The sequence below is a fragment of the Lampetra fluviatilis genome, chromosome 30, assembly GCF_964198595.1.
Source record: "Lampetra fluviatilis chromosome 30, kcLamFluv1.1, whole genome shotgun sequence".
NCBI classification, from domain to species: Eukaryota; Metazoa; Chordata; class Hyperoartia; order Petromyzontiformes; family Petromyzontidae; genus Lampetra; species Lampetra fluviatilis.
The window spans coordinates 9,138,176-9,370,311 of NC_136304.1; the positions used below are offsets into that span (position 1 = coordinate 9,138,176).

The following is a 232,136-nucleotide window of genomic DNA, read 5'->3' on the forward strand; positions in this document are numbered from 1 at the left end:
ACCCGCGCGGGCGTGTCCCTCAATGACCAATCACGCGAGAGCCCGTTGCCGACGCGCGACGCTACTGACCAATCAGAGGCACCCCATGTGCGCCCCCCCCCCTCCACCACTCCCCCCCACCACCACCACCTCCACCCACCACGACCCCCTCCCTGCACCTCTACCCCCACTACGACCCCCCCCACCACCCCCTCCAACACGACCCCCTCCACCACCACCTCCACCACCCCCTCACCTCCACCCCCCACCACCACTCCCCCACCACCCCCCCACCACCCCCACCCCCACCACCCACCACCCCCACCCCGCCCCCCACCACCCCCCACCACCCCTCCACCACCCCCACCACCCCCTACCACCCCACCACCACCACGGGAGGAGTGGCCGCAGCGCCCGGGGTCCCGCGTTTCCTCGAGTCTCACGCCGCGCAGCCCTCGCCCCGGCTGCTGTGGCCCTGTCAACGCGTGCCATGTGGTAGTAGCAGCAGTGATAGCAGCAGTAGTAGCAGTGATAGCAGCAGCAGCAGTGGTACCCCGTGCGATGTCCAGCAGCTCGTGTCTCGTGGCGAGGCTGTAGGGGCATGCGATTGCATTGGAGGTGAGCCCAGTTCCACGTTGACGTGCACACACGCACCCACGTGCACACGCATCCACGTGCACGCGCACCCACGTGCACACGCGCACCCTCACGCGCTCCCACGTGCACACACGCACCCACGTGCACACACGCACCCACGTGCACACACGCACCCACGTGCACACACGCACCCACGTGCACACACGCACCCACGTGCACACACGCACCCACGTGCACACACGCACCCACGTGCACACACGCACCCACGTGCACACACGCACCCACGTGCACACACGCACCCACGTGCACACACGCACCCACGTGCACACACGCACCCACGTGCACACACGCACCCACGTGCACACACGCACCCACGTGCACACACGCACCCACGTGCACACACGCACCCACGTGCACACACGCACCCACGTGCACACACGCACCCACGTGCACACACGCACCCACGTGCACACACGCACCCACGTGCACACACGCACCCACGTGCACACACGCACCCACGTGCACACACGCACCCACGTGCACACACGCACCCACGTGCACACACGCACCCACGTGCACACACGCACCCACGTGCACACACGCACCTGCAATGCGGTGGCTGCTCTCGGCAGCAATGGGAGATGGCCAGTGAAAGGCTGACGATGTTGTTGTTGTTGTTTGACGTGGGGGGTGGTGGTGGTGTGGAGGGGCATCTCTCTGCTGTCATTCACGACCGCCACTGCTTTCAATGAACGCTCCCGGGATGAATCGTGCCCAGCGTCTGTGCGACGGCTATTCCGTATCAGAGAGTGGGTCACTCCTTGTCTTTGTGAGAGTACATTCGTCTCGGTTCACCCATGACACACACACAGACATGTGATCTGGCCTGACAGCGAGCCCTTGACGTCTCACGTGGCCTCAAAGTAACGCGGATCATTCAGAACGTCAAAGTTCTCAAAAGTCGCGCGTCTTCAAGCCAGAAACTAAGGGCACCTAGCCTGGCACGGGCACTCTGGGGACGTCGCTTAGTGGCGAATGTCACTTGGTAACGTTGTCGAATGTTTGTTCGTTAAGCTTTGTTCGCATCGTAAGTAGCCAACCGTGCCAATCGGAGGTGTAGTGGGTGTAAGGATAACAAACTAAACATAAAAAGTGTTTTGTGTGTGTTTACTTGAATGTGACTTACGTCTCTATGTGTATGTTGTATGTGTATGTATGTTGTATGTGTATGTTGTATGTGTGTGTATATTGTATGTGTATGTATGTTGTATGTGTGTGTATGTTGTATGTGTATGTATGTTGTATGTGTGTGTATGTTGTATGTGTGTGTATGTTGTATGTGTGTGTATGTTGTATGTGTATGTTGTATGTGTATGTTGTATGTGTGTGTATGTTGTATGTGTGTGTATGTTGTATGTGTGTGTATGTTGTATGTGTATGTATGTTGTATGTGTATGTTGTATGTGTATGTTGTATGTGTGTGTATGTTGTATGTGCATGTTGTATCTGAGATTGAAGTCTTTCTCGCAAGTCGCCGGGCAAATTTGGTCATGGGGTTAGCGAAGCGATGACATTCAGAGAGTCGGTCATTGTGGTCATGGACGTGGTCGGGCCGACATTCAAACAGGCAGATAGCCAGGGAAATTGGTAGGGTGGCTAAATAGACTGATGGCTTTAATCTAAGTGGTCTTGTGGTTGTTGTTGTTGTTTGACTTGCATGCCACTGGGATTTTTGCACAGTGCGTTGGTGTACGGTGCTTTTTTCTGAAAGATTTTGCAGTTTTTTCCTGGAATTTTCTGTTTGCACATAGTCACTTTAAGATGTTTTCTTGTTCACGTTTTTGTTTTTTGTTTGTTGAGGTTACACCCGATTCAAGAGCCGAATGGCTCACAGGGCTATACCAAATAAATTCAACTGAAAAATGAAAAATAGTTCAGCTGGATAGGCAAGTCGGGAAAGTGCTTGGTTGTAAATCCGGCAGTCACTCGGTGAACCAGAAATACAACCAGCTCGTCAACCAGATAGTCACCCACTGAGGGCATAGGCCACTTACCTCGTCACCCACCCAAGTGGGCAGGTAGTCACCCACTTGGGTGCTGCTGCTGGTCCCTCGGAGTTCAAGGTTCAAGTGAGTGCATCGTCCTCGCTAGGGGACGTTAAACTCCATATGTGTGTGTGTAGGTCAATGTGTGTGTGAGTCGATATGTGTGTGTGAGTCTATGTGTGTGTGTGAGTCGATTTAACTCCATCAAAAAAGTAACCTGCAGCGCCACACCTATTACCATCATTAGAGGAAAAAACGGTGATCCAATCTCCGACCCCCAGGAACAGGTTTGCAGATTTGCTGAGCATTTCTGTGAGGTCCTGGGGGAGGGAAAATCTCTCAGCCAGGAAAACATCATGGCACAAAGTGGGGATAACCCTGCTGAGGCTGCGGTGCCTCAAATATTGGAAGAGGTCACCCCCTGTGAGTGGCTGGCTGAGGTACCGGCTGTTGAGGAAGTACTGAGGGCGATCCGGAGTCTGAGACCAGGGAAGGCACCGGGCAGAGATGATCTCCCAGGCGAAATGCTGAGGGAGGGTGGCGTTTGTGCACAGACTGCCCTATATGACATCATAACAACAGTCTGGACCACTGGACGGGTTCCGCAGGACTGGAAGGATGCCCTGGTGGTCCCCCTCTTTAAGAAGGGGGACCGTACCGACTGTAACAACTACAGGGGCATCTCACTCCTCAGTGTGCCGGGTAAGGTCCTGGCAAGGATTATTCAACATCGCCTTGCTAGGCATGCTGAGGAGAGGCTTGCGGAGCCCCAATGTGGTTTCAGGAAAGGGCGGTCCTGCACAGATGCCATATTTTCTGTCCGTCTGCTACAGCAGAGGTGTAGGGAATTCCAAAAAGACCTACATCTCTGCTTTATTGACCTGGTCAAGGCCTATGATACCATCAGTAGGACTGGGCTCTGGGTTGTTCTTCGTGCTTTCGGAGTCCCTGACCCTCTGCTCACGATCATTAAGGACCTTCATGATGGTGAGCGGGCCCGGGTAAAACTACGTGGCCGGGAGTCGGAGCCTTTCCCTGTACACCTTGGGGTGCGACAGGGATGTCCTCTGGCTCCCACATTATTTAACATCTATTTCGACTGCATAGTTCGTGAAGCCTTCAATAGCTGTACCGGGGGAATTACCATTTGGTACAGATACAATGGGAGGCTGATCGACGCCCGGGTGCGATCAAGGGATGGCTCCCTATTGGTCAACCACGTTATGTATGCCGATGATTTGGTAATAGCTGCTCATTCAGAAGAGGAGTTGGAGACGCTGCTGCTGAGACTGGAGCGTGCCACTAAGAGGTGGGGCCTTACCATCAGCCCCACCAAAACTAAGCACCTGCCTGGGTATTTTGTACCATCGGGCACTCCGCCCCCACAACTCCCAATCGGTGATGGGGCAGTTGTGGAGAGAGTAGAGAGTTTCCCATACCTGGGCAGTGTGCTCATGACCGGCTCCAGTTTATCAGCAGAGGTCTCACTCCGAATCAGTCGAGCGGCAATATCTTTTCATCGGTTGCGTAACGCTGTGTGGAAGCTACCTGGTCTGTCGCTCCGCACGAAGCTTCAGGTCTTCTCGGCCACGGTCATTCCCTCCCTTCTCTATGCTTGCGAAACGTGGACCCCCCTAGTGGAGCATCTTCGCCGGTTGGAAACATTTAGGCTGGCCTGCCTACGATCCATCCTGGGTTTAACCAGGCTGGATTGTGTGAGGAGCTCACAAGTCCTTGAAAGATCTGGGCAAAGTCCCATCAGTGAGCTCCTCCGGCAGGCAAGGCTGCGTTGGCTGGGTCATGTAGCCCGCATGCCCAGCCACCGCATGCCTAAACAGCTTTTGTTCGGCCGGATCGAGGGGGCTAAACGGGCGCGGCACGGGCTAGAGAAGAGATGGAGTGATGTGGTACAGGAGGACGTGGAGCTGAGTGGACTTGCCGATGACTGGTACCAGCGGTGTCAAGATCGGCCTCAGTGGAGGAGGCTCGTGAAGGACGCTACTGGGCAGTTGGAGGCAGTCGCCCTCCAACAACAACGGAGGGCGGAGGAGCGACGCTCACAACAACGAGCGGAGCGCCGGGTGGCTAAAGCACAGCAAGTTGGCACAGTAGGGGGCACAGGTGGTGCATCAGCCAGTCATCTCGGTCATCTCGGTCAGTCGACCCGTGGCACCTGGGTCTGCCCCGTGACCTCCTGCCAGCGGGCGTTCGACACTTCACGTGGCCTCAAGGTGCACATGGCCTGGCACAAGCGTCGTGGTGACGTCACCGCCACTTAGTGGCGAATGGCGGTTGTTGTGTGTGTGCGTGTAAGCCGATGTGTTTCTATGTGTGTAAGTCGGTGTGTGTGTGTAAGTCAGTGTGTGTGTGAGTCGATTTGTGTGTCACTACATGTGTGTGTGTGTCTAAAGTCGATGTCTGTGTGTGTGAGTCCATGTGTGTGTGTGTGCGTGTAAGTCCATGTGTTTCTATGTGTGTGGGTCGATGTCTGTGTGTAAGTCGGTGTGTGTGTGTCTGTCTCTTTCGCCCGGGTAACGCCGGGTACTTACCGCTAGTACATTATAACACGCATCGAGTCACGTTGGCAAGAGTCAATGTGTCCACACGTACACCAGTGAAGGTTCATCCAGGCTCATAGAGCGAGCTGATCAAGGCAGGTAAACATGAGAAGCCTCACACACTTCTTGTCTTAACCCCTACACCCCCTAATCTCACGCAATCCCCTCGTCTCACTCCTACACTCACACTCCAAGCCTCACACATTCATAAGTCTCACTCCTGCGTTCCTAGCCTCACACACTTTGTTAGTCTCACTCCTTCCCATACACTCATTGTCTCTCACTGACACACACACACCCCTAGTGTTTCATTGACACACACACTCCATGCTCACGCACCCCTAGTGTTTCACTGACACACACACACTCTCAGTCTCACACTGACACACACCCCTAGTCTCACTGACACACACACTCTCAGTCTCACACTGACACACACCCCTAGTCTTTCATTGACACACACACTCCCAGTCTCACACTGACACACACTCCTAGTCTCACACTGAGACATACACACACACTCCCAGTCTCACTGACACACACACTCTCAGTCTCACACTGACACACACCCCTAGTCTCACTGACACATACACACCCCTAGTCTTTCATTGACACACACACTCCCAGTCTCACACTTACACACACAGTCTCACACTGACACACACACACACACACTCCCAGTCTCACACTGACACACACCCCTAGTCTCACTGACACATACACACCCCTAGTCTTTCATTGACACACACACTCCCAGTCTCACACTTACACACACAGTCTCACACTGACACATACACACACACACACAGTCTCACACTTACATACACAGTCTCACACTGACACATACACACACACTCCCAGTCTCACACTGACACACACCCCTAGTCTCACACTGACACATACACACCCCTAGTCTTTCATTGACACACACACTCCCAGTCTCACACTTACACACACAGTCTCACACTGACACATACACACACACACACAGTCTCACACTTACACACACAGTCTCACACTGACACATACACACACACTCCCAGTCTCACACTGACACACACCCCTAGTCTCACACTGACACATACACACCCCTAGTCTTTCATTGACACACACACTCACAGTCTCACACTGACACACACACAGTCTCACACTGACACACTCACTCACAGTCTCACACTGACACACACACTCACAGTCTCACACTGACACACACACTCACTCCTGCACACTCTACCCCCCCCCGGCCCTCCTTGCGTCCTGCCCTTTCCGCTTTCACTTCTGCTCCGGGAGTTTTGCGGTGCGTGCCTCCTCCTCCTCTCTCGCCAGCACCCTTCCTCCTCCTCGTGCCCGTGCTGGCCACCCTGACAGTCTTCCCGTCCGCATCTGGTCCACCACCTCTGGTCCACCACCTCTGGTCCACTCTCTCTGTGAGTTCACTCATCACCGCCGCTCCGTCTCTCCCCGGTGAACGTCACCCTCTGCTGAATGATGGCGAGAGTTTGCCCGAAAAGCAGCAACATCCTCACGATTAAAAAACAAAAACTCGCTCGATTCGCACAATGTTTGACCACTGCGTTCATGTACAGCACGTTGTTGTATTGCACTTCTATGGCACCCGCTCTGCTCCCCCACCGCCGTCTATCCTTCGCTGCCTTTCACCTGTCCCGGCACTCACCAGCGTGGTGAAGTATGGTCAAGTGACATCGGTTACCGCGACACGGCGTGGGGAGGAGGTTGGGGGTCCCCCTCATCCCTGCAGTGGCTTTCACAGCTGAGGCCGATGCCCACCACTTTGTCTGAAACCGCATACAATGTGTAAGTTGCATGGTTGCTTAAATGTAGTTTGCAGCCAGTGTGCATTTGCCCCCCCTAACCCACACATCCGATTAGCAGGGTTGCGTACGCACGGTGTAAATCAAGTTCGACGTACGTGTACATGCCGGTGTTTTGCTCGGTGGTTGTTCATTGTATTGATTCCAAACTTGGCTGTGGATTTTCCTTTGAGCTGTGTAAAGCGAATGGGCAAATCCTCTTAGTGAATTGCGGCAGTAATTTGTTGGATCGGCGGAGGAAACGTAAATGTTTAAAGCTGTTGTTGCTATGCGCTGCTTCGAATGTCCACGGGTGACTTGCCTCTGCTGCCGAAAAGTCCAGAATAATTGATTGGTGTGAAGAATATCAGTAACATTGTGAATAAGCGGACAATACGTCTCGTTCATATCTCAAGGTATGACTAAAACATCGTTTTTACACACATCTCATCAGTCACACGGCCTTACAGTCCCAGCAGGCAGTGTTGCTGATGGGATGTGTTAAAACACTATTGCATGTGGAAGGACTGCTATGTTAATGAGTGAGTGTTGTCTGCAGTGACACGCTTGGGATTACACTGGGAGACAGAAATAGGAAGACGTGAATGAGAGAACGTGTACCCCATTCATTGACAATCCAAACTGTGAAGACGTTCATGGGATTGGGCCATATCCATCTTTGCTGCAACGTCTATGCTCCCCACCGTTAACACCCCGGGCTGGCTTCGTGGTGACATGTGGTCAAGTAGCTCTCAGAACCTGTATGGTGCCAGGAGAATCCGATGAAACTCAATGAAGTTGAAACCAGCTCATAAAGTCCTCCTTATAAACTCAACGTGCGGTAATGTCAGAGTATTGTACTCCTCCATTTCTGTGACCTGGAGTCAATGGAGAAATATGTCACACTCACAAAACATTGTTTCCAGGAAATGTTTATGGCAAGCAAACAATGTCACCCGTGGGATGACCGCAGTTGACTTCCCACAAAGTGGGGCTCATCTCACGTCACCCTGCGGGGATGATACTGATGGTCAAACCCCAACAGACCAGTATTTGAACCCTTCATTTTCAGATGCAGGTGCCCTAACTTTGTCTTTCGGTTGACTGGCTGCTACTTGACGTGTGTGAATCTTCGGGATTGTATGACATTGTTTGCTGGATCATGCCCCCTGAGTGCCAGAGTGCAGAGTACATTGTAGGGGTTTACTCCTAATTAATCATTCACGGGATGCAGTGCTTCTCTAGCCATATGTTTTTCCTTGGACAGATGTAACTGCGGCGAGCTCGTTTTGGGTTTAAACTGGCCCGGAGAGCATACTTGGCGTTAAAGCTGTGGTCGGCAGCGTTCGCGGATGTGTTGTTGATGTTTCACGTGAGTGGGGCTGTGGTGATGATGGTGTTTTCTTTCGTATGTCCAATGGAGAGTAACTGGAGGCACATCATTTCTAAAGCAGGAAGTTGCAAGCAAAACATTCCGAATTGCGAGTCCAAGAATCCAGGCTGCGTGTTGACTCATTCATCATCATCATCGTCATCAATATTGCGTTGATAAAATGGGTTTCACTCTCTGTGAAAAGTCTTTCCAATGCAAGACTGGCTTCTGCCATAGAAACGTGGAATTGTCACCACAGATTTAGGGACACTGACGTGTGTGTTGTCTTTTAGAAAACAAATGGTTCTTTGCAAAATATTGCTTTCGAATACCCATAGGCTCTTGTTTTATTTTTATGTCTTACAACAGGCTTAGCCGCCTCTCTCACACACCACTACATTTGACACCTCGATTTTTTAAAAAAGATTTTCCACGGAATATACTCTTAGTTCTTTCGGTAAAGTCACGTATTTTTTTTTATAAATTTTAATTAAATTTTTTACCTACGTGACTTTACCGAAAGAACTAAGAGTATGAATCCTTGCATTCACGAAAGCTTCAAATCTAGAAGTTCCACGAAATGTCAGTTGTATGCGCTTACAACCATTCACTCTCATAACTGCGTTAAGTGTTGAACCCTGACGCACCGCATTCTTGTACCCAGCTGACATCATCATCAACGCGATTTACTTGCAAACCCGGTTTTAGCACAGGCGACCCAGACCAGTGTTGGAAAACGCAGAATCTTAGTTGTGCAGACTCAGTGCTCTGACACAGCCATTATGAGGCGTATCCACCTCACACAAATTCCGTAAATGAATAAATCAATAGTTTAACTTACGTGTAAATGAATACATTATTTTTTGGTATCTACGTGAGGGCTATGGCTACGAGTCTCCGTGTTTGCGAAGAAAGGTGTAGCTGCATTTTCTCAGCGACCTCAGTCAACGATGGGCTGTTCTTGAACACCCCGTGCCCTTTCATCGCTGACCTGATGTCACCGTGCCTGCGGGGTGGGCTTGCTCGCAACCCGCGCCCTCATCACGAATGTCAGCATCGTTACGATTATTGTAAAAGTTCGGCTTTAATATAGTGATGAGTCGCCTGGCATTAATGTCAACGTCTGCCTGCTCGCTCACACGAGCATGCGGCCGGCACTGTGTCGGAGGCCTTTGTTCATACAGTGCGTGACACTTAATACCTCAGCGCAGTGGATCTCGACCTGTGTGGTGTGCCGTGGCAAGTCCCAGGTGTGCTGCGCTATTATCAGAATTATAGGGAAGGAAAGAACCTCAAGCTCCCCCCTGACCTCCTGACCTCCCCTCTTCATTGGTCGCGGTGCAGTACAGCAGCAGACGGGGCCATCAGCCCACACCCCCAGCCCTCTCAACTCCCTTGGTCGTGCATGCGCAGGTGGGCAAACAGACACGACGTGGAGACACGCGGAGACACGAAAACGCTGACACACACCGAGACACGGAGGCATATACAGATATACGGAGACGCACACTCACACAGTTGGGCAAATTCTTGACGCGGAATTTGCCAGTGCCACTTGATTTCATGGTTTCTCGGCGAGATTCGTCTAAGCAAGGTATCGTGAATTCTCTCTCGTCTACAACGCATTCCCACTCGCACACCTGGGCCCACGGTGATGTTTTGGTTCGGCGTGCCGCGAAGATCAGGCAAGCTCGACAGTGTGAGCGGTGCCGTGGAATGCAAGAGGCTGAGAAGCACTGCCTTCATGTGCAATGACGAGTTCTGTAGAACAGCGAGGCTGTCGACAGCGACACCGCCTCGTGACTGCTCTTCATGTTTTTGCGATGCGAGGTGTCATCGGAGCTCTAATTTCTCTGCGCCTGGTAGCCAAGCGCCCGTTACCTCTCCAACCGGACAGGTGGTCTCTGTCCCAGGCTGGCGGGGCATTCCCAGCGGCGGGCAGTGGTGTCCGAGGTGCGATCTTATCGCGGTTTACCGAGATCAGAGTCATCCACCCCAAGTCAATTGGGGTGAATCCCCCAATGGCTCGGTGCTGCCACTTTAAGCCCCGGGCGTGATTTGACCAAAGGGCCGCAATAAACCAAATGGGTTTCGTGTTACTTCGAGGAAACAGAAATTCACAAAAAAGATGTAGAGGTCAAGTCAAGTTTGTTTGTTTAACCAGGTGAGATCTCAACAGATCCGGATGGTCTTCTTTGCAAGAGTGACTTGTATTACCTAAAACATAGAAACCAAATCAGAGCAATGATTATATCCGTATAAAACACAACGTATAAATGCGCTTCAAAAGTGAGCGAGCGAATACCCTTGACCCATTTAGTAACGTATTGTGCAACAGGCACCACGACGCTGTCTATACTCGCATGCAGTGGCGTTGGTGGGCATAAGACCCACGTGGTTCTTGTGAAATGCAATCCTTTATTGGTTGGCCATTGAACGAAGACGATCACTGTATCGCCTTTCCTTCCGATATTACCTTATCACTCGAGCTTTGCACTTTTAAATCAAGATTGAAAACTAATTTATTTAGAGCTGATTTTTTTGTTTAGTTGGTTGTCCTTCCCCCGCACGCCCGATTAGCACGGTTATCTATATGTGGTGCGAAAGAAGTTCAACATACAGTGGTACCTTCGTATACGTCGTTTATTCGTTCCAGAAGGTCGGACTTATACCGAAAATGACGTAGATACCAAAGAATTTTTCCCATATGAAATAAAGGGAAAGGAAATAATCCGTTCCAGAGTATAAGAAATTATATTTTATATGGCATATTATACATTAATGGGGTTGTATAAAATAATTTAGACATTACTTATTATTAAAATGCATTCATAAATTAAAATAAATGCACAAATAATTTAAAATAAATGGAAATAAAAATAAAATGAAACATCACTTTTTCTTGCTGAGAGGAGTTGATAGCCTACGAGGAAGGTGGTGAGGAAGGGGAGGAGGAGGAGGTATTATTTTTTGGAAGGAGACTCCCCTTCCATTACAACTTCAGGAAGATGAAATTCTGGGGTTTTTTCTCTTTTCTGTCTCTTTTCTTGACTTGGACCTGGTTGAGGCTCACCAGGTTTGAGTTTTACTAAATACCTGTCCATTGAAGTTTGTTTTTGCCTTCTTCCAAGAATGTTCCTGAACTGTGACATTGTCTGGTCATTCCACACAATACTGTTACGGTATGTTAGAGCCATAACAGTATTGTGTACTGCACGCGGCGACTCATCCCGACCCATACAAGTTCTAGCAACTTCTTGGTTCTTTTGGTAAAGTCACGTAGAAAGGCAGTAATAAAATAATAAAAATAAAACATAATAAAATATTATTAAAAATAAAACAAAATAAAATATTATTATGTTTTATTTTTATTATTTTATTACTTCCCTTCTACGTGACTTTACCGAAAGAACCAAGAAGATGAATCCCTGCAGTCACGAAAGCTTTAAATCGAAAAAAAAGTTCTAACAAGCGCGTCGTATCCCAAGACATGTTTTTCTCGTCAAAACACAACGTGTACCAAATTCTACGTATTCCAAAGCGGTCGTATACCGAGGTATGACTGTACATATATAAGAACTCACGGTTGTTTAAGGTCATCACGGCCAATGCTGTTATTGTTCACAATCGCCTTCTTTGCTGCCATAGGTTTCCTGCTTGTGACCGATCCCGTAGTTGTTGCAAAGTTGACGTCTCGCCACCAGAGGCTTCTGTCACAGTTTCATCACTAGCATTGTTTGGCTTTACATCTTCCGCTTTGTTGGTGAACCTTGGATGTTAATTATGAAACAACTTGATGTGGGTTTTATTGCATTTTTGCAACAGACAACGGCAGTACATCGGTTAATATTTACTTGTGTAATTAAAAGCCTGCCAATTCACCTTTAAAATCACAGCTCATGGTTACAGGATGGTGTGCTGTCATTACAGAATTAGAATATTTATTTATACCAGAAGAATCCGATGAGCTATAAGCTCTTTTTCACAGATGTCCAGTCGGGGCGGGTCAGAAAGTTACAACAACAAACAATACAGAAACGTGATAGTGCAAACTCATACTCTTAGGTTTTTTCGGTAAAGTTACGTTTGTTTAACCAGCTGATAGTGCAAAGTACAGGAAAGGGAAGTTAATTCCCAAAAAGTATATATATAAATAAAATGCAACTATTTTCTTTTTTTTACCAAGTAAAGCCCACCGATCTAATAGCTTATTTTTCAGAAGCGACCTTGCCACAAATGATAGCGCAACGAAGTGGCTTATCACGTGGAAATTTATAGCAGCCAACAAATCAACATTCCCTTCCACATGCTGGGCTCTTCACGCTAACCTTCACTTGTACTGTTATTACTACCCTATCATCAGCTGCAATGTTTATCCTCAACCTAATTCAAACCTTAGCGCTAGTTCTGAGAGTAACACGGACCCCCTAACCTCCAGCATTTGAGGTAGGTCTTGGTGGATAACACAAAGATCGTGTGAAAAATACACGGACCGCTCGAATGAGTTGTGGCGCATCCATCTAGGCAGACGTCAATGTAAGTGCAGTGACACCACGGGATGCCACTGTGTAGTGCCGGTCCTCGGGAGGCACGGCGTGCAGTGTAACGACACCGCGGACTTCACAGCGGTGTGGGTGTAGTACATGCCTTAGAGGGGCTCGGTGAGCGCTGATTGATAGCGCTGGATGGCACCACGCTCGGCGTGCAGTGCCAGCCCTACAGGACAGGGTGCGGGTGTGCCGGCGGTAGGAATGAGGTTATTAGAGGCCATGGCACTCTGGTTGACCCGAGATGATACGTGGCCAGTTAAGTCTACAAAGGGGCCCAAGTGGGGGCTAGGGGTGGTCACGTGGTTAGCATCCAGATGCTTCCCGAGGATTCTGGAAGGTGTTCGTGGCCAAGGGCGGAGCAGGCCACGCCGCAGAGGATATAAGCCGGGTCCCCAGAGGGACCGGCGTTGTTCATCCTGAAGAAACCTTCGTCTACGTTCCACATTCTACCGAGTCTCCAACACGTGGACCTGGACCCCAGTTGTGGTCCCGGTCCGTAGTAGCTAGTGACGTTGTAATTAGTGTAGTTAGCCTGGTGGTCACCACCATAGGTTTTTATTCTGTTAAGGGGCAGTTACCTCGTGTGTTGGTATTAAATAAATGCGTTGCCTCCAAGAGTACGTCTGCGACTCAGTTGAACTCACTACATAAGTAATATTTGTTGAACTTCTTTCACGCCATACGTAGCCAACTGTGCTAATCGGAAGTACGGGGAGGAAGGACAACAAACAAAACGCAAAAATCAGATTGTGGTTAGTTTGACTGAGAGGAAGCAAAACTGCCGTATCGGGAAGCCGCAGTCGAGCAGACCACGCTGGCAACGCGCACGGATGTGAGGACAGCCGCGCATGAGCGAGCTGATCGAGCCGCGCGTGTCGCGGTGGCTGTGAGTGCGTGCGTGCGTTCGTCGATGCACAGAGGAGCTGTGAGCAAGGCAAAGAGTAAAAATGCCACCACGAAGACAACGTGTCAAGCCGGCCCATCTCCGACGTGGGTTTGAAGCTTCGTTCAGGAGAAAGTAATACTCTAAAGTCGCCGGGCGGCTAAAACGCAGAAAGTCGGCACAGTGGGGGAGCAAAGTGGTACTTCCAGTCATCTCAGTCAACCTCTCGCTCCTGTGTCTGTTTCGTGGCCAGCCAGTGAGACTTCGACCTTCACATGGCCTCAAAGTGCACCTAGCGTGGCACAAGGGCCGTGGTGATGTCGCCACCGCTCAGTGGCGATTCGCGGCGGTTTAGTTTGTTGTGCGTTCGTCGATGCACAGAGGAGCTGTGAGCAAGGCAAAGAGTAAAAATGCCACCACGTGTGTTTCTATCGATGTGAACGCGCACCCTCGCCACGTGTGTTTGTGTGCCCAGGTTGCGAGGGCTGCTGGCGCCACCGCCGCTGCTGAGCGCACTGCTGTCGCTACCCTTGGTGCCTCTGCGGGAGAGCGGTGAGCGGCGCCGGCGTGAGCGTCCGCCTGGGACGCCCGCCCGTCGTCGCGATAGCGGCCGAACTGCGAGCAGGTGGCAGCGGGCGCTGGAGTGGGTGCGCAGAGCCATGGGGGAGACGTGGGAGACCGGTGCGTGTGCAGGCTGCCACTATACCATAGTCCTCGTCATGACTATAGCTCTGACCAAGCCCATACGCATGGCACCAAGACTCATAACACCCATACTCATAGCACGAGCACTCAAACTTGCACTTATAGTCACCCTAATATCCCCATACTCAACTCTAATACTAGACCAGGTTTATAATACTAGCCTAACAGTACCCATAATTCTTATATCAGCATGAATTCTAGGCTAATTCATAATCCTAGCTAAATGCTTACCCATAACCCAAGCGCTAGGACTAACCCTAACCCCTAACACTAGCCTTAACACTTTAACCTCAACTATTAGACTTGTGTAGTGAGCAACTTCCGACACACGTCTAGTAGGAAGGCTTCTTATTTATTCAGCGCACACAGGGCGATAGACTTCGTAACGCAGCTACACCCAGGCTGTTCTAACACGCAGCCCCTCTCCGTCCCGCGCTACGCTGGCTGCTCGACGAGCGTAGCGGCGACGACGGAGCTGGTCTCGCTGAAGAACAGCCACGTGGTCGTAGACGAAGAGATGACGACGGCAGTGACGCAACCAGGACCCAGACCCCACACTAACAGCCCCGAAGCTCTGGTTCGGTGCTCCTTATATCCGCCTGGCGTGGCCAAGCTCCCCCTCTGGCCACGCCCCCTTTCTAGAACCTACTAGACCCTTCGGGATGGTTCCCAGGAGCTTCTCGACTGACTCCGCCCTTCACCTTTACCCCAGATACGCCCCTTCATAATAAGGCGTTATGTAATGCAGCTATACCCGTAATGACCCTTTCAGGCCGGCAGGTGTCACCCTGTCATCACACATGTAACGATTTAGGCTTCCCCCAACTCATGTTCACCCCAACTTTAATTCTTATTAACTCTAACGACAACCCTTCTGTACCCCCGCTCTCGCACCCCACCCCCTCGCCCGCCCCCCCCCTCTCCCACCGCGGGTTGGTGCAGGCATGGGGGTGTCGGTGGTGCTGGCAACGGTGGTGACAGCGATCGTGGCGTGGGAGCTCTTCCTGCGCCTCTCCTCGTTCCTACGGCGGCGCGATGAGGTGGACCTGGCGCCGCAGGCGCGCAGCCTCTACGACTACGTGCGGGGCAACTACGTGGAGCCGCGCAGCTGCCGCCTGCTCTGTGATTGGGACGACCCCCACCCCGTGGGCCACACCATGACTTTCAGTCTGCAGGTTGGGTGGCACGACTACCTCGCCCCAACCACGAGCGTAACCGTAGCCTCAACCCAGAAATTATTATTTGGTTCTTTCGGTTAAGTCACGTCTAAAGATAAAATAATAAATTAAATTAAATAATAGAATACGACGTTTCGATTGCAACACAAGCAATCATCATCAGGTATAATGAAATAGCGACATAATATCTAACCAGAAAACTATAGACAGACATATTAGCAGACAGATATCACAAGATACATACATAGCGAGAGCAACACAGGTGACAGAGAGGGGTGATCGTCTCTGTGGGGTGGCCTTAAATAGACAGAGGGGGGGCGGAGGCAGAGAGAGGGAGGGGGGTTAGAAAAAATTAGCATATCAATGAGTGGTCCAAAAGAAAACGTGGTGCTGCGAGTACGATGGCACAGCAAGCAAGCCTGAAAATCAGGAGAAAGACACACTAAAATTAAATAACCTAGTAAAATATCGAAATGTAATGTAATACAACACAGAGGGTCGGTCAACACACAATTAACGCATAGCCTGGTTGATTACGTATTTCAAAGATTGCTAAGTTAGAATTTAAGTGTGAACATTCTAAAGAGGACACAGGCAGAGAAAACAAGTCGCCAGAGAGAGAGAAAAAAGATAAGCTTAAAACTTCCCCGTAGAAGTTCTAAAATTAAGATTCAACCCAGAAACTTAACCCTGACTCTCAACCCTAAACTAAAATTTAACTTTTATTTTTATTTGACTAGGTGAGGCCCACTGAGCTATATGGCGCTTTGTTCAGAAGCGACGTGGCCACAAATGGTAGCTCAACTAAGTGGCTTATCATGTGGAAATTTATAGCAGCATAGTACTCTGAATGCATGTTTCTAAATGTGGAGGGAAAACTCGAGGACCCGGATAAAAATCCACGCAACCATGGGGAGAGAGACATGCAAACTCCAAATATACATGCATCAGGGTTGGGATCGAACCCACGACCTGTATACCAGGAAAGGTAATTAACATCTCGCCGCCGTGGCGAGATGACTCTAAGGCTCAGCCTAACGTTCATCTTCCAGGTGAGCAGCAGCCTAACCTGCACCGTCACCTCAACTCCTAACACTCGAGTGCAGAGACAAAGCTTCAACCCGAACCATAATTATAAACCTCACCTTAACCTTAGCCATAATGCTGAACGTAACCCTAAACCCTTAACCCTAAGACAATACCTTAACCCGGACTGTAACTTTAAACCTAACCCTAACCTGATCCCCAACCTTAATCCTAGCTCTAGCCAAACCCTAGTCATTACCATAAGATTCAACACTAATCCGTAACCCTCACTCAACCCTCAGTCTAACCACAACCCTCTTCCTCAGATAAAACCATAAAACACCACCATGACCCTATCCTTAATGCCTCTAACCTGGACGCTAAGCGCAACCCAAAACACAGAGCCTCATGTGCTGTTGATTTGATTTGAGGGTAACTCCGGCGTTACCCCCCCCCTTCTCTGTCACCTCCCACAGCTCTTCTACAAGAACGGGCAGCCGTGCCCACTGCACCAGGTGGCGATGCCCATCATGTCGGTGCGCCACTGCGACCTGGGCATGAACGTGCCGCTGGCGCAGGACGTGTCGGCCGCCTCTTTCTTCTCGGCCGCTCACGAAGCCGACACGGCATCCGAGGAGGTGGAGCGGGAGGGGGAGGGGGAGGAGGAGGGGGAGGAGACTGCAGCGGCGGCGCCGGCGGCGGCGGCGGAGTGTGAATCGCAGGAAGTGACGTTGGGCAACACGTTGAGGGCGGCGTTCACGGTGCGGAGGGCTGGGCGCTACCAGATCTCGGTGACAGTCGCAGGGCGGCACGTCGACGGGAGCCCCGCGTTGCGCTCATTCTCGCCGGGTACGTCACGCTTCTGCCACACGCGCGTCTCTCCGCGCGGCTCGCGGGTGGAGCGCAGCAAAGCCACGCTGCTGGGAAACGGGTGGCGGCTGCATTGCGGATCTCCCGAATCCAGAGCCTCTCTGATGGTCTTTTAGTTTCGTATAGATTTACCATTACCATGGCAGTGATCAGTCATGGTGGCGTGACAGGCCAGAGATGGGGCACCATGGTGTCGAGATGTTCACTACCTCGCCTGGTATACAGGGGGTTCGTGGGTTCGATCCCGACCCTGACGCCTGTATTTTTAGAGTTTACATGTTCTCCCCCGTGGGCATGTGGATTTTTCACCGGATCCTCCGGTTTTTTTCTCCATGTTTAGAAACATGCAGTTAGAGTATTTGACTGCGATATATTTCCATGTGATAAGTCACTTTGTTGAGTTATCATTTGTGGCCAGGTCACTTGAAAAAGAGCTGTAGAGCTCAGTGGGCCTTAGCTGGTAAAATATATTTTTGTTAAATAGTAATTGTGCATCGGATGAACACTGCAAGTCAGTTTTTGATCAGCTGGGGTAATGGGGGGAGGGGGGAGGGTGGTTGGTGGGGTGATCCCGATAAAACCACAACATGGGTAATGCAAACGTATAAATTATGGTTGAACAATGTGTTCATTGTTCATCTACGTCGTCTTTTATTTAGAGTAGTCAATTTACTTGCCGATGTTACGTGACCACTGAATCACGTGTACCTGTTTACAAGCCTTTTGGCACTTGACTGCTGGATAAACTAAACTAGTTATCAGGTAAAGCCAACCGAGTTGTTTTGCAGAGGCGACCTGGCAACACATGATAAGAGCTCATCGTAGTGGCTTTTCGCCATATGTTGAAATTTATAGTATCGGCGGTACAGCTCTCCGACGTGTTGCCGGGTTGTTCCGCGCGGCACGACATCGTTGTCACGTTCTGACCCGGCCCCTTCTGGACATCTGTGATAAAAGAGCTTTATAGCTCATCGGATTCCTCCAGTGTCAATAAATATTCAGATTCTGACTCCCGACGTTTCGCTCCATGCGCTGGGAGCTTCTTCCGGAATTCGATTCAAATTGCCGAAAAATCTGCCAGCTCGTGAAGTGAACTCAATTCCAGGAAGAAGCTGTCGAGACCTGGGGCAGTCAGGAGCTCCGCACGATAACCCACGCAGTGCGGTCACGGCTTGCGTCTCGTGCCTGTGTGTCCTCTCCCCCCCCCCATCCCGCAGGCCCCGTGGTGCCCTCCAAGACGCGTGTGCTGCACCACCTGTCCACGCTGGTGCTGCGCCAGGGCGAGCTGCACACGCTCACGGTGACGCCGCACGACGAGTTCGGGAACCGCACGGCGGTGGGGCTCCAAGAGGAGGACGCGTACAGCCTCTCCCTCACAGCGGTGGGGCGCACACGCACACACGCACACACTCACGCACGCGCTCGCGCACACACACACGCACACACACGCACGCACACACGCACGCACACACGCAGACAAAGGCCCCCCCGGATAGCCTTGAACAGACGTATGGGGCAAGTGCTGTGAGATAGTAGCGCCTAGGAAGGTGCTACTCTCGGCACATGAGGGGGGGTGGGTGGCCAGTACCACCCTTTGCCTCCCCAGTGCTGCTGATGTTTTTACACACCAAACCAGCTACTCATTTTAAACTGAGTTGACCTAGGGGAGGCCCAGGACTTGTTTAAACAATCATCGTTGGTGTTGGCCTTGAGCGGGAGACGTACTCGGTTCGCCGGGCTCGTAGCACGGTGCACTTACCGCTACGCTACCGCTTCTACATACACACAGACATACCTAGACACACATGTACAGGTCTGGGTACACACACATGTACACACACATGTACCTACATGTGTACACAACAAAGACAAAACAAAGATCCCCCGTATCACCTGAGCAGGCTTGGGGATAGTGCTGTTAGCGAGCACCTATGAAGACCGGAACGGTACATGAGGGGGTGGATTGGTCAGCACCACACACGACCGCCTTTTTCTCTCCATTAGCGATCTTTTTACGCACCACACCAGGTACTCATTTGAGGCTGAGTCAACCTAGGGGAGGCCCAGGAGCGGTTCAAATAATCGACACTGGTGTTGGCCATGAGCGAGAATCGAACTCAGGTCGCTGGGTTCATAGCGCAGCGCGCTAACCGCTGCACTGCCGCTCCCGATGAACACACACGCACATGAAAACACGCGTGTGTGTGTGTGTACGTCGCGAGCATCTGCCAGTACATTGCGTGTATATTGCCCACGCTTGTTTCGTGTTGTTGCGCGTAACACACGCGTCTTCACCTGCGTGTTGTCTGTGTGTATGTGTGCCCATGTTGTGTGTGCTTATGTGTGCGGCCTTCATAGGTGCTCGCTAACAGCACTTGCCCCAACAGTCTGTAAGAGGCTACACGGGGGGGTCTTTTTGTGTGTGGCACAGCTGGGCGCGGTGGAGAACGAGGTGTACCCGGGGGGTGTGTGCTACTCATATGAGTTGCATGCGGCACCTGCACTCTGCCAGCTGTCGCTGCGTGTTGAGGTGCAGCACGTGGGCTGCTTCCGCGCCCGCATCACACACCGCGGGGGCCAGCCGCTTGCCAACGGGGACTTCGACATCATCGTCCTCACCGGTGACGCCCGACCCCGGGCCTGGGCCTGACCCTCAGCCCAACCCCAAGCCCCACCACGAGCCGACTATGAGCCTCATCCCGAACCCGACCACCAGCCTGACCCCGGACTTCCAGCGGTTTTTGATGAGGAGCAACACGTAAAGCTCACCATAGCACTAACCCTGACCCATAAACCAACTCCTAGCCCTAACCCTGACCCATAAGCCCAATTCCTATTCATAACCCTGACACTAAAGCCTAACCCTGACCCTCGTCTGTCGCCATGACCATGCTCGGTTACACTTTACCTTCCGTTGTCCTGCTCACGTGACCACAGATGAGGAGGTGGCGCAAGTGGACAAGAACGTGCAGCGCACGGGCCTGTCTGTGTACCACGAGGCCTTCCTGCAGCAGGCGCCGAGCTACGCGCACGTCCACTGGGCCCTCCCAGACTGCGGGCCCCCCACGGGGCCCCCCGAGTCGCCCCCCGCCATGCCGGGACCCTCGGCTTCCGCGGCGGCGGCGGCCGCCACGTGGCCTCCCGCGTTGCCCACCTCCCCCACTGTGCTGGCCGACAAGATGAGGAAAGCCAAGAAGGTCTACTGCTACATCTCGCCCAAGGTGCGCGCGGGGTGGGAAAGGGAGAGGCTTGGAGCCAGGGCTGCCGTGATACGGTGATACTTGCAGTCAACGGTCGCGTGGGTTTTTCTCCGAGTCCTCCGGTTTTTCGCTCCACATTTAGAATCAACATCACGCGTTTGGAGTATTTGGCTGCTGTAAATTTCCACGTGATAAGCCACTTCGTTGAGCTATCATTTGTGGCCCGGTCGCTTCTAAAGAAGAGCTGTATAGCTCAGTGGGCCTTACCTTCTAAAATAAAACATAGTTTAGTTTACATTTCCAATATCGGATCCACCATGATCGCATTGGCCACGTTCCAAAGTTCCGCTGTGCTGCGATTATCGTTGCATCATTTTACTTTTGGAAGTTTTCTGAAACCCACGTCTTTGTGTCTTCAGCAACTCACCATCAAAGAGTACTACCTGCGGATCATTCCCTGGAGGCTGCTCACCTTCCGAGTGTGCCCGGGCACCAAGGTGAGTGAGTGCCTCTCGTGTGCCTGTATCGCGCCCAGACCAAGTGTGGCCCCACGGCTGCCAGGCAAAGCCCTCTGCTCTACTTCCATTGCCGTTCAGTGGAAATTCAGCGAAGAGAGTTTGAGTTCGTGAATGAATAAATATCAAGCAATCGCAGGACTCTCTTGCATAATGACCGATGACAGTAATGAATATTTTAGTTGAAATCTTCAGAGATGGTCATTGATGTTTGCAAACCCTCAGACGGTACACAGGAATATTTCTATTATTTTTTACCTACGTGACTTTACCGAAAAAACCTCAAAGTATGATTCCTTGCAGTCATGAAAGCTTCAAATCTAGAAGTACGCTTAAAACCTCAACCGAAGACTGAGTAAGTCAGAAAGGCACAACAGCTGTGACAGCGTACCCAAACGAAAACGGTCAGTCCTAACAAGACAAAGCCAACGGGACAAAACGTCATAGACAGAACAAGAGATGCGATGCAAATGAGACCATATGAAGAAGACACGAAATAATCAGTCCTTGAATCGGATCGTGACTTCAAGTTGTCACATGTGCATAATCCGTGTGTTGAACTTCTTTCGCACTGTACGTAGCCAATCGTGCTAGACGGAGGTGACAGTGCAACGAAGGGGGAAGTGGGGGATGAAATCATTACACATCCAGTTATTAACATCGTGGCCACCCGTTAATTCAGCAAATTAATATATTGGTGGAACACCAGTGCGCCGTATAAAAAAAGCAAATTTTACGCCATAATTGTTAATTATTATTTACTTTCCTGCGATTCGCAACTGGAACCCGGTCACAAAAATATTGCGGGGTGTGTCAAAATCACTTCTCGTGATGTAAAAGCAGTTGGAAGACGAATATCCGTAAAAATCGTGATTTTAGACCTTTTTTATGGGGGACTCTGGTGTGTTACGCTGCACCGGTGTACCGCAAAATACGTCCAAATGTTTTCTTTTGCTCCCCGCCCCCCCCCCCCCCAGTTCCACTACTATGGCCGTGACGCCGCCACGGGTCTGCCGACGCTGGTGATCGACGACGGCACCCAGCCGCCCGCCGAGCTGGTGCTGCGCGACCGTAACGTCCTCGCCGCCACCTTCACGCGCTTCCTGCTGCGCAGCATCGGTGATGACGCGTGCTCGCTCGCCCACGCCCACGCACGCCCACGCACGCCCACGCACGCCCACGCACGCCCACGCACGCCCACGCACCCCCACGCACGCCCACGCACGCACGCCCACGCCCACGCACCCCCACGCATGCCCACGCACCCCCACGCACGCCCACGCACGCACGCCCACGCACGCCCACGCACGCCCACGCACGTCCACGCTTAATATACTTGCGCACCTATAAACTTAAAAAAAAACTATTAAATATATTATTTTACCAGGTAAGGCCCAATGAGCTATTAGCCTCTTCTTCAGAAGCGACCTGGCCACTAATTATAGCTCAGCGAAGTGGCTCGTCATTTGGAAATTTAAAGCTGCCAAATACTCTAAAGCGTGATGTTGATTCTAAATGTGGGGGGGGGGGGGAAACTGGAGGAGCCGGAGAAAAATCCACGGGACCACGGTGAGGGAGACACTGCAAACTCCAAACATACAGGAGTAAGGGTTGGGATCCAACTCACGACCTCCTGTATACCAGATGAGGTAGCTAACATCTCACCACCGTGGCACCTATATGTGCGCGCGCGGAAATTCGTACACGACCACAATGGCCACCATTGACGACGAGGTTGCAGTGATGTCGCAACAGCACAAGCACCAGGCTAGGTGCACCTTGGGGCCACGTGATGTGTCAAAAGCCCCCTGACAGGAGATTACGGGACAGACCCAGGTATTGTGGGTTGACTGACTGAGATCATTCGGGATAACTTGCAGATGCGCACCACCTGTGCTTATACACACACTCATATGCAGTCACTCCTGTAAACACAACACTCATAAAATCACTGAGACTGACAAAGACAAAGCGCCACTGTATAGCCTTCACAATATGTTGGGGCAAGTGCTCTTAGCAGGCGCTCATGGAGGCCAGCACCGCAGATAGTGGGGTGGTGTATTGTGGTGTGCACCATGCCCAGCCACCTTTGTCTCCCCAGTGCTGAAAGGTCTCCACTGCACCACCGCTCCGCACGCTCACATTTTTCACTCAGACACAAAGACAAAGATCCTCCGTATAGCCTTAAAATACATTTGGGGCAAGAGCTGTTAGTGAGCACCTATGATGGCCGGTACGACACGCGAGGGAGTGGGTGACCAGCACCACGCCCGGCCGCCTTTGTCTCCCCAGTGGCGATGTTTTTGCACAGCACACCAGGTACTCATTTAAAGCTGAGTCGACCTAGGGGAGGCCCACAACTGGTTCAGCTACTCATCACTGATGTCCCATAAAGGGGGATTGAACTCGGGTCGCTGGGGTCAAAGCACAGTGAGCGCACTCGGACACGCACACTCACGCACCACACTCTCATCACGCACACTCACACTGTGGCCGTGCGAGTAACCGCGTCTGTGACCACGCACCGGCCTGTGTGTGTGTGGGGCTGTGTGTCGGGTTCAGGCGGCTCGGAGACGTGCCAGGACAAGATGGTCTTCTTCCAGCGGGAGCTGCGGAAACTCCACGCGAAGAAGCCTCGCAACAAAATCTCGCTGCGAGTCTCGCGGCAATGCCTGCTTGACAGCGTGCGTCACCCATGCCGCGCACTGGCGAGACGACGCCTCTGCGTTGGATCCTTCACGACATCGCACGCAGTCACCTCTCAGTTGTCCAGCGCGATGGAGGCCACGTGGCCTGTAGTCCAGCAGTGTGGAGGCAGCGAGGGTTGGTGGATCGCACAGATTGTTGGGTGTCAAGGTGCCATACTCTGGCTTGCCAGTGAAGTCAATGTGGACTACGTACTTTCTATCTGTATGGGATAGAGCGTTGCTGCCTCGCACGTGTGAGTTTCGTCTAGGTGCTCATCTTTCCTCCCACACGTAAGCAGTCATTAATTGGCCGATAACACCTTCATACATAGAGGACCGCAGAGCTGGGTGCTGGCTCACCGCCTGGCTGCTGCTGCTGCTGCCTCTCTCGTGCCTCTGGGTTGTCCTCTCCCTTCCATAGTGATCGAATATTGTGTGGTAGGTTACAAGGTGGAATTGTTATCAAACAAAAACTCTGATAATGCTAAATTTATGTATACCTGTCAACCCCTTATCAGTGCCTACATTATTACAGACTCTCTTATAAATCTCAACGTTCATCCTACAAAGTCCCATCATAAAGGAGAAACACAAGTAGACTATATATATATTTTGCCGATATTGAAACGGCTGTACGCCGTTTGGACTTGAAAACAAGAATACGGTGAACCGTATGAGTTGACAGGTATGTATATGTAAAGTAGGCGACATCACTGAAAACAACACGGGGAGTTATAGGACAACAGACTGTTTACGTTTAACTATGTGAATGAATGCACATACGATACCTTAAATACAAACACCTGCTCGTGTACACACACACGATGCCCCCCACATCGCCTTTAACAGACTGCTTGGGCAAGTGCTGTTAGCGAGCACTTATTAAGGCAGGCGCGGCGCACGAGGAGGTGGGTGGCCAGAACCATGCCAACTAAACTCTGTCTCACCAATGATAATATTTGCAGACCAGTTACTCATTTTAAGGCTGAGTTAACCTTGTGGTGCCTTGGACAGGTTCAAATACAATTTCCACTGTTAGCTGTGGGGGGGGCATCGAACTTAAGTCACCAGGATCATAGCACAGTGTGGAATACTACACTATTGTTGCTCACAGCAATAGATAAAAAGACAAATATCCCCCATATAGCCTTTACCACGCTGTTGGGGTAAGTGCTGTTAGTGAACAGCTATGAAGGCCAACACGGCACACAAGGGGGTGGGGTGGTCAACACCACGCCCCCTTTGTCTCCCCAGTGCTAAAGTTTTCACATCGCACCAGGTACTCATTTGAGGCAGAGTCGACCTAGAGGATGCCCAAGGCCACTTTAGGGAATCATCACTAGTGTTGGCCGTGAGCGGGAATCTAACTCGGTTCTGCGGGTTCGTAGTGCAGCGTGCTAAATGTAGCGCGGCTGCCCCCCACAGCAATAGATACACACACTCTAACCCACACATGCTGCTCATCTGATCTCCTTTCTTCCCATCCCCGTGTCTAACCCTGCTCCTCCCATAGTCTGTAAAAGCAGTACGCAACTTCTCCTCGAACGACTGGTTCAGAAGTTTCGAGGTCACCTTTGAGAACGAGGAGGGTGAGTGTTACCTGGTGTACATGTGGGTGGGCGAGGGTGTGGGGTGTCATCTGGTGTACACATGCGTGGGCGATCGCGTGGTGGGCTTGACCTGGTGTACATGTGCCTGGGCAATTGTTCGAGTGTGATCTTGTCGACATGTGCGTGGGCGATCGCGTGGTGGGCTTGACCTGGGAGAACCAAAAAGAAAAGTGTGGATTTTCAAATGTTAACATCTGATGTCGTACATGAATCCAGCACCATACCACCCCCTCTCTCGGGCACTCTGTCAGCCTGAACAGGGCGCTCGCCAACATCACTTGCCTCGACGATCCGTATCGACCTTCGTGGCTCTCGGGTGCATTTTCTGGGAGCGCCACATTTTCTTCGGCCGCGATGATGTCCGACGTTTCGCTCCACGCGCTGATTTTTTGTTTGGTTGTCTCTTGCGCAGCCCTGGACCGTGGCGGGCCACGCCGCGAGTGGTTCGAGCTCATGTGCAAGGCCCTCTTCGAGCCTGCGAACAAGCTGTTCACGCACTTCGTCGACGACAACCAGGCGCTGGTGAGGCCTGCTGGGGGGTCTCGGGGTCGCAGAGTCCCAGCGGAAAGCCGGGCCGGCTTCACCGAGTGGGCAAAGCGGCGAATGTCAAGTCTGGAAAACGCAAAGAGGCGGCAAATTGTTTGAGGCAATGCTCACCGGCTGTGCCGCCTCCACCACGCAAGACATACGTGGTCTGAGTTGGTGAAGACGGGAAGCCGAAGATGTGGGATCGTAGAAGTACATTACAACATGGAGTTTGCTGAACTGCCCTCTGTTACCCACCACGCTGTTGCGCAGCAGCAGCAGCCTATAATGAACCCTCTGTGCTTGGTGGCCACACACCCGGACACTGTCCAAGCGCACGCCTGCTTAGCTTACAAGCTCCGATGAGATAGGGCGCACTGTGGGCAATGCGGTTTTGGGCTTCACCATCACAACAATGCCCTGTGAAGGGGTGCTCGTCGCACGGCCGTTAGCCGGAATTTTTAATCCTTAGAGCTAAAATGTTCCGACACTCGTGACAAGGCAAGTTTAATTTAATGGTTTCTTATGCTGGTGGCGGTGATGACAGCAGCTCGCTCGCTGCACATGAGAACCCCATTTATCCACGAGCGGCTGATGCCCAGATTCAAACCGGCTCGGTGTGAGCGACACTGAGCCGGTTAGACCCCCCACCTCGCTTCTGCGGCCGTCTGGAACGCTCTTCCGATATTAGGAAGCCACTGGGAGCGATGCACTTTAAAATCATTGAGATTGACAAACTCATTTGTTGAGAACTCCTTTTTGTATTTAATTTGTTGTCCTTCCCCTGCACCTCCGATGAACACGGTTGGCTACGTACGGTGCGAAAGAAGTTCGACATACATCCAAACACTTCTCCCAACTTGCGCAGTCTGGTCCAGCGAGCAGAACATCGTTGTCGGTGAAACTTTTTGGCATTAATTTTGGGTTTCCCCGGCAGGTGCATCCGAACCCACACAGGCCGCACCACATGCGCCTGCGTCTGTACGAGCTGGCAGGCCGCCTCGTCGGGAAGTGTCTCTTCGAGACGTCGCTGGGTGACACTTACAGGCAGCTGGTGCGAGCGCGCTTTACCCGCTCCTTCCTCGCGCAGCTCATCGGCCTGCGCATGCACTACCGGGTATGTGCGTGTGTGCGCTCGTGTGTGTGGGGAGCGGCAGTGTAGTGATTAGTATGCTGTGCTACGAACGTGGCGAACTCGAGGTCGATTCTCGTTCACGGCCAACACTGGTGACGTTTACCTGAACCAGTCCTGGACCTCCCCCGGGTTCACTCGCCCTCAAATGAGTACCTTGTGCGGTGGGTAAACATTGGCACTCGGAAGACAAAGGTGGCCCAGCGTGGTGTTGGCCATCCACCTCCTTGTGTGCCGTGTCGGCCTTCATAAGTGCTCGCTAACAGCACTTGCCCCAACAGTCTATATGGGGGATCTTTGTCTTCTCTTGGCTGAGGCCCTCTCTACCTATCGCAACACGTAGTGTTTGTGAGTCATTTCAATCGGCTGTAGATAACAGACAAGGATTAGATGTGATCGCATGAGCTGAGTGATGCCTCCTTACACATGTGATTTTCCATCCAGATGTTCGTTTTCTTTATTTGTCAGTCGAAGTTTCATTATTATTGTGTGCTCGTGTGTGTACCTGGTGCGGTGTGTAAACATCACCACTGGGGAGACAAAGGCGGCCGGCCTTCATAGGTGTTCCCTAACAGCACTTGCCCCAGCAGTCTGTTACAGGCTATACGGAGGAGCATTGTCTTTGTGCTGATGTAGCGGTGGCATATTGATTAGCATACTGCGCTAGGAACCCAGCGACCCAAGTTCAATTCCCGCTCATGGCCAATATCAGAGACGATTACCTGAGGTCTCCTTCAGCCTGAACTGAACACCGGTTGCTTTGTGTAAACTTCACCATCGGAGAGACAAAGGTGGCCGGGGATAGTGCTGGCCACCCACCCCCTCGTATGCCATGCCAGCCTTCATAAGGTGCTTACTCTTAGGTTTTTTCGGTAAAGTCACATAGGTAAAAAATAAATAATAAAAGTATAAATAATAGAAATAATAATAGAAATAAAATCACGTGATTTATAATTTAATTTCTATTATTTTTTCTTTTATTACTTACTTTTTACCTACGTGACTTTACCGAAAAAACCTAAGAGTATGAATCCTTGCAGTCACGACAGCTTAAAATCTAGAATTCATAAGGTGCTATTTAGCTAACAGAACTTGCCCCAAAGAGTCTGTTAAAGGTTACAACGGGGGCTCTTTGTCTTGGTTGTTTGTGCATGCACGGGTGCAGTATTTTGAAACAGACGACCCCGAATTCTACAAGACGAAGGTGAGCTTCGTGCTCAACAACGACGTGTCGGAGATGGATCTCACCCTCTCGGAGGAGGTGTATGACGAGCAGGGCAAGTGTGTGCAGGTGTGAGCACGGGCACATGGGCGTGTGGGCTCGCACACACTCACTCCCCCCAACAGCATACAGGGCGTGTTGGGGGGAGTGCTGTGAGCAAGCGGCTGTGGCCACATTGCACACACACATACACGCATGTACACGGTAAATAAAAATATACGTTTGTTTTCACGCACCCTTATGAGTCTGGTCCATGACGAATGCGCCACTCTTGTCACACATGCACAGGGACATTGAAGTGTTCAGATGAGGATGTGTACGTGGGGCAGACTTATAGGCTTGAGAGCAGATGAGAGTGGGATTCCTCGTAACAATGCATTTGCACTGCGTCTCAGGATGATGCACAGAAACGGTGAGCAGATTACATTGATTGAGGAAGTCGTATCCAGAGGAAAAGAACCAAGTCTATATCCGAACGAGGCTGGTCTGTCGCCAATTTACAATCAATAACGCCATATATCCTTACCAGTTTCCCTAATGTGGGCAGTCAATCTAGTAGGCAAACTAGGTGCGACACAGGCTCCGCCTTGATAGTAGACCGAGCAGTCCTGAGTGGGTGGTTAAGGTCGGGGTCGATTGATTGTTGAGATCGCGCGGGGTGATGCCGACATCGCTGACAGAACGACCTTGCCCAATGTCGCGCGGCTCTGTTCTCTGAAATGTTACTCTCCTCTGTTAACGATTGAAACGCCACCGTACAGTCTGTTCTCCTACAACGCGGTAGTTGCGTTCCTGAAGAACATCACGGTATGGAAAAATTGCGTTATAATAAATAACGTCGGGTAAAGCACAGTCCGCGATAACACGAGAGATGCTGAGGCAGGCTGAACAAATACTGAGGCATGTGGGTAGCATCTAGAAGCATCCAGCAGCATCCCGCCTTGTGCGACGCTGCGCCGAGGGAGCCATACAACCGCTTATTCCTACTCGCGTGACGTCGTTCCGTTCACTTGATCGTTATATATCCAATTTGCATCCACTTAAATAAATACGTGTTCCCTAATACATTCATTGCGTTATATACAATTTGTGTTCTTAAAACAACACGCGTTATAGAATAGACTGTACTTCAAAGTTTTGACTCAAGGGACCATAGCGGAGGGGGGGATCCGCACGCGCGCGTCTTGAGTTTGCCGCGTGGTTCTTGGCCGACGATTTTGCCCGGCACAGGTGGTGGACCTGGTGCCGGGAGGGTCGGGGATCAGCGTCACCAATGCCAACAAGCTGGCGTATCTCAACGTGTTGGCGCAGTACCGGCTCGCCACGCAGGTCCGCACAGAGGTGGAGCACTTTCTCAAAGGTGGGCTCCCCCTTCCCTTCGCTCGTTCTTTCTTTCGGTGTTGTCATCATCGTGAGACACGGTCACATTATGTGAATCCACATCCCAATGCATTGTTGTCATGAGGAAATTTCACTCTCATCCGCTCTCAAGCCGCTACGTCTGCCCCACCATGTACACATCCTCATCGACGTCTCATCGCGTGTAATCAATCCGCTGCTGGATGAAGGCCTCCCCCAGCCGTCGACATCTGTAATCACCTGCACACGAGCCGATTGCATCGCTCCATCTCCTCGGTTGATGTTTCCCCCGGACGTGTCAAGCAATTGGCCCAGTGGCAGTGGATGGGTGGCACACAGCGCTGTACGTGTACATATAGCACGAGGTATAGTTATGACGTCACGAATGTATTTGTGTGTGTGTCTTCGAGGGTGCTGAAATTGCTTTAAAGTAGTAGTTCTTTAACATCGTTCTTTAACATCGTTTTCCGAACACCATTCTATGGCATCCTGCGACATTGCTGCCCGCGATGAGCGTTCCGCGTGGAGATGTCTCCATGTCTACCTGTGATGGGGATCACAGCACAATCTTACGATAATTTACAATTACAAACAAAAGCCATTGCTGACTGGTGTAGCCTTAAGGTGTGTGACTGTGTTTCGCACCCTGCCCTGGAACCATTTCCTCCCCATCTCCCGTTTTTTCCTGCGCTGTCAATCACAGGACTGAATGAGATGGTTCCAGAAAACCTCTTGGCCATCTTTGATGAAAACGAATTGGAGGTGAGAGGACCGTGGGGTGGGTGTGGGGATGGGTGGGGGGGGGTTGGGCGGGGTGGGGTTGGTGGGGGGTTCACGTTGACCCGCACGCATCTCCGCAGCGTCGCTGCGCAACGAGGAAAACACACGAGAGTCGCCCTCGCTTTGCCCGCTGTTCGAATTTTGAACTTTACTAGAATGCTTTGTTTTGCACGAACAAAAACTCTGTCGTGTGCAGGACACTGTGCGTCCGCCCGCATTATTCTCAAGACGCGCTGTGAAGCTACCTTGTTCTGTATTGCGATCCCTCTCTACAACTTCAGAATCAGAATCTGTATTTACGCTGGAGGAATCCGATGAGCTACAGAGCTCTTGTTCACAGATGTCCAGTCATGACAACAACAAACGATTCAACCGCCTCTCTCTCCCCCCATTCCCCATTCCCCCCCCCCACCCCTGGGCCTCTCCCCAGATGCTCATGTGCGGCACGGAGGACATCAGCGTTGACGACTTCAAAGCCAACGCCGTGCTTGTCGGAGCCTCCTGGCATTTCCGCAAGAAGGTACCTACGTGGGGTTGTGGATTCCTCCAGTATCAATATTTATTTATACTGGAGGAATCCGATGAGCTGTAAAGCTCTTTTCCCCGGAGGTTCAGTTGGGGCACGGGGTCAGAACAACAAACAGTACAACAACACGATAGGAGTGCAAAGCACAGGAAAGGCACACAAATCGGCCAAAAACACACAAATAAAACTAAACCATCCCCATCCTACCAGACAAAGCCCACTGAGGTATTAACTTGTTTCTCAGAAGTCACCTGGCCACAAATGATAGCTCAACAAAGTGCGCCTTTTGGCGTCATCTGGTCCAACACCATGTGAGACTAGGCTCTAAGGAAAGCTGTCTCGGGTGTGGACCAATCAACTTCAAGGACAGTGCATACATTATCAGAGTTATGCTTTTTGTTTGCATTATGACTGCAGGTATTGTGGTCAATGCAAACATAACTCCTTGTAAAAAAGGTGTCAGTTTTGTTGCCAGATAAAAGGGTAAAAAACCAATTATCAAAGTGACTCATCACGTGGTAATTTATAGCAGCAAACTAATAATTGCTTTTGGGCGATGTACCGAGTGGACCAAAGGAAGACCCCAAGACTGGTGTGTATAGTTACCGCTTACCCGGCGATGTTGGCCAAGGCCGAGGTCACTTGGTTTGTATCGGGGCTGCTTTCACCGATGTGCGACGCAGAGACACGCGAACGCAAGCGCTCACGTGCGCCGACGTTCATGAAGGCACGTACACGTCTCCAAGCACGTGTGCTTAAAACAAACGTAGGTTCCCGTAGCCAGTGAAATGATTCGTGTTTCTTCTTTGGGGTTGGTCACGTGGTGGTTAGTTTTACGTCAGATTTCTTTGTAATTAACCCTCAACCACAGTGACACAATTGTCACGTTTACAAAGATATTATTGTTTATACCGTGTTGACGTATTGATCAAATTCTGACCAATACAGATCCTCAATGAAGATTGTTTTTATGTTTAGTTTGGTGTCCTTCCCCCAGGACCTCCGATTAGCACGGTTGGCTATGTGTGCTCCGAAAGAAGTTCAACATGCATACCTACAACATAAATACACATCGTATTGTTATTTAGAAGCTGTATACAGCTGAAAATGTTTCACGAGTTAATTTACTGTCCACCCATGAAGCTCAAACTAGATTTGAAGTATTCGTGACTGCAAGGATTCATACTCTTTGTTCTTTTTTGGTAAAGTCACGTAGGTTAAAAATTAAAATAAATTAAATCACGACGTTTCGGGCGCAACACAAGCGTCTTTCTTCAGGTGGGGATAACTTAGCGAAAGCACACACCGCTGAGACACACTTAAGCGGTGTGCTTTCTCTTTGAGCTTCATCAGGAAATTATCTCGGATATGGAGTGGCTGCTTCATCTGAATCTGTTAGTGTAACAGTTAACGCACTGCGCTACGAACCCGGCCAACCGAGTTCAATTCCCACTCATGGTCAACGCCAGTGATGATTATCTAAACCGGCCCATGGCCCCCCCAGGTTGACTCAGCCTCAAATGAGTACCTGGTGTGATACGTAAACATCGCCACTGGGGAAACAAAGGTGGCTGGGTCTGGTGCAGGCCACAACACCCCCTTGTGTTCCGTGCCAGCCTTCATAGGTCTTCACTAACAGCTCTTGCCCCAAAAGTCTGTTCAGGCTATGCAGGGGACTTTTGGATTGTGTATGGGTTTGTGCATGCATGTGTTGCAAGCGGTGGGGGAGTAGAGGTTAGCTTCTTCACACATTGACCCCAGCGACCTTGGAAATTGATATGTGAACCTGGCCTGGGCCACATCTAGGTCAGCTCAGCCTTACATTAATATCAGGTGTGAGGGTGTCAACATAAATACACAGTTGGACCATCACGGCACTGGCAGCACAACCTTCCTAACAATCAGTCAAACCAAGATTTGTAATGCGCCGCCATATTCAGAAAAAATCGGAGAAGCGCGGATGCCACTGAGACGATTCAACTAAGGCCCATACAGACGCGCTCCGCGTGCCGTGCCGGGTGCATCGTGTGCAAAACCTTCTTGTGTTTAGTTGTCTTTCCCGTGGACCTCTGAGTAGCACGGTTGGCTACGTACGGTGTGAAAGAAGTTCAACATACTGTACATACATGCTGCGTGCCGTGCTGGGCGCAATGTGTGCTGTGCCGGCCTCACTGCCAAGACCAAACATGGGGTGCTGTTTGTTTTGTGTCTTTGCCAGTGATGTAATAACATGAATCGATTGACAATCCTTCACAGGAGTGGGAGGTCGCGTTCTGCCTGCGTCTCATCCAGTCCTGAAACTCGGCGAGGATTTTGCGGATAAATATTGGGCAGCTCGTTTTTGATTAACTTTTTTATTTATTGAATCCCTGTGGATGATGAGCCAAGTTGGAACGCAGCTGGCTTTCTGGCATTTCCATTTGTCTAGCAAAGCCCATGAGGGAGAGTGGCCTGCCCCACTCGGCCGTGTGGGTTTGATCTTCAGCTTCGTTTTGTCTACGCGACAGTGCGAAGAAAGACAAAAGTTGTCTGCGTGTGAACGTAGCCGACAGGTTGTCTTTCCAGAGACAACTCACGTACGTGAAAGGATGCATCACAGTCATGAGTCCTACTTGCTGTACAGCCATCTACTGGCCACCTCCTAGCCCCAGTAGGCTGGGAGTCTTATGCTGGCAATGGCTGCATCTCGTCATGATTCACTAACACCACCTCCCAAGTTTCCGTATAACTGCCATGGCCCTAAAAATACTCTCCACAGTGACCATATTTATTTTTTAAATACTCTAAATCTACTCTCGATATGTATGGATCTGTTAGAGGCCTTCATTTTAAACTTATCCCATACATTCTACTTTTGCCAACATCTGTAAAACGCTCAAATAAGCCTCGTAGAGCCGCGGGGAGCCTCACACAATCGCTGGATAGCAATGAATAAATATCACGTGATCTCTCCACTCGTTTCACTCGCAACAATTCTCAGGGACATCTGAATCCGATGACATAGTTTGGTGGATAGACCTCACATCTGCATCTCTTGCCTAAGGCTCTCTCTGCCCGTCGCAACATGTGTTTGTGAGTAATTTCCATCGGGGTAAAAGACAACGATTAGATGTGATCACATGAGCTCAGTGATGCCCCCTTGCACATGAAGCCAAACCGTCCTGTGTCGGTCTTTTTACCCATCTGCCTTCGTCATTTTTTGTCCAACTGCTGTTTATTTGGCTGCTCGAGTTTCATTCTCGTGTGCTTGTGCGTGCGTGCGTGTGTGCGTGCACCCGTGTGTGCAACGGTAATGTAGCGGCGAGCACGCTGCACCACAAACCCGGCCACCCGAGTTCGATTCCCACTCACGGCCAACATCAGCGATGAATATCTGAACCGGTACTGGGCCTCCCTTAGATCGACTCAACCTGAAATCCGTACCTGGTGTGGTGTGCAAAAGACATGGAGCAACAGTATTCAACAGTATTCACTTACATGTGCGCGTGTCGATGTGTGTGTGTATATGTGGGTGTCGGCCCGGCCTCACATGAGTACCTGGTGCGGTGTGTAGACATCACCACTGGGGAGGTCACGTTTTGCCTGTGAAGATGTGTTTTGTTTGCTCATGCTCATGATGCAGTCATTCGGGACCAAGCTAACTCCAGACTGTTGTCCCACTGGACTTGAGAATCCGGTTTAACGTGGCTGGAACCCGGATTCCAACTCGGTCGTGTCAGATTGGTGCTCTGGTCGCCATTATGTGGGGGCAGTGACGCGGCCCAGCGGGAGCGCGTTCGCTTGTTACAGAGGTTTCGTGGTTTGACTCCTTTGGCCGCCCCGGTTAATACTGCGGCGTGTGTACCAACCGTAACAATACTACGCAGCGTCCGCTTCGCTCACAGCGGACGTGGTGCTGGCCGCCCCCCCCCCCCCTCGCGTGCCACCACCATGCCGGGATTCAAAAGTCCTCGTCAACAGCACTTGCCCCAACAGTCTGTTAAGGCTCTTCCGGGGGGGATCTTTGTCTTTGGTTTGGATTGGCAACCGTCGGCTGTAGAGTCACGCTTGCACAGGGAGCTCATGGACAATTTCCAACTGTATCGGTCTGTTTCGATTTAAAGCTTTCGTGACTGCAGGGGTTCACCTTCTTGGTTCTTTCGGTAAAGTCACGCAGAAGGAACATAATAAAATAACAAAAATAAAACATAATAAAATAATTCTCACGACGTTTCGGCCACAACGCAAGCAGCCGTCCTCAGGTGGAGAACAGGTCTGTCAAGTAGACAGAGTCTGAATGGCACGCCCCAGGCTCCAAGCGGCTGCTTGCGTTGTGGCCGAAACGTCGTGAGAATTATTTTATTATGTTTTATTTTTATTATTTTCCTTCTGCGTGACTTTACCCAAAGAACCAAGAAGATGTATCGGTCTGCTGAGGCAACAACGGGTGACCTTTGTTGTTTCTCCGGTGCCGCCGCCGCCGCTGGTGCAGGTGATTTTGTGGTTCTGGGCCGTGGTGTCGAGCTTCACGCAGGAGGAGCTGGCCCGCCTGCTGCAGTTCTCCACGGGCTCATCCTTGCTGCCCACGGGGGGGTTCGCTGCCCTCTCGCCGCCCTTCCAGATCGTGAGCTCGCCCAAGCACGGGACGCTGCCCACCGCCCATACCTGGTGAGCAGCCGCTGCGTGCGTGCATGCGCGAGTGAGGGTATTTAGGTTATTTGGTTCTTGTAAATTTGCACGTGATAAGGTCCACCTCGTTGAGCCTATCATTTGTGGCCAGGTCGATTCTGAAAAATAAGCTAATAGCTCAGTGGGCTTTACCCAGTAAAATACAAATGTAGTTTTCTTTTGTATTTGTTTGCTGACCTTTCCCATCCTTTGCACTCCTGTCGTGTTTTTGTCCTGTCTGTTGTAACCTTCTCACCCGCCCCGACTGGACATGTGAAAAAGAGCTTCATAGCTCATCGGATTCCTCCAGTATGAATACATATCCTGATTCTGTATACGTTTGTGAGCGTACATAGTGGGGAGCGGTGGCGCAGTGGTCAGCGCACTGCGCAATGAACCCCGGTGACGTGGCCAAGATCGGTGACGAATGCCTTAACTGGTCCTGGGTCACCCCTAGGTCGACAACCTGTCACAATAGCAGCACTGGAGAGACAGAGGTGGCCAAGCGTGGTGCTGGCCACCCACTCTCTCGTGTGCGCCGTATCAGCCTTAATCGGAGCTCGCTAACAACACTTGTCCCAACAGTCTGTTAAAGGCTTTCCTGTAGAACTTTATCTTTGTTTGTAAATTTCCAGCACTTTGTTAATCCACTGCTGGTTGAGGACCTCTCCAAGGGGTGTGGGTAGTAGGGGATTGTTTGACCATACTTCACCACGTTGGTCAATGTCGATTGGTGAAGGTCGGAGCCAAGATGTGGGAGCATTCTTTTACTCAGTGATTCATGTATAGATATCCCACAAAGATAATAGGAAATTCTAGATAAAACTATATTTTACTTCATGTCTACTTCATGGGACCTCCTTTGCCAGTACCAAAATATGAGAATAGGTTTTCCCCTTTTTTCTGGCAACAAAACAGGTGTTAAGATGTTAAAACTCAAACTAAAACCTTTTACAAGGAATCATGTCCGCATTAACCACAATACTTGTGGTCAAACAAAAAACGTACTCTGATCATATATGCATTGTCTTTGAAACTGATTGGTCTAACACCGTTTCGAGACGAGGCTCAAAAGAAAGCTGTCTCTGGTGTGGACCAATCAGTTTCAAGGACAATGCATATACTATCAGAGTACGTTATTTGTTTGCATTCTGACCACAAGTATTGTGGTTAATGCAGACATGATTCTTTGTAAAAGGTTTCAGTTTGGTGTTTTAACATCTTAACACCTGTTTTGTTGCCAGAAAAAAAGTGGAAAACCTATTCTCATGTTAATGTCTGCTTGTCTAGGCAATCTCAATTAACATTAAATTCTTTAACACTCTCCCCTGTCAGATGTGGCGCCATCATTTTCACATTATTCAATCAGATGTTGAGAACAAAATCCTGTGTAACTGATCCTATCATAGTTTCGGTACCGTACCCGTGTACCAACAAACCATGTAAGTCTGGTGTTAATTATATAAAAGCTATGGTATCTAGAAATACAAAGTGTTGGTGAGAGATGGCATCAAAAACAATCGCCATCATGACCCCTGAACCATTAATGATTCATTTATCTCCCGTGTGTTTGTGTTTATATGTCTCTGTTCCCCCGTGTGGCTCTGTATCCGCCTCTATATCTCCTCTCTGTGCCTCTGTGTATCTCCTATCCCTCACGTGTATCTCTCCATATCTCTCTCTCTCCTCGTTCCCGTGTGCGTGCCTCTCTCGCAGCTTTAATCAGCTCTGCCTGCCCACCTACGACTCTTGTGAAGAGCTGCACAAGATGCTGCGCTACGCCATTACGGAGGGCAGCGAGGGCTTCGGGCTGCTCTGACGGCCCCCTACTCTGCCCTGCCCTGTGCTCGCCTCCCCTACTCACCTCGTTGAGCACTGCCCAATCGCATCTCTGCCTCAACCTTCAACCGACGCAGCCCTGCGGCCTGTCATAACGAATGGCAGCATTACTCTGCAAGTTTGCTCCGCACGGCCGTTCGTTTGCCGAAAAGATTGGCCAACGTGCGCAGTGGCGTCGCCACTCGCCGGGAAGGCACGGCTGCCACCCACGGACTCCGTGGCGTCGTGCTTCGTCTTCCACAGCTGCTCTCCGACATCCGCAGCTTGGGGCTTGTGTGGCGCACGAAGCTCTCAGCCCCACCTCGCCTCCCTTCCTCATGCCGCCGCCGGACAACTGGGATTGTGTTCAATCGCGATGAGGAATTTCGCAACATATATGCAAGCGAGGTGCGTGTGTCTTGTCAGACGTGTGGCAATTGGCAAACAAAATGGCCATCGTTTGAGGCACACTCTTAGAAACGACCGGAGACATTTTCGTGTAGCGCTCGTCTCCCCGTCGGTATAAGCGGTCGCCGTCAATTTTTTTATCATTACTTCTGCGATGTCTTCTTTAATGCTCCTCCACCAAATTCGACGACTCTCGCGGAAAGAACTCAAGTTTGCTTACAAAGAACGGATGGACGAGCGAACGGCGTCTCTCTCCCGTACTGCCTGTCTTTTACTCGGCGCGTGCGATCACGTGATTCGTGGGGGGGCGCTCCGCATGCAGCCGTTGCATGCCGTGCATGCGGGTTCGATGTGTACGTGGGGAGGACAACACGTTTTGATCAAGATGCTCCGAGGGAATTTGCGCAAAATTTCATCACCAATTATATCTCGGTCGCGCTGTCATCCGAGTCAGGTCACATGGCATAAGCATGTCTTGTGGACCACTGTATTGGCAGTTTAGTGGCGTTTTTATTTGTTGGTGAGCTAAGATGAGGATGATGAAATCACAGAACCGGTCTCTTAATGAGACACCAGACATTGCTGAAATTTAGCAATTTCAGCGTTTTCTACGTGACCATTTCAATTTCTCATTGTTAGGCTCGGCAAAATGTGTTTTATTTGATTGCTCACAATACCGTCATTGGTGACCAAGCTGACTCAAGACTATTGTCCGCTCGACTTGAGAATCTGGTTTAACGTGCCTGGAACCCGGATTCCAACTCAGCTCTGTTAGGTTGGCGCTCTGGTCGCCGTTGTGGGGGTGGTGACGCTGCCCAGTGGTAGCGTGTTTGACCGCTTGTTGCAGAGGTTTGCGGTTCGACTCAGTTAACTGCCCTGGTTAATACTGCGGCTTGTGTACTAACCGTAACAATAGTACGCGCCGTCTGCTTCACTCACAGCGAACGTTAAAACATCCCGGTACGTCGTTTGCAAGAGTAGCAGCGCATTGTGTGGCTGGCGTCGTGGTTCACGAATTTTCCACATTTGAAAATTATCCGCAAATTACTTGATGGGGAATATCGTTGTCATCGGCATCGCAGTCTTGGGAGACCATACATTTCTTGTGCCTTGGAGGCGAGGTCTTAGCACAACATCTGCTGTGGCTGTGAAGTCCAATCCGTGAGAGGCAGGCTCGGTCGCAGTTGTGAAAGTTGTAGGCCAGCCCGGATGTTGTGGTGGTGTCCTGCTGTTCCTTCCTCTTCGCTCTTTGCTTCTCGTTGATGAGCCAGAGTTGTTTGGTTTATCAGCAGCCTGCGGCAAAGTGCCTGTTGCCAGCAACGACGGTCCTGAGCCGCATCTCCCCAAGTGTTGGTGTTGATGGTGAAGGGCTTGAGGTCTTACTTGCAGACATCTTTGTAGCGTAGCTGTGGGCGGCCAATTGGCCTCTTTCCGGAGGACAATTCTGCATCGAGAATGTCCTTCGGGATTCGTCCATCATCCATCTGACGGACGTGGCCCCAGCCAGCAGAGACGTCGCTGCCTCAGGAGAGAGTACATACTGGGTAGCTGTGCTCTCTCCAGGACTCTTGGATGCGTGATCCTGTCCTTCCAGGTGATGCCTAATATTCACTCAGACAGCGCAGATGGAAGTTGTTTAGCCTCCGCTCTTGATGCGAGTATGTTGTCCAGGTTTCACTGCTGGTGACGCAGGCTCTGTACACTTGTACCTTTGTGTGGACTGTGAGTTTTTGGTAATTCCATACCCTAGATGTCAGTTTTCCAAAGGTGGAGAATGCTTTTCCGATGAAGCTGCTGAGTTCGGCATCGAGTGACAGGTTCTTGGTGATAGTGGACCCAAGGTAAGTCAAAGTGCTGCCAGCTGCCAGTGTGTCGTTGTTGATGGAGGGGTCTTGTGCAGTACCCTGTACCACTGTTTTGGTTTCTTCAGGCTGATGGTCAGGTTGAAGTCCTGGCATGCTTGGGTGAAACGGTCCATTGGGGGTTGTAGGTGCTCCTGGGGGTGTGCTGATACGGCCGCGTCATCTGCAAACAGCATGTCCTGAATGAGGAGTGGTCGCACCTTTGCTTTTGCTTTTAACCGAGCAGGCTGAATAGTTTCCCGTCTGTGCTTGTGTTTAGGTAGATTCCCTTAGTGGATGTCCGAAAGGCTTGCCGAATGAGGAGGGAAAATAATATCCCAAACAGGGTGTGGGTGCCAGCACATGTCCTTGCTCAACTCCGCCACAGATTTTGAAAGGGTCTGAAGTAGACCCATCAAACTAGATGGTGCCTTGCATCTTGTTGTGAAAGGACTGAAGAATGCTGAGGAGTCTTGGGGCGCAACTTATCCGTTCGACCATCTTATTGAAACTGCTCCTGCTCACAAGGTTTTTTAAATCCTTTATATTAAGCTCACTTGCTTGCTTGCTTGCGCGCTTACGACCGTGCAAATCTTTCGGTCGTTTTTTAACCCACTTCCCGTGATCCAATCGAGCTGACATTTTTGCACACAGACTCGTTGTGCATGACAATTTATTTTCGTGAAAATTTTTTTCCCTAAATGTTACACTTTTTAGGAAAAAATAAATTATATTTAATTACCAATTGCTTAATGGTGGCAGGCAATCATCTGACCCATAGGTGGCAGCCATCTCAAGCCAGAGGACGCGAGGACTCTAGCCGCCACGCATATAAAGGATTTATAGTGAAAAACTTTGTTTTTACGGGTTAATTTTTTTGAGGTCAATGAAGGCCGTGTCGAGTGGTTTCCTCTGCTCTCTGCACTTCTCCTGGAGTTGTCTCAGAGAGAAGGTCATGTCCATGGTGGACCTTCCTGCTCTGAAACCTGGCTGTGACACTGGGTAAAGCTTCTCTGCGAGGACCTAAAGTCTATTTAGTGCAACTACTAGCAAAGAGCTTAACCAGTGACAATACTGGCATCTCTCACGTCCTGTGGGACAGTACCATCTCTCCGTCACAGACACAGGAGCTCGTGGAGATGGTGAAGAGCAGGCTTCACAAATTTGAGGGCTTCAGCTGTGATCCCATCACTGCCTGGTTCTTTTCCACTGGCCAAGCTGACGATTGCCTTGCTGAGTTCCTCAGTTCGTTCTGTGTCGGGCTCCTCCTTGGTGGGTTGATGCTCCACATGGCCGAATGCTGCGTCGGACACAGTATCTTTGCTGGCATAGAGCTCAGACTAGTGCTCTACCCAGCGGGCCAGTTGTTTTGAGCGGTCAGAGACTGTTTCTCCCGTGGCTGATTTTAGTGAAGATGTGCGAGGTGATGGTCCGAGTGCCTTTTTGATGCCGACGCACATGCCTCTGTAATGTTGCCTGTGTCAGCTGATGTGTGGATGTCTTTGCAGAGCTGCAGCTAGTAATCGTTGTCACAGCCTATTGAGACTTGCTGGAGTTTCTTCCTCGCCGCTCTGAGAGCATTTAGGGTCTTGTCATTTCGGGTACATTTATAATTGGTGAGGGCAATGAGTTTTTCTTCCAGGATGGGAGTTCGTTGCATTGAATTGGCTTCAAAGCAGTCGTTTGACTTTCTCAGCTTTTTGCCAAAAGCTGTCAAGGCCGTGCTGTTCCATTTCTGCTGGGCATAGTGGGATTGGGGTATGTGGGAAAGTGATTCCTCTAGGGCATAGAAAGGCTGCAGCTTTTATTGGGTCAGCTGTTTTGCTGCTGTTGATGCGGGGGGCTCTTTCATGTTTGGCTCTGTGTATCTTTTTTTCTGTAGCTTGACTCTCCAGCACACGGGGGAGTGGTGAGTGTCACAGTCTACACTGTGGAAACTGCGGGTTTGGAGAATGCCTGGAAGATCGGCTCGTTGTGTTAGGATCAGGTCCAGCTGGTGCCAGTGATCTGACCGTGGATGTCTCCAGGTTTGGTCTGGAAGTCTGAGTTGGTGATGCATAAGTTGTGGCATGTGCAGAACTTGGAGTCGCTGGCCATTCTCATCCTACTCTAGCATTCAAGTCACCAAGCAGGTAAAGCTGTTCATGTTTGTGTTGGAGCATACACGCTCACCAGGTGGACAGGTCCCATGGTGGTGTTCAGCAGAGGGCTAATATTCTATCTGAGCCACCTGTGGGTGGTTGTATTGCTTCCAGCAGGGTGTTCCTGACCGCAAAACCCACTCTATATTCTCTGGTTTCCTTGGGGGGCTTACCCTGCCAGAAAAAAAGGTGTAGTCCTTTTCCCTCCGGGAGCCTGATGAGTGGAGTTGGGTTTCCTGTAGGGTGCAAATGTCAATTTGTTATTTCTGGTGTTTGTTATTTATGCAGGCATCGCTTGTTTCTCGTAGGTTGTCGGTTAGTACAGTTGTCATAGTCCCGACGTTCCAGCATCCCAGACGTAATGCTGGTGTCTTCACTTTCGCTGCACAGTGAGGCTGGAGTTGCCTCTCCAGGGCACGGAAAGCCTGGGCAAGGTGTATGGAGGCCCTGTGTTGCCCAGGCAACATGGCTCCCCTCTCGGCCTCCCTGGCGTAATCCAAAGGAAGGGGGGTGGCGCTTGGGGGTAATCGGGCGGTGGCACTGCTGCTACTGTCGGGTCCACGCTCGACTCGTTTGGCTCGAGAGAAGCGATATGGTAGAGAGGAGACCTCCCCAAGGCCTCACAGCAGAGGTCGCAAACGGGTTTTGATTCCTTACCCGTACCCGGCCGCACCAGGGTCGCAAACGGCTACCCGTACCCGGCCGGGTACGGGTTGCCGGGTATCGGGTAGGGTACGGGTATCGGGTACCCGGTTGCGACCTCTGCCTCACAGCCTCGATCTTGCTTCGCGCCTCGCCTCCATGGGGTCTGGGGGGGCGGCCGAGCCGGCCCGGTGCCACCTCGGCCCGGGGAAGGGCCCCGGTCAACAGTCCGAGCTTCGCTTTACACAGCCATCGTCCGTGTTCTCTCACCCGATGGGGAATAATACCCAGCAGCAAACGTCGCCTCCCCCACGACGACAATGTGGCAGGAGCCTCCTGAAGGCGAGTCGTGAGTGTAACAATGAAATAATTACGAGTCCTTGAGCCACGATGGACTTTTCGACTTGTTTTAAATGTATACTCGCATGTTTTACTCGCATAGTAATGGTCCCAGTTCTCCTTTTTGAATGCATCTCAGTGGGCATTCACCAGCTTTAAGTGAAGTTTCCAAAACGATGGCACCTATCATAGACTGTAGTCGAATAAGCACATTGACATCAGGGATTTGCGTGTTAATAACTAAGCCTATACATATCAACCTGTATGTACTTTTAAGTGTTCCGTGCTCGAAACACCTCAAACCTCCCTCTCTCGCCCCCCCCACCCACGTCTTACCACGCACTGTGAACTATATTTCGTCGTGGCCACAGGTGGTAATTGATGTCACGTAGGGATGCTCTAAGCATCAATCTGCAAAGCATTCGAGCAAACTCGGCCATGGCGTCAAGGCGGACAGGACGATACTTGGCAGATTTGTAGGGGGTATAACAATACAAAAAACCCACCCCAACGGCAAAAAATATATATAACAAAATACATCGGAATGGTGAAAAACCTAACCTTGTTAAATATTGTTTGTAAAATTTTCAACCGCTTCGGGGCTAGTCCACCTATGAAGGAAAGAAAGGGAGGTGGGGAAGGTGGGTGCCGACTTATACGGGGCAAAAACCACCAAGTTGAGTGGCCACCATTTCTTGGGATAAGAAACGAGCTGTGCAGGGCCTGGCACCCCCCTCTCGGCACGGCTTGGCTCGGCACGGCTCGGCTCGGCTCGGCACAGCTCGGCACGGCTCGGCTCGGCTCGGCACGGCACGGCTCGGCACGGCTCGGCACGGCTCGGCTCGGCTCGGCACGGCTCGGCACGGCTCGGCGGTCTGCGTTGCAGTGGCCGTGGAAATGCAGCACATTTCTCTGGGACTCGCGGGAACGACTGTCCGAGCTTCCACAACAGCGAAGGTAGCACAATCACGAGCTGCTGCTGCTGAAGGGGTCACTGGATTTCATCGGAGTTTGATCAGTCAGGGGAGTAGGGGGGGGCTCACGTGTAATTTATTACATTCCCATTGCATAGAACTTTACAATGAACTGTAATTTTAATGTTGCACAGTCGCTTATTTTTTTAGTAATTAAAAATTCCAACTACAACGGAATGTGGCAATATTTGAATGAGCTGTGGAAATAAAAGCTATAATTACATGTGTTTGCACGTTTTAGTCGGGGTACAGTGAGAGATTTTAAAGGCTCGAGTCGTCGATCTAAGGCATTTGTTCGTGTGTGCACACTGGACCTCACAATAGCAACGTGGAATTTCCACCACTTGCTAAGGCAGTTGTCGTGTGCGCACACTGGATCCCACCATAGCAACGTGGAATTTCCACCACTTGCTAAGGCATTTGTCGTGTGTGCGCACACTGGATCCCACCATAGCAACGTGGAATTTCCACCACTTGCTAAGGCAGTTGTCGTGTGTGCACACACTGGATCCCACCATAGCACCGTGGAATTTCCACCACTTGCTAAGGCATTTGTCGTGTGTGCACACACTGGATCCCACCATAGCACCGTGGAATTTCCACCACTTTCTCAGGGTCACGATGGGAGATGAGCACCGCGCAGCTGCTGACTGAACCGCAAAATGGGTGGTTTAGAGACGAGATTTATGCCCACGATTGAACGTGAACAATTATTTGGCGACCCTGCTGTTGCGTTGGTGTGAAGGCACAATTAACCAACAAAGATTTGGTTAAAAAAAATAGTTTTGTAATGCACACACTTTTATTTGCTTGCAAAAGTAGAAGGAAAAATATTTTAACCCCAGAATTAATCACATTTTATGTGCTGAATAAAAATGGGTGGTTTCCTTTCAATACGTTTGTCTTCCTGCAAGCCACCCACTTTTATTCAGCACGTAAAAAATGTTATTAATTTTGGGGTCAAATGTATCTTATACTTTTGTGTGCAAATAAAAGTGTGTACATTGAAAAACTAGTTTACGTAACTTTTTACCGTCAAAACTATTTTAACTATTTAACTGCTATTTCATTTTCCCAGGTAAGGCCCACTGGAACTATTTCGGAAGCGACCTGGCCACAACCGATAGCCCAATGCAGTGGCTTATGTGCCAATTTATAGTAGCCAAATACTCAAAGCACTTGTGTGTAATGTGGAGGGAAAAACCGGAGGATCCGGACAAAAATCCACCCGACCACAGAGAGAACATGCAAACTCCAAGTGTACAGACGTGAGGGTCAGCATTGAACCCACGACCTGTATACCATGCAAGGTAGTTAACATCTCGCACCGCGAAATGTTAACTGTTAAGAACAGCATCACTATAACCCTCTACGCCTATGAACAAATACGGTAAACCTGGACTTGAAATGTGCCTGATATGGTTGGAACTCAAAAGGCAAGCAAAGCTGAGCTTGGTCAGTGGCTGGATGGGTGCCTACCATGCACAAACTGGTTGTCATTGGGCTGTGGGGCAACTTTGTGTTATATAGAGTTGTACTGTACGTCTATGCTGCCCTCATTTACTAATCCGCACTGACCAGCCGGGGTGAAGTATGGTCAAACGGCCACCACAACCAGCATGGCGTGGGGAGGCTCTCATCCAGCAGTGGATTGACAAATGGTCTTTATGCTCTTACTGGCAGTGTGCGCTGCTCATGCCCACCAGTGGAAATTCTACATTTCCATGGCAGTGGTCATCTTTAAGAACCACAATGCACAAATCGGTACCTATTTTAACACATTCCTGTGGAGGGAGCTGGTAGGAACGTTGGGTTGCTCGGTCAATGGCCAGGGTCAACGGCGGCGTGGTGTATTCCGCAAATATGCCCGACTGTGAGGGCGGGCACAAGCCGGCGTGAGTAGGTTAAAAGTTGAGTTTTATAAGGGCACCACGGGGTGACCAGCCCCTCCCCACCCAGCCCCACCCAGCCCGACCCTCCCCACCCTCCCCACCCAGCCCCTCTCCACCCAGCCCCTCTACAGCCCCTCCCTCCCCACCCAGCCCCTCCCTGCACGACGGACACAATAATCCCTTGTGGGCTGGTGTAACCAGGAGGTTCCTACCAGTATGATCCTGTAGAGATGGCAATGATGGCTTGCCTGTCAACCCTTGACCCTACAACGACTGCAATGCTATCACAATGCACGCGAATGCCCAACTGCATATCGCGACACCGTATTCAGTGTGCCCGGCAAGGATGCCCCCCGGTAAACTCCACGTGGAACTCTACCGGGCAGCAGCAGAAGCAGCAGCACGTGCCAATGGGCGAAGACCCCGGGGTCGGCCCAGGTCACGCTGACCGGGACGATGTCACTCGGCTCGCCTGGGAACGCCTGGGAATTCCCCAGGAAGAACTCGAGTCTGTGTATAGTAGTGTATAGAGTAGTGTAGTGTATAGTGTAATGCATAGTGTAGTAGTGTATAGTACTGTATAGAGTAGTGTCGTGTATAGTGTAATGCATAGTGTAGTAGTGTGTAGAGTAGTGTAGTGTATAGTGTAATGCATAGTGAATAGTACTGTATAGAGTAGTGTCGTGTATAGTGTAATGCATAGTGTAGTAGTGTATAGTAGTCTATAGTAGTGTATAGTAGTGTATAGTGTATCGTAGTGTCATGCTGGAGTCAGTCACCAGGGACAGGGAGGTCTGGACCGCACTACTCAGCGGGCTGCCGCCACGACCCTCACTAGGACAAACACAGACCGAGAAACGAACAAACATTTTTTTTTTACTCTGATCGCATTTGCAATTTCCCCAAACAAACCGGCCCACAGTGACATTTGCCCTCTGGACTGCTGCCCTAATGGCCAGTCCAGGCCTGTCCGTGGCGAGTCCCCGTGACCACGTGCGCTTGTGATTAGTCACGAGCCAGGGCGGGTGGGGGGAGGGGATTTTGGGGAGTTGTTGAGGTGCAATTCAGAGTACGGGGGTTTTGTGCTGTGCCTAATCATTTAAATGTTTACACGGAAAAAAGCCTTGGAGATTATCGTGCGGGGTTTATGATTGCGTAGATGTTTGAAAGTAAATTATTTTTGTTCACGAATGGATGTTAACAGGTTTTCGGCGAAAACAGTGCAATGCCCGAAAGGACATTTCAAGAACATGCGACCTGGACGTCGCAAAAGTACAAACACAACGAGGTTAAAACAAACATTCATTCAACAACAGACACTGTGTGTGTCACACGAAGGGTGATGCAATAGCGTCCTTCACACTCATCCAATCCAAACGTTGGGAAGACAGCTGTTTTGAGTTTATTTTGTTTTGCCAGGTGAGAACCTCATAGACGAGGGTAAGAGTCTGATTTGCAAGCGTAACCAGGGGGCAGTGCTGGGTCAGTGCTCCGACAGAGACAGGAACCCCATTGCCAGGGCTTCAACCCAGACTTTCCAGCAGCGCTGGCGAAATACTCCGACACAGCCATTCTGACCACCCCCCCCTCTCCCCGAACCACGCAGGCGCCTTCTCGATTTGGCGAAGAACTCTTCTCACTTTCCTCTTATCAAATACTCTGGAGAAGATTAAAAAGCATTTATGAGTGCCTTGCTGGTGAGGCCATTCACAGGAACGAGGTATACCTGAGCAATGCACGTGTTCACATGTAATGTTTGTATATTTGCATGCCTCTAATTAATAATGCAAATAATATTGTACGTAGACTTGTCTCCTGGCTATAGCTTCATAGGGCAGCCGTAAGGCAATGGAAATTCCACGTTCCGATGGCAGGGAACGCGTTCTCCTTGGGACGATCGTTATCCCTCCGGGGTCACTCCTAATTTTAGCGACCCCGGAGGGATGATGGGCTGAGTTGATCCTGCGACCACTGTTAACCCACTGTTAGTCACAGCTTTTACCCGAGATTAAAAATGTACCCAACAATAACAGTGAACCCATAACGTTCCCTTTGTGGCTGCGGTAAGATCGACCGAGCGAGAGATAATGCAACTCGCCGGGCACTTAGCAATTAAACAAATATATTTTATCTGACGACGATGCATACAATCTAGCAAATTACTTCGTCAGGGTGGTCACGTGTTCACGTCATCCTAAGCCGAGTGCGATGGTTTATTCCCATTGGGGGTCCAAAGGAACGTTTGCGTCACCGATGGAAGAGATTGGCGTTACTTTGCGCGTATCCCTACCGAGAGTAGCGCACAGAGCGGTGCGTTTAGAGTCTTCGGCTGCTGCTATGAATGTCCACGTGATGATGAGAAAGTTCGTCATCATTTGTGGCCAGGTCGCTTCTGAAAAAGAGCTGTATAGCTCAGTGGGCTTTACCTGGTAAAATAATCATGGTATTTTATTCCATTAATATATTTCCTTCACACAGGCAAACACATTGACATGCCCGTGCCTAGGCAAGTGTGAAATGTTAATGTGTTGATACAGATTTAGAGGCCATCACGTCCAATACCATTTACACCATCACACCTCTCGACCATTTTATTCCTTCAACCAAAATCCACAACTGCTTCACAGTCGTCGCTGGCACATCAAAGTCTGACATTCTCAACACCACCACCACCACGTGTCTGGCTTTAGCTCCTCCAGCTTATACTAATAGGGTTTTCCCCCTTTTTTCCAGCAACAAAACGTACACTTTTTGCAAGGAATCATGTTTACATTAACCACAATACTTGCAGTCAAATGCGAACAAAAAACAATACTCTGATCATTTATGCATTGTCCTTGAAACTGATTGGTCCACATCAGAGACAGCTTTCTTTAGAGCCTAGTCTCGTATGGTGTTCGACCAGATGACGCCAAAAGGCGCAAAGTTCAAAGACAACGCACTACCAGAGTAATAAGGGCTCGGGTTAAGCAGCTACATCATGGGACCTTCTTTGCCAGTACCAAAATATACTAATAGGGTTTTCCCTCTTTTTTTCTGGCAACAAAGCTGACACCTTTTGGTGAATGTAAACATGATTCCTTGCAAAAGGTGTCAGTTTTGTTGCCAGAAAAAAGGGGGAACCCCCTATTAGTATATTTTGTTACTGGCAAAGGAGGTCCCATGATGTAGCTCCTCCAGCTTATTACAAAGTTGACACCTGTCCCTTTCATAGGATCTCATGTTCTTATTGGCACACCTGGCTTCAGATCTTCCCCTCACTACACAGGTGACGCCCGCCCTTCATAGATCTCTCTTAAAGTCCCATGGCCGCATCTGACCTTTGGCCTTCACTTTGGCTGCTGACCTCTGGCTACCTGGGCAATTCCCCTGAAAAAATACAGTTTCGTCACCAGTACTACCGCACTGAATTCCCAGTATAGCTCCACTTTCCATAGTATAATGAGGTACACATTAAAGTTTGAATAGATGTAGGGGGTTTCCCCCACTCAATCGCAAGTCCAACAAACTCCTCAATGCATCGTCGTGCGATAGAGCAATGGAGAGCTCAGTTGTTAGAGCACTTACATTCAACCCGGTCCAGAATCGATCATCGTAAGGCAATCATCAACATCATTACACTTATCAATCATCATCATAAACTATATCTTTGTTAATCGATCATCATCAGGCATTCAACACCATCATAACACTTAATCAATCGTCGATCGTCATCATCATCTTTATTAATAGTTGTCATCCCTCGTCTCTTCCCAGTCAAGTTATTCCCCTCCTCCCCAACTTACTCCTCACCGACAGTGATTTTTTTGTGCGCAAATTGAAAATGAAACAAACTCTTCGGTCGGTGTGCGATGACTGCGATCACCCAGAACAGGGCGCTGTAAATATGATCAACAGCTGACATGATATAAAAACGGTGCTTAGGCAATGAAAGAGTGACACTTGACCCATGAGGTGACCATCTCGATCCACGAATGCATCGTTGGCATTGATTACATGTTGGTCTTGGTTATACTCAATGATTTGTCCGAGGAATTTGAAAAATGTTAATGTAAATTTTTTACTGAAATTATTAATGACAATCTCCCTCCAAAGCCACCTCACGCCGCGCCTCGCTTTAAGATGTTTTCTTGTTCATGTTTTTGTTTTTTGTTTGTTGCGTTTGCACCCGATTCAAGAGCCGAATGGCTCACAGGGCTATACCTAATAAATGAACTTGAACTTGCTCTCGCTGTATTACAGCGCCATGGTGGCTAGGAGATGTTAACTCCCTCGCCTGGTATGCTGGAGGTCGTGGGTTTGATCCCGACTCTGACTGCCTGCTCTGTACATTTGGAGTTTCCGTGTCTCTCTCCCCATGGTCGCGTGGATTTTTCTCCGGGTCCTCCGGTTTTCCCCTCCACATTTAGAATCAACACGCGTTTGGAGCATTTGGCCGCTAGAAATGTCCACGCGATAAGCCACTTCGTTGAGCTATCATTTGTGGCCAGGTCTGTTCTGAAAGAGAGCTGCTGTATATAGCTCAGTGCGCCTTACCTGGTAAAACAAAAGTTACTTGTTTAGTTTGTAGAACCCAGGGACGTAACGTTTCAACTTTGAGAAATGTGACGTCACATCAAAATGCGCAACTTTAAATAAATATAGACAACACGTTCTACTTAATAAAATACACTTTTAAATAAATGTTTTCTCCTACAACATCAGAGTGCAGCGCCACATTAAATACGCACTACAATGACAATTGTTTAAAGCGATTTGAAGCATGTTTTATTTTTTGGTTGGGGGGGGCAGAGCTTTGTGACGTCATATTTGAGGGGGGGGGGTCTGACTTTTTGTGACGCCGTGTGACGAGGGGGGGGGGGGTCAAAAATCGTCCAAAATCGCGTGACGTCATTTATGGACGGCCCCTGAAGACACACTCAAGCTCTGCTAGAAGGGCCTCAGGTAAAGCGATGCACAAGGTGATGTTGTGCGTACCAATGAGATGCAAGAGAGTATTTGACTGTTTGTTGTTGTCGTTAGATAAATGCTCTACGGGACAAAGAGCGCTGTAACGAATCAGCGTTGTACGGGGGGTCGCGCTAAGCGAGGTCTGCCTGTTAGCAGGTATTTAATTTGATTTACCCCCTGGGTGGAGTGGGGGGTGTAGCAGGGAATTTTTTTCAAACCCCGATGTTAATTATTGAACAAACGCGTGACGCATCGTTATGCTGGAATGAGCAACGCGAGTCAACATGAACTATTCAGGTGAACCAGGGTAGGGGACTTTCCCGGTACCGTTCGGTGCATTTCACGGTTTTACAGCGCTCATAACAAGAACATCGACGGGAACTCAGCCCGCTATACAGGAGGTCGTGAGTGCAATCCCGACCCTGACGCCTGCTGTATTTTTGGAGTTTGCGTGTCTCTCTCCTTGTGGTCGCGTGGATTATTCTTCGGGTCCTCCGGGTTTTTCGTCCACGTTTAGAATCAACATCACGCGCTTAGAGCATTTTGGCCTCTGCTATACAGTGCACACGATAAGCCATGTTTGTTGAGCTATCATTTGTGACCAGGTCGCTTCTGAAAAAAAAGATATACAGTTCAGTGGGCCTTACCTGGTAAAATAAACATAGTTTACATTTATTTTAATAAATCACACAGGGTTATTTCATTTATTTTAACACATGTTCAAAGTAACTACCATTAATGTACACATGAATTATCTTTTGAAATTAGTTACGTTTTTTTTTTTACAGATTACAGCTGCCTTCATCAGGATACATGAAAACTAATTGAACTCGTTTGTGCTGAGTAAATTTTTATTTCAATATTTAAATGTCATCCGAAAAGAAAAATACATTTTGAATAATGATAAAGTATTAACTTCAAGAACAAACAATAAAATGTTTTAATGCCAGTGTTCAAATGAATTAAACAACCCAGTGTGTCCTGACTTTTAAGCCACCCTGCAAAAAAACCCCTTTACGGGCCTAAAGCCTTTATATGATTCAACAAAGATCCCCCGTATAACCTCAGCAGACATGTGGGGCAAGTGCTGTTAGCGAGCACCCGTGAAGGCCCGCACGACGGCGGTGGGTGAGTAGCCATCGGCCGCCTTTGTCTACCCCGTGCCCATGTTTACAACCCGCACCAGGTACTCATTTAAGGCTGAGTCCACCGAGAGGAAGCCCAGGATCGGTTCAGATATTCATCACTGGTGTTGGTGGCCGTGAGTGGGAACCGAATTCGGGACGCCGGGTTCGTAGCGCAGCCCTCTAACCGCTGCAACCACCGCTCGCTCCCCTTACGATTCACCACCACCAACCACCACCACCAACAACCACCACCACCAACAACCACCAACAACAACCACCACCACCACCAACCACCACCACCACCAACCACCACCACCACCAACCACCACCACCACCAACCACCACCAACAACCACCACCACCAACAACCACCACCACCAACCACCACCACCACCAACCACCACCACCACCAACCACCACCACCACCAACCACCACCAACAACCACCACCACCAACAACCACCAACAACAACAACCACCACCACCAATCACCAACCACCACCAACCACCACCAACAACAAGCACCAACAACAACCATCACCAACAACAACCACCACCAACAACAACCACCACCACTCCCAACCCACCTTCGTGTCGTCATCCTGCAGCACCTTGTTCTCCACTCTCGCCTCCGCGCTTCGTCCACGAGGGGGCGCTCGGATGTCAATAAAATATTCATCGCGAGCTGCGCCGCGGCAACTTTGGGGAGAGAATTGATAGTTTATTGAAGGTGTGGAATATTAATAGGGATACGTTGGCACAGTAACATCTAGAAGGCGTTCTTGGGTTGGATTGTTGAAGGCGGTTGTTACGTCCGACGGCAAGACGCAGCAATTGGTGAAGCATGGTTTGTCGTTTTTTAAAATTTAGAGAATGCTTTTACACGTGACTTTTACATAGTTTGAGTACCAGATACATAATAAAAAAAGAATACATACGTATGTCGATGTTACGTGAGCGGACATCATCCCACGTAGTCACGGAGCCACGGTTTTTAGTGAGAGGGTAACTTATACACCGTTGATTGAATTTTTAAAAAAATTATTGAGGATGTTTTGTTTAATAAATGAAAACAACACAGTTTATGCTGGGAGAGACGTGACACCCGCCTTTAGGAGGCCAATTGCTTATGGGCATTCATAATTTGGTTATAACTCATGTTAAAAATAAACTAAACGTATACGTCAAAACACTATGGCCTTAAAATAAAACCCACATATATATATGTGAGCGACATTTATAGCAATGCAATGCTGTGTGGTTGGGTGTGAATGAAGATAAATCAACCGTGGACAGTTGTCGTTTTGTCAACCCCGGGGGTGTGTGTGGGGGGGGGTTGATGATGAATTTATCAACCCCACTCCTCCTCACCACGATTTGAACTCTCAATCCCACCGAGGAGGCTGCCCGATGGTTGACTTGCTGCGTTATTGAACCTCACGGCGGGGTCAATCACTCGTCGAGTTTGTTACTCTTTTTTCTTCTTGGTTTTTTCGGTAAAGTCACGTAGAATGGAAATAATAAAATAAGAAAAAATAAAACATAATAAAGTAATATAATAAAGTAATATAATAATAAAGTATTATATTATTTTATTATGTTTTATTTTTATTATTTTATTATTTCCATTCTACGTGACTTTACCGAAAGAACCAAGAAGATGAATCCCTGCAGTCACGAAAGCTTTAAATCGGAGTTTGTTGCTGTGTACGTCTTGTCTTGGTGCGCTGTAATAAAACAAACCCCCCTCGTAAACAAACACCGGGTGACGACTTTGTGCCCACCCTGGGGGGCTTTTCTGACACGAGTATTACGTCCCATTGCTGTAAACATGAAGTACTACACAATGAAACATTTTAATTCCAGTGTTAAAATAAATTAAACAACCCGATGTGTCCTGATTTTTTGAGCCACACTGCAGCCGTATGGGCTTAACTCCTTTATGATTCAACAAAGACAAAGATCCCCCGTACAACATTAACAGACTTCGGGGGCAAGCGTTGTCAGCGAACACATGTGAAGGCCCGCACGACACACGAGGGGGTGGGTGAATGGCCAGCACCACGCCCGGCCGCCTTTGTCTCCCTCGTGGTATATCCCGTGATGCCACTCCATGGGCGTCGTGTTTAGAGTGCAATTCGGTGGCACTCAGAGACTCAGAGGGAAAGCCATAGACTCACACGGAGAGCCACACACTCGCTCAGAGATCCGTAGACCGTCAGTTGAGTGTGAGTGATGGATTGAGAGATGCATGGCAAGTCGCAATTAGTCGGAGTTCTAACGCGGGTTGTAGCGCATCTGCCGGTCAGCGGCGCTGGAATGCTAAACTGTGGTAAATAAACACGCAGACAATTCACATCTTTCCTATATCTACCTGTCCCTACGCAAAAAAAATAAACGCATCCCATTCGCCATGAAGTGTTCTTATAGAAGTGTATCGTATCAGCTGTATTGGTTCAACACAGGCACAAACTCTGGACCGGCTTTGACATTCGCTGTCTCATCAGCAGCAGACCAAGGCATTGCCTGAATCAATGCTGGTGAACTGCCCAGATGTTTATAGACAAGGGGGTCCCCTATCTCCGACGTGAATGATTGTTTTGTATTTTTGGTGGAACCATCAACCACATCAGGACATCCACAACACACACGGCACAGCAGGGCGATAAATACGTAGCGCACCCATAGAGACACACAGAGACGCACCGACATTCATAGAGATGCATATAGACCTATGTGAATGCATAGATACGCGTAACATTAAAGTCAGGCCACAGAAGCGCTTTTGTGGCCACGCAACCCAAACAACGGGCCCGACGTGAAACCACTGTGGCCTGGGCTCCTTCGATGCCCGTGGAGGAGGAACGGCAAAGCCACACGAACTCTGCTCGCTCTCTCTCTCTCCTCGAAGGGAAACCCTCTCTCTCTCTCTCTGGTCGTGGCAATCAGATGCAGCCCTCGACAATGGCATCGACCTCTTTGAACAACATTTTTCCTGCTGCCATCGTACGCGAGAGGGTGGTAGAAATACAAACATCGTTGTTTTCAAAATCGGACCTTTTGCTTCCAGTATCAAACTCTCAGAGCGTGTTGTGTTTGCATGTTCACCAGCAGCACCATGTGCGGTTAATGCAGACACGATTACTTGCAAAAGTTGGCCATTTGGTGTTTGGACGCCTGAACACCTCCTGTTTCAATTGCCAGAAAGGATAAAAACCCAATTCTTATATATATTTTTTTATTCTTGGTTCTTTCGGTAAAGTCACGTAGAAGGGAAGTAATACAATAATAAAAATAAAACATAATAAAATTATTCTCACAACGTTTCGGCCACAACGCAAGTAGCCGTCCTCAGGTGAAAACCAGGTCTGTCGAGGCGACAGCGTCTGAATGAAACAGCACACGCGCCTCGACAGACCTGGTTTTCACCTGAGGACGGCTACTTGCGTTGTGGCCGAAACGTCGTGAGAATAATTTTATTATGTTTTATTTTTATTATTTTATTACTTCCCTTCTACGTGACTTTACCGAAAGAACCAAGAAGGTGAATCCCTGCAGTCACGAAAGCTTTAAATCGAAATGTATTTTTTTCATTCGTTGCTTTCGTTTGGCGCTCGAACGCACGGTGGCGAGGCTTTTTGTTGTTTTGTCGGCGCCGTCACCGCCGAAGAGTCTGAACGGTGCTTCCCACTCCCGCGTCACGAGCCAGCGAGCGAACAAGAAGCTCGGAGAGCGGCAGCTGCCGACTATAAAGTGTCAACGCGCGCGAGGGTGGCGCGGTGTATGGAGCGGCACAGACTCGGCAGGGGGCTTGCACGGCACGGCCGCACACACACAGTGTGAATTCTCCGTGTGACAGCTTCTCTCGCTCTCTCTGTCTTCGCCTCCGTGGCCCTGGCTGCTGCTGCTGCTGCTATCGGTATCCGGACAGCCGCGTCGGTGGAAGATTGCAGCGCGCACTCGAAGTGAAAATCTTCGGTTTGAGGCTGACGGCAAGTGCAGGTGAGACCGTCCTGGGATTACACACAGCAAGGAGGGCGTGGGTTCGATCCCGACCCTGACGCCTGCTGCTGTATATTTGGAGTTTGCGTGTCTCTCTCTCTCATCATCACGGTGGCTAGGAGATGTTAACTACCTCGCCTGGTATACAGGAGGGCGTGGGTTTGATCCCGACCCTGATGCCTGCTGTTGTATATTTGAAGTTTGCGTGTCTCTCTCTCATCATAATCACTGTGGCTATGAGATGTTAACTACCTCGCCTGGTCTACAGGAGGTCGTGGGTTTCTTCCCGACCCTGACGTCTGCTGTGTATTTGGAGTTTGCGTGCCTCTCTCTCATCATCACGGTGGCTATGAAATGTTAACTACCTCGCCTGGTATACAGGAGGTCGTGGGTTTGATCCCGACCTTGACGCCTGCTGTATATTTGGCGTTTTCGTGTCTCTCTCTCATCATCATCACGGTGGCTAGCAGATGTTAACTACCTCGCCTGGTATATAGGAGGATGTGGGTTCGATCCCGACCCTGATGCCTGCTGCTGTATATTTGGAGTTTGCGTGTCTCTCTCTCCCCGTGGTCGCGGGGATTTTTCTCCGGGTCCTCCGGTTTCCCCCTCCACGTTTCGAATCGAGAACGTGCGACTACAGTGCCGTAGTTGCTATAAATGTCCACGTGGTAAGCCACTTCGTCGAGCTATCGTTTGATAGCAAGTTCGTTTCTCGAAAGAGCTGTACAGCTCAGTGGGCCTTCACTAGTAAAACAAAACATAGTTTATAATTTAATTAACTAACCTACCGGCTGTCGATACGGCTCCACGTGGAGCACACTCGAGGACAGCGTCGTCAGCTGTTTGACAGCCGTCAATTCCGTCACGACAGGACGACGCGTTGCGACTGTCATTTAGCTGCGCCGCGAACCCGGACACCCGAGTTCGATTCCCGCTCTTTGAGCCGGTCCTGGGCCTCCCCTAGGTCGACTCAGCCTCAAATGAGTACCTGGTGCGACGTGTAGACATCGCAACAATTGGGGAGACAAAGGCGGCCGGGCGTGGTGCTGGCCACACACACACCCTCGTGTGCCGCGCCGGCCTTCAATAGGTGCTCGCTAACAGCGCTTGCACCCAACAGTCTGTTCGATGCTATACGGGAGCTCTTCTTTATCTTTGCTGTCATTGAAATAGATGTTGTTTATTTTCTACGCAACGCAATAGACGAGGATTATTTCGCTTCGTAAATTGTCTCACGTCGGGAACTTTTGTGGGACCACCGCGCTCGGCAGCGGCTTTCGGGGAAACCAAACGCGCGCTGCTGCCACTGCTCAAGGCGCACGTGGCTTCTTCTCTCGCAGTCCATGCGCGATCACACGCGCGCAGCCGCCTCGTAAATCCACTGCTGGATGAATGCCTCGCCACCAACACCCCCCCTCCCTCCATAGTCATAGGTATCATCACCGCAAAAACGCGACGATTTCATCACTCCATCTCCACCACGTGGATGTCCTCACGGACACGGTCCGTTCTTTGGTTGACACTCCGTGAATAATTATTCTTGAGCGCGTCTGAGCCGCTGTTTGCTGCTGCTGCTGTCACCGAAACGCATCGCTGCGTATGAAGACAGCGGTTTTGCATTTGACGGCTGTTTGACGGCTGTCAATCGTAGTGCGCTTGCTACTGCTGTCACACACGAGGGCGGGTAGGTTACTGCTCGCACGTTCAACAGAGTTGACTGTCAGCCACGTAGCGCTCAGATGTTGTGGCCGCTCTGAGCAATTTCAGCACGCGGGGCCGCTTAAGTACTTTGCGACCGGCAGCTGTCAATAATCGCGTTTATATAACCACTGCGGCATGTTGGGGCTACGGTTCTATCACCTGGACTTCTTTCGCACCGTACGTAGCCAGCCGTGCTACTCGGAGGTGCGGTGGACGGACAACGGTGGTGAAGCCAAACCAATTCGTGCGCCTGATCGCTTCACACCTCGAAAGCTAACGCAGGGGGTTTTGAGCTTGGGTAGTGTTGGGATGGGTGACCACCATCCCTAAAAGGAGCCACCGGCTGCGGTGTTACGTGGTGGCCACCAGAGTACAGCTCAGAGGTCGCAACCGGGTACCCAATACCCGGCTACCTGTACCCGGCCGGGTACGGGTATCGGGTACCCGTTTGCGACCCTGGTGCGGCCGGGTACGGGTACGGGTAGACCGTGAGTCACTGGTGAGTCACCGTTTGTCACTCATTTCCCAACGTCTTGTCTCTTCTCACAATTCAAGTTCCTAGAATCAACCCACCCGCGCCTGCAACATGGCTTCATCCCAGAGGTCGCAATCGGGTACCCGATACCCGTACCCTACCCGTACCCGGCCGGGTACGGTACGGGTATGGGTACCCGATTGTGACCCTGGTGCGGCCGGGTACGGGTACGGGTAAGGAATCAAAACCTGTTTGCGACCTCTGGTACAGCTTGGTGCATGGGGGGGATCACACGACTCGCCTTCATTAACCCTCACTGACCAGGCGTGGTGAAGTATGGTCTAGCAACCTCCGACGACTCGCACGGTGTGGGGGTGGGGGAGGCGGACCCTCATCCAGCAGTGGATTGGAGAGGCGCTGTACGTGTTAGGGGGTGCTCCCCCTGTACGAAGCCAGATGTGAGTTACATTATAATCGCTGTGTAGCAGCCGTAGCGTGCGAGTTTTGGCCAGCTGTTACTCATTGTAAGCACAGCGACGCATTGTGCTGTTTGAGCTGTTTGCCTCGAAAACAGCTGTGCAGTGAAGCCCAAGGCTCAAGCCGGTCGTGATGGGAAAGCACCCCATTTCTGTTTGGTTTGGCCCTATGCCAGTCGTGGACATTCCACGTTCCTATGGCAAGCAACCCAGGTCTCGCACAGACCAACGCCTAACAGAGAAGGGGGGATTCTCTCCTGTTGATGTCTCTGGCAGCAAGCCTGACTCTGCTGATGGAGTCACTGAATGTCGAAACCGGGTCCAAGCGGTTTCTGATCGTGTGTTGAACCCAATGCTGTTAAAAGTATGCACACTCCCAGAAGGCCTTACAACTGATGGGGATTTGTACAAAGACTTCAATATCTTTCACGCGGAGAGACCGAAACGTGGAGGCGCTTTGCAAGGCAGATGTTCGTGAGGCTCAAGTGACACGCGTGCGCGTGTGTTCATCTATCACATTGGCCCACTTAAGCATTTCCTTTCACCGATATTCGATTTGTTTGACCATACCTCACCATGCTGGCCGACTGGTGTATTGATTGGTGTGCGTGGTACTGTGTTGGTGAAGACAGGGGAGTACAGCAAGTGATTGTGTTTTCACACTGCTCCTCTTGGTGCCACGTTGCCAGCACCATAACGTATCGCCTTGTTTTATTGATTCCCGCTCCCTTTGGTTTACACGGGCAGCATGCGCACGGCATTGTGTATAATATGCAGCCGTGTGCCGTGCGCGCTGGTGGCATAGCGATCGTGTGTGCGTGTATAATAAGCAAGGCTGGGGAGCGGTAGTGCGATGCGCTACAAACCCGGCGACCCGAGGCCACCACCAGTGACGAAATTATCTGAACCGGTCCTGGGCCTCGGCCTCGAACGAGTACCTGGTGCGGTGTGTAAATAATCGCCACTTAGAGAGGCAAAGGCGGCCGGGCGTGGTGTTGGCCACCCACTCCCTCGTGTGCTGTGCCGGCCTTCATAGGTGCTCGCCCAACAGGCTGCGAAGGCTATCCGGGGAATCTTTGGGGTTGTGTGCGTGTGTGTGTATGATAAGGAAGAAAACTCATGCACGCGCATGGATTATGCTATGCTTTCCAACATGCGTTTGTCTTCGAAAAATGTTGAGTTTGTCATCAAATGTACGGAAGCGCACTGGTAGCTGTCAAGACAAAATGCGTTAGCGCCGGTTTTATGTCTCTTGAGTTTTGGGCAATGATTCCATTTATTTTTCGGGCTTTCAAATAGGATACGTTCCTAATGGCAACACACTACCTTACAGCACAGTTTGGCTCACATATGATCATCTTTACGAGAGCTACAGACAGATGCAAAGACAACTTAAAAATAACACCCCAAATCTATTTTAATGTCAATCTTGTCCAAAAACGTTACCAGACCTGGGCCAAGGCGTCGGCTCGTGGTCTCAGTAGATTTGTAGTCGTTAGTCTGGGGGTGTCGTTTTCTGTGAAGACAGCCAAAGTGTCCTCGGAACGACGGGCAGACATCGCATCCATTCCCTGGACACAGCGACACGTGCAGTCCACCGTCATCTCCGTGACATGATCAAGCCACTGCTGGATGAAGAAAGCCTCTTCCGCAAGGAAGTCGCCACGGGCTCTTGGCGTGCGACAACAATCCGTGCCAGCTGCTGGGCCCCCGATCCGATTTCGTCGCTCCATCTCCTTTGCGGGTGTCCTCGAGGGCCGTATTCACTGATGTGCGTCCGGCTCAGCCACTCGGCCATCAACCCTTCCAGCGACTGTGTCCTGCAACAAGCCAAATGTTGTCTTCGCAGTCAACATGATGCGTCTAATCGGGTTATGTTCTCTAAACCAGGCCTTCCTCCTTCTCTCTTGTCGCTCAGTGCAATGCCAAGATAATCCTATCGGCTGCCTGTATGTATGTGTGTTGAACTTCTTTCGTACCGTACGTAGCCCCAACTGTGCTAATCGTAGGTGCGGGGTACTTTAAATGCAACGTTTGAAAGATGAATTTTTGTAAACACTGGATTTGGGAAATCCTCCTTCCGTTTCGATGCCTCGCGTGGAGCGGACATTGCTGCAGTCTGGTTGAGCGGTGGCGCAGTGGTTAGCGCACTTCACTACGAATGTGATGATACCCAGTGTAATGTGATGATGCCCAGTGTAATGTGATGATACCTAACCAGTCTGGTATGTTCGTTCTCGAACTCCCTTGCAAAATTGACGTTTCATCCCAGCAGATCCCCATTTGGTTCTAGAGTCCTCACCACGCAAGAGATAACATCAGCAAGGAATAATCACGCGCACAAGCACTCCAAGATACACATAGGACAGCATCTAGTGCCATTTACTCATCACCTCAAATTGTGCTCAGCTTCATTTGAGAGGCAATGGTCTTGGCGCTGCTTGGCTCCCCAAGGGAGGAGGCGGCCCCACCACGAGCGTGGGGGATACAGCCCCACGGGCATCATCGTGCCTCTCTCTGTGTGTGTGTGCCCCCTAGGAGGCAGTGGCGTAGCTGGCGAGTGTGCAGGCGGTGCAACTGCGCAAGAGATTCGCGGGCCCCCGTGCTACGAAGAGCGGGCAAAACTGGACGCTGAGTGGGGTGGGTGTAGGGCAATTTCCCTCGCTCCAGGGCCAATGCCAGCAGATTCGGCCACGCCGCTGGATTGGGGCTGCTTGTGTTTGTGTGTGGGGAGTGGTGGTGGAGCGGTTAGCGCGCTGCGCTACGAACCCGGCGACCCGAGGTCCATTCCCAATCACGGCCAGCGCCGGTGACGATTATCTGAACCGGTTGTGGGCCTCCCCTAGGTTGACTGAACCTCAAGTGAGTACCTGGTGCAGTGTGTAAACATCACCACTGGGGAGACAAAGGCGGCCGGACGTGGTGTTGGCCACCCACCTCCTTCGTGTTCCGTGCCAAGCTTCATAGGTGCTCGCTAACAGCACTTGCCCCAACACTCTGTTAAGGCTACACGGGGGATCTTTGTCTTCGGTTTAGATTGGCAACCGTCGGCTGTGGAGTCACGCTCGCGCAGGGAGCCACACGCTGGCAGCCTGCTCACGGCCACCTTTCAACTGTATCTGTCTCTGGCTTAGCCCATCACCCGCTCCTGGCAGTGTGATTCCCAGATGCAGATCATCTTCTCTCCCATAGACCTGTGGGAGTGACTCCCAGTTCTCGACAATATTCGAACCTAAAAAAGACGCTTCCGGGAGTGTGATTCTCAGTTCCAATCTTCTTTGGTGGCATCGAGCGCTCCGCTGACGCTGCCGTATGGGAGAATGTCGAGATGTGTTTGTCCACGCTATGTGTTTAAGGTAAGATTGTCGCCTTATTTAGATGTTGTCTATGGCAGGGGTCCCCAACCCCCGGGCCGCACAGCAGCAGGAGGTGAGAGCGGTGAGTCCGTGCGTGGCCCCGCACTGCGCACTTGTCTCGGACACAGTTTTAGTAAACCCACAAGCTCTCACCCCTAGTAGCCACAATGAGTAAAAAACAAACGTCGCTGGAGAGCTTCTTTGAAAAGGGGGAAAGACTCAATGATGACCCCCCCCTCCACTCCGTGAAAAAAAATTGTCTTCCACGAAACCGGTCCCTGGTGCCAAAAAGGTTTTGGACCGCTGGTCTATAGTGCCTCACCAGTGCCATCTCAATGTCAACATTCCTTCTGCCATCTCTCCTGCTTAAGTCCATCATCTTTCTCACGATGTCAACCCCGCACCTCGAACACTCCCCCAATTGCCTGTTCATCAGCGGCGGTGCCATCCATTGAGAACAGGTGAAGGGTACAACTCACCTTGATCATTTTTGCGCTTGAGGAATTTTTCCCATCCCATGGCTTTAATTTCATTCGGGTCTGTCTGGGTCATGGACCCAGAAAATGTACACAGCACATCCAGTAAGCAGCACCTCTTTGCTCTTGCTGTGGCTACCAGGCACAGACGTCGCGGGGGCGAGATTTTATCTCCCTTGCTGGTTAGACAGGAGGTAGTGGGTTCGATCCCGACCCTGACGCCTGCTGTATATTTGGAGTTTGTGTGTCTCTCTCTCTCGTTATCATGGTGGCTAGGAGATGTTAACTACCTCGCTGGTTATACATGAGGTAGTGGGTTCGATCCCGACCCTGACGCCTGTATATTTGGAGTTTGCATGTCTCTCTCCCCGTAATCACATGGATTTTTCTCCGGGTCCTGTGGATTGCTTCCTCCACATTTAGAAACACGCGTTGAGAGTCTTTGGCTGCTATACATTTGCACGTGATGATAAGCCACTTCGTTGAGCTGTCATTTGTGGCCAGGTCGCTTCTGCAAAAGAGCTGCATAGCTCAGTGGGGGCCTTACCTGGTAAAAGAAAAAAAATAGTTTAGGTTCGTTTAGACACATACCTATTCCAATCCACTAGTGACGGCTCCGCATCGCTGCCCGGTTTGTGAGATGTTACGCAACCCCTCGTGCGCGTGTCCTGCGCAAGGCTACTGCTCGTGATGGTGGCGAGCCGGGTCTCCCCTGCAAAACGAGACTCTAATCCTGGCCTCGAGGCTTTCACAGCTGGTTGAAAATGAACTCGCCTCGAACTTGGTGCCTCGCAGAAACAAGCGCGTATTATGTTTTGTGTGTGAACGGAGTGTGAGCTGCCTGCGACGATTGTGCACCGTTTTATATTTCGTCTGCAAAGACGGTCGCTTTTGCCCTGATTACTGTTTGATTCATCGTTGTACTGTATTGCTTGTTTATACTCTTTGTTTCTTTCGGTAAAGTCACGTAGATATAAAATAAAAGAAACAACTTTTTTATATATATATATATATTTTTTAAAAATAAAAAAATTCTAAATAATCAAAAATCAATTAAATCACGACGTTTCGGAAGCAACACAAGCTTCCGTCATCAGGTGGGACAACCACAGCAAGAAATACAATTACTGTAGTGGACAAGAGCCGTTCGTAACAACATATTATATACGGCAAGAGGGAGGGGAGGAGAAGCAGGGGGCGGGCGGGGGGTGCGGGGTGATGGTGGGAGAGGAGTGAGGGTACAACATTTCGAACGAGTGGACTGTGCGACTTACACGCGCTGGTAAGACCCAGTACCTGACTGGGCAATGAGTGGGTCTGGGAGCGGGAGGGGAGTAGCGCGCTGCAGAAACTGTAAATGCGCGAGTGTAAGCAAGCTATAAGAGCAATTAAGATCTTACCTGGTTAATAACATCCTTCCAGTGATTGCTCAATTTGATTCCATCCTCTCGGTTGAAGTTATGCTTATGTTTGTATATCTGGATGGCTTCATGAACAAACCTATTGCTTTTGCCATTTTGGCGATCTACTCTTGCAAATGAGACTCTATCCTGGTCTCGAGGAGCTCTAAAACCCAGTGACGCAAAATAAACGAGTGGTTATAGCCACGTGAGATGCCACCTGAGGTTTACCTGATAATTCAGCATTCTGCGACCACTCATGCATGTCTAACACGTAGTAGGCTTTCGCGACCAATATCATCCATAATCTAGGTTTTTGGGTTAGATCGCGTAAAGAATAGTGTCGTTAAACCCGTCACCACCCGACACAGCCAATTACTTAAGGTTTGTCACGTAAACAGAACGTGCCAATTCGTTACTAGTACAGCACACTGGTGTGTTGGAGAACAAATCCACAACATTTACAATCTAAGTACGACGCTTCGCCAGTAATTACAACTAGCTTCATCAGGCGACTGCCAGATTTGTGGACAAATCCTCCTGTTTCGTTCCACTGATGCATACGCAAATGAGCTCTGATGCTGCGTCACTTCTCCTGAACATTCAATGCACTCAGCTTAGCTCTCAATGACACCAGAGAGCCAAGGAGGTCTGGGCAGGGATTACATCCCCCACCATGCATTTGGAAACAAACAATTCAGAGACACAGTTAATCACCCCGCCCCCTGTCTTCTGGCAAGAACGGGAACTTATATTCTTGGTTCTTTCGGTAAAGTCACGTAGAAAGGAAATAATAAAAATAATATAAATATAGAACAATAAAATTTCTCACGACGTTTCGACTGCAAGGAAATTTTCACACCACATGATGATGATTGATTGTGTTGCAGTCGAAACGTCGTGAGAATTTTTATTGTTTTATATTTATATTATTTTATTATTTCCCTTCTACGTTACTTTAACCGAAAGAACCAAGAATATGAATCCCTGCAGTCACGAAAGCTTTAACTCAAAAGGGGAACTTAGTTTAACACCTGGTAGGCTTTCGCGACCAGTATTACTCACAAGAGGTTTTGTGTGAGATCGCCAAACTTTATTCACATTGCTCCCACGCCGACTTCTCAGCAACAGCATCAAAATCGGAGTCACGTCTCTGTCGGCAGACCAAGCGCCTTTTAGCCGTGCGGTGGTGGCTACCAGAGGTGTGGACTCGAGTCATGCGACTTGGACTCGAGTCAGACTCGAGTCATGATTTTGATGACTTCAGACTCGACTTGGACTTGCCTCATCTTTGACTCGACTTGACTCGGGACTCGAGAGCAAAGACTTGAGACTTACTTGTGACTTGCATAACAATGACTTTGTCCCACCTCTGGTGGCTACACTACAAGTGGCCTGTCATCCAGCAACTGTGGAGGCAGCGAGGAGTTGGTGGCTCACACAAATGTTGTGAAACTCCCTTCCCCGTGGGCATCAAGGTGCCATACCCTGGCTCGTAAAGGGAATGCGGCGCAGCAAATATGTGGACCTCTGCCTGTTCCGTCTCTGGGATCGAGTGTTTCCCCCTGGCACATGCGGATTTTATCCGGGTGCTCCAGTTTCCTCCCACATGCAACCGCTCATTAATTGCCCGACAACGCCTTACTCTATAGATGACTGCAGAACCCTGGACAATTATTGGTTGTGCCGGATCACCGTGTGTGGATTGCTTCCTTCCAGCTTGTATGTGGTTCCTCTTTGCCCCTCTGAGTGAAATTGTCGATCGAGTTAAGAAAAACCTCGCGTCAGGTTTTACTCTGCATGCCGAGTCCGATGGGGCCTTTCCGTGACCCCGCCCTCCCTTGCGTATCCACAGGATCCTGCCGACCTCTCCGGACGCACGCGATGGATGCACGCGGCACGCATGGGATGCTGCGCACGTGCCTGGTGTTGTGCGTGTGCGCGTGCGCGTGCACGCACGCCCTCTCCACGTGCTCCGCGGCGCTGGATGCCCCCGAGATGGCGCGGCGGCGCCTCGAGGCCGTCCGGGGCCAGATCCTGAGCAAGCTGGGCCTGAGCGAGCCCCCGCAGCTGCCGCGGGCACACGAGGGCGACCTCAAGCCCAGCGCCCGTGAGTACGCCGAAGACAGAGATCTCCTCCGTATACAGCCTTGAACGCACTGTTGGGGCAAGTCAGAGGTCGCAAACGGGTTTTGATTCCTTACCCGTACCCGGCCGCACCAGGGTCGCAAACGGGTACCCGTACCCGGCCGGGTACTGATAGCCGGGTATCTGGTAGGGTACGGGTATCGGGTACCTGGTTGCGACCTCTGGGGCAAGTGCTGTTAGTGATCAGGGAAAAATAGCCAAATGGACACACGTGGAACACGCCGAGTGGAGACACTGAGGAGACGGGGTGACTAACAGCGGCCATAAATAAATTGACCAGCCATTTCAAGCAGCAACTCCTCGATTCCCCACGGCGTTTTTTTTCTGCGCTAATCTTATCTTAGATTATATTTATAGAGCGCCTTTGCTCAAGGCTCTCAACATAGTGAACAAAAAAGTTTAATGCAATGATTGTTTAGAAGTCTTCTGCCCCTTAAACGAGCATTTGGCTGCGCTCATCTGAATTGTTGACCCCGTGCCAGAGAGGGCCCAGAGTTTCTGGAATCCGAGGAAGTTCAGACCGCGGCTCGCAAGACACACGCAGCCGCCCAGGCAGTTCAAGTGCTCCTCGATAGAGAGAAGCAGATTTAAAAAATTGCATCTTTTCACAAGAACTTTATTTGAAACGGGAAAATAAATTCTGTGGGGGCGCCCCAGGGGCTACTCGCGTTTGGTATCCAGCGACCACAGCGGAGCCAACTGCGTTAACCTCCGATTAGCACAGTTGGCTACGTACGGTGCAAGAGAAGTTCAACATATACAAACACACACACGCACGAGTATTCCCGTGTCTCGTGGCTCTCAGTCGCAAGAATAAATTGAGTTTTCAGGTCGTGGCGGTCAAGAAGTTTGGCCATACTCTTTGCTTTTTTCGGTGAAGTCACGTAGGTAAAAAATAAAATAAAATAAATGAAACAACTAAATTAAATCACGACGTTTCGGGCGCAACACAAGCGTCCGTCATCAGGTGGGGACAACCACAGCGAGAGAACTATCGCTGGTGATTTAATTTAGTTGTTTTCATTTATTTGATTTGATTTTTTACCTACGTGACATTACCGAAAAAAATCAAAGAGTATGAATCCTTGCAGTCACAAAAGCTTCAAATCTAGAAGTTAGGCCATCTCCCTGCAAAGTAGAGTGATAGCCGTCGCGCTCGCTGTGTCTCGCCGTGCTGCAGAGGCAATGGCGCTGTACAACGCCACGCTCGAGTGGACGGCGGAACTCAAGCGACGGCAGGAGAGGCATCAGCAGCAGCAGCATCATCAGCACGGCGAGGCTTGGGACCCCTCGTCGCCGTCGCTCGACGACGACTACTACGCCCGCGAGATGCGCCGCCTCGACTGCACCGTGTCCCACGTCGATGCTAGTAAGGGCGCAATGAGCACCGAGGCAACGACACGGCGAGATGATGACCCCACCAAACCCTGACCCCAAACACAACACGGCGAGATGATGACCCCACCAAGCCCCTTATCCCGGCACCCCATATCTCTAAGAGAGAGGCTCCTTGACTATAGACATCTGGCAGCTCACCGGCATTGCCAGGTGGTGAACAAGCCCGACACTCCTGCTGATGAGACCCGAGTGTCGAAACTGGTCCAGATGCGTGCTCGTGTTGAACCAACGCTGATGAAATTCCGCACTCCCCCAAGAGGCTTGCGTTGTTTGCGGGAAATGTTAAATTTGTATAATTTTTTTACGCGGACGGGCAGATATGTGAAGGAGAAGATATTGTCACGCTTATTTTTGCTATCAATTACTTAATTTGAATATATTTCAGTGCGCGATCGGGCAAATGCCCAAGGCTGCAGAGTTTAATGTTGGTGGAACCTTGCCGGGCTCGGGTGTAAACTCGGCCACCTATGACTGCGCGCGTGTTGACAGTCGGCGTCATTCATTTCGGTCTCCCGCATTTAACCAGCAGATGAATTAAACCCATTGAGACGGGGGTCAAACATCCCCCCCCCTCCCTCCTCTGGCCTTTCTCTCGCGAGCGTACGAGCGAGAGAGCACGTGCAATCTGTGCGCACTGTACACAACATCGTCCGCCGTGGTGGCGATTTCGGCTCGCTGAAAGAATCCAGTGACCGCTGTTCCCTTGCTATGAGAATCGTCAACATTTGGCGGCTTCTTCCCACCCCCCACACCACCACACACCCATCATGGGTTGACTCGACTTTTAACGAGTTTCTTGATTTTTCGATTTAAAGCTTTCGTGACTGCAGGGATTCATCTTCTTGGTTCTTTCGGTAAAGTCACGTAGAAGGGAAATAATAAAATAATAACAATAAAACATAATAAAATAATTATCACTTATTTTATTATGTTTTATTTTTATTATTTTATTATTTCCCTTCTACGTGACTTTACCGAAAGAACCAAGAAGATGAGTTTCTTGATGCCCGCGTGTGGCCACCCACCCAACCAGGCACGCACCAGCGCCGGCCTCCTCAATAGGTGCTCGCAAACAGCAATTACACCCGACGGCCACAGCAGCGGTGGCCGAACTCGCCCTGACCCCACGAACCAACATCTCGCTCTGGCCGTGTGGGCCACGTGGAGACGTCAAGCATGGGACGGATGTGGGAGGGGGGACCCCACGCTGAGGGGTTTCTAATCTAGAAATCCGCGGCAGCGTCCCGGGAGTGCGTCACCCGCGAGGCGTTGCTAGTGCTCTGGGCCGGAGCTTCCGCAGATTTCGTTTAGTTTGTTTCTCGTGGCGAGTGGAATGTGTAAATGATCGGCCACGTCTCTCCCCCGAGCTGCACTTGAACTAACTGCCTCTGGGATGAGGTGATGATGAGGTGAACGTGGATGTTGATGAGGTGATGTTACGATGGATGTTGACGAGGTGATGACGACGTGAGGGTTGGGTGACAACGATGCCACGGCTGGTGGGGTGAGAGTGAATCTCGACGGAGGTGACGAGCGCTGAGTTTGTTTACACGCTTTCATTTCACTCACTCTGGCTGTTGTTGTGGTTGTTGTTGTTGTTGTCGTCGTCGTTGTTGTAGCCTCAAATCTTGGAACTCAATTTTAACCCACTTCCCAATGTGGTATCGACTGCAAACTTGGTATACTTATGTCATACTGATGACAATACCATATTCTACCATAAAAAAAGAATTTTTTTTACATTATTTTGTATCTGTTATGTTTCGGCTTGGGTCTAATTGTCCACGCTCAACTGACGTTGGCTGTAATTGACCACGGCCCCTGACGTTATGGCAAGCTTACTAGTAATGGAGTTCTTCCATTACTAGTACGGTACATCTTCTTGGTTCTTTCGGTAAAGTCACGTAGAAGGGAAGTAATAAAATAATAAAAATAAAACATAACAAAATAATTCTCACGACGTTTCGGCCACAACGCAAGCAGCCGTCTTCAGGTGGAGAACAGGTCTGTCGAGAAGGCAGAGTCTGAATGGCGGCCTTCTCGACAGACCTCTTCTCCACCTGAGGACGGCTGCTTGCGTTGTGGCCGAAACGTCGTGAGAATTGTATTTTATTATGTTTTATTTGTATTATTTCATTACTTTCCTTCTACGTGACTTTACCGAAAGAACCAACAAGATGAATCCCTGCAGTCACGAAAGCTTTAAATCGAAATAGTACGGTACATTTCATTAAAGCGTGTTTTTTTATTTAAAAAAAACATAACTTATTTCAACTTGTCGCTGCATGTCAGAGAGCGAGCAGGGCACCATATTCAAGCTGCTGCGGTTCGACACGCGCTCGCTGCTGGCGGACGGAGCGCGCCTCGTGCGCGCTGAGCTGCGCGTGCACCGCGAGGCGAACCTGGCGGCCAGGAGTCAGGAGCAGCGCGTGGAGCTCTTCCAGGTGGCCTCGCCTGGTCCTCACCTGGTCCTCACCTAGTCCCCACCCTCACCTAGTCCCCACCCTCACCTGGCCCTCACCTAGTCCTCACCTAGTCCCCACCCTCACCTAGTCCTCACCTGGTCCTCACCCTCACCTAGTCCTCACCTGGCCCTCACCTAGTCCTCACCTAGTCCTCACCCTCACCTCGTCCTCACCCAGTCCTCACCTAGTCCCCACCCTCACCTGGTCCTCACCTAGTCCCCACCTAGTCCTCACCCTCACCTGGTCCTCACCTAGTCCCCACCTAGTCATCACCCTCACCTAGTCCTCACCCTCACCTAGTCCTCATCTAGTCCTCACCCTCACCTAGTCCTCACCTGGTCCTCACTTAGTCCTCATACTCGCCTAGTCCTCATCTAGTACTCACCTAGTCCTCACCCTCACCTAGTCCTCATACTCACCTAGTCCCCACCTAGTCCCCACTTTAATCCTCACCTAGTCCTCACGCAACTCTAAAGTGTAATCCTCGTGTATTTAACCCTGATGTGTGTGACCATGGTGTGTGTGTGTGCGTGTGTGCAACCTTGGCGTGCATACACGTGTGTGTGACCCTGGTGTGTGTGACCCTGGTGTGTGTGTGTGTGACCCTGGTGTGTGATGTGTGTGACCATGGTGTGTGTGTGCATGTGTGTAACCTTGGCGTGCATACACGTGTGTGTGACCCTGGTGTGTGTGACCCTGGTGTGTGTGTGTGTGACCATATAGTGTGTATGTGACCCTGGGGTGTGTGTGTGTGACCCTGACATGTGTGTGTGTGTGACCATATAGTGTGTATGTGACCCTGGTGTGTGTGTGTGACCCTGACGTGTGTGTGTGTGTGACTCTGGTGTGTGTGTGTGTGTGATCCTGGTGTGTGTGTGTGTAACCCTGATGTGTGTGACCCTGGTGTGTGTGTGTGTGACCATATAGTGTGTATGTGACCCTGGGGTGTGTGTGTGTGACCCTGACATGTGTGTGTGTGTGACCATATAGTGTGTATGTGACCCTGGTGTGTGTGTGTGACCCTGACGTGTGTGTGTGTGTGACTCTGGTGTGTGTGTGTGTGTGATCCTGGTGTGTGTGTGTGTAACCCTGATGTGTGTGACCCTGGTGTGTGTGTGTGTGACCATATAGTGTGTATGTGACCCTGGGGTGTGTGTGTGTGACCCTGACATGTGTGTGTGTGTGACCATATAGTGTGTATGTGACCCTGGTGTGTGTGTGTGACCCTGACGTGTGTGTGTGTGTGACTCTGGTGTGTGTGTGTGTGTGATCCTGGTGTGTGTGTGTGTAACCCTGATGTGTGTGACCCTGGTGTGTGTGTGTGTGACCATATAGTGTGTATGTGACCCTGGGGTGTGTGTGTGTGACCCTGACATGTGTGTGTGTGTGACCATATAGTGTGTATGTGACCCTGGTGTGTGTGTGTGACCCTGACGTGTGTGTGTGTGTGACTCTGGTGTGTGTGTGTGTGTGATCCTGGTGTGTGTGTGTGTAACCCTGATGTGTGTGACCCTGGTGTGTGTGTGTGTGACCATATAGTGTGTATGTGACCCTGGGGTGTGTGTGTGTGACCCTGACGTGTGTGTGTGTGTGACCATATAGTGTGTATGTGACCCTGGTGTGTGTGTGTGTGTGACCCTGGTGTGTGTGTGTGTGACTCTGGTGTGTGTGTGTGTGATCCTGGTGTGTGTGTGTGTGTATAACCCTGACGTGTGTGTGTGTGCAGGCCGTGGCGGAGGCCCCGGGCGCCCCGGGACGCTACATCGCGAGCCGCAACATGCGTCCCCGCGACCCTCCCGAGTGGGTCTCCTTCGACGTCACCTCCGCGCTGCGAGAGCGGCTGGGCGCTGCCGACGGTGAGAGGCGCTGCGGCGGCGGCGACATCCCCGTGCATCACCACGGCGCGTTGACAAACGTGCATCGCCACGGCGCATTGACAAACGTGCATCGCCACGGCGCGTTGACAAACGTGCATCGCCACGGCGCATTGACAAACGCCGGCGACAACCACCGCCACCCCGCGCTGTCTTGGGCACCGGCTCTTGGGTTGCCTTTGTCGTCAGTGAGCTGGATTATTTTTTTTTAAATCTACATTTAAAACTCATTTCTTTAGAGCTGCTTGTTGTGTTTAGTTTGTTGTGCCCCCCCCCCCACCCCCCGCACCTTCGATTGGCACTGTTAGCTACGTGCGGTGCAAAAGAAGTTCAACATGCATACGTACAATCGATCGGGATTTCAAGAGTTGACATCCCATCCACATCATCATCATCATCGTCTCATCATCATCGTCCCACCAACATCATCGTACTCGTCCCATCAACATCATCACTGCCCCATCTTCAATATCACCATCATCCCATCAGCAACAACGCCATCGTCCCATCATCCCACTTTGTAGGAAATGAGCGGTCACCGTGATGGGGTGGCGGGTGGCAGGGGGTTGTGTTGGGGGGGGGTTGTGTTGGGGCCCCCCCCCCCCCGCGCGCGTGCAGCACTGAGAGAGCCGCGCGTGTCCCCCTCGCAGGAGCCGCGCCGTTTGCGCTGAAGCTGAGCGTGCACTGCCCCTGCACCACGTTCGACGTCGCCTCGCGACGCATCCTCAACCGCACCGAGGTGCTCGAGGCCGTGTTCTCAGGTGCCGCGACGCAGCCGAACACACGCAGGCCGAGACATGCGTGCGTGCAAAAATACACGCAGAGAAGAGCATGCACATACTAGACACACGTCGACACAGACGCAGGTTCAGAGGTTCGTAGCGCAGCACGCTGACAAATGCTAATAAAGGTGCGTGGTTGTGTGTGGCCATTCCCCACTCCAGACGGGCAGTCGGAGGAGAACGAGCGCTGGGACATGGGCCCCGTGGTGGGTGCGGCGCAGAAGAGGTTCACGCCGCACCTCCTGCTCTGGCTCGACCCGCCGGGGCGCAGCGACGAGGGCGGAGACGCGACGGCGCAGGGCAGTGGGGGCACGAGGAGGAGGAGAGCCCTCGATGAGAACTACTGCTTCAGGTGACCGCACGGCGCAGTGACGCATCGACACGCTCAGATACACTGACTGTGATACACAAGACGGAGATGGCCCGTGTCGCCTCAACAGACTGTTGGGGCAAGTGCTGTTAGCGTGCACCTGTGAAGGCCGGCAAGGCGCACGAGGGGGTGGGTGGCCAGCACCACGCCCAGCCGCCTTTGTCTCCCCAGTGGCGATGTTTTTACACACTACACCAGATACTCATTTGAGGCTGAGTCGATCTAGAGGAGGCCCAGGACCGCTTCAGATAATCGTCACCAATGTTGGCCGTGAGCGGGAATCGAACTCGGGTCGCCAGGTTTGCAGCGCAGCGCGCTGACAGCCACACAGACACACACATCTACACACCACACACACACACATCTACACACCACGCACACACAGACACACATCTACACACACACACACAGACACACATACACACACATACACACACACACACATCTACACACCACACACACACAGACACACATCTACACACCACACACACATCTACACACACACACAGACACACATCTACATACACACGCAGGTGAACGCTGTTGCTCTATACCCCTCCCGCCCCCCGCAGCAACAAGGAGCGTAACTGCTGCCTGCGTCAGCTCTACGTGGACTTCAGGCGCGACCTCAAGTGGAAGTGGATCCACGAGCCCAAGGGATACTACGCAAACTACTGCGCCGGGCCCTGCCCCTACCTGTGGAGCTCTGACACCCAGCACAGCACGGTGAGACACAGGCAGAGGTCCCCGTGTAGCCCACGTAGAGTGATGGGGCAAGTGCCGTTAGCATTGGCACTGAGACACAGGCAGAGGTGCCCCGTGTAGTCCACATAAAGTGCTGGGGCAAGTGCCGTTAGCATTGGCACTGAGACACAGGCAGAGATCCCCCGTGTAGCCCGCATAGAGTGCTGGGGCAAGTGCCGTTAGCATTGGCACTGAGACACAGGCAGAGGTGCCCCGTGTAGCCCGCATAGAGTGCTGGGGCAAGTGCCGTTAGCATTGGCACTGAGACACAGGCAGAAGTGCCCCGTGTAGCCCGCATAGAGTGTTGGGGCAAGTGCCGTTAGCATTGGCATTAAGACACAAGCAGAGGTCCCCCGTGTAGCCCACATAGAGTGCTGGGGCAAGTGCCGTTAGCATTGGCACTGAGACACAGGCAGAGGTGCCCCGTGTAGCCCGCATAGAGTGCTGGGGCAAGTGCCGTTAGCATTGGCACTGGGGAGACAGAGATACCAATGTTCTTTGCAACAACAACCGCCATTCGCCACTAAGTGGCGGTGAGGTCACCACGGTGCTTGTGCCAGGCCATGTGCATTTTAAGGCCACGTGAAGTGTCAAACGCCCGCTGCTGGCAGGAGGTCACGGTACAAACCCAGGTGCCAAGGGTTGGCGGACTGAGACGACTGGGTAGATGCACCACCACCCGTGTCCCCTACCGTGCCACAGTTGCTGTGTTTTAGCCGCACGGCGCTTCCGCTCGTTGTAGCGAGCTTCCTCAGCATCCAGCAGCACACACACTCAACGTGGGTATCTGATGCCACGTGTGCATGTGACCCAACCCCCCCCCCACCCCCACCTGTGCACACAGGTGCTGGGCCTGTACAACACCATGAACCCGGCGGCATCGGCCAGCCCGTGCTGCGTGCCCGACGAGCTCGAGTCCCTCACCATCCTCTACTACAAGGGGCGCAACCAGACGGTCACGCACCTTTCCAACATGCTCGTCAAGTCCTGCAAGTGCCGCTAGCCCGAGGCACCGACACGACCGCCGCCAGCCACCCGCCAACGCCAGCACCCGTTTAGCGCCGCCACCGTCGCTTGCCGCGTGACTGGCCGCTGGTGCGGCTGCTGGCGGGCAGCCGGCGCTGGATGCTGGCGAAAGAGCAACAGCGATTGCCCTGGGGGAGAGAGTCACCCGTTGCACTGTTTTATTTTTAGATGTTGAATTCTGACGTCTGGCGGAGAGACTCGGCTCGCCGGACAGCGGCTGACGGGCCGCAGTCTGTTGGTGGTTGGATGCCTACGCGCCGGAGAGCGGCCGATGGGAAGTGGCGAGCGTTTGGTCGTTTGACGTTGGTCAGCGGGCTCGTGAAAACGCTCGCGATCGCTGAATGGATACTTGGGGCGGAGCGGTGGCGCATTGGTTGGCACACCGTGCTGTTAACCCGAGTTAAGATTCCCGGAACACATCAGTAGCGAGTGACATCTGAACCCCCCCCCCGCCCTGCCCCCACCAGTCTTCACCAACCTGCGGTGACCGGCGTGGTAAGGTATGGTCAAACAACCCCAGTGGCCGGCACGGTGCAGGGGAGGCCTTCGCCCAGCATCTGGTAGCGGATTGATAAGGGACTGTGAATTGTTTATATTGTATTATTATAAACTAGGCACGCAGTGACCGGGTTAGTCACGACAACACGCTGGACAATGGCCGATGAACAATTGTGTTGAGCGGCAGCTACACGGTGGCCAGCCATTGCTAGACATCGTCAGTCCGACACACCCACCGCCTTACAGGTGCGATGCGGCCACGTGGTCCTGTAAAAACGGCCAGCGTCACGTCCTCCTCCTTCTCCACAGCGATCGATCAAGGACTCCCCCGATGTGCTCGAGGCTTGAGCCCATAGAACGTGCTTGCCGGCGGTCGCCAAGCAGTGACAGATCGCTGCTCGCGACGGATTCCACCACTCTGTGCAGTCGTGAAGTCTGAGCAATAGGGCGATGCCTACTCTGCACAGGACAAGAAGGCTTGGTGTGGCACGCGGAGGTTTCGTGCTGTGGCCTGCTGTGGCCTGGCCGAGGCCTGCGAGGGCCTTGGGAAAATGGCTCGAATGAACCAGCTGTGTTTCCCTACGTGGGTGAGAGGGCAGGTATAGGAGTGAGTGAATGAGTGAGCGAGTATTCGACTGAGCGAGCGAAGTGGGTGGCCGGGCAAGTGAATGACCGAGTGAGTGAGCGCGTGAGTTTGCGAGCGTTAGAGGGCATTTCAAGAGGCACAAGTCGCAGCGCGCAGTGGGAGAGCGCGCCCGCGGTGTCGATTGCGTGACCTCGCGCGTGTTCCTCGCACTCGGGGTGAGTCTGAAAGGAGGCACGAGAACACAGAGGGCTCCGCTGTTGCCGCGAAACGGCCACGAAAACCCAGCGGGGGGGGGGGGGCGCTTGTGAACGACGGTGGTGAAACCGCAAGCGGGGACGAAGCCCGCAAAACCCGGCGGCGTTTGATGTGGAGTAACCGACCGTCGCTCGGCTTCAGAGGCATTGCGAAGAGAACCGCCCGTCCGCTCCGAAAGGGTCTTTGGTTGTTAAATTGACAGCCGCCAAGTTTTTTACAGAGATCTGTTCAAGCGGCTCCCGTAGTGCCGTCCTGGTTGTGCTGAACGCAGTAAAGAGGACGGTGAAAGGAACACCTCGTTAATAATTTTACTCATTATTTATTCTGCAAGTTCAATGGAAACCACGAAGATCTCATTGCACGTTCGTATCATGTAAAATTTTATAGGGGGGGAGGGGGGATATTACTGTGTGCAAATAAAGTTATTTTGGGGATCTAAAGTTAGGGTAAAAAAAACAGTGAACAGGCCAGTTTTTAAATTCAAATTCGCTGTTTGTCTGCAAGAAGAAGTCGGTGGCGGCGTTGCTGGTTGACCGAGTCACCAGTTTTTAATTGTTATTACGACACAACAGACCTCTCCGCTTATTTTATTCATTAGCAGATATTTTCTCCAAAAAAAACATTTTACGGAAAGCTAGCTCCTCAAAGTTGCGACTGAAACAGTGGTCTCGTTCAGCTGTCCCGTCGCTGTGTTTATAAAATAATAATTATTTGTATTTGCTGTTGTATAATTTTATTGTTATTGGTGCTTTGGCTGGGTTCTCACACTGTAAATGCAATGCATCTTTGTTGACTTAAACCGAGAGTCTCTTGGGGTTGATCCCCCCCCCCTCTCTAAACGCCAATCCTTGCACAAAAGTTTACAGTTGTATAAAGTTACGCACAGTTTGGTAATAAAATCGATTTTTTTTAAATCTGTAAGTTACAGACGAGAAACATGACTTCTAATACGAATAGAAGATGTTAGTCTTGTAAAAGTAATTGAGTTCTTCTTCAGTCTTCTTGATTGACAAAGGCATTTGTGGCCTTAGGCGAAATTTAACTTTTCATGGCTCCTTTCAAACCTAGCGCTTAACGCCTCCACGGGGTGTTTGGTCGTGAGTGGCTGACGGCTTCATCCAGTCCGTGCCCACAGCGATGCCACCGTGTGTGTCACTAAAAATACATTTCTACCGCTGACAACCTTTTGATGTCCCTCATCACAGCCGAGCTTTTGCACACGTCACATCCACCGGTAGTCTCACATTGAGCGAATCCGAGTTATCGGTAGCCACATAAACTCGGTACACGGTTGTGGATGGTGAAAACTGGAGTTTTTGTAAACTGCAAACATTACAGAGGGGAATATTTTTCATGGATCGTGACTCCGGACTTTTGGGACCCACGGCTTCCGTGTGTCTCTTGAGAGAGCTGCCGTGGCTTGATAATGGCGAGCACACTGGACTTGCAATCCAGAAGTGACCGGTTCGATTCCATCTCCTGGCGTGGTTCGCTGATCGGTACGTCGCATGCGGTGGGGTAAAGTGTAGGTACGCCCAACTCTATGTCGCTACGAATGAGATGCGTTGTGTTGTCGTCAAGGGATTTGTGTACTCATCACCGAGTCAAGATAACATTTAGTACGTCTGCCGACGAACCTTCTCGCTACGGATTGGAGTCTTCTCCGATGATCGGTATGGAGCACTTTCTGCAGGCGAACGAACGGCTTTTTGGAACACGTTTTGGGAATACGTTTGGCGAACAAGATATGGGGCGGCACAGGATATTTCCAATTGCATCTAAAAGCGTTTAAAGACGACGCGGCGAACAAACACCCTCGCAAGCCCGAGCGCGGAGGGTGCGACCCGCACCCATCAATGTGGAAATGTATTTCATCCAAATACTCTAAACGTGCACGTTGAATTCTAAATGTGGAGGGAAAAACCGGAGGACCCAGAGAAATATCCATACGTCCACGGGGAGAGAGACGCGCAAACTCCAAATATACAGGCGTCATGGTCGGGATCGAACCCACGACCTGTATTTAACAACTCGCCATCGTAACTCAAACGAGCAATGCCTCGGTGTTCATCTTCGTTGATGTCCCTGGTCTAGAAGCAGTTCCTCTCTCCTCCATAGAGCGACTCTTGTCGACTTGCCACGGCGTGGTATGCATCTGGAACCTCGGCAAATATCATTGCAGTACACTGAATTAATAATGGTTAATATCTAAGTTTAAATCCGATTGGTTTTACACGCGATGTCGTGACACCTATTTAAGAAACCCGGGTTAGGTGACGTGGTTTAATCTCTCTTCCTGGATCTTGTCCTGTGTTTGGCTATGTCGGATGATGGAGAGTCTTGCGACATAAATTTGACCGCGTCATTACGTGGCCTCACCCAAAAACTCAATCAAGGATGATGATGATGGTGGCGATGGAAAAAGTCAACCATGCGCAACGTTCCTGCCTGATGCCCCTGGCGCTCCTGGCATTGCGATCGTGGACATGAGCCCCAAAGCTGATTGTATCGCACCCGTTGCACTGTGTAAAGTGAGGGGGGGTGGGGGTTTTTACTTATATTTGCCGTCAATAAAACACAAAATATTCCCCAGTCGTCCTCCGCATTCAAATCTCTTTGGGGCGAACGGATCGGTCGGAATCGATGCAGTCATCCACCGCTCTCACAACCCGAGGCTTAAATTAAAAAACACAAATGCAAGAAACCCATTCCCTCCTGTCGGAGTTTTCCCATCGTGGTTTCGCACCAAATTTATTGAGGTGCAATTCGCCGATCGCGCCGCTGTGGCCCCGACCATTCGCGATTGACCGCGAGATTCCCTGACGCCTCGTAACTGCACTGCCCGCGATGACGACGCCACCGCCGCGGAAGGATGAAGACGCGTGGCGCCCTCTCGTCTCCATCATCTCGTCTCCATCATCTCGTCTCCCAAGCGTCCTTCCTCCATCGCGGGTCCCAGGCCACGCGGCGTTGTTCCCAGCCTCCAGTGAGGAGGAGGAGGAGGCAGCAGGGTTCAGCCATGCACGATTATTATTCATGAACTTACACGTGTAGAGGAGTAAAATGGGGACGTGACGTCAGGTGTGCCGTTCAGTGCGATGACGTCACGTCTCCTAGGGTACTTAAGGGATACCCCGTGACGTAAGCGGGGTCACTGTGGGAACGGGTAGAGTAAGCAGGGTGAAGAGGGAACCAGTGGGTAGAGAGAGGGATCGAGTGGTGAGTCTGGGGAGAAGCCGGTGGTAGCCGTAGAGGTGCTTCTCTCCCTCCGCTCGGTGGAGTCGGCAGAGTCCACGATCCGACACGAGAGAGAGAGACCGGAGCTAGCCGGCAGGGACCCGGACTCAGAGTAGGACCCCCCTAGCCCCTGGGAGTTGTGTACCCTGCTGTGTAGTATTGATTAGCTTTAATATACCCTGGCGGAAGCCCTTAACTTACCTCGGTTTACGAGTACGTTCGTCGGAACTTCTCTACACACGTATCCGTGCGCAGTATTGTACATAAGATAGATTTTTTACTCTGTGGGTCTTTCGGTAAAGTCACGTAAATAGAAAATAATATATCATCACGACGTTTCGATTGCAACACAAGCAATCGTGATAATAGTTTTTTTACCCTTCTATCTGGAAACAAAACTGACACCTTTGTTACAAGGAGTCATGTTTACATAGACCACAATACCTGCAGTCATAATGCAAACAAAAAACATAACTCTGATAATATATGCACTGTCCTTGAAGTTGATTGGTCCACACCCGAGACAGCTTTCTTTAGAGCCTAGTCCCCATTGGTGTAGGGCCAGATGACACCAGAAGGCGTACAACTCAAACACAGTGCAATATCAGAGTATTGAGAGCTCGGGGTAAGCATTTACACTATGAGATCTCTTTTACCAGTGGCAAAATATAATAGTAGGTTTTTACCCTTTTAACTGGTACAAAACTGACACCTTTATTCAAGGCATCATGTTTGCAATGACCACAACACAAGTAGTCAAAAAAGCAAACAAAAAGAAGCAACTCTGATAAGGAACCCACGCCGGCGTGAGGCTCTGCGCACCGTGGAGATGGAGCGACGAAATCGGCTCGCGTGCAGGTGTTGGGTGGATTGTTAGATGATCGCAGCACCACGAGAGATGGCGATGGCTTGGGAAGGCCTTCATCCAGCAGTGGATTGACCACGGCTGGCGATTTCGTTTAGCGGCGTGAGTTTGTGCCGGGGCCGGGCAGCAGCTTCAGACGTTAACAACGGCTTGTGAGATGTCAAATTCACAGTGCTAGATCACCATCGATCAATGACTGCACCATACCCGGCTTGCTTCTGCCAGACCTCTCGACTAGTGCACAGTGGACTCCGATCCTCCAACGTCCACAGCTCTCAGTCACCACCACCACCACCACCACCTTTTCCCCTTGGTCACCAACCCGTGGGCACCACTCGAAGGGCCACCCTGCACAAGTGGGCAGGGTGGCAGAGGGCGCTACGATGGAGGTCGTGGGTTCGATCCCGACCTTGACGCCTGTATATTTGGAGTTTGCGTGTCTCTCTCTCTCTCCCCGTGGACGTGTGGATTTTTCTCTGGGTCCTCCGGTTTTCCCCTCCACATATAGAATCCAACGTGCGTTTAGAGTATTTGGCTGAAATACATTTCCACATAAGCCACCTCGTTGAGCTCTCATTTGTGGCCAGGTCGCTTCTGAAAAGGGGATAGATAGCTTAGTGGGCCTTACCTGGTAAAATAAAAAATAATCTAGATTTGAAGTTTTCATGACTGCAGGGATCCATACTCTTTAGTTCTTTCGGTAAAGTCACGTAGGTAGAAAATAAAATAAATCACGTTTCGATTGCAACACAAGCAATCATCATCAGGTGGGAAAACCATATATACTCTTACCACGGCATCTCTCTCCCACTTCAGCAAAATAATGTCTTGCTGTGGTTTTCTCACCTGTTGATTGCTTGTGTTGCAATCGAAACGTCGTGATTTAATTTATTTTATTTTATACCTACGTGACTTTACCGAAAAACAAAAGTTTGTTTTTTAGTTTGTGCCCACCCATTGCAACCTCGTCATAATAATTACAATAATCACATTGAGAATAGTAATACAAACACTCCAAGTTCGTACTTAAACAACAATTTGTAAACGTGTTTTTGCACTCATCTAAGGGTTTAGTGATTTGTACGGTCACCCTAGATAAAGACTGGGCCCTGCCATGGTAATGTAGAACTTAGTTCCTCACTGGTCTCTTGGCCACCAACAGAGAGATGAGCACCGCTCCACGCTCGTGTATGGAGATGGGACAATGTCTCGTAGGCCTAGCGCACGCTGTCACTTGGTGCATGTGTAGTGTGATAGTGCCGGCTGGTGGATGGCAGCGGCAACTGCGGTGGACAGACAGCGCACACGCCGGTGAGGGTGTGCACGGAGTGTGTTGGCAGAGAGGAGGAACTGGGGCACGGGTCACGGAGGACCCCATCTGGAGGCCCTTGGAACCTGCTGGCGGGTTCGAGAAGGAAGGCGCGGTCAGGGGGGAGCCAGGCCGCGCTGGGAGCATAAAAGGAGTCGAGAGTGGGGGGCTCGGGGCTGCCGGTTCCGGGATTGGTCTCGTCTCGTTGTCGTTGCCGTCATCTCGTCGCCGTCGTCTCTAACGTCTCCGCTAGATAACGCGCTACAAAGGAGAGTAGTTGGCTATCTCAGTCAGCGCCGTAAGTATTAGACGGCTGGCGTTGTGTACAGGCGAGGCTGAGCTACTGTGGAGAGTGTGTGGACGGGACCGTGGAAGTTGTTAATAATGAAGGTGCCTCCTATAAGCTCTGTCTCTGAATTGTTGACACTTCACATATGGTCAGCGATGTGGGTGTGTGATGTGGGGAGCGGTGGAGGAGGCTTGTGAAGGACGCGACTGGTTTTATGGAGGCAGTCAGCCTCCAACAACAACGGAGGGCAGAGGAACGACGCTCATGGCAACGACCGAAGCGCCGGGCGGCTAAAATTAAGCAAATATTCTTGGTTCTTTCGGTAAAGTCACGGAGAGAGAAAATAAAAATAAATTCAAAATAAAAGCAAAAAACCCACGACGTTTCGATCGCAATACAAGCAGTCTTCGTCAGGCGGTAAAGGCACGTAGATAGAAAATTACAAATTTTAAATAAATAAATAAAAAGCAAAAAACCCACAACGTTTCGATCACAACACAAGCAGCCTTCATTAGGTGGAGATGAAGACCGCTTGTGTTGCGATCGAAACGTCGTGGGTTTTTAACTTTTTATTTATTTTTTATTTTCTATCTACGTGACTTTACCGAAGGAACCAAGAATATGAATTCCTGCAGCCATGAAAGTTTTAAGTTGTAATTAAAACGAAGCAAGTTGACACACAAGGGGCACAGCTGGTGAAATTTGCCGGTCATCTCAATCCGCCAATGGCACCTGCAGGGTCTGTCCCGTGACCTCCTGTCAGCGAGCCTTCGACAAATTCACGTGGCCACAAAGTGCACCTGGCCTGGCACAGGCGCCATGGTGACGTCACCATCACTTAGTGGCGAATGGCGGCTGTTGGTGTTGGTGGGGAGCGGTGGCGCAGTGGTTAGCGCACTTCGCTACAAACGAGGTGCCCCGAGTTGGAATCCTGAAATGGTTCGTAGGTGCTCGCTAACGGCACTTTCCCTAACAGCCCGTTCGAGGCTATATGGCAGGAACATGCTCTTTGTGTGTGTGTGCACTGTAAGGGCTATTTTCACCCCGTCTATTCATAGCAATGAGGGCCCACAGTGTAAAAGGGACTCCGTGAGTCACTGAACAAATTCTTTAAATTGCGGTTCACTCCGGGGGCAGCCCTCTTTCGGAATTTGTTTATTTTTTTAAAGGCGGGGGGGGGGTCAGCCATGAGGCACAAAGGGGTAGACGCATAGAAATGAGTGAACATTGGCTAACGTCATGTCTCATGGCTAGCGGGAGGTTACAGGACCACGACATGGGGGTTGGTTGGCCCTCTATCTTCGAGGAACGAGCATGTTCCCATTGAGACAGTTTCAAAGATGACAGGAAAACCTTCTACACCAAATCTCAATTTAACACGGAGGTTTTCGCGACTAATATTATCCATAAGAGGTCTTTGGGTTAGATCGCGTAAAAATATAAATGCGTCGTTAAACCCGCCATCAACCGACACAACCAATTACTAAGGTTTGTCACGTCGTTACTAGTCCAGCACACCGGCGTGTTGGAGAGTAAACCCACAATATTCACAATTCGGCATTGATGCTAGTTGTAATTACTGGCGAAACGTCGTACTCGAATTATAAATGTGGGGGGGGGGGGGGGTGGCAATTCTGCCTTTTTTCTACCCCCCCCCCCCTACCCCCAGAGTTGTACTGCACGCGGTAGGCGCGATGTGACTAATGAATGTCGAGGGTGATGAATAGAACCCAGCGATTCCCTGCTCGGGGAAGGCAACGTCACAGCCGAATCGCCACCTGGGTCAGCAGTCGTAATAATCGGAGCGACATCAATTATCATATTTTGCTACTGGAAAAGGAGGTTCCAATGGAGCGACATCATCAACAGCGGCGTTGTGACGCGTCTTCATTCTGCTCGTTGGTGCTGTGTCCCCACAGCCACGCGTCTATCCGGGCTCATGGCGATGTTGTGCCCAGCAGTGGAGAGACCATGACTCTAGATGACGACGAAGGGGCTCAATGTGTAGCCCTGGAGAGGTCCTCCACAGGGCACGGCTCCTCCGGGAACCGAGAACTCCATGGCGTTCATTTAACTCACTCTGTCTGTTGTCGTTGTCGTATCCTCAAATCTTGTAACTCAATTTTAAACCACTTCCCAATGTGGTATCGACTAAAAACTTGGTATGCTTATGTCATCCTGATGACAATACTATATTCGATCATAAAAATATATATCTTTAAACAATCTTTTTTATATGTTATGTTTCGCCTTGGGTCTAATTGTCCACGGTCAACTGACGTTGGCTGTAATTGGCCACGGCCCCTTACGTTATGGCAAGCTTCGGGGCCACTTCCTGGAGTCGTGGAGTTCTTCCATTACTAGTACATTTCATAAAAGCGTGTTGTTAAAAATAAAGTTTTTACAAATATGTTTGTATTCTCCGATCGTGTCGCTTGTATCGTTTGCAGTTGTAACTCGCTGACCCGCCCGGACTGGACATCTGTGAAAACGAGTTTCGTATCTCATCGGATTCCTCCTCCAAACTGTAAAACACATTCCTGCGGAGGGAGCTGGTAGGAACGTTGGGTTGCTCGGTCAATGGCCAGGGTCAACGGCGGCGTGGTGTATTCCGCAAATATGCCCGACTGTGAGGGCGGGCACAAGCCGGCGTGAGTAGGTTAAACGTTGAGTTTTATAAGGGCACCACGGGGTGACCAGCCCCTCCCCACCCAGCCCCTCCCCACCCACCCCTCACCCCCACCCAGCCCAATGATAGCTCAACGAAGTGGCTTATCACGTTCAAATGTATAGCGGCTCAAATACTCTAAACGCATGGGTCTAAATGTGGAGGGGAAAACCGGAGGACCCAGAGGAAAACCCCCGCAAACCAACCACGGGGAGAGAGGCACGCAAACTCCAAATACACAGCAGCCATAACGTTTCCGCCTCCACGTGCTTCAGGTCTCTCCGAATCACTCAGAATGTTCACCGGTCGTCATTCGCACCTCCAATTAGCACGGTTGGCTACGCATGGTGCGAGAGACGTTCAACATGCACACATGCTGATGCAGCAGTCGGGCTGTGACGGTTCCACCTGAAGACGGAAGCTTGTGTTGCCTCCGAAACGTCGTGATTTTTATTTTATTTTTACTTTTATTAATTTTAATTTTTTACCTACGTGACTTTACCCAAAAAAGCCTAAGAATATACATACAACATGTGCACATCTCATTTTATCAATTGTAAGATTTATACTTTATGTTTATCCTAACCGTTATTTAAACCCAACTGCCACTCGCATTGAGCGACAGTCCCAGGCAATTGTAACCAACACCAAGCGATGCCTGGACTGGCAATACCGGCAGGTATCGCTTGATACCATTACCGTGAGCCCAGCAGTTCTGCCGATATCACCATTAGGGTCCGTCCATAAATGACGTCACGCGATTTAGGAGATTTTTGACCCCCCCCCTCGTCACACGGCGTCACAAAAATCAGACCCCCCCCCCTCAAATATGACGTCACAAAGCTCTGCCCCCCTCCCCCAAAACCATATTTCCAATTTGAAAATAAAACATGCTTCAAATCGCTTTAAACTATTGTCATTGTAGTGCGTATGTAATGTGCCGCTGCACCCTGATGTTGTAGGAGAAAACATTTATTCAAAAGTATATTAATTAAGTAGAACGTGTTGTCTATATTTATTTAAAGTTGCGACTTTTGATGTTACGTCACAAATGTCTCACCCCCCCCCCTCGTCACACATCGTCACAAATGTCTGACCCCTCCCCCCCCCTAGGTGCGTGACGTCATTTATGGACGGCCCCTTATTACAGCTGTGCCATTACACATGGGTGCAAGCAGTGGCACGGTCGCGAGCGCAGTGCGCAATGGGAATGTGGAATCCTCCATCGATCGTGACAGGCGAACGGTTCCCCGCTCCGTGCTCGAGCAGGAGAGATGCCCCCGAGTTTGACCCGAGCAGCGCTCAGTGCGAGTGGTGAACACGACTTTTCCCCTTTCTTAATCAGTAGAGACCAGAGAAAGAAAGATATCTTCCCCACAACCGCCACCACCACCACCACCACCTCTATCTCCCACGGCACAAAGTCCCAGCGTTCTCATTATGGGCTCGTGCGAAGCTGTTGGGCAACTCTTCCTATTACGGAATTTATTTTCTGAAAGTGAACTTTGGAACGGGATAGAGGGAGTGGCAGATTGGGCGGACGCGCGCGTGCGGCCCAACAGACTCGGCATTGTGCTGCGGCCAGTGGACATTATCATAATTATCCACGGGCCTTTGCGACATTTGGGTATTTCGACATTCATTCGAAAATGAGCGCGGCCGTCGTGCGGCCCCAATGCGCTGACGCACGCAACGTGCACGCGGACCCGAGCACCACAAAGACAAAGATCCCCCGTGTAGCCTCAACAGACTTTTGTGGCAAGTGCCGTTAGCGAGCAGCACCTATGAAGGCCGGCACGGCACACGAGGGGGTGGGTGGCCAGCAACACGCCCGGCCGCCTTTGTCTCCCCGGTGGCGATGTTGAGATACCGCACCAGGTACTTATTTGAGGCTGAATCGACCTAGGGGAGGCCCAGGACCGGTTCAGATAATTATCAGTGGTGTTAGCCGTGAGTGGGAATCAAACTCGGGTCGCCGGGTTCGTAGTGTAGACCGTTAACTGCTGTATTACTGCTCCCACACACACACAAATACATACACAATGCACATATGAAGGCACATACACGCACAAACGCACAAAACGCAAAGACACACAAATGCAGATGTATATAAACATTCACATAAAAACACACAATGCACACATACATAAACACACCACAAATACACACAAAAGCACATAGACACAGACACAAACCTACACATAAAACACCCCGAGACACATAACGATGAGAAGAACATTGTGGTGATGTCCACCCAACACAATGCCACACACAACAACAAATACATTAAAATAACAGACATTACACGAACGTACACCACCAACACATCGGCACGCTCCAACTTGTGCCCCTGCGGCTCAAGTGCACGCGGCTCGAGCCCAAACACCGCAGCGCCTCCTGGCTTTCACATCCCTCCTCTTACTCTGCTTGAAGACAGCACTGGTGGTGGTGGTGGAACCCCGCCCCCCCCTCCCCATCAAAACACCAACAGGCCAATGCGCACATCCACACATCAGAAACGTCTCCATATATATATTTTTGAGACCGTCTCATTTGCAATCGTTCGATCGTTGTTTCCGCCACCTTCATGATGACTCTTGGTACAATCTAAAGCCAAAATTCATCTTCTTGGTTCTTTCGGTAAAGTCACGTAGAATGGAAATAATAAAATAAAAAAAATAAAACATTATAAAATAATTCTCACGACGATTCGGCCACAACGCAAGCAGCCGTCCTCAGGTGAAGAACAGGTCTGTCGAGACAACAGAGTCTGATTTTTACTTTTTTTATTATTTCCCTTATACGTGACTTTACCGAAAGAACCAAGAAGATGAATCCCTGCAGTCACGAAAGCTTTAAATCGAAAACTAAAGCCAAAATTGTGAACCATCCATGGATCGGCGTGCTCACTTTCAAACGATTGTGAGGGGGTCACTGTCGCCGCTGCGCCGGTGAGTGAAACGTTACACGACTGCCAATATAAAACATCTTTGATATTTTGCCTCATCAGAAGAAAAAAAATGTACCACCTATTTTAAAAATTGCAGTCGATGTCTTTCACGACGCTTTAAATCAGCGTCACGTCGGACGATGAGAACATTTTAAGAAACACGACGCTTCGTAGAATCCCGGCCGCTATTTCTTTATTTTTGCCCATCAGCCCGCTCGCGACTCCATGGACACAGCCTGATGGACACGATCACAAATGTCACTCGTGCGCACACGATCCGGCAATAAAAAAATACACGCTCTTGAAAAAGACCCCGATTCTCAAAATAGCAAAACAGTCGTTCATCGAATTACATTAAGGGGAGACTGGTCCCCACCATAGTAATGTGGAATTTACACTACTGGGTTCTCGAGATCTAATACAGATGAACGCGTCCCAGAGCGTAAACGTGTGCATACGTTATTAATGCAATTTAAACAAAGCGATTTGTATCGGAGAGTAATTCGTAACATACTGCGCAAGAATTAACGCGAAAGCTTTGGTTCAGGCACCAGCGCCAAGAAAATGCGGCGGCACTGCTGTCGTAGAAATGGGCACCACGCTCTGCTTTTAATCAATCTAATTGCCAGAAAATCAAGGGGTGTAAACACGAAGATATATGTACACACACGCACGCACGCAAACACAAATAAATAACGGTGTGCGACAATTTAGAACCGAAATGACTGACGCGATCACCCATTGAGGACGGCACTGACACACTCGGGAGGGAGGAGGGTGGTGGCTGCGGTGTTTATGCCACCGCTTGCGACAGACGCTGAATCACGGCCGAGTCAACCTACGCAGAGAGGCCCCAAGCCAAGCCCAGAACCCAACACACGCGTCTGTGATGCCATCCGTCGCCGGATGGATGACATCACACGGCCGCCCGATTTGGAGCGCACCATACACATGCCGAGACGTATTGCTCCAAGACAGGGGTTCTTAACTTTAACTTCAGCTTCGCACCCCCCCCCCCCTTTGGTTCTCAATCGTTAAAAAAAATATAGATGTTAATAATAAATACGTAAAGGTTTGATTAAACAAAGTAGTTGTACTTCCGTGCCCGTGTTCAGAGTGTGTTTCTATGATTTACCTTCTAAAATAATGTGGCATGTCTCGCACCCCCAGAAAGGGCATCTCGCACCCCAGGTTAAGAAGATCCACTGCTTTAAGCGGTGTAGGCTGCTAATTGAAGGAACACATTTGGCCGCATATAATGTCGAAATTTAGGGGGAAGAACATTGTTTTAATGCAATCATTGCCTTGTAAATCGTAAGTGATATAAGGGTACAACAAATTGGGTGTACGAACCACTGTATCACCGCTCCCCAGCTGCGTTGGAGCAGAGGACATGAGAGGGCTTAGAGATGACACACACACAGCCACACACACAGCACACACACCACACACACACCACCTACACACACAGCACACACACACAACCACACCACACACACACACCACACACACACCACAGCCACACACACACCACACACACAGCACACACACACACCACACACACACATCACACACCACACACACACCACAAACACACCACCCACACACACCCCACACACACTGAGGTTATCAATTAGCTCAGCACACTCATGCGCTCCACTTTCACACACAGACATTCCCATCCAGCCCACTCAATTCCATCTGCAGATCGCAGAGCCACCACCACCCCCTCCCCCCTGCACCATGGCTCCGCCAGGCTTCTCACGCCCCTCACTGCTCAGCCCCTCTGCGCGATGTCCACTCGGAAGCGTGACTCATCTCCCTCCACTCCGTTGGCACGGCTAAGAGCCTGTGGGGGAGACAGTGTGGATGATGAGTATGCGGGCGAGTGGATGTGCTCATGAGTGTGAACACGAGTGTGCTCGGCCAACAGCACTTGCCACAACAGTCTGTTAAGGCTATACGGGGGACCTTTAGTCTTTTTGTTCGTGTGTACAAGGGTATGGATGAGTGTGCTGGTGACTGCGTTTGTGTGTGAGTATTGGTGAGTGTGTTGGCTGGTGGGTGAGTGAGAGGATGTGTGAGTGTGTTGGTTATTGGGTGTGTTAGTGAGGGTATTGGTGTGTGTGTTGGTAGCGGTAGTGTAGTGGTTAGCGCGCTGCGCTATGAACCCAGCGAGCCGGGTTCGATCCCTGTTCACGGCCAACACCAGTGACGATTATCTGATCCGGTCCTGGGTCTCCCCTAGGTCGACTCAGCTTCAATTGAGTACCTGGTGCGGTGTGTAAACATCGCCACTGGGGAGACAAAGGCGGTCGGGCGTGATGATGGCCAGCCACCCCCTGGTGTGCCGTACCGGCCTTCATAGGTGCTCGCTAACAGCACTTGCCCCAACAATCTGTTAAGCTATATGGGGGATCTTTGTCTTTTGTGTGTGTTGGTAAGTAGGTAAGTGGGTTAGTGGGAATGCAAGAGAGAGTGTGCTGGTTAGTGGGCGTGTGAGTGAGAGTATGCTGGTTAGTAAGTTAGTAGGGAGGAGTGAGACTGTGGGGTCAGCGGGTGTGTGACAATGGGCGAGAGTGTGAGGAGGGAGACAGTCAGAGTCAGGGGCGCGGCGCCGTCTAATGAGTGAGTCATACCCTCTAGCTCAGCGACCGTGACAGCCAAAACATGTCCTTTAAAGGTGAAGGGAGGGTACGGGCACGATTGTCGGAGTAAACGTATCTTCCCCGCTCGCTCCAGAGAGCAATTGGCTGGCAATTATTGCCTTCCACTTAAAATTCTCAGCTGGTAATTGAAATTCCACATGCCTATGGTGGGGACCCGTACTCTCCACGCGAGGCTGGCCACGGTTTGACAACAAAAATTAACTCAAGGGCGGGGCGGTCGTGCGACACGATCTGTCATGAACCCACTCGATGGTTTCTCATTGCCTCACCAGGTGAGAATTTGGCTCACGTGGGAGAACAACAAACAACGGTAAACCTATTCGAGGGGCTGCTCGGTGTTTCGAGGTGTAAAGATTCACGCCACTTAATACTGTTGGGAACCTCCTGGTTACACCAGCCCACATGGGGATTATTGTGTCCGTCCGTGTTGCAGGGAGGGGCTGGGTGGCGAGGGGATGGTGGGGCTGGGTGGGGAGGGGAGGGAGGGGCTGGGTAGGGCTGGGTGGGGGGTGGGAGAGGCTGGGTGGGGAGGGGCTGGGTGGGGAGGGGCTGGTCACCCCGTGGTGCCCTTATAAAACTCAACGTTTAACTTACTCACGCCGGCTTGTGCCCACCCTCACAGTTGGACATATTTGCGGAATACACCACGCCACCGTTCACCTTAACCATTGACCAAGCAACCCAACGTTCCTACCAGCTCCCTCCGCAGGATTGTGTTCAGTGATTGGATGAACTGTTACAATCCGAGGCTATGAATAAATGTTATAATCAGTTCTCCGTCTCATGTTTACCATTGTTTTGAAATATTAAAAAATAAATCGGTCTCATTTACATTGTTGTTCACTCCAATATGGGTAAATATAACATCAGCATATCATTTACATTAATTGTAAACACTTGATTCTTACATGCGAAATCCGATCGATGAATCGTTCAATGGCTGCTACTGCTGGTACGAAGATAATTAGCGAAGATAATGAACACAAACAATCAAGACTCAAAAATTTCCCACAAACGATGGCGGTGCACATCTCCGCTGACGGGCCCCCACTGTTGACTTACCACAGAGCGGGGATTCTGCAGTCAAAATACCGAGGTATTTCTAGACACACATGCCTCCCTCCTCCGAGAGCGCTTTATCTTATCGTGCTATCATGTAATCGTGCTTGGAGAGAGCAGTGTGTACCCCCCAGAGGTGTGGACTCGAGTCATGTGACTTGGACTCGAGTCAGACTCGAGTCATGAATTTGATGACTTGCGACTCGACTTGGACTTGCATAACAATGACTTTGTCCCACCTATGAGATGTGGACTCGAGTCATGTGACTTGGACTCGAGTCAGACTCGAGTCATGAATTTGATGACTTGCGACTCGACTTGGACTTGCATAACAATGACTTTGTCCCACCTCTGGTACCCCCCCCCCACCCTCTCTCCCAGTGACGCCATGTGTTATACTGGGCAGGGCGGCCAGGCAGGGAAAGTGAACTAGGAGCAGAAAGCATCACGCGAACTCATCCTCGCAGCAGAGGGCTTTTGGCTGGCCATACAACGAAGACGGTCACGGCACCGCACGCTTTCAGATGCGCTTCTGCGGCCGTCTGGAACGCTCTTCCTTCCGATATTAGGAAGCCACTGGAGCTATGCACTTTTAAATCTAGCTTGAAAACTCATTTCTTTAGAACTGCTTTTTGTGTTTAGTTGGTTGTCCTTCCCCTGCACCTCCGATTAGCACGGTAGGCTACGTATGGTGTGAAAGAAGTTCAACATACGTACAACTACGCTGGCCAGAGAGGAGACAATCGCTGTGTGGGAGCAGAAACATCTGAGCGGTGCCCTACTGCAACACACGAAACTACAAACTCTTCTAATTGTACCAGGTCAGGCCCACTGAGCAATGCAGCTCTTTTTGTTAGAAGCGATCTGGCCACAACGGCTCGCTCAACAAAGTGGCTTATTATCACGTGGAAATTGATATCAGCCAAATACTCTTCAACGCATATTGATTTTAAATGTGGAGAGGAAAACCGGAGGACCATGAGGAGAGAGACATGCTTACTTCAAATATACAGCAGGCGTCGGGGCCGGGACCGAACCGACGACCTCCTGCATACCGGGCGAGGTAGTTAACATCTCACCACCATGGCGCCCTACACGACAAGTCACGAACACGGCCACCCGCAAAGGAAAACGTCAACGAATCTGGGAACCGCGAGGAGCCGCTATCAAAAGTGACGAGCGTGAGAGGCGGATTGGAGAACACCGACTACCAATAAACTGAACGGCTTTGGCTTGCCTCAATTAGCTGTCATTCTACGAGGGTGTTTCAATAATTTCCATGCAGTAATTGCGTATCTTACGTCAGTGCGGTTTCTGTAGAAGCTGTGCACTGAATTTGGTAAAATAACAAATATTCACAAGGGCTCCACTGCCCTTCTCCTGTGCGGTTGTGAAGGGTACCGCCATCTTTAATCACGTGATATGTTTTCCAGAACCGTGGACGGCTGCCTTTGTCTCCCCAGTGCTGATGATTGCACACTGCACCAAACACTCCTTTAAGGGTCAGTCAACCTAGGGAGGGCCCCGGACCGGTGTGTATAGCACAGAGACAAAGGTCCCCGTTCTAATAGATATTCTAACAGACTCTTGGGGCAAGTGCTGTTAGCTAGCACCTATGAGTGTTGGCATGGGCCACGAAGAGGAGGGTGGCCAGCACCACGCCCGGCCACCTGTGTCTCCCCAATACTGATAGTTACACACTGTACCAGGCACTCATTTATGGCCGAGTTGACAAAAGGGGAGGCCCAGGATCAGTTGAAATATCCGCCACTCTTATTGATCGTGGGCGGGAATCGAACTCCGGTCGCCAGGGTCGTGGCGTAGCGGAGCGCGCTAACCGCTCCACCACCGCTCCCCACTATAGATGACAAAGATCCCCCGTGTAGCCTTAACAGACTGTTGGGGCAAGCGCTGCTAGCTAGCGAGCACCTACGAAGGCCGGCACGGCACACGAGGGGGTGGGTGGCCAGCACACACACGCAACTCTCACGCATTCACGGGCTGAGCAGTGAAGTGGTGTCAGCACCTTCTGCCTGAGGGATGTCTTATCAGCATTTGTGAAAAGCGTTTGTACAAATTCCCCAGCGTTCCTTTCCAAACAATGGAAGCCCCCATACGGGAGAAACATTAACCCTGAACCCTGACCTCTACAAGCACCCTCATCATCACCACTCTCACCACCAGCAGCAGCAGCAGCAGCACCAAGTTCAGCCTCCCCAAAGGCTTTCGGAAAAAAATCTCCCCTCTTCATGGGAAAACGATGACTCTCGTGAGAATCTAAGCCCAGGGTACAGATGTGGCTACGGATGACTAATATCGATATTGTAGGAGATCAACAACAACAACAACGTCGTTGCGTTGGGAGATCACGAGATATTAGCTCAAAGTGCGGCTCTGCAACCACTTCCTCACGCCGCTGCTGCCAAAAAGGCCTGAACCAGAGGGAGCTCCAGAGAACTCATCTAGTTGGTACGTTGGCCTACGCTCCCACGCTTCTTGCCTGATGTCTCAGAAGAGGTGGGAGGCACCACGTGATTTGGTCATAGGCTTGGCAGTGTACGTGTGTGTACGTGTGTGTACGTGTGTGTACGTGTGTCTGTACTCACCTGGGAGCGGTAGCTTAGCAGCTGGCACGCAGCACTACGGAACTGGCGACCCGAGTTCGATTCCCGCTCACGGCCAACACCGGTGACGATTATCTGAACCGGTCCTGGGCCTCCCCTAGGTCGACTCAGCCTCAAATGAGTAACTGGTGTGGTGTGTAAGCATCGTCACTGGGGAGACAAAGGCGGCCGGGCGTGGTGTTGGCCACCCCTTCGTGTGCCATGCCGGTCTTCATAGGTGCTCGCTAACAGCACTTGCCCCAACAGTCTGTTAAGGCTATAGGGGGGATCTTTGTCTTTGTGCCTGTACCCACCCGTATGGTAGTGTAGTAGATAGCTCACCGCGCCATGAACCTCGATTCCACTCGTGACTAATAGCAGTGGTGAATATATTAACTGGTGTTGGGCTTCCCCTAGGTCAACTCCGCCTTAAACGAGTACCTGGTATGGGTTGTAAACATGACTATTGGAGAGACAAAGGTGACTGCGTAGTGTTGGCCACCCACCCCCTCGTGTGCCATGGCGGCCTTCACTAGATGCCAGCTAACAGCACTTGCCCAAGTGACCTGTGGAGGCTCTCTGGGGGATCTTTGCCTCTGTCCCCACCCCCCTGTATCCTGGTGAGCGCTCATCATGAGCAGCAGCAGCAGCAGCAGCTCCTTCACCTGTGGCTGGACGTCTCTCGGTGCTCTCGTCACGTCCGCCCCTCGTCGATGTCGCCGTCACCACCGTCACTGCGCGCCGGCGCTCTGCCGAGGATGCCCTGCGGTCAGCCGGAAGGTCACAGGTTAAAACGGGAAGGGGCAACGGTTAGGCAATACTTGTAGGTGGGCTGGTGGTCAAGACTGGTGTCAGAGTGGCAGCCAAAGAAGAGAATGATTTGTTCAGGATGCTCACCATGGAGATGGAATGACAAAATCAGCTTTATAAAACTAAACTATTTTTTATTTATTTTGCTAGGTAAGGCCCAATGACCTATATATCTTTTTCAGAAGCGACTTTGCCGCAAATAATAGCTCCGCGAAGTGGCTTATCACGTGTAAATTTCGAGCAGCCAAATCCCCCAAATGCATGTTTTATAAATATGGAGGGAAAAACCGGAGGACCCGGAGAAAAAGCCACACGACCCCGGGGAGAGAGACACGCAAACTCCAAATATACAGGCGATGGGTCGGGATCGAACCCAAGACCTCCTGTATACCAGGCAAAGTAGTTAACATCTTGCCACCGTGGCGCCCTCAGTGCCGGTGGTAGATGAATTGCTACATCGCAGGATGGGGAGGACTGTCAGAGATAACGGCAGCTTGGAGAGGCCTTCATCCAGCAGCGGATTGATAATGGCCAACGGTGATGGCGATTTGCGTGGTGGATCTGGAATGTGGACTTCTCGTACGTGTGCATTCTCAAGACACTGCAGTTTTTTTCCGAAATGTAATTTAAAAACAAAATAAAAATCACACAGGAAGAACAGGATCACCATTTCTCATGGAGAAGCCCCATAACAAAAATATCAGCGAGCCTTTCCAGAATAGGCGATGAATCAAAATGCAGCGATAGCTGTTTACCCATGCGGTTGATAACATGCCGTTGATATGACCCACGTTTCCCGAACATCGTGAAATGTACTCCCATTGTTCGTTTCATAAACAGTCCAACTGTCGACGTGTTTTCACAAGCTTGTGTGGTGGTGCAGTCTTGATTTTGGCGGATGAGAAAAGTGCTGGAAATTCCACATTCCTACAGCGGTTGGGAGGATGGGGGCAATCTCTCTATGGCCATGTAGACTGTTGACTTCCCACCAAGTGGTACGCATTGTATCGACCCGAAAACAATGATGTGCCGAGTAAACTGCTGACCTGGTGTTCGTTGGGCGCTTTGACCAGCTTACAATTGTCTGGATTATAAGTGAATATTACAGCTGTTTATTATCATGAGTGCAGAATTATTCTTGTAACCGCAGCATAAAACACGTTGGTACGCACAGGGACGAGAGAATGTCTTGGTGAGAACATGGTTAATCATTAGGACACTGCAATTTCCTCTTACAATGGACATTAAGGCTCTCTAGAAAACAGAGAATTCCACTTCAAATTCAATAGCGAGGCTCATGGCCACCCTTCAATCATTTACAAGAACAAGGAGATTTAGTATTACCCCCCCGCGCCCCGCAATGTGTGTGGTCACCACCTTGTCCTGCTTGACATTCAGAGACACACGTAAGTTCTCAGTCCAAATCCTGGACAGGGATCAGGACAATCCATTATCAACCCTCCCGGGTCGATAAAATGGGTACCACTTAGCAGGAAGACAACATGTACGTGTGTAAGTTGAACTTCTTTTCCACTGTATGTAGCCAACCATGCTAATCGTGCCAACCACTGTTGTTCTATCCAACAGTGGTTCTATGGATATACTGCATCCCACCGTCGGAATATGGACATTCCACGTTCCTATGGCCAGGACAAGCCTCTCTACAGAGACAACCATTTTTTTTTCTGCTCTAGATCTGGCAACACCAGATCCACTATTCAGCCATGGCTGCAGAGGGCTGGCTGCTGGGTTGATGCTCACAGCTCTTTGCTAACCCACCTCTCTGGCCTCTCTGTGCCGTGAGGAAGGGCCGTGGCCCCAAACGTCGCCAATAACACTGCATTTTTAAGGCCACAGTGTTATTGGCAATCGTGTTGTGTTTTCATTGCTGTTGCTGTTCTCTGTGCTTGCGCACCGCTGCCAACGCAGTATCACCAAATAATTTGCCTTTGGGCAATTTCTAACTGAGGGTGCATTCAGAGATGCAATTGTTCCGGATGAAAGCATCTAGTCAATACACGCACAGTCCAACGTCCCTTGTGCCCCTCAGCCCGACGGCAGACTCACGGACACACGGCAGAGAAGACGCACAAGTGAGCAGGCGAGCGGGCAGGCAGAGGGGAAAACCGAGTGCTTGTATGCTAAGCAGTGGTCCAAATGGAAATTCTAATTACCGCTATGGAATGTATTCGTCCTGCAGCCCGTGTAAATACCCGTGTTGTTTTAGGGTTAAATGGTCCTGGCAAGTGCCGTCTTGGTGGAGAGTAGCACACCGGCCCTCTCCGTCGACTTGTGCCGACGGAGACGTTGGGTACAGTCGGTAGGGGCGCCGTGGCAAGGAAGCCGCGGCGTCGACCGCTTGACAACCGCAGCGTCTCGCACAGCGATGGGCAAGCGTGTCCTCACCCAGGGTGGGACGGGAATTTAGCATGACTATCGTGGGGCAACCCCAACAGTTTTTACACTTGGGAGACTTTAATCTAAAAACTAGTCATACCTCGGTATACGACTGCTTTGGAATAAGTCTTGCTTGGGATACGACGCGCTTGCTAGAACTTGTATGGGTCGGGATGAGTCACCGCGTACCCGCGTAGACCCCGTTCACGACTGAAACAAAGCGCCGCTCCTCAGTCTGCCTGTAGATCTCGTTCAGTGCACAACCCTTGCTAGAACTCTCTGTGAATTTTCACGTGTTTTTTGTCATTTTAACTCCTCCCAGCAAGGTAAAGTGAGGTTAAATTTTATTTTTATTTCAATTTATTTTAACTTATTTATGCATTTATTTTAATTTATGAATGCATTTTAGCAATAAGTAGTGTCTAAGTTATTTTATACAACCCCATTAATGTATAATATGCCATATCAAATATCACTTCTTATACTCTGGAACGGATTATTTCCTTTCCCTTTATTTATTTTGGGAAAAATTCGTTTGGTATGTACGTCATTTTCGGTATGAGCCCTACCTTCTGGAACGAATTAACGACGTATACCGAGATACCACTGTATTTAAACTATTTTTTATTTGACCAGGTAAGGCCCACTGAGCTATATAGCTCTTTTTAAGAAGCGACCTGGCCACAAATGAAAGATAAACGAAGTGGCTTATCACGTCGAAATTTTATCGCAGCCAAATACTCAAGATGCGTGATGTTGATTATAAATGTGAAGTGAAAAAACGGAGGATCCAGAGAAAAATCTACGCGGAGAGAGATACGCAAACTATAAATATACAGGCATCAGGGTCGAGATCGAACCCATGACCTCCTGCATACCAGGCGAGACAGCAGGAGAACGAGCGTGCTAAGAATTATCCGTGAAATAAAGAAGTGAACAATATGCCTCCTTCACATATCTGAGAACTATACATTAGAAATTAAAGTATTTTTCGTACATGATCAGCAGCATGGTCCTTCTAATAGACAATTTTGACATTCAGCATCATATCAACAGTTAGTATCGCCAGGTACATTTTTTTTATCCTCTAGTACCCGATTAGTGCGGCTAAGATGCTTGTGGAGATGGATAAATATCGTTTGTGAGCTGTGTCCAAGTCGTAGGCCTCGTGTAGCCGTGGGCCATATGAAACAAGGTCACAGGCCTTGTCTGGACCCGTGATCTCCACCCTGTCTTAGACTGTGACGATGTGTGGGCAGCGGTCAGCGTGCTGCGCTAAGAACCCGGCGACTCAAGCTTGACGATCGGTACTGGGCCTCCCCCTAGGTCGACTCAGCCTCAAATGAGTACCTGGTACGGTAAACATCGCCGTCCTTCATTAGGTGCTCGCTAACAGCACTTGCCACAACAGTCTGTTAAGGCTACACGGGGGATCTTTGTCTTTGTAGTGACCATAACAACACTGGGTGTTCCTGGATCTTCTCCGCGCACGCGCACACACACACGCACACACACACACGCACACACACACACACACACGCACACACACACGCACGCACACACACACGCACGCACACACACACACGCACACACACACGCACACACGCACGCACACGCGCACACAAGCACGCACACACACACGCACACACACACACACACGCGCACACAAGCACGCACACACGCACACACACGCACACACACACAAGCACACACACACACACAAGCACACACGCACACACACACGCACACACGCACACACACACACACACGCACGCACACACACGCAAGCACACACGCACACACACATGCAAACACGCACGCACACACTCACAAGCACACACGCACACACACACACGCAAGCACACACACACACGCACGCACACGCACACACACGTACACACACACACACACGCACACACACACAAGCATGCACACACACACGCACACACACACACACACACGCACGCACACACACACACTCACGCACGCACACACACACACGCACGCATACACACACACACAAGCATGCACACACACACGCACACACACACGCACACGCACGCACACACACACACACACGCACACACACGCACACACACACACACAAGCATGCACACACAAGCATGCACACACAAGCACGCACGCACACACAAGCACGCACGCACACACAAGCATGCACACACAAGCACGCACACACAAGCATGCACACACAAGCACGCACGCAGGCAGAACTATCGCTCTGGCGTGCACGCTGGTATTTTGAATTTTGGCCAAAGATAAAGATTTTTCTATTTTTTTAGATGGTACTGAAAATAAAAACTCTGTGCATATTTTCAGAAGCGCTTTAAGGTCACGAAAAATATAAGCCGGTCACCACTGCGCTGTTACACTCTGTTCCAACTCCGGTCATCCTCGCAGCAGCGAACAAAGACGGCCACCGCATCGTGGCGCTTTCAGGTGCGCTTCAGCGGCCGTCTGGAACGCTCTTCCTTCCGATATTAGGAAGCCACGGGAGCGATGCACTTTTAAATGTAATACTCATTTAATTAAAACTGTGTTTTGTGTTGAGTTTGTTGTTCTTTGCCCACACCTCCGATGAGCACAGTTAGCTACGTACGGTGTGACAGAAGTTCAACAACATACACACAACCTGCCAGGATCGTTAGCATGATGAGGTCAATTCTAGATTTGAAGTTTTCGTGACTGCAAGGATCCATACTCTTTGGTTCTTTCGGTAAAGTCAGCTATATAATCCCTTGTCAGAGTCATCTCTTTGAAGCATACTTCAGCAACTGTTTTCGCTGTGGTTGTCCCACCTGATGACGGACGCTTGTGTTGCGCCCGAAACGTCGTGATTTATTTTAGTTATTTCTATTTTTATTCTTATCTTTCATTTTTTTTATTTTCACCTTCTAAAAAATAAGTTAAGACTTCAGTGGGCTTTGCTTGGTAGGATGCGGACGGTTTTGTTTTACTTGTGTACGTGTTAGAGCGATCTGTTTGCACTTTCAAATCAATTGAGATTTGAAAGTTCCAGTGGGCTTCGAATGTCAGGAAGGAAGAGTGTCAAGTTCAAATTCATGTATTAGGTATAGCCCTGTGAGCCATTCGGCTCTTGAATCGGGTGCAACCGCAACAAACAAAAAACCAAAACATGAACAAAAAAACATCTGACAGTTGCAGAGGCGCAGCTAAGAGCACGCGATGCCATGGCCGTCGTTGTTGGGTGGTCGGCTCAAAGCCGATGCGAGGGTGACCAGAGTTGGCGCGGCGGGCCATGCTCCTTGACAAGTCCAGCAAGGGATTGTGGTTGTTTGTGCAAATAAACGCGACCTCGTGATGTACACCTGGCCACATCCATCCTGCACACGTGCGTCCCCATCCATCGCAATCTCGTACTTCGTGAATACACCTACAACGCTTCCTTGCCGTATCTTATGAGATTTCCAAACGAATTACCCTCTCCTGCCTTTTAGTGAAACGAGCAACTGACAAAGCACCTCCTGTCCATTTGTATGTGGAGGATGCTTCAAGCTGCATTGCAGGACGGGGGTAAGCGACTTGTAGCTTCAACGTGTCCCAATGAAACACACACCCACACTGAAGTGCTCAGCCAGATGAAACATCGGTTGAAACCAAAAGCGATCTCTCAAGCCCGGACCCGCATGAAACTATAACACATGTGGGTTATCCAATGATCAATTCGACACACTTTAAGACATCATATATGTGGACCCCCATAAACTGTCAGGACAAAAACGGCTCAAATTCAGTCTCTATTCCAAAGAGGATTGGTGTCGTCGCTGATCTACATTTGCAGCAGAGATGATTGTGAAAATTCCACACTAATACGGAAGGATTCTAGATTTGAAGCTTTCGTGACTGCAAGGATTCATATTCTTAGGGTTTTTTTCGGTAAAGTCACGTAGGTAAAAAATTAAAATTAATAAAAGTAAACGTCGTGATTTTTATTTTATTTTTATTTTATTTGTATTAATTTAATTTTTTTACATACGGAAGGAGCTCGCACAACCGCATTTAGCTTAGCAAATAATTTTCATCAGCTCCCGAGAGATGATGATGATGCCGATGATCTGAGCGGAATTCTCACTATGATTTTTAACTCGTGACCTCCGACTGTGAGACAAGCGCCCTGACCAGTGTTTGGAAGATGATGACAAGGTGATGACTGGAGGTGATGACTCGTGATAATGACACAACTTTCTCTAAACATAAACATCTCGTGTTTGTTTTCAACCTCGGTGACATCTTATCCTTCCTTCTTCTCTCACTCAACATCCACCCTCTCCTAACGTTCAAATCTCATTGTCATCATCATCACCACCACCACCGGCAGCAGTCATTATCTATCCAGTGCAATTCTCAAATTCTTTCAATTCCCATACATTTATTTTGTTCATATTGTCTCTATGCCTCTCTCCACTCAATTCTGCCTCTTTTTACCCTCTTATCATCTCTCTCACAACATTTTTTTGACAATTTTTATTTTACCAGGTAAGGCCCATTGAGCTACTGTATAGCTCTTTTTCAGAAGCGACCTGGCCACAATTGATAGCTCAACGAAGTGGCTTATCACGTGGACATTGATAGCAGCTAAATAATCTCAACCCAGAGAAAAATCCACGCAATCACCGGAAGAACACGCAAACTCCAAGTAAACAGGCATCGGGGTCGGAATCGAACCCACAACCTCCTGTATACCAGGCGAGGCAGTTAACATCTCGCCACCGTGGCAACCACACAACCTCCACCTGCCCTCAAGCCCACATTACACACACACACGCGTGAGCAGGTTGGAAGAAAAAAAAATCTACAAAGGACTTTTCAACAATAAAAGAACGTGCCACTGGTTCCAAATCAATTCCCCCGATGCGTGTGATTGTTGAAGCCACAGATCGTTGCACATTAAAAATAGAGGCAACAATGACAGTAATCTGCAAGGACGTGAACCGTGGCATTGTGCGGGGAGTGTGTGCGAGTGCGCGCGTGCGCGCGTGCGTGTGTGTGCCGAGAGCCTGCTGCTGCTGCTGCTGGTAGTGGTGGCGGGAGCTGAGGGTGATGGGGTGGTAGGGCGGCAGTGTAGCGGTTAGTGCGCTACGCTACGAACCCGCCGACCCGAGTTCAATGCCTGCTCATGGCAAACACCAGTGACGATTAATCTGAACCGGTCCTGAGCCTCCTCCCCTAGGTCGACTCAGCCTCAATTGAGTACCTAGTGCCATGTGTAAAAACATCGCCACTAGGGAGACAAAGGCGGCCAGGCGTGGTGCTGGCCACCCACCCCCTCGTGTGCCGTTCCGGCCTTCATAGGTGCTCGCTAACAGCACTTGCCCCAACAGTCTGTTAAGGCTATACGGGGGTTTTTTGTTTTTGTCTTTAGTGAGAGCCTGGTGCTGCTGCTGGTAGTGGTGGCGGTAGCTGAGGGCGATGGGGTGGGAGGGCGCCGCCGCGGTATTTTGATTGCCCCGTTTAAACAAAGCGGGCACAAAGCACGGTTCCAGGGGGTACTCCGCCATGTACGACTGACGCAAACGTGACGGACGATGGCACCCTCAAGAGCGAGAAGGCAAAATAATCGAGGATTTGTGCCTGAAGTGGATTCATTGTATGTTGAACTTCTTTCGCGCCGTACGTAGCCAACCGTGCAAATCAGAGGTGCGGGGGAAGGACAACAAACAAAATACAAAAAAGTAGTTAGAGAGAAATTAGTTTTCAACCTGGATTTAAAAGTAGACAGCTCTAGTGGCCTCCGCAATATTGGACGGAGGAGCGTTCCAGACGGCTGCGACATCGCTTCTGGAAGCGAGCGATGCAGTGACCGTCTCTGTTGGATGGCTGCCAAAAGCCGCTGCGAGGATGATCGGAGTTCGCATGATGATATATGCTCCTTGCCGAGACCAGAACCCGATAGGTTATAACCCTATGAGACCAGGATGTGTCTCAATTTCAAGAATCACCTGGGGCATTAGCCTAAGAGTCGGGGGCGATTCTTGCTTTGTGTATAATCCCAATTGTGAACGACATAACGGGATAAATTTCGATTTAAAGCTTTCATGACTGCAGGGATTCATCTTCTTGGTTCTTTCGGTAAAATCACGTAGAATTGAAATAATAAAATAATACAAATAAAACATAATAAAATAATTCTCACGACGTTTCGGCCACAACACAAGCAGCCGTCCTCAGGTGGAGAACAGGTCTGTCGAGGAGACAGAGTCATTCAATTCTACGTGACTTTACCGAAAGAACCAATAAGACATAACGGGATATTTAACTTCCACTGCATAGCAGATGGCACACAGTAGTATTATTACGGTTAGTACACCCGCAGTATTAACCAGGGCAGCCACTGGTTTCAAACCACTACAACAAGTGGCCAACGCGCTATTGCTAGGCCTCCGATGAGCACGGTTGGCTACGTATGGTGCAAAATAAGTTCACCATACATACATAAAGGCCATGCCTCCACCACGTACACAAGACACATATGAACCTTATGGCAGGTCCCATAAGGCGCGGCTCTCGCATAAACTGCGTTGCGACGTCATTTTATGTCTGTTGAAGGCGAACGATATGGCAATCTATTCCTCTCGACGAGCTCTACACGATGCGCTGATCAAAATTTTGTTTTCGTATTCTTTGGGTCTTTCGTTAAAGTCATGTAGATAGGTTCATTTCAAACCTTTATAAACATCTTCTTGGTTCTTTCGGTAAAGTCACGTAGAAGGGAAGTAATAAAATAATAAAAATAAAACATAATAAAACAATTCTCACACCGTTTACCTTTAGAAGCTAACCCCCTCTTCCTGATGACGAACCCTTGTGTTGCGATCGAAACGTCGTAGTTTTTTGTTATTTTTTTTTACATTTTCTTTGAACCTATCTACGTGACTTTACCGAAAGACCCAAAAAGAATATGAATTCCTGCAGTCGCGAAAGTTTTAAGTCAAAATTAAAACGAAGCAAGTTGACACACGAGGGGGCACAGAAGGTGCATCTGCCGGTCATCTCAGTCCGCCCATGGCACCTGCAAAGTCAACGTTTTGTTTCTTCGGCGCATTCGTCCTCGCCGCTGCGCTTGGACGACATGACAACACAATGATCCGCGCCAGGTGCGCAGTGGGACGGAGTCGCCAAAAATAAATTAATTACGATTTTGACTTCCGTTTATTCGGGGTCCCGCCATAAGGTTCATATGTACGGCCAGTTTGTCAATCCACTGCTGCATGAAGGCTGTGCGAGAGTCGTGGGGGTCATTTGACTGTGGTGGACCACGCTGGTTAGTGTGGGTTTATGAAGGCAGGGAGCATAGCCACAGTGCAGTGTAGCAAAATATGTCGCTGCACTGCCCTCTGATGCCCTCTGCGTGACCCCGCAGCAGCAGCCTATAACAACTGTGAATGGTGGTCGGCAATGCAAACACTATTCAGGGCTCAATCCCGCAAGGATTTCCGAGATCTGATCAGATCGGTGTCAGGTCACATTTCTGTGCTGCTCAGGCATCAATAAAAATAAATGAAAAACACCAGGCAGCAAACAGGTGCCTGCGAATGCTTCGCTTCCTCCAACAAGACCGGCTTCCTTCCCGTAACTGGGCGAATGGAGACCTGCGTGGCCGTGCGTGTAGGTCACGGTCAGACACACGTGGCATTGCTCATGAGGCAGGGGAACCTTGACAAGAGAAGTCAGATGGGAGAAAGTTTAAAGCTCTACTGGAATTAGAAACAGCAAATATGGTGACTTGGCTCAAGACCAATTGATTTTGGCAACCTAAACTAAACTAGTTTTATTTGACCAGGTAAGGCCCCGTGAGCTATGTAGCTCTTTTTCAGAAACGACCTGGCTATCACAAATGATAGCTCAATGAAGTTGCTTATTACGCGGACATTTCTAGCAGCCGAAAGCTCTAAATTCGTGGTGATTCTAAATGTGGAGGGAATACCTGGAGGACCTGGAGAAAAATCCACGTGACCACGGGGAGAGAGACACGCAAACTCCAAATATGCAGGCGTCAGGGTTGCGATCGAACCCACGACCCCCTGAGATCGGTAACATATCGTCACCGTGGTATTGAAGCCACCACAGCAAAGAACCTTCTTTCTGATGGATCCCACAACGGCTGTGCAGGACCGCTCTCATATTTTCATCACCACCACCCACCCACAACCTGGCTTTAGGTGGTCCTCTTGGTCTTGAACTCTGGGTGCCACTCCTAATTTCCGTCTCGGGAACCTACCCTCCTCCATCCTGCACACGTGTCCCACCCGTCACAACCGCCTCTTCCCGATTCAGTCGAGAGTAATTCTTGTTTTGGTGGTGCATCGCTGTGAATTTAATCTGGGTTGGCTCGGTTGTACAGACAAATATGAATCTGGGGTCAGTGGCATGAAAGCACTTAAGTATAAAATTCCCTAATTAGTTTAAACATTAATGTCAATCAATGGAGATATTCAATTAAGGCATTTTATGCAACTGGTCACTGGATATCTTGCAAGGTAAGCAGGCATGAGCCTGGATAGTGCTTGGATGGGTGACAATCATGCATAACAGGTGTCAGACTGTGAGCAAACATCTCGGTTCCCAGTCGTCACCAACTCAGTGACCAGCATGGTGAAGTACGGTCAAATTAAACCCATGACCCGCAGAACTTGGAAAGGCCTTCATCCAGCAGTGGACTTAGGAGCTGCTGTGCATGTACACAACATCTTTGCCGGGTGACTGTCAAATAATGCTCCACTCAACATTCAGAAGGTCGTGTGTTTTAAATCAAATCTCGATTGGCCGATGACACAACTCATCATCTCTCTGGGGTTGAGAAAACAATGAGGACCAAGTTGTGGCCAGCTGGATCGAGGTGGTTGTTCTATGGAGGCGGTGGTTCCCACAGAAGAGAGTGTGGAATTCCCACCCCCATTAGCTCAGGGGCCACCCCACACTCGCCTGAGGCTGAGAGACACTTTGACATTTGAGCGATGTAAAAAAAAAGGCAAGTGAAAATAAATACTGAAGTAGGAACATATCCGTGCGTGTCTCAGAGCACTTACTAACCGCTTGGCATTTAAGAGTTTAACACACAACTTTCTTCCCGTGCGCACACACACACGCCCACCCGCACACCTGCACAGCCAGCCCTCCTCCCATCAGATACGAAAGGGAGAGCCAAACGGAAACACTGGGAAGTTCCACATGGCCGGATCGAATTGTAATATTTATAGGCGAACCTCACACCTATTCTCACGTGTATCGTTTTGTTTTTAGCTCTACAGCAGTGCATGTTATTCTTATGGAAATAATCACATAACAGAACATTAAAAATGAAATAAAGCGTGAGCCGGTTGTACATCTGCATTTAAAAAATGTACGCGGTGCATTTGTTAAAAAATATAAAGCACCTTACATTGTGTTTGGCTTTAATAGGCGACACAGACATGTGACATTTGAACCACTGGCTCAGGGTTACCAACGGATATAAGCACGTGCTCATTTGCACGCGGAGACACCGTAGCTTATGAATTGGCTTATATACGCCACTGTGGCGAGATGTTAACTATCTCGCCTGGTATACAGGTGGTCGTGGGTTCGATCCTGACCCTCATGCCTGTATAGGTGGAGTTTGCATGTTCTCCCCGTGGTGGCGTGGCTTTTTCTCCGGGTCCTTCGGCTTTTTCCTCCACGTTAATAATAATTGAGTATTTAGCCCCTATACATTTCCGCATGATAAACCACTTAGTGGACCTTACTTGGTCAAATAGTCTTTTTTTTATATATACGCAAGAAAAAACTCACCGAGTCTCAAGACCGTTTTTCAGGAGAGTCCTGCTGGGAATGACCGATAACAGCGGTGGCCCAAACTTCCCGAGCCTACAAGCCACATACCCAAACCTTCACATGGCCAAGCTAGCGACAACACACACATGGTGGTCATGCCACCGGGTAGCTCCGCACTTGGTCGGTTGTGGAGGTTTGAATTTTGAAATCTGCGTGAGCGCCCCCCGGGAGTACTCGTGTCTGGCTCCGCTGGGAGGGGTGAGCGCGCCGGGCTACGAATACTTCTGCAGATTTTTTTTCCCCGATTCATGTAAAGTTGTAGCGAAAAGATAAAAATTATCTGCGTCTCCATGGAGCGGCACTTGAACTGCCCGGGAGCCGTGGTTTGGCAACCTACAGTGAGTAACTCTTTTATCAGTGAAGAAACTTGAGCCTGTCTTATACATACAGGCTGTCAAAGGCCTACTTTCTTCACTGCATCCGACAGGTGCCACCTGTTTACTCTGCGGGGTGGGCATCTCACACACACACACACCGGCTCCATCTTTGTGCGATACACCAACAACAGCTGCTCGTAGCTGGATTACGGGCGTCTGTCATCACGCCCAGAAAAGTTGCCAAGGACATACCATGCACACAATCAGAACCTGCTTTTTTATATATAAATATATATATAGATATCTATATATGTAGTGACATAGAATTGGTCTCTCAGCAGCATAGCGCTGGCTGCTGGCAGGGAAGGGGATCTGCAGAGTGAAGCAGCCCTGACTGACAGCAGGCCACGTGACAGACCCGAGAGGGATCGAGGGTAAAGGTTACGGAGGGGACGCGTCGAGAGCCCCGCTCGTAGCTTTCAGAAGGGTGGCGTGGCCGAGGCGGAGTGAGGCCACGCTAACAGGTTAAAAGGAGACCCCGGGTGGGGGATCTGAGCCGTCGTTGGAGTGGGATCCCCTCGTCGTCGTTGTCGTCGCTGTCGCCTTGGCCACTGTCGTCATCCACTTGATAATTACGCTGCTAGACGGTAGTTGGCTGTCTTAGCTCAGCGCCGTTAGTGTCAGACGGCTAGCGTTGTGTTGCAGGCTAGCAACCAGAGTAGAGTTGCGTTTAAGCGAGAGACAGAGTGTTGTGTAACAGCAGAGAGTGTGTGTAATAGTGTGCTCGGTGTTTAATTAAATAATTGCCTTCAAGAAGTTACGTCTCCAAGTCAGTCACTACATATGAACCTTATGTCCGTGATGCAGTCATTTTTAGTCTGGTGATGGTCGGCGATGCGGCAATCGACTCATCTCGACGAGCTGTACACGAGGCACCACCACGGTGCGTGTGACAGAGGTCACAAACGGATTTTGATTCCTTACCCGTACCCGGCCGCACCAGGGTCGCAAACGGGTACCCGTACCCGGCCGGGTACGGGTATCGGGTACCCGATTGCGACCTCTGTCGTGCGAGCGTTCAGGGTTTCAGCGCAATCGTCCTCGCCGTGTTTCGACATCGCGGAGTAGCACGGATTTTGGATTGATTGGTACCCCAGTCGCGGAGTCAAGTTCACCCCTGGAAAAAAGTTTGTTCCAGAAATAAAATATTTAATTGCCTCGGCCATTTTGTATTACTTTTGTACCCCGGGGTACCGGCATCAGGATTTTTATAAAAACAGAGTGTAAATTAAATTCTCTCAGAATGAACAGCAAGCATCTTCTTGGTTCTTTCGGTAAAGTCACGTAGAATGGAAATAATAAAATAATAAAAATAAAACATAATAAAATAATTCTCACGACGTTTCGGCCACAACGCAAGCAGCCGTCCTCGGATGAAGAACAGGTCTGTCAGAAAGACAGCGTCCGAATCGAAACAGCAAGCATGTTCGTGCCAAAAAGAAACCTGCTCGGCTTCCGCAGATTTCTTGTCGGTCAGGTGAGTCAGGAATCTGAGGAGTGGCGGCTGGATATGAATCAAGGGTTCAAGATGACGACGTTTCACGATCCGCCAGTTCGTGAGTTACCCTCCTCTGCGGTCAGATGAATTGTCGTGGCAACAGGACTCCGATTCGATTCCACGATGTATTATATCCATCTCGTTTCACCGTCTCGTTTGTATTGTTGTTGTTTTTTTGTTGTCTCCGTTGTACGATTTTATTTTCCCAATTAGCCAAGCTTATCATTTGCACTCTCTTTATTAATGCACTTGTCATTTCCCACAAGCGATACTTACACACGATCCAATGCCCGTTGACTGTCATAAGCGTGGGTAGATGGCTCCCGTTTCACAAACATTGACGTAATCTCTGGCAATACTCTTGCAGTGTCTTGTAAATTCACCCAGACGGACACATTGTAACAAGTCACCTGCTTACACTTCATTTACCTATTCAAGTGTAGTGACTGTGCTTGTCACTGTGTGGTGTCGGGGCTTGCGAAGCAACGGCGGGTAATGTGTTGTCATTATGGGCAGCCCGGGTTACGGGATGTAGTACCACCAGCCCTAGCGGGGCTTGGGTGAGCGCTGGGTAGCGCGGAGGCACCACGAGCAGTGTGCGGTGCGGGCTGCCGGTGAGGGAGCGAGAGGGAGAGTCAGCCAGCCGGGGTTACGTTGGGGCACGATACGCTGGTTGACCTGCTGTCACGTGACCAGATGATATTGGAGGGGGGCCACCGGTGGACGGGGGCCGTGGGGCGGTCACGTGGTCCAAAGGAGCTCTCGAGAACCTTCGAGAAGGAGCTCGAGAGACCTGGAAGGTGGGCGGGGCGAAGGGCGGAGCCAACCCCAGCCCGGGGGCATGTAACGAGGGCCCCGTGAGGAGCTCGGGGTTCTTCGTGTTGCTGGTGTGAAGAAGATCCACGTCGGGGAGAAGAAGCCTCTAGCCACGTGGTCCGGGACCCAGCTCGTGGTCCTTGCCGGGATAGCGAACCGTGTCTAGTTCTGCCGTAGCGTGGCTAGATGGGCATTCGAGACCCGAGTGTAGATCGTGTTGTGTTACGTACTGTTGTGTAAATAAATAGTGTTGCTCCTAAGATAACGTCTGCAACTCAGCTGGACTCACTACACTTGCACCAGTTGTAGGCACTCCTAAAACTTAGACCTAACTTCGTCCACTCGTCTCTACGTGACACCTCACCTATCCTGCCTTCGGCAGCTCCGCTCCCAGCCACTCCGCACACAGCTTAGTCGCACTCAGCGTCTTCACACACAGAGGCTTCGCACACGCCACCGCTGCCCTCGCCTAGACTCCCTCAGACCCACTCACTCGTCTGTCCTGGGCGGGGGGATCAACCATCACCCGCCCGGCGACTCGTCAGGGTTGAGGTCCGTTGACGGCCTAGAGCGGCAGCGGCGAGATGTCTTCACTCTTGTCCCCAGCAACAGCTAACTCTGCTCCGTTCACACACCTCCTTATATCCTACGGCCAATCATCCGAGAGCTCTCGTGTCTCTCTTTAAGGCTAGCCAGGCTGGCGCCTGTCAGCCCATTAATCAACCCTCATCTCCCGTCTCCCTGGCAACACCTCCGGTGTCAGCTTGCACAACCGGTCGACCCGGTGTGGACCCGCTTAGCCCCTCAATTAGGTGGCGGTGCAACCCCATGTTGCACACGTGCACCTGCTTGCCCCCGGTTGTCCTGGGTCAACTGTGCGCGCCGCGTATTTCACTACACTACACTCTGATGCGGCCAGGTACTGCTGCGGTTACAGCGCTTGACTCACGACCTAAACACGTGTCAAGATCAGCGCCGGGGAGAAAAAGGAGGCCTCGCGTGGCACTGGTCACAACCCATCCACTCGCGTTCGCCGTGTCCGCCTTCACCGGTGCTTGCTAACAGCACTTGGCCCAACAGTATTGTAAAGGCTACACGGGGGGTGTTTGTCTACGTGCGAGCGAGACGCGCAGACGTATGCATACGGAGGGTGGGGGTGCAGAGCGTGCCGCACTGTGTTGCGATTCCCCTTGCCGGGCACAACATCACGCGGCACCTGAACCCATCCTGGGCATCCACTAGGGCAGTGGTTCCTAGCCTGCGGTCCCACGGCAAGGCCACGGGAAGTGGTCTGCGGAAGCATTGCAGATACTACGCTGGAGAGTCATATTTTATTTCTTCATAAAACCAAAAAATCATTGGTGCGTAGCGGTCCGTGCACATGTTCCGAGGGTTGACAGCGGCGTTGCGGGGCCGGAAATGTTTGAAACCACTGCCCGAGGTTAAACGAGCACCCGGAACTGCGTGTGTGATCACCAGCACTGCGGAGACAGGCAGCTGGAGTCTTAACACTACCTGTCCCTACAGTTAATTAAGATAAGCTGGGCTCTGCGTGTCGTTGTGCATGCTTGCGTGCGTGCGTGTTTGTGTGCTTGCATGCGCGAGTGCTTGTGTACCTGCGCGTGCGTGCGTGTCACAGGCTTTGGCGTGCCAGCTCCATTCCTCTCAGCGATAACCATCTCCCACCACAGGTGCCCCCCCCCCCCCGAGCGCCCATCCAAGCCCTCTCTACCAACCACCTCCTCCAATGCCGCTCACCACCCCTTAACACGTGCACGTGTCAATCCACTGCTGGGAATGGGGGGGGGGGACCCTGTGGGGGGGGGGGGAACCCTCCCCGGTTCACGGAAGCTTAATGACCTACTTCACCGCGCTGGTCAGTGCACCTTGGTGAAGATGACGAGCACAGACGTCGTGGGGGCATTGGAGTACGGTACAACAATGGATTTTACTGCAATGCCCACCATGTAAGCCCCACAGCCTGATCCGGGCTCCTATCCTTCACCAACTACCGCTGACCATCGTGGCGAAGTATGGTCAAACAACACTCGTGCCAGGCACGGCATGGAGAGGCATTCATCCTGCAGTGAAATTGACAAAGACAATGTCCATACACGGACATGTTCTACAACTAGGGTCGTGTGGAGATGTGTACGGTGTTGATTGTGAAGCACAGCAATTGGTCGTCGAGGTGGGGAGCACCTAAGATGGGGGGGGGGCACCCAGATCCACAATCACAATGGGATGAGAAGATGACAGCAAATACGAGAGGGTCAGGTGTCGGCCATGCATCTTCTGTGGAATATGGCAGAAGGAAGGAAGCAGTGGTGAAGTGCGGTGACGGTAATGGCATTGACCTTGAACTTCAGGAACTACACAGCCACCACGAGGGGCTGTCTGTGAACGAGAGGCACGGAGGCTACGACGGTTCATTTTGGAGGAGGGAGGGCGGCAGAGCCCCACCAGGATTCCTGTGGCATCACGACCGGTTGCGTTGAGTCTTCCCGTGGGCGATTTTGTTTGTGTTCTACGCGGCCATTAGCCCGGGCTCATGCAAAGCAGAGATCAGCGTTCCCGTGGGCGATTTTGTTTGTGTTCTGAGTGGGCCGTTAGCCCCGGGATCGTGCAAAGCAGAGATCAGCCTTCCCGTGGGCGATTTTGTTTGTGTTCCGAGTGGGCCGTTAGCCCGGGGATCGTGCAAAGCAGAGATCAGCAGCTCTCTTGGCAAACACGTGTGGAATGTATCACTTATCCCACGTACACACCTGCCCCTCCGTCACAGCAACAGCTGAGATAGGGCTCAGGATTGTACGTAATGAGGCCAAAGGTAAAGGGGCAGCCCTGCAATTGCTCACTCATGCCACTGCTGGCGAAAGGGCCTCCCACTAAAGGTAGGTCGAGCGAGGGCATTTTTTGGCCTACTCTTCCACGATGCCTAGGTATCTTGGAAGAGGCGGGTGTAACTCACACTTTATCCCGCCACGCACACGACCCGCCAAACGAATCACTGTGGTGTACACGTTTACCCTGCTGGGTGGACAGAGGCAGGGGTTGGGGGATTGAGAAACAGCCACCGAATGTTTCAACTACCTCGCCTGATATACAGGAGGTTGTGGGTTCGATCCCGACCCTGATGCCTCCATATTTTGAGTTTGCATGGCTCTCTCCCCGTGGTCGCGTAGATTTTGCTCCGGGTCCGCCAGTTTTTCACTCCACATTTAAAAGCAACATGCGTTTAGAGGAATTTGGCTGCTATACACATGATGAGAAGCCACTTCTCAATGGGCTATCAATTGTGGCCAGGTCACTTCTGAAAAAAAGCTATATAACAGCTCAGTGGGCCTTACCTGGTCAAATAAAACAAGCCGAAGGCGAGTGTTTAAACACACGGAAGACGGGATTGTTTTTCTTGCACGAGGAGCTTCCCGATGGCTTCGTGAGCGACAGAGTGAGAGAAATGCGGTGGCGCGGCGAGACACTCGCTTGCCTGGCGATGCGGAGCGTTGGGGGCAGCTGTTTCCGGCTCGGCAGCGGAGACGATGGCGGCTTGGGCACGAGCGGAGTCGCCCTCTGGGTCCACGGCACGGACGGAGGGCCCTCGGCCAGCATCGCCTGTGAGCGGTGCAACCACCACCACCATCATCATCATCATCACCACCACCATCATCACCATCATCATCACCATCATCATCATCATCACCACCACCACCACCATCATCACCACCACCACCACCATCATCACCACCACCACCATCATCATCACCACCACCATCATCACCACCACCATCATCATCATCATCACCACCACCACCACCACCATCACCACCACCGTCATCATCATCATCACCACCACCACCACCACCATCATCATCATCACCACCACCATCATCATCACCACCACCATCATCATCACCACCACCACCACCATCATCATTATCACCATCACCACCACCACCACCACCATCATCATCACCACCACCACCACCACCATCACCACCACCGTCATCACCACCACCATCATCATCATCATCACCACCATCACCACCACCATCACCACCACCATCATCATCATCATCACCACCACCATCATCACCACCACCATCACCACCACCATCATCACAATCACCACCACCCACTAAATTAAAAAGGTTCATTTTACCAGGTAAGGCCCACTGAGCTGTGTAGCTCTTTTTCAAAAGTGAACTGGCCATCACAAATGATAGCTCAATGGATGTTGCTTATTAGGTGGAAATTTATAGCAGACAAATACGCTAAACGCGTGACGTTGATTCTAAATGTGGAAGAAAAAGCCGAAGGACCCGGAGAAAAATGCACGCGAATACGGGGAGAGAGACACGCAAACTCCAAATATACAGTCATCAGAGTCAGGATCGAACCCAAAAACTCCTGTATAGCAGGCGAGGGAGATAACATCTGGCCAACGTGAACCGCGAAGCTCTACAATAAGCGGCGAATGCACTACTGCTGGGCAACTCCGATTAGCACGGTTGGCTACGTACGGTACGAAAGAAATTCAACATACATATGTACATCAGCAAAAGCAGTACAATTGTTAACGTCATCAGGGACCAGCTGCCATTATGGGGGGGTCTCCTAGGCTCACAACTGCCCTTCTCAGATCTGTTGTCTCACGTTATGGGCGCAACATTCGTGGGAGCGTTGTTTACAATGGAACGGTGCAATGTGGAAGGGTTGCGATGAGATGTGGTTACAAGGCTCTTAGAGTTGCAGAGGCATTCAAGCGAGTGCCCTTATAAATGCAAATCCTGATGCTTCGTGACATTGACATCAACATCACTGGCAGCAGGAGCTGAAAAGGAATGAACATCATCAATGAACACCAACGGAAGCATTACCGCCACAGGATGTTTTCTCCGCCGTAAAGTCTAACTGAATATCGGCTGCAGCCTTAGGCATGATGAGGATTCGTTAATCATCGCACGTTTCTTGTATTATATGCATTTTATAAGTTCCCGAAAATTTCCAATAACAAGTCATTCGATGTTCCCGCTACAAGGAAGCTCCTAGCTATGTTTCCTGCATGTCTTATTCAAGAGTTCCATCCCTACCACGCATCTCCTACTCTCCTCTGGCATCGGGGAGTTCATCAAACCCAATGTCCAGCCTTACGCGCGCGGGCTTGTAGCGGACAACACAAAGTACAGCGAAACAGAGGGAGGCACTGCTTCTCTGCGTCCCTCTGCGTCCGTATCTGTGTCTCTACCGTCTGCGCGAGTCTCTCCCTATGTCTCCGTGACTGTTTTTCTGTGTCTGTCTGTTTTCCTGTCTTCTGTGAAGGCTACTGTTATCATGAACTCGACTACAAAAACTAACTTAATCCTTACATGAACTCTAACAATGACCCTATCGTTAATACTTTTTCGAACTGTGTTAACGGTAGGATTAGTGTCATGGTTGGCAGTAGAGTAAATTACTTTTCAAATGCCATACGAAAGTAGACCATTTAAATTTCGAATTACCAGCTGATATAACACCTCATATCATTAAGACCAGAGACACACGAACCAAATGAGTTGATTAATTATGAGAAACTGACACATTCATGTAGTGGTTATAGCTCGGATAATCCAATCATTGTATCCGCCTGGCTTTTAAGTAACCGATGTAACCAGCACATGAGTCTTTTTGAATCTGGCCGCACGGTATCCGATTCTCTCGACAGCCGATGGAAAAAAACTTGCTGAACGTGGAAAGAAACACACATATATATAACCGCAAAATGTCTGTGTAACGGTATCTCCCAAGCATTCATGCCAGCACATGTAAACATTCAGCGGTTAATAAATAACACATGGCTTGGAGACACAGAGGAATTGCTCACAGTGGGGTTCCACATTCATCAATGAACAAATTGGTTGAAAATATATATGTACATTGCTAAACAAGGCTTCCTTGTGAGTTGTGTGAATTCCAATGAAGCCACACAAAGCCTATACATTCACACAATACGTGGACTCATCAGAGACTCCCTAATCAATCTAATATTGTCTGGACCCCATCAGAGACCGGTCTGTCAGTCTATTGTCTGGACCCCATCAGAGACCGGTCTGTCAGTCTATTGTCTAGAGACCCCATCAGAGACCGGTCTGTCATTCTATTGTCTAGAGACACCATCAGAGACCAGTCTGTCAGTCTATTGTCTAGAGACCCCATCAGAGACCGGTCTGTCATTCTATTGTCTAGAGACCCCATCAGAGACCGGTCTGTCAGTCTATTGTCTAGAGACCCCATCAGAGACCGGTCTGCCAGTCTATTGTCTAGAGACCCCATCAGAGACAGGTCTGTCAGTCTATTGTCTGGACCCCATCAGAGACCGGTCTGTCAGTCTATTGTCTAGAGACCCCATCAGAGACCGGTCTGCCAGTCTATTGTCTGGACCCCATCAGAGACCGGTCTGTCAGTCTATTGTTTAGAGACCCCATCAGAGACTGGTCTGTCAGTCTATTGTCTAGAAACCCCATCAGAGACCAGTCTGTCAGTCTATTGTCTAGAGACCCCATCAGAGACCGGTCTGTCATTCTATTGTCTAGAGACCCCATCAGAGACCGGTCTGTCAGTCTATTGTCTAGACACCCCATCAGAAGGGAGACCCTAATCCAGCAGTGAATTGGCAAAGGGCTGTGCATGTTCATGTACAAAGGACATATGAGAGAGGAAGTGGGCGCTTTCGTGCATTTAGCTCGAGTTGCGGGGCAGAGCGCTGAGTCAACGTCGCATTTCCCTGGAGGTGAGTCTGGAGAGAGTGAGTTTGGGCGGTGAGTCTGGGAAGAGTGAGAGTGAGGAGAGTGAGAGTGGGGAGCGCGCGAGCAGTCGGGAGCCGGGGGTGTGCGTCACGCCACGGGATGCCGTGGGGAGAGGGCAGCGAGCCGTGCGCTACCTCTCGTCACGTCGCCTGCCATGCTTACTCACACTCTCACACTCCCCCATCCCTCCCCTCTGCGTCAGCGCTTGGGTGTGAGAACACCGCTTCTGTGTGTTTATTTGTTTGCGAGTCTGCGTCTGTGTTCAATAAATGCTGCTGACGTATACAACGTTTTCCACAAAGCCCACAGTAGGGCAGCCTGAAATATATTGATTTTACGCCGCAGACACCTCATCTTTGTGTGCCCGGCGCAGACATATTTTCCGGGTTGCACACCTGGGCAGAGCCATGTGAAGTGAAGCCCTGCTCACAGAGCGCCCTGAATGTTAAGCACCCTACACGGAATCCTATCGCGCGAGTCAAGTACGTAGCAAGTCGTAGAAATCCCACAACGCCACAATGTCCTCAATCTCTCCGTGGGACAAATGCCGTCGACTTGACACGAACCGGCACTGGCACTTGGGTGTTACAATGCTACGGCTGGGGTGGGATGACAACACCTCCGACTGGGATTCAAACTCACGAGCATTGGTGAAACACGTGCTCCGTTGCTACGTCGCCACTCTCGCTTAAAGCTTCTAGAGCGGCTGTAAACGATCAGTGCGTGACACCTGCCTGTTTATCCCGGAGGTTGTTTTTATACACGAGAATCATTTTAAGCGGGCTGAGTTTTGCGCCCCTCCATCAGGTTCGTAACCACCCTCTCGCACAACTTCCTCGCATGTGTTCGAGGTCTCGTCATGTAATGGGCATCGATACAGGATTGAATTTTGGCAAACATTTTCCAAGCGGGTTTTCAAAATGTCCACTCTGTGACTGCTCTCTTACAATTAAGATGAAATAATGACAGGCCACACAGCTGGGCATCCCCTGCTGAAGATGATCGATTAGCACACCAAAGAAAAAGATCTCCTGCACCAGGTACACATTTAAGGTTGAGCCGATGTAGGTGAGGCCCAAGACCGATGTTAGCCATGAGTGGGAATTGAACCCAGGTCGTGCAGTGCACTCACCACTACACTTCTAGTCCCCAACAACCACTAGCGTACTATGATTATCGCGGAGAGTATTTGCATTGTAATTATGATTGGCTGTCTGCTGTTTCAGTTGCAGATTATCACCATCTTCATCACCTTCATCAGTACTCCCAACATTATTACCATTTCCATTATCATCAGCACTATTATCATTGGCAATAGCATAATAAGGCTGATCATTAATCATTGTTACTAGTAGCATTGCCACCAAGGTATTTAAGACATCATCATTCTAACCAGCACTTGCACCATCAACACTTTGTCATCTTTATCACCATCAACGACATCACCTTTATTATTCCTCGAATCATCTCCATCATCATGATCACCCCAATAATCGGGTGTCGCCTGCTTGAACAAACTCAACATCCCTCCAACGGGAATTATAATGAAGGCTGCTTTGACCTAGGGAGGCACAGGGTAATGTCACGTTTCAACTGCAACTCCTGTTATGCATCACGCGCAGTAACAGTTCCGGAATTTAAGATCAGTGGGCGAACCGCTAAACCATTGCTCCCCAAACACAGACAAAGACTCCCCGTATAGCCATGAAGGACTGTTGGGGCAAGTGCTGTTAGCAAGCACCTATGAAGGCCGACACGGCACACGAGGGGGTGGGTGGCCAGCACCCAGTGGCGCCTTTGTCTCCCCAGCGGCAATGATTTTACACACCGCACCAGATACTCATGTGAGGCCCAGTCAACCGAGGGGACGCCCAGGACCGGTTTGAATAATCGTCACTGGTGTTATCCGTGAGCAGGAATCGAACTGGGTTCGTAGCACCGTGCGCCAAGCACTACGCTACCGCTCCACACGTCACGTTTCAACTGCAACTCCTGTTATGCATCACGAACAGTAACAGTGCCGGAATTTAAGATCAGTGTGTGAACCGCTAAACCACTGCTCCCCAAACACGCAGACGCACTACACCCACAGCAGTGTTCACAGTGCAGGTGTGTTTACGCAGATGTTAACGCTGCTACAAACACTATAAACCCATTATGGAAACATGAATCACAAAAACAATAAAAGGGTAATGTAAATAAAATGCAATACTTAAATTATACAGGCCATGGATTGTGGCTATTTTCCTTCAATTGATGGGTAGAGTCGGCACGTCTCCCAATACTCAAAACGAGCAGCGGCTCATCCCCGTTGGCGTTTCTAAGCCAGCAGCGGCGAATCCACATGCTTGTTGTGAGAAGCAGCTACAACGATGATGAGACCGCTAGTCATCCAAGGCAAGTCTCAAAGAGTAGCGAAGCCTTTTTTCAAGACGGTCCTGCATTGTGATGTTTGTCCAATTCTGTTCATTGATTGTTTTGGCTTTTGGGAGGAAACCAGAGAAAACCCACAGACACATACGAGAGAGGAACACTCAAAGCTCTGCACAGACGTGATAAGCCACTTTGCTGAGCTATCATTTGTGGCCAGGTCGCTTCTGAAACATAAGTTAATACCTCAACGGGCTTTGCCTGGTAGGATGGGGATGGTTTAGTTTTATTTGTGTGTTGTTGGTGATTAGTTTACCTTTCTTGTACTTTGCACTCCTATCGTGTTTTTGCATTGTTTGCTATAGTAACGTTCTTAAAGCTCATCGGATTCCTCCGGTCTAAATAAATATTATGATTCTGCACAGATATATTTTAGAATCCACTGCTGTGCTGCCATCTTCTGTCCACGTGGCAGCCCAAGCGTACAACACCTCTACAAGGCGAATATGAATCACACTCAACCACGCTCAGCTTCTGAGATCTGATGAAATCAATCCCAACCGGGCTGATTTGGTCACAGCTATTGCACCACAGGGCTGCCGCTGTTGACGCTGTTGCGTAACGAACACTTTGCGGACGAAAAATCCAACTGGTTAGCTCGCTGTGGTCATAACGCTCAAAGTCACGGCGGTTCAGCCTTCTTTCAAAATCTCCATCGTCGAGGGTCCATCGAGCTCACAAAAAACATAATTCCGGGAATGCTAAAAAAAGAAACCACATTGTGGGAAAGTCAACAGCAATGTTTGTCCAAAGGAGAGAGTGGCACCTGCCACAGGAATGTAGAATTTCCACCAACGGTTTGGGGACCACCAACAAAGAAGAGCTGCGGTCCAACTGGTTGTTTAAACGTGGAAAAACTTTCATGTCGGCGCTTCTCTCTCCGCGGCTAGACGGCGGCAGGATGAGCGGCACGACAAAACGAGCGGGGGGGGGGCGGGGGGGGGTTGCGGTGATATCAAGGAGCAAGTGGCGGCCGGGGGAAACCCCGCGCCGACAGGGATTCTGGCCGAGTTCATTCCTCCCACGTTAGTCACTTGCGGCCGGCAACAGCCTCGCATTTAGCGGCGAGCATTCCAGCAGCAGCGATGCCATCGGGCTCGACAGAAGAGCGGAACGGCGGGACAGCCACGGCCTATAATAGCGTGTCAAAGTCAGAGCCTCAAATGCATGCAGGGGCAGAGCTCGTCTCTGTTGGTGGCCCTGAGCCCTGGTGGTGGAAATTCCACAATCTTGTGGCTGAAATATTTCATAAGAATTTGCACGGAAAATACATTTCATAATTAATAACAGCAAGCTAATGAAAGAGTGCATAAAAGGACGGATGGAATTAATGTTTATACGGCAAATGAGGCAGAACGAAGAAGACAGAGCCCTAGGGGATACTGATATTCGTGAAAAGGCAGGGAAGGCGAAACTTAGGTGGTCTGGGCTTGTCTGAGAAGGGAGTGGTGAAGATGTAATGAGAAAGTCTGTGAAGATGCCACTGGTGCAGAGGAGTAGAGGACGGAGACCGAGGACGAGATGGGAGGATGCGGTGGAATGAGATTCGAGGGCAGTGGATGTGACGAGAGAAGAGGCACAGAATAGAATCACGTGGAGAGAGAAAATCTGAGCAGCTGACCCCACAAAAATAAATCGAATTGTGTCTGTGATGCACGGGATAGCGGTGGTGCAGCGGTTTACACGCTGCGCTACGAACGTGACAATCCCAGTTCGATTCCCGGCCAAGGCTATCAACACCAGTGGCGAGTGATGTCCGAACCGGTCCTCAGCAAGCCCTGCACCAACTTGCGTGGACCGATGTGGTGAAGTATGGTCAAATAACCGCCCGGCTTGTGATACGACACGAGGAGGCCCTCGTCCACAAGTGTATTGACAAGGGGCTGCAGCTTATTTATTCTCACTATTACGGCCTCTCACAGTCCAACGCCTGGCATACAACAACACACACACACAGACCAGGTGGCTAAGTTCAACATATGCGGGTTGGTAAATGGTTTATACATGCAGATATAATGTATAAGAGCTTTTTGGGTTATGGATGCTATTGGTCGGGAAAGCCTACGTGTTAAACAGATATAATGTAATAAATAATAAATTAGCTCGCCACAAATATGCAAGTGGGAGGGGAGGGGAGCGTTGCGTTTCTGTGGCGGCGAGCTGCCTGGGCAGACACTGTCATGGGATATGAGGCAGGTACGTAAAGGTCGAAACGAAAACGTCTGAAAGTGAAATTTAAGAAAACAAATGACTGCGGCGAGGCTGTGGTCCTACCGAGGCGCTGCGCTGTTTCCAACTGGGGCTCAATACGTGCTCGATTGAAAACGAGATCGGCGGTAAGAATGAGCGGGGAACTGTAGAAAAGAAGAGGTTGCGCACGTTAGGCCACCGCATTTGTGATCTTCTCTCATGAGTTCGTCTCTCAGGTCAAGGTGGTTAAAGGCGCAGCTCTTCAACTGCTGGTTCCCGCCACTGCCAGCAGAAGGACTTTCACGCTGGCCAAGCACCTTGGGAGAGACGGGAGTGCCCACACTTTACCCCACCACGTGACCGGCTCTATCCATGAACGGTAGTGCGCCCATTGACTCCGCTGGGTGGACAGAGGTACGTTTCATAGTCAATGCCAGAATCAAAATCAGAATATTGCTTTACACTGGAGGCATCCGAAGAGCTATAAAGTTGTTTTTTCACAGATATCCAGTCGGGGGTGGGGGTCAGAACGTGACAACAACAAATAGTAAAAGACAACACAATAGCAGCACAGAGTATAGGAAAGGAAAACAAAAATCACAATAAAATACCAGGTAAAGCCAACTGAGCAATTAGCTTCTTTTTCAGAAGCGACCTGACCCCAAATGATAGCTCAACAAAGTGGCTAATCACGTCGAAATTTACAGGAGCAAAATGATCTAAATAATCTAGGGGTGCTCCTGAGCTCGGAGCAAGAGTTCCACATTCCTTATGGTGCGCGCGAGTCCGTGCACACGTGGACTATAGTTGACCGAGCAGAGGGAGGTGTATTGATTCCGTAGGGACGTGGACGACTGGTCGAGTTGAACCCCGGCCAGGGTTTTAACTCTACAACCCGATTGTGAGCCGAGCGCTGTGCCCACAGCGCCACCTGGTCGGATGCATTAGATATATTTTTATATCGACAACATGCAGCCGCTAATGCGGGGGGGGGGGGTTGAGCAAAGGCAGGCACACAGAACACACCCCTCCGGCCAGAACGTGGGATCTCTGAATATTTGAGGGAGGGATTGAGGACATTGCTGACATTCCTTTGGTCAGCAAGCAAACAACGACCCACGAGCTATGTGCTTAACGTGTACAAGTATTCACAAGTGTGTGCGTGTGTGTAGATGGAGCGGGCAGTGGTGGAGAGGTTCGCGCCCCGCGCTACGAACCCAGTGACCCAAGTTCAATTCCCCGCTCACGGTCAACACCAGTGACGATTATCTGAACCGGTTCCAGGGCCTCTCCTAGGTCGACTCGGCCTCAAATGAGTACCTGGTGCAATGTGTAAACATCAACAATGGGGAGACAAAGGTGGCCGGGCGTATTGCTGGCCACCCACCCCCTCGTGTGCCGTTGCCGGCCTTCATAGGTGCTCGCTAATAGCACTTGCCCTAACAGTCTGTTAAAGGCTATGCGGGGGGTCTTTGTCTTTGCGTAGACGGAGGGGGCGAAGATATAATATGGTGGTTAGCACTTGGCCCATAACGAGGCACCACCCTCAACACAGCGGTTTGACTGAGTCCGTCACAATTCATGAATAGATTCCCTTTTTACACGCTTTATTTAACTCACTCTGTTGTATCCTCAACTCTGTCTGTTGTCGTATCCTCAAATCTTGTAACTCAATTTTAACCCACTTCCCAATGTCGCATCGACTGCAAACTTGGTATACGTATGTCATACTGGTGACAACACTATATTTTATCATTAAAAAAATATATATATTTTTAAGCAATCTTTTTTATATGTTATGTTTTGGCTTGGGTCTAATTGTCCACGCTCAACTGACGTTGGCTGTAAATCACCACAGTCCCTTACGTTATGGCGAGCTTTGGGGCCACTTCGTGGAGTCGTGGAGTGCTGCCATTACTCGTACGGTACATTTGATTAAAGCGTGTTTTTAAAAAAGTTTTTAAAAAAATTACTTATTTTGCCCTCCCCCCCCACCCCGTTTGGCACTGCCTATGCACAGCGCCACACAGCAGGATTTCACAAGTGCCAGTGGAAACATCCGAATGCCCACACAGCTGCCTGCCTTGAATAAAACTCTCGCTCCGTGGTGAAACCGCCACACTGCCCACTCACCACCAACCTAGCCTGCTCGCCACCACTAATGCCCACTAACTAGCAACATTGTCCGCTCACCATCACTACTGCCCGCTCGCCAGCATCACTCACCACCACCGCCGCTGCTGCTGCTACCCCCACCTCTCCATGTGGTGCCCTTGACTCCAGGCTATGATTAGCAGGGCCGTGGGGATGTGGGGGCACTGCATGGGGTGTCCGATCCTTAACCTCTTGGGTGGAAAATGATACTGGAAAGCTGTGCCCTATACACAGGCATATGTTGTGCAAGAGATTTCAAAGCGTTAATATTGGCAATTGATGTTCCTTCACCCCACTGTGAGACACAAGAAGAGATGTGTGCCCCCGGCTTCACGTATTCGCACGTTTCATATCGCATCGTGCTGAAGTTAATAATGTTCTGTGAGGCTCAACCGGGACACATGGTAAAAGCTGGCAGCCTCTCCGTCCGTCAGCCCTGCCCACTTTTACATCGCCACGCACGCTCAATCACTAGCCCCGACATCGCACTCAGTGGCCTTCAGAGCTGCGAAAATTAGTCGGTTAAATCGATTATTTGATAAAATAATGGCATTTACAGCGAATTTTGATGCTCGATTATTGGGGCCCCTTTAAGAATATTGGCCCCAACATCCAGCCTCCCCCGAAAGCAGGAAACCCCCTACAAGTCAACAATTGTCGCCTGTCAACTCCTGTCCAATAGAACACGTGGGGGCAGAGGTGAGACTCTGCCGCCCAATTAATTAAATCAATAATTGTTCATCCTCGCAACGGCCTTTGGCTGGTCATGGAATACAAACGGTCATCGCATCGCGCGCTTTCAGATGCGCTTCTGCGGCCATCTGGAAAGCTCTTCCTTCCAATCTCAGGAAGCCACTGGAGCGATGCTTTTTGTGTTTAGTTTGTTGTCCTTCCGCCCCGCACCTCCGATCAGCACAGTTAGCTACGTATGGTGCGAAAGAAGTTCAACATGCATACAAGCGAAGAACACATTACGGCTGGGTCATATCTCGCAGCTCGCCCGCCCCCCACGTGTTCCTTATTTCAGGGACTCACCAGGTGTCGGGCCCGGCTCGTCTCCAGTAGCTCCCGCGACTGCTGCTGCTGCTGCTGTTGCTGCTGCTGTTGCTGCTGCTGCTGCTGCAGCTGCAGCGTTGCTCGGGCCGGATCCGGCCGGTGCGCCGTGCCACCCCCCGCCGGGCTGTCCTCCAGGTGCTGCCCCCACTGCCCTCCGCCCGCCCCACTCTTCCACTCGAAAACACGCGTGACCGCTTCTTGGGCTTCCTAGGGAGCGGAGGACGGGAAGGGAGATGCACGGCGGGTCGACAGGGCACGGCGAGCGAGCGTGTGCCGAGTTGGCTGCCAGTACGAACACTGAATAACAAATCGCATTTACATCTTGCCGGAAATTGAAACCCTACTACAAATTGACTGTCGAATATCCCCAGACATTATACACCATCGTGCAGCACTCGATCATATACGCCAGATTTTCTCTATCCTTTGCAAATAATCTGAATCGTAAAACAAATTATTTTAACAAGTATGAAACAATGCATGGATCGTGATTATTTGAAAATACAATGTAATTGACTAATACACAACATCTCGATGAATCTCATGCACCCAGCAAAGATCCCCATGGAGCCTTCAAGAGACCGTTGTTGCTAGCGAGCATCTATTCAGGTCAGCACAGCACAGGAGGGGTCGGGGTGGCCGTCACCATGCCGAGCCACCGTTGTCTCCCCAGTGGTGATGTTTACACCGCACCAGGCGTACTCGTTCAACGCCCGGTTTAAATATCTTCCACCGATGTTAGCCTTGGCCGTAAACCGCACTGGGGTCACCTGGTTTGTAGCGCATCGCGCACATCGCAGCGCCCCATGCGCATTAGCACCTCCGATTAGCACGGCTGGCTACGTACGGTGCGAAAGAAGTCCAACATAGATACATACATCGCACACACACACCGCACCGTCTCGCGCAAGTCCGCATCCCCGTCACTGCGGACGCTGGCTGGGAGCTGCCTTGGCCTCCCGCTGGCGTCAGGGCGGTGCCAAGGGCTGCCCCGATCTGGCTTGTAAGGCTGGTGGCCGCCAGGATGACGCGAGGCAAGGACCGTCAGCTGCCCGTACATGCGGTCCCATGCGGCTAGCGGGTCTGGCGAGGAGCTGACAGATGGGGCACACACAGGCAGCGTGATCCGTGCTACAACAAACGCTGCCAGAGGTACATTCATTCATTCGTTCGTGTGCCTTGTTTAAAGCTAGGCGAGATCTCACCGCCTGTCACCAAATCACTCAGAATGCGGCCGGTCTCATCAGATCTTGGGAAGCTAAGCAGAATCAAGCCTGGTGGGCTTTCTTGAGAAAAACAAATGTTCTAGATTTTGGTTGTGAGTTGGCTATGCGATGGCAGAAGAGTAATGGGTCCTTGAATCAACCTCTGTGGATATTTGAGTATCTCACCCTCGTGTGCGTGTATTGTCTTCAAGTTCTTTGACTTCCTCTCACATGTCACTCATGAATGCAATTGGCCAAATATCCCAATGTAGAACCCTTTTGAAAAGTTACGTGACTCAATCAGGTTTCCCTAGATGCAGGCATTGTTATAATTAGCATTATTTGGCAAAAGTAATCTCTGAAATGTGAATATAGAATTTTCACCAGTAACTCGGGCCTGCCAAAAGATAAAATGCGTGCTGCACTAGAATTATTTTTTTTTACAGAAACATATTTCAGTTTCATAGAGGATATTTCAGTTTCATAGAGGATAACACATATAACGTCTCTTAGAAAGACCCATACAGGTTGAAATGGGAGACACGACAAAGAAGACTGTGGAGTTTCAACAACGTGGTGCTCATTGTTATCATCCCAAAGCAGGATGGACCCAGTTGACCCTTGAGCAGGGAGTTGACATTCCGGTTGGGAGTTTAGAAACTCCAATCGCAGGCGCTACCGCACAGCTTCACGCGTTTAGTTGTTGCGGCGGTGATTGTTTACGAGGACAACGGAATGTTCGGCCCGTGCTAATAAACCACTGCCAGGAGTAGTCCAATCTGTTGCATTTGAGGCTGCAGGTTTACGGTTCAAACCGCAACTACGGTACAATTCCAGCAACGCTACGCATCTAAGCCACAGTCATCCATGGTAAAAACCGCTGCAAAAACACGGTACGTTAAAAGTGAAACCGCATACGCAGCAACACACAATCAAAATAATGCTGTTTATCCAGAACAGTTCACCGACTCTCAACATGTCTTATCAGGAGGATTCTGCATGAAAGTGGCACTTTGGCACAAAAAAAATGCTTAATGGTTCCCAATAACCTTGCAGCCACTATAATCTCAAAGGGTAAAATAATAATAATGATAATAATGATACTCATGAAGTAGGACCCAGGACCATGATTAACTGAACCATTAAATCCCTACTATTCACTGTCTCTTTTCCACTCCGTCTCCCCTCTAGCAGCACGGTTCTTACCCACACACCTTTCTCCTGTCCCATCGCCTCTTTTGATCTCACTAAGCCGGGCGTAGTGGCTGTGACGCACTCCTGTAATCCAGTGCTTTGGAGGTGGCGTTGGTGAACCGTGCAGATGCTGACATGTACCGGATGCCTAGCGACCAGGGATGGGCTGAGGAAGCCAATAGGTGGCGGTACAGAAAGAAAGATGCTAATGCACCTGCGTGGATTCGTAAGTGTTATGTTATGGGTATGAGCACACACGTTTCAACCTAAGCTCAAATATATTCCATAAGAAAACTGGCCAAACATGCTCGGCAGACATGTCCTGAACAAGTGTGTTGGGACTCAGTGGGGATTTCCTGGATAACAAAAATTAGCGGTCAAATTGTCACCCCGCTCTCCACTGAAATTCATGAGCCAATTGTGGAAATTGAACATTCCCATGGCAGGGACCAGTTTATCCGAGGACTTGTACTGCCCATTTTAACAATCCTCGACTGGATGAGACCTTCCCCACTCTGAGCAGGTTCGTGGGGGTTATTTAACTATACATCACCACGTTGGTCAGTGCTGATTTGTCAAGGCGGGGAGCATAGACATTGGAGCATAGTACGGTACAACAGTGGATCTGTACTGCCTTTAATGTAGCCAAACAGCAGCCTATCACACCCTCTAGTGCAGTGGTCACCCATCCCAAGCACTGTGCAGGCTCTGCCTTGCTTTAGCTTCTAATATATAACAAGGCCAGGTGCATTCTGGGTGATTTGACCATGGGCTTATCCAAGGACTCCTGAATATAGAACAAGATGTAAACGTGTGTCCAATCTTCTCTCTCTCTCGTTTGCTAATCCTCTCCTAGAGACTGCATGACCCTCTCGTCTGTCCACGCATTATTCAACTGCACGCGACGCATCCCTCCGCGCCGGTTCCAACAGGACCTCGGGCGACGACCCCTCCCTCAGACGTGGGCGATGCCCAAAGGCCCGGACGCCGCCCGCTATTTCTGGGGTTTCTGCGCAGCTGAAAACCCAACTCCCTCCCACGCTCGGCATGACTTCACTGCCCACATACGAGTGCCTCACGTTATTTGAAGTCGTTGCATTTTTACTATATTTGAAATATTGCTTTTCCTCCCCGCTACTCTGACGTTATTAGAAATTGCGCGTGCCTTTCGAAAGACCTACTACATTACACGAGGACCTGACACCGGTCACGCATTAACGAATGGAGTCAACAATTTCCAGATCAGCGTCTTTCACCATGCAATGGAGTGGCGATCATCTCCACCGGTGGCCCGAACAAGTGGTGGAAATTCCACATTTCCATGGTAGGGGGGGGGGTTAGTCTCTTAGAAAGACAATTTTTTTTTATTTCCCAGAAAGAAGTACAGTACTCTTTTTAAAGACCCCAAAAATATGAAAGGCTGAGTCAAACTTCACACGGAATTTGGATCCATTACCTGCCCGATCTCCTGGCCCACTCCCCTACTCTGTGTAGCGACTGCTTCTCAGAGTCCATGGCGAATATCATCTAATCGCAGACCATGCTTACCCTGGGACTCTATTGAAGGAATCACTCACGAAGTGCGTCCTCCGATGTTCCTGCGGCTCCCCTAGCGTTTGTTTGTGCAAGGGCACTTCCCTGTAGCTCCAAGGGGCAACCCAATGGTGCTGGACTGGGACTGGTGGTGCACCCTGATCCTGGATCCCCGATTCTCCTTGGTTCTAGACCTAGGTGACCCTGGTGACCCTGGTGACCTTGGTGACCTCCTCTGGGGGTGGCCCTGAGCTGTGCGCCGCATTTGCCTTGTCCGTCTGTCTCTTTCCCGCCTCTCCTCACTTCCGCCTTGCCCCAAAACCTCTGCCAGCTGTCCCCGTTTGTTTACCTTACTGTCCCCGGTTGTTGTCCAGGATGCTCTAACCCCCTAATCCGTACAGTGTGTTGAAATGTTGAACCAGCGTCCCACGCTACCTCAGTGCGGCGGTGTGGGGTCGACCCGACCCTTCTGCTGTCCTCCTGACGTAACTCTGCCGCACGCCGCCGCCGCCGCCGCTGGGCAGGTGAGAGATTCCGAAGTCCGGTGCCGATTTAACGGCCAGGTGCTGGGTTGCAGAATGACTCGGGGCGGCGTTGCCGCCAGAGTGGAGGGCGGGAGCCGGCCCAGACTCAGGCCGTACCAACGAGCGGCCCGCCGGGTTCAAGTTAGCGAGCTGTGGAGAAAACACACACATGGCGTGGCTGTGTGCCCATGTTGCTGTGGCTACATCGCCTTGTGTTGTGCTGAACGGACAGGTGCTCGCGAATAGCAATCACCCTTTCATCTGTAAATCTCTAAGGCTACATGAGGAACCTTTTGTGCATGTGTCGACTCCGCATTAAATAAGTACACTGTGTGGTGCGAAACATGCGGTCCTGGCCACACCACCCGCTCGCATGCCGAGTCGCCCTTCCAAGATGTTCGCTAAAAGCACTTGCCCCCGACAGCCTGTGTAAGCTTCACGGCGGATCTTTGTCTAGATGCACGTGCATGCGGAGGTTGCGGTGGGTGCTCACGCACGTGCTGGCCGAGCAGCCCGGCCGCCGTGTACTGCCGCGACGCCTGCTTCTCGGCCAACCGCTTCAGCGCCACCACGACGGCGTCGCCGCCCCACGACGCTTGCTCACGGGACAGAGCCGTGGCCGTTCCCGGCCGCTGCCGAACGGGCGACGAGCCGGTACCGCTGTGCGCTGTCAACAATGCAAACAAACACAAAGATCTCCTTCGATTTAAAGCTTTCGTGACTGCAGGGATTCATCTCCTTGGTTCTTTCGGTAAAGTCACGTAGAAGGGACATAATAAAATAATAAAAATAAAACATAATAAAATAATTCTCACGACGTTTCGGCTACAACGCAAGCAGCCGTTTCTTCACCTGAGGACGGCTGCTTGCGTTGTAGCCGAAACGTCGTGAGAATGATTGTATAGTTGTATTTTTATTATTTTATTATTTCCATTCTACGTGACTTTACCGAAAGAACCAAGAAGACAAAGATCTCCTGTATGGCCTTAACATGAACAAACACACGACACACACACGCGTGTGTATACCCAAATATAACAAAGATCTCCCGTACAGGAGCAAGTGCTGTTCGTGAACACCTATGAAGGCCGGCACGGCACACGAAGGGAGTGGGTTTCCAGCACGACGCCTGACCGCATTTGTTTCGCCAGTGGCAATGTTTGCACACTTCACCAGGTACTCATTTGAGGCGGGGTCAACCTAGGGGATGCCCAGGACTGGTTCTGATAATCGTCACTGGTGTTGGCCGTGAGCGTCGAACCGAACTCGTGTCACTGGGTTCGTAGTGCAGCGCACTAACCGCTGCACCACCGCTTCCCATAAACAAACACACGCACACACGTGTTAATACCGAAATACGCACACGCATGCACGCGCGCAAACACGCGAGATCATAGCCCTGCGGCCACCCAAGCATTAGTAGGAATTAAGTATTCTTAGATTGTGAATCTGACAGTTTCAGGATGTAAAACTGCAATATCCAGATCTCAACACAGGAGTGCGTGGATTTGAACAAGTAACGGCCAGAACTCATCGTGTAATCACAAAACCTGATTGGTATCCGCCTGCTCATCACCCTCATGTTTCGAATGGCTCCTCCGCCCCCCTGCTTCTTTTGCATGGCGGGGCGTCGGTCAGCAGCGTTGATGTTCTTAGCGAATGAGCCAGTGGATGGCTTCAGGATTAGCCTGGGGAATATCTGAAATGTTGGCGGCGAATGATTGACACGGGCAGCGGTGTTACCGTTTGTGCTTCATGGTTTGAGACTGCAATCGCATTATGGGCCATTCTTAATGTCCAAAACCGCATCCACTGCACAAACCACGGCAGATGCTGATACCTGGTACACAAATGGAAACTTAAAAACTCTTCAGTATGTGACTGTGGTCATCCAGAACAGACCGTACAACATACGATGATGCAATGCCCGATCCACAAATACGAAGTAGACATCACGGCGATGCACTCCGCTCACTGCTGACGCGGTTTTCTGGCATGATCACCTGAATGTGTAGTTGGAGTTGTTGCTCTGCATCTACATCAGCCATATGAAAGGAGAATCGTCCATCGGTGTAGGGGATAGCCGCATCTGCTGTGCTGCTTAAAAACATCTGAAGCCTGAACTTGAACCGGGAAGGATGTCGCCTATGCGGACAACGAGGGGTAGCGAGTGGATGTTTGGATACGCGACATCGTTGCGTTCATAGCGAGGAATTGCTCACCCACTTTGGCGGAGGCCGGTCGTCCCAGCCGCTGGCTGTAAATGGTCGCGGCAGAACGAACCGACGACGCCAGCTGCCCCGTGTGCGAGTTCGCCCACACCCCGAATCTGACGCCGCTGCCGCCACCTGCTGCTGCTGCCGCCGCTGCCGCCTTTACTGCCGCGACCGTCAGCGGCTGCACCAGAGCGGTAGCGGCCGAGGTCTCCGGCACGCTTGGAGGCGACGACCGAGCGCCGGTGACCGGGGATGACCCCGAGCTCGGGCCCGAACCGGAGACGCCGATGCCGCTGCCGCTACCACGGCGACTGTCGCCGTTTGGCAAGAGCTGGAGCTCCATGGAAGCGGCACGAGTGGAGGAGTTGGAAGCGCAGGGAGAGGCACTTGCTGGCACTGCTGCATGCTGGGTCAATCTGTCAGTATTTGTGCCACCGTCTGTGGGCAAGAGGCACGAGAGAGACAGGCAATGCAGCGTGGTGCCCACGCAGTCTGGTGCTGTGGCAGTAGCCCTGAAAATCACACGGCGAATACTTTACATCGTTTTTGTCTCAATAACGAAGCTTCAGACATCCCATGCCACGCATCCCGGATGTGCATCAGCTATAAAACAGCGGTCGTCTGTCTGTGGGCCGCATCTATCTTCAACCTCTCCCCCGAGCCACCTGCGCACACCGTACCTTTACGGCACCCGTCCTTCGAGCCCCCTGCCGATCCGGGCACGTGCGTGGCGGCGACAACCGGGGTGGAAGGAGCGCCGTGGTTCTCCCAAGATCCTGGGTCACCGGCGCTCGGAGCGCCCTGTGTGGGGAGGCTCTGCCACGCCGGCTGAGGGTACTGGGGTGGTTTTGATGCCACCACCGCCGCTCCCGTTTCGCGATGGTGCGTTCCTGTGCCCACATCGTGTTCATACATGCCGAATGCGTGTGTCAGGGAGGTTGGAGCTATGAACTATTTTTTATTTTACCAGGTAAAGCCCACCGAGCTATTATAGCTCTTTTTCAGAAGCAACTTGGCTATCACAAATGATAGCTCTAACGAAGATGTGGTTTAGCATGTGGAAATGTATAGCAGCCAAATACTCTAAACGCACGTTTCTAAAATGTGGAGGGAAAATTCAGAGTACCCAGAGAAAAATCCACACGACCACAGGGAGAACATGCAAACTCCAAATATACAGGCATCAGGGTCGGGATCGAACCCACGACCTCCTGCATACCAGGCGAGGAAATTAACATCTCGCCGCCGTGGCGCCCAAGTGGCACCAGAGAAGAATTACGAAACAGGGCTCTTCGGTCAGGGGGCCGACTCGGGCTTTCAATCCTCTGGGGTCAGCAAAAATAAAAGCAATAAATGGTAAATAGTGCCCATGCTAATGTTATCCATTTCATCAAAGAGCCGCTCCCAGGCACCGTGTAATAAATCTACAGATTACGGGTGCGCGGGCCGCACACGCCCCCCCCCCACCCCGCCCCGACTTCATTTCACGCGGGCCACGCGAGGCCTACCCCATCGATATTAATCCGTCACTGCAAGCATCTTAGCTGCATTAAGCAGGTACGAGGAGGGGAATGTTTTCCACCTGGCAACACTGCCTCTAATTTTAGACTGCTCAGTCCAGTCATCCGTCTCACTGCAAGGGCCTCTCTCTCAGAGTGAGAAAAGTGACTAAGCTGTGTGTGTTAATACGTGGCCTGCCAAGGATATTTGAAAGTCCCATTCGATCCTCAGCAAGGAAAAGCTTTCCCACCCCTGCTCCGTACCATAAATCATCACACCACACTCGCATATTAATCATTCGGCGTTACAACTTTTCACCACAAACGCTATTGCTTTCACAAGCCGCGCGCATTTTGAAAATTCATTGCAAGGGAGACCCGTGCTTTGAGAGCGGACTTAAAGAGCCGAGATGGAGGAGCGAGAGGGGCGGCCGGCCCTGCGACCGCCCTACGGCTCCCGCGGGCAGCCAGCGTGGACGCACGACTTACCGGAGCCAGCCAGGGCGTTGCTCTCACTCTCGGCCTTCTCCGCATTGCCAGCCGGGGCCAAGTCTGAGGTGGTCTCGGGGAGGCCTTTGGGATCTCCCTCTGCGTTACCTAGCATGGGGGCACGAAGCGTCAGCTGTAAGAACGCCTTACTAATTGGCTGTGTCGGGTGGTGGCAGGTTGTCCGACACATTTATATTTACACGATCTAACCAAAGAAAACCCTCTGTTATGAAAGAACACCGCGTTTGTATTTAGCGTGTAACACTAGCGGTAGGTACACGTACGTAGACTCCTCTTTGTCATGCCACCGCTGGATGAAAGCCCTCCCGTTGGTGTTGACAAACTGAGCACAGCTTTGTGGGAAGTCAACAGCCGTCCCCCGTCCCGTGTATCTGTCTGTGTAAGGTGGCGCGGCGGTGAGCGGTGGTGCAGTGGTTAGCGCACTGCGCTACAATGCCAACGAGCTGGGTTCAACCCCTTGTCATGTCCAGCACAAGCAGGGAGTTAATTAATTTGTACATCACAAAACCACGAGAGCTGGCTGCGGCTTGTATGTATGTATCTTGAACGTCTTACCATGTAGCCAACCACGCGAAAAGGAAGTGCAGGTTTAGGGAGGCCTTCAGCCACCAGTGGATTGATCGCGACTGCTGATGATGATGATAATGTGGTTTATGAAAATAGCAGCAACGGGGAGACAAAGTCATCGATGTATGTGTGGTGGAAACTGTGCCTCATTTACTCTGCTGACCTTACAAGGGTGCCCGTGAACAGAGCTCGTCTCTACACTTCATAGGGCTTAAGAGGGTGTCTTTGTATCTTGTGTGTGCGAGAGCATGTATATCTGTAAAGTGTTTAGTCTGCACACCACACATTCTTAGCGGTATTTAAGTTAAAGCCTCGAAAATATTAACGGTGGTTTTGGCTCATGGACAACTGTGCCAAACGGCAGCAAATGTGAAATACTCCTCCAACAAGAGGCATTCTCGACCTGTGTACACGTGTCTGCATGAGTGCTTGTGTCTGTGTGTGACAGGGAGCGGGATTGTAGCGGTTAGTGTGCTGCGCTACGAACCCGGCGACTTGGGTTAGATTCCCGCTCACGGTCAACACCAGTGAAGATGATCTAAACCGCTCCTGGGCCTCCTCTAGGTCGACTCAGCCTCAAATCAGTACCTGGTGCCGTGTGTAAAAACATCGCCACTGGGGAGCAAAGGTTGCAAACGGGTTTTGATTCCTTACCCGTACCCAGTCGCACCAGGGTCGCAAACGGGTACCCGTACCCGTACCCGGCCGGGTATCGGGTAGGGTACGGGTATCGGGTACCCGGTTGTGACCTCTGCTGGGGAGACAGAGGCGGTCGGGCATGGTGTGGCCACCTACCCCCGCGTCTATGGTGCCGGCCTTCATAGGTGATCACTAACAGCACTTGCCCCAACAGTCTGTTAAGGCTATATGGGGGAGCCGTCTTTTGTGTTTCCAGGAGTCTGTGAGCGCATGAGTGTGTGTGTGTGTGTCCGTAAGGTATTCGGTGAGTTTTCCAGTGTGCAATTGAGTGTGAGAGTCTTTGCGTACATTTAAGTGTGCAAATGAGCAGATGTGTGAGTGATGGAGTGTCTTACTGAATGGGTAGGTAGGTAAGTAGGTTGACGAGGAAGTGAATAATTTTTTTCGTTAAACTGTAAGTGAATATGCAAAACAGTGAGTGAGTGAGTGGGTGGGAGAGTGAGTGAATTCATAGGCGAGTGCGTGTGTTCGCGAGTGCGTGTGTGGGTCGGTGGGCAGGTGAGTGCGTTAGCGAGTGAACGAGTCTCTCACTATTCCGTGTGCCCAGGAAGACACTCGCAGAGCGGTTCTTGTGCGTATACTGAGTGAGAACTTCCTCCAGCTCCCCCTCACTAAGCCACATGGCACACACAACATCGCGCCAAACACAACATACCAGAGGTGGGACAAAGTCATTGTTATGCAAGTCCAAGTCGAGTCGCAAGTCATCAAATTCATGACTCGAGTCTGACTCGAGTCCAAGTCACATGACTCGAGTCCACACCTCAGAGGTGGGACAAAGTCATTGTTATGCAAGTCCAAGTCGAGTCGCAAGTCATCAAATTCATGACTCGAGTCTGACTCGAGTCCAAGTCACATGACTCGAGTCCACACCTCTGCAACATACACCATCATATCACAATGCCTCCATATGTACCGTAACACCAAAACATACACAATGACATAAGCTGAGTTGTATGAAGGGAAAATATGAGTATCATCATCATTATTATTATTTTAACTGGTTGGGTGTTGCTGCGGTCATAATGCCATGAGATCAAATCGCAAATGAAACCTGCTAATTGATGACAATTATAACTGCTGGCGGGTGAATGGCTACGTGCCTCATGATGATCCCGAGTCTCCTTACCTCGCACTGTCCATGAAGCGGTGGAACATCTCGGGAGGCAGCGTGTCTGCTCCGAGTTTTCCATCCTTGGTGGAGCGCTGGGTCATCAGCTCCGTCTCCTGCCGGTTACGCATGCGGCGAGAGAGCACAGGGTGAGTGCTGCAGCCACAGAAGTGGTGGTGGTAGTTGTGGCGGCGGTGGTGATGGTAGTAATGGTGGCGGAGGTGGTGGTAGTGCTGGTGGTCACAGTCGTGGTAGAGCTGCTGCCGAAGATAGAATTATTGGCAGCGGTGACAGCGGTAGGGGAGGCAGTCAAAGCTGAGGTGTTATTTGTGATGGTGGCGATGATGGTGGTGGTCGCGGTGATGGTGCTATTGGCAGTCGTGGTGGTAGTGGTGGAATTGGTAGTGATGTTGGTGGCGGTTCTGACGCCGTCACTGGGTGGAGTGGCAGTCGCGCCGCTGCCCACCCGTTTGTAGTGCAGCAGGAAGATCCCGAGCTGCCCCGACAGGATGCGCTTGCGGTCGGCCGGGGGCAGCCGGCGCCCGGGCAGCGCGACGCGCACGGGAGCCTGGAGGTTATCGGCCGCGCGGCGCAGGAAACGCACCACCAGGTCCTGTGGCCGGCAAAGCATGGCGCGGTTAGCGAGTGCCTCTCAAGGGCCGTCGCAGCACGGAGGACGGGGGGCAATGTGGTCGGAGCCGCGTGCGATCAACCACCCTCGACTCACCAGGACTGCTACCGGCTTCCACGTGCCGAGTGCTCGCGTTCGGCCGGCTTTAACGACTCAAACGATATCACCATCATAGATGTATTAACTATTTGCACGTGGAGAAAATACACAAACCATTACAACGCACACTCTGATAACACAATTATAACTACAACAGCAGTAGCAGCATCGTTCTGCCTTGTTTTCAAGGGAAGCCCTCCGTGATGCTCTTTGCTCATGGGGAACGTCATGTGTTGGTACGGCCCACAAGAGGGTGACGTGGGGGCCACCAAACTCGGCCGTCTTTGTCTCCCCAATGCAGATCTTTACACACCGCATCAGGCACTCACTTAAGGCTGAGTCGATCTAGGGGAGGCCCACGACCGGGTTCAGATAATCGTGACTGGTGTTGGCCGTGAGCGAGAATCAAACTCGGGTCTCTGGATTTTGTAGCGCAGAGTGCCAGCGGAATGGCTCACTCACGCACAAAAACAAAGATCCCCCATATAGCCTTAACAGACTGTTGGAGCAAGTGCTGCTAGCAAGCACCTATGAAGGCTGGCACAGCACACGAGGGGGTGGGTAACCAGCACTGCACCACCGCCCCTCATAATAGGGAGCGGTAGTGTAGTGGTTAGCCCGCTGCGCTATGAACCCAACTCATTGCCAACACGAGTAATATCTTAACTTATCCTGGGCTTCCCTGAGGTCAGCTCAGCCTCAAATAAATATTTGATGCAGTGTGAAATCATTGCCACTACGGAGACAAAGGCGGTCAGGTGTGGTGTTGGCCACACACCCTCGCGTGCCGTGCTTGCTTTCATACAGTCTGTTAAGGCTGTACAGGGGATCTTTGTGTTTGACTCGCACACACTCACACACTCGTACCATTTGCTCGGTGTCCGTGGGCAGCGGAGGCCCAGAGGAAGTGGGCTCCCTGCTCTCCTGCACAAGTCGCTGCTGGACTCGAGACAGGTATGCAGCAAAGGCCTGTCGAGCCTGCACCTTGCTGTGTCATACAAAAACAAATATCTCTGTTAGCGAGCACCCATTAAGGCCTTAATGGAACATGGGGAGAGCTGTGTGGCAAGCACCACTCTTGAACACCCTTGTCTCTCTAATGCTAATATTAACGCACCGCATGAGGGTCCTCGTTTTAGGCCAAGTAGACCTTAGGGGAGGCCAGCAGGCTAAGTTCATGTTCCCATTCACAAGTTCTCACCCCAGTCGAAGCTCAAATCAGCCACTAGTCCCTTCAAGACCCGACAAGAAAGATTACTTCCACTCTGTGTGAAAGCAAAACAACGAATGTCTTGCGATGAAATGGTTGCCACAAATAGACATGTGAAGGTTCCACAACTGGCCGAAGGATGCCAATGGAGATGAAGAATGCTCGTTCGAAGAGGAGGACATATCGACCTTCAGAAATAGGCACAGCCCTTATCGTCAATCCACTGCTGGACAATGGCCACAACATGCCTTTGTGGGTAGTCAGGGTTATTTCACCTGACTTCACCACACTGGTCAGCGCTGGATTTAGGAAGACGTGGAAGCATAGAAGTAGAATACAATGGCTATTGCCGTACTGTCCTCCGTGTATCCTCACGACAACCTGTTTGTGTATGGTGGTCAACAATCCAAGCACTATCTGGGATCAACCCCCACTTAGCTTGTGAGATAACAATATAATAATAACGTGGTAATAATAATTAGTGCCGGTTTATAGCACCAAGGGCTGATGAGCTTGGTCGCATTCCGGGCGATTTGGCCATAGCCTCTTGACTAAGAATCGAGATAAACGGAATACTTTAAGGCGTTATTGGCCAGGCCAGCACACGGGCAAACTTCCAAGTTTACTAATGTCTAAGACTGGGTGGGCGGAGGTGCTTTACATGAATTAACACAAACATTTCTCTTGCTGCAAAGAATGACTGGCTCCAGCGCTTACTAAGACGGCTAAATTATCAGCCTTGGCAACTCTAAAGACCGAGTATCCTGATAAAACCACAGAGCTCTTCACATTTTTCCGATTAAAACCCGAGCCAAGAAACAGCACCGCCATTACTGTCGCTCCTATTATAATTATGCAACACCCATGGAAGGGAGTGGTCGTTGGCAGTAGCGGAGGTGCAGAGATTAATGGGTTTGTTGGAACTTGCAGGGCTTAATGAGTAAAATTCCACGAAACCGGTAGAAGCGAAAAAATGAAAAGAGTAGGGAGGCATGGTATTTCATTTTGGATTACACTACAATGTGATTTAGTGGAACTATGTACATGTTGTGGGGAGCGGTGGTGTAGCGGTTAGCGCGCTGCGTTACGAACCCGGCGACCCGAGTTAGATTCCCGCTCACGGCCAACACCAGTTACGATTATCTGAACCGGTCCTGGGCCTCCAAGAGGTCGACTCAGCCTTAAATGAGTACCCAGTGTGGTGTGTAAACATCACCACTGGGGAGACAAAGGCGGCTGGGCGTGATGTTGGCCACCCACCCCCTCGTGTGCCGTGCCAGCCTTTATAGGTGCTCGCGAACAGCACTTGTCCCAATAGCCTGTTCAGACTATACGGGGGATCTTTGTCTATGTATCCAATGCTGGATGAAGGCTTCCCCACACCCGTGCGAGTTGTGGGATTGGGTTATTTGACCGTACTTACCCACGCTGGAACAGTGCGGTTTGGTGAAGGTGGGGATGAGAAGCATGGGACCCCGGACGTACAGCACAATGACAGATTTTGCCGCACTGCCTTCTGGTTCCCACCACATAGCTCCACAGCAGCAGCCAATGAAAATCTGTTGGTGCCTCTTGGTCACCCACCCCAAGCGCTATCCAGGTCTAACCCTGCTTATCTTCGAAGATCTGATGAGACTGGGTGAATTCTGTGCGATATGGTCATGCGTGCTGGAGCGATACTGGAACCACAATGATGGTTTTAATATTGTTGGTGATAACTAAACCAACTCAAGGTGTTCAAGGTATCTCAATTATTAAATGAGAATTAAGCGGTGCTCATCTCCGTTGGGTGGTTCTGAACCAGAGGGGGAAAATTCCACATTCCTTTGACAGAGGCCAATGTCCCTCATTTGATGTTAAGTCAAGTCAAAGTGTGGAACACACTTGTGCAGGGCGGGGGTGGAGGGCAGGTCACCGAGACAGGCAATGGGAGTGGCACCTAGGGGTCGGCGACCAAGGAGAACTCAAGCCAGGTGGTGGTGGTGGCGGAAACGAGACTGTAAGAGTCATCCTTGAAGAACGTGTCAACTGTGGGACCGAGGCAAGGCCGAAATCTCGAGCAGACATTGGAAGTCAGGGACCGCCTGTGCAACTATTGCAGGATCTGGCAGAAGGAATGAAGCGATAAACTAAAAGTAAACGATAAACTATATTTTATTTTTAACAGGTAAGGCCCACTAAGCTATATAGCTCTTATTCAGAAGCGACCTGGTCACAAACGACAGCCAAACGAAGTGACTTATCATCACGTGGAAATTTTTAGCAGCCAAATACTCGAAATGCGTGTTTCTAAACGTGGAGGGAAAAACCGGAAGAATCGGAGAAAAATACACGCGGACACGGGGAGAACACGCAAACCTCCAAATATACAGCAGCAGGCGTCAGGTCAGGATCGGACCCACAACCTCCTGTATACCAGGCGAGGTAGTTAACATCTGGCCACGATGGCGCCCCATGGTGGCGAGATATTAACGATGGTGACATCATCGTTACCTGAGGTTCCCTCCAGAGAGCAGGGCTCGCAGGACGGCGTCTTTGGGCCGAGCCTCGTCCCGTCTCGGCGCCTTCTGTGCGACATCCCTCGTCTCCCTGGCAACAATGGTCTCCTTGGCAACCGCAGTCTGGATCTGTTAATTGAGCCAAATTAGCAAAGCAAAGGGCATATAATAAATTGATGACGACGACTTTTCAAAACTCCGCTGTTACTAAAATTAGCTTAAAAATGTGCCACGCTTTTGAAAAATGGACGCCCGTTTTAGTAACGGAAATTAATACTTGAGATGTTTGTTTTTGCAGAGTTATTTATTCGTTTCAGGGGGAAATTCTCCGAGGAGCTGTGTAAATAAACGTCCTTTAATCATTACCGTGCGCTTGTTTAGCTACCTGTCAGCCTCAATGAGGTGGCTTGTTTTTGTTAGAAAAACTGCGGTTTCATATATTTATACGCACATAACATGCATACATAAACACGCACACGAATGCACACACACACACATAGAAAAGTGCAAACACACAAATACAAAGATTTCCCATTGAGCCTCGTAAACCGTTGGGGAAAGTGCTGTTCACGACAGCCCATTCAGGCTGGCACAAAACGCAAAGGGTGTTGCACAGTTGCTGCATTTCCACAGTGGGTGCCTTCTATCAACAGGACAGAGCTCTTCACAAAATAAAATTGGCCACGTGACATCAAATGTGTGTGGCATCATCACGTCTTGTAATGTCATCACCAATCCGCACCTCTTGTGTCTAGGTATCTCAACCTAGAATTATCTCACTTCTTTTAACTAATTTCGATCTCTTGCCTACAGCTTTCTCGTCTCCAGCTCGCCGTTTCACCTCGCTAATCTGTATCCGGCCACATCTCTCTGTGGATCACTCCAAGAGCCTTTGTGGGAAACATCAGGCTTGCGGCCCGTCAGTTATGAAAAACTGTGCAATTATGGGGAGTGGGTCCCAACCACTATTCTATCTTCTACGTTCCAAGAGAATATAACCAATGGTGAGTTGGGCCCCAAGCACGATTCTAACTTCTACTTTCCAAAATACGAGGGTGGCTCAACCTTGCAATAAACAGCAGTGTGCTGAGACTTTATGGTTTGTATTGTGATTTGTATATGTTGGTTACTAAGGTCCCAAAAGACCACACAATGTTATTGGCACTGGTCAAACATCACAATGCTGAGAAAATACCTGCAAGTTGTTAGATTGGGATCACACAGAGCAAGAGAGCCCCTTCCTGTGGAAACTTGGCAGGGCCCTCCTGAAAAAGTCTTGAGACTTGGTGAATATGTCTTAGATAAATGCACGAAAGAGATCAGAAATAACTAAGTCTTCACACTAATCAAAGTCGCCAACAACAACCATCTCTGCTTTGGAATTGTTTCTGGAATCTCTTTGGAAATGTTAAAAGGTAATAATCAAAAGTAATCAAACTACTTTGCAGCTATTTTAACAGTAACGTGAAAATAGAGTAATCAATGGGGTCACTGGTGGCCGACTTTGGCAAGATGATTCCAGTGGCTTGTTACTCTGCGTATGCAGAGGAACAAGGTTTTTCCCTCCACATTTAGAAACATGTGTTTGAATATGTGGCTCGAATAGATTTACACACGGTAAGCCACTTCGTCGAGCAATCATTTGTGGCCAGGTTGCTTTTGAAAGCGAGCTATATAGTCCAGTGGGCCTTACCTTGTAAAATAAAAATAGTTTAATCGTTTAAAGCACCCGAACAACACAAGAACAAGGACGCATCAGAGAAGCTCTCGGGGGAGTCGCAACCACAAGCCCTACCTTGGCTGTCGATCCGTTCTGTTTGGCAACCCTCTCCACGACCGGCTCCTCACCCACGCTGTCGTCGTCACCATCGTCGTCCTCGTCATCTTCTCCGCTTTCTTCATCCTCGTCTTCCGCATCAAGGTCCTCCGCCTCTTCGTCCGCCTCCTCTTGGGGAGATTCCCTTGAGGTTCTCTTCCTGGAAGTTGGCTTCCTCTCAGCAGAAAGCCGCCTGTTCCTCGCCCTCCGCTTACCTGCCGAGTGGCGCAGTCCCCAATCAATCACCAATCAGTGGCTCGTATTCATTCGTGTTGAAGCAATCCTGGCACTACCTTAGATTTACTCAGCCATAAATTAGTTCCTGGTGCACTCACGAAAGGCTTTATTTGGATGTGTGCGTATACATGCATCAGGGATAGTGCTGCTCGGAACCCCGAGTTACATTCCCTGCTGTCGATAACATACATGGCAGGTGATATCTGAACCTGCCCTAGTGTTCCCCGAGGCCAACTAATCCGTAAATAAATTGAAATATAACTAAGCAGACAATACATCTCCTTCATATACCCATCTCTCCATTTAGTATTTCTAACACCACCTATCGACCACACAGACTTATGGAAGTGCAGAACTTCAGCAGCACTGATTCAGTACAAGCGAACTCTGGATCGGTTTCAACATAGAGTGTCCCCCAGCAGAATGAGGCTTGCTTGGATGAATGCTGGTTCACTCAGCGAGGAAACATCAGCGAGGAAACATCAGCCCACAGGAGACAAAGGCAGCTCGATGTGAGTACCATTCCAAATATAAGAGGTGCTCGCCAACAGCACTCGCCCCATCTGTCGATGTAGGCTATATGGGAGATCTTCATCTTTGTGTGCATACACATGTGCATGTATGAGTGTGGATTTACTGTAGGGGAGCGGTAGTGTCGCAGTTAGCGCGCTGCACTACGAACCCGGCGACCCAAGTTCGATTCCCGCTCACGGTCAACACCAGTGACAATTAACTGAATCGGACCTGGGCCTCCCCGAGGTCGACTCAGCCTCAATTGAGTACCTAGTGCGATGTGTAAAGACATCACGACTAGGGAGAGAAAGGCAGCCGGGCATGGTGCTGCCCACCTACCCCTTAGTGTGCCGTGCCGGCCTTCATAGGTGCTCGCTAACAGCACTTGCCCCAACAGTCTGTTAAGACTATACGGGGGACCGTTGTTTTTGTGTATTTGCTGTATCAGTCATCTCAGTCAGTAGCCACAACACCTAGGTCTGTCCCGTGACCGCCTGCCATCAGTGAGCATTCCACACTCCACGTGACGGCGGCCTCACAGTGCACCTAGCGCCGTGACGTCGCCACGGGCGCCACTCGGTGGCGAGCGACCGTCAGCGGCCGTGGCCGTTGTGTGCGCGCCGTGCCTGCCGTGCGCTCCCGCTGCTGCCGGCGCCGTCGCTTGCGCGCCTCCAGCGAGAGGAGCCTGCGCTCGTAGAGGTGCAGCCTGGCGTAGGCCTCGCCCAGCAGAGCCGGCTCCACGGCCCTGCATGACGCGCGCGCGCGCACATCACACAAAGACAAAGATCCCCCTTGTAGCTTTAAGAGACGTTTTGGGGCAAGTGCTGTCAGCGAGTAGCAGCTATAAAGGCTGGCATGGCACATGATGGAGTGGGGTGGACAGCACTAAGCCTGGCCGTCTTTGTTCCGTGAAAATTACATTAGGTCAGGGCAACGAAATACAATGTTGTACCGTACCTCTATGCTCCCACGTCTAAGCTTCCCGTCTTTACCAACCCACACTGGTCAGCACGGTAGTGCTTACACCTTTGTGCTGCACAGGGACAGCTGCCGCTCAAGGGCCACCTTGGCTAGACTGCAGCAGAGAACGAATATGGTTGAGGTGGGATGTGATGTAAGTTCCTTTGAATTCAATCTTAATTTATGAGCTTTCGTGACTGCAGGATTTATTCTTTGGTTCTTTTCGGTTAAGTCACGCCTAAAAATAAAATATTTTTTAGTTATTTTAATTTATTATTTTATTTTTAGACGTGACTTAACCGAAAAGAACCAAAGAATAATTCCTTTGAATTGCTGTGGCATTTATGGAAGCGCCATACAAATGCAAATCCTTACCCAGAAGGTTAAACTGTACTTTTTGTTCGAGAAAACTTGTAAGAACGGTGAATAAAGCCTTCTCTCAAGTTTAAAGCCTTCTCTATTATTCAGGATATTTCCTCCTACAAGTAGGCAGGAATCCGGTGGTGTAACACGTCAACACCAAAACCGTTGAGTTCTTTGGGAGATGTACGCAGCCATTTCAGGACATCAGCGTTCACTCCCTCGTCACAGTTCACTGACCTGTGTCCATTTTAGAATCTTTTACACAACTCGATTTAATTTCCGCGAGATACACGCACCACCCACCACACCGTAGAGCCAACCTGTAATTCACAGCTGTTTGACAATTCCTTTAACAGAAACTTCATCAGCAGTGCGATCCCACAGCACGTGAAATGCCATTCACCAGCTGCTTCAAGTGCAGCCGTGACGTCACTGCGCACAGGTGTCGCCAGTTGTTGCAACAACCAACAAAAAATGTGGGTTAACCTTGAACCACCCTCGCAAGCCAACAAAGATAAACATCAACACACGTGCTTATACACGTGGACATACACAGTGCTATTATAAGGCGCCTATAAAGGCCGAAACGGCGTACAAGGGGTTGAGTGGCCAGCACCACACCCGGCCGCCTTTGTCACCACAATGCTGCTGTTTATACACCGCACCAGGTATTCATTTAAGGCTGAGACGACCGAGGGGAGGCCCAGGACCGGTTCGGATAATTATCGTCGCTGGTGTTGGCCGTGAGCGGGAATCGAACTTGGGAAGCTGAGCTCGTAGCGCAGCGCGCTAACCGCTACACTATCGCTCCCACACAAAAGCACACGTACAAACACGTTACATTTCAGCCAGGCAATTTTCACGATTCCTCGCCTGAAATCTCCATTAAATTCTTAGCATCAAATGTGATCTCAACTGGATCGGGGGATCCGCAGAATCGCGGAATTGTCGGGGGCTGGACTGCATGGCACCCAGTGTGACGTTCAGTCAAGGAGAGAAGGCCCATGAAGCCTGGCTGGCCTTGTGGAATCACCATTGATACTTATGGCCGATTGTTCATTCCAGAAGTGCCAATGAAACCAGCCTTCAGCCATGCTTAGCCAAGTTAATGAAGATGACAGCAATGTTGAGGAAGTTGGTGATGATGGTGATCTCTTCGCACACTCACTTGGCTTTTCCCGTTACGGAGGGAATGATTGTCGTCGCAGTCGGTTTTCCCGCCCTATGCATAAATAATGAGAATTTAATTGATAACAAATCGATTTGATTGACATATCCATCAATTCGTTAATACAGAATTTTAACTCTAAGTCCAATCACCCATCCGTGAATTAATTTAAGGGATGCATTGACGCAAACTCTCAATTCTCATTTAAGTGGCCCATCAATTGATTTACAGTGAATCTGAATGATCGTTTAAATTGAGCCACCCATTGATTTATCCCAATGCTTATTCAAGTGGTTAACCAAATCCACTGACAATGACACATTGCTTATTCGACGTAGGTCCATACATAGAATGGCAAAGTCTCTTCAAGCGATTCAGCAATTAATTTACACTGCACGTCAGTGCTCATTTAAATGGCACATCCACACATCCAGTGATGTCACATCTAAATGATCATTCAAATGCCCCACGACATCAACTAATCGACAATGGATCTCAATACTAATTTTATCGACCTATTAGTTCACGCACAACTTTCAACGTTCACTTGACCAACCTAACCATCAAGTGAATAACATCGAGTATCACTACTCATTTAAGCAGTCTAACAATTTAAAACTATTGAACTTGTTAATTTATTATGTTTTATTTTTATTATTTTATTACTTCCCTTCTACGTGGCTTTACCGAAAGAACCAAGAAGATGAATCCCTGCAGTCACGAAAGCTTTAAATCGATACCTACAACATCTCGACTTCCGTTGAATCTCAAGCAAGGCTCAGTCTATTTCTTCGAAAATAATCTCAGGATATCAAGGTAACTTCTGAATAATGCTGTCCTCTGGCCGTATGCCCCAGCACAGACTTAACAACTCTTCTCACCGGCTGTGAAAGAGACGTGTGGCCAGCATGTGGTTGAGTGTCGTCTTATTCTCCATGAAGTTACTGTAAGATGACAAAACACACGAGGACACGGTCAGCACCAACGCTAATCCGGACTCACAGGTGACCTGCTAGCGGCACAACTGATTACACCATTATCACGAGTCCAGTTGGTTAATGAAAGCAAACTATAAAAACTATTAACTACATTTTATTTTACCAGGAAAGGCCCGCTGAGCTATATAGCTCCTTTTGAGAAGCCATCTGGTCGCAAATGACAGCTCAAGTGGCTTATCATGTGGACATTTATAGCAGCCATATACTGTAAAAGCATGTTTCTAAATGTGGAGAGAAAAACCGGAGGACCTGGAGAAAAATCCACACGACCACGGGGGAAAGAGACGCAAAGTCCAAATTTACAGACATCAGAGTCGAGATCAAACCCTCGACCTCCTGTATATAGAAGTGGTTTCCCAATCAAACGAGCATGTAGTGATGCTCATCTCTTGTTTGCAGGCATGAGCTCGTGGTGGAAATTCCACATTCCTATGGCGGGGCAGGACAACAACTGTTGACATCCAACAAAGCGGTACTTTGTTGATCGGCCCGGAGTGATGAAGGGCTGCACTCTAACAACTGGCCCACCTGACCAGTTGCACGGAATCATATTAATCATAAGCTGTCAGCCATTCACTCACTCACTCTCTATATAAACGACGAGGGTAAGAGCCTGTTTGGATCAGATTTCTCTTTTCAAAGAGAGACCTGGGTAATATAAATACACCAACAACAACAAAACGCAGAATTAATCATCGTAAAGGTCCTGAAGCAACTCGTTAAAACACAGCTGCTTGTGCAACACATTACAATGCAGAGTTGAACATGTGACTAACAAAATAATGAATCATTTTCGTAGTTGTGGAGAATATCAATTACAATTTTTACCCAGACAATTTGCCTTCCTACAAGTGTCCATCCATGTAAAAAACACAAGTGTTTTTTTTATACAACCCAACAACCATAAGGCCTTGAGGCCTTGGGTTGTGTCGGGCGCCACGGTGGCATGATGTTAACTACCTCGCCTGGTGTGCAGAAGGTTGTGGGTTCGATCCCGACCCTGACGTCTGTATAATTAGAGTTTGCATGTTGCTCCCCCCGTGATCACGTGGATGTTTATCCAGGTCCTCTGGTTTTTCCCTCCACATTTAGAATCATTGCGTGTAGATAATTTGGCTACTATGAATGTCCACATGATAAGCCACTTCGTTGAGCTGTAATTTGTGGCCAGGTTGCTTCCGATAAAGAGTTGTACAGCTCAGTGGACCTTACCTGGTCAATTAAAATTGTTTTCAAATATCGATTTAAAGCTCTCGTGACTGCAGGGATTCATATTCTTGGTTCTTTCGGTAAAGTCACGTAGAAGGGAAATAATAGAATAATAAAAATTAAACAATACAATTCTCACGACGTTTCGATTGAAACACAAGCAACCATCATAAGGTGCGAAAACCACAGCAAGAACATTTGAAAAAAGTGGTTTTCACACCTGATGACGATTGCTTGTGCTGCAATCGAAACGTCGTGAGAATATTATTGTTTTATTTTTATTACTTTATTATTTCCCTGCTACGTGACTTTACCGAAAGAACCAAGAATGAAGTTTACAAATAATTTCGTCTTTATGAACAAGTGCCCTCTTGACCGGTTTCGACATTCAGTGTCTCGCCAGTGGCGACAGGCTTTGCTTAAACCAACGCTGGTCAACTGACAAGTCAACGTTTTTTCCCCCGCCGTTATTTTATTTTATTCATCGGCTAGAGAACCAAATTCCCAGTGGGGTCACACAAACCTGTAGAGCTCCCAAGAGTGGGGAGTGGGGAGGATGCGGACAAACCCGCCCCTGCGCTCGTACTCCTCCTGCACACGGCGCAGAACCTTCACCTGTGGGGGGGGGGGGGGGGCAGGGGGGGGGGGACAGGGGGGGGGGTCCACAGCAGGAAGAGGTTTTGTGGTTGAGAGATGGAGGGTGATGTGGTGAGGTGGTGGAGGGCAGTGGAAGGTGGTGGTGGGGGTGGTAGAAAGCAGGAGGGTGGTGGTGCGTGTGGGTTGTTTCGGTTGTTTTTTTGAGGGGGGAGGAGAGGGAGACAAAATGATTGGATGAGAATGTGTGGAGAAGGGTGGTGGTGGTGGCGGTGGTGGTGGCCAAGCAGGACACAACAGGGAGAATGAGAGAAGCGTACAGAAGAGAAGAGAGATGACAGGTCAGAGGAAAAACCACATACGCAGTTCATTATCATCACATGTGTACATGTACAGCCGTTTGTAAATCTACTGCTGGATGAGGGGATAACACTCAAAGGGCAGCACATACAACTTCATTGAACCCACTTGCTGTCCTGCCCAGCTGGTTTGAGAGTTTCGCAATCCCACGTGAGCCACCAATTCACAGACGTGCACCACTGTGCCGGGAGAAGGATCAACGTTCAACGACCACTCCAAATTCAATCCAGCATCAATTGCTACACTGCCTTCACTGTTGTAGAAAGTCTACACACATTCTCTCTCATCTCTTGAGTTCCCCTCCGCGCCAGCAACCAAAGCTTCAATGCAAAACCTCAAGTCGACCTCAACTCGGTGGGTGGTGGCTCCTCCTGCTCCTCGACTGCTCCTGATATCTGGAGCTCCCTTCCCCGCCCCAGCCATCCGCACAGCTAACCTCCTCCCCCTGGCAGAGGTCGTAACCGGGTACCCGATACCCGTACCCTACCCGATACCCGGCTACCCGTACCCGGCCGGGTACGGGTACCCGTTTGCGACCCTGGTGCGGCCGGGTACGGGTAGGCCGTGAGTCACTGGTGAGTCACCGTTTGTCACTCATTTCCCAACGTCTTGTCTCTTCTCACAATTCAAGTTCCTAGAATCAACCCACCCGCGCCTGCAACATGGCTTCATCCCAGAGGTTGCAATCAGGTAACCGATACCCGTACCCTACCCGTACCCGGCCGGGTACGGGTACCCGTTTGCGACCCTGGTGTGGCCGGGTACGGGTACGGGTAAGGAATCAAAACCCGTTTGCGACCTCTGCCCCCTGGTCAAGTCCAAGCAAAGAGCCTTCTTTCTCTCCTCCTCTGCCTTTGAGTCCCCACGACTTCCATGCACCCCCTCTCTCGCTCTCTCTCAAACCTGCAATCATATCCCCTTTTGCTTAAGGGCATGTGCAGCCCTACTTTGGACAGCATCTTGGAAAGCGGTCACATTTAGATTCGATGCATGCACTAATCTTTTTGCAATGTGTTGAATTACTTGAAGACAAAGGTGTTTAACCTTTAACCTAAATTCCTGTGCAAGGGTGCACGGGTGCGTACACGTCTTTGTTGTTGGTATGTATCGTGCGGAGCGGTGTCGCAGTGGTTCGCGCACTGCACGATGAATCTGGCTCCCCGAGTTTGATTTCCACTCACAGCCAATACTAGTAATCATTGTCTGAACCGATCCAGGGCCTCCCCTAGGTCAACTCAGCCTCAAATGAGTACTTGGTGTGGTTTGTAAAGGTCGTCACTCGAGAAACAAAGACGGTTGGCATGTTGCTGGCCACCCACCCCCTAGTCTGTTGTGGCAGCCTTCATAGGTGCTACTAACTGCACTTGCCCCAACAGTCTGTTAAAGGCCTGCATAGGTGCTACTAACTGCACTTGCCCCAACAGTCTGTTAAAGGCCTTCATAGGTGCTACTAACTGCACTTGCCCCAACAGTCTGTTAAAGGCCTTCATAGGTGCTACTAACTGCACTTGCCCCAACAGTCTGTTAAAGGCTATATGAGGGACATTTGTCTTTGTGTGTGTTAATAGGTTCTCAATAACAATACTCGCCCCAACAGTCTGTAGGGCTATAAGGGGATCTCTGTCTTTGTTGTGTCTACCTGTATGGGGAGCACTGGCGTAGTGGATAGCACGCTGTGCTACCGACCCGAGCTCGATTCGCGGTCATGGCTAACATCAGCAGCGAGTGACATCAAAACAGGTGCTGGGCCTTCCCAGGACCTGATTAAACATTGACACTGGGGAGGCAATGGCGGCCGGGTGTGGTGCTAGCCACACCATCCCCTCTCGTGCGCTGTGCCAGATTTAATAGGCACTCCCTTGCAGCAGTTTCCCCAACATCTCTATAAATAAAGACCTTAAACTGTACGTATGTCTCAAAAACCTCTACGGTACTTCCCAACAAGGTAGAAAGCTGAAATTTGGCACATAAGTAGCTTTTAGGACACAAACAACAGGAACAAATCAAAATATCCGAGATTTTTCATTTTAATGCCCCCCAACTTTTCGATTTTAAGTGCCCCATGAACATGTTTGTGCGTGTCATTCAGAAATCGTTCAAAATATAAGATTGCGTTTTTTTTTCGTTTGATAGAGCGTTAAACAGCAAATAAAATTTAAGCGAGAACCATTGTTTTATCGCTTATTGTTTTTATAGATATTTCGGATTAAAGCGGTTTTGAACTGAAAAAAATATTCCTTTTATAATGTTCAAATCTGAATTCAAAAAGGGTAAAAGATAGTTCCCCTCATAGTATTAAGTCCATACATTTTTGTTCTTTCTATTAAAAAAAAAACGGAATATTTTAATTGAGCTGTTTCCAATGGGTACATCTTTAAATAACAAGAAGATGAATCAAGTCGTCAAAATGTTTTTTTTGGCGGAAAAATAGAAATGTTTGTAGTTGTTAGTGTCTGATCGTAAATAATGACTGTAAAAAATGATATCAGGTTCATGATAATATTTATTGAAAACTTTTACCTGGCGAAGACAGGCTTCATGAACGAGTTCTATAATAAAAGACGATAAACGGAATCTTTGACTTTCTGGTTAACTAATAACTCCTCCTGGTGAGCCGTCGCCATTCTAAGTGACTTAAAGTGCACCTAGCCTGGCACCACCCTAGCCCAAGTGGCAATCATGTCACCACCACTTAGTGGTGTATGTCGTTAATGTTGTTAGTGCGTGGGTGTACACATGCCGAGTTTGTTTGTAATTTATTGTTTTGTTTACTTTTCAAATTTACGCTGGGAAACATTTCCTGGAAGGCACTTTTGGATAACTTACTCAGGGCATTTTTCCGAGTGATAGATGGTTTTAGACAAAAAAAATCCTGAAGTAGAAGATTAGTGCCAGATACAGCCACATTTTGCAGCCATGATTTGAAACCATGAACCTTACCCGTGGTATTGATAGTTACATTTTAAGGTGCAATGTGGGCAAAGGACTGTTGTCTTGGTATGGTCTTTGTTGTTTAACTGCCTCGCCCAATCTAGCATTGGGAATGTTTGTACTGTAATAGTGCCATTTGTACTTCAATCCTTTCATTTTATTTACATATATTTTAGTGACTTGTTGAACTTTTCTCTATCTTACTCGAGTATCCTTTGTTGGATTTAATTGTTAATGTAACTTGCTTACCCGCGCCTACTGAACATCTGTGAAAAAATAACTTCGTAGCTATCCGGATTCCTCCAGGCTTAATAAAGATCCTGATGATGAAATGGCTTAAACCGAACACATACGCAGATGCACACTTACAAAGATCATCCGCTTAGTGTTGCAGAGAAAAAAAGGCATGCGCTGTTAGCGAGCCAGAGTCACGACTGACCGCATTTGTCTTCCCAGTTGCTGAACGGGGATACGCTGCACATGGTGCTAATTTAAGGTTGAGTTGACCCCAGTAGAGGGCCAGAAAAGGTTCAGACATCACCACCACGATGTGATCCATTTCCTGGCGAAAAAGGATCGGAGCACGCTGAGCAAATCGCCCATTGAGGTCGCGTCGCTCTGTGGAGGGAAGCTATGAGTCGCTGTGCGAGAGGCAATGTGGTCCCTGTCATAGGCATGGGGAATGTACACCACTAGATCAAGGACTGCGTAAGGCTCAATTAAGCATAGCTATGCTAACCTTTGGACTGACATAATTTAAAGACTTTTCAGACATTTTGTCAATTCACTGCTAGATGAAGGCTTCTTCATGCCATGTCGGTCATGGGTTTAAGCCATACTTCGCCACACTAATCAGTGTGCGAGTTGGTCAAGCAGGTTGCTCAGGACCAGTTCATATATGACCCACCACTGATTAACCATGGTTAGGAATCGAACTCAGGTCACCGGGTCCATAGCGCAGCGTGCTATCCACTAGGCCACTGCTTCACTTTGTGACTTATTTTCAGTCAGAACTGTCCAGGTTGGTGAGCAGAAAAATATTCCCACACCCGGCACACCACATCCAGTATACCCCTCACTCTGGCCACGGCTACTAGCCACGTGCAATCTCCCAGTTAACCAAAAAGAAATTAAGTCCTGCATATAACCATGGTAAATACACACTGCGCTTAAAAAGGTATAATACCCTTTACACACTTACAATGGCATCACGTAAGTAATATCGCTACAGACTTTCAGCTCTGAGAAAATAAAAACTGGGAGATGCATTTCTCGTGTTTAAAAATAAGGTGAAATGCAGAATGCCAGGAATGCTCGTCGCTGTTCAAACACAGACGAGAGCGACAGAACCACGCAGGGCATGCGCCGCTGCCAGGCGTTGGTGGGAAAGGCACGTCCTTCTCGCATACCGCACTTCATCCCGAATCACTCGCCCGTGGATCACAACACAGAACACGCGTGCGCACGCACACACACACTGATAGCACATGCACAAGACAAAGATGCCCCGTATAGCCTTAACAGACCATTGGGGCAAGTGTTGTTAGCGAGTAGCACACACGAAGGCCAGCACGGCACACAAAGGGGTGGGTGGCCAGCACCACGCCTTGCCGCCTTTGTCTCCCCAGTGGCGATGTTTACTCCACACCGTACCAGGATACTCATTTGAGGCTGAGTCGACATTAGGGAGGCTGAGGACCGGTTCAGATAAGCATCACTGTACATACACAGGCATGCACATACAACCATCAATCATGCGAACATATTGTGTACACCAGTACTACATACAAACACATGTGCGCACACACGGGACAGACGGAGGTATGTGCACACACAGGCACGCATGCTGTATGTACAAATACACTGATACCAGGGGGCACGTACATACACAGTCACGCACATAGTATATACGTGCACACTAATACTCACATACACACGTCCATACGCACTCACACAGGGCCATCTGCACATACACACATTCACAAAAACACATGAAGTGTATACATGTACTGCTCTCTGCTGCACACCACGTTGCCCTGAAGCCTATACCAACTTGTTGTGCATGGTGGTCACCAATGCAAGCAACTACCCAGGCTCAACACTGTTCAGGGTCAAGGTTAGGGTTCTGCGAACTGACAATATTGGGTGCATTCCGAGGGTCCCAATCTGTGAAATCGTGAATGAAACTTATCCAAATTTTTATTATAGATTTCATGACATTCCGAATCGATAATTAATCAAATTCTGAAGGTGATGATTGAATAACTGATGGTTGAATAACGACCCTACGTCAAATATTGCAATAAATTTGGATAAGCGGATAATGCGTTCAGAAAAATCTGCTTCTCCATGTATTCTTTAAACAACCCATCAGCCCCGCGGCCTTCTGGGAGCACCAATGATTCAGTACAAGCAAATTCTTGATCAACATACAGTGTCTCATCAGCAGGGTTAGGCTTCCCTGGTGAACTGCCAGATGTTCAAGATATGGGTCCTAGTTCATGCAAATTCCATACAAATTGGAGCACTGGCAAATGCACTCACGATTAAGCGTCATCCGAGTGAGTACGTGTGTGCTCGCACCGAAAATGTAACTTAACATTGAGGTTTTTGCCGCCCATATTAGGATTCATTCAACATTTTTGATTAGGCCACGTAATGATCTGGCTAAGTATAATGATCTATGAGGTTATGACACATTGTTAAGAAGCTGGGTCAGGTGACACGGTTAATTCAGAGTTCCGGGATTTTCCTGATGATGCTTGACGCAGTTCCAAGTGAAACACAGCGTATCTAATTGCTGCTAAATTTGGTTGCGAGAATTGTTCTTGAACCTTCCGGTGTGAGTGGAAACAATAACAATCAGAACGTTAAACGCTTGTACACATGACAAATTAATGTGCTTGGCTGTGTCGGTTGGTAGAGGAGTCTTAAGACAGCCAGATCATTCGGTGATCTCACCAAAACATCGATTATTAATCAATTAACGTTTGTTTGCCTGTGATGCATGTTTAGGTTTTCCTTCAACTCACCTCTTCTACTGATAGGCCGAGCATGCTCACGTGACTGGCAGATAAACGCGTGGCATCCGAAACGTTGGCTGACGTCGCCCTCAAAACCTAAGCAATAAAAACAGCAGGCCAAGTTATTCACATGAATGAGTACAACAGCAAAAAATAAAGGGTACTGTGGTAAGGGCAGCGTCATTGGCGTGTCTGTCAAAGAATGATGAAGAATTGGCAGCACTAGTGGATAATTCTGGCATGACCAAACATGGTGGCACTAGCTGGGAATTTTAGGAATATTAAACTGGGTGACGAGGCTGTCAGGCGACTCAAGAGGTTATAGCGCTGAGATGGCGCTGGTGAAATCCTGGGTTAGAATCCAGCCAGCTGTCTTTGATTTAACCCGCCTCTCAAGTGTAGCGACCAGACCGGTTACAGCATGGTCAGTAATGACTGCACAAATAACCATCACATTTAATTTGGGGTCCAGGCTTCACGTGGCTATATTTCAGGTCTGAGAAATAAATAAAAAATAACAACAGCTTGACCGTCATGCGACGGAATATTTCTCTCGGTGGCAGGGCGGGTGGGGAAGTGCTACCCCCTGTACCGTGTGGATCAGAGGTCACTTGCAGAGATTTGAGAGGGAGCTCTGTGAAATCTGCTTCCATGGCCAAAACCCTAACAAGGAGGGTTGCACTGATCTGTGAGAGATCTAAATGGATACTTCATCTCATAACTTGACATGGAGAGCATAATCGGGATTAAATACATGTTTTAAAAGGGTGGCAACAGGATACAATTATGGGATAAACATACAGGCCAGAACTAGTGGATAATTATGGGGGGAATATTTTACATTTACTAAACTATTTTTATTTTACCAGGTAAGGTCCACTGAGCTATACAGCTCTTTTTAGAAGCGACCTGGCCACAAATGAAAGCTCAACAAAGTGGCTTATAACGTGGAAATGTATAGCAGCCAAATACTCTAAACACATGTTTCTAAATGTGGAGGGAAAAACCGGAGGACCCGGAGAAAATTCCGCACAACCAAGGGGTGAGAGACACTGCAAACCCACGACCTCCTGCATACCAGGCGGGTGGCACCAGAGAAGAATTACGAAAACAGGGTAGCACTCATTTAAACTCGAGACATTTCTCCCATCCTTACCAAGTGTTGATTTGCAGTGTGTGGTCTTCCACTGGAAACCCTCTGTAATATACATTGCAATAGACAGAGTGTGTTAATAGAGCAAAACAATGCAACAGCGTCTCAACATCCTGTACAAAACAGTCATGAAAAGCAAAGAATGCTGTCAAGCTTGGACGTGAACAGGGGCAGGCAGGGATTCAACAGCATGGATGTCCGGGGGTAGGGTGCTCCAGACCATGCGGGCAGCAGAGAAGAAAGAGAGAATTCCCACTGAGCGAAAGCTGACTATGGGCTTCAACAGAAGGCCTTGGTTGCGGGAGCAGGCAGCTTGGGGATAAACAAGACCGAGAAAAAAAAACCAATCAAAAGAGACAGCCAAGGCAGCCTGTTTGTTTTCGTACCTGTGCATGGGGGGCTGGGCGGCCAGGTAACTCTGTGCCCTGTGGTTTGCCCTTGACTCGGGCAATCAAAGGATCCTGGCACACGAACCCTGCCACAGCAGAGGTTAGGGGTCGTTGGTTGGGGTAAGAGAGGCGCCGTTGAGTTTTTCACACGAGGAATGTAACGATTCATCAATTCGTCTGTCAAAATAGATTCTTCCGCCACCCGCGATACATGCATTGAACTAGGGACGTGCGGTCAGGGGAGGCAGAGCCTCACCTGTTATACTCCAATGACAATAGCTGTTACGAAAAGTAAAAACAAAGAATAATCAAATAAAATAAATATTAAGATTTTTCCAATGATCTGTGTTATAAATGTCATTTCTGTACGATTCCAATCATTTTTATAGTCAAAATCGCCAACTTTGCGGAGCTCGGCTGCAAATACAGGGAGAGACGAGAGGTGAGGCAGCAACGAGCTCAGCCTCCCCTCTGATTGCGCAACCCCTCAGTAACTGGATGGAGCGTGGGCAATAAGCGCGTGCCTGTTACTATCTCAGTGTGTCACCAATGTTATGTTTGTAGACCCCTTCATTTCATGTCCTCGTTTTCCATACTGCAAATAACTTATTTCACATATGTGTATAAAGATATTTAGGCTCGCTGGTCTTGTCATGAAACTGCAATGAAAAAGCACCAGGGGAGGCAGCTATCACATCTGCCTCACTGAAGGGGACGTGTCGAACACGCCCCCTCAGCGAGGACACGCCCCCTCAGCGAGGACACGCCCCCTCAGCGAGGACACGCCCCCTCAGTGAGGACACGCCCCCTCAGTGAGGACACGCCCCCCTCAGTGAAGACACGCCCCCCTCAGTGAAGACACGCCCCCCTCAGTGTGTGAATCTGGCTCTGACACGAGCCAGTGCCTCCCCAGCCATTGACCTCACCGTACGTCAATGCATTGAACCGTGAAAGTCAATCTAAATTGCTTCTGATCTGCACACGTGTTGTGCCGTGCTGTCTCTAGGCCGGTGCTTGCATGAACCGGGACAGAAAAAAAACAATCCACAACAGAAATGAGTCGGTAAATAAGAGATGGCAAGAAATGAGACGAGACTTCCAGCAAGGACGGGACAAGCCATGCAGATGTAACAACCAGAGAGAGGCACAGTACAGACGAGGGAGACAGTAAAATGAGACAGTGCAGATGAGTGAGTCGGTGCAAGACAGAACAAGAAAGACTTCATCGATGAATTGTTACATGAAGAGCATAAAATGCATTTTTTAAAGGCAAAGGTGTAGCGCCGCAATTTCTTGTTAACGCCACACAGATGAAGGGCCTCCACTAGGCCCTCTAGAGGATATTTGCTCGACTCTTCAACGCTAGCCAGACATCTCGGAAGAGGTGTGAGTACCCACGCTTTACCCCACCGCACGCGGACTGCCGATTGGCTACCTCCGGTGAGCCCATTCACACTGCTGGGTGGACAGAGGCGGTGGAGGCGGATTTAAAAAATGTTGCCCCATTGTTTCAACTGCCATGCTGAGAAATGGAACCGGTGGGCCTGTGGATTGTAAGTCGAGCTTGCGAACCGTTTACATGACTTTGACAGGATTTGCACCGTCAAAAAAATGCGCGTTGAGGACCGCCACTTACCGACCAGACTGAACATGTCGGACACCATACTGGCCTTGACCTTCAGATCCAAGGGAGCATCACTGCACAAGGTGAGCGAGAGGTCATGTCAAGAATTCACAAAGAGCAGGGGGTGGGGGGCATGCAACGCTTGGAGGCTACAGCACCCTGAGCCAGCACCACTGAGATCCTGAGTTTGAATCCATGCAGCCCGCCTGTGGTTAAAGCGGGCATCTCGCGCACAGCAAAACCCCCATCAAGTTACGTTACAAAAATAAACCCCCATCAAGTTATGTTGGGTTCCGCACTTAATTTGGCCAAATTGCAGCTCGGAGAATTGAAAAATGTTGGGTTGACCGTCACGTGCAAAATGTAGGAGGAAAGTTCTGCCTCCTGCTATGTAGATTAAAGTTCACTTGAAGTGATACCAGAGGTGGAGCCATTCTCGAACATGAAAGGTTGAAATGCTCTGCTTGAGATCCGAATGGACTTTTCCATCACATTACAAATTCAATGAAAGCACAATGAGGAAAATATTGGCAAAGGGACATTTTTAAAGTTCACTAATGAGGTGAGCAATTCGCACTGAAAGTACGACCCACACACTGGTCACGACTAAAAGGCGCAATCAATAATAATAATAAAAATATTACAATCATGATGTGGCCAGATGCCTTAATGTGTCAGAGCACTGACCAACACAACACGTTATACATGTACAGCCTGCTGGATGAGGGCCTCTCCACACCGTGTGGCTCGTGAAAATTCCTGATAAATACTTCACCATGCTGGTGAGTTTGGGTTGGTGAAGACAGGGAGTGTAGACGTGGGATCATAGAAGTACACTCCAATAATGGATTTTGCTGCATTGACGTCTGCTGCCTACCGCGTCGCGGATGCAACCTATACCACCTGTCATGCACTGTGAACACCCATCGGAGCAGTAACCAGGCTCAAACCCGCTTAGCGTCTGCGATCTGAAGAGATCGAGTCTTGCTCCGGCTGATTCGGTGAGAGGCGCCGACGTGGAAATGCATGCTCGTTTTGGAAACGAGACACGATTTACTGTCAGAGTCAATCTGGCTCCTCGATACAACCCCTGCTGCAACGGCTGCATGCCAGGCGCGCACACAAAATCACCACCCATCATGAGAGAAGCAGCTGCGCTATGCTGTGTTACTGTGGCATGCGGATATCGTACCACGCCAGGGAAGGAGACAGGTTGACTTCCAAGAGCCACGGCTTGAGGTTGGCATCGATGAGGACATCAAACCCATACAGCTCTGCACAAAAATAAGACAAAAATCCCCCCCATAGCTTTAACAGACTTTTATGGCAAGTCTCTGTTAGCTAGCACCTATGAAGGCTGGCACAGCAGCCAAAAAGGGTGTGTGGACAGCACCAGGCCTGGACGCCTTTTTTTCCTGAGTGGAAATGTTTACGCACTGCACCAGATACTCATTTGAGGCCGAGTCAACCGAGGGGAGGCCCAGGACTGGTTCAGATATTCTTCACTGGCGTTGGCCGTGAGCGGGAATTGAATTGGGTTTCCAGGTTCGTAGGGCAGCGTGCTAACCACGGCATTACCGCTCCCCAATGCACACGCGGACAGATACTTTGGTCAGAATTCGGGTTGGGATATTCAGAATTCCCCTGGAAGTCTTAATGCATATAAATATATTATCATTGTCATTACTAAGATGATTAAATAACCTGTACAATCCATGGCTGTGTAATTTGGTAATCATTAAAAATAATAACACTATACTTTTAACTGAACAATCACCCTGTTACATTACCTCTGCTTGTATTAAAAAAAATAGACCCCCACCTCAAAATCCAAAAGGATTAGGGATTATCGTTAGGTAAAGATGTATTGATTAAACAATGAAAATGTATTACTATCCTCATGACACATACATCGAATCGTGGAGATATACATTCTTTCCATTTCATGATACGTCGTGCGTGATTGGATCACAGAAACACCGCAGGGATGGTGATCACACATATAACGCACCAACAAAACAAAAAATCACGAACCCAATTGTAACCCTGAATCATCACCCTGAATTCTGACATTTATCCGAACGTAGAGGGAGCGAGTCGTCGCATCCCTGCCGTTAGGGTTGTCTGGCAGGACGGCACCGTGGCAAAGTGGCAACACTGTGCCTCGCAGCGAGAAGGGGCCTGCGTTCGATTCACATATCGAGCGCCTTTCTGTGTGGAGCTTGTATGCTCTCCCCCTGTTCTGAGTGGTTTTCCCCCGGGTTCTCTGGTTTCATCTCATAGCTGAAATCTCACACAGCGTAACTGGTATTGTTGGTCAAACACCCAAATGCTGAAAAAATACCTGCAAATTACACCAATGGGATCACACACAGCCACAACACCGTTCCCTACTGTGAAAACCTGGCAGGACCCTCCTGAAAGTCTCCAGACACGGAGAGGCTCTCCTGGGTAAAAAAGTGATGTTTTGTTTGATCTCATGCTTTAGTTTTATATAATAATAATACACCCAGCTCACCATTCCTTGAGGATTAATAAAATTACGAGAACTGTGACTCTTGCGTCAATGCGTGCATCCGAGTCATAGTAATTCGTCAAATCGCGATTGGGGACAAGGTAAGAGACAAATCGTGACGTGCCGATTGGCCACGGTCAGGGAAAGCGCCTGGGAGACGTGGGGCACTCAAGGGGCAGTGTGCGACGGTGGAAGAGCAGAAGTTCATACCGAAGCAATTGCCTCTGTGCGGCACAAACATGCGCACAGACGAGGCGATGGTCTGCTCCACCGACAGGATCGTCTTCACAATCAGGTCTTCAATCCTCGCCATCAGGGCTGTTCGAAAACAACAGCAACAGCTACGACGAAACGGGCGAGCCAGACAGCCAAGTGAGCAAGAGCAAAATAACCGAGGCTTATCAGCATCATAGAACCTGAGAATGTTGGTTTCAATGGGCTGCCGTACTTGCAGAGTCCTTTGTTAATCCACCGCTTGATGAGGAGCTTCTCAAGCCGTGTAGATTGTGGGGGTTATTTTGAGCATACGTCACCATTAATTAGACATCTTAATGCAATGCTCGTAAAGGCCAAATGAACGTGTCTTCATGCTCAGGGCTTGATTTCAGCCACGCCTGTTCGGGTCAGTGCCCTGGCAAATATATCCGCACCTGCACACCACATCCAGGATGCCTCTCTTTATGGCTGTAGCTACTAGTCGCGTGGCTACGCCAGTCTACTGGCGACCCGTGAAATATTCAGTGAGAAATAAAGCCCTGAGCACGGAGAGATACTTTGACTGCGAGCCGTGCCTCGGAATAAGCATCCAAAACTGGAGGTTTTCCGCGTGGAGGCCACCGGCCACCCAATGGGGACAGGGGCGTCAACCGACCCGTGGTGTCGTGTCCGTCCTGCTTGAGGCAGCGCAGCATCGCGCTCATGCTCCACTTGTTGCCGAAGTCTTCCACCTCCGGGTCATCGCAGCTGCGCGCCGACCACGCAGCAGAACCGCACACAACGCCACGGGTTTGAGTCGCACCACGCAACTCGTCTGGGCCTTGGCTTCTGGGCCAAGGCCCGAACGAGAGGGTCACCAGGAGGAGGGTGGTCATTTGTACCACTGTGGCGTGCTTGTTTTACCGTGAAGATGCGCACGCGTGCATGGGTGCCCCCACCCCACCCCAACTTTCGGACGCACCTGACATAGTCGCGGCTTTTCTTGTTGACGCTGTAGTTCGTCAGGTGCATGAACTGGTTCTTGATGAACTTGGAGTTGCGGTCATACTTTACCGTGGCGAACCTGCGTTCACGAAAGGGTAACAATAGTAATGACGATAGCCCCATTACGCGAGCGTGTTGGTTTGCTTTCAGTCTGACCATTAGTGCTTGTAGCAGCAAAGGTCAAGTTCGAGTCTCCTGACTCAAACCTGTCTACCAACTTACACGAGTGTGTGGCGAGGCTCATGTCAGTGGTGAAAACTACACATTACCGTGACGGAATCCAGTCTATCGGTGGCAGGACCACTGCTGAATTTGAAATTAGTGGTGGTCATCTGATCAACCCTAGGAGGATGAACCGGGTCAACCATCAACCAAGATTTGAACTTGCAGCTGATGATTGTCCGCTGGGGACTCTCATCACAGCGTCACCCAGCCAGTTCGACAGGTGCAACCATCGTACGTTTGAAATGTCAAATTGCATGATAGAAGTCAAGAACGCAAACATAGTGTTCTTATACTCAACTCTGTCCTGCACCCGTGGGCAGAAATCCCACATTCCTTGGGCAGGGTCAGTATCTCTAAAGGACAACCACCGTAGACTTTCACACTAATTGAACAAATGGGGGTAGCGGCCCAAGTGGTGTTTCTGCTCCGCTATGAACCTGGCGACCCGGCTAACATCAGCGGTGAGATTTATCTGGAAGTCCTCCCGTACGTCAAGCTTTATTAACTCGCACTGATCAACGTAGTGAAGTAGGATCAAACAACCCCCCCCATGACCAACACGGCCATCATCCAGCAGCAGACTGACAAAGTGCTGTACAAACACCAAAACAAAATGTCACCATTCGCACAACTCACCTAGGCCAGAGCCTACGTCTCCAGCTCTCACCTGGCGAGCCTCCCCATTCTGCTGCAACTCACCTGGTGAGCCCCTCCTCGTACAGGTAGATCACGAGCGGCTCGTAGGACGTGACGAGAACATAGAGCCTCACGTCGAACTTGAAGTCTGCCAGGAGACACGCGCCGCCCGCCACCGCTGTCACCCAATTCTCCACACCACAGCTCGCAACACGGCTCGCAACACGGCTCGCAACACGGCTCGCAACACGGCTCGCAACACGGCTCGCAACACGGCTCGCAACACGGCTCGCACAGCTAACATTAGTCGGCAGGAGGAGGCACGGCGGCTCAGATGTCAGAGGGCAGAGCCTTGCACTACTGACATCCTGGGTATGAATCCAGGCAAGTGCCTGTGATTAATCCGGGACTTCAAAGTGTCGTGCGATGATGGTCTCAGTCCAGTCACCGATCCTAGCACATCGCATGAAATGTGGTACTGCACTTGTAAGTCAGAGGCTGCATATTAAATTTGTCAAGGCTTCTGCATCGGATCACAAGAGGGTTTCTTAGTGGATGTGACAAGGGTTCTGTGTTGGATGTGACAATAGTTCTGTATTAGGAAAACAGTGGGTTTAAAGGTTCATTTGAAATGTTAAATATCACTCCCAGTCAAAGGGGGCGTTAAAACATTGTGCAAACAAAATGAAAAAAATTAAATCAGGTAAAATGTGGAAAGGGTTATATATGGGTTGCAACAGGGGTTCAGTATCAGATGAAATAAAAGTTCTATATAGGATGACACAAGGGTTCTGTATCAGTTGGTAACAACAGCCACGCGCAGTGTGGATGGCAATTGCAGCAACACTTCCTCTGCAAGCAATTTTCTGAACGAGAGAAGTCTTAGTCAACAGCTTCCCTATTAACCTGAACAAAGCAACTGTATTAATGGCTATGCTATTGTTTGACATTTTCCCAAGTTTCTGATGAGCTGGAATATAAAAGGCAGCGCCACAGCATTTCTGCTTCATAGAAATGAACTAAAAAAACAATTAAAACTCGTCAATAACAGTCTTAAAATGAATGACTCTGAATATAACAGACAGCGTTTTGAACAACGACCCTTCTCCCTTCCTATGTTCTATGAAGAAGGGCAAATGCCTAAAACGTCATCTATTTCACATATCATTTTTCCTTTTAAGGCCACAGTGTTATTAACACACGTGTTGAGTTTTTTATTATTTGTACTTGCGCACCATTCCCAACGCAATCATTTGTCACTAGACAATGTATCACTGAGAGCACTATAAGAGATGTAATTGTAATGGGTGAAAGCATCTGCTCCATACACACGCACACAGTCCCACGTCCCGAGTACCCCGACGGCAGACTCACGGACACGCGGGCAGACAAGACGCAGAAGTGGGCAGGCAAGCGGGCAGACAGAGGGGGAAACTGTCGGACGTTCTGGCTTGTGTCAGGCTGACACATATTGGAACAGAGAGACTCGTCACGATGCCAAACACACGACTTGCCAGCCAGACCGGCAGGCAGGCAGGCAGACAAGCAAAGGCAGGGAATGACACATAGACTGCCAGACGCACACACACACACGCATGCATTTGGATAAGACAATGATGCAGACAGGAAAACAGACAGACACATAGACAGACACGATATCCAGACAAATGCACAGGCATTAAAGACAGGCTAATACAGAGACATACACAGATGCACCACTCTTTCAGAAGGAGACACACACATGTACAAAGCTGGATACACACACTCATCAATGAATTCATCAGCTTATACAGAGATGCACTTAATATCTTAGTGACAAGCAGTTATTAAACCAAATACACATAAGCTACGAGGTATGACATTTAAAATCATAACAAACACATTTTACCAAGTGGTGTCTTGTCAGTCTTTAAATGGAAGTAATTTTCTGAACATCATTTCAATCTCTCAGTACTTAGTTTAAATCTCACCAGACTTAGGACACAGCTATCACTGCGGGGCATTTTAGTTTCCATGCGTGCGTGTGCGTGCGTGTGTTTACTGCATCTCACTGCGTGTCAGGCTTTGAAATAGGGCTTGTATCAATTGCTTTGACTGTCACAGACAAGGATTCCCCATGTCGCCTTTAATAGACTGTTGGGGGAACATTCAGTGAGCGAGCAGCACCACTCAAGGCTGGCACGGCACACGATGTAGCGGGTGCCCTGCATAACGCCTGGCCGCCTTGCTCTCCCCAGTACTGATGTCTACAACACTGTACGAGGTACTCATTTAAGGCTGAGTCGACCTAGAAGAGACCCCATACCATCTTCTTGGTTCTTTCGGTAAAGTCACGTAGAATGGAAATAATAAAATAATAAAAATTTAACATATTATTTTTATTCTTTAATTATTTCCATTCTACGTGACTTTACCGAAAGAACCAAGAAGATGAATCCCTGCAGTCACGCAAGAAGCGTTAAATCGAAAGACCCCATACCAGTTCAGATATTCGTCACCGATGTTGGCAATGAGCCGGGTTCACAGGGCAATGCACTAACCAGTACAAAGGCCCCCCGTATAGCCTTAACAGACTGTAGAAGCAAGTGCTGTTAGCACCTATGAAGGCCGGCACATGTACACGAGGGGGTGGGTGACCAGCACCACACCCGGCCGTCTTTGTCTCCCTCGTGGCGATGTTTACACACCACACCAGGTACTCATCAGACACCGAGTCGACCTAGGACAGGTCCATGACCTGTTTAAATAGTCGTCACTGGTGTTGGCCGTGAGCGGGAACCGAACCCAGGTAGCCGGGTTCGAAACGCAGCTCCCCACTAGGGCACCCATGCCTCCTCCCCCACCGCTCGCCTTTCATGTGGCTTCACGTCTTCATTACCGCCGCTGCCGATCCTTTTAGATTCTTCCCTTTGCTATTATTCTCAAAGTGTAGGGTTTCAGTTTTTTCTGACGAACTCATCAAAGCCAGCGAGCGGCACGGCCATTTTCACCGATGCCCCGCCCGCAATATGGGCACGGGCTCGATGTCCCTGGGCGCTGCGCGTGCACCTGTGTGCCTGCTCTCATCATTATCACTGCCGCCTCACGGGTGAAAGGGCCTTTTACAACCACAGAGAAAATGCACATGTGCGTGACTGACTGAATGGGTTACATAATTTAGTCTTCTACATTTTCACTCTTGAACCTCTACCGCTATTACACTACTGCCATGGTTACTGTCCCCGTGAACTTCACTCACCGACTCTTCCACCCAATGCCAAGAACTCGGTCTCTTCCAGACTGTTTCTTACCCCACCGTTCTGCGTTCCAACCACCCCACCACAGGTCACGACGATTCTCTTTCCGCTTCTTCCCTCGCACTGCTCAACATTGGAATTCCCATAGTTCTTTCGGTAAAGTCACGTGACTTTACCGAAAGAACTAAGAGTATGAATCCTTGCAGTCACGAAAGCTTCAAATCTAGAAGTGGAATTCCCGCCCATCGTCACTTTTCCCAAAGCTGATTACCTTCCTCAATTCGTGAAAAGTTCGGAATCTTATCCGTTACATCTTTGATAGTGCTTTTTGTTGTTGGCCGCTTTAAGTTTTGGGCCTTTGGGCCTATGTTCATTATGTTCAAAGTGACTACTCTGAACATAATCAAAACGGATTGATCAACGGTCAAAAAAATATTCCACATGAGTACCAGGGTCCGCTGGTTCAGTAATGTGGTCACTAAAAAAAATTGAATTGCAAAGTGAAACAAAGAATCATGGGGAGATGCATGCTTGGAATGACCAAGAGGAGGACATGGGTTAGAGAGCGCTTGCAGGTTACAGACAGGAATTCACTCCGTGAAGAAAGGTTCGTGTGCTTGGGCAAGACACGTCGCGAGATGATGGCTGATGGTCAAGAATAATGATGGCAGTGGCACCCGAAGATTGGAATATACCCGAGGGCATGTTCACACAAGTAGAGATGGAGCGATGAAATCATGTCGTGTGCAGGTGCTCAATGGATTACATCGCAGGACCGTGAGAGACGCTGGCAGAGACCTCGATTTAACAGTGGATTGACCATCGATGATGATGATGGTAACCAGGGTCATGCTCCATTCTCTATACAAACGTTCACAGAAATCGCCCTGACATAGGTTACAGAAATGTTCCAAGTCTCCTTACTTATTGCAAGAAAAATAGCATGTACCATACATATATAATTACTCAGACAGGAAACAAACGTTCCCTTAGTCAAGGGACTGTTGGCACGGATGCTATCGGCGAGCACCTCTTTATGGAAGCACATGGCTGCTCGGAGGTGGTGTGGCCAGCGCCAAGCATGTCCAGCAACATTAATCTCTCCGGTGCGTGACAATACCAACACAGCTGGTACTCATTTTAAGGTGAGCAAAACACAGCGATGCTCAAGCCAAATGGACACTGCTGTTTTGCGCACAATGGCCAGGAATAAAGCTCGGGTCACTGCAATCGTAGCGTAGTGCGGTATCCAGCAACCCGTGGCGATGTTTCATTATATCACAATGAAAAACACCTGGGGTGGAGCGGTGGTGCATTGGTTCAGCACACCGCGCTACGAACCCTGTGACCCAAGTTTTATTTCTGGATTTGGCCAAGAACGGGTCGTGGATCCCTCACCGCTTCACCAACCCTGCACTGACCACCATGGTGAAGTAACATTAGAAAAAAAAAACCTGTAACTGACATGACGAGGGCAGAACAAAGAGGTGAGAGCGGATGAGAGCCTGAACATGTGAGAGCCTGAACAGGTGAGAGCCTGAACAGGTGAGAGCCTGAACAGGTGAGAGACTGAACAGGTGAGAGACTGAACAGGTGAGAGCCTGAACAGGTGAGAGCCTGAACAGGTGAGAGACTGAATGGTGAGAAACTAAACGCGTGAGACCCTAAAGGGGTGAGAGAGACTGATTTGTGTGAGAGCCTGGAGGGGTGAGAGCCGAAACGGGTAAAGCCTGGACGGGTGAGAGCATGGACAGAAGATGAATGGTGCTTGGATGATGCAAATTTGTAGTAAGAGAGCGTTCCAGACACCTAGTGTTGTCCAGCCAGTACAGTCATGGTTTTGGGTACAATGAGCACGTTATGAGCCGTGCTTCGGAGAAACATCGCAGTTTGCTGTGATATGTGGAGAAGGGTGGAGAGGCATGATGCGAGACCTTGAAAGACTGGTTACACTCTATTATTTTCTTACTTAAAAAAAAACCTGAAACAGGGAACCAACCCCGACTCACAGACATGCCTGGCTCAATAAATCTACTGCGCCGGCTCCGACACACCTTGGAAGCCGTAACCATGTAGAACACAGGCGCTGGCTGTTTTTTTTTCCACAATTACTCCAAACATTCAAAAAATGTTATTACGGCTTAAGTGGACGCCTTTGAAGCCGAGCCCGGTCTGAATGGGTTCCACCGCGACTCCCACGCCCCTTCTCTCATGTGGCTTCACGCCCGCACGGGCGCAGGGAATTCCTCTCTCCCTAAAGCCTCGTGCTCTCAGTTGTTTTCAATGTTCCGGTCGCCACCTGCGCAGTGATTTGTACGCGTTGGGGTGGGCGGGGGCGTTTGCCCTGCAGGGGTGCGAAGCCACGCGGCTTGATGTCTCGCTGTGTGAAACCGATCATCTCCCTGTCTGGGTGTCTCTTCTGTCTCTCTGTGCGTCTCGATCTGTGTGCGTCTCTGTCTGGGTCTGCCTGTCTGTGTGTCTCTGTGTGTATCTTTGCCTGTCAGCATATCTGTGTGTCGCTGTCATTTCCGTGTGCTTTTCTTGTGTCCATCTCTCTGCCCGTCTATTATTAAGTTTGTCTGTTTGCCAGTATTTATATCCGTGTGCCACATGTGTGTCTTGTATTCTTTACTGTGTGTCTGTTTCATTATCTGTCTCTCTGAACAGTTGTCCATCAATTTAAATCTTTCGTGACTGCAGGGATTCATCTTCTTGGTTCTTTCGGTAAAGTCATGTAGAAGGGAAGTAATAAAATAATACAAATAAAACGTAATAAAATTCTCACGACGTTTCAGCCACAACGCAAGCAGCCGTCCTCAGGTGTAGAACAGGGCTGTCGGAAAGACAGCGTCATTCGGACAGCGTCAATCGGACACTGTCTTTCCGACAGCCCCGTTCTTCACCTGAGGACGGCTGCTTGCGTTGTGGCCGAAACGTCGTGAGAATTTTATTTTATTATGTTTTATTTTTATTATTTTATTATTTCCCTTCTACGTGACTTTACCGAAAGAACCAAGAAGAGCTGTCCATCAGTCTCTTTTCCCATACATCCATCTGTGTTCTTTCATGTCCATTTGCTTCTGTCCGTCTCTTTTACAGTGTGTTGGTCTATCTGTTTGTCCGTTCTATTTGTCCACCTCTCCGTGTTGTAGTCCACCTGTCGAGCGTATTTACTTCCAAGACGTTCTCCCCATCGGTTTGTCTCTTTGCATGTGCCACCCTGCCCACTTTCGTGGTTTGCTGGGGTAAGGCCGCATGGTGGGATACTATAAGTGGACCTTGAAGGTCAAATGTCGACTATGTAACAGTTGAGGGATGCAGCAGGTGTGGTGACATCCATCGCAATGGCCGCGACGACCTATTGACCTTGACGAACAAAACAAATGCCACCCCTGTAGTTCTCATCATTGTATCCTAATCTTGCAACTGGAATTTAAAGCGGCTAGAATTGCTTTGCCCCCCCCCCCCCCCCATTACAATATCAATTGTATCTGAAATGACCAGGGGCAGGCGCAATCACCATTCCCCACAAATGGGAAATAAAAGACACGGCAAAAGTGCAACTGCGGTGCACGGCAAAGAACGGCGCAATCGTATCGTGAGCTCGCGTCCACTGCGAGCGCTTTCTTCCAAGGGCACCGGTGGGATGTACTCCTTGTCCTCCGAAGCCAGCAGCTGGATTCACAACTCAAGACGTCCACGTTAAAGTTACCACTCAATTCATATCCACGTGAAATAGAGACAGAGAGAGAAATAAGACCACTTTTTTTTCTATCTCCGTGACTTTACCGAAAGACCTAAAGAATAAGCATGAACACTTCAAGAAATATTATAAGCTTTTAGCTGATATCCTTTAAGGGTCTATCTTATACAGAAACTACACTATTAAGTTGCAAGTTGTTTTCTATTTTTCCATCGGTTCTTGGGCAGGTGGTTCGATGCCTGTATGGTTTGGATCAAGAATCGCTATTTACAGAATCATCGACACACCATCCCAGCCCCGAGTGACAGAGCCCTTGCCGCAAACGCCGGGATTCCCCACATCAAGGGAGACAAAAGACTTACTTTAGAGAGCAGCGCTCACTGAAGTGGTCAACTGGAGGTTGTGAAAACGCTTGCCAAGTGCCGACAGCAATAAAGCACACTCGCACGTGACCCAGTTTGTCTCACTCCATGCTGTGCTCAGTTACTGGCTTTATAAATCAATCACACACACACACACACGTGTGCAGGCTCATCCAAGCCAGACACATGCTTACTCACTACCAGTGACACCGCACCGGTCTTCTATTCAGTAGGCTTGTAACAATCTATCCCCCCCCAGAGATTTGATGAGCTGTCACACAATTCGGGGCTGCGAATTGTGTGACAGCTTCCACGACCTCGTCTCGTATTTACCGTCGGAGCTACGGCTATGGGAAGCAGAGGGTGCTGCAGCAGAGTCCACTGTTGTACTGATCGTCTACGCTCCCCGCGTTCCCCAACCTGCACTGACCGGCTTAGTGAAGCATGGCCACGACCCACACATCGTGGGGGAGCCCCTCTTCCAGCAGTAGACTGACAAAGGGATTCATATTGTTGGTTCTTTCGGTAAAGTAACGTAGAAGGGAAATAATAAAATAATACAAATTAAACAATTACATTCTCACGACGTTTCGATTGCAACACAAGCAATCATCAGGTGTTTTGCAGTCGAAACGTCGTGATAAATTAATTGTTATATTTTATTATTTTATTATTTCCCTTCTACGTGACTTTACCGAAAGAACCAAGAATATGAATCCCTGCAGTCACGAAAGCTTTAAATCTAAATTTGACAAAGGGCTGTCACCGTATACACGTTTCGCATCTCAGTTGTATTTCTTTCTCTTTATCTCGCCTCGTCTCGGCAACTTTGTCTTACCTTCCCGTATGCACATTGGAGAAGTTAAGATGGATCTGCCAGTTTTGATGTCAATTCCAGGTGACATAAGTCAGGAGGGTTAATTGAGATTATTGCCCTGTCTTCATTATTTCATGAGGAATTCCGGGTTTGTGCAGCTTAGATAGCCATCGAATTTGAAAAAAGTTATAATCCTGTAATTTTGTAGATAACATTAATAAAGAAAGTCTTGCACTCCTTATTTTGCTTGTTTACATCCGGTTTGAAAATGTTGATGTTCCACCAGCAGACCGTCCCAATTTAGAAACTCTACGGGTTCCCAGTCCACACGCATCCAGCCATGTAAACAACCCGCTCTGTCAACTCCGCATTTCTCGGAAGAGATTTACAGCTACGAGGCCTCAGCTCAGCCTCCCCTGCAAACTCCATCTCGGCAGCCAGATATCAATCCCTCTTTCGCATATGCAGTCTGTTCTCCTGTAACGCGTGTTTTCACAACGCACATTGGATATAACGAGATGAGGGTATTAGGGAACGCATTTTTTCACAACGCGGATGTGAATTTGACATAACGCGATTGAGCGAACAGAACTACGTTGCGCGAGTAGAAATAAGCGGTTGTATGGCCGCTTCAGCGTAGCATCACCACACAAGGTATTGGGATGCTGCTGGATGCTTCTTCGATGCTACCCACGTGCCTCTGTCTTTGTTCGACCTACGTACGCATCTTAACTGTTATCGCGGACTGTGCTTCACCCTATAGTATATATCATTTATTATAACGCAATTTTACATAACATGGTGTTCTTCAGAAATGCAACTACCACGTTATAGGAGAAGAGATTGTATTGGTATGAAACGCATAAGAGGTGCAGCCCTGTAACTGCTGGCTCACGTCACTGATGGCGGAAGGACCTCCGCCAGAATAATCTCTAGAGAGCCCCTCTAGAGGGTGTTTGGTCTACTCTTCCGCGTTAGCCAGATGCCTTGGAAGAGGTGGTAGTACCCACACTTTACCCCACCACACACGTAATGCCGACTGACCAACTGCGGTGATCCCATGCATAGTGCTGGATAGTCAGAGGCTGAAGAATTAATAAACTTGTCTTGATGTTTTAATTGCCATGGCGGGAGATTGAATCGAACCATCGACCTGGATCGCAAGTAAAGTGCACTAACCCATATACCGTGGCAACAGCCAATAACAGTACAATTGTCGAATAATAGAGAATGGATTCTATAGCCAAACAAATTATATATTCCAGGAATTGAGTGTCTCAGACAAAAGGGCAGGACGTTCCACACGTCACATTTTAAGAACCAAGGGTCTGCCATTTCTTCCATTGGACTTGTTGATTGATCATGGCTAATGAGTCAGAGTACTCTCTTTTAGAATGGTTCTGCATTGGGTTATAAGTTTAACATGTTTCCCACCGATTAATAATGAGCACCTGGAGCAAACCCACGTGCGCAACACTATCCCCATACAGATGGAAACAGATGGAGATTAGTTGACTTGCTGTACTGCCTTCTGGGGAGCCAGCGCATGGCACTTCCTAGACGCCTACGAGAAGGGAGCTTCACAACATGTGTGCGATCCACAGACACTCACCTCCAGTGCAGCATAGCCACCACTGCCCGGCTATGTCCGCCGCCTGGATGATGATGATGATGATAAAGGTATCTAATTTTTATTACTACGCTTGTTTACCCAGGAAAGCCTCAACGACTCTCGTGACTCTTTTCAAGAGGAGCCACAGTAATAACCAGGGCGGGTCAAACCACTGGATTGAACCGTGAACTTCTGGCACAAGCGGCGAACCCGTCACCCCTTACCCATGTCACCGCCCCCATTTCTAGATTCCCCATTCAACCTAAAGGTCACTTCACGAGCCTAGGAAACTCGTATTCTGTCTAAGAGAGCCAAAGGGTTTTTTTGTTCAATCGCAGTAACTTTCATCTTGGAATGGAATCAATGTATTCAGTACAAGGGGCACTTGCTGGGAATAAAGAACCATTCTAAACACCAGACACCGTGTCTACGGCTGCCCTCCTCAATGTTGGTACTTTCAATAGTTGAAAAAAACTTCCGCTAGACTACGTCGCTGACAAACACGGACGCTTCCAAACCACCGTGTCTGGCGGTGGCCACTGTGACATGTCTGCAATGAAACACAGAAGCCATGGCCGCGAGGCATCTGGTGTGAAGGGAGGGAGGCAGGGGTGTGTTTGCAGAGCACGACTGCTCCCTGGTGAGAGAAACTGCCCTTCCGAACACAGACCACAAAGCACCCTTCACGTGAAACCACTCGAAAAGAATAAATTCCGATCATTTCAGGGGCTGGCTGACTGGCTGGCGAGGGATCACGAGGTCATCGTGGCCAATGCCACTGATGCCACCACAACTCACCACTGCTTCCGTCCTTCTGCCGGATTTTGACCTCAAAAGCTCTGCTCTGAGATCTCATCACCACCATCGCCATCTGGCTTTATAGATCTTCTGCTTGGTCATTAGCTTGGTGCCAATATTATGCCTAACGGTAAATGGGCCTTGCCCCCCCCCCCACCCGAGACTCCTCTGTTATACGGCCAAAGCTCTGAAATGTACGAACGACAGTGGCGTTACTCCCACATCTGCCGTGCTTAAATGGGAAGCCCAAGTGCACAACGGGTCTCCTCCCTTGCCCAGAACTGACCGTCAATGAGCAGAGGGTTCCCCAGGTATCGCGACACGAGGATGTTCTCGTCCATCGTCACCTGGTTGGGCTGCAGGTAGACGGGCAGACGGAGAAGGCAACACGTCGGCATCATTATCGCCATCGTAAGCATCAGCGGACATCACCAATAGCGGTAATCGTTGCCGAGGTTTGAATTTGTGCTGTATGTGGGTAAGAAATCGAATATGAGACGTGCGTTTTTTGGGTTGCGTCCGCTTTTGCTTTTCTTTGCTTTTTTTAACAAAACGCGAGCTCGTTCCAGCCCGCCACACGGCTCACAAAACCGGGAATCAAAATTCGCCGAGAACTGTCCCGACACCGATGCAACTGAGCCGTATATGGGGGGGGGGGGAGGGGGGGTAAAATGTGGGGAGAGGGGTCCGCTGCTTCAACTAAATGAGGATGCCACGTCGGGGAGAAGATGAACATTTTAATTGGGGGGGGGAGGCGGATGACAGGGGAGAGGAAGTCTAACCATCGTAATGAGGAACATCTGGGGTGAGGAGGGGGTTGAATCTGCTTTTAAAACAACCACCACTTACGCTGTTGACGAGGTAGACTCCTCGTCCCCGTGATGACGCCACTGGTTTCACAATCCACGGCCCCCGGTCTTTAGAGTGGGCGGCTACACAAGTTGCAAATGGAAAGACAAGTCGGTACAATCAAATAGAGCAAGATTACTATGTCAACGTTATATTTATTTATCATTCTTTTTTTTATTCATCATTGATATGTGGTCTAGGCCATCCCATGATCTGGCCAAATTTGTGGAGTTATGCCACTCCTTCACATGACATAGCCAAGAAAATGTAATTACCACGCGGTATACAAGTGTTTAACGCGCTAATTATTATCCATAATAACGACACATTCATGTTTACGCGATCTAACCCAAAAAACCTTTATTATCGAAAAAAATTGGTCGCAAAATCCCACGTGTTAAAACTGCGCTAATTATTGTTTTATCAGCTGACCGTAAAGTTTGAAGCACAATTCTTACAACCAAATTTAGCGGCAATTAGATACTCGACATTTCGCTTCAGACCCAGGAAGTAAGAAAAAAAATCGGGGAAATGAGACGGACTTTATTTTGGCTACGTTGGGTGGTGGCGGGTCATAATGGCACAAATTTGGCCGGATTATCACGTGGCCTGACCAAAAATAACATATTATAAATCGTAATATTTGCTGGGAAAACCCACGTGTCAAATGCGATTTATATTGTTCGCACTATCCCGATTGGTGCCATGAGACAAAGCATTCATTCGAATCTGTCACAGTGCAAGTACAAACCTTCGCGTTTGAGATGATGAAGATGTCAGTGATGACTGCGATGGTGTCAATAATGATAATGGCGATGAGGATGGTGGAAAAGATGGATGACAATTTACACGATGACGATAATGGTGATAATTACACAGATGACTTGAATTCTGGCGATGATGGTGATGATGCTGGTGATGAAGATGACAATTAGAATGACATGGATGATCATGATCATTGAATATGAAAATTATTACAATTGTTAATCCAGGAAAACCTCACAGGGGTCCTTGCTGTGTATAATCCAATTGAGAAATTTGCAGGTAATTTTCTAATTTGAACCATGATGCAGATATTTTTTAAACTATAAACTAAACATTTTTTTTATTTTACCAGGTAAGGCCCACTGAGCTATGTAACTATTTTTCAGAAGCGACCTGGCCACAAATTACAACTCAACAAAGTGACTTATAACGTGGAAATTTATAGCAGCCAAATTCTCTAAACGCACGTTTCTAAATATGGAGGGGAAAACACAAAGGACGGACGTGGTGAAAAATCCACACAACCACGGGGAGAACATGCAAACTCCAAATATACAGGCATCAGGGTTGGGATTGAACCGACGACCTCCTGTATACCAAGCGAAGTGGTTAACATCTCGCTACCATGGTGCCCTCAATGGCCTCGTCTTGTGAATGACGTAACAGGATCTTTAACGTCCAATGTGAAGTTTAATACACCCACAAAGTTATTATCAGGGCAGCCGCTGGATTCTAAGCGCGAACCGCTGCAACGAGTGGTGAAGGGACGACCGCTAGGCCATCCATCCTCAACCCAAATAAACACTCTGATAACACTGGTCAACACACTTTTTCTGGCATAAGGTATTCCAACGGTTTTAAGGTAATTTTGGGGTGCTGATTCAAAATCTGGCATCAGTTTTTGTGATATCAAATATTGCATTTTCAATAAAAACTGCAGAAGAAAAATAATAAATAAATGTGGATATCTACATAAAATGACATTATAAACACACTATCCTAAAAATACAGCACCATATTTTAACACTAAAGCAGTCACTGACTCGCAACAGCTTGCAATCATAAGTGACAGAGTTAATTTCGGGTAAAATCAATTAAAATGGGGTATGCCGATAGCATAAAAATGATGTGATAGAGCAAATCTGAGATCAGATTTGGAATCAGCACCCTGAAATTAGTCTAAAACAGCTGCAAAAGTCCAGGCCAGAAAAAAAAAAATTTTGTTGACCAGTGTAATCCTAGAGATGACTGGCGATCATGAAAACGATGCAGCTGGAGATGATGACGATGATAATGACAACGCTGCAAATGATGACGATAACCATGCAAATAATGAGGGCGATCTGATCCGTGCTCTCACAACAGAAGTCCTGATACTCTGCTGGTAGCAGGAAGGTGGCGGGGATGATGTTGAAATGCTTATGTCCATGGCTCTGCTGCATGCGCTGCATGTTCTTGCACAAGCGGTCTTTACGAGTCAGCTCATACGACCTACACACACACACAACAGACAAAGATCCCCCCTTATGGCCTTAACAGACTGTTGGGGAAAAGTGCTGTTAGTGAGAACCTATGAAGGCTGGCACGGAACACGAGGAGGTGGGTGGTCAGCACCACACCCGACCGCCTTTGTGTCCCCAGTGACGATGTTTACACACCACATCAGGTACACATTTGAGGCTGAGTCGACTTAGAGATCGTCACTTGTGTTGGCTGTGATCGGGAATCGAAATCGGGTCGCCAGGTTCGTAGCACAGCACGCTAATCGCTGCGCGACCACTCCCCACCACTCACACACACATACACACACAAACATTCCTAGTTTACTATTATAGCCTGGAGGCCGCTGGTGCCCCCCAGCAAGGCCATGGCAAGTGGTCCACGTAACTGTTGTAGATACAATGATTTATCATAAAACACAATAATTTTTACTGCTTGGCGGTTGTAAAAAATATTTAAGGGTTGAAGGTGTTTCGCAGGTGCAGAAAGGTTGGGAAACTGCTGCTGTGGGTAAAGGTTATTTTAGCGAGCACCTATTAAGGTCAGCAAGGCATGCACGAGAGGATGGTGTGGCCAGTACCATAACCTTCGTCTCCCCAAAGTGCTGACGTTTACACAACAGGTACTAATTTCAAACTGAGTCGATCTAGGGAGGACCCAGGACTGGTTATGATATCTTGACGTAAAGCTTTCGTGACTGCAGCAATTCATATTCTTTGGGTCTTTCGGTAAAGTCACGTAGATAGGTTCAAAGAAAATAACAAACATAACAAAAAACTACAACGTTTCGATCGCAACACAAGCGTTCGTCATCAGGAAGGCTTGTGTTGCGATCGAAACGTCGTAGTTTTTTTTATTTTCTTTGAACCTATCTACGTGACTTTACCGAAAGACCCAAAGAATATGGTTATGATATCATTCGCCACTGATATTGGACCTTATATTGTTTGCCTTGTCCATATGCAATCACTTTATATACATACGAATGTCAGTCATAGTCATGAATCAAACACGGATTTCTGAATTTGGAGCAAAGTGCATTTAACCACTTATGCCACCAATCCCCATACATAGAACACACACACGCGCTCATTTCAGCAAAACACACACACGTAGCTGTATTCATGCAAGTCCCGTCTTGGACGAGTTAAGCCGCACCTCCGAATAGCACGGTTGGCCACGTATGGTGCAAAAGAAGTTCCTACATACATACAAGTCAACGCCTTTCCCTGGCAAATCAATGATTGAGGCACTGCTCATCTGTTTGGCAGCCCTGAGCCGGTGGTGAGAATTCCACAAATGTATGACTGGGAGCCAGTCTCTCCACTGGACGCCCACTGTCCACTCGTGATGACGTATTATCCGTGTCAACGATTCCAGGGGGGAGATCCCGATGGGCCGAACCGCAACCCTCAACTGGGACTTTCACTCCCAACCTCCCAACCGGCAGCCAAGTCCTTTCAAACCGTAGCAGACCACATGACAGTGCTGCCCACCTGGGGAAATGGTTGACCTTCTGGAAGTCGGTGAGCGAGCGTAACGAGAAGGGCTTGGGGTGAGTGCCCGTCCACATCAGGTTGAAGTCATTGCTGCTCGGATGAACCTGTGTATTCAGTGGGAATGAGGATGGTGGAATGGATCAATGACAATTTACATGGTGATCATGATGGTTGTGAAAATGATATAGGTGATTATCAAAATGGTAGTGATGCAGGGGAATGATCAAGACAATTACAATGAAGCTAATAATTATAATTATGATGGTGATGATCGTGACCGTGATCTTTAAATTTTATCATGATGATGATGCCGGAGATAATGATAACCATATTAAATATAATGCAGCCTTCTGATCCATGCTCTCACAAGAGAAGTCCTACTACTCAGCAGGCAGCAGAGATACGAACACTCACAAACTCGCTCACATGCTCGCACTCTCACACAAGTACTACCGCACACACACACACACTCACATTCTCGCATACTTGCTGTCATGCTTTGGCGCCCACTCATACTCGCTCACCCTCGCTCACCATCTAACTCGCACTCACGTGCACTTACAAGCACTCACACTTGTACACATGCACTCGTACGCAAGGACTTTCGCTGACATGCTGTCCGCACACCTCATGGAAGCCATGGGAGCCCAGGATGTTCCTCACAAGCCGACTTTCAGTCCGTACAAACTTGTAGGCCAAGTGGTAGCGTTCTGCACACACAACACCGTCATCACCACCAACAGCATCTCCATTATGTTGCTTTAAGATGTTCTCGGTTCATATTTTGTTTGTTGCGGTTGCACCCGACTCAAGAGCCGCATGGCTCACAGGGCTATACCATATGAATGAAACTTGAAATTAAATTAAACTAAATTCATTACCCTTGATTCACACTTATCAATATTAAAAACAATGTTTTTATTTTACCAGGTAAGGTCCACTAAGTTATACAACTATTTTTCAGAAGTGACTTCGCCATAAATGATAGCTCAACGAAGTGGCTTATCGCGTGGAAATATATAGCAGCCAAACACTCTAAATGTATGTTTCTAAAAGTGGAGGGAAAAACCAGAGCACCCGGAGAAAAATCCACGCAACCACGGAGAGAACATGCAAACTCCAAATATTCATGCTGCAGGGTTGGGATCGAAACCACGACCTCCTCCATACCGGGCAAGACTGTTAACATTTCATCACCGTGGCACCCCATCACCACACAATATCTCACAATGGCAAAGTGTCTTCCTTCTCAAAGCGGGCGTGATGGGTGGCCATCTCCATTTCTGACACTGAGCCAATGTTGAGGTGAGTGTGCAGGGTAGCGGCATGGATTATCTAGTGTGCAGGTGGTACAGCTTCGCCCGGGCCCACGGGACGGTGCGGGGGGGGGGCATGCGCGATGCTTGGAAGACAGCGGGACAAGTGTTCGTTGGGGTCCCTGACACTGCTGGCTGAAAGGCAACATTTGCATTTGCCCAGAGTGGCAGATTTTTGGAACTACTGGGGAGGGGCAGCAACGCCAAGTTGTGCAGTAGGGTGGCTGTTATTGGTGGGAATGTGCACGTGCAGGAAGTGTCACTAAATGTTTTGAGTGTGCATTAGCTGCACTGTAATAACTGCATTAGCTGTGCGGTAAGTGTGCTGTAAATGATTGGTAAGTGTGTATTAACTGTGCAGTAAGAACTGCATAAGTAAACGATTGGTAAGTGTGTATTAACTGTGCAGTAAGAACTGCATTAGCTGTGCAGTGTGCTTTAAATAATCAGAAACTGTGCATTAACTGTGGATTAAATCTTGACAAAGCTTTCGTGACTGCAGGAATTTATACTCATTGGGTCTTTCGGTAAAGTCACGTAGATAGAAAAATAATAAAACAATCACGACGTTTCGATCGCAACACAAGCAATCGTCCTTAGGTGAAACAATATATCTATTTTTTCACCTGAGAACGATTACATGACTTTACCAAAAGACCCAAAGAGTATGTTATTAAATGTGCATTAAATAGAGTAAATGTGCATTAAATTGTGTAAATGTGCTTTAGCTGTGCGGTAAGCATGCTATAAATGATCATCAGTAAGTGCACATTTTCTGTAGAGTAAGTAATGCATTAGCTATGCAGCAAGTGTGCTTTTAATTACCATAAAGTATGCATTAACTGTGCGATAGGCGTGCATTAAATAGAGTAGACGTGCATTTGCTGTGTGGTAAGCGTGCTGTAAACGATCAGTAAGTGTGCATTAGCTGGAGAGCAAGTACTGCATTAGCCGTGCTGTACGTGCTCACCTCCAATTGTCTTGAAGGCCGGCTCCGAGCCCACGATGGCGTCGGGATGGAACAGCAGCACGGGGGTCTTGTGGGCGCTGCCCACCCACTGCACCACCTGGCTGTGCTCCCTCTCCGACCTGCGGCACCACACGCAGACACGGCCACCGCTAGCAACAGCACTAGCAGCAGCAGCAGGAGCAGCAACAACAACAGCAGCAGCATCGGCAGCAGGAATTGCAAAATATGCACAATCACATAATAGATGATTGAGAAAAAGATGGACCGATGTAGTGGGGAATGCACTCGAATGGAAAGGAACGACCTAGAAATATCAGCAGCAGACGGGATATGATGATGAGGATGATGATTGCCAACTGTGAATAACCACTGCTGCTGCCTCTGCTGTATGTTCATGGACCCAGCGGTCTCTGCCAAGGAGCAGGATGTAGAGAAGACAACGTAATACATGGGCCGAGTTTCATTATGTGGAAATGAAGAAGATATATCCTTAGCAGGGGTCACTAAAATTCTTGCGAGGGTAAAAGAGGTGGGATTCAGATGCCTTGGGCACGTGTTGAGAAAAGACAAGACATTGCAACTACAAGGGCGATGGAGATGCCAGCGACGCAGGGCTGAAGGATTTGAGTGACAACCTTGGTCTACGTCACTTGAATAAATAAAAGTGATGGACTGAAGCCACACTTGCCAGAGAAACCGCATCTCCATCACTCATCAACTATTTAAAGTGGGCTAGAGCCCATCGAGCCTGAAAGCATCCTTATTATAGGGGAAGCCTCGGTCACAAAGCACTGCAGCGCAAGGTAAACAGTGGAAACAAAGGTCCTCCCGTACTCTGTGTCCTCGTCAGATGAGGTGAGACTGCTCTCCGAGCCACTGCTGGATGCGGACGGCATTGTCGTCACTCAACGGCGTCCTCCTCCTCCTCCTCCTCCAAAGAAAAAATAACGTCGGTTCCTTGTAGGAATTAACGTTGGGTGGTCGCTGTGGGATGGTGGTGCGATACGGCCACAGGGATGTGGCTGCAATGCAGTCACGCCAAGTCTTGCAGGTCTCCAGCACACGGTCTCTTCTTCTCACGGTGGAATGATCGAGGAGTCGTTGTTTGATTCAAGTGGTATTTTTGATATCCGAGTTAATGTTTCGGCTCGTATAATGATTAAGGTTACTGCATCTATGAAGTCAAACCCCACGGACTCATGAGCTCCACTGGGCACACAAAGGCACAGCCTTCACCAAAGTGTTCATGTGAACTATAAGAGGTAGTGCTGAACTGGCAAATCATCACTGTGCTTCGAGGACCATTCAAGTACACTGCACATAGTGCTAAATATAAAAATGTATTCACTGCTTCATAATGATACAACAGCCACTTAACACAAAGGCACTCCAATGACCTTAGCTAACTGCCCTGTGACTATAGTACTTACAGAATTCCACGTAATCCGAACATTCACAAGACCATGACGGTGGTGCTCAGTGCAAAACGCAATTACTTTTTAAATGTTTGAAAATATTAGCCCGGAAAAGCCTCACACTAAGTCTCAAATACTCTCTCTTCAGGAGGGTCCTGCTCAGAGGGTTCAACTAATCGTTTTCATATTAAACATACTTACCTATGTGCAAATGTGCAGTTTATACTGCATTTGACTACCCACGTGTGTTTCATGAAAAACGTGTCCTGCAAATTCGCTCACTGATGTACGCAAGGTGTTACTATCGCTATGCAGGTTGTTAAATTAAACTTCCCTTTTCTGGAGTTGCAGAGTTGCTGAGCCCCGCTCTAGGATTACAGCGTTGTAATCTTCGCGCGTCTCCAGGCTGGGTGAGCTGGGGTGACACGGTGGGTGGGGATCGTGCGGGGAGGAGGTCAAGAGGGAAGACGTAAAAACCATCAGTAAACATTTGTACTCTCAAAGCAATATCACAACCAATATTGCTGATGCTGCCACACCTCTCCATCGCTTCCTGCCTTCTGCTAAAGCCAGCAACGGTGACAAAGTTAAGACCTGACCTCTAATTGTCACCTATAGTTATGTAATGACATATTGAGTCTTTGATTTTTAAAAATATATTCTTAGGTTCACAATATGTGCATTGAATTGTGCATCTAAGAGTTAATATATTCAACTCTTACAAATTGTATGTGGCTGGTTCATACGACTCCTGTAGCTATAAGGGATTGTACACGAGAGCCAATAAACTCAAGCATGGAATCGTGACAATTCATCAAATGGTGGAAGGGGCGGTAAGATTATAAATTGTTAATAAAGGTCACTGCCTTCATTGCCGACCTCTGGGTGCCACTCCAATGCCTGTATTAGAAAGCTGGCCTCCTTCAGTCTGCACATGCGACTGGCTGGCTCATGGAGCTTATGTGTCATGTGGGAAACTCCACCAGCAATACTCAGATCCTGGGTTTCATTCTGGGCTCCATCCACCTTTGATTAAACCAGATTCTCAGGTAAAATGAGATGGTCTAAAACAATATGGGATTCGGCAGACTAATAATGGATTGTCTGCCAAAGTAAGGAAACCCCACTACATAGATATCCACTGTGGAGGAGTGATGAAATCAGTTTATGTGGCAGTGATATAGCAGTTATTTCCGACTCTCTTGAGTTGCATTACCTTGTTGCAATCATTGAAGATTTGGTCCAACAAGGACTGAATGCTGATGTACCAACCCTGGTGAGACACTGCCTCACCAACACTTACTTCACCTGGAATGGCACATTCTACAAACAAGATGAAGGTACCCCAATGGGTTCTCCCTTATCGCCAGTGGTAGCCAATGCTTTCATGGAAAAAATTGAGACAGATGCCATCCAGGCATCCACCCTACGTCCTTCCTTGTGGAAGAGATACGTAGATGGTCACGTTCATCATCTGGCCACATGGCCCACTAGCTCTGAACAAATTCTTCAACCATCAAATTCACCATGGAAGTATAAAAAGATGGCAAGTTACCATTCTTGGATGTTTTAGTCGAAAAGAAACCAGATGGCTCAATGGGATACTCAGTCTACAGGAAAGCCACCCACACCTGACTCCCACCATCATCCAGAATTCCCTCAGCACCACCTAGCCAGTGAACTGGAGCACGTACACTAAGCCCTCAAGATGAATGGATATTCGGACCGTACAATCCGCAAAGCTGTCACCCCAACCGTGGGGAAAAAAACATCTGAGGACCGAATCAAAACCATCACCTTGCCATACATAGCAGGGGTCACCAAAAATATTTCCCAAATCATGAAAAAACACAAGATCCAGGTTAGATTCAACACAGTACATACAATTTGTGATCTGATCCCATCTGTGAAGGATGTGATCCCTGACATGCAATATCCTGGTGTCTACAAACTAAGTTGTGTCTGTGGCAAAAGTTACATTGGGGAAACTAAGCGACGTGTCTCAGACCGTGTTCGTGAACACAAGGCGGATCTGAAACACGGCAGGACCAATACCTCAGCCGTGGCTGATCATTGTTTTAAAGCTGTGGGCTCACACGATATTGATTTTTCCAAGACGAAGGTACTCTGCAAACCCAATGGCTATCATCAAAGATTTGTTCATGAAGCCACCCAGATATATAAACAGACACAACTTCAACCGAGAAGATGGGTACAAATTGAGCAATCATTGGAAGGACGTGATTAACCAGGTAAAGTCTTAACTTGCAATGATGTTTACATCCGTTCTACTGATGTTAACTGAACCTCTGAGTTTCATTACTAGGTTGGATGTCTTTGTATTGACAGGCTGGGTATCCACTGCCCCAGCCTCTGTGGTTAGACCATCTCTAGCTTCACCCACCTACCTTGATGCACCCATCTCAGGCCTATATAAGACCTTGTCTCAGCAGCTTTATCTCTCTCTCTCACCTGAAAACAATTGCTTGTGTTGCGATCGAAACGTCGTGATCTATTATTTTTTATTTACGTGGCTTGACCGAAAGACCCAAGAGTATGAATTCCTGCAGTCACGAAAGCTTTAAAAATCAAGATCGTTAAATGTCTTTAAATTAACAAGCTAAATCTCTCACGAACATAGCCGCTCGATGTGGCGGTGGCTCTCGTTGTTTAATCGGCTGAATGTCTCACTGGCACGGCCACCGTTGTGGTGGTTCTCTTGCGTTGACATGCTGGTCTCTCTCGCAGTGCACCGGTCAACGCCGCAGCTTTTTGTTGCCCACGAGGTGGCGTTGTGCCCGGTTCTCTGACACTGACATGCCAATCTGCTCATTAACACAGCCGCTGCTGCGGGAGCTGTCTCACATTGACATGCTAATAATCTCCAATCTCTAGGTTTTATATCAGGCCCTCCCCTATGCTCTTTGGTTCTTTCGGTAAAGTCACGTAGGTAGAAAAAACAATAGATCACGACGTTTCGATCGCAACACAAGCAGCCGTCATCAGATGTGAAACAAACACAGCAGGAGGACTGCTAATTACAACTAGCATAATCAGGCAACAGCCTAATCAGTTGTAATTACTGCCAAAACGTCGTACTCAGATTGTAAATGTTGTGGATTTACTCTCCAACACACCGGTGTGCTGTACTAGTGATGAATTGGCACGTTCTGTTTACGTGACAACCCTTACTGATTGGCTGTGTCGGGTGGTGGCGGGTTTAACGACACATCGATATTTACGTGATCTAACCCCCCAAAAAGCTGTATTATGGATACTATGGGTGAGTGCTAAAACCGCTTGATATATTGCACAGTGTGGCTTGAAGCATGCAAAGGCACGCATTTATTGAAGCCATGGTAAACACAGATACAGCCTCATTGTTATACTACTGTAGTGACATAGAACGGTCACTGCTGTGTTGGCCCGTACGAGGGCTGGGGGCCCCAAGGGGGTGCCTGGGGGTTCACGTGCTGGAGGGATCCGGACCTTCCCAGAGGTGGGGGAAGTGAGGCGTGTCCTGGGAAGGGAGGCGTGGCCTGGAGAGAGCCAGCCACGCCGGGGCGGAGCCAGCCACGCAAAAGCAGATGTAAGCGTGGTGTGAACGCAGAGCGAGGCTGTTGTACTGTACTCCGAAGTGAAGACATCATCGGTCGTCAAGACCCGAGTCGTCCTGGGCCAGGCAGGCCGTTGCCTGCCTGGTCCAGTCTGTGTCGCGTTCCAGAGTGTTAGTGAGTTGAGGAAGGTGGTCACCACCTCATGTACAGTGTTATATTACTTACCGTTAATAAATAGTGTTGCCTCCAAGCTGCGTGTGTGTGCACCTAATTCGAACCCATTACACTACTACTGGGTCAGGCCATCCTCACACGAGTCATAGCGGTTATTTGACCATACTTCACCACGCTGGTAACTGCGTATTGAAGGTGGGGAAGCTTAGACATGCCAGCTTAGGAGTGCAGTACAACCTTTTGCTGCACTGCCCTCTGCTGCCCACAGCGTAGTTGTGGGCAGCAGAGGACATGTGAAAACGTGAGTGCATGGTGGGATTGTACATAAGACGATTATCTGAACGGGTCATGGGCCTCCCCTCGGTCAACACAGCCTCAATTGAGTACCTAGTGCGATGTAACTAGGGAGACAAAGGCGACTGGGCTTGGTGGTGGCCATCTCGTGTGCCGGGGTCTGTGTGCATGGTGGTCACCCATCTAACCACTATCCAGGCTCATGCCTGTTTAGCTTCTGGATAGACCCTGATACCACATTGAGGAAACCCTGAATAATTAGGACACATCACCGATTAAAACTTACTAAAGTAAAAAAAAACACATTCCTGCGGAGGGAGCTGGTAGGATCGTTGGGTTGCTCGGTCAATGGCCAGGATCAACGGCGGCGTGGTGTATTCCGCAAATATGCCCGACTGTGAGGGCGGGCACCAGCCGGCGTGAGTAGGTTAAACGTTGAGTTTTATAAGGGCACCACGGGGTGACCAGTCCCTCCCCACCCAGCCCCACCCCTCCCACCCCCCACCCAGCCCCTCCCCACCCAGCCCCTCCCTCCCGACCCAGCCCCTCCCTCCCCACCCAGCCCCTCCCTGCACGACGGACACAATAATCCCCTGTGGGCTGGTGTAACCAGGAGGTTCCTACCAGTATAAGTCACGACTACGTAAACGTGCCAATTGTCATTTTAGCGATTCAAAAACTCAATAATAAAGCATCGCATACGAATTATAACGAGCACACATTGCAGGATAATGTAGAAGAAGCCTTTACCAATCCACTGCTCGATGAAAACCTCGCCACGCTGTCCAGTGCGCCGATCGTTGAATCGGGGTGATATCCAGGGCAAGTTCGGGTATCACTCGCTACCCATGTTAGCCATGGCCCGGAGTCAAACTCGCAAGTGCGCTAACCACTGCGCCACCGCTCCATCCCAGCAAGCTGCGGGCGCGCGCACGTGCACGGGGAGCGGTGGCGCAGCGGTTAGCGCGCTGCGAACCCGGCGACCACGGTTCGATTCCCGCTCGTGGCGAGCAACCAGTGACGATTATCTGAACCGGTCCTGCCCCCCCACCCTAGGTCGACTCAGCCTCAAATGAGTACCTGGTGCGATATCAGCATCGCCGCTCGGGAGACAAAGGCGGTCGGGCCTGGTGCTGGCCACCCACCCCCCCCCCCTTTGTGTGCCCTGCCGGCCTTCACAGGTGCTCGCTAACAGCACTTGCCCCTACAGTCTGTGAAGGCTACACGGGGGATCTTTGTCTTTGGGCTCCATGAGTTTTGCACTTAACGCACAACCCAAGGCGCTTCATTGTTTGATGTTTATCAAGTTGGCACGTACAGTGTCTCTCTCTGGTGTCAATTACACACCAGGGGTGCACACTCGCAACAACAGCGGCCACGAAACGAACTTAACAACAAACGGCGCGCCGAAGAGAGCGGTCCATCATTCACACGGCTCTACTACCTAACGCGCCTCGACATAACTTAACTTGTGAAAGCAGAGAAAACATTAATAGTAATCCATAGTAATAATTACCTTCGTGTTGTTGGTTTGTTTGGAGCGGAGTCCCCACGGGGGCCTGCGCGTTTAGTGATAGCGCCCCCCAAAAAACGCCGTAGCCTGGCGACCAGCGGCGTCTTGCACCGCGGAAATCGAAAAAAGCCACCGCGCGCTTATGCGCACTACCAAAATGTAACCTCCGATACCTATCCACGCTGGTAAATGCAAACTAGGCTTTTGCCTATGCCTACTGCGAAAACGAACGGCACTCGCTTGTCAGTATTAGCTAATGTAACCTCCGATACCTATCCACGCTGGTAAATGCAAACTAGGCTTTTGCCTATGCCTACTGCGAAAACGAACGGCACTCGCTTGTCAGTATTAGCTAATGTAACCTCCGATACCTATCCACGCTGGTAAATGCAAACTAGGCTTTTGCCTATGCGTACTACGAAAACGAACGGCACGCGCTTGTCAGTATTAGCTAATGCGAACTAGCGCGCATCTGCGTTACGTTATACAATTCGTATGCCAAAGCGTTGTATGGCTTACAATGTCGTCGACAATGTTATATAGGAAATGTAAATCTGTCAATCCAGACTATGGAATATAATGGTTATGCTTATGTAACCTAGGATTACTAATTGCGTTGCTTACCCTAATGGGAATTGCACTTTTGGTCTCTAAACCAATTTGCCCGCCATGGTAACGTTTCTTAATTAGTTTCTTAATTACGTAATGTGGTTAATTCTCACGGCTCATGGAGCCATCAATGTGACCGCTGACAACTTAAAAACAAATACCGTCTTGGACTCACATTTTGAAGTTAACTTTTAAAATCACAATTAGCATAAATTCCAATATATTACTAATAGTAGTGGTGCATTGCTAATGGTTGACGTAAATAGAATATGCTCTCTGGTTCTTTCGGTAAAGTCACGTAGACAGAAGAAAAAAAAATAAAAGAACTCGACGTTTCGTTCGCAACACAAGCGTCCGTCATCAGGTGAGGAAGAATGCTGATCAGCTGCTGTGGCTTTATATAGGCGCGGGAGGGGGAGGTGCAAGAGTTCACGGGGGGAGGGATGGGTGGGGGTTGGAGAAATTAGCATGTCAATGAGCTTGAATTAGTAATTCTAGATTTGAAGCTTTCGTGACTGCAAGGATTCATACTCGTAGGTTTTTTCGGTAAAGTCACGTAGGAAAATAAATAAATAAATTATTCCTTTTATTATAAAATTCATAGAAATATAAATAAAATAATTATTTTATTTCTATTTTTATTATTTCTTTTTCTTTTTACCTACGTGACTTTACCGAACAAACCTAAGAGCTTGAATTAGTCAACGAAAACAGCACTGGTGGAAGAGTGAGAATCACAATCCATTGTTGCACTCTACTTCTATGGTCCCTGCCTTCTTAAACACGCACTGCTCAAAAAACCTCCTCCACTTCCATGGCATGCAGAGGCCCTCATCCAGCAGTGGATTGACAACATGACTGTGCGTGGAGTTCTTTAATTCAATGCCCCTTAATTAGCCACATAAGAACCCATTGATATTTGACAAATGCAAATTTAAAATGTAGCCCGAATATATATTTTTTTACTTAAATGAATCTCGGCTAAGATGAAAATGAGGCGGGTGCTTTATTCGAGGGCCTGGGCCAAAGGTGGAAATTCCACATTCCCAAGGCAATTTCTCCATTTGGCAACTATAGTTGACTTACAAAAGTGGTATCGATTTTATTCAACCTTCTGATAAGAGAATGTCTCCTTCATGTACCATGTCTATTCACATAACCCACAAATATATTACACAACCCATCGGCCCCATTGCATTCTGGTAGTGCGTAATTTCAGCGGCATTGATCCAATGCAGGACAAGCAAACTTCGGATCAGTTTCAACGTAACATTGTTATTTTAGTTTAGAAATGGTTCCTCGCTCAAAATAAAATACCATAACACTAAATCATTAAAGCTGTTGTGGAGAATATAACACGTTAGATAAGCAGACAATATGCCCCCTCCATATATGTATACTGTATTAGCACTTACATCAGCTACTTACAAATATTCATTTCATGTAGGGTGGGCTATATCATGCCTCCAAAGTTAAAATCCTTACCTAGGTCAGGTCATTCTCATTACAATTATCATCATCACCAACAATCACCAACATTCTTAATTTTGGAGCTTTCGTGACTGCAGGAATTATTCTTTGGTTCTTTCGGTTACGGCACGTCTAAAGATAAAATAATAAATTAAAATAATAGCGACGTTTCGATTGCAACACAAGCAATCATCATCAGGCATAAAAGAAATAGCAACAAAAATCTAACTAGAAAACTATAGACAGACATACAAGCAGACAGACATCACAAGGACACACAGAGAGAGGACACATATCGGCACAGAGAGAGGGGTCGTTTCTGTGACGGTCCCTTAAATATAGAGAGGGGGAGCGGGGACGGAGAGAGTGAGGGGGGCAGAGAAAATTAGCATATCAATGAGTGGACGGCAACGTGTTGCTGCTGCGCAAGTAAGATGACGACGTGGCACGGCACGCAAGCTTGAAAATTAGGAAGGCACACTAAAATTAATTAACCTCGCAAAATATCGAAATGTGATGTAATGCAACACAGAGATTCGGTCAACACACAATTAACGCATAGCCTGGTTGATTACGTATTTCAAAGATTGCTAAGTTAGAATTTAAGTGTGAAAATTTCAAAAAGAGGACACAGGCAGAGAGAACAAATAGCCAGAGAGAGAAAAAAGATAAGCTTAAAACTTCCCCGTAGAAGTGGTTGACCGAAATTCTGTGTTGCATTACATCACATTTCGATATTTTGCGAGGTTAATTAATTTTAGTGTGCCTTCCTCCTAATTTTCAAGCTTGCGTGCCGTGCCACGTCGTCATCTTACTTAGCAGCAGCAACACGTTGCCGTCCACTCATTGATATGCTAATTTTCTCTGCCCCCCTCACTCTCTACGTCCCCGCTCCCCCTCTCTATATTTAAGGGACCGTCACAGAAACGACCCCTCTCTCTGTGCCGATATGTGTCCTCTCTCTCTGTGTCCTTGTGATGTCTGTCTGCTTGTATGTCTGTCTATAGTTTTCTAGTTAGATTTTTGTTGCTATTTCTTTTCTTTTATGCCTGATGATGATTGCTTGTGTTGCAATCGAAACGTCGCTATTATTTTAATTTATTATTTTATCTTTAGACGTGACTTAACCGAAAGAACCAAACAATAATCACCAACATCCCAATCGGGTAACTAACATTAAAACCAGCTGGCTGCATTGCAAAGTGTACAGAAATATTGGTATCTGACAGAGAAACGTGGGTTTTCATCACTATTGAGTGTGAAGGAAATGCAACTGCACCGGGGGCCCATCGAACAGAAGGATCCAGGCGCCAGGCTACGAAGAGAAAATTGGACAGGAGGGTTCCATCTCATTATTTGCGCCTGGGCTCGTTTGCCAACCATACTACATAGCTGCTCGGGGCATCGACAGAAATATCAAGGCTCCATGTTAGTGTGGAGACAATGCTTTCATAGCATTTAGAATCTAAGTCAAAGACGAGGTGACACCAAGGTTAACAAAACTGCTTGTGTTGGGCCCTTAACAATCTCAAAAGATGTGTGCATTCAACAATCCTCTTGGCCTCCCAACCTTAAGCTCAATACAAGGGCATACGCATTACCTCCCAAATCCATTAATCCCCCTTACTATAAAGGATAAAAGCAGATTACAACCTCCAACATTCAAGAACTCGGCAAAAATTTTACGTAAAAATATTACCCGGGGCAGACTTGCTAATGTAAAGACAATGGCTAGGGCACTCAAGTACAAAATCAGCAAGTTTCGAGTTCCAATCTTAATGCCCATCATCAGCAACTATCTTCTGTTTGTGAAGGCATCTCTTTTCTCGACTCTTCTGATTTTTTTGTTTTACATCTAAAATGTCAGCATAGCTGTTCCAACTTCATAACAAGATTTTGATCTCTATGAGAAAAAACCAAGAGCCTGGATTTTGCTTCTATTCCCACTGAATTACCTTTTCATAATTTATGTAATCCAGGAATAATGGTATCGATACTTATATTTTCTATCCTCAAAATATTTTTTGTGCTGAACTTCTTCGTTTGGTTAGGTAGACATTGGCAACACACGGCTCAAACGCATCAGTCTTAAAGGTATTTATTTTGTAATTTTACCTAATTACGATTTACGCGCTCGCATAACAGGGCGTATCGTGTACATGCTGTGTCATCACAAGTGCAGTGCGAAACATGTTATTAACCGCAATGTTTTCCCTGGTTGTAAATCCCTTCTAAGTGAAGGATTGTAAATGCCTATTTCTCTAAAATTATATGAAGATTTTATTAGGTACAGCTAGCGAGAAATAACTGTTTCCACGCTCATGGCACCACGTTGTAGAAAGAGCCCATTTTGATACATATTTATATACAAACATGACACTAGTATATTTCCGAGGAAGAAACAAAAAAATAAAAATATATTTACAGAACCTTCCAATACGATTGCATTTCATGTTCCATAAATCCATATTGTATTATATAGTCAACATTACAGCTGTATCAACGATGATACATTTGATGCACACACCTCAGGCCCATGGTGTTAACGCAGGACCACCAGGTAATACGTGGCAGACATAAGTTCCTTGAACGGTACGAGTCCCCCAAGTTCATCAATGTATCTTTTAAAGGGGCCCCCTGCTGGTCAACACACGGGTGAGGTTTCGAGCAGAGAACAGATGTGATCACAACACTCATTCTCACTTACACAGGTCAAGCTCCTCCCGGAGGAACCCTAGAACGTGAGCCATGCCCTGAGGACCCCTGAACATCTTAATCTGGAACCACTGTTCACTTTGTGCATGGAAATCACTCCTCTGTTGTCTGTTCCGCTTTGCGAATTTACACATCACTAAGTTGTGCTTCTCACCAGAGAGACACATCCACACTCTCCCTCAACCCTCTATCCTCCCCACCCACCAACCCATCCCCAGCTCGTGTTCCCATCTCCTAGTTCTTCTTCTTCTGCACGTGCGCACAGTCAAACTTCCCGCGCACAATCTTGAGCTGGAGGCCGGGCAGGTCTTGCGTACGGCCGCCCTCCACCAGCACGATGTTGTGCTCCTGCAGGTTGTGTCCCTCGCCAGGGATGAAAGCAATCACCTCCTCGCCATTGGAGAGTCGCACCTGTGGTGACAGCCCGGGAGGGGGGGGGGGGCTCCGTCATGCGAGCCTTGGGGTGGCGTTTCACCTCGACTGGTAGCCCAGAGCCAACATTCTCATCGTGGGCAAAAGCTTATATAAACAGACCTCAATAAATTAGATTGCTCAAGAGAAGGAAGACGTCGAACAAAGGGGACTGGTGATGAACAAAGCAGTTAAAATTGGTAGATAACTGACAGCAACAGAGGGACTTCATTTGACCCTTCATCCACGATTGAGCAAACAGAAAGGAGCAAAAGATGTCTTTGTGCCTCCAGATACGAATAAACAGTTTTTTTAGTGCATCAGCTGATTGGCTTTCCAGACTAATATTATTCAGCAAAACATTTGTTTAAGCAAGCAAACTCTGCATATTTTTTTACTTTCAGCATCTCAAAGCAGATTCAGGCTTTTGTTAAACACATGCTGCTGAGTTGCCAGATTTTATTGGCAAGAACACTACATCTAAATAATGAGGCCCTGTTCAGAGGGTTTTTGCTTACTGTGTGGAGACACAGAATGAAGGTGTGTGATACACATTATTACTCAATGCTACACAATGCATAAAAAGTGTGTTTCCCATGGTGGGGGGCATTGTCCCTGGAGGATTACCGCTGTCAATCTCCCGTAAAGTGGTACTAATTTTACCCACCCCAGAGGTAGGACACACACCGAATCGACCACTTCAACTACCTTTCAATTGGAAGTTGATGGAGAAGTCATCGTCTGCAATTGGAATATTAAATCATTCAGACTTAACACGAGCGCTTGTGTCAACATGATGAGCAAGCACTTACCTTGGCACACTTCCGATTGGCCGAGTTTGGCTTTTTGGGTTTCTTTATGAACGTTTTGAGAATGACGCCCTAAAACACAAGGACCGCAACAACAATTGTAAACAATAAAAAGTACTGATAGATGTGTCTACATCATTACCAGAAATGTTTAATTCCATACAACCACTGCCTTAATGCGATTAAATGGGGAGTTCTCAGGGTGGAGAGGGATCAATACCCTCCTAATAAACAATAGTACATGCCCCCTCTCAATGATTAATTCCATGAATTTAAGATTAGATTATATATTAGCTTTTGCGCAAGTGATTATATATAAATTAAATTAACAACCCAAGTGCATATTATTGGTTCTTTCGGTAAAGTCACGTAGAAGGGAAATAATAAAATAATAAAAATAAAACATAATAAAATATGTTAACTCCTCTGTCAAGGCGCTCTCCTCCTCCCACCCAGCTTAAAATAAGCTGCCAAGCTTAGCAGTGTTCATTAGGACGCTGTTTTTCCGACAGCTCTGTTTCTTCACCTGAGGACGGCTGCTTGCGTTGTGGCCGAAACGTCGTAAGAATTATAATTATTTAATTTGTATTATTTTATTATTTCCCTTCTACGTGACTTTACCGAAAGAACAAAGAATATGAATCCCTGCAGTCACGAAATCTTTAAATCGAAAAAACCCAAGTGCAGCCTGGTGTAGACAACAGACAGAATCAAGGCCGGTTGAACGTGGAGACATTGAAAACTACACGCTGCACAGTTTCACCTTCATAATATAGGTTTTTGGGTCAGATCGCGTTATTTATAAATGTGTGGTAAATAAATACAATTACAATTCCTTATAAGGGAAACAAATACCAATGAATAACAATTGAATGATTACCAATCAATTGAATGATTACCAAACGTCGTACTCAAATTTTAAAATGCTGTTGATTCTCTCTTCAACATACCGATGGGCTAAAGAAATAAATTATTTTGTCCTTTGAAAAACGTGACACATTTTTTATTGTTTGGCCGTGTCGGGTGGTGGAGGGTTACGACACATTTATAAATAACGCGATCTCACCCAAAAACCTATATTATGAATAATATTGGTCGCGAAAGCCTGCTATGTGTTAAACTGAGTTTCACCTTGATTTGCGGCCGTCCGAAAGTGGCTCCCAGCTTGGGCGGACGCCGCTTTGGGGGTCCATTCCGATGCATTTGGTTGAGGGTGATGGTGGCATTTGGCACCAGCTGTGTGCATGGAGCCTGCAGCAGAGCTGAGCCAGCACCTATACACGAAGAAAAACAAGATGTGAAGCAGATATTTAATTCTCAACCAAAGGATACATTTACATTTTACGTGGTTATTTATTTGCAATCATTGGTGACAAGACTATCAACTCACTACACTTGAGAATCCGGATTCGAATCGGGAACTCAGTGCTACAGGTTCAGCTCCAAGTTCAGTCCTCTACCCGGCCACCTTCAACACTTTTCCTGATGAGGTGTGTTGTGTTTTTAAGTGTTCATAGCATGTGTGACAGAGTAGGTGGATGGATATAGATGTGTGCCAGTTTGTGAGTGTATTGAGTGCAGTGGCACAGTGGTTCGCCTTATAATTCCTGGTCTATTGACCAGAAGCAGATGAACCACAAAGTAATGTGTTTGTCTCTCTGCACGTTACCTGAGAGAGGGTTGAAGAACGATGTTCCCAGTGCCGTGAGCCTCCTCAGAGCAAACATCTATGTAATCAAACACAGAATATCGATTTATCTTCTTGGTTCTTTCGGTAAAGTCACGTAGAAGGGAAGTAATAAAATAATAAAAATAAAACATAATAAAACAATTCTCACGACGTTTCGGCCACAACGCAAGCAGCCGTCCTCAGGCGAAGAATGAGAACATTATCAAGCTAGGAGCTTATATAGGTGTAGCGAGGAGGAGCGCCTTAACAAAATAATGTGCATATGAAGAGGAATTTAGCATACCAATGGGCAATGCATAGGAGGTGGGCGGAGGGGTTTCAAAGTCCCATTATGCCCATGCATTATGCAGGATCAACAGCACCACGGGGGGGCGCAAGGAACAGCGTTAATAAAGGAAAGGAATGTTAGTGATATGTAGCTGCATTTGCCAAACAACCACGTAGAAAACCAAAGTGGAAACTACATAAAAAACTAAAATATAAACTGATACTTACTATACTCTACAATAAGCTGAGTTACTAACAACAAATAATAAATTACAATTCTACGTCGTAAGAAGTATATAATATACTTCCATCTAAACTTTATTCTTTTAGCATATACAGTACTATATACTGCCATAGATAAACCCAACATTAAATTATATACTGTATTGCTGTAAACCACCCTATACTTTATACATTTTAATATAACACTATGTATTATTCAACTCACCCTAATGTGTATCGAAATGGTTTATTACGTCCTTCCAATGATTGCTAAGCCTGAATCCATCTTCTCGGTTAAAATTGTCTCTGTGTTTGTATATGTGGATCGCCTCATGAACGAATCTCTCATGATAGCCAGATGGCTTGCAGAGAACCTCCGTCTTGGAGAAGTCAATGTCATGTGAGCCCACTGAGTTGTAACAGTGGTCTGCCACGGCTGAGGTGTTTGTCCTACCGTGTTTTAGATCAGCTTTATGTTCACGAATGCGGTCTGAGACGTGTCGTTTGGTTTCCCCAATGTAACTGCTACCACAGAGGCAACTTAGTTTGTAGACGCCAGGGTACTGTATGTCTGGAATCACATCTTTTACAGACGGTACCAGATCACGGATTTTATGTACTGTGTTGAATCGGACCTGGATCTTGTGTTTAATCAGGATTTTGGAGATCTTTTTTGTGACCCCAGCAATGTAGGGTAAGGTGATGGTCTTGAAAGGCTCCTCAACAGGATCTTTCTTGATGGTTGGAGTGATGGCTTTGCGGATTGTGTAGTCGGAGTAACCATTAGCTTTAAGAGCTTGGCGTACGTGTTTGAGTTCACTGGAAATGTGTTCATGGTCGGAGATGCATTGGGCTCTATGATATAGAGTCTTGATGAGGGAATTCTTCTGGGATGGATGGTGGTGGGAATCCGGTTTTAGATAAGCATCCGTGTGGGTGGCTTTCCTGTAGACAGAGTGGCTCATTGAACCATCAAGTCTCCTTTGGTTCAATGAGCCACTCTGTCTACAGGAAAGCCACCCACACGGATGCTTATCTAAAACCGGATTCCCACCACCATCCATCCCAGAAGAATTCCCTCATCAAGACTCTATATCATAGAGCCCAATGCATCTCCGACCATGAACACATTTCCAGTGAACTCAAACACGTACGCCAAGCTCTTAAAGCTAATGGTTACTCCGACTACACAATCCGCAAAGCCATCACTCCAACCATCAAGAAAGATCCTGTTGAGGAGCCTTTCAAGACCATCACCTTACCCTACATTGCTGGGGTCACAAAAAAGATCTCCAAAATCCTGATTAAACACAAGATCCAGGTCCGATTCAACACAGTACATAAAATCCGTGATCTGGTACCGTCTGTAAAAGATGTGATTCCAGACATACAGTACCCTGGCGTCTACAAACTAAGTTGCCTCTGTGGTAGCAGTTACATTGGGGAAACCAAACGACACGTCTCAGACCGCATTCGTGAACATAAAGCTGATCTAAAACACGGTAGGACAAACACCTCAGCCGTGGCAGACCACTGTTACAACTCAGTGGGCTCACATGACATTGACTTCTCCAAGACGGAGGTTCTCTGCAAGCCATCTGGCTATCATGAGAGATTCGTTCATGAGGCGATCCACATATACAAACACAGAGACAATTTTAACCGAGAAGATGGATTCAGGCTTAGCAATCATTGGAAGGACGTAATAAACCATTTCGATACACATTAGGGTGAGTTGAATAATACATAGTGTTATATTAAAATGTATAAAGTATAGGGTGGTTTACAGCAATACAGTATATAATTTAATGTTGGGTTTATCTATGGCAGTATATAGTACTGTATATGCTAAAAGAATAAAGTTTAGATGGAAGTATATTATATACTTCTTACGACGTAGAATTGTAATTTATTATTTGTTGTTAGTAACTCAGCTTATTGTAGAGTATAGTAAGTATCAGTTTATATTTTAGTTTTTTATGTAGTTTCCACTTTGGTTTTCTACGTGGTTGTTTGGCAAATGCAGCTACATATCACTAACATTCCTTTCCTTTATTAACGCTGTTCCTTGCGCCCCCCCGTGGTGCTGTTGATCCTGCATAATGCATGGGCATAATGGGACTTTGAAACCCCTCCGCCCACCTCCTATGCATTGCCCATTGGTATGCTAAATTCCTCTTCATATGCACATTCTTTTGTTAAGGCGCTCCTCCTCGCTACACCTATATAAGCTCCTAGCTTGATAATGTTCTCATTCTTCGCCTGAGGACGGCTGCTTGCGTTGTGGCCGAAACGTCGTGAGAATTGTTTTATTATGTTTTATTTTTATTATTTTATTACTTCCCTTCTACGTGACTTTACCGAAAGAACCAAGAAGATGAATCCCTGCAGTCACGAAAGCTTTAAATCGAAATTTAATATCGATTTAGTTTCAACAAAACTTGTACGGCAGAGGTTAAGAACGAATGGCGCATAGGCCATATGTGAATCATGTCATGGTGGTCAGCCAGTAGTTCGGGTTTGCGGTCATGTCTGCCCAACGCTTTACTTGTTCCGAGGCTCTGGATCACTCTTCGTACCTAGCCACCCATAAAGACACGAACATGTACGGCCCTTTATCAATCAGCTGCTGCATCTCGGAAGTCAAGCTGGCTTGAGTCTGGAGAGTATTTGGACTGATGACCACCATGCATATAATCCATTGATGTGGGCAGCGGCCGCCAGTGCAGCGATTGTTGTACTGTATCTCTCTATACTCTCAGCCACTGACCAGAGTGGTGAAGTATGGTCAAATAACCCCCACGACCCGCACATGTGTGGGGAGACCGTCACCTAGCAGATTGGCAAAATAGCCGATAATAACCCATTGATCAGTAAGGCAATGCACTACAGTACTGAACCGCACTGTAACACTGACTCGCCTCTCTACCCTCAAGAGAATGCAGCCTCTTGACAATTATCGTTTTAATGGGTCCTCCAGCTCTTTGCTAACAACGATTCTTTCATTATTATAAGTGATAAACATAATAGGGGGCGCGTAAGGTCACGTAACCTTGTGACTCAAGCGCCGAGGCCTAACACGTGTTTATTTGCTAAATCACGAGATCAAACAACTTGAGTAGCACAAATGACGACCGGCAAAACGCGGAGAGGTATGTGTGAACGTAGTGCATATCAACATTACCAAAAAGTAAATACAGAGTAAAGTTAAACAATAATCGTTACCTTGTAACTTGACGAGTCAGTCTCAATGAGACACTGTACTCAATCCATGGAGCAGCCGACACCAAGTACGTCATAAACACCCCTCTATAATGGTTTGGTCCAATGCTTCCTTGCTCCACGCGTAACGTTTTTAGATGTACCATGTAATATATTAGAGGTGTTTTAATTTGAATAACATTTCTATATAACTTCACATGAGGCTGCGGAGGTTCATATTTGTTCATTAGACGTGTATTACTGAAGCCTATCCATTGCTTTTCACTTGCGTGGAAGCGAGGCTCAATGCACGAGGCATTCGATACCCTATAAAATAATGGTTTGACCCATTTTTCCACACTCAACGCATTCCATTGGGGATGTACCACAAAATTCAGAGGTGTTAGAATTCAAGCAATAACCATTTTAAAAATCATTCATTATTCTGCGGTCCTCTGTTGAAAATATTTTTTAAAATTTTATAATGCATTTTTATTTCGACTTCATTGGTTCTCGAATTATAAGCATTCGATTCAAGATTTTATTTATTATTTAATTGTATAGTGATTTATTATTTTATTTCTATTATTATTTTCCATTTATTTATTACTTATTTTTTACCTACGTGACTTTACCGAAAAAACCTAAGAGTATAATAATTCGAATTATAATTCGAGAACCAATGATTTCCACCAGGCAATTGAGAACGCGAGGCTCCGCCCCCGCCTCGCTTCCCATTGGCTCGCGCGTCTCCGCTGACTCCTCCCCCCCCACCGAATCAACACGAGGTGGGGGGGGGCGTCCAGCATCATCACCAGCTGTGCTCTATACACTGCTAAGTGTCACCAATCAACACGGGCTTGAAACGAACGCCTGCTCACGAACTGTTAGAATCGCTCCATCTCCGTGGGCGACGACGTCCCAGATTAATTGAGCACACGCGTGGAACCTAACAATCCCAAATTGTCCCCGCCTCGTCGTTCCCATGGTTACCAAGCGTCTTTTCCTTACCACTGCTGGTGTTGTTGTTGCTGCCAGTTTTAACTCCGTAACAGCGGCAATAATCGATTCCTTCTTAACTGTTGTGTAATTTCTCTGCTCGCGTGGTGCCATGGAGGACATAGACATCGGGGACATGAGGAAATCGGTACGTTGGCGTGCTGAGGAGACACCGGCTCGGCCCGACGCGGCGGTCGGGTTTGGGCGCGGGGAGAGGGGGGGCTGTGGAAACTAGGAAAGTCCGGTGGTTCGCTAGGCCTCACGGGACCTCTCCGCTTTATTAATTCGTTTTTGCATTTATAATTCTATAATGATGTATGGTATGCGTACGAGAAGAGCCTTTTTGTTAATCCACTGCTGATCCACATTGTATGGGTCGTGGAGATTATTTGGCCACACTTAACCACTATGGTCAGTGCGAGTTTATGAAGGCGGGCAGTTACACTTCATGATGCATCACATAGCCCGTGAGGCTTATCACATCTGTTTTGCATTGGTGGTCGCACAAACGTTATCCAGGGTCTGCTTAGCAGTTTAAATCTTGCCAGGCCAAACTCATTCAGGGTGGTTTTGTCATATGCCCAACATTGACAGTATTCAATACAGTAAATAATAATTGTGACTGATGTACATTTTAATGATCTTGGGCAAGACGGCTGATATTGAGCGAAAATGCAATCTTAGAGTGCTTTAGAAACATCCACAAATCAATTGTTTTTATTTTGGGCCCTACAAAATGTGTGGGGGGATTGGTACCTTGTTCTGAGTCTAACAATCTATGGATACCCATGCATAATGCCCTATTTAAGCACACATGTTTGACATACATATTAATCGTGAAACAAAAAAGACCTGTACAGCTCACACCGGCATATCATTTGGTCGTATCATTATTTTATATTGTGAACTTCTCCCTCATAGTCCAAATTTGTATTAAGTATCCACCATTGAGGCATACGAATGAAAACTATGTTTAAAAAGAGAAAAGGTGGGTTTATGAACTGCTACTTTGATTTCCTAAAGTAGGCACTCTTTAAAAGGCACGAGTCTGAGAGGAGTGTCTGGCTGATACTTTGATCTGCACTGCCTGAATCACCACTTATATGCTGTCATTGTCTCCCCACATTACAAATAGTACCTCTCGCGTCTCTACAACAAACCTTTTTTTAATAGACAGTAATAGACAGTATCATACTCAAAACAAATTGATGAACAATTATGAAACACTACATCGAAGAAGAGCCACCCATGCTTCTTCAGGGTATCATTGGTCTGCTGTTGGTGCTTTTGGCATGCAGGGGAAGAAAGACCTAAATCCAAATGTTGCTGATGAAACAAGCAGAGGACTCATGGAGGACTATAGTATTGACTCCAACAGATCTGGGATCTGGAAGAAAAAATGAAGCAACAGCGAGTTGTGGTGACACCAACGCCACTGACCACGATGACCTCTTGACCTTGACCTGATTTCAGACTGCGAGAGCAGGCAGGCGAGCACGACGCCCAGAAGCACAGGAGGCCACAGACGCCATTCCCCCACCCAGCGACCGCGGTTCCGCTTCAGCCAGCAGCCAGGTGAGCTTTATGCTTGTTTTATAGAATGTAAATGTAACTATAAAATTATACAATTTTTATTTCACCAGGTAAGACCCACTGAGCTACACAGTTCTGTTTCAAAAGTGACCTGGCCACAAATTATAGCTCAACGCAGTTGCTTACCATGTGGAAATGTATAGCTAAATACTCTAAACGCATGTTGATTCTAAGTGTGGAGGGAAAATCTGGAGGACCCCCGGAAAAATCTACATGACCATAGGGACAACATGCAAACTCCAAATATATAGGCGTCAGGGTCGGGATTGAACCCAGGAACTATATAGCAGGCAAGGTAGTTAACATCTCGCCATATATGCTTTATTTGTTATACCAATTGCATTGCCATGTTCCTGTTGCCATTATGTAATGAGATGAAGAAATTCCCCTTCGTAATTCTCACGGGGAACAGAGTAACATCACTTCATATGAGAACACACCAGAAAATAACATGACACAATTACATTTGAAGCCACTTCACTCAACCTCTTCCACACTAATTATTGCGGCCTTAGATGCCCTGTGAAAACTTAGATCGCAGTCAAAATTATATTTTTTCATGACGAAAGTTTTTGGTTTCAAGTGTCCAACGGAAATTCACGTATGAAGTCGTTAATAACCAGGCTGAGACAATACACTTGGAGAACTTGAGAACCTGCTTTAATCACAGGTGGCTGATACACTCTTTCGAACCTGGGATATCAGTGGTCCCAACACAGTACTATGACGTGGCATTAGCCTTCTGAGCTGCCCAGTAACCTCCTTGGTGATATTTAAGGCACAGAAACCTACTTAGGTGGTTGGGTAGATTGTGGGGGCTTGTAATGCACTGAGCCAGCATCGTTGTCATTCTGTTTTTAAATAACAGTTGGCTACTTGAGAGTGCATCAGGTTCCCAAGCCTTTGTTAACCTGATTTAGAAAGCAATATTTACATATTTCATTTATTTGCATTACAAAACTGATATCCAATTAACATGAGGCTTTTGAAGCGCATTCAATGCTTTTCACATACATGTAAGCGAGCCTCAATGCATCGGGCATTTGACAGCAGACGATGTCAGCAAATACCCCAATAAAATATAATGGTATTTCGGGTCATCTTCCATTTTTCCTTATATTTTATTCTAAATGAGAGTAAATCTATTTATAATTAATGTGTCCTCTATTCCAACTGGCCAACTTCCAGTATCACTCCTGAGGGATTCACATTGACCGAAGTTCATATTCGTCTAGTTGTTACATTCAGAATTTAATCCATCACAGCCTGAGAAATGTCACGAAATTATCACGTGCCAGGAATTAACACTAGATTTTGAGAATATTCCTTCATCCATGATTTTCATGAACTTGGCGTATATTTTACAAATAATGTCTGTTTCCTCTCAAGCAGCTTTATAATACTTAGAAAATTTGATTGCAAATTCTTTTGATCACGGTTCTACCTCATATGTATTGTAGAATTTGTGCACTTTCTGTTAATACATCTCTAATAACTGTTTTGACTTGTTTTAATCTTAAGGGTATATTAATGTTGTTTTCCAATGACTAAGTCTTTTTGTACAATTTTTGAGTTTGAACAGAGACCCGGATTTCCCTTGAAAAATAGACTTGTAGTCTCAGTGGGCCCTTGCCTGCATGAAATAAAACAACAATAATTGTCCTCTTCTTGGTTCTTTCGGTAAAGTCACGTAGAACGGAAATAATAAAATAATACAAATAAAACATAATAAAATAATTCTCACGACGTTTCGGCCACAACGCAAGCAGCCGTCCTCAGGTGAAGAACAGGTCTGTCGGAAAGACAGCTGTCGTGAGAATTATTTTATTATGTTTTATTTTTATTATTTTATTATTTCCATTCTACGTGACTTTACCGAAAGAACCAAGAAGATGAATCCCTGCCGTCACGAAAGCTTTAAATCGAAATAATTGTCCTATTGAATAACTGGCGACCATCATGGAATAAGGGATTTTCACCACTGGCTTTGGGCTGTAAATGTAAATTAAAACCATCCCATGCTCATTCACACACTGACTTTGATACTCAAAGTGTTGTTGCGTTCACTTTTGTTTTGGTTTTTAACATTGAGTGTGATGTCTCTGGTCTTGTTTGGTTTCCGTGTGTGTTTCCGTCATCGCTCTGATCACTATGTGCATTTTTTCCCTGTGTTTACTCACGCTATGCTACCATTATGTTCGATGTGTGTGGCTGTAAAAGGAGGATGAAAACGAAGAGGTATTTTGCTCGTGTTGATGGGGGCGTGTGTTTTAACACTAAACTCTATGTAATTGCCACTGCCAGATTTAGTCTTTCACAAGAGGGCACACGCAGTACACCAGCCATACAATATATCAATTACTTTTGAATGTCATTAATCTCTCATGTCTTGGTATTTGTTTTCTAAGTTTCTTTTGCATAGTTATATGTAACCAATCACGTGCACATGATTGTGGTAGTTTGATTTTTTGAAATTCTTAGGATGTGCCTGCTTCTTTTCTCTGTAAAATGAATATGCCCACTCCGTTTGTACGGTTTCTTGTGATGCGTTTGCTTTTACAAACTAAAACAAATCCACATTTTATGTTATCTTATTCATACCAGGAATTATTCCATTAACAAAAATACAGTAATATGATTCTAAGCACCCGTAATTATACTTTTAAATATACTTTTACGTTAAGTTATTTGGTTTTTAAATAACAAAGTCTACTTTTTAACTGAACATTTCCCTTCGTTGTAGCACTATTGTCAGCCCGTTAACCTTTATATTACCCCTCGGGGCTCTAAAATAAACATTTTGCTGTGATGATTTGCAGAGCTGTCTTACGTTCCTGGTCAATTGTTTTTCTGCTGCCCATTGAGGATGGTGATGGTGTTCATGGTGGTGGTCAACGTCATGATGAGATTTTTTATAGCAATGACGAGCCTGATAATAATTATAACAGTGGTGACGATGATGATCAGGATTGTAATGATAATGCTGATGATGGTGGTGACAATAATGATGATGGTGACCATGACGATGAGATTCTTAACGATAAGCTTGATAATAATGATTTCATTGGTGATGATGACGATGAGGATTGTAATGATAATGCTGGGGATAATGGTGATGGTGACAATGAAGTTGGATACACAGAGACACGTGAGGTATGTGTGATGTTGGAGGTATTCATTGGGTTACTCATTTGATTTTGCTCAAAAAGTGTTGTACCAGTACAATAAATTATCTTCATCCTTTTTATTGGAAAACCCAATGAGTACATTGCCAACAATAAGGCTGTGCTCTCAGCAGCTTAACTAATACTTCTAAATGCCATGGCAGTAAGAGGAAGTGCACTATCAAATGGCCTTAATACTACCTTTTTAAGGGAGCCAATAGGTCACTTAATTCCATTCCTGTCCATCTGCCCATCCATTTCTCTGAGGGTACTTTAAAAAAATACCCAAACTCGAAAACATCCTGTAAACATTCTCTACAAAATTGACCAAACAGCTTCCTATGGCCAATGTCCAAATTTCTATATAGGTTTTTATGAAATATTGGCAACAAAATGCTTTCCATAAACTGTTTTTTTAATGAACATTGTGCTGCATACCAGCACGATTTCCTTACATTAGCATGCGTGTAAATACTTGTGTTGAATTAAATTAAGGCTCCCTTAATTAACTGTTTGGCCAGCTTGTTTGTGTATATACTGTCTGTATATATATGCATATTCCTATATATATACACAGGACCATGCCCAGATCACCAGAAATGTATCCAATCTTTTTGGATATTGGAAGCTAAGCAGGTTTTAGCCTGGTTAGTGATTGGATGGGCAACCACCATGGTGTAAAAGGGGGTGATACATTGTGTGCAGCAAAATACATTGTTGAACTGTACTTCTATGGGCTGCCCACTTTCACCAACCCACACTGACTAGCATGGTGAAGTATAGTAAAATAACTCTCCATGACCTGCATGGCATGGAGAGGCCCTCATCCAGCAGTAGATTGGCAAAGGGGAGTACGTGTACCTTTATATCGTGTATATAATGCAATTATCAAATAACCAAATCCAGTATGACATAATTTCCAGTGTGTGATGGGATTACCCTTACTTAGCAAGTACCAGTTGAATACTTGTATGATTACCATGTTATAATGAGAATGTATAAATGATTCCCAATAATTTAAAAGTGGAAAATGATATTCCCATCAGCTTGGGCTGTTGCAAGGACAGGAGCAGTCATTGCAGACAGATGGTGTAACAACATTTTTTGTTTGTTTCTGGGGAGTAAGTGTTATTTTCTAATTGATTATGCATCCAAAGTACAGAAAATGGATATTATTTACCTATTTTCAATGAGAAAACGTGTGCATTTGTGTTATTCCTTCACATAAAGTCCTGGTCACAAAAAGCAAAGTTTATGACCCGAGTTCGATTCCCGCTCACGGTCAACACACGTGACGATTATTTAAACCGGTCTGGGGCCTCCTCCCCTCGGTCGACTTAGTCTCAAATGAGTACCTGGTGCGTTGTGTAAACATCGCCACTGGGGAGACAAAGGCGGTCGGGCCTGGTGCTGGCCACCCACCCCCTCGTGTACCATGCCGGCCTTCATAGGTGCTTGCTAGCAGCACTTTCCCCAACAGTCTGTTAAGGGATATTTGTCTTTTGGGGATCAGGTGTTTCATGTGGAGAGAAGCAGGAGTCAAGTTGCAGTGATATGGCTCACTCACTGATGTTCATCATTGCCCCTGTCGCAGTCTCCTGGACCCCCACCAAAGCCGTCGCGACGCCATGGAGGGTGGGCCCAGGACTCGGCAGGGTCGGCCAGGTGAGGCAGGACCTTCATTTCCACCTAAAGACTCCCACTGGCATCCACGGGACATGATCCTGTACTGTATAACATCTGCACCGTCGCATGAAGCCCATGAAATAGAGCCTAACAGCTCATTGGGCCCTTCTGAAATAAATACAATCTAAAATCTAAATCCTAAGCGTACACAAACACAAATCACACCAATTCACACAAGAGATATTCCTAATGCTGACCCTCATTCTTTAAGATCAGCAAGTACTATTTCTAACACTCCCAAAGCAATCAGTTGATTCAACTCAGCTCGGTTGGGATCAGATTTAAATGATTGTATAATAATATAATACGGGATACTGTAGCCCTTTGAAAAGCATCACAAACCACTTGGCCTCTATTTTAGTTGCTCTGTCAATGATTTAAATTAGGTTTGGTGATAAATGTTACGTTTCTTTTTTCAGCTCCACCTATTAATCGCTGAGAATCTATCCTTATGCTTCACAATACGTGGGATCGTGCTTTTTGAGAATACTATTACTATTTTTGCGACTTAATATACATTTACAAACACAAATTGCTTTCACATAATCACACTGAATAATTTTTGTTTGTTGAGATTCTAATGCTGTTCACTTCTGAATCGGTAAATAGTTAATCGATTTAACAGAATATGCGATCAGATGGGGCAAAAATCTGGTCAATTGTTATTACGAACTGAACCCATGGTACACCCCTAGTGGATACCATAATACGAGCTGATCCAAACACTGAGTGCACAGCAGAATTTCTGAATTGAAGGAATGTGCCTCTAGATGGTGCCAGACTACACAAAAAAACCTCACTCCCGCACATTCATCTGTTGTATAAAATACAAACATCACCAGTACAGCCATATAGACTCGAGGTCAACGTGCTGATAGTGAACGGCCTCCTAAGGTCAGCACAGCACACAACACGGTTGTGTGAACAGCACCGTGCCTGATTTCCTTTGTCTGTCCACAGCTGATATTCATACACTGCACCCTTTAATCATCATCAGTCAAGGTCAATCCACTGCTGGATGAAGGCCTCCATAAGCAATTGCTATCGCTCATAGTCCTGTTATATAACAATCCAGACTAACAGCTGCACATAAGCTGATTTAATCAATGGAGGAATGCACCATTTTAAGGCTGAGTTAATCTAACAGAAGGACAGGATAGATTAACTTACCCCTTGCCACTGGTGGTTTCTATGGCCAGGAATTGAACCCAGCTTTATGGAATGCAATGCAGCATCAATATATCTCGTATAGCCTGGAACAGACTGTTGGGGCAAGTACTGTTAGCGAGAGCCTATGAAGGTCGGCATGGCACGCGAGGGGGTGGGTGGCTAGCACCGTCTTCGTCTCCCCAGTGGCGATGATTACACACCGGACCAGGTAATAATTTGAAGCTGAGTCGACCTAGAGGTGGCCCAGGACCGGTTCTGATAATCATCAATGGTGTTTGCCATGAGCGGGAATCGAACTCGGGTTGCTGGGTTTGTGGCACAGCATGATAACTGCTACACTACTACTTGCCACTGTATACACTTGTGCATGCACACACACAGCTCCTACTATGGAGAATCAAATTTCATGCAAACACAACGTTTCTGTGACTGAATTTCACTATATTTCTGTGTATGTAGTAGCATGAGGTGGCTGGATGACTGAATGGACTCATTGGTCGTATTCTAGCATGGAGCCAGCACCATTGATTCCAAGTTTCAGCTGGCCACGATTAAAGTGGGTTATCGTGTGTCGTGAGTTGATGACCTCAGCCTTGGTTATCAATGACTGCATGCAAACAAATCATCTTATTAACTTGCTTCGTCTCTTTATTTGAATTATTGCAGCTCAGTGGACCAGAAACAAATATTTGATTCGTGTGCGATTAGTACACTTGTAAAATGCCAATATAATAAGATGGGACAGTGGGCAAGAGAGGGCAGTGCTGCAACATCATTGCTGTTCTGTACTTCTATGTGCACATGCCTATGCTGTCGACCTTCAACCGTACATGTCGATGCTGTCCACCTTTAACGATCGGCTTGGTTAAGTATGGTTAAATAAGTATGGTTAATGAACCATACTTACCCAAGCACAACTCTGAAGTGCCTTATTTGACCATACCTAACCACAACTCACAAAAATAGGGTGGGGGTGGGGCTTACCTCACCCAGCAGTGGATTGACAAAAGAGCTGTAGTAATGTACAAGGCTAATAAGGTTAAGTTGACCCCCGACTGTGATTAGAATGTGCAGACTCCTCATATGTCACTTGAGCACTTGAACCACTGTGCCACCTCGACACAGTGATTATCATTCAGGGTCAAATGCACATCTGTTACACCTGTCCATCCTATCCACCTTTTCTCTCTACCTCCTCCTCCTCTTGCATTCAGGTCGGGAAAAATACGGAGTGCTGGATCGGTGGATGTGGAGGAGTAAGTTGTGTTGAAATTTTTTTTTAGAAGTGAAACTTACTGCATAACTGTGAAGTTTGTATCACTCCACACATTGCAAACATGCTGGCAGTGATGCACGTGTTGAACTGGATACGTTACTGGGGCAAGTGCTGTTAGATAAAGCAATTTCCAAAGATAACGGCAATGATCCCCAATGTAGCCCTATAGGCTCCGAGGGCAAGTGTTGTTTGCGAACATCTATAAAGGGTGGCGTAGCACGCATAAAGGTGGTCTGGCTAGAAACATGCCCTTCTACCGCTGTCTCTCCAGTTCTGTTGTTCACACACCACGTCATATAAATGATGTACATATGAGTTGACCTAGTAGAGGGCCAAGGCTCTTTCGACTGAAACTAAACTAAACTATTTTAATTTTACGAGATGAGGCCCACTGAGGTATAGAGCTCTTTCAAAAGCGACCTGGCCGCAAATTATAGCCCAAATGATGTGGCTCATGATGTGGAAATTTATAGCAGCCAAATATTCTAAACGTAACGTTGATTCGAAATGTGGAGGGAAAAACTGGAGGATCCGGAGAAAAATCCACATGACCACAGGGAGAGAGATATGCAAACTCCAAATATACAGGTGTCAGGGTCAGGATCGAACCCACGATCTGTATACCAGGTGAGTTAGTTAACATCTCGCTACCGGCACCCCTCATGTGCATTGTCAATTGTTGAACTTTGCTTTGAAGATCCATAACACAATGGCGTTAGAAAACACCATATTCACGAAGCGAAAGATCCTCCGTGTAGCTTTAACAGATTGGTGGGGCAAGTGCTATTAGCAAGCACCTAGGAAGGCTGGTAAGGCGCACGAGGAGGTAGGTGGTCAGCACCACGACCTTTGTCTCCCTAGTGCTGATATTCACACATCACCATGAGGGAGACTCAGGTTGCCGGGTATATAGCGCAGTGCGCTAACTGCTAAACAAACACAAACATTCCTCATATAGCCTTTATAAACTTTGGGGGCAAGTGCTGTAAGTGAGCACATATGAAGCCTGGCACTGAGCACGAGGGGCTGGGTTGGTGGCCAGCATCACGCCCGTCCACGTTTGTCTCCTGAGTGGTGATGTTTTCACACCACACCATGTACTCATTTGAGGCTGAGTTGATTTAGGGTACGCCCAGGACTGGATCAAATAATCCTCACTGTTGTTGGCTGTGAGCGGGAATCGAACTCGGGTTATCGGCTTTCTAGCACAGCACGCCAACTGCTGCACTACCACTCTGCTACACTACTGCATTTTTATACACATATATACACATACTCTACAAGAACAACCGTCGTTCGCCACTAAGTGGTGGTGACGTCACCACAGGGCTTCTGCCAGGCTAGGTGAACTACAATGACTGTTGGGGCAAATGCTGTTAGCAAGCACCTATTAAGGCTGGCACGTCACACGAGGGGGTGGGTGGCCAGCACCATGCCCGGCCGCCTTTGTGTCCCCAGTGGAAATGTTTACACATCGCACCAGGTAGTACTTTGAGGCTGAGTCGACCTAGGGGAGGCCCAGGACCGGTTCAGATAATTGTCACTGGTGTTGGCCATGAACGGGACTCAAACTCGGGTTGCCAGATTCGCAGTGCAGCACGCTAACCCTTACACTACTGCTCCCCACATATATACACACGAACATATACATTCATACACACACATGTGCATATGCACACATACAGACACATATATATGTACACTTATATAGGCACATGCAATACACACACGAGGCTAGAAAGGGTTAAGGCCCTGCGGCCCGTGTCTCCCTTCCATGCCCGGCCAACAAAGGCAAGTGGGTTAGTGAGATGTTCCCGGAGATAACCGCAAGATGGGACTTTATCGATTTAACGTCACAGAGGGGCTGAGTTTTGTGTATATATATTTTTTTAACTGGGCTTTCGTTGACGGCCCGTTGTACGCGTGTCCTGTGTCCTGTGTGTGTCACGCGTGTGTCCCATGTACAGCACCAGATTGCAGCAGGCCAGCCCAGAGCCATCTGAAGACGGAGGTGGGTCTCTCGCGATACTGCAGGGCAGGGTGGTTCCATGAAACTTCTGTGAGCTGCTCTGTGTAACAGTCCTTGGTAGAAAGGCGATACGATACTACATAGATCATCCTTAAGGAGTGGAAGGCGGGGTACGGAGAAACTGTTATGAATAGATAAAATGGCATTTATTTATCTTGGAAAGCCTCACTGAGTCTCAAGACTCATTTTCAGGAGGGTCCTGCATTGGGATATTTTTAATGAGTGTGTGAATGTGGGACAAAACCAGAGTACATGGAGAAAATCCGTGCATGTGAAGTGATAGCAATCAAATGGTCACACAGCCTGGTTCAAACCCAAATGTTTGTACTGCTACTGCCTGACCACCTCAGCAGACCAGCATGTTTTGGAGTATTACAGCACCCAATGATCTTTGTGCGATCCACCAACCTGCCTCCAAAGTGCTGAATTGCAGACATGTGTCACCATACACATAAAAATGTATCGCAGAGTGTCTATTGTATTGCTTAGATGCTGCCTAATAAAAGTGATGGCAGTAGAACATTTCATTTTTTTTTACACATAGTGGAAATACTGGATTGCATTGCACTGGACATTGATCTCTTATGGGGATAAAACCGCTAAATGTTTGACAAGTAGGGTAGCAGAGCTGTCCTATGAAGATGATCCAATATAGGGAAACAACTATCCCATTGCCACATATTTCATGCAGGGTTACACCATATTGAGAATTGTTAAGGGGAATTAAACTTTTACATTATTTATGTAAGGAGATCCCGAATAAGTCTCAAACAGGTAGACACTAGTCATGTAGGCAAGCACTGATAATTATACAAACAAAAAGAAAAACTGACATGTACACTTGATACAGTAATTTTGCTGTGATGGTTCCACCTGAAGACGGAAGCTTGTGTTGCCTCCGAAACGTTGTGATTTAATTTATTTGTTTTCTTTTAACCTACGTGACTTTACCGAAAAAACCAAAGAGTATGTACAGAAGGGCCAAAATGCTCTGATGGTTTCTAGTAATTGAGAAATGGATAGACCATTGCCATGCTGCTCTCAGAGTCAATGCGTCGCCCGGCTCCAAAAAGCATTGGGTGGCCTTGAATCAGTGGTGGGAATTCCACATTTAGCACGGTCCCACACGGTTGGCTATCTATGGTGCGAAAGAAGTTCGACATACGTACTTTGACCACTGTTGACTTCCCACAAAGCGCTCCTCGTTCTATTTTCCCTGGAGAAAATGATTAGCTGATCTGATTTTAACTCACAACCTTCCAAACATTACTTGAGCTCTCTTAACACCAGTAACCAATTGGCCAGATCGCCTGTACGTATGCTTTATATAGTGTATCAAAATATAACGCACAACTCAGTCTCAATCCACTTCTAGATGAAGGCTTTCCCACACCACGCTGGTCATGGGGGTTGTTTGACCATGCTTCACCATGCTGGTTAGTGCAGGTTGGTGAAGTGCAATGCCCAGGGCTGGTTCATACATTGCACACCACTGATGTTAGCCATTATCAGGAATTGAACTCAGGCGGCTTGGTTTCAGTGTAGTACGTTAACCACTCCACCACCACTCGACCTTTACGTACACTCTGTACATTGCTGCATATATCATATGTGACCAGGTTTTGTGCCATTGTTTGCTTTTGTTACCACTACATTTTCAGTGCCACAGTTTTATAAACTGTCAGATTGTATTTTTACTGATTACTTGCTAATCGAGGCTCTATATCTGTTTACTGAGTTGTAGAGAATTCCTCTGGACCAAACTTGCCACAGGGTGGCTTATGGGTGATAGTAATGATGACATACAAAACACACACACACATACACACAAGTTAGGAGCTCAGAAACCGCTTGTGATGAATAGCATGTCGGACGTGGGCTGCACTATTTCTCAGCACCGACCACCCCATTAATCACTGCCCCACACCCCCGGGTGACTCCTAAGCCCACCGTGTGTCTCCCCACTCCATCTCTTTCTCGCCCATCCACCCCACAGTTTGGCCACTTTCGATTTTTCTCCACTAAGCAGCACATCATCAGGCAGCAGTCAATAGCGGCTGCTAATCACGACGTGCCTTAGTATCCTTAGTTTTTTGTTTATTACTGAATTACCCACACTGCTTTGCAGCCGTGCCATGTGGGTACACAAATCGAGGTATCTCCTTGCACACACATGGGAGAGGCGATGCTCATTTTAATTGGCAACTTTGAGCCATTGGTGGAAATGCCGCATTCTCATGATGGGAGCCAGTGTATCCATAAGACATCCACGGTTCACCTTTCACAAAGTTACACTTGTTTTAGCAACTCAGAGGGATGATGAGTGATCGGCATTCATAGAGTTAGGTTTCCTACAATGATTAATACATGAGTTGAGTACGTATGTGTAAAAATATATACATGCCAAATATATATGGAGGTCGAATGTCAGCCTCGGTGAACTCAGCCCTATTATCATAATTATCCTCATTGACTTAAAATTGCAACACTAGGGAGCACAAATACATTTCTTGTAATCCTTGAGATTGGTTTCCTCCACACAATCTCTTACGAAAATGTGTTATTCCTCCAGGGTCTAAGGTTGACAATACCAATGTCATTTCTTGATAACCTTCCAGTGGTCATTCTGGTTCCACCGAGACTACATTTGTCAACAATAGATAATTTCTGTAGAAGTAGAAGATTGCACACAGACAGACATTTTGACACTTTGGCATTGTGGTCAGAGAGCTCAACTTTCAATGTCAAGGTCACAAGTTGTGCCAGGCACAGCGGTGCATGCCTGTAATCCAGCACTTGGAGGCAAGTTTTGGTAGATCACATAGATTTGTAAAACTCCCAAAACCGCTCTGCTGCAAGGTGCCCAGGAGATAGCAGTGCAGCAAATGAATGTATTGGATCTATACGTACAGAGCTTTGAATGTTATCCCTTCATATGCATTGGTTTTTCTCTGAGTTCGCCAGTTTTCTCCCACATGCCAAACACTCATAAATGGAATCGATGACGCTTTCATGGATAAGGGACTTTATAATTCTATCCCAATGAGGTGGATAAACTCAGCTATTAATATCTCTGTGGTGCTGTGAAGAGACCAGTTGCTCCCATAATAATGTGGATTTACCACCATCAAATCAGGGCCACGAATGGAGATGAGTACCGCTCTTTGCTCATTTGAGCGTGGAGTGACTTTGATACATAGAAGTGCTAATGTGGAGACTGAATCTATTGACAAGATCGCATTTGGTTGGTTATCGAGTCACAAATAAGTTGATCACGACTAGATATTGACGAGACGTGAACACGCCACAACATCTTTGTGTCGTTTTTTACAGCGATAATGCTAGCCTCCACCCGACTTGATCGGCCAATCGGGGTCGAGTTTCAGGCAACTTCTAATCCCTCTTGCGTGGTTAAGTCAAGGCACCTGTCCCCGTGTTCACAAGTCGACCCTGTTTTGTGCGTTACAGCACCGCGGTTATTTTGGCAACAGGACTTGTACACAATGGCCTACTTTTTGTAAAGAACACCTTGTGTTTGCCAACTTATGGAATTTTTCTCTGTCAATGTTCGTGTAATTTTTCCATGATGCACTTCTTTTCTGGGCTAAACTGTATTGAAAGCCTTGTGACAAATTAGGGAAATGTCTTTTGCAGATAAACTACAGCAAATGAATCAATAACAACACTGCCAATGGAATTATGACTTAGCATTTGGTTGTTCACATGTCTTCTTTCAGAAAAATAAAATACTAAATGTCATTTATTTGATGAAAAGCTGCACATGCATAAACATCCTAGAAGTGTCACTGTTATAGGGCTATGCTTCCTTAAAACGTTTTCTTAACCTTTAAAAATACAATTGCCCTCAATTTACATAACAACCGTCCATATGTGACCCCTGCTTTTGTTTTCCTGTGGCTGTTATTTGCTTTTCTACCATAGCAATGCCGCGTTTCTTAATGCAGTCATCAGTCAAAATATAGCAAAACAAATTTCAACCAAAAATTGGTCTGTTGTGCAGGATTATAGTTGAACAGCTCTTGAACTATGTGTGTTAATCGCAAAACATCAGTGGTATCTGTTTTGAGCAGCACGTGATCACATTATACCCATACATTTCGTGTTGTGAAATCGTGGAGACCGGCGGCGCGACATGAATATTTAAAAGCCTGCATGTGCTTTGATTTATGTGCGGTTGTTCAAGGTAAGGAGCGGTGTTGAGCAAGGGTGCATCTTGTCACCCACGCTGTCCAGTGTCACATTTGACTGTGTTCACGAAGACCATTTGTACGGAAGAGGTGGCAGAACACCCAAGGATCACAATTGATCGTTGAGATTTGAGAGTTGCAGTGTGCGGATGATGTAGGCATATTGGCTAGGACCTTGGCAGGGGTAGTTGTGCATTCTGAGACAGGACACTGATGGGTAAGATTATCTTCCCAAAAACAAAGTTGACTGCACTGGTTATGGATGGGCTCTATTTGCCTTTATCACAAGTGTAAGTAGATTCTTACTTAGACAGATAGAACATGTAGTAAAATAGTCAATAATACAGGAAGTTATGAGAAGGAGGCCAGGAGACGTATTGTATTTGCAGGGTGGATTTTGTTGAACTCAATTAAGCTGCTGGAAGAGTAGAGAGGTCAACTTTAGAACTAAAAGATGGGTGTTGGAGTCTAAGTAATGTCTATTAGTATACAGGTCAGAGATCTGTACTTTTAACGAAGCAATTCGAAAATACACTTCTCTCCTTCGAATACAGGTGCTTTCTGAGAATACTCTTGAGTTTCATGACAACAATATAGGATGATCAACTTGGATGTTAGGAATAGAACATGGCAGGAAAGTACTGTGAAGCGTAATAATGAAGAGGCGGTTGTGATGCGTGGAGCACTTGTGCTGGATCAAGTAAGGAAAGCAATGAATCGGCACTCGGAGGTCAGCAACCTAGGGGGGAGACCTCAGGTTCGAGCATGGTGGTGGTAACGAGATTGTACAACCGCTGTTGACTGATGATTATAATGATGATGACGTGAAATAATATGAATTTTTGTCCACCGGCCCTGGGCAACCAACTTTATAGAATACTTAAAAGTGGTGAAAATGTGCGCATATGTACATAAATACACTTATATAGACGCGTACACACTAATGGCTGCAAGCACATTAATACGAATGAACACATTGCAAATACTCAATCACGAACGCATAAGGCTGATACACATGAGAGAGAGAGAGAGACTGTAAGTTCATACATATGATACAGCCTCTCTCATTGCGCTCAAGCAGCATTTGTTAAAATAATTTCCTACAAATTTACATTTTGTTCCCCTTTTCCCTCCCTGTGCAGGTGTGCGTCTTGAGCGAGTGAGCGAGCGGGCGCGCGGGAATCAGATTTGGCGGCGGCATAATTTGCACGCCGCCGTGTGGCCTAACGCATTTACGCGCTCCCCGCAGGCCCCCCTAATTGAACAGGTCGCTGGGAGCGCCGCCACACAGGCGCGTTCGGCCTCCCTCTCGTCCCGCCCCCACCATCCATCACCCGCCCATTATCGCCTGGGTTAATCCCTTTCACGCCTTCCCCTTATTAAATAACACATCTCTATCGGGAGCCGTGACTGCTTTGCTTTTTCCTTTTCGCTATATTTTTTTTCCTCCACGGAACGTTTCGCGCGGACCCGGCTGCGCCGCTTGCTTGCACGACCCCTTCCGTTCGCGCGATGGCAAATTTCGTTTTCGGAATGAGGTTAGGGTACGGCTGTTTTGCATACGGTTGAGCTACGCTGGAAACTTTTCCATGAGTTTTTTTAAATTTCTAATTCCATTGCCTGGAGTTCGATCAACACTTTGTAGGTCATTGAGGACTGTGTTGACGCTCTGTGCATCACTGGTGCGCGTTCAAGAGCAGCTTGTTGTACCTATATGCGCTGTTGGTTGTGTTGGTTCATCCACTTCCAAATCACTTTGTTAACTAAACAGCAGTACCGTGGTCAAGTGACGGGTCAAATGGCGGTCATCGTGCCAGACGCGGCATTGGAGATGACGAGGTCGAGCTTGTGACCATGGAAGCGAGTGGGTGTTGATATTAATCGGGAGAAGTTGAGTGACTGGTAGGCGATCAAGATTGAGTGATATGTATCGCCAACAAGCATGCTGATATCTCCAGTAATGATGAGTGGAAAGGAGAAGAGACAAAGCGACAAGGTGAGATTAGAAGAGTCGGACGTGATGTTTGGTGTGGAAGGTAGCTGATGGAGAAGTTGAGGTTGGAGGGGAGTAAGACAGGTGCAGGAGGAGATGCTGCAAAGAGGTGTCATTTTGGTAGGTTGCAATTGAATATCTACATTCTAGATTGGAAGTTTTCGTGACTGCAAGGATCCATACTCTTTGATTCTTTCGGTAAAGTCACGTAGGTGAGAATAAAATTAAAATAACTAAACCACGGCGTTTCGGAGGCAACACAAGCTTCCGTCATCAGGTGGGACAACCACAGCAATTTTATTGTTACTGTAGTGGGCAGAGAGAGCTGTATGTGACAAGCGATTATTTTCACCTACGTGACTTTACCGAAAGAACCAAAGAGTATGAATATCTAGTCAGGTTTAGAGGTGACAGCATTACCAACACACCTGCTGCAGGAGCAAACAGCGCTTCCCAAGGTGGTAGCCAGGAGAAGGGATGCAGAGTGGGAGTAAAACTCGGAGGGTTTGTCCGAATTATAAAAAAAATAAAACGCTCGCTGTGTGCTCTCTCAGCAGACATCCCCGTTATACCCGACCTGGACGATATGCAAGAAGATGACCTGACCGCCCAGGTGGCTGCTCCACCCAGGTAAGAAGCTGCCGATAATCAATGGAAGAGGAAACCCGACGAACAAAAGACTCACCTTGTAGCTATGTGCCTATGACCAAATCAAGAATGCACAAATCTCGAGCTAAATGCAGTTGAGCCTGGACAGTGCTTGAATGAGTGGATGTCTGTGTGGCTATTTTTGTGGCCAACATGCTAGTGCAGCAGTGTTCCATTGTTTTATTGTACTTCTTTGAGCCCACGCCTTCACCAACCCGCACTGACTATCACACGGCGTGGAGTGGCCATTATCCAGAAGCTGATCCGAGCATTTCCCAGGTTCAACGCTGCTTAGTTTCCGAGACCTGACGAGATTAGGCACAATATGGGTGATTTCATTCATTCTCGGCGAAGGACCGTTGCGCCAAACGTATGAGCTCTTGCGACAGCATCCACATAAACTGCTCTTGCTGCCATACTAGTGTCTCAAGTAATTTGTTTGATCCACGTACATGTTGCTGTGCTCTATGCCCCCCATACCCAATAAGAGCAGAGTATTCTGGGTAACCCAACGTTTATTATCGGTGATTTGGTTACAGGCATTTGATATTGTATACAAATCGAGATCCCTGTGTGCCTGAGCGTTATATGGTGTTATGTGCACAGCATGCAGGTGAACCGTGTAATGACTTTCAAGGATCTTGACTCGGATCTCATGACGCACGCTGCTTTCCAGACACTGGTAAGTCGCCTTCATCACACACACGCATGGCTCTTGACGTTAACTAAATATTCAGAACATGCACTACATTAGTAGTGAAGCTGTATTTATGACCACGTAAGAGCCATTCAAACTCATACTGCCAGGTTCAGAGCGTAGTGCACTGACCATCCCCTTCATTTATTCAGGGCATGATCGTTTCCTCCCACATCCTAAACTACAGAGTATGAATCTGTAAAAACATCCCAAGCAGAATCCTCATCAGAAAGAGTGTCAAGGCTGGGTAATGCCATGCTGGGTAAGTGAAGCATTATTATAATTGTTGTTGGGTGGAGTGACGGTTGGCCAATTGAACTGAGATGCCAGTGAACCGGTGGCCTGAGTTCACGGCTGACATCAGTGGTGAGTGATATCTGAACTGGCCCTGGCCCCCACGACCGACATGGAAATGGGGGGGGGGGGGGGATGCCTTCATCCAGCAGTGAATTGACAAAGGAGTGGAAATGGAGAGGCTATGAAGACTAAAAGAGAGACATGGATTCAAACCAATGTAAAAAAACAGAAAAGTATAATTTAAAATTGTTCAATCCAATAAAGTATTTCAGAAAAACACTAAGTATAAGACCTAAATGCAGGTGCGTTAAGAGATTGTTTACTTTTGAAAACATTTGTAATTTAGAGATGCAGTGGATTAGCTGGGATGGTAATGTTTGGTATATGCTTTATTAATAAATTTAAACCACCGTAACTCAATTTGTATTGACAATAGAACGAAGCCAGATATATAAACTCTGCAGTGATGGACAAAGTAAATGTGATAAAGGACCCAGTAGTCTGGACGAAAGGCAATGTGCTGAGCGATACTGCCTGGACTTGAATTGGACTAGGACATTTACACAATGGCTACTGCTAATCTCGGTCCTCCTTCGAGGGCGGGGCTGGGGGTGCTTTTGCGGGGGGGGGGGGGGGGATCTGGGGGGGGGGGGGTCGGTGAGCGGTAAACGAATGCCGCTTTATAAATGCGCGTGCGTGTCCATGGCCCCTGGTTACGAGCCCACGCTTATCTTCCGCCCTGTCGGCAAATCTGCTTATTTATTTTCCGGTCACTTCATTGACACCTCCGGCAAAATACAGAGGCAAACAAAAGCAAGAAAACCTCCCCCCCCCCCCCACTTTAGCATCCTTCTGTAACGTAGGTGGTAGGCTTGTTGATGCAGCTGGTTTGGTTTGATTACATGTGACAAATACACGTGTAAATCCTCTCTAAAAGCAATGATCACGATCATTCATAACTACTTAATTATTATTTACAGACGGTCATGGGGTTGGTTTGACCATACTTCGCCATGCTGGTGAGTGCAGATTGGCGAAGGAGGGTTTGTTCGTAGTTATCAGTAATGTTAACCATGGCGAGTAATCGAACTCAGGTTGCCAGGTTTATAGCGCAAGTATGCGAACCACTGCTTCACCACTTCAACCCCAATGAAAGCTTGGTAAGAAAAATGAATCTGATGGAGAAATTAACCCATTTTTGTTTGCGCAATTACTGACGGCCTGCCGAAGGACGATGCATCATTCAGGTGTTGAGGAGTAGCCTGATGGCGTCATGGGATAGTGGGATGACGTCATGTGACGGGGATTGTAAGGGGGTACTTAAGGGGGACCCCGTGACGTAACGGGGGTCGTTGTGGGAGCCCGGGCTGTGTAGCGGCTAAGAGAGGTCTCTCCCGCTCGTGACCGGACGGAGTTGGCTGAACCCCCGTCCCAGGTTCGACGAGTGGGAGAGCCGTCGAGATAGCCGAGGATAAGGCTCGAGGAAGTCTGTGAGAGCCGGCTAGGGAGAAGTGGGGTGCTGCTCTCACTCGGTCGGACGGAGTTGGCTGAACCCCCGTCCCGACTCGGGTGAGAGAGAGCCCAAGGGAATAGCCGAGGCTAGGGACAAGAGTAGAGCCGAGGTCCAAGGGAAGGGCCGAGTGTAGTGTCACCTACCTCTGGTGTGAGTTAGTGTGTTAATAACAGTGTTTATAAACCGGCGTAAGCCCTGACAAGAAACTCTGAGTCCGCGTGGTTCTACACCTCAACACAGGCAAACGTCAAAGTTATATAGGCACACAGGGCATTGCGCATCGCCATCATTGGCGCTGAACCAGAGGTGGAAATTCCCCATTCCTTTGGTGGAGCCCAGTTTCCCCTTATAAACAAAAATATTAAATAAATTGATGTCAGTTTCAAAATAAGATAAGCATGTAAATTTGCTTCAAATGTTTCCTTGTCTACTTTTAGAATTCTCAACAGGTTATTTAAGTTTTTGGTTCTTTCGGTAAAGTCACGTAGAAGGGAAATAATAAAAATTAAACAGTAAAATTATCACGACGTTTCGATTGCAACACAAGCAATCATCATCAGGTGTGAAAACCACAGCAAGAAATTTTGAAAAAAAACCCCACTATTTTTTACATTTTCTTGCTGTCGTTTTCACACCTGATGATGATTGCTTGTGTTACAATCGATACGTCGTGATAATTTTTGTTTTATTATTTTATTATTTCCCTTCTACGTGACTTTACCGAAACAATCAAGAATATGAATCCCTGCAGCCACGAAAGCTTTAAATCGAAATTTAAGGTTATTTCAGTTTTGTTGTTTGAGATTTGGAATTTTCATTGAATAGTAATAATTAAAAGGTGCATAGCTCCAATGGCTTACTAATAACTTCCTTCCGATATTAGGAATCCACTGGCGCTATGCACTTTTAAATCTAGATTAAAACTCATTTCTTAAGAACTGCTTTTTGTGTTTAGTTTGTTGTCCTCCCGCACCTCTGATGAGCACGTTTGGCTACGTGTGTTATGAAAGAAGTTCAACATACATAAATCTTGAACATGTCTAAAATGAATACTGCATTAAGAAGGACTTTATTTGAAGCTTTCGTGACTGCAGGAATCCATACTCTTTGGTTCTTTCGGTAAAGTCGCGTAGGTAGAAAAAAATAATAGATGTGTTATTTTTTCTACCTACATTTCTTTACCGAATGAACCAAACAGTAAGAAGAATTTGTATTCTTTATAAATTGCGTAATTAATTTATTATTGAAAATTTTACATAAAACCCTCACCATAAAAGTTAACATGTTCATGTGGTTCAAACTACACAGTGTCGTCCGGGCATTTGCGAACGCAAGCGCCAGACCTACTACGTGTGCTTAACTGTCATTCTTTCCCCCGTCATTCAAATCTAGTGCAGAAGCCTTTAAACTTACGCGTATTAAAAGCTATAAGCGTTAGTGATTTGATTTTCCCGGGAAGCACAAATCAATGTAATTATTTCCTGCTTGGTGCCACATTTGTCGTTGTAACTTTTGTAGTTCAATAAACTATTGAGATACAGAGATAATATACATAAACATTCAAAAAAATATTTTTATTTTACCAGGTAAGGCCCACATAACTATATAGCTCTGTTTCAGAAGCGATCTGGCCACAAATGAAAACTCAACGAATTGACTTATGTGTAAATTTATAGCAACTAATTACTATAAACGCATGTTTCTAAATGTGGAGGGAAAAACTGGAGGTTCCGGAGAAAAATGCACGCGACTGCGGAGAGTACATGCAAACTCTAAATATTCAGGTGTCGGGGATGGGATCGAACCCACGATCCCCTGTATACCAGGCGAGGTAGTTAACGTCTCACCACCATGGCACCGGGTCTACATTCAATCGTTCAACAGTCATCACAGCTCTTCGTATGAGAAACTGAAAATACGAATAAAACGCCCGTTATCTTGATTGTCCTATGCTTCTTCATTGCTGTCTGCGCGAGCCTTGATTGTTATCTCCTTGTCTGCATGAGTTTTCTCTGGGCACTCCCATTTGCTTTCTTCATGCGAAGGGCTTCTGGTAGAAGCCTTGTAACTAAGCAAGCCTTTAGGTGGATATTTTCCTGAGAAATCGGTCAATTGAAGAAAAAAACTGTTATAAAAATGTGATGAAAAATAAGAAAAGGTTTTAACCTTTCTGGCAATAAAGCAGGTGTTAAGATGTTCACTCAACAAATAGATACCTTTCACAAGGCATCAAGTCTGCATTAACCACACATACTTGTGGCAAACATGCAAACAAACATAGTCTGATATAATAAATGTTTAAAATTATGTTTCTTTATCACAATACATCGCAGTTGCTTATGCGCTTTCGGAACATACGGCTTCTCAGCCGTTACCATCCAGAGAAATTGTAATCACTTCCAATGAACCCTCAACCCTGAGCTTAAGCAGTTGAATAAGGAGGCGCGGTACAATCAACGGCACGTTCTCGGCCGTGCATTGTTTGTCTGGCTCTTTAACCCGGCTTCCCAGAAAGACCTTGCCTGGAGCAAGCGAGACACAGGGACGGGGTGAAGAACGGTTCTGCGCCTAGTCCCCCCCCCCCCCATATCACCACCCCCCATTCGCTCCTACACACCCTCTTTCGCCTGCCTCTTGCCGCGTCGCCTGCTCCTTATCGGACTCTTCACGCCCAGGGAAAGTCATTTTCAGGCGATAGCATCGGATAGGCGTGGAGGGGTGGTGAGGTTGTGGCCGGTGCAGTGGTGGCAAGGGGGTGGGTTGGAGAGCTGCTTAATCTCGCGACCTCTGACCCTCACTAGCGTTTCGCTGCTTTCCATCTGTTCTCATCCTCCTTCTGCACTGACGGGTGCATTAGTGGCGGTGACATCGTCAAATATAAATAGCACCTGAATCTGTGCGCATTCACGCCACCACAGTTATATTATGTTCTTTGATATTTGATGGTTGCTAAATTGTGATGGGGGGTGGGGGAACAGTGGTGCAGTGGTTAGCGCACTGCAATAAACAGCCTGAGACTTGAGTTTGAATCCCTGACATCAGCGGAGAGTGATGTCTGAACCCATTCGGGGTCCCTGCTTTACCAGCCCTGTGACAAGGGTCACACTTTAAATTGTGATATTTTTGCTGTGACAAGGGTCACACTTTAAATTGTGATATTTTTGCTCTTAATTTTGTCGAGCATTTGTATTCAATGGTCTTTTCTGTATTGTTTACACAATTGCAATTTGCTCGATTGCTGTATTTGTTTTTTTTTCTGTACCAACTTGAACACCTTTACAAAAGGGACGTGTGGTCTCAGTGGGCTCTTACCTGGTTATACATAATAAAAATCTTACATTCGTATATTTTAAAAAAGATGTGTTAAATTTAATATAGGTAATCTGTTCAGTCTCGCTGTCTCCCTCAAACTTCAGCATTGTAGTATTTACGAGCAGTTACTTCCTTCATATGGCCTACACAGAACACCACTTAGAGATTTAGTTGCTGAATTCCAGATACACCGCATTCAAATGTAGATTGGGAGTAGAGCGATGGTTCTATGGTCCACGGTTTGGAGTTCGCAGCCGCAGTCGCACACAGCGTCCGCTGGATGTAAGACATGTTTATGTGAAGACCGTTAATAAAAGTGGTTCTTATTTGTCACGAACAGGAACGCGAGATAATTAAGTCTAGATTCATTGCAGGTTGCTGAAACGGAGATTTATATCCAACATTTCAGCAGTGCTTTGCCACAGCCGTTCAGAGCCTTATGAGCCACCCAGTTTACATCCCTTCCCAAGGTTGGTTTCGCTACCATCATCATGAATGTAAAGTATCTTGATCGTCATCTTCATCGGCATTCAATGAGCAGCAGTGAACAAGGTTGCACCTCTCAACAGTGTTAAGTCAACAGTGATTCATGTGTTCAGGATAGGCCATCCCAGTCATACCAATGTGGAATTATCACAACTACTTGAGGGCCACAAATGTTTTGCTCATTTGAGTAAGTGGATAGACACTCTTTCCTAACCCTTTTGAATTTTTTTTCTCAAAATGGTGCTTCTCTGACAATAGATGCTGCTTGAATGCACTTCCTAAATTTACCCCGTGGCCCTGGGGCAAGGCTTAGCATTGCGTCTGGCTCACCATTATGGTCGCTTTCCGAACGTGCCCTGGGCATTCTTAACCCAGCAGCTCTTAACAACACCGCCACCACCACCACCACCTCGGTCCCTCTACCAAATCCCACCTCTCCAGCAGCTACCAGCCTCCTCCTAAACGACGATAAGAGATTTTAATTTGGAGATTACATCTGCAAGCCTCCATTGTGCTCTGGTCACCCCCGTTTGCATGAGTCCTGTGTTACAAAGCGGCATGGAGTAGAAGTGGTTCTTTTATTCTCAAGGAGTGCTACACACACGGTACGTAGTTTGTACCTTCCACATTCAACGCAGTCATCGTTCTACCGCCACTGTCAGTGGCAGCATGCAGTCATCATTCCACCATTATCATCTGGCTTTCGGTCTTCCTTTTATGTGTCAAAACCAACGCATTAGATTGCAGGTAAATGATCAAAACATTCATCACCATCATCAGCCGTGGTCTATCCATTGCCGCATGAAAGCCTCTTCACCCTGCCACGCACTAATTTTATGGCCGAGTCAACTTAGGACAGGTTCAGATACCGTGAGCCCAGGTCGCTGGGATTATAACACAGAGCAATAACTGCTGTACTTCACCGTTCCTCGCGTGATACATATCGTACACTCGGCACACCCTTCTCAGTCATCTTCAGGACTGCAATGGGGCCAGTAGATGGCAGGACAGCAAGTCGGTTGCTGACCTATCTATATCTTTTTGAGTGTCATCCCCACATTTGTCTGAGTTTTCTCTGGTAATTTATCCAGGCAGACGTTTCTGGATAATTTAAGGACTACGTATGTGTTTTTTACGGGAGCCGACGGGATAATTCTTCCTGTGTCTGGGAAGAATTATGTTTGTGCTTCATAAATTAAAATAGCGTCGCTACATACTCCTGTGATTGGTTTGCGCGAGTTACAGCACGAGCACGTGGGTGTGAATCGCATGCACGTGCCAGTTTCTACGTCCATTTGCGTGTTTCAACCCACACGTTCTTTGGACGGTCAAACCCCGTAACAAAAATTAGGCTGCCTGAATGGATTTTTTTTGCTATTTTGTTGTATTTCAATTGTATAGCACCTCTAGGTCTTCCTTACTTTATCCCAATGGCCCCTTTTTGGGTTATCAAGCCTGTTTAACTGAACATAACTGATCTGTAACGAGGCTAAATCCAACGAGATTGTGTTGACCTTTGTGTCTGTGCAAACAGGATGGGGACATTGACCTGAAATTGCTCACCCGAGTCTTGGCCCCAGAGCCTGAAATCAGAGAGGTGAGTTCTAAAAGTGTCACCATTCCAGTAGCAAATCACACGTCACAATTCAGGTGATTTACAAAACGGGTATTTATTAGGAAGCCACTGGAGCTATGCAATTTTAAAGCAAGATTGATGGCTCATTTCTTGAAAACTGCCTTTTTTATTTCGTTTTCCATCCCCCGCACCTCCATTAGCACGGTTGGCTACGTACAGTGGGAAAGAGTTCAACATACATACATTGTCATCTGTTGGGTGGCACCGTGCTGAGAGTACTTAACTCACAATCGTAAGGTTTGGAGTTCCCATCCAGCTTAGGGGCTGACTCAGTCACCCTTCTGGGATCGTTTAAATGAGCACCACTTTGTTTGGAAGTCACCAGTGGTTGCAACATGACACTAGCCCCTACCATTTGAATTAGAATTTTCACCACTAGTTTGGGGATTCAAATGGAGATGAATACTACATCTTCTTGGTTCTTTCGGTAAAGTCACGCAGAATGGACCTGTTCTCCACCTGAGGACGGCTGCTTGCGTTGTGGCCGAAACGTTGTGAGAATAATTTTATTATGTTTTCTTTTTATTATTTTATTATTTCCATTCTACGTGACTTTACCGAAAGAACCAAGAAGATGAATCCCTGCAGTCACGAAAGCTTTAAATCGAAAAATGAATACTACATCTTCAGCATCTTGTCATCATCATCACCATACTTTGTCATTCACCATTATCATCAATTCATTGTCACTGATTTAGTGCGCGCGGTGGCCACTTCGATGTGTGCCTCTTATCCATGAATAGACGCAGATGATTATTACCATCTATCCAAACGTCTTAATCAGTAAAATAAAGTCCACTTGCCCCATGCCATCCTCTTCCTAACCTTCCCCTTAAAAAAGTATATTCCATCCTCTTTGTCACAAGTTCGCAATGCATATAGATGCATTTCCATCGCTTGCAACATCTTGAGACAGGGTCGCATTGAGACGCTCGATAAATTCAAATGTCGCCGCCGTGTATTTCACGATTAACGTTCGAAGTACGGTCACACTTACGCACCGCCACGGTCAAATTTCTGTTGCGTAATTGCGTTGTATGGTATTGTACTGCGCGGCAGGACGACGGGCCCTGGGACTGGGCCCTGCTCTACACCGAGGTGTCGTCGGAGCTCACAAGCGAATGGGAGGGTGCCGGCGCCACCCCCAATGTCCCCGAGAGGCCCAGCTCGAGGCTCCCTTCCGTGTCCACTCGCGCCAAGCACATCTCTCTTCCCGCGCACACCTGACCAGCACGGGCGCTGTGTCCTATAAAGCCTCGCTTTTTTAAAGTAAACAGGTGTCCGATTAGTGATTTCCTAAACCTTTAGAAGTGAGGATGTAATCCCTATCTTTTGTGTTTTTCAAATTCGAATGATCTTCTTGGTTCTTTCGGTAAAGTCACGTAGAATGGAAATAATAAAATAATAAACATAAAACAAAATAAAATAATTCTCACGACGTTTCGGCCACAACGCAAGCAGCCATCCTCAAGTGAAGAACAGGTCTGTCGAGACGACAGAGTCTGAAATGTTTTGTTTTATTTTTGTTATTTTATTATTTCCATTCTACGTGACTTTACCGAAAGAACCAAGAAGATGAATCCCTGCAGTCACGAAAGCTTTAAATCGAAATTCGAATGAGTTAATAATTGTCGAGTCATATGCAAAGATTTTCTGTGTCGCCTGCATGGAAAGTTCGGCGGGGATAGGTTCACGGCCCTATTTTCTGTACTGCCATCTGCAGGCCACGTCACATTCCAGTGGGTTTAGATATATCACTAAGCTACATGAGACATAATTTATTTAATTTACTGGATTGCAGACGTGCACCACAATACTCGGCTTGATGTATTTCAGTATAATCTCACCGATTATTGGTACCCAAGATCCAGTGTTGTAAACTCTACGTTATTATGGCAGAGACCGGTTTCTGTATCTGACATCTGCTGTCGACTTCACACAAATTGGTACCCATAATTTGAACTGAAAACTGTCCTATCTTGAGCTAAGCACTGACAAGTATTACCTTGCTATGGTTATATTATTTTTTCATTACTATTTACAAATGTGGTCGGTTAACTCGGTGGGCTGTTCTCCTAAGCATGAAGGGTTGCACTGGTCTCCCGAGAGATTCGCACGGACGTGTCATCTCATGACACACGAAACCGATAGAATCAAATTTGTGAATTTTCTTTCAAACAAACTTGCTACTTTTAGGGTAGGGTACAATTTGTCTGTTGGCAAAAGGCCTTTAAAAGCTGGCCAATTGCTGCGTTTTGGCAGAGCCATTGGTGAAAGAACGATCCTCCAAAACTTCAATAGCCCTCTGCCAGCTTGTGATTCACAGCCATGATGTTGACTTAACTTCGGAATATAACAGCACAAGACATTGTGGGCTCCGTCGCATGATCTACGTGCATTAGCTGCTGCTGTCCTATTAACAGAAGCTGCTGACACCATCATTTCCACTTTGGCTTGTTTGAGATGACGTTTTTTAACAGTTATTTTAATGAAAGTAATTGAAAATGATAGCGCTTGTTATCAATATTATTACTTCACTTGCAATATGTAATCATATTACCTGTGCTCATTTTGTCGTAGCTTCGTATTTTTTAACATTTTTTTTCAAGAAAAAAATTATGTCAGCATATTCCTCTTATTTCTGAGGTTAAATCAGCCTAACATGTTAATTGGAGCAAAATAATCATAATCGCCTGATAAAAACGTATGTGACTTTCTAAACCAACAAATATGGGTTTGCATTACATTACTTATCAAATATAATTGGAGACGAGTTTAACGAGTTGCTCTTCCAACAATGACTCTAAGGCCTCCTCGTCTTTAAAAGAAAAAGTGTCTCAGTGCACCCTAGACTAGGCCTCGGCAAGGTAAGGTAAAAGTGTTAAAAAAACGAGCCTACCTTTACCCTACCTTTTACCTTTCCACAATACAATCACTCTACCCTACCTTTTACCCTTTAGCAGGTAAGGTAAAAGGTAAAAAGCAACGAGCCTACCTTTACCCTACCCTTTACCCTTGGCATGTCGACACCTTTACCCTTTTACCCAGTAAAAAGGGTAAATTACCTTACCTTGCCGAGGCCTACCCTAGACTCAAACCCACGTTAGACTGAAGCTCACAAAATTGACCAATTCAGCCAGTCGTGTTATCCTATGTTACTTCCTTTCCACCGGAACATCTGAGCCGAGCCAGCTTGGAGCCCTCTGGGTAATCGTGGTTCTCAACTGGCTATTTGGCGTGCCAAGCCAAGCTGGCCTCACAAGAAGATGTCGAAACTTGTCTCTGGGCCAATATATGAACAGGTGCGGAGCTGATACGTGCAATTTTAGTCGCAAACACTGAGCACACAGTAGCACGGCACTGATCGGATTCTACAGTGGAAAAACAACCGAACGCCTCGTAAGCCACGATGGGCTGGCTCGGCATGGCCCTGACATGGATCAGTTGTGGAGTGGAAATGAGATATAAGGGTCTTTAATGCTTTGGGAACATTTTCATAACCTACCCTCCGATGTGGTATTTAGCGAAAGTCACCAAATGGACTGGTTTAGTCAAGTGTGTTGCTCTTTATGAGGCCCATTTGCTCTGGAGCCACTGGTGTTGCGCAAGTATCAATAATGCCCATTATCCAGGAAGGCCCCGCAAGGATGTTTGGCCAATTCCCATTCCTCACCATGTATAGATGTAAGAACACCTGCCACTCCCAGGCAGTCCTCTTTTTAAACACAAACAGGCTCAATACTGCTTACCCTTCAAAGCATGATTGGGCACATTCGGGGTTTTTTGGTGATTAGCCTTGATGCAGATTTGACGGAGGATTGTTAAATGGACTTGGCTCTTTTTATTGTTTCCCCCATATTAGTTGGGTCCCCTTTGTTGTTGCTGTGGTTGCACTACAGTGTGCGCCTTTCAGAGCACGGGGAAGGAAAGCACTTGCTGGGGGGTTGTCCTCCAAATGTTGGGGCGTTGTAGTTTTGGGGGTAAGAGGGGGGTGGGGGGGACTTTGTTGGTGGAGGGATGGAGGCCCAGAGGGGGTGCACTCAGAGGTGCTGCTAACCGTGTTTGGTGTGTGGGAATTGGCCAAGCCCATGGGGGGATTGTTCTGAGCCATATGCCCCAAACATCTGCGATGCGGCGTTCTCTGCATGCGCGCGCCTGCATGTGCGTGCCACCACGCTCCTATAACATGCACACTACATACATACACACCTACATAAACATACGCACACATGTATACACACGCATGCAAGTGTAGTGGCACACACGCGTGCGTATACATAGAAACATATACAGGATGGCAAAGACAAAGGTCCCCCGTGTAGACTTTTATTCATGCTTACCCAGGGAAAGACTCACCTAGTCTCATGAATGGTTTCAGGTGGATCCTGGCAAGTGTTCGCGATAGCGGGGAATGATTGCTATGTATATTCCAATTGAGTCATTTGAGGGTAATTTTTCGATTGTTACACCGACAGACCTCCGCTTATATACAGCTCCAGCCTGAGACAGAGCCCTCCAAATTCTGATTGAGCAGCAATTACCAGCGCACCATCAACATACATAATAACCATGGTTGAACGCACTGGGACACTAATCAGTCTCCCGTTGTATTTGTTCCACACAAATTCCACGAGTACAGCCGTGGAGGGCTTTCTCAGACTAACATAGCTGTGGCTGTCAGCTACACGACTTTAACCGTGTCTGTCCCATCATGTGTGGGAGCATGCGCCTAGGCCAGGGGTCGGAAACATGCAGCTCTTTAAAGGCTGCTTCGTGGCATTATTTATTAAGCACCGTCTCGTGTTCACATGCATTGCGGCTCTTGAAATTATTGTTTTTTTGCACCGAATTCTAAAACTTAACTTAATTACATTTGTAATGACTTGACACACTTCTCTTGAGGTGGCACTTTATTGAAGACACTTCACTTGACATCAGTGGAGACCCCCACCGCAACAACAGCCCCGAGTCTCCCGCGGATCTCCCTTTTATATACCGACACGAGGCCACGCCCCCCTTCTCGATCATTCTCGCTGACTCTGGACGCTCGCTCCACCGGAAGACTCCACCCTCTTCTGACACCTGACCACGCTACCTTCTCGATCATTCCTGTAGCCACCAGTCCCTTCGCACTGACAACTTATATCCCTGTCATTATCTCCCGTGGCCACTAGTCCATTCGTATTGCAGGCTGACTCCCCCTGTCATTACCTCCCGTGGCCACTAGTCCATTCGTATTGCAGGCTGACTCCCCCTGTCATTACCTCCCGTGGCCACTAGTCCATTCACACCGCATACAGGCTATACTGTCATTACACATTTATAAAATGCTTTAACCACAGCGCTGTACAGTGAATTAACGATGGTACAAAAACACACTGTGGGGCATGGGACGAGATGGAATGGCGCGGTGAACGTTATAAACATGAGGACGATGATGCGTGAGAGCAAACGGAGGTGAAGATGACAAGATGAGTGAGTCGATGGAAGATGACTATGGAGACGGGGAGGGTATCAGTGATGACGAGGAAGGGCAGGCGAGTGAAAATCGATGGGTATTTAAGGAAACAATGTTATTTTGGTACGCAGTAGCCTCCACTCTCCAGCACCAACCTCTAGGGCCGCAAAGCCTCCAAGCGAACTCCCTGCCTATCGCCAAGCCTCGACAGTTCACGGGTCCATCTGAGAATCCGTGGCCGACTCTTCAGCCTCTTAAACCTAGGAGGTTCTCTCGGATTGAAGTATGGTCACATAAGGGGCCGTCCATAAATGACGTCACGCACCTGGGGGGGGGGGGGGGTTGAGAAATGTGACGTCACATCAAAATGCGCAACTTTAACTAAATATAGACAACACGTTCTACTTAATTAAATATACTTTTCGATACATGTTTTCTCCTACAACATCAGAGTGCAGCGGCGCATTAAATACGCACTACAATGACAATAGTTTAAAGCGATTTGAAGCATGTTTAATTTGGGAGGGGGGGGGGCAGAGCTTTGTGACGTCATATTTGAGGGGGGGGGGTCTGACTTTTTGTGACGCCGTGTGACGAGGGGGCGGGGGGGGGGTCAAAATCGTCCAAAATCGCGTGACGTCATTTATGGACGGCCCCTAACTCCTCTGACCCACGTGGTGGGAGCCCTCATCCAGCAATGGATTGTCACAGGACTACATGCCTACATATCTCATCACCCCAGCCCCCAGCTAAGACCAAGAGACACAAAGCAGTGGAGGGGGACACACTTGACTGGTAGCAGTGCAGGTGGGGACAAAGAGACCAATGGGTGAAGCAGAAGGGAGAGGAGGAGGAGGAGGCGGTGAGCTCGTGGGGTGTGTGTGGTTGTGGTCGGCGTGTGGGTATATGGCTGGCAGCATGTTGGATGGCTCGACACGGGGGTAACATCGATTTCCCTGCGCTCAATATAAACCGCCCTCCCCACGTGAACACACCTAGCCTCCTCCACGACGCCATCCTCCCAACTCCCTCCCACCTCCTCGCTCTCCCGCCGGTGACCACTTAGCTTGCCTGAAGCCACACGCAACAACTTGCTCAAAGTGACCTTGAGACGAGCTCAGACCCACTGCACTCATGTGCGTGTCGTGGGGAGCGGTCGTGTAGCAGCGGTGAGCGCGCTGCGCTACGAACCCGGCGACCCGAGTTCGATTGCCGCTCATCCTCCAACGCCGGTGACGAATATTTTGAACCGGTTCTGAGCCTCCCCTAGGTCGACTCAGCCTCAATTGGCTACCTGGTGCGGTGTGTAAGCATCGCCACTAGGGAGACAAAGGCGGCCGGGCGTGGTGCTGGCCACCGACCCGCTCGTGTGCCGTGCCGGCCTTCATAGGTGCTCGCTAACAGCACTTGCCCCAACAGTCTGTTAAGGCTACACGGCGGATCTTTGTCTTTGACGTACAGCCTATATGGATAACTGGGAGTTCATGGTCATTGGTCGCGAATAACAACAGAGTGGCAGTCAGGGGGAGAAAATGTGGCTGAGAGGGCATCGACTGTGCAGATGGAGTGAATGAATGATCGCGTGGTGCAGGTGCTAAGGGGGATCGCTCTGCCGTTGGATCGTGATCGATGGCGACGTCTTGGGGAGGCCTTCATCAGCAGTGGATTGTTCATGGCCAGTGTTGGTAATGATGATGATCTGACCAATCGTATTTTTTCACACGGGCTTTTCTTCAACATGTCACTTGGAAAATATTCATCTTGTCGAAGACACTCTACGTATAATTGTGTGGTACGTACCAGTTTTATTGATCTCAGAGGGGATGATGGTCAACCCACGAACTTGGATTTTCACTCCCAGCATTCCAATTTTGAGCTAAGCCCTGACACCGTCACAGTAAGAAGATTGAGTTATAAGTAACATTTGCAGGTCTTACATGAACATCTTTTATTGCATTTTACTTTTTTGTCAATACAGGATACGAAACTGAAGTGTTTTAAAGGTGTGCATGTTCATATTTGTCTTACTTCATAAATAATATTGGAGCAAGATACAGCACTGCACAGGCATTTCAAGGCAAAGTCTTTCAAGGCAAAGGGGAGATGTTAACTTCCTCGCCTGGTATACAGGAGGTTGTGGGTTCGATCCCTTCTGTGACACCTGCTGCTGTATATTTGGAGTTTGCGTGTCTCTCTCCCCATGGTCACGTGGATTTTTCTCCGGGTCCTCCAGTTTCCCCCTCCATATAATATGCGTTTAGAGTATGTGGCTGCTAGAAATGTCCACGTGATAAGCCACTTCGTTGAGCTATCATTTGTGGCCAGGTCGTTTCTGGAATAGAGCTATATCGTTTTTGTTTAAAAATTATCAGTCAACACTGATCTCTATTGGTGGCCCTAAGACAATTATGACATATCTATGATTGTATGGTGGTGGCACGTTTATCCATGGAATGACCACTGTTGGATTCACGAAGTAGTATATATTTTATCGTCCCGAGAGGGATGATGGACTGCATTGACTCCCGACTGGGATTTACTTTCTGATTGTAACTTGAACATTGTGACACAATTTCAAACTAAATCATACGAAATCCGTTAAAAGTTTTAAATTGCATTCCGTACAATCCCATGTTCAACATTAAGAAACATTACACAATGCGGTATTGTGATCAATTTAGCAATGAGTGTGTAATAAATAACTTGGAACAACAATAACAAATATCCTGTATGAACTAAACATCTCAAATTCAAGTCAAAGTGTTTGCACGCTCAAACAAGCATTGGGTACTGTTCATCTAGGGTAGATCACCCCAGATGATCGTCGAGATTGA

The 232,136-nt window shown here is 48.5% G+C and overlaps 5 protein-coding genes across 8 annotated transcripts; 3 read left to right on the forward strand and 2 right to left on the reverse strand.

The window, feature by feature from the left end:
- Positions 1 to 365: 365 nt before the first annotated feature.
- On the forward strand, positions 366 to 44,163 carry AREL1 (apoptosis resistant E3 ubiquitin protein ligase 1). The gene is made up of 19 exons (XM_078870555.1): positions 366 to 597; positions 14,271 to 14,476; positions 15,443 to 15,675; positions 17,181 to 17,553; positions 18,792 to 18,955; positions 20,006 to 20,195; positions 20,512 to 20,795; positions 21,194 to 21,271; positions 22,267 to 22,408; positions 23,852 to 23,973; positions 25,490 to 25,565; positions 25,999 to 26,108; positions 27,049 to 27,228; positions 28,409 to 28,534; positions 29,696 to 29,825; positions 30,528 to 30,586; positions 31,035 to 31,124; positions 35,602 to 35,777; positions 37,494 to 44,163. Exons 1-19 carry the CDS (start codon positions 581 to 583, stop codon positions 37,594 to 37,596), a joined length of 2,859 nt encoding a protein of 952 aa, XP_078726681.1. The 5' UTR covers positions 366 to 580; the 3' UTR covers positions 37,597 to 44,163.
- An 11,511-nt stretch (positions 44,164 to 55,674) lies between these two features.
- LOC144943245 (transforming growth factor beta-3 proprotein-like) lies at positions 55,675 to 78,527 on the forward strand. The gene is made up of 9 exons (XM_078870556.1): positions 55,675 to 55,909; positions 65,652 to 65,906; positions 67,125 to 67,313; positions 69,635 to 69,786; positions 71,534 to 71,663; positions 72,332 to 72,442; positions 72,626 to 72,815; positions 73,406 to 73,559; positions 74,422 to 78,527. Exons 2-9 carry the CDS (start codon positions 65,681 to 65,683, stop codon positions 74,578 to 74,580), a joined length of 1,311 nt encoding a protein of 436 aa, XP_078726682.1. The 5' UTR covers positions 55,675 to 55,909; positions 65,652 to 65,680; the 3' UTR covers positions 74,581 to 78,527.
- Positions 78,528 to 89,023: 10,496 nt separating this feature from the next.
- Positions 89,024 to 179,991, reverse strand: TTLL5 (tubulin tyrosine ligase like 5). Of its 2 annotated transcripts, XM_078870557.1 has the most exons (37): positions 179,625 to 179,991; positions 178,791 to 178,909; positions 177,132 to 177,214; positions 176,502 to 176,608; positions 174,866 to 174,996; positions 172,741 to 172,823; positions 172,178 to 172,247; positions 161,427 to 161,511; positions 160,480 to 160,581; positions 160,174 to 160,265; positions 159,513 to 159,620; positions 157,980 to 158,061; positions 156,800 to 156,861; positions 155,161 to 155,249; positions 154,778 to 154,819; positions 153,631 to 153,717; positions 147,237 to 147,328; positions 145,388 to 145,450; positions 144,507 to 144,560; positions 142,642 to 142,760; positions 141,245 to 141,480; positions 139,445 to 139,578; positions 136,609 to 136,729; positions 135,478 to 135,624; positions 135,030 to 135,127; positions 134,432 to 134,511; positions 132,614 to 132,721; positions 131,306 to 131,515; positions 130,632 to 131,063; positions 128,907 to 129,076; positions 128,321 to 128,559; positions 124,852 to 125,047; positions 123,933 to 124,160; positions 112,826 to 112,950; positions 94,257 to 94,354; positions 91,989 to 92,079; positions 89,024 to 89,109 (listed from the first exon to the last, which is right to left on the reverse strand). In XM_078870557.1, the coding sequence occupies exons 1-37, from the start codon at positions 179,684 to 179,686 to the stop codon at positions 89,031 to 89,033; spliced, it is 4,524 nt and encodes a 1,507-aa protein (XP_078726683.1). In that variant the 5' UTR covers positions 179,687 to 179,991; the 3' UTR covers positions 89,024 to 89,030. The 2 variants fall into 2 exon arrangements, with proteins under 2 accessions (XP_078726683.1, XP_078726684.1); XM_078870558.1 differs by lacking the exon at positions 91,989 to 92,079 and having other exon boundaries at positions 179,625 to 179,990.
- Positions 179,992 to 189,925: 9,934 nt separating this feature from the next.
- MRPS12 (mitochondrial ribosomal protein S12) lies at positions 189,926 to 197,246 on the reverse strand. The gene is made up of 5 exons (XM_078870705.1): positions 197,162 to 197,246; positions 193,427 to 193,484; positions 192,889 to 193,031; positions 191,761 to 191,829; positions 189,926 to 190,948 (listed from the first exon to the last, which is right to left on the reverse strand). Exons 2-5 carry the CDS (start codon positions 193,482 to 193,484, stop codon positions 190,772 to 190,774), a joined length of 447 nt encoding a protein of 148 aa, XP_078726831.1. The 5' UTR covers positions 197,162 to 197,246; the 3' UTR covers positions 189,926 to 190,771.
- A 687-nt stretch (positions 197,247 to 197,933) lies between these two features.
- On the forward strand, positions 197,934 to 226,646 carry IFT43 (intraflagellar transport 43). 3 transcript variants are annotated; one of them, XM_078870561.1, is made up of 10 exons: positions 197,934 to 198,284; positions 199,610 to 199,711; positions 201,950 to 201,967; positions 204,488 to 204,558; positions 206,964 to 207,005; positions 208,993 to 209,036; positions 215,813 to 215,885; positions 216,510 to 216,585; positions 223,743 to 223,805; positions 224,904 to 226,646. In XM_078870561.1, exons 1-10 carry the CDS (start codon positions 198,249 to 198,251, stop codon positions 225,069 to 225,071), a joined length of 693 nt encoding a protein of 230 aa, XP_078726687.1. In that variant the 5' UTR covers positions 197,934 to 198,248; the 3' UTR covers positions 225,072 to 226,646. The 3 variants fall into 3 exon arrangements, with proteins under 3 accessions (XP_078726687.1, XP_078726686.1, XP_078726688.1); XM_078870560.1 differs by having other exon boundaries at positions 197,935 to 198,284; positions 215,810 to 215,885; XM_078870562.1 differs by lacking the exon at positions 201,950 to 201,967 and having other exon boundaries at positions 197,937 to 198,284; positions 215,810 to 215,885.
- Positions 226,647 to 232,136: the final 5,490 nt, after the last annotated feature.

Coding starts and splice junctions, on each gene's coding strand:
- AREL1 (XM_078870555.1), top strand. Junction 21,272..22,266: donor GAGTGTGCCCGGGCACCAAG/GTGAGTGAGTGC, acceptor CCCCCCCCCCAG/TTCCACTACTATGGCCGTGA. Junction 22,409..23,851: donor CTTCCTGCTGCGCAGCATCG/GTGATGACGCGT, acceptor TGTCGGGTTCAG/GCGGCTCGGAGACGTGCCAG.
- LOC144943245 (XM_078870556.1), top strand. CDS start 65,681: ATGGATGCACGCGGCACGCATGGGATGCTGCGCACGTGCCTGGTGTTG. Junction 65,907..67,124: donor CGACCTCAAGCCCAGCGCCC/GTGAGTACGCCG, acceptor GCCGTGCTGCAG/AGGCAATGGCGCTGTACAAC. Junction 69,787..71,533: donor AGCGCGTGGAGCTCTTCCAG/GTGGCCTCGCCT, acceptor GTGTGTGTGCAG/GCCGTGGCGGAGGCCCCGGG.
- TTLL5 (XM_078870557.1), bottom strand. CDS start 179,686: ATGCCGTCCGCATCCAGCAGTGGCTCGGAGAGCAGTCTCACCTCATCT. Junction 142,761..144,506: donor TCCGTAACGGGAAAAGCCAA/GTGAGTGTGCGA, acceptor CGCGTCATGCAG/GGCCGTGGAGCCGGCTCTGC. Junction 135,128..135,477: donor TCCTGCTGCACTACAAACGG/GTGGGCAGCGGC, acceptor CGTAACCGGCAG/GAGACGGAGCTGATGACCCA.
- MRPS12 (XM_078870705.1), bottom strand. CDS start 193,484: ATGTTTGCTCTGAGGAGGCTCACGGCACTGGGAACATCGTTCTTCAAC. Junction 193,032..193,426: donor GTTCTTCAACCCTCTCTCAG/GTAACGTGCAGA, acceptor CTTCGTGTATAG/GTGCTGGCTCAGCTCTGCTG. Junction 191,830..192,888: donor TCGGACGGCCGCAAATCAAG/GTGAAACTCAGT, acceptor CTTGTGTTTTAG/GGCGTCATTCTCAAAACGTT.
- IFT43 (XM_078870560.1), top strand. CDS start 198,249: ATGGAGGACATAGACATCGGGGACATGAGGAAATCG. Junction 209,037..215,809: donor AGAGCCATCTGAAGACGGAG/GTGGGTCTCTCG, acceptor GTGCTCTCTCAG/CAGACATCCCCGTTATACCC. Junction 215,886..216,509: donor CAGGTGGCTGCTCCACCCAG/GTAAGAAGCTGC, acceptor TTATGTGCACAG/CATGCAGGTGAACCGTGTAA.